The sequence below is a fragment of the Spinacia oleracea genome, chromosome 1 (assembly GCF_020520425.1).
Source record: "Spinacia oleracea cultivar Varoflay chromosome 1, BTI_SOV_V1, whole genome shotgun sequence".
NCBI classification, from domain to species: domain Eukaryota; kingdom Viridiplantae; phylum Streptophyta; class Magnoliopsida; order Caryophyllales; family Amaranthaceae; genus Spinacia; species Spinacia oleracea.
This window is the reverse complement of record NC_079487.1, coordinates 130,035,626-130,319,125: the sequence shown is the minus strand read 5'-3', so window position 1 is coordinate 130,319,125 and position 283,500 is coordinate 130,035,626. Positions and strand designations below refer to the sequence as shown.

Sequence of the window (283,500 nt, the reverse complement as noted above, 5' to 3'; positions counted from 1 at the left end):
AGACTGAGAGGACCATTCAGACCTTAGAAGACATGCTTAGAGCTTGTGCCATTGATTTCAAAGGTTCATGGGAAGAGCAATTGGACTTAGTAGAATTTTCCTATAATAATAGCTACCATGCAAGTATAGGAATGGCTCCTTATGAAGCCCTCTATGGAAGAAAATGTAGAAGCCCGTTATGCTGGAGTGATGTGACTGACCAAGTGGTGTTAGGCCCTGAGTATTTGCATGACACGGTTGAGAAAGTACGAATTATCCAAGAGAGGATGAAAGCTGCACAAGATAGACAGAAATCATATGCTGATCAGGATCGTCGCCAAGCTGTCTTCGAAATAGGAGAAAAGGTGTTGTTGAAAGTTTCACCAACCAAAGGTGTTATGAGATTTGGTAAAAAGGGAAAACTTAGCCCGAGGTATATTGGCCCCTATGAAGTGTTAGAAAGAGTTGGAGAAGTTGCTTATAGACTCGCCATGCCAACCGAGTTGTCTAAGGTGCATGACGTTTTTCACATTTCACAACTCAAGAAGTATATCCATGATCCGTCGCATGTGATTGAGCCAGAAATAGTAGAATTGGATGAGACTTTGACTTATGAAGAGAAACCCACAAAAATATTAGATGAGAAAGTGAGAAAAACAAGAAACAAGGAGGTGAAAATAGTAAAAGTTTTATGGTCGAACCATCAAACCGAGGAGGCCACTTGGGAAGCAGAAGATGCCATGAGACAAAAATACCCTGAACTATTTACCCAGGTATTTATCAGAGTTACGGGGACGTAACTCCCTTTAAGGAGGATAGATTTAAACATTTTTGCACCAATAATAATCTAAATTAACATTTATAACCTTACCTAGTTAGCATCATCAATATTATTACTACCATGGTATACCTTGTTACATTTTTGCACCAATAATAATCTAAATTAACATTTATAACCTTACCTAGTTAGCATCATCAATATTATTACTACCATGGTATACCTTGTTACTTAAGATTCGAGGACGAATCTTTCTTTAAGAAGGATAGATTGTAATAACCCGTATTAATTACCTAATATCTTATTTTATCTATGGAAATATTTTAAAAAAAAAAAAAACGTATTTACCTTATTTCGAATTCACATAACCAACTCCTAAAGATCACACAAACTAACCGTCATTGACTAAGTCCTTCTGACTTTGTTCTCATCATTCAAATTACGAAGTTGTAATCTCCATCATTATCTTTTCTTGATTTTGAAAAGTCCAGCAAGTATTATCCAAAGAAAAAAAAAAGAGATAGTTCTTCTCTTCATGTAAAACAAACTCCATACTTATCACCTCTCGTAACCTATTAGTCTAGGATTTGCTACTAACAAAAAGATAAACATCATCATCCCTAAATTTACGCTAGTAATCGTAACCGTATTCTGAACAGCCTTATCATCCTCCTTCCATATAAATAATAGTACAAAACCCTATACAACATTTTTTTCAAAACCCTCGTACACTCACAAAACACCACCAGGAGCCGTGCATAAGAAACCGCAGGAAAACCTCGAGCGCCGAATTGAAGTGGATTTCTACCTACTTTCGGTTACACCGAAACACCATTAAACATCACCGGATTCTACCGTAAGGACTACCGTCTTCAAGCCCTCGCCTTCCTCTTTACACCCGGTCTGTTAGCACTAGGAGCCGAGCTTGAACAAAGGTAATGTGTCGTCTCAAACAGAGTATAGTTTTCCTTATTATTCGACCTTGTCATTCCCGTATAATCGGATTTCAAAAATAAAAGGAACCTTACTTCATTTAGCCTTGATTATTTGATTGGAATATCACGTGGACTTCCAAGAGCTACTACATCATTGCCCTCAATTCCTTATTTCCTCCATTAATAATATAAAAGAGGAATGTGAAGTAAATGCACCATCTTTCTTGTTTTATTTGACCCATACACTTAAACGATAATATAAATGGTAACCATGCTAAGTTGACATACTAATAGAGCTTAGTTTTGGAGAATCTTTAAACCTCTATACTCGTATTATATATATATATATATATATATATATATATATATACATAGAGTTCTTATAGGTGTAGCTACACCCAGATTGTATATATATTGACGTTAATTATGTCATTCTTGTATGTAGAGTGCGTAGAGCGTGAGGATACGTACTAGTGTTTACGTGTGCTGTTGGTGATACTAAGCTTGTTAAGGTAAGTTACTATGTTCACTACCTTAACCCTATGAAAATATTATTTTAACGTGACTATGTGTAATATGTATATGTGGGTTATATGACTTTTGCAAATTCATTAAGATCAGTAATGTCATAATAGACTCTTTCTTCTTATGTAATTGATTTCCATGTTCAAAATGCTTTTGGGTATATATATACACTACCAGTAGCTATTTTATCAAGTTCATGTGCATGACCCGTGTGTTTGATCATTAAACTTAGTCACAAGGCAGGTCATGTAGTTTAGCGTAAGGTTATTACTTTGTCTTGGACAATTTATGGTGAGTTTATGGTTTTATCAACCTGACATGCATAATCAGAATAAAGTGGTACTCATGAATTTGGATTGTTGCAATTAGAAGTGTACGTAATAGTTAGTCAATTTCTGGAAATGTGCAAGAGTATGTGATTTTGATATCCATTAATTACTTTGTGTATGTGACCACGCCAGTGCTACGTATAGAACAACATTTACGTAAAGATAAACATATTCTTAGTTGGTAAGACATCTTAGGCAGGATCCCCTAAGGTGATGAACACATTGGTGGTATGACACATCGTGTCTCAATATTTTAGTCGGAGCTAACTAGCACGACCTAGGCTTATTCTACTCCTTTGAGTTAAAAACACTCACTGGGGGGTGTGCACACTTAAGGACTAAGACCTATTTTGGTGGTTACACCCATTAGGGTGGTAGTCTCGAACTACATTTATGGTGGAATTATCTTGTTCTCTTACCTCTAGTAATTAATTAACTGTTAATTATGGACTGAGTGCGTGTGCTTGTTACGTGCTAGTTGTGCATGAAATGTTTTTAAGATAAAATGTTTTCCAAAGTAAGAAAAAGGTTTTCGAAAATTGTTTTACACGGTGAAGTAGTACTTACTCAATTTCCACTGATTTGTGGTTTCTTTTCTGTATATGTTTTTTTTTCAATTTACAGGTATGCATGGCACATCATGAGCGACCGTTTCACCACATTAGTAGCAAGTTATTAGTAACGTAGATCAACTAAAGACAATCAGTTGGGTTTTATTTAATTCAGATTGTAACGACATTTTTGGGTAGTTGGTTTAAGTTATCTAATTGTGACAATGTTGGTTTAATTATAAAGGTTGGATTATTGATAGATAACATAGCCTTACATTTGGGTTGTAGCCTAAATGTGGCGGTAATACCCTTAATTCATTATTTTATGCTTCCGCTATAAGTCTTAAACAGGTATGGAAATTGGGGGTGTTACAACACCCCAACTCCCCAAGCCCCAATAAAGGCAAAAAAGGACAACTCCGCTTGCACAACTTTGCCTAGCTCTTAAAAATGTGAAGAGCTCTTTTGGGGCAAACACTAAGGACAAAAGGGAGCATGGAACAATGGATTAACAATAACTTTTTTTTTAAGTAACAAACAATTCACCAAAACCTCATCAATGGGATATTCTAAATTCTCTTTTCCTCATTTTTTCCAAGATACCGGGAATTAACACTCCGAATGCTCTAAATGCTAGCCATATACTATTCCAACACTATAAACAAACACAGATATTGGCTTTTACGTAAACAACATTTTAGATATTATTTGGATTGGGATCATTTTGACCAAAATGGCATGTAATTCCATCTGTTTCTGCAAACCATCATTTGTAAACAGCATATTGGCTTTATCGTGACAATTTCCAAACTACTAAACGGCTATTTCAAGATTTGATTGATTTCCATTCCATACTTCAAGTACCATATTAGGCTTCACCAGAACACTAGCCAAATTCTGCAAGCTATCATTACCAAAGTTCTAACACTAGATGCTAGCTGCCAAGTTGCTTATTACCAACAAGTCTATCCAACACCCATTGTTCATCGCGAAGTTATGCCATTTCCAATCATTCACACAAAATTTAACATTCAATTCAGTGGAATTCCCTTATTCACAAATCACAATACCCTTGTTTGTCCCAAATAATAAGAACACACACCCTTGAATTCTCCAAATACTAACTACATGATCTCTCAATATTACCACACACAAAAAAAAAAACTAATCACTCTCCTCCACAATGCCACATACTAGCATCACAAATTAAACAATTTCCTAAACAATGGTCATTCTAACTACACATCACAACTCATAACATCAACACAAACAAAGCAATCGACAGCACGAAACAACAAACTAGGCGAAACAAACCAAACCAAACCAACAAGAAATTCAACATACAGAATGGGAGATCATACCCATAAGAGAAGCCTCAAGCAAGTGGGTCCTCCATAGAACTTGATCCATAGGTGACATAGTACCAAGCTTATTTCCCTTATTCTGGATCTTCAAAATATTCATAAGATGGAACATAAAAATCACAGACATTGTACCAGCAATGGTCTTCACTGTTGCTGGACCTTTACCCAATTTAACCTGATCCAAGCTCTTCATTACAAGCTCTCTCAATGGACCCACTTTCACTAGCAAGAGAAATGCCACCCCAATTTCTACACACAGAACTAGGAACAAGAGCTGAATCATCTTCTTCTTTTGCACTTTTTCTTCTTCTCTGAGAATTTCTTTGGAAATCCGCCTTCATGTAAATGAAGTCCAGCGGAAAGGTGGACAAAGTTTATATAAACCCAGATTAGAGAATCAGCTGTTTCCTTTGAAATTGTACAAGATTTGCATGATTTGTGAATTTAGAAGGGTTTTTCAAGATACCCATTAAAATGAAATTGGCAACCAAAAAAAAAAGGGTAAAATTTCCCAATTGAAATAACAAAAACTAACAATTTAAAAAGGTTTATTTTTCTTTTATGAAATTCAATCTTTACAAAAGTAGCTGCTAAAACCCTTGAAACAGAAAACAGGGTTCTTTAATATTTAAGGCTTCAGATCTGAAATTTGCAAAATTAGCACAGAAAAACTGTTTTCTAAAGTTGAATTAAGTACAAAGAAAGGGAAAAATTGCTGTTTTGGGAATCAATATAGGGGCTTTTAGGTTGTGAATTGCTGTTTTTCTTTGGAAAAGTGCAGAAAATAAAGATGATAAAGGACAAAGGGTTTTACTCCGTAGCAATTAACAATAAAATATTTAAGGGAGAGAAACAGTAATTAAGAAGAATGAATTAGTAGAAAAAATGGGGGGATTAAAATGGTGCGCAAAAATGGATTGTTGTAGACTGAAAAGAGAGTGAGGGAGGCCGAGTGTCAGAATGCTTTTTTGGGAGCTGGGTTTCAGGCTACACAACTTGTACTCTCACATCTAACTACTTGAAATTGACTCGCCATTGTTGTGTGACACGTGTTTCTTTGTCTCTTACTAACCTTGCGTTAATTATCCTAAGTTCCTAACACGGTTTTATTCGACAATTTTATTCTAATCTATTATAATTTTTTGTTTAATCTAATCTGATTTTTTTTCTAGTCTGATCTAATTGAAGGGGGTAAATTTATGTTTACAAATTTTTCAATAAGACCGTCTGAAGCGTCAGACGTGCCTACGTGTCAGGGCGCGGGTCATAACGCGGGTCAAAAGAACTCGTGGGTTTTAACTTACGGGTCATATAAATATTTATTTTTTGCCCTATTTCAAAGCCCTAATTCATTTCCCTCTCCCTTAAACTCTCGGCCTCCCTCTCTCTCCTAAATTCCCTGCTTCTTTCTCTCTCATCAAACCCTAATATCGCGGTGGTGGTGTTGCGCTGCTCGAGGTGGAGGCAAGAGAGGCAGATATCGAGGTTTTGGTTGTCGGTGGCGAGTGTCGTCCTCCTCCGTCATTGCTTCTCATGTTATTGTTTCGTATCATCACGTCAATGGCGGTGGTGGAGATCTCGGGGGGAGGGGAGAGAGGAGATTGAAAGGCGCCATTGAAGGATCTGTCGAGCGGCGAAGAAGACCGACAACAACATCATCAGATCCGTCGATTTTTAGGTTATTGATTTTTCAGATTTTTTGTTTTTTTTGTTTTTATTTCTTATTTTACAATTTAGATCTTTGATTAATTTTGTTTATTTTCGATTTCCTGACAGGAGGTGGCGGTAGTGGAGGTGCGGCTAGGGAAGGCGATGAGTTTCTGTGAAATGATAGGGCGGTTGTGGCGAAGTTTCAACGGAATGATAGGGCGACTGTGGTGGTGCGAGTGGGTCAAATAACAAAAGTCGATTGCAGTGGTAGTAGAGGCGAGCCACGAGTTTGATGCTAGTCCCTACTGGTGGTTGCGACGCGAACGAACGGAAGCTGCATAAGCCTCGCACCACCACAGTCGTTGTTGTTATTTTAATTAGTTTTAGGTGGCGCCGAGTATGGTGGTGCTGAGTATGGTGGTTGTGTGGTGCTGTTGGTGTAGAAACATTGCATCACCTCTGGTTCAAGGAGATTATTGATTTAGTTACATATTTGTTGTAATTAGTTAAGAAAAAAATTGTTTTAGTTATTCATTGTTTTAGGTTAGTAGTATTTCATTTTAGTTATTCATTGTTTTAGTTAAGATTTTTATTGTTTTAGTTATATTTTACTTATATTTAGTTAATAAATTAAATGGTTTAGTTATATTTTTTCTGGATTATTGTTTTAGTTATATATTTATTGTCTTTACTTAAGAAATAAATCATTTTAGTTATTCGTCACTTTAGTTATAAATCATTTTAGTTATTCGTCATTTTAGTTTATATGGTTGTTTTAGTTTTGATAATTTCATTTTAGTTAAAAATTACTTTATTTTAGTTCAGAATAATCCTGTTTTAGTTACATTTTTTAGCTTTAGTTGAGAATAATGATGTTTAACTTACACATTATTATGTTTTAGTTAAGGTTAATTTGTTTTAGTTTAGAATAATGATGTTTTAGTTAAAAGTTATTTTGTTTTAGTTAAGAATATTTTTGCTTAACTAATTGGTTCAAATGCTTAACTAATTAGTTCAATTGATTAACTTATTAATTTAAGTGATTAACTAATTGGTTAAGCATTTGAACCAATTAGTTAAGCAATGAAACCAATTAGTTAATCTATCGGACTAATTAGTTAAGCATTTGAACCAATTAGTTAAGCAATGAAACCAATTAGTTAAGCAATGAAACCAATTAGTTAAGCATTTGAACCAATTAGTTAAGCAATCGAACTAATTAGTTAAGCATTTGAACCAATTAGTTAAGCAATGAAACCAATTAGTTAAGCACTGGAATTAATTAGTTAATCAATCGAACTAATTAGTTAAGCATTTGAACCAATTAGTTAAGCACTGGAATTAATTAGTTAAGCAATCGAATGAATTAGTTAACCATTTGAACCAATTAGTTAAGCACTGGAATTAATTAGTTAAGCAATCGAACTAATTAGTTAAGCAATGAAACCAATTAGTTAAGCACATGAATTAATTAGTTAATCAATCGAACTAATTAGTTAATCATTTGAACCAATTAGTTAATCACTTGAACCAATTAGTTAAGTACTTGAATTAATTAGTTAAGCAATCGAACTAATTAGTTAAAGCAATGGAACTAATTAGTTAAGCCTAAAATTCAATTAGTTAATCCCAAAATTCAATTAGTTAAGTTTTGGAACCAATTAGTTAAGCAATGAAATCAATTAGTTAAGCATTGTAATTAATTAGTGAAACGTTGAAAATCAATTAGTTAAACATTTGAACCAATTAGTTAAGCAATCGAACTAATTAGTTAAGCATTTGAACCAATTAGTTAAGCACTTGAATTAATTAGTTAATCAATCGAACTAATTAGTTAAGCATTTGAACCAATTAGTTAAGCAATGAAACCAATTAGTTAAGCACTGGAATTAATTAGTTAATCAATCGAACTAATTAGTTAAGCATTTGAACCAATTAGTTAAGCAATGACACCAATTAGTTAAGCACTGGAATTAATTAGTTAATCAATCGAATTAATTAGTTAATCAATGGAACTAATTAGTTAAGCATTTGAACCAATTAGTTAAGCAATGAAACCAATTAGTTAAGCACTTGAATTAATTAGTTAAGCAATCGAACTAATTAGTTAAGCAATGAAACCAATTAGTTAAGCAATCGAACTAATTAGTTAAGCAATGAAACCAATTAGTTAAGCAATCGAACTAATTAGTTAAGTATTTCAACCAATTAATTAAGCATTTGAACCAATTTTTCCATTCTGATTGCGTTGATGGATGGCTAGTAAGTCACGCCACTTGCCCTGTTTGCAGGTTCAACCTCACAAATTCCGACTTGTGGAAAGCGAACGACGACACTGAAGACGACAATGATGAAATGAGTAACTTGTCGAGGTCGTTATCGACAGGGCATATGGATTGGTTAAGCAATGAAATCAATTAGTTAAGCAATATAACTAATTAGTTAAGTGTTGAAATTCAATTAGTTATGCAATGAAATCAATTAGTTAAGCATTAGAATTAATTAGTTAGGCAATCGAACTAATTAGTTAACTATTTGAACCAATTAGTTAAGCAATTAAACCAATTAGTTAAGCACTTGAATTAAAGTTAAGCAATCGAACTAATTAGTTAACCATTTGAACCAATTAGTTAAGTCGGAAATCCAATTAGTTAAGCAACAGAACCAATTGGTCAAGCAATAGAATGAATTAGTTAAAGCAATGAAACCAAATAATTAAGCCTAAAATTCAATTAGTCAAGTCTTGGAACTAATTAGTAAAGCATTGGAACCAATTAGTTAAGCAATGAAATCAATTAGTTATGCACTGTAACTAATTAGTTAAGCGTTGAAATTCAATTAGTTAAGCATTTGAACCAATTAGTTAAGCAATGAAACCAATTAGTTAAGCATTTGAATTAATTAGTTAGCCAATTGAACTAATTAGTTAAACACTATAACTAATTAGTTAAGCGTTGACATTCAATTAGTTAAGCATTTGAACCAATTAGTTAAGCATTTGAATTAATTAGTTAGGCAATTGAACTAATTAGTTAAGCAATAAATTTGATTTAGTATAACTCAATCAAATAACTTAAAGTGTAAAAAAAATATAAATAAAGCGTTTCATTTCATAACTAAATATAACAAAACCATAACTAAAACAATACTTCCTCCATTTTTTTTAATTGCACCATCTTTGATTTCACGCTTGCCAATGCACTATTTTAACCACTAATATCTCTCATTATACATTTTAAAAAATTATAAAAATTTGATGATTTGAAAGTATATTTCGAGACGAATCTAACAAGATCCCACATGAATATATTTTTCTTTCAATATAAATCACAAAAAATAACTATATAAGAATATGTGAATAGTGCTAAAACCAAGATGGTGCAATTATTAAAAAATGGAGGAAGTATAATTTTTAACTAATTGAATTGATAACTAAATCGAAATTACAACACCAACCAGATAAAAGAAACTGGGGCTTTGTCCTCTTTATCAACAAAAAAAGCAGGTAAAATAAAAAAATACAAAGCTAAAAACAAAATCACAGCCAGCTAACACCACAGCGCGGCCTCGACAAGCTAACACCACCCCATACTGAAGAAACACCAGCGCTGCTACCATAACCGGTGTCGTGAACCAGCCACAACCGCGCAACTTTGCGAGGAGGCCATTAACAACAGCATCGACCACCAGCGCAACTTTGCGAGGATGCGAACCGCCGCCTCTGCTCCCCACGTCTCTCCTCCGTCCTTCGCCACTCAGCCTCCACCGCCTTGATTATTCCGTCGAGATCACCGACTGAAATCTAAAAACAAAACCGAAAACCTAAAAACAAAATCAAATCCACATCAACTGAAATCTAAAAACAAATTCGAAAACCTAAAAACCTAAAAACCTCAAGGCGCTAGGAGGGACAACGAAGAACTGTAAGGAGGAGCTCCTCGGAAATTGTCGGCATGGTAATGGTCGTCTCCGGCGAGAGAGAAGGGCGAAGAGAGGAGAGAGAGGATCGCATCAGCAGTAGAGAGGGGAGAGACGAGGGGAGGAGATGAGCGACGAGAGGGGAGAGAGAGCAGAAACGAGCAGGAGAGAGAAATTAGAAGGGTTTTATTGTGCGCGTAAACGCACGCGCGCGTGGGCGAATGGGCCGTCTGACAGGCGCGTGGCCGTCAGGCGGTCTGACACAAAACTTACTGATTTATGTTTTCGGTGATTGGTTTTTATTTTTTATAATCTGGTCTAAATATTTATTGATGTGGTATGATTGTAAGAAGAATAAGTAATAAGCAATAGAAAAAATAAAGAAAACATAGCCTTATTTTTTCTGAACTTAATTAGCTGAATATTTTATTTATTACTCAAACATTTGAAGTAAAGTTATTTGTGAATAAAATTATATGAAGCACTCATCTTATCTGAAATTATTGATCTTAACTTATCTTATTTAAAATATGTTAAAGTAAGGCAAACAAGACTATGTCATACCAGCGTATTACTCTGTATGTAGTTAGAATAAAGTTAAATTAAATAACCTATGTTTTGTACAATGAGTAACAATTGATTAAGGACTTCGACTTACAAAAGTGACAGTAAGAGCATCTTCGATGGTTGTAGTTAGAGAATAACTTAAAATTTATAAAAGTTTCAAGCTAATAGTTAGATCATTGGAGTGAAAATAATAAATTAGTTTGGCCAAGTAAATTAACTTAAACATGCTAATTGCTTGACAATTAGCTCCCAAAGTTGTCAAATAATTAATTGACAAGTGGGGCAAGTTTAAATAACAAGCTAGTTGCTAGCCATTATAGCATAAATTAATTAGACAATGAAGTGGTTTGAAATTTTATGTGGCATAACAAGCTAACTGTCAAATTAGCAACGAGCATGTTAGCTTTTTACGGAGTATTCAATATTGACGTGGACACTGGATGGAAGCATGGAGCATTGTGGTAGACTTATTGTTTTTCCTCGTTCTTTTTCTTTCCCCTTTTCAGACTTTGCTATTGATCCTCATGTTTGGGATGGGCTGGGATGGGCTCGTTTCACTTGCTCAAATGAATGTGGAATACTCAAATACATACCTAACCTAACCAAATCCAAAGTTAATAGAGGAGAAAACAATGTATAAGTCGTACTCCGTAAATGCAACCGAATTACTCCCTGCATTCCTGAACAAGTAATAATACTCTTTAGCTATCGTATCAATGTACAATTTGGAATATCCACATCTTTAATATGATATTTTTTTTTCTTTTTTTAAGAGTTAATATAATAAAAAATACGTTGTAATCATCCAATAACATATTCAATATCCTTTTTTTTAAAATAAAAATCCGGAGTATAAATTAGTAATATCAAGTCAAATTCAGCATCTAAATAGTGTCAAAATTAAAGTGAGACACTTATTTAAAACGAATGGAGTAATGTATAAGATTAAGGCATATTTGGTCAGAGTGTGTTCAGTTGCATTTACAATAAAGCTCACACTCTTAATAAACCAACATAAGGCCATAGTGCAAGATTAAAGGGATACACATGAAAAATCAGACGGTTAGTACAAATACCCCTCTCTCATACGACCACATATAGAGCTGACAAAGGCTAACCCAAGTCCCAGCCCACCGACCCAATCCAATAATAAAGGTTGGGTCAAGATTTTCAACCTGTTTAGTTAAACAGGTCGACCCAATCCAACCCGTGTAATTAAATGGGTTGGGGTGAGAATGAAAATTCCAACCCGAAAAGTCAGAAAACAACCCATCTAACACGTTAGTTTATTGGGTCATAGGTCAACCCGAAAACCCAACCCGCACAACAAAGTTCTAATATCAGTTTTGGGCTTTAAGAGTTTGGGCTTTGGGTAAATTTCGTCAGTATGAGTACATGACAATATCACTATATCAGTGATGAAAACCCTAACTGCTATCACTTTCTCTCTCTTCTCCCACACTTAGAAAACCCTAGAGTCTCTCACTTTCACTCTCGTTTCTCGCCGCTGCTTTGTATCAAGTAAGTTTTTTGACCAATTTTCGCTTTATTTAGCATTTATGTTGTTTTGTTGATTCAAATTTACAAACTTTTAACCAAATTATGATAAATAGAGAATGCTATGATGTGGAGCATGTTATGTCTGCAAATTGTTTGTTTATGCAAATTGTTTTCCATACTTTTCTCTTTTGATAGTTGATGATTTGATATGTTGCCTATAAAATTGAACTTCTGTTATTATCGATCGAGTATATGTTTGTTGTGCTAAAAATGATAATTTGTGTTTGATTTTGAAGACCTATAAAAAATGGGTCGAGTTCGCACAAAAACCGTGAAGAAGTCCTCACGCCAAGTGATTGAGAAGTACTACTCAAAGATGACATTGGATTTCCACACCAACAAGAAGGTTCTAGAAGAGGTGGCCATCATCCCATCAAAGAGGCTGCGCAACAAGATCGCAGGATTCTCCACCCATCTGATGAAACGAATCCAGAAGGGCCCAGTTCGTGGGATCTCGCTCAAGTTGCAGGAAGAAGAGAGAGAAAGACGCATGGACTTCGTACCTGATGAATCCGCCATTAAAATCGACCACATCGAGGTTGATAAGGAGACCATTGATATGCTTGCTTCTCTTGGCATGGCTGATTTGCCCGGTGTTGTTCAGATGGTTGCTGAGCCAGCTCCTGTTGTTGCTGCCGCTGGTGGTTTTGGACGTGGTGGTGGTGCTGGTGGTGCCAGGAGGTACTGATTATTTCAGATTTAGGTTTTTTAATTTTAAAATTTGCGAACAATATGTAAGTTTGATAATTTTGGAATTGTTGACAAAAATTTTGAGGATTTTCTTAGAACTCGGTGCAAATGATAGGAAACATGTCGACTTTTGTTCTTTCTTCAATTGGCTGTTAATGTCGACTTTTGGTTTTAGATATGTGGAATTAGGGTTTTTTTGGTTCGATTGATTTAGAAATTGCTATTCCAGGAAGAATCCGGGTGAGCTTATGGTAGATTAAAAGTGAAGAAACTTAATTTTGAAAATGACAACAGAGTTTTATATGCTCTTTTTTAGTGCCATTGAATTAGTTGTGTGTATGGAATTTCATCAAATGGTTGGGGGTAAAATGACAACAGGGTTTGCTACTAGTCTGGTGATGCTTATACTCGCCTAAAATTATGAAAAGAGCCTCCATTTGTTTTTTGTAACTAGTGGTGGAGCGGTACTTAATACTCACATAAATCTAATATCCACTATTCCCACGCAGGGCAGAGCCATTGTTGCAAGTGTTGGGTCATTTGACCCTGCATGAATTTTGATTTTTTTTCATCTTTTGAAATTAAATTTGAAAATTTTGTAGTTTTTTTATATAAAAATTAAGGTATGGAATATAGAGGTGTCACCGGAGCTAGTTTAGCACAATCTCTGTCCTTAAGGATAACAAACATTAGCTACCCCTCGGAGGTTTTATCGAGCAAATATTTAGAGTACTAAGTAATGAGGTACTTATAGGCATATACTCCGTAGTCCAGAGTCAACCCGTACAACTGTTTACCCAATTACCCCCACTTAAATTAACAAATACTTCATCCGGTCATTTTTACTTGTAACGTTTGTCACTTTTACGCATGCCAATGCACAACCTTGATTACTAATATCTTTAATTTCCTTTAAGCAAAAATTATAAAAATTTCATATTTTGAAAACACATTAAGACGAATTTAACAGGATCCCACGTGATTATGTTTTATCTTACGTATAAATCATCAACAATGGTCAAAGTAAGTATAATAGGTGAATAGGGTAAAAATTACAAACGTTGCGAGTATTAAAAATGGGAGAAAATAATATATATATATATATATATAACTCACTCATATATTATCCTGAATCTGTCACTGCTATTTGTCAAACCGTACCATAATTCGCAATTTCACATATTAGCAAAATGCATATTCAAGATAAATTAATCATTTTTTTTTTAAAAAAAAACAACTTCAAAACGACTTGAAGATGATTGGGTTTTCAAGTGGCAAACACGGCTAGAAGAATAAAAAAATACAAGTACGATAGGATTTATATTTATTGTCCGTATTTTACATACAGCCGCCATGTACATCAAACTGTTTCTCGTTCAACATTTTCCATTGATTTGGTCAACACAGACACGCCCATTCCTTTATCTCCACGGTCATCTACTCTTCAAAAATCAAAATATTTACTCACCTACCAATCTTTATTTATCATCTACTACTAGTAACATTTCATTTTAATCTTGTACTCCACATTTCATGATCTACCACATAATCCAATTTGAGTACGTGTAATATGTTACATATACTTTTTTCAAGCGAATTTTAAGGTCACACTTTAAGTTAAGTTAGTATGAGACTATCTTACCTAAGTTAGTATTTTTTGTTACGATCTACGGACATTTAAGTTTCTACAAAAACGATTTTGGAGTATAAGACTTTTAACACAGTACGGTTAGCCAATTATAGTTGATCTATCGTAAAAAAAAAAAAGTTAAAAAATTCTCGAGTCAATTTCCACAACCTTCTGATTTCACCGAACTCTGCAAGCCAACTTAAGCAACAAAGCTTGTGATCAGATCTTCCATACATACTTTAAGTAAACCTAGAAAGATTTTATTTTGAATCAATGCCTGGATAAAAAAAATCAATGCTAAACATCTTCAATTAATCCATCTTAGTCATTCCAAATTTCTAGTGCAAAAATCAGCTTTCTCGAGTCAACTTCCAAAAGCCTTTGTAATCAGATAAGACTGTTAACGTGGTGCATCCATTGCACTCGCGTCCCGCAATTTCTTTAAAAAAGCCATTGAAACCACAAAGTAATTTACCATGGAAGAATAATGTACGGGCATTGTCCTGTAGCCAAAACGAAGCAGTCAATTCATTGCTTTGCCAGACTAGACCAAGAACGACTTTTAGGTGGTAGAAGAAAGAAAGAAAGAAAGAAAGAAAGAAAGAGAGAGAATTGTCAAACATTAAACAGTTGTCTTGCCAAGTCAATGGTCTCATACCAAATTGTAGTATACTAAATTATAATTATAATTATAATAACAACCCCCCCTTTCATTTGCAATTTTATTCAATCTTCAAACCCACCTTCCCTCATTATATTTCTTCTTCAACTCCTTTGCTCAATAATTGTTCTTCATCATTTTCCTTGAAAAACCCACCTAATTTCCTCTTATTTTTCTACCTTAATTCTTCATTAGTTTTCATATAATATCCTCTGTTTTCCCAGGTTTTGATATATTTCTAAGTTTGCTGCTTTAATGGCTGTAAGTTTCTCGTTATCCTCAACAGTTTCTTATTCTTTGACCTTTTCATACTGCTTTTTTTTTTTTGGATTAACTTTGCTAGATTTCTTGTTTGTTTTCTGGGTTTTGATTATTTCTCATTTGATTTTTTGTTTCGATTTTTTGATGGTGTAAGATCAAAGATGTTTAAGCTGCTTTGCTGAGTCTGTTCATTATAGTTTGTTTAACTGATGATTTGGGTTTGAATTTGCAAGAAAGTTTAGTATGTCAATGATTTTGATGAATTGTCTGCAATATTCTTGTAAATTTGGCACTAACGGCTAGCAATATTCAAATTTGGCACTAACAAAGTATGTTTTTAATGTAAGACTGGAAAGATTTCATAGTAGATAGTATTTTACAAGATGGGGGTTCGGGTTTAACCGTTTAAGCATCGGAATTGTTGTGAATCATCAGCCGATGAGTCGATGACCCTTTTATCGGACAATGATGTTTCCAATGCAATATTTACTTCTGTCAAGTCAATTTTAGTTATACAGACAATACGTCCGTGTCAAATGTAACCTTTTTCCTAGGGTGGGGTGATGATAATATTCATGATTGTTTAATATCTTTAATAGCAACAAATCTATGTTGATATAGAACATAGATACAAATCTAATGAACTAGTAGAACTTCCATTATTAACATGTGTTTCTGGATGGCTTTTGGTTATCTGATTTCCTCTATGCATGATTAGCCTGTAAGAAATGATGATCGTGTTGTTTTATCTGATGTGAATGTGTGCTTATGAAAGTATGGCACCGAACTTTTTTCAGTAGTTTTCGTCATGTATTCTAATTTATAAGTAGTTAACATGAAAATCTGGTTAATGTACTTGAAAATTTACAGTAACTAACTGTTAAAGATGAAGCTTGGTGCTGAAAATGAAGTATTAATTTGAACCTCTCTGTGTTTTCTGATATCAGCAGTCTAAAGTACCCAAGTTTGGTGCGTGGGAAGGTGGAGAAAACTACACAGTTTTCTTCGACAATGCACGAAAGAAGAAGACTAATGGACAGATGATAAACCCGAATGACCCTCAAGACATGGCTGATATGTTTCCACAAATCGGAGGTCCACCACCTCAGGCTCCTAAAGCCGAACCCAAAGGACAACAATCCAAAACCCCTGAATTTGGTGCCTGGGACAATGGAGAGAACGTTGGCTATACCGAGTATTTTGAAAGTAAAAGGAAAACCAAGAACGGTGAACCCACAGCGTCAACAAATGAGCCACAGCTGAACCGAGACATGCATCCTCGTAAGGATCCTCCATCTAAACCAGAAGCAGCACGGGCAAAGGTGCCACCGTTTGGTGGTTGGGAGAATGGAGGTGAAGGTGGTTATACCCAAAGCTTTGAAAATGTTAGGAAGAATAATAATAAGAATGGGCGTACTGTTACACCAGAACCTTCTTCTGACGCCCCTCAGTTGAACCGCGATGTAGGTGAGCCAGCTCCAGCTAAAGAGGGCCGTGCTAAGGTGCCTGAGTTTGGTGGTTGGAATGAGGGAGAAAATGGCGCATACACTGCTTATTTTGAAAATGCTCGGAAAAATAAGAACGCAGGGCCTGTGCCAGACCCTGCTGAGGTCAACAATAGAGCTCGGCCTTCTACTGGTGCTGGAACCAAAAATAAGGCAGATGATCCTCAGTTGAGAAATAATACAAGTAGAGGGTCTAACTATTCTGTGGCTACTTCTGAAGCTCCTTCCAGAAATGGAAAGCAGAACACAGGGGGCCAATCACCAATCCAGCAGAAAGCAGGCAGGCTTCAGCAAAAACCCCCAGCTAGCCGAGGAAGTCAAACTGTAAGTTCTCCTTAGTCTTTTCAAAATGTCCTCCCACCAAACGAGCTTTGGTTTCTTCCTCGTAAGGAAAACATATATAGGGCATGTTTGGTATAAATTTGGGAAAGGAAATAAATAAGGAAAAGGGTAATGTTAACTGTTACCATTATAAGTTGTTTGATATACCTTGGGAAATTAATCACTCGTAACAAATAGAGGTTGATGAGGGTAACAATTTTGTTACCACATGGTTGGGAGATGTAACAAATGATGGTAATTGTTACCCTTAGGAATCTAAGTAATAACTTTGTGTTTAAACCTTTGCAGCCAGAGAGAGGGACAGCTATTCCAGCATGGGGTGTCTGGAACACTGATCCTCAGCAAGCTGAGGGTTTTACGGGTGCTTTCACAAGGGCTAAAGAGGAGAGGAACACGCCCCTTAACTCGAATGCTCCACAACGCTATCAACAACAACATCAGAGATCACAAGAGGAAAAGGTAATTGTTACATCACTGTACTGTAATCTGCAGTATAATAGATTTTGTTTATAGTCACTAATATTTATTTTGGTTTCTGGTTTAATTTACAGAAGGGATGTTGCTTTGGTTGGTTTTGATAATGATCTTCATCTAGTTGTTTATCCAATATATACGATGAAAGCCAAAGGCATGGATAGTCAAATTAAAGAGCAAAAAAAGGAGGTTGAAGAACAAGAATGATGATTTTCTGACTGTGGGTGTTACTGTGTGCTTTTTCATTTCTTTTTGGGGGGGAGGGTTGGGTGGTTCATTAGTTACTATTTTTGAGGATCCTATATATGATTAAGATTCTTTGAAGTTGTTGGCAAATGTTTTGAAGTAGACTATGGACTTCCCTTTGTAACAATCTTGTTATACATAAATTTGAAGCAAATTTCTTGAAGCTCAAGTGCTTAACCAAAGCATATTTTGCAGGGTTTCATAATTTATTCACTCATTCTTCCTCTCTCTTAGCCCGATATATATCATAGAGCTGTCAAACTAAATCATCATGGCACAACTATCTCGTGCACGTTGGGAGTTTTCAATTTTCCAGGGTCTTGTATTTTTAAGGACTAGTTGAACTGTTAACTTGTCTCAGACTAGTTAAAAGCTAAAAAAGAATGAAGCATTTAGGCCACAGTTCTCTATTTCATTATCACATTTATAAGAAGAGGTCAAAATTGAAAATTCCCTGTAATAAGTGAAAAATAATTCGTCGACAGCAGGGTTCGAACCTGCGCGGGCAAAGCCCAACAGATTTCAAGTCTGTCTCCTTAACCACTCGGACATATCGACACTTGTTGATACAAACATTAAATTAAAACATACTATACGACTTTTATTTTAAAGGACTCATAGTTGGATGACTTTAGAAAACAACCGATCCCTAATTTGACTTCTGAGAAAGGCCTTTGAAAAACTCAGGAAAGAAATTGCACACCAACTGTTCGACAAAATGCCTACATGAGTTTCAAGCAAAAGTTATGCAACTGATCACTGTGATTAATGATCATCCATTTTAAGCTAACGTCCTCAACCTAAATTCAAGCAATTTCAGGCCGGTAATTATTGACAGCACCCAGAAACTTATATTTTGGATGCTTTCCCATACCGATGTGTGTAGTCTTGTAGTAGTATCGTTTTACATTGTGATCATATGTCATACTTTATTCAAATACTGCAACATTTATAGAAGAATCACCAGGTTCGAGTAATCCGGTGTCATCATGTATCATGTGTAAAAAGTGCAAACTTGTTTCTTACATAGGAATCAATGTTAATGCAGATAGAAACAGGCAAAAAAAGAAGTCTATAAAAGACCTGCACTTTGCCCGTATATGAGATGGGATTTTCGGTACAAGTTGTACAACATTGTGCAGTTTGAGTATCTCAATGTATATGTATGTCTAGTGAGACATCTGGATATGCAACCGGCACGGTGGATGCACTGAGGATTGAAAATCTCTGGGTTGAAGGGCGTGTGTAAGAGTCATTACTTCCAGTTACGTTGGCATATGGTGTCTGCTGTGGAAGGTAAATTCAATTTTATTTCACACTATGCCAAAATAGATTTGAGGTTGAGCAGGTAATCAAGGTCCTGGACTTTTGCTTCTGTTTCTCCTGTATTACTTGCACAGTATATAATTATGGTAGTTACTTGATATTATTAATAGACTTGGTGCTTTGTGGATGATCCTGTATATTGTATCTTGCATCCATCTATTGGTCTGTGATTGTTGTTTGTCGATCAAGAATTAACCCACATTGTATTTGTAAATATCAGTCTTCCAATCTCTTTTGCTTGCCTGTAGAAATTCTTAGAGGTAGGCAGGTAGCCTTGTGGTTAATAACCTGAAAAATGTTCCTGCTCGCTCAATTGTGCTGCTGAAACTAATGAAGTAATGATCATCATGTCCTAGAGTCAGCCACTTTGTTAGACCTTTAGATTTCAATGCAAGTCTTTCATTAACCTACTTAAAACAACATTTGTAGACCTTCAAATTTCTCATATTCGACTATATGATTTTCAGCACAAACCTGTTCTCAACCCTTTGTCATTTAGATAAAATGTGATCTAATTCACTAAGAACATATAGAACTACCTGAAATTAGCTGGAAGACTTTAATCTCTTCTCTTGATCGTTTTCCTACTGTTCTGACTCTGAGTGACATAGGTCATTTAATTAGTTTAAATAATGAGCTTCAACCTCTATCTTTATTGACTTTCCCTTTATCGTCATAAGGATGTTTCTTTCAGTTTTACAAATGCATTTTTGAAGAAAATATAAAGTCCTATACATGTCATTTGGTCAACTATATGGAAGTAATGTTACATGTTCTTGTCGTGATCACATAGAAATCATGGGAATGCTTTCTGTTAAATTATGAATTTGGTCTGTGGTAGGAATAAACTGCATAGAAGCTTTGAATGGCAGTAAGAAACAATACAATGATAGCAGCAACCAGTGAGATGATAGCCCAAGGATTGTAAAAGTATTTGTGAAGCAAACTTGCTCTCCATCTATTTCTTCTCTTGTTGTAGTATGCGTTCACTTGTTCGGATAGTTTTGCATAGAAACCACCATGTGCATCCACTTGCATTTCTTTAGATATGCTCTTGAACATGTCAACAACTTCAGCATCATGTCCAAGAAGATGCTGAATGATTCCACGATGATGAAGGTGGCCCACATCTTCTGGAGATTTTATCAAGCATTCCATAAAGACAACGTATGATGCAATTACAGCATCACTCATCTTCAGATGACAGTGCTCAAAGGCTGCTATATTTAGGAGGATGGTCATTGTACTATCTTGTATCCAAATTGTAGGGATTTCAAGAACCCCGTTCTTGAACCTGACGTCCCAGAAACAGTTGGTTTTCCGCTTTCTGAATTTTACTCCTCCCTCTCTGAGCTCAGTGACCCTATGTATGACTTGTCCTCGCCTTGAAATTCTGTTCGGGGTTTTATTGGCATGTAGCCACCGCTTCAGACACCCAGGGATAAAGTTATTACATACCCTCCATTGAAATCCATGTCTGTTAATGGTACCCTGTTGAGGCCCAGCATGGAGTAGACTTCGCCTAAAAACATCAAGGATATGAAGGCACTCTTCCTGCTCGAGTGAAAGTCTCAATTCATTGAACTCTTTTATGGACATTGGGTTACCTGTCAAGTGTCAACTAACATGCATCAAAGGACAAAGGGGACATGAAGTAAAAGATGTAGCAGAGACTGTATGCTGGGATGCTAGTCAGTAAAAGATGTATTTCTGAGCCTTTTTTCAAGGAAGTTGCTCATAGCTTTCATACAGATGGTGGACAAATTTTTGAATCTTTAGGAGATCAGTTTCTTTGCTCCTTTAATAAGGAAAATTAAATTAAATCGAGGATTGAGTTGAGGCTGTCAATGTTCTGGTAATCTAATGAACACAAATTTCCAAGATTACCTGTCAGCCATTCGGGATTGAAGAAGTTCAGAACTAAAGCCATAGCCTGCTCTCTTTGGTGGTCACCAGGATTACCAGCTGTGCACATTAGCCTAAGTAACCTGTCAATAATGAAAAGTGGAATTTGGTTTTCCAGCATTACCATGTCTAACAGAATGTCATCAATGGTTCTCTGGTTAGAGAAAACGGGGTTACCACCCGCCCCTGCTCTTGAATAACATCTGAATAGCTCAAGGATGAAGCAACCATCAAGGACCATCATCTCTACAAACTGATTGCTGCTGAGATGCACAGCATCTTGCTGGTAACAAGCACGCGCTTTTTGTTCAACTTGTTTGACGGAATCAAGGTAAAGGTTAAGGTCTTGACCTGTGCGTTCTAGGATCTGTTGCAGGGCGACCCACTTTTGGAGGTCTATATCCTGAACTTGTTCACTCCCTAGATGGTAAGGCCCTATGGATACAGTCTGAGGTACATAGGGTTTCCTGTCTTCTTGGACATCTCTTAGACGTTGAGGCACTCGATATATGCACCACTTCTCCCATGGTTTTCTGGCAGTATATAGTTGAGCTTCCCTGAGTTTTTCTCTTATGGATATCAACCAGTCTGATGATTCTTGAGGCAATTGGTCTGATTGTTTAGTTTCTCTGGGAATAATGTCAGGTACAGCGTCCATTTTTCTGATGTTAGGTGGTCGCTAGACTCGCTGCTGGCAATCCATCAATGAGGATTAGAAGGCATATGCTGATAATCTGATATGCCAAGAATATGCAAGGATGACATCTGTGTATGACTTTTCAGAATCAGATATGATCAAATTTCCTAACCCTTAGAAGATGGGAATGAATTAGAAGTGGTCAAAAAACATTAGTCATCTAACCCTTGTTTGTTTATTCAATGAAAACGTGCAAGCTTTTATTTTCATAATTGTATCCAACTAATGCTCAATTTACCGGGTAAACATCTTTCTTTAACAGTTTTTTGTGCTAGCAGCTAGCTATTAAAATTTGATACGGAGTATTCAGAATAGTCATGATCCCTGAATGACTGCAAATGATTGTAGAAAATAAAACACTGCTTAATCTCAGGAAGTCTCTTATCTTCAAAGTTGGATTGATCTAAGGATCATTAAGTTAGACCTGAGAATTTCTAGCTGGGAGTCTGCAATCGATGGCTGCTTCTGAAAACCATATCCCGAAGGGAATACGAAATCACGGTGGTGAGCCCGAACGGAAATCTCAAGTTGCATTAGTCAGCCAAGGAAGACCCAAGGTAAGTGCTTGTATTTTTAATAAGGTACTGAAAACTGTTTACTAGTAAATTGTCTATTAGTGAGCATGATAAGTTAAATTGATGTGTAGCCGGAAATAAATGGCGGGAATGAGAATAAATAACATCACAATGTCCATGGTAGTGAAACTATATCCAAGTGTTTTCTGCAGTCCGAAGAACTGAAGTTTGGTGCATGGGAGGGTGGAGAAAACTACACAGGTATATTTGACAATGCGCAAAAGATAGAGAATAATGGACAGATGATAAACCAGAATGACGCTGAAGAAAATCCTGCTATTTTTCTGCAGAATGGAGGCTCAGCTCAGACTCCTAGAACAGATTTAATAGGACAGCAGTCTAGCGTCCCCCAGTTTGGTGCTTGGGAAAACGTAAATAACATTGGTTACACTTATTTTGATAAGAAACAGAAAACTAAGAATGCTGAGCCCACAGCTCCAGAGAATGAGCCCCAGATCAACCAAGACATACATCCTCCCACTCAGGCTCTTCCTCCACCAGTAAAACAAGAAGCACGGGCAAAGGTAAATTGGCTTCTTTCTTGTAAGGAAAACATATATATTGCTTGTTCAATTTTTCTAAAGGGTGATATGTTCTGCTGCTAATAATTAATAGATTCGTGTTTTAACTTTTGCAGCCAGAGAGAGGGACAGCAATTCCAGCATGGGGTGTGTGGAACACTGATCCTCAGCAAGCTGAGGGGTTTTACGGGTGCTTTCACAAGGGCTAAAGAGGAAAGGAACACACCCCTCAACTCGAGCGCTCCACAACGCTATCATAATGTCCGTCAGAATTGTTTTACTATGGCAAGGGCTCCTCTACTGGATGAGGATTCGATTTGTGAAAGAACTCGGGATCTAGCTTGGGGAGATTATGGAGGAGGTCGAAGATTAACAGTTGAACCAATTGGTAACTCTGGAAATTTATCTCGGGGCTTCCCAGCTTCTACAGTTGGATCTAAAACTGCTCTCCTTAAGAAAACCAAACTCTTACAGGTCAGTTAGATCTCCATCCTATTCCGTAAATGCTCTTCACTGAAGCCAACACTAAGTCCCTCTTTCATTAAGTAACAGATTTTTTAAACTTATGAGCTGAATTTTGTGATATGTTCTTCTCTATTGCTCTAGCTTTGGCATATGTTCCACAAGAAAAGTCTTTCTTTCTTTAAGAAAGCAACATCCGTTCCAAGGGGCTGCTAGATCACTTTCGGCTTCAAGGATGCTGATATGACCCTCAACATCATCATTCATATCATCTGCCAACTTATCACTCCAACCACGAGGAAAGGCAAGTCTTTTCATTTAACTACTTTCAAGATAGATGGAGAGTTGTTTGGTTTTGACTTTTGAAGAAATGGTATTCAGTTTCTTGAGGCAGCTATACAGTGTAATTTAAACCAGTTTTGGATAGACTTCCTACTTCCTAAGTTTCCTGACTCCTGACTCCTGACTCCTGACTCTTGACTCTTGTAAATACTATATCCTCCATACCCCCTCGTATAAATATGGCCGTTTGTTTTGTAGCTATATCTTAGATTTTATACTTTCTAGTTTTGGAGTTTGTAAGATTTAAGCTTTTGGTTAAATGCCATAATATGATGTACATTCATAGCTGATGTTCATGATCCAACGTGTTTCTGTTCCTTTGCAGCAAATTGGAAAATAATTCGTTGGACTTAATTACTAGCAGATTGAGGCTCAAATTCTTAAAATAGCTTATGAGCCCCTCATGAAGATGAGACGGAAAACTTCTAGTACATGTCGCTTGATGATCATGCCTTGTTTTATTGTTATGATTGAGCATCATAGTTATGCATGTTTCCTGTTTTCACAAGTATTTATTCAACATAATAAGGAGGTATTTCTCGATAAGGAGCAATGACTTGGAACAGCTGGTTGTTCGATGTTCCAGATATCACCCTAATTCCTCTTAGGCGTGATGATCATGCTGCTCTTCTTAATGCCAAAGAACAAGTTTTTCATGAAAGAACAAACATTAAACTTGGATTACCACTTTGCTAATTGGTAATTCTTCAATTAGTTCAAATACTTGTACAGTTAGAAACATTTTCTGAAAGTGTTTCTCTTTGTTCGTATATGCTGTATGTGAATACCTTATAAACTCCATTTCTGCACTTCTCTTCATACTTCTGATTCAGATTTTTGCACTGGGAGTATAGGATTATAGGCTATGATCTGCATGATTGCTCAAGTTTTTAAGAAAGTTATGACTGGATTATGATCTGATTTAGCTTAAACTACGAGTACTACTCCAGTAAAACTCATGGTCAGAGATTTCCTGTTCTGCAGGAAGCATGTTGCTTTCGAGTACAGCTTTAGTCAATCCTGGTTTTTAGAATATTTCAACTTCACATTCAAATATACCAGCGTGGCACAAAAACCAAATAAAATGTCGTTTCTAACAAAATTTCCTCAACAAAAACTTTGGTATATAATGTACAAGTGTACAGTAATACTACTTATTTTAATCACAATCGGATAAATAAGAATGTGGAATACGGACCATCTTTAAGCCTCGGCTGGATAACAATATCAGTGACACAATTTCGTCTCCTACTATAATAGTAACAATATTTTTGTTGGTGCAAATGAGCCATAAATAGCTGGGATGAGAATCGATCCCAGGATCACCTAGGACCGGGAGGGAAGCTCTAACCAACTGAGCTATCCCCCACTCTCACTATAATAGTAACAATATCGTTGTACACTCTTGTTCATACTCCATAAATTAATCCACCCAACTCAAATAAGAACTTAACATACAATCTACAATTGAGATACGATGGAGATTGAAGGGCTGAAAATTCACCCCTATCTTAGAGCATAGATTGCGCAAATCAAATTTCACTCGACTCTTAGCCATAATTACTAACAAATTATATAACAATTGTTCACGAGAAATGTCAAAATACAAAATCTATTAACGGTTTTATAGAAAAGAGCAACTTTTTAACCAAATAGTTATACTTTCTAATCAAACAGGTAAGACATTGTAATCAAAATAGTTTTGTTCAATCAATTATAATCAATCAATTTTGCAATAATTATACTGTCTAAGTTTTATAGGAGAACTACTCAAGCTACCAAAAATAACGTAAACAAAAGCAGACAATCTGAAATCCAACTTATTGTCGATCATTATTAACTATTGTAGAATTATATTGTCGACCATAATTAACTTTTGTTACACACTAATTATCCTTGGCTACCGTATCAGCGGCGCAATCAGGGGATCAGTATGTTTGTCCTCAAGAGCAGGGCAGACTCTTTTTCTCTTCCCAATCGCCAGTCACTCATTTGTCCAATAGTGTGGCAGCACCTGTAAGACCAATGTTGTGCATAACCCATATTTAATGTCATGACGAGAGTGATGGATAGCTTAGTTGGTAAGAGCTTTCATCCCGGTTCCAGGTGATCCTGAGATCGACTCATCCCCGCCCTTGTGGCTCATTCACACCAAAAAAATAAAATAAAACAATGTCATGACTGTTATCCCATTTTTCGGACTAACGACATAACCGTTTTAACGTTTGATCATGTCGTGTCGACCAGGTGTTGTCATGTCACAGGTTACGACGCGTCGGATGAATAGGTCGACCGTAGCACTAAGAGACGATGTACAGGCGACAAGCGACGAAGGACGAGAGATCAAAGAAACAGGTTAAGTTCAAAGCCCAAGGCCCAAGATCTAAAGCGCCGTTGGATAGGTTGAATTGGTCAAAGGATCCAAAGATCTCGTAGATTGTTGGAGAGAAGGAAGGGACGTGGGAGCAGTGTCAACCAAAGATCCCCTACTTCTTAGGGATCTCCTCAACTAATTTAGCCGTTGGATTCGAGCTATATAAACAGAAGACGACGACCCTCAATGGGGACGGGAACTCAAGCATTCAAGCAATATCAAAACATTATTCAATCTTTAGCCGTTATCAAGCAATTATTGTATTCTTTCTTTTATACGCAAAGTACTCTTTTTACTTAGTTTCTTAGGTCATATAGTGGATTGGTAACCTCATAGCTACCCGCGGTTTTTCTCCCTATTCCTGGGTTTTTCGCGTCAACACCTCCTTGTGTCGTCTCTCTTTATCGCTTTCCGCATTTATTTACTTAGTTAGTGTCGACCCAAGCCAAGCATCGTCCCTAAACTAAATTTGGCATAAACAGTTTGGCGTCGTCTGTGGGGACATTAGCTAGGTTTCTCACAAAAATTTCCCACAAAAAACACCTCTCTCAAAATGACTTCCGGAGATATGACACTCGCATAGATGAAAGCGGCCTACGGCAAGGCCCAAGCAGAGTTGGCTCGTGAGAAAGCAGAAAACGCCTGTGTCATAAGCCAGAATGAGCTACTTGCATCCGAAAACCTATCCTCTAAGGCATCTGTGGAAAATCTTCAGAAGGAGCTAGAATCCGCAAAGAGCAACAAGTACCAGTCGCGTTTTAAACCCGGTTGAAAGGGAAGACCACCCGACCCCATAACCCGTCGCCTGAACAAGATGGAGTCACACATGAAAAAGTAGTGTTCGCTGATGCTGAAACTGATGACCAAGCTACCAAGAGCACCTACACCTGTGGAGACAGAACCGACCGACGGGTATGCATCATCGCCCTTCTATGAAGAAATCGCCAGGGTGACAGTCCCGCACCAGCTACGACTTCCCATTCGGACCACCCTCTACGACCCCTACAGGCATGTCAACGTCTACAAGCAGCGAATGTGGAAAATCGGCATTCCATGTGACCTGATCGAACCTGTCATGTGCAAATCTTTCGGAGGCACCCTCGACGGAGCAGCGCTGAGGTGGCTCATGAATATCACCCCCGGATCTATAACCTGCCTTGCTGACCTGATCAACGCCTTCTATCAACAGTTCTCTAACAGTCATCAACTAGAGAAACAGACGAGTGACCTTTATCGATTGGTCCAAGCTCCCACCGAGTCTGTACACGATTACTTTAACCGTTTTAGTTGTGAAAAAATGAGTATAAAAAACTGTGATGTCAAGACAGCTGTCGAAGCCTTCAATAGAGGCCTCATCCCCAACTCGGAGTTGTACCGGGAAATCTAAAGTTAATTTTATGTTTTCCGCTGCAAAATTCTGAATAAGCCGTTACGTTTTCACACGGGCGATAATACTTGGACAATTCTCTATAGCTATATTTATAAAAAGGGTTATTTTAGAAAAGGAGAATTGTCGGGGTGTTACAGAAATCGTACTTGCAAGGTGGTTCAATTCTTCACCACTTAAAATTTGTGACGCGAATCAAAGCGAGAATTGACCCAAGAATAAGCGCCAATCTTGCCTTAAGGGTCCGAAATTTTGGTGCATAATTTGTGCTATTGTGTGACTTGTTAGTGCAATACTTTAGCAAGGTAGTGTCCAACCCAGTTGTTAAAGTTAGCCTTTTGTTTTATTCAGGAGAAATGACATGACTACCCAAGGGATTGCCGATGTGGTTAGGCAACTAGTTGAAGTAGTGCAGAACTTAGCACATAATAGAAATAATCAAGGACTTGATCCAGCTTGTGAAATATTTAAGAAGGTGGCCCAGAGTAAGCCTCCTTTGTACCAAGGGGAGGTAGACCCAACTGTACTTGAGAACTCGCTAAGAGAGTTCGATAAGCTTATACTAGCTGTGAATTGCCCAGAAGACCTTAGGGTTAATAGTGTTGTGTATTACCTTAGGGGAGAAGCTGATTTGTGGTGGCAAAGGTGTGAGAAGGCTTTGAGAGCTACACCTGGATTTGGATGACAATCATTCAAAGTTTCCTTGAGATACAAGTTTTATCCACCGTATCTGAAAAAGAAGAAAGCCCAAGAGTTCACCGAGCTAAGGATGTAAGGGATGTCTGTAACTGAATACTATTCCAAGTTCATAGAGCTATCTAGGTTTGCACCTGAAGTGGTGGCAATGGAAGAGCTTAGAGCTCAGAGATTTGAGAGTGGATTAACTATGAATTTGCAAATGATGCTTGCTGGAGAGACCTTTACCTCTCTTGACACCCTGTACGGGAAAGCTGCCCATTTGTATGGTCTGCAACAAAGAAGGAATGGAGTTGGTGAAAAGAGGAAAGATGTTGGTAACCAAAATCAAGGTGGTGGCCAACAGAATCAGGAAAACTTTAAGAAGAACAAAGGGAATAATCACTTCCAGTTTAAGGGAAATCATGGTGGAAACAGAAATAATTTCCACAATAACAATGGGAATAAGAACCAGTCTGCAGGGAATGGAACGAGAGTCTATGAGTGTAGACGTTGCCATAATAATCACCCAGGACAGGACTGTAATGGAAACCCAGTTGTTTGTAGGTTATGTGAGAAACTAGGCCATAGAGAATTTGAGTGTTGGGCCAAGAATGGGAAACCCAATCAAGGAAATCGCCAGAACAACAACCGGAATAACCAGAACCGGAATGGAGGAAATAATGGTGGAAACCAAAAGGGCTACCAAAATGGTAACAACGACAATAATAACCAGAGTAATGGAAAGCATGGGGGAAACTATCAGCAGAATGGGAACCGGAACACCAATGGAAATGCCAATGGAGATGGCTATAACATAGGAGTTTCCCAAGGAAAGCTGAATGTAATCACTAGGCAGGAAGCTGAAACCCCGTCTGACGTCATAGCTGGTACTTTTTCTATTAACTCCATTTTAGTTAAAGTACTATTTGATTCTGGTGCGACTTATTCGTTTGTATCGAAGGGTATCTTAGAGAAGTTAAAGTTGAAAGAACCCGAGGGAATTGAAGTACCCATATTGATACCAACCGGTGAGATTGTGAAGTGTACTAAGATCCATAGAGATGTACCTTTGACCATAGCCAAGACCATATTCTTGTCTAGCCTGATCGAGTTTGAGTTAGGAGATTTATACGTGATTTTAGGAATGGATTGGTTGACAATGTTCAAAGCCAAAATTGATTGTGAGAAGCAAATAATAAGATATTGTTGCCACAAATAAAAAAAATAACGTAATTCATCCTTTTATTTAGGGGAAGAAAAATAAGCGGAAAAACTTTTATTGTGAAAGCGACATGTGTCATCTTAAATTTCAGGGATTCTCTATTAGTACAGTTATAGATAGAATTACTTTCGTAATTCCTACTTCTAGTTAAACTCTAGAACTGTAGATGAGTAGATCTAGTAGGTCGGTTCAATTCCGAGTTCCCGTCAAAAGAAAAAAACAAGTGGTTTCCGAGTTAAAGTCTGAAACTATAGATCCAGTCATCCAGTTCCTGCTATAAATTAAACACGAATTGGTGTGAAACTGTATAACATTGGTTTCGTCAGCTTACAAACGGAGATAGGTTCAAAAAAAAAACACTATGTTTCGTAGAGAACCCTACGAAAGTTCATCAGCGACGTGGATGGACGATGTGGTTGATTCGTCGGGAGTAGGATTCATCGGCGGTACAATCGGTGGCTTTATATACCACTTATCCAAGGGATTATTCGGCAGGCGTGGGTTCGCTACATCTTTCCGATCGGCAAGCCTCAAGGCGCCGCCCGTGGGTGGAATTGGGGTGCGGTTTACCCTCGCTTATTACGGTGTGTGTAGACCTGGTTATTGGGCGGGGCGGGTCAGGGTCGGTGCGGGTCAAAAGAGGGTCGGGTATTGAAAGGGTCATTTTTAGCGGGTCGATAATGGGCGGGTCAAAAGCGGATCGCGGGTCAATAGCGGGTCATTAGTGGGCGGGTCAATAAACGAGCAATGAAAAATGAAAAACAAAAGAGCCATGTGCAAGTACAAGTAAATACGAAGCTATACACGTAATTTTTTGTATCATTACTATTTTAATTTTCAAAATAATTGTAGTATAAGTTTGACCCTATAATGACCCTGTCCAATAAAGGCCCTGTCCAATAAAAGCCCTACCCAATAAAAGCCCTATTAACTTGACCCTAACCCTATATCCATTGGAGTACCCTGTCCAATAACCAGGTCTAGGTGTGTGTGTAGGGCTGATTTATCTTCGTAGAAAGGATGACAACTTCAACGTATTTGTTGCTTCTGCCGTTGCTTCCGGCTCTGTCAGGGCTCCACATTGCGTCGGTTCTGCGTCACGCGCCGCCCTTTGTGGCGGAAGCGTATTAACATTGTTTTATGTTTGGGTTGAAGAGCAACAGAAGAAAAGGGATGCGGTCAAGTATAGGCATACTGGGCCTCCTGGTTGTTTGGTTGATAAGCGAGCCAAGCATCAATTAACAATGTCCCAGAACTAGTTAGTTTGCTATTTTTAAGTTTTATTGCTTCTTCTCTCCTGTTCTTTATGATGTGTTTAGTACTGGATTTTGTTAAATAATCATAATTGCGTTATCAATTCCATCTTTTGCCATTAGATTAGAACTAGAATGTCTCTTATTTTCATGCCAATCACAAAGTTACACTAAAGCAATGGAAATATAATGGGGGCCGTTTGGTTGGGGGTCTTCAACAAAGGGAATGAGAATCAACTAGTATGATTCCCTTTGTTGTTGTTTGTTAAGCATTTTTTGTCATTCCCTTTACCCCTTTTTCTGATTCACTTACCCCAAAAACCCTCTACATTGAAACCCTAGCCCCCCAAGGTATTTCCATTCCCTTTCCTCCCACACCACCCAAAATCATTGACCAACATTATAACACCACCACCACCACCTGAACCACCTTCACTGTCGACCCACCCCCACACCTTCTCCCTCGCCGCACCGCCACCTTCGTCTCCCTCCACCTCACTACCACCACGCAACCACCACGCAACTACCTAGAGATCACCCCCAAAATCCCTCCTAACACCACCGACCGCCACAAATCGACCACCAAAGAGGGAGAAGAAGGCGCCGCAAAGGAGAAGACGGCCGCACGAAGGAGAAGAAGGCCGCGCGAGGGTGAAGAACGCGCCGGCGCTGCTAGGTGAAGAAGGAGACGACGACTGCAAGGGAGAAGAAGAAGGCGGCGACGAGAAGAAGAAGAAGGCTGGAAGGGAGAAGAAGGCGGCGACGGCTGGAAGGGAGAAGAAGGCGGCGGCTGCTGCAAGGGGGAAGAAGAAGGCGGTGGCTGTTTCAAGGGGTGGAATCAAACAAAATGATAACCAAACAATATTTTAAATCAAAGGGTTTTATTCCCATTCTCTTTCTTTCCCTTTGTTGATTCCATTCCCTTTACCTCGTGTGAACCAAACGCCCCCTGGAAGTATGTGACTAAAACTATTGAAAAGTAATTTCTTTTACCTATTTCTAAATTGTTTGCTTAGTTTAATGAGGAAAACTATTGAAATTATTAGGAAAGCTTGTCAAAAACTATGTTATAAAAAATGTTTTAATGAACTACTCCATATGACCATATCCTATAGACTTTATTAGGTGCATCTCTCCATGTTTGGGCCAAAGATAGTTAAACATTTTTGTATAAGGTCACAAAAAGAAGATTTTATGATGTAGTTTTTGACATATTTTTCAAATTAATAATTGAATTTTAGATTTCCATAGTTTTCACATGTTTTCCATTGATTTTGAAAAACTAGGGAAAAATAAAGTGCTTGATAGGAAAATTTGGTAATATTAATCCAACCTTTTGCCGATTTTCTTTTATTAAGCCCACCTACGACATATTTTTTAATAATCCCACCTTTACCACCCAACGTCTTTTATTGGGCCCAACACGTCATAAACCTATTGTCGGCGGTAATATATCCCTACGTGGAAGTACTCTCTCTAGATGTATTCAGTCATCATCATCAATTCATCACCATCTCGATGATTTTTTCACCAGTTATCGGTCACTTAAGCCCAATAAAAGTCGTTGGGTAGTAAAGGTGGGATTATTAAAAAATATGTCGTAGGTGGGATTAATAAAAGAAAACCGGCCAAAGGTTGGATTAATATTACCAAATTTTCCTTATAAATATAACGATTTCCTTTTTACATACGGAGTAGTTTTTTCTCCTAAAAACAAGTTAACAAACAGGGTGACATGAAGGAATTCATACAAATCTTCACTCTTACTTACGTAATTGGGGAATACTGTTTTACTTCTTTTCAGGTCATTCAACACTCCAACAACCATGGCTTCGTAGTTAAAAAAAGTATTTTTTGTTTTTCAAAGTTTGGGACTTGGACTTGCAATGTAGCATTCATTGTTGGTGAATGTAGATGATAGGGAAAAATCGTACATAAAACATAAAAAATGACACAGGGGTTGACCGTATAAGTTAAAGACCAAAATTTCTTCCTTACATCAGATTCCGTCTACTTCCATAGAGTATGTAAAGCGGTTAGTACTTGATAACTGCTACTTTGCTATGTACGAGAACACAAAGGGTAATGTACTAATGTGGTACCTTAGGTTTGTTTTTCGTGTTATGACTCCCAAGTTCTGTTGGTAATGACCTATGATATTGGCTTATACCAAGTATAACCAAAGCCTCTAGCAATAGACCATAGGGTCAAGCTATATATACATCTTGTAAGCTGTGATGCTGCCTACTTTTGAGTTTTGACCCCATATTCAGAGACAGAGTAGTGACTCTTTCATTAATCCGATTCTTTTACTAACTTTTTCACATCAAATTGAAGGAGCTGTCCCCTTTGTATGTTTCCATATCACAATATGCTGGATTTTGGAGTAAACTATACTGGAGGTCCCTAAACTTTGGCAAAAGGAGCAGTTAAGTCCCTCAAGTTTCAAAAGGAGCATTTTAGTCCCTCAAAATGGATGGAATCAGCTACTTTTGTTAACACCGTTTCATTTTCTGTTAAGTTCAATAAAATAATAATAAAACCGCTTTAAAGAAAAGGAAAATTAATTTACACGTGTATAAATAAATGAAAACAGCTGATTTTAATTATGACTTAGCCTTTTCAACTTACTTAGCTTTTTCATATGGCTTTTTCTCCATTTACACGTTTCACCCTTTATATTCCCCTTTTCTAGGTTTTTCCACAACTCTTCCTAATCAAATCGAATTTAGTGAGTAACCCAAGCAAATTTACTCCAAATTTTCAGCAATTATCGCCATAAACTTCAGCTAATTGTTGTTCTTCCACAACTCTAAAGTTTCAAATTCTCTTCTCCCAGATGTCTGCTACTACCACTAGTTCTTCTTCTACCTTTTTTCTCTCTTTTTCTCTCTCATCTTTTATTTTATTATGGATTCTCTTCAATCTGCTTCTCTTTCTTAATTTCTGGATTTCTCCAACAATTCCATTGTAATTTCACATTTGTCATTGCCCTCAATGCTTAAGCCTAAAAAACGGAGACAAGGCAAACCCACAATAGAAATAAATTTGCAAAATTAAACAGATTATATTGAAGGGTGTGATGCCAACACTCAGAGGCTCATTATCTTTTTCTCCTACCAATCTATGATACCAAATGTGATAGCAAGTATTAGCTCCTTATATACAGCCCATAAGGGTGTTGCATTATCCTAAAATTAAGTACGACATATTGACATGGTGGAGATGCAAATCCTTACGGCCTTACAAAGCTCCCAAAACACACCTTAGTTGTAAAGTATCACATTTTACACTAACTCTAAGACAAATTGACACTCATTAGACTGTAGAAAAACGGAAGTACCTAATATTGCCTCATTAGTCGTAGGCTCGTTAGATTTCATGTATGAGTTGCTGACTTGCTGATTAAACATGAGATTGAAGATGATGATGATGCATGGAGTTTATGGGTTTGAGCTCGGATGAATTTTACCGGAAATGTAAGTTACTTGGGTGTGCACACAAGGTGTTTGATAAATTGTCTCTGAGAAATGTTGTTGATTAACCTATGCTTGTTGGGTGTGTTAATTTGGGGGATTTGATTAGTAGGAAGCGTTGATCCTTTGTTTTATTTTATTAAGTGTTGAATAATTTGGGTACAAATGGCCTTGTTAAATACTTTGAACTGCTAGTTTTTTTGTAAAAAGCTAACTTAAAAGGGTTTCCCTTTATTTAATTATTGTTAATATGTAAAAGTAACTGTTATTTTGTCCTTTTCTGCCCTTTATATTAATTTGCTTTTATTTTTAATTCATTTAACAGACGTTAGTAACAGAAGTCAAAAAGCAGCGGTTTCCATCCATTTTGAGGGACCTAAATGCTCCTTTTGAAACTTGAGGGACCTAACTGCTCATTTTGGCAAAGTTTAGGGACCTCCAGACCTATTTACTCCTGGATTTTGTCACTCATTCCCGTTTTCTTATTTGGGTTTTTCTTCAGCATCTTTTCCTGCTGCTGCTGTTCATGAAGTGGTGATTGAACTTAGCTTTTATTGCTGCAGTAGGAGACTGAATTCTGTCAGTGTCCTCAGTGACATTGCAATTCAGCTAAGGTTCAATAGGATATGGCCCAGTCCTCCCCAAGCACCAAACATAGGTAACTTGGAAAAAGCATCCATTCTTCTTCTTCTTCTTCTTCATTACATTGTTAGTGTAAACGACCTCACCTCAACTCCTCGAGTCCTAGAAGATTTTTAGTAAACTGTTGCACCACATACTGGTGTATCCCCTGAAAAATGAGGGCCTGGGTTGGCGGGTTGTTTTAAAAAGGGATTAGTTTTCTAAAAAAATTATTGGCTGTATGGTTTTGCCACATCACCTAAACAACAGTTGTATATGATATTTGGGAAGAGCTAGCTTGTATCCCTCAACCTTTTGCCTCCTACTCACCATGAATACAGAGGTTCAAGCACTTACTCGGGCTCTTGATCATCAACATGATGTACAACTCTACCAGTTTCTTAGTGAATTGGATGAATCTTATGGTCCTCATAAGTGTTTGATCTGCACCTCATACGTGGAAATAGACTGCCATTTTTTACATGACAAGTCTCTGGAAGGTGTTGTCAAACCTGAGTATGTGCGGTGTTCCTACTCAGGAGCAATTGGTTGATGTTTTCACCAATGTCTTACCTGCACAGCAAATTTATTTGAAGTTGGGACTCCGATCTGCATCTCGGCTCTCAGTTTGAAATGGAGGCCTATAAGCCTTGTTTCATTGTTAATCCCATTAGCTTGAATTTCTTTCTTTATGAGTTGTTTGGCTTGTTTCTATCATTTTTCATATCATACCTTTCTGTTATTTTTGCTACCCATTTTTCAAGGAACTCAGTTGGTGTCAGCTTATCTAGGTAAGGAAAGGCATCATCTTAAGATTAACTGGGATGAATAAGTATCTATGTTCTTTGTCTCCTATTTCTGAGCTTATACAAACTCATCAACGTCAAGTTGACATCAGGTTGGGCTTAGTGACAAGGCTATTTCTGAAAGATATACGAAGTGCAAAGTAGTTTTTTGGTAGTTTCTGATTAGTAACAGAGGTTCTTTGCAAATGTACTTCTGAAATCGTAACATTATTGTTGTTCAGGTTTCAGTATCTCACACACCTCATGGCTAATGTGCACAGTTAAAAGTTAAAACCATTTGTTTTTATGTGATTTTTTTCAAAATCCAATTTGCCTAGATCGAGAGTTTGTGTTGCTCCGAGCAAAGCTGCATTTTATGTTTCTATTATAAGGTTTGAAGTAGCTGGTAGGCTGATAACAGTTACCAAAGTTCATTTTATGTTTTTATTGTTTTTCCATTAGATACCGTGTTTGTAGAGAGAGTGTCAGAATTCTCCTTCTAGGATGAATTCTGTTTTAGAAAAGATTAAGAGAAAGAGAGAATGTTTGTATTGATGAATGATGAAAATGAATTACAATGATCAAGCTGTATATATACAGCTTTGTTAGCTACAACTAGTGATGTGTTTAAACCAATGGGAATGCTTGGTTTGTACATCTCAGATTACATACAAGATATCATTACATGAATCATAAATATGCAGCTCTAACAACCTCCTGATTTCAAGGGAAATCAGTTAGGAAATCTTCTAGAAGCTTGCTTGGACTTTAGAGCATTGATGTGGTTGTTGCTGTTGTTGTTGTGCTGATGTATGGCTGCATTGCTTACAATGAACGATTGATCAGCATGCTGGCAATGCTGTAAACCAACAGAGAGAAAGAGAGAGAGAGAGAGAGAGAGAGTGATTTTGTAAAAAAAGTATGAAAAAAACACTAACACAAGCATAGTGGGAAGAAACATTTAAAATTTGCAAAACCGTAAATATGGGTCAATGGGCGAGAGGGGAGTGGAAAAGGGAACAAGATGGAGAGGGATCTACGTAGTATATACTTTCTCAAATTTGCAAAACTAAAAAAGACGCGAGAAGAAGAGGGACTTACAGGGCGAGGAGGAGAGAATGAGTGGGATACTTGGTACTTTTATGGATTAGAACATATTTCTTCCTTTGAGCCTCACTTAATACATTAATGGGGAGATTTTGAACTATCTTCTGCTCACAAGTATTAAGTATATGATGCATGAGATAATGTAATAAACATATTTTTTGGTCTTGAAGTTGGATAGGGAGGGTACCAATGCTGCAAATTCAGAAGCTGATAAGAAAAATGACGTGGAGGAAGTATGGGATGTTGTATTATCTAATCTTCGTTTGTTTTTTCAGGTATGTTTTCTTTATGAGGTTTGGCTATTGTTTTCCTTCTATTTCTATTTCAAGTTAACTTATCCTTACTCCCAATTAGTCCCAAAGGGTTATTTTATGCTTGGAGATTTTTTGGCATCTTAGATGATTCAGAAAATTAGTCAATTGAACAAACGCATAATGCTTGCGAATGTGATACTTAACTCTTATGAAAACAGTAAAGGTGGTACATGCATTGCGAGAGGGCCGGGAGAAGTTTTAAATGCAAGAGATTTCATGGGACTTGTGCTTTTCTTTTTGTTTGAAACTAATTTTATCGTGCTTGTCTGCACATTGCCATGGCTCTTTCTTACAACTATTTTGAGTTGTATTAAGTGGTTTGTAATAAGTTATGGTCTTGAAGGCATGTCTTGTTTTTCTGTACGCAAGATGAAATTGGAGTTTATAGAAACTCTCTTTAACAGACAACTCATAGAGCTGGTTTCCTGTTTACACTACTATTTATCCAGGGGCAGGACAAGTTCCTGTTTTCTTGTGCATAGTTGAATTTACACATCTTCCAGTGTTTATAATGTTTAGGATAAAGTTGCAGCTCTGCAGATTTTGTTAGTTGAATCAAAAGTAGCTTTATATTATTTATTATTTGCGCAATATAATATTGAATTGGATGTATTTTTTCCTCATATACGTACTTGATGATTGCGCTTAACTAACATGCACCTATGCGTGGATCCCCCATCTATGCTTTTTGTAGTACGTTTTCCATGTCGTTTTTCTTTTTTTGCGCCACTAATAAGTTATTGCTTTTCTTTCTTGGTTTATAACCTTATCAACCAGGTTATACTACTCTACCATCTCCATCTACTGATGATACACGTTAATACTCTGAATGACTCGCGACCTTTGACTTGAATACACGTTTAAGTTTCCCACGGTGCTCCATGGACAGTGTACAGTGCACCAGTTGACTTGAATGACTCGCGACCTTTGGCGATGCAGCTGCTGAAAGACGTCTACTAGCTAGTATGTTGATACAAATGCCAATGGCGCAACATTTTGCCGCTCTCCTGCCCTCATTGTAAGCTGACATTATCGTTTTGATTGCATACCATTAAGATGATATTCAGTTCTAGGGTATTCTTGTAGCTTAAGAGTTAAGACTTAAGATGTTTGGATAATTGGATGCGCCAGTATATAACTTCTGCGGGGCTTGGTAGCACGTAGTACCAGCTATTAGTGGTTAGAAATTATTAGAATTTACCTAGAGGCTGTTTTCCAACTGTGACCGTGTGTGGTTGGATTATGTCTTGATGATGATTTATGTACCTTGTTTAACAGAAATATGCAAGCATGTTTACCATGGACAAGTTGCATGGTGAGGCTGTTGGATATAATGCAAATGGACCGTGGTATAGGCTAAAGGGCCATGTTGTAACTGAGGCTCTGTTCTCTTCACCTTATTTTCACTTATTTCAGGTTTGATAAAATAAGATAAAATAAGAAATCTGTTTGAAGATAAATTTCATTCCATCGTTACCGCTTATTACAGTTTGATCTTTCACAATTCTGTTACTTCAATAATGATAATTTTGGGTTTGGATATCCGAATTCTACGTTTCCTCTCTCAAATGGCAGTTTCAATTCATTTTTGCAAATTTTTGATTTTTGTTTAGTAATTTGAATAATTGTTTACTGTTCAATTGCAGGAATTGAATTCAACATAACTACGGCAACCACACAAAGAAATTGGGTAATTTTTTTCCTCAAAAATGATTTGTGTATTTTATTTTTGTCACGGTTGGTGTAATGATGTTTTTTGCGATTTTCTTTGTGTATCTGACAAATTAATTAAACAAGGTAAATGTACTCGTGTTTAATTGTTCTTTCTTTTTTCTCTGATCAGTAATTTAGTCCCAATATGTATATGTATCAAATATTTCTTCTTCTCTTTCCCTTCTCAGTGTATGTTGTAGATTTGATTGAGAATTTTGATTTTGGGATGGAATTGGAAAATAAAACTTATGAAGACATTCATTTGAAGAAGATTATTTCTTTTATGATTTTTGTTGTGTTTATGGGTTTTAGATTGTATATGGCTGTAGGCAAATTTTTTTGGGTGTGTATTACTTAAAGTAAATGGTTCAAGAAATCTATGATTAATTTGAGTTCAAGGTGTTGTCTGCATTATGATTCACTCCTCCACAATATGAGTCAAAGGGTTATTTTTTTTATTATTGATATGATTCAACTACAGTACAATATTACCTAAATTATACGGTTTGGATGATTGATTTCTTAGTTGCACTATTTTATGTTGTAAATTGTCATTTTCTATTCTCTCGATCCTTGATTAGAAATGTGTTATTTACACCCAAGTAAACAAAACCTTATACAAAGTATTACTTGATAATTTAGATCCATTGTCAGTTTATTCAAGAATTGATCAAGATATTGCGTAAGGTCTTCAAATCATAGGTTAAGATACTCTAAATTTCAAGGTTCATGATGGCCTCGTGGAGTAATGATACATCACATAGCTAGAAACAATACTGAAAATAATACTCAAATACAATCGGGTTGTATGTTGAAAGTTGAAGTTTCTAGAATGGTTTAATTTGATAGGGATATTTTTTTTCCAGTACCGGTGGAGAATGCAAGATAATGGATCATATTTGCAAGTATTAAAATCATAGTCACATTCTTGATGGACAGATGTGGTATAATTATTTGAGTAACTATGATTCAAAGGACAGACATGAGGTGATTTGCTTTCAGTACTACCAAGCAGATTTTAAGGATGTTCACCCAAAAACACATCCGTCTCTTATCCTATTCAATGTCTTTTACTACTAGGTGTAATTCCTATTAAATCAGTCTTTGAGTATTAAGATTGTCTGCTCTTTTTCTTATTGTTCATACGGAGTATAATCTTACGATGCCAAGTATTTAATTTACGTATCTATCAACATCCTCTAATCATCATAGGCATGTGTATTTTATGTGAAAGAAATTGCGTGTGAAATAGTGATTGTAGATTTTTATACTTTGTATGCAATTTTTATACACGAAGTATTTTATTGTGAAATAGTGATTGTATTTATATTGTCTGATGTATAGCATTGAAAATACTTCGTGTATTGTTTTTACTTGATCTCTAATATATCCAGGAATTAAACGGGAGTTATGTCCTTCATGAGAATACACATATTATAGGAGTTGTAGGAGATAAGAAATCACTCACTCCATAGTAATCAAAGCGGCAAACACGCAAATAGAAAGGAAGTGAGCTCATCCTAGCTAGACTACTGCCATGTTGTATTATTCATATTATTAATACAGAGTATTTTTTTTATATTTTTTTTTCTTTTTTTTTTTGATAAGGAAAGAAAACTCACGCAGACTACCTGACACTATCCTTTCGAATGGGTGAATTACAATGACTCCAAGGTAATGCAATACTTCTTTTAGAACAGAACTTACAATGAAACTACGTTCTAACCTCATACTACCCCAGCCCCAGTTCCAAGTAAACTTGGTGAATAGACTTCAGAGATAGACGATTAGTCAAAGATAGAGTATTTTTTTTTATATGTTATCAGGTTCTTTCAATATCTTTTTTATATGTTAATACAGAGTATCTACAACCTTTTAAAAGTGAGAACCTTAGTTTAACCATTCATGCAATAGTATTATCCCTAAAAAGCCCTTCGTATGACCTACTTCTGTGTTCCTTACTCTCTCCCTTGCTTCTCCTTCACCTCCATACTCTGCTCTCAAAATCCGCCCTCCTTTTCATCCTCTCTTTGTTTTGCTATTGTCATCTAGGGTTTGTTATCGGGTTTGCCTTTCTTTCTCCCTCGCCTCTCATTCACCTCCAGCCTTTTCTCTGCAGATCTGCTGTCCATGGAGGCGCGGCCTTCTTCTTCGTTGTCGACATCTTCTGTTTTTGCTCGGTGGAAACCTACCGGAGATGTGGACCCAATGCATTGGGTCGCGTGCGTTGCGTTAGGAGTCTCCCAGAAATCAGATCTCGGGAGCGTGCCTGGGAGATTTCCTACTGTTGTTTTTAGGGAACTTTTTTTTTTCCGGAATCGGTTTGGTATCTGGGCCTTGGTGCGTTTCTCTTCCGTCCTTTATGTGGTTTACTGTTTATTTATCATCTGCAATTGTGGTTTACCCTGGGTTCGTTTATTGCTTGAACATGTTTTCTTGTTTCTTTTGTCTTAACATTGGCCCAAATTGTTCCAGATCTCTATGCATACGATGCCGTTTTGTTTATTTTATTTTATTTAGTGGGTATTGATTGTTTGGATCTGGGCGGGTTTGTTGTTATTGAGCTGGGTTGTTTTTATTATGATTTTTCGGGGTAGAGTTTGGAGCTTTTTGTGTTTTAAATGGTGTAATTTTATGCTTTTGATCTTATTGTCACAATGTCTGTGCTTGTGGTTGTGTGGAAGAATTTAGATTTTTGTTTTGGGAGGTTGATTTAGTGGATTCAATTAACCCGAAAAGTTCGAGAGGATTGGCTTCTCCTTTCTCCCGCCCGCCCGCCTTCCAATTCCTCTCTCCTTTCAATATCGCCGACGCCATTTTTGAAACCTTTAATTTCCCAGATCTCAATTCTCCTCGATTTCATCCTAATATGGAGAGATCTGGTGAATTTTCGATCAATTAAAAATATTCCCAAAAAAAGATGATTACGGTTCCATAATTCACTGCATTAACATCCTACTTAAACTATGGATTATTATTCGCTTATGGAAAAAATTGTGATTTTCCCGTAGTATCATTGATAGGTTGTTTCCTAGCAGTGTTAAGGTTGATTTCTCCTTACATTTTCAAAATTTTAATATCCAGCTATTAATGTTCGAATTCTATTTCTAATTGTGTTATTTTTTAAAATAAAAGTTAGGTTCTGCGCCGATGAGTTTGTTTGATGACGATTCTATATTCGCCGTCTTTATAATCGCATTTAGGTAATTTGATGCTTATAATTGCACTAATTTCCCATCATTGATGTACAGTTAGGTAGTCAAAGTGGGAAAGTTTTGTTGAATTAGTTGATTTTGAGAATAGTGAAAATTATTCACAAGAATCACAACAATCAGAAGAAGAAGGATCAAGTTTCGTTCTTCAATTGAATTTTAGTCTTATGGTTTAGATTTTAGTTAATTAGCGACTGAAACTTTGCAATGACTCTTGGATTGCTTTAAAAAATTATCCGGAAATGGGGTGATGTTGCTATAACTCGTGATTTGGCTATGATGAGATAAGCAACTTCTCATTAATCAAATTATCAATGATGTTTAATTTCTTACAGGAATGACTAAATTGATCTGTAGTTGTAGGGTTACAGATCAAAGACATGTATGCAAACATCATAGGGCTTGTCGATTAATTATGCTTCGCTCTTCCTTTATATTTTGATTAAGATTTTTCTTCCTTTTCATCTTGTAATTTTCGTTTCCTTTTAAAGTCACAGTTTTATGCCCAGAGTATTATGGAGTATTTGTTTATGGATTTCGATGTCATGTTGTCCTTACTTTTCTTATTTATAATCTCTTATGGTTCACTCTGGACTTTGTTCACCAGGTCATTCCTGAAATGGTGAGTGTTTGAGTAGAACCAAATCTTCATATATCGAGCTCTTATTGATGGTTCTGCAAGAGCTGGCCAGGTAGCTAAAGCCTTTGGTCTTTATGGGATTTAAGGTCTAAGGTATGGAGTTATTGTATATCTAGAGATTAATTGGCTTGATATCTAGACTACCTGCTCAGTAACTCTAAAAGCCAAATGAAGCATACCTATATTGCAGTAGAATGTGAAGCCAGATCGAGTTGTGTTCAATGCACTTATCACCGCTTGTGGCCAATCTGGAGCAGCAAAACGCCCCTTTGTATACTCCAGCAATCTCCTGTTTCTTTTTTTTCTTTTTACCAGGAAAATGCAATAATATTATTGTTTACTACTACCATTCTGAGCTTCTTTTTCCTTACATTTTATTTTTAAAAATTTATTTGGGTTGTTGAGGGTCATTTAATGTCTGGAGGAGAATCATGTCCATGGCTCAAGCTTCAGGGTGAGAAATACTAGGGACAGTATGCGAGCTTGAGGTGAGAGTTTTGCCCATGGCTCAAATCCTCTCTATTTTCAAGATTACAGAGTTATATGTGAATATGTGCTCTTCCTTTTTTTCTTAACTTGTCTATCCTACTATTTTCTTAATCTTCTTGTCCCCTTCTTATAATTATTATTTTTTAATGCTTAATAATTTTGTATGTGATTGTGTTGATTGCAGTTCATAATTTAGCAGATTTTTGGTTGACAATTCTTTAAGATCAGTCATCTACTTTTTATTGGGTTTTTCTTTATTCTGGCCAGTCATCTATTTTTTATTGACAAAAGTAATTGCTGATTTATATAGCCTTTTGAATTTGCCTCGAGGAGTGAATTATTTGCCTCCTTAGATGCATATATTGTTATATGTGGTTGGATACTGCCTAATAGTGCATATTCCATCTAGATCATTCTCCTTAGTGCAAGTCTACTTTTTATACACCCTCTTTCCGTAATCTCATATATTCCTGACTTGTTGCTCTCTACCTTTAGATAAAGGGTTCTATCGCATCATACTTTGGGCTAGATGGCTTTGACTAAAAGATATAATTGATCCACTTATGATGTTTATACTGAACAATAAAGAGAATATTAAACTTACTCTTGTCCAGTTTCTGTGCCTGTTCTAGAATTTGAGAACTTTTATCAAAATGGACCAGCTGTGTTAGCAAGCTAGACAACCCTGCCCTGACAGATTTTTAGTATATCTGGTCTCAGACTATAATGAAGAATTTTACTTGGGCTCTTGTCCACTTTATCGTGTTTGTAATTTGTTGGTAGTTGTACTGTGATTATGGACGAATCTATATCTTTGCCGTGACGTGTAAGCTGGCTCTTCTGTGTACTCATGTTTTCCATTTGTGTTGGTTAATATTGGCTTTCCTCTTACAAGCATAATTTTGGTGACGTTGTAATATTGATAGTCAATACTTTGCTTACTGCTTATTCAATACTTTTATTGGATTTCTTTACATTGGAATTTTTTTCCCCACTTTTTTGTGTGTATATTTTCCCCCTTTTTGTTGGAGTATCGGTTTCTCGTATCAGTCGTATTTCTAATATTTTTTTTTTTATTTCCTCGGCATGAGTTACGTAAGGAACTTGGAATGGATGAGCATCTTCCTGCTGTTTTGTTAATGGGAGGAGGGGAAGGCATCAGGCCTATTGAGGCTACTGCAGGAGCTCTTGGAAATGCGTTATATGATGCTAACCTTGGTGAGCCAACAGGTCGACTTCTTGTGATTTGTGGTCACGACAAAAAGCTTGCAGGAAAGCTGAGTTCAATTGACCGGAAGATCCCTGTACAGGTATACTAGACTATATGATGGCCTGCTGGGTAGTTTTGTGTCAATTGCTAATGAAAGGGCGTTACACACCTGAACCTTTCCCCTTTAGGGATGTATGCAAGCTGGCTGAGTCCTAGCTGTCCGAGCAAGGCTGCCTCTGCAAGCTTTAGCTCGAGCTACGGCTCAGTTGAAGTTTGCCAAGTCTTGACAACTCGAGCTCAATTTGAGTCCTTTCATGAGAACTGGGGTTTGGAGTTCGTGCTGAGAATCAGCTTGTTTCGTTTTCTTACAATAGTAATTGATTAATTTAGGTTTATTATAAGTATTTAATAATTAAGGATACGAATAAATTAGGTATGCAACACATTACGCTAATTATATTGGATTATTATGCTTAATTGGTCTGTGCATATTTTCACAAAAATGCTTGCATCACACGTTTTCACATCTCACCGCAGTTAGCCATTTACATCATGTAACTTACATGGCCTTTACCCCCCAAAGAAAGGGGGTAAATGTGACTTTTCAAGACGCTCATAGGCCATAAGAGAATTTGTTAGATAGTTACGAGAACCAGATTACTACGAGTATATACATACTACTCTTTCTGTCTCAATAAGAAAAATGTAGGTATTATTTTAAATCATGTATAACTAGAAAGTATTGTTATTTTAGTGAAGCTGAGGAAGCATACATATTTCGAGATTACCACGGTTAATATGCGACTTGGTATTGTACTAGAAGTCTAGAAACAAGATACAGTATATGAACTGGAAAGCATATTAAATTCTGTGATTTATATACTGATGGTTTAAAGTACTCCAGGTTCAATCTGTCTATGAAGAGATGATATTGTCTGGCTGTAACCAGATAGAAATGCTAGATCAATGTTACTGTTGGCCGCTGAAGCACATGAAGCAGATGCTGAGATGATACTTATTCCAAATCAATCTCCTAGAAAAGCTGATGATGTGTGAGGGTATTGAACATATTTGTTAATTTTGACTGGGTTAGTCTTCCTTACTTTTCACATGAGTATATTATCATATCTGAATATGTTATGTGGTCTACAAATGTTGTTTCAAGCTTTCAGAATAGTCAATTGGATAAAGTGTGTTGGAAATATCCCAGCAAGTGAAATTTCTGATTTGCTCTGTGGCAAATATTCTGAGGAGGTCCATGAAGTTATCAAGGGAATAGATACTGTCCACTTTGTTTTTTATGTTAAGCAAGTTGAGTGATGGTAATGTTTATTACCATGCCACATTGCGTAGTTTTTGACAGATGAAATCAATGAAGAGTGGTAGTTTGAATTAAGGAGAACTCGGGACATTTTGGTTCTTTTATGAATGAATATAAGTTTCAATTTGGAGGGGAAATCTTGCAGGGGTGGTCAATGGTGTGGAATAAGTTACTGAATTTGAAATATTCCTGGAATATATTTCAAAAACCTAGGTTTTTGTACACAGACACATAATCGTAGGGGTATACTGGGAGTTAGTAAGTTAGATACCCATGAAACTAAAACCAAATGATGTTCGATAGGTGTTATCTCCTGTGCTGTTTTATGGTTTTAGGGTGTGGTGTTTCAAATTGCATATGTTTATGAAACACTGGTTATTAAAGTGAGCATGTGAATATGGTGTTCTCACTTTAAGAAAGGGTAAGAAGGTACGTTTGACTGTATGAGAGTGCTCTAAAGTCTCGAACTCGAGACACCAATAAGCACCAAATCAGACAAGCTAAGCTTCTCTCTAATTAGTAATACTCACTTATATCTATTTTCATGAAACCTAACTGTCAAGTGGAAGTACACATAAGAAAATAGTTATTTTAGGTCCCATTATATATTTTCTTAGTGTCTGTTTGACATTCTGTGCTGCATTTTGGATCAGATTGATCTGATTTCAGATGAAACTACTAACATAAGAAGGAATTAAAGTGGGTTTTTAGCTGGGGGAGGGGGTCCTGCCTTACAAACATTGGCCTATTTAATGTGATTTTCCCTGTGCTTTTTGAGGTTTTTTATTTTCTTTCTGGGATGGTTTGATTTGTAAAATTCTGCATCAGGTCATCCGTTGACTGCTTGGGAGTCGATTGAGGTTACTTCTGCAGAAATCAGTGCTCCAGCGCTTTCAAAGTTTCCGGTAGTCCTTGTTTTTGTATGAACATTTGATTATTTGTGGAATTGTAGAAGAAGTGCTGCCTAGTACTCAAGATTTCAGGAAGGAAAGAAATTAGATTTTAGCTTCTTTTTTACTGTTGAATTAGAAATGCTGACAGAAGATAGGGGGATCTGTATTTATGTAAGACTTCACTGCTTAAGGGCCCAAGGATGCCTTGAAAAGCGGTGCAATCGTTACGGTGGTTTTGTAAAAAAATTGAATCCTTGTACTAACTACTACTTTTGATTTCTCTGTTAAAAGAAAGTGGAAGTTATGATGAGCAACGGTGACAGTCTCCCGTGCCATCTTATAACAAAAGGTCTTGCGCGCACAAGGTGTATAATAAATTTATTGTACACTAAGATAACTTTTATGAAGTTTTTTTGTAACTTTAACCTATTTTTTTGTAACTTTAATATTATAAAATTAAAAAGTTGATAGATAAATATTTTAAAGGGTTAAATGATTAATTTATACATTATTAGTGATTTTGAAGAAATAAATTTTATTCAAATGAAGAAATTTATCATTAAAAAATAGGTAACTTTTACATATATAAATGTAACTTTTAAGCATTTTGAGTCAACTTTTACTCCGGTGTACAATATTTATTGTACACCCATTATAAATAAGAATTTGTGATCTTATAAATCCTACAATCGTGTTCCAATCAAATAAGAGGTTATTTGGTTGACTTCTGAAAATGGGAAAGTGAAAACTCATGGTAATTTATAGATTGACCAGTTGTTTGATTGACATAAAAAAGTGAAAAGGGGAGGAAGTTGAAATTTATAGATTCGCTAGTTATTTGTTTGGTTGACATAAAAAAAAGTAACATTGGAGAAAGTTGAAATTCATGGGAAACTTAAGTTCCTACAAAATTGGAAATAAATTACCTAGTCCCTCTTTGATCAATCATTAAAAATTTCTAATTCCTATGTTGTTAACCAAATAACTTTAACGAATTGTAAGAAGATCTAATTGAAAAATTACTTGGTCGTGATAAATGATGTAGTGTACATGTGTAGTTGACGAAATTAATGAATCTTTTTAATTTTATGGACTACATGTATCTGGTCAAATATTGAGCTGAGAAGAATCTTGAATTTTAATTATTCAAAGTAGTAACTGGGACATCGTCCGAGCCACACACTAGTTTAATTTCTGAATTGGGTTAGTTTAATAGTAGTGTATGCGATGCACAATTTTTACAGAAAAAATCGATAAAATATTATAAACTATGGAGTACGTAGGGTTATATTTTTGGAAAAGAAAAGGGTGGACAATAGTTCTTTTTTGGGAAGTTGTAGTCACAATTCCATTTTTCCACAAATAAATATTTTCCACCCTAGGAATTTGAAGTACAAAAATAAATAAAAATAATGTCATAAGCTTATACTCCGTATATTTGAACCATTTCCAATAATAAGGTTGAAAATAAAAGAAATTCCAAATTTAGTGCTTGGCTAAAAGTTCTAGAGTGCTTTTGGGTATTCTAGATTGACTTTCTCTAGAGTGTTCTAACATGGATGACTAACTCTAGCATGGATGATTGGATGGTATAATATTTTCTAGAAGCCTTTTTTTTATTTTCTGGTTTCTTGGAGGTGGGAACATTCTAGATATTTATAGAGAACTCATTTGAAGGAGCATTGTAGAATCTTCTAGGCTATAAGTCTTTATAGCTTCAAATGCCAATAAATAGGCCTTGGTGCACCGTGCACCCCTTCACATTTTCTCCTTACATGTGAGGAGGAAATGTGATAAGGGCCACTAATGGATATAAAAATTTCCTTGGGTGCACGGTGCACTAATAATTTTCAGAGTAATTAATCAACTAATTATGAAGAAAAGGTCCCGACTTTGTTTTGATTTTCGGATGTGGGGTTTCAGTTTGGAGATGTTGCTAATCGGTCGCTAATTTAATGTCACCTCTGTAATTCTATGACAACACCATCTATGTGGGCATATATTTTTAACATATAAATCCGAATAAAAGTCAAAATCTGAGACAACGTCCGAGCCACAGTACACACTAGTTATTGTATAAAAGGTGCGTAAAGTATTTTGAAAGTCTATTCTTGTACCTCTATACAGTACTCCATAGTCCATATTAAGTTAATCATTTAAAGTAAATTTGACAAAAAAATACGTCACACGCTTCAAACATGTCACTCCGCAACCTATCCGCTCACATGAAACCTCGCACATGCGAATTTTTCCCTGACCAAACAAGTTAACAAAGGGGAGTCCATACACTTACCCATAGGTACAGTCAATATACCCGGGTATGCGATTGGGCCAACTCAGCTTAAGAAACATTCAAGAAGGGGAAAGCTAAGGAAAATTGGGGGAATTGGGGTAAGGGTGTCACTTAGCTTACAAGAGCGGGAGTTTTGGCGCCCAAAATTAAGTGAAGAATTGAGAGCCAAATTTTTCCATGAAAAACTATTAATCTGAAAATCAGAAACTTGTCGATGTTGATCGTAATTATGACCAATTCACTCAAAGGAAGCATGAATCGTCGATTGTAATCCAAATCTAAAAGTTGTTTTAACATGTAATTTCTCTTATTTTCAGAAACTCGTTCCTTCGATCTGTTATATGGAACTTGTGGGTTGTAATGATTTGAAGTATATGAAACAATTTGTAGCACTCATCGAAATTTTTGGTTGTGTTTTTTTTCATATTGGTTATCATTGAAATTTATTTTTATGTTTACATAATTATTAGTTGAAACAAATTAATTATTTGTTCAGGGCGGAGCTATCTATGTTGGAGACTTTTTCCCAGTAAATGTTCTTAGAAGAACTGTTGGATGTTTGCAAGTTCCTTGAGGGTTTGAGGGGATATGCGTAGTCAAATTGTGAAAAGACTGGTGATTTTGGTCCTAATTAATGTCATTTTGTTCATGCATAACACCTGTTCGATGAAATGCTTCTTCCAATCCAATGCTTAGTTCTTGCAACCCTGATTTAGCAGTGACTACTGGGTTTTTTTTTTAATCAAATTTGATTCGAGCTTTGATTGCTAAATGTCATTAGCTTTATGTATGGTATAAATCTTGATTTTAACTAGTTAAGAAATGGTGTTTTTATGGAGAAAACATAAATGTTGTAACGAAATTCGGACGAATATCATAAGTGCAACAAGCTGGGTCTAGTTCCTAACTCTGCTTTAAAAATCGTTTTACATTTCCTTTTGGTTAGACATTCTTCTTTTAAAAATAGTGAATTATTTATGGAGAGTTAGCAAGCTCAGTACTACATTTCTTTCAGTTAGTAATTCCAGAACTCCTGTTTCTAATGGAAGTCCCATGGGGTGTAGTTGCTTGGAAACTAAAATATATGTTGACAGCCATGATGCATCTAATTGGGTTTCTGTCATTAACCGAATGCTTATGTCTGCTAGTGTAGTTTTTGCTATATGGCTGGAGTCATTCTTTAAGGGTCCTATATAAATTCCCAAAATAATACATCATAAAGCTCGTAACTGTACAAGTGTTTAAGGCTTTCTAGTTTTCCATGTTGTTGGTGGTGGACTGATGGTACTGGTTCTGGTCCTGGTTCTGAACTCTTGGAGAGACTGTCAGATGAATACAATTGTACGTACGTGGTATACCAATATACCATGTGTTGCTATCTCCGAGTTGCAATTCCATATCATCCACGAGGAGCCTTTTACTATGCATGATCTGAAGGTTTGTAAATTAATGTATGCTTCCTCTTTTATTTTCTTCATGGATGTGACATATAATTTTGAAAATCATGCTAAAACTCTTGGATTATTTCAATCACTAACATTTCACTTAGCTTAATATCATTTCTTCATAAAGTAATCCCAATTGTTCAAAAGTTAATGTTATAAAGTTAGATATTGTAACATTGAAGTATATTTTGGGGCTGCTGTAATTTTGGTTCCTGGTTCCAGCTGCTAGTTTGTTAGATTGGTAGCAATGCTGATTTCATGACCTTAGTTGACTCATTGAATTGGTCTTAATAAGCAGCATCATACCATCAGTCTTGATGCAGTCTGATCCAAGTTGTTGTGACTTGTGATGGCTTCTGTTCAGTTATGGTGGTTCTCTTACTCACCTAAGTAGTTGGGTTAGGATGGTTGAATGCTAGATTTAGTGTATGTATTCATATTATTTCACTAACTTCTCCTTACTAGTGAAAAGCACGTGCGTTGCACGTGAGAGTAAGATACTGAAATTTGTTTATATGCAAAATACTCCGTATTATTAGGATATTTACATACATTTCAGTATTGTTATATTCAATAAAAGTATTTGCATGTCTAATTATATAGAGTTTAGTTTTGTTTGCATCCAAAAGTGGGACTTCTACCTTAGCAAATAGCTACATATTCAAAAGAAGTTAGTTGAATTTGTACATATAGAAGCTTGGTGGACCTGTATATAGTCAAAAGTAGTTGAGTGTGTAATCCCCCGTAATTTTATAAATCTTATTAATACATTTTAACGTATAGTTAATTATATTTAAATAGAATTTACGAATTTTAGAAATAAAAATGTAATTAACGAATATTTATTTTTATACGTTTTAAATATTTCAACGATTTATGAAATTAAAATAATTTTAGAATTTCATGTTGAAAATAAATCGAATTACAAAACCGATTGAATTTAGAGAACGTTCCTAATCGATTTTGGAATGAAATCCTAAAACTAAGTTCCTAATTCTAGCCCACTTTGGTAAAGCCCATTGTGATAAACCTAAACCCCCATAATCTCATCTCACGTGAAACCAAAGAAACAACAAAAGAAAAATCTCTCTCCTTCATCCTTCACCCTTCACGTGAACCCTCAAACCCTCAAACCTTGCAGCCGCCAGCCACCAGCCACCGCACACCGCCTGCACCACCCTCGCCGTCGGCGTCTCCTCCTTCGTCCGGTAAACCTCCCTCCTCTCTTATCTCTTTCGTTCTCCTCCGTTCTCCTTCTCCTCTCACGTTTTCCTTTTCGTGATTGGTTTTCCTTTCGTTCCTCTCCTCCTTAATGCTCGTGGTTTTGTGCAGCAACCACCACCCACCTACGAAACTGACCGCGACAGCCACCGTCCTGTGTCGTCGCCGACCAACCAGCACCAACTTCGCAATCCTTCCACACGCAAACAGTCCTCCCTTTGGCTTGTTCCTTGCTCACGGCACCACCACCAACGACCCGAGCAACCCTCGCTGCCACCATCGACAGCCGCCACCGCCGCTGCCGCGCCATCTCCGACCGCCGTCCAACCACTCTTCATTCTTTCTTTTGGTTAATTCTTAACCCTTAAATTAATTAATGTTTTAATTACGTTTTAATGATTTAATTATGTTTCTTGAATTTAAATTATAAGTTTTATGATTTGATTATGAATTTCAAGAATTATATGTTTGCATAATTAGATTATTAATTTCAGATTATATAAATGCATTGAACTATTAATTTTTAATTATTTAAAGAATGAATTTTAAGGTTTTTAATGATTTAAATCATGGTAGGATGTTTAGGAATTATTAAATTTATTGTTTTTATGATTTCAAACATGTTAATTATGTTTCGGAGTAGTTTGAAAGTAGTTATATTGCTGGAAATTTAAAGTATGATGCTTTGAAGAGTTTTCAACGAATTTCAATAATTAATATAATAATTATGATGCTAGAAATCAAATATTCAAGTTTCGATATTGGAAAATGTTCTAATTATGTTTATGAAGGGTTTGAAGCTCCCTAATGTTGCTGAAAATTCAATATGAATTGATATGAGTCTATATTGGTTGTTGTTAGGTGGAGAATTCTCCGTAGGCGACTTTTGAATTCTTAAAGTGGTCTCGCATTTTGTTTACACAAGGTACGTACATACCTGTGTGCTTGGAATGTGTGCTAATTGTTGAAACCATGTTGAACTTGTTGGTGAACTTGGTTGTGTTGAGATTGTTGTTGAACTTAGTTATGTTGATATTATCGACGAACTCGGTTAGGTTGAAATTGCATGTTTAATATTGTTGGACGGACATATTGAACTTATATTGCATTATGAGAATTGTAACATGTTAGTATGGAAGATTGATGCAAACATGTTTGATTGGGAACACTAGATTATTTAGTATATAATTCAGATCAGTTAATTGTTGTTCCCTTTTAGCTTTTCACTACTTTATGAGGGCGGAGGACCTCATTTAGTTAGTTGAAACCTTATACCCATATACAGGGGTTGATCAGTATTAGAGAAAAGATTGGAGTTAATTGGAATGAGTCTTGTTTGATGCCTCTGTGATCACTTACTCAATTCCAAGATAAAAACAGTTATAAATAAATGTGAGTTGCATGCCTTATGTGATTGTTGAGTCATAACAGGGTGTCAATTTGTAAATCATGTAAAGTGAAACTGAGTAGCAATAGCTTTAGACTGTGCACGTCTAAAGTGACGGACAAACAGGAGTTGGGGTTCATGGTGGTAGCCCATGGCCTTTCATTCGGACCGGATTGATCACCGCGTCCTATTTTCAGTCAAACGTTCCTCGATATCGCAGGTCACTGAGGTTACGGAGTCGCGCCCGTACCTCGTCTAGCTAGAAAACTCGGTCCATTGCCTATTTCAATTAAAATAATATTATTGTTATAAAAGTCTAGTCCAGTCTAGCCTAGTCTAGTTAAGTATGGTCGTCAGATTATCATGCTTTGTCTGCCCTTAATTATGTTTAATAGTATCATGTTAGGATTATTATTATTGCTTTAGTATGTAGTACTCAGCTTTGCTGATTACGTGCTTTGTTTGTGTGTGTTGATCATGGCTATGCCTTATTGATCCTGTGATGACCCATCTTTGGTGAGCAGTCTCTAAGGATCAATAAGCGTTGCCCATCTACAGGTTTGAAGATGATGCATCATTGGGATCGGGATTAGAGAGCTTGTAGTTCATTTGATTTTCTAAGTTGGATTTGGTTTGTTTAAGTGGACTCTAAAACTTATTGAATTAGTAACATTAACTTTGTTTTTCGTTGATTGGTTTTTGGGATTTATTCTGAAAATGATTATTTATAAACCTACAGTTAGTTTTATGTTTTCCGCTGCAAAATTCTGAATAAGCCGTTACGTTTTCACACGGGCGATAATGCCTTGATAATTCTCTACGTTTTATATTAAAATGTTCTTTTAGAAAAGAGAGAATTGTCGGGGTGTTACAAAGTGGTATCTAGAAGCTAAGGTTTTACTTAACAATTTTTTTAGGCGCCTAACTATCTAGTTATTTAAAATAAATTTCTTAAAAATCGAGCTTCTACGTATTATAGTGTTCAAAAATTGGTACTTTTTTTGGGGGGGCCGATTTCCTTTTATCTTGTTTGAAAGTATATAATATTTCTTATTTAAGTTCGGAATTAACTTATTTATTCGAAACTTTTTGTTTATGTGAATTAAGTACGTTTTTCTTTATTTTCGAAATTAAATTAAATATATTCGAAAAAAATAAAATAAAAAAAAATCTTATTCCTTAAGTATATTTATTCGTTTAATATTTATTCGCTTAATAAATATGTATTCGTTTATTATTTATTCGTTTAATAAAAATTTCTTATTAATTATTCGTTTTAAAAAAATAAATAAAAATATATTCTTTATTTTATTTATTCGTTTATTATTAATTCGTTTAATAAACTTTTTCTTACTAATCGTTCTTGTTTTATTCTTTAAATTCTTCAATGTTTGACCTATTATGATTTATTATGAGAGATGGGTAATATAGGAAAGGGCATATAGGATAGAATTATATGTGCATTAGTAGTTAATTGCTAACATAAGAAGTTAATTGCTATGTGCATGTGTTAAATGTTTAAGTGTTGCATGTAAATGTGCATAGAAATTGTTTGATTCCACCAAACTTATTGTTTTATTGAATTCTGATTATGCTTTGGTTGGGAAATCGTTAGTAAGATCTTAAGTTGTTTGTTTCTTGAATAAAACGCTTCTTTCCAAGTACACCAACATAGGATCCTTTGAGAAGATCGACGAATACTGAGGATCTAGATTTCACTTCACAAATTTCCAAGGAAAGAACAGATAGACAAGATGCCTTAAACATTTGAAGTTGTAATAGTTAGTTTGTTCTTAAATGTTTTGGAGAATAAGTAGCAAAGCTACAACAGTTTAAAGTTAAAGCAATAAGAGTTTGAGTTATTCTTTATTCTTTTCAAGGATGTATTAAACCTTTATAGAATTAGCAATAAAAGTTAAAGTATTCGTTTCCAATGTGAGAATTCCATAATTCGCCAACAATAGTTTATATTTATATCATAGAACTTTTATTTTATTTTGAGGACAAGTGTGTTGTTAATATTTAGGGATTGTTATACTCATTCTTTTGAGGAATAAAAGTTAGATCATTGATTATCCAAAGGACCAAGAGTTTATTTTGGGCACGCAAAGGGAATGTTTTCTTCTTTTTCTACCTTATTATTTGTGATGATTGAATTTGATCCTTGTTTCTTAGTTGAATGTCCGGTATGCGAATATCATTCATAAATGATTGTTTATGTATGTGAATTCTGGATGCTGGTGTGATATTACATTGCTAGGATAATGTTAAGTGAAGTTTCGAACGTAAAATAGAATATATTACTTACAGGTCGCGCTTTAGGATGGCCAACAATAATGACCTAGCTGCTGCTATTCGCCTCTTGGCGGAAAAACTAGCCCAGGAAAGAACTGAGCGCCCCGATTCTGCAGGGAACATGTTTGAAAGGTTTGCGAAAGTTAAGCCACCATACTTCAAGGGGCAAGCAGAACCGACCTTCCTAGAACACTGGATTAGGGAGTTTGAACGGTAAATTGTCCTGAAAATATGAAAGTAGGTCAAGCTGTCCTTTACCTAAAAGATGAGGCCGATCTATGGTGGAAAGAAAATAGAACTAAGCTAAGTGTTGTTGAAGGATTTAATTGGGACTCATTTGTTGTTGCATTGAGGGAAAAGTTTTATCCTCCTTTTATAACAAAACGAAAAGCGCAGGAATTCATAAACCTTGGGATGGGGAGTATGACCATCGCTGAATATTATAGCAAATTTATAGCGATGTCGAGGATCGCACCTGAAGTTGTAGCCACAGAAGAGATAAAGGCTCAGAGGTTTGAGCAAGGGTTGACCGATGAGTTCCAGTTGGGATTAGGTGGAGAAATCTTTACCTCTTTAGATAATGTGTATAAGAGAACCGCTCATATTTACGGTTTGCAGTCCATAAGGGACGCGAAAAATGTTGTTGGGGAGAAAAGAAAAGAGTTTAATGTCCAGAAAAACCAAGGGAATTTCAGGAGGAATATGAATGAGAATAGGAATGAAAATGGAAATGGAAATTTTCGAGGAGGAAACAGTCAGGGGCACAACAATAGGAGTAAATCCGAGAGAGTGTATCACTGCAAGAGGTGCAACAATAACCACCCTGGGAAGGACTGTAAAGGAAAATTGGTGAATTGCCACTATTGTCAGAAAAGGGGGCATAGAGAGTTTGAGTGCTTCATTAAGCACAGAAAGGAACAAAATAGTAATGGAGGTGGGAACCAAGAGAGGTTTAACCAGTCTGGAGATCAAAATTCAAAGCCTGGAGGGGCACAAAACAATCAAGAGAACTATAATAAGCCTGCAAATGATAACAACAACCAGGATAAGGCTCCGGGCAAACTATTCATGATGAGTAGAAATGAAGCTGAACGTTCTGCAGACGTAGTTCATGGTACTTTTTTTTAATTAATTTTGTGCTAGTTAAACATTATTTGATTCGGTAGCAACTTATTCTTTCATTTTGTCATTTGTTATTAAAAGTCTGAAATTAGTAGATTTTGAATGTTTCATTTACCTGTTATTATGCCCACCGGGGTAACCATAAGGTGTATAAGATTATTTAAGAACTTGCCTTTGAAGACAAAAGATTGCGTTTTCCCTTCTGATTGGACAAAAGTTTAATTTTAGGGACCTAGATGTAATTCCAGGGACGGATTGACTAAGTTTTTCCAAGGCTAAGATAGACTGTGAAATTTAGAGAGTAATTTTAAGGAACCTTGTTGGGAAATTGACCTCATGTAGATGTTTTGAGAAGTCCAAGAACCTTTAGTTATTTCTGTAATGCGAGTGAGGAAATGGACGAATAGAGAGTGTGAGCTATTTTTTTCTGTAGTGTGCTAGTTGGGAGTAAATAAGTTGGAGTGAAGATCGAGGATGTTCCCAGTGTGAATGAATTCATTGATGTGTTTCCGAGTGGAATTGCGAGTATGTCACCAACTAGAGCATTTGAGTTCACTATAGAGTTAAATCCTGAAACGACACCTATATCTGAAACACCGTATAGCAAGGAATGAGAAAGAGCATGGTAAACACTTGAGAGTTATTTTGGAGACGCTTAGAAAGAATCTAGTTTTATATGGATGAAGTATACAAATCTTGAAGTCATGTGGGTATAAGTGACACTGGCGGAATAGTGAAGGACTAAATTGATTGAAAACTACGTTACTTAAGGGAATAAATTTAAGAGAAGATTCGAGTGGTCCAGGATCGTTAGAAATCATTTGGCATCTTAAAAAGATGAAAAGAAATATATGAATTGGTGAAAGAGCTAGGGGTTGTGCCCAAAAGTTATACATATCCATGAAAGGCATAATGAGGTTTGGTAAAAAGGAAAAGTTGACCAGAAGGAGTCTCTGTAGATCCTGCTAAGATTAGAGAGGTGAGTGAGTGACCTATTCCAAGAACGTGTATGTATCTAAAGTTTTTTAGGCCTAGATGACCATTATAGGATGTTGTGAAAGACTTTTCGAAGAGAGAAAAACCATTGACCAACTTGTTGAAAAAGGAATCGAAATTCAAGTGAAGTGAGAAATGTGAGGAAGCTTTTTAGATTTAGCTTTTGTCGCGTCAATTGAAACCTTATAAGGCTAATTACCAAACCAATGACCTAGAGTTAGCTGTTATGGTGTTATCTACGAATATTTGGAGACATTACCTTTATAGAGCAACATGTAAGATCCTTACCGAGAACAAAAGTCTGAAATTTTGGCAATAAGGTCCAGTTGAATCTTTGGGACAACATTGAAAATGAATATTTCTTTCCACCCTGCAACCGATAGACAGATTGAGATTACTAACGGAATTTATGTTGAAAACCGGTGTTATTGACTTTAAGGGTAATTGGGAAGGCCACCTAGGTTCGATTGAATTTTCGTGCATCAATAGTTACCATGCAAGCATTACGATGTCACATGTTGAGGCACTGTATGGAAAGAATTGTAGAAGTCTTACTTGTTGGAATGAGTTTAGTGAGAATATTGTATTGAGGACATAATTCGTTGAGGAAGAAATACCCAAAGTTATTCCCTGAGATGAGTTACGAGGGCGTAACTCGTTTTCTTTAAGAGAGGTAGAATGCGATATAAATTTGCGCTTCTTACCTAATTTTATGGTGTTTTTATGCATTTTTATGCTTATTTTAGCAAATTATACATGTCGATGCAAGTAAATAGATTCTCCGCGTAAGAAAAAGGTGTTCATGAGTAATTCAAGAAACTTTAAGTTGGCAAAAGAGTGTACATAAATGCCACAAGTACTTCTACAATAAGAATAAGTTCAAAAGTTTGGAAAGATATGTGAATTTTCGTGTCAAGTTTCGGGACGAAACTTCTTTTAAGAGGGGTAGATTGTAATCCCCCGTAATTTTATAAATCTTATTAATACATTTTAACGTATAGTTAATTATATTTAAATAGAATTTACGAATTTTAGAAATAAAAATGTAATTAACGAATATTTATTTTTATACGTTTTAAATATTTCAACGATTTATGAAATTAAAATAATTTTAGAATTTCATGTTGAAAATAAATCGAATTACAAAACCGATTGAATTTAGAGAACGTTCCTAATCGATTTTGGAATGAAATCCTAAAACTAAGTTCCTAATTCTAGCCCACTTTGGTAAAGCCCATTGTGATAAACCTAAACCCCCATAATCTCATCTCACGTGAAACCAAAGAAACAACAAAAGAAAAATCTCTCTCCTTCATCCTTCACCCTTCACGTGAACCCTCAAACCCTCAAACCTTGCAGCCGCCAGCCACCAGCCACCGCACACCGCCTGCACCACCCTCGCCGTCGGCGTCTCCTCCTTCGTCCGGTAAACCTCCCTCCTCTCTTATCTCTTTCGTTCTCCTCCGTTCTCCTTCTCCTCTCACGTTTTCCTTTTCGTGATTGGTTTTCCTTTCGTTCCTCTCCTCCTTAATGCTCGTGGTTTTGTGCAGCAACCACCACCCACCTACGAAACTGACCGCGACAGCCACCGTCCTGTGTCGTCGCCGACCAACCAGCACCAACTTCGCAATCCTTCCACACGCAAACAGTCCTCCCTTTGGCTTGCTCCTTGCTCACGGCACCACCACCAACGACCCGAGCAACCCTCGCTGCCACCATCGACAGCCGCCACCGCCGCTGCCGCGCCATCTCCGACCGCCGTCCAACCACTCTTCATTCTTTCTTTTGGTTAATTCTTAACCCTTAAATTAATTAATGTTTTAATTACGTTTTAATGATTTAATTATGTTTCTTGAATTTAAATTATAAGTTTTATGATTTGATTATGAATTTCAAGAATTATATGTTTGCATAATTAGATTATTAATTTCAGATTATATAAATGCATTGAACTATTAATTTTTAATTATTTAAAGAATGAATTTTAAGGTTTTTAATGATTTAAATCATGGTAGGATGTTTAGGAATTATTAAATTTATTGTTTTTATGATTTCAAACATGTTAATTATGTTTCGGAGTAGTTTGAAAGTAGTTATATTGCTGGAAATTTAAAGTATGATGCTTTGAAGAGTTTTCAACGAATTTCAATAATTAATATAATAATTATGATGCTAGAAATCAAATATTCAAGTTTCGATATTGGAAAATGTTCTAATTATGTTTATGAAGGGTTTGAAGCTCCCTAATGTTGCTGAAAATTCAATATGAATTGATATGAGTCTATATTGGTTGTTGTTAGGTGGAGAATTCTCCGTAGGCGACTTTTGAATTCTTAAAGTGGTCTCGCATTTTGTTTACACAAGGTACGTACATACCTGTGTGCTTGGAATGTGTGCTAATTGTTGAAACCATGTTGAACTTGTTGGTGAACTTGGTTGTGTTGAGATTGTTGTTGAACTTAGTTATGTTGATATTATCGACGAACTCGGTTAGGTTGAAATTGCATGTTTAATATTGTTGGACGGACATATTGAACTTATATTGCATTATGAGAATTGTAACATGTTAGTATGGAAGATTGATGCAAACATGTTTGATTGGGAACACTAGATTATTTAGTATATAATTCAGATCAGTTAATTGTTGTTCCCTTTTAGCTTTTCACTACTTTATGAGGGCGGAGGACCTCATTTAGTAAGTTGAAACCTTATACCCATATACAGGGGTTGATCAGTATTAGAGAAAAGATTGGAGTTAATTGGAATGAGTCTTGTTTGATGCCTCTGTGATCACTTACTCAATTCCAAGATAAAAACAGTTATAAATAAATGTGAGTTGCATGCCTTATGTGATTGTTGAGTCATAACAGGGTGTCAATTTGTAAATCATGTAAAGTGAAACTGAGTAGCAATAGCTTTAGACTGTGCACGTCTAAAGTGACGGACAAACAGGAGTTGGGGTTCATGGTGGTAGCCCATGGCCTTTCATTCGGACCGGATTGATCACCGCGTCCTATTTTCAGTCAAACGTTCCTCGATATCGCAGGTCACTGAGGTTACGGAGTCGCGCCCGTACCTCGTCTAGCTAGAAAACTCGGTCCATTGCCTATTTCAATTAAAATAATATTATTGTTATAAAAGTCTAGTCCAGTCTAGCCTAGTCTAGTTAAGTATGGTCGTCAGATTATCATGCTTTGTCTGCCCTTAATTATGTTTAATAGTATCATGTTAGGATTATTATTATTGCTTTAGTATGTAGTACTCAGCTTTGCTGATTACGTGCTTTGTTTGTGTGTGTTGATCATGGCTATGCCTTATTGATCCTGTGATGACCCATCTTTGGTGAGCAGTCTCTAAGGATCAATAAGCGTTTCCCATCTACAGGTTTGAAGATGATGCATCATTGGGATCGGGATTAGAGAGCTTGTAGTTCATTTGATTTTCTAAGTTGGATTTGGTTTGTTTAAGTGGACTCTAAAACTTATTGAATTAGTAACATTAACTTTGTTTTTCGTTGATTGGTTTTTGGGATTTATTCTGAAAATGATTATTTATAAACCTACAGTTAGTTTTATGTTTTCCGCTGCAAAATTCTGAATAAGCCGTTACGTTTTCACACGGGCGATAATGCCTTGATAATTCTCTACGTTTTATATTAAAATGTTCTTTTAGAAAAGAGAGAATTGTCGGGGTGTTACAGAGTGAGGCTTCGTTCAAGTTGTATGCTGTCAAAAAATTGCTTATATATACTTAGCATTGAAGTGGTGGGTCGAGCAAAGTCTACAAAATCTTGTTGAGTCCCACTTCAAGCATTCATTGTTTTAGTTCCCTTCAAGCATCCTACAGAATAAAGAGTAAATTAGAAGATCCTATGAAATAGTAAAATTTTAAAAATAAATTAGCAATTATGAACTATTCTCACGTCTCTCAAGGAGATGAAATAGCCCTTATGTCACTTCAAATATTTTCACACGAACAATTAGTAAGAGGGTTATAGTTAAACGTTAATATTTGCAGAATTCACTTAGGTATACATACATCCATTAGATTCTTTATTTCATGTAAGAATGTGAGTTATATTTTTAGATTCATAATTAACTTTTTATTTTGAGCCACAATCTGTAAGTGGCTACTCTTCCAAAAGTGTTTATTAAATTAAACCCAAATTAATTAATCTAAGAACTCAGGCAAAAGGAAGAAATCTGAGAAGAAAATTTTGTAATTGTCATTTTTTTTTTCATTTTCGATCATGTGAGGGGCCGTGACATAGTATATAAAACTAATCTTTAAGGCTTTAACCAACAGTTTAATACTTTAACCTTTTGGTTGTATCCGTCATATAACACACATATTTGCATACAATAAGTGAGTAGAACACATAACGTTTTTTGTTATAAATTTTGTAAGGACTGTCACTGCATGTTTTGCCGTATGCATCATCCTTTAGAACTATCACAAAGTGACCAAATCAAACCAGTTTAGCAAAGCAGCCTAAGTTCTACAATTGGAATCAATCTCACCCACAATACATGAAAGGAGAAACTCATTTCACTCAAAACAGGTACCCCAAATAAGGTTGTCCTGCCTAATCTATCATATTGAGTTTATACCTAATAGCAACAATAAACAGAACTCTATAATTCTTTAATTTAACTGACTATGTAATAACATTTTCCTACTTATGTTATATGTTAGTCTAAATGAACCTCTAAGACAGTAACAGACATTTCTGAAATTAGAAAGAAGGTAGTCCTACTCCATATTAACAATCAAGTTAAATAAAAGAATCACATAAATACACACAATTGGATCTAATGAAGCAAAAATATAATCATGCATTTAATTTAAAAAAATTAAACAATCGGTGATAAAAGACAAGGGGAAAAAAATGAACTACTCAACCAAAAACCCAAATTGGAAAAACAATTGGGCAAAAAATATAATCATACATTTTCTTTTTAAATAAGATAAAAATACAAGATATTAAACCCCAATTCTAATCTAATATGGAGTAATGAGTGAAAAACTGCACTCAAATCAGACACCAAAGGAAATGTCAAGAGAGAGAACAACATCTTCAAATCATTGATTTTTAGAGGATTTAATCGATATTATCACTTACACCATGTAATCAAATAATTTTAAATTACAAAACCCCAATTTTGAGACCAATTTCAAATAAATACAAACATGCATGTAAAACTTTGAATTAAATTTAGTATTTAACTTACCTCTAACAATGAAAATTAAACCAACAAACGAATCCAAAACTCTAATCGATGAACCAAATAAAATAAAGCTTTAACATATAACATATTCAAAATTGAGTAATAAAGTATAATTACATTGTTGAATTTTTCTTGCGATCGACAATGGTTGTGGCTATGGTTGTGGATGAAGGTGATTAGGTGAGGGAGATAGAGAAATGATGCAGTTTTATAGGGGAGTACAGGAGAGTTCTCTAGATGGTACGGATTATGTGTTTATATTACTCCGTATATATGTAATACTTAATCAAAAGAAGGGGCAAAGATGGAAAAAAAATTATGACAAAACAAGAGGAGTGTTTCGGCTTTTTTAAGTAGTAAGATTTTTATTTGATAGGTTTTAAAAAACGTGAAGATGCGTACACAATAATACGATTATATTTGGAACTTAGATATAATTTATTTGTATCAATCTGATTAAGTTTAGGAAGCTAGATATGAGAGGATATCACAAGTGTGGATGATTATTTATAAAGCCACAATTTATATTTTTTGGACTTTCTTAGAAAAATTGTAAGCACGTTTAAAGTACGTGAAATCGAAATTGAATTATAGTCACTACAAGAATTTGTATCTTTAACGACAACCTAATTACGACGGGTCAAAAATCCCGTCGCAAAAGTATTTTGCGACGGGGCTAACAACCAAACAATGACGGGAATAATCGTCGCAAATGTCTTTTACGACGGGTTTACGACAAATTTACGACGGGATTTCTATTAACGACGGCCCCCTTTTATGACGGGTTCGCGACAGGAAATCTCGTCGTTAATCAACGATTATTAGCCTTTCGCGACGGGATTTCCCGTCGTTAATAGTACCATTTCTTGTAGTGAGTGGAGGTTTTTATTTTTATTTTTGTGACACTTAATTATTTTAATATGACGAATATAGTTTCTTGATTATTTTTGGAAATTGCTAGTATTTTTCTTTTAATATGATGTATGAAAAAGTAAAATTAGAAAGAATTACATAATTGTATAAAATACTTCGTAGTATATATCTCTTATACTCGGTGTACAATGTCTTTGCACAATGACTCATTGAGATGTGTTGATACTCCGTGCTACCATGGTTACCAATTTACCACTCAATCTAACACTAAAGCATTGTGTTTGATATTTCTCGGGTTCAGACCTCTTTAGTTCACCTTATTTCAGGAACTTATTACTTATTTCAGATTTAATCTGATCAAATTAGAAAAAATAAGTTTATATCAAATAAGAAAAAATAAGTTTAGATCAGATTAGAAAAAATAAGTTTTGTTCAGATCAGATCTGAATATTATTATTATTATTATTATTATTATTATTATTATTATTATTATTATTATTATATGAAAAACACCAAAACGTTACAAACTTAACAAGCTACAAAGATCAAGTGAACTACAAGAAGTTGGAGGGGAGCTGAGATACAATCTGGGCCCCCACTCCTCTAGCTATGGCGAACCCGATCCTGCTGAAAATGTGGGCAGCTGCCCGTGCCCCAATGTCCTGAGCCCTGGAGTACGTCTGGACTCGCTTCAGCAAAGAAACAGCCCCTTTCTCTAATTCCCCAAAAGAAGAGAAGGAAAAAGGAAAGAAACCGTAACCCAAATCCCTACAACGTGCCGCATACTTATCGTGCTTCCGTTGCGCTGTAACCGCCACAGCCCGACCCGGAACGAAGCCTGACAACCCAGATTGCGTCATAGGGGAAGACCCAGTCAAGTCAATACACACATCTAGACCGCCATCCCATGAGTAAAGAAATATATCTGCAGGACGAAGAGCGCCATCACTCTCACTAGTCAGCCCAACATCAACCTCCTTGCGAGCAGAAATCCCCGACCGATAGCAAATATCCAAAAGGGTATCACGAACAACATTATGTCGATGTTTGATACCCACAATCCCAGCACAAGACACGGCATGATCCCCATAAATGTCCCTGTCGAAAACCCGAGAGCAAGCAGAACACGGCGTCGAATCAGAGAACAACGGAATACCCAACCGATAGCAAAGAACCGAACGATAAGTCTTACCGTTCATAGTCTGGCCTAAACCCGATATGGGGACTGCCCGCAACCAAGCTGATGAGTGATCCCCCTGCTGTGATTTCCATAGGGCAACAAGACGTGAAGATAAGGAGTAGGCGGATTCTGCATCAGCAGTAACCTTCGTGAAATATATGTCTGCCAATTTGTTCATGAGTGTGGGGGCAACGATCTCACTAGGGGTACTCATAAGGTCTGTCTCCACGGTCCTATTGAAAAGACCAAGAGCATCATCAAAGGCCGGTCCCGAACCATCAACACCTGAAAGCCGAAGAAGCGAATCCTGCAAACCAGAAGACTGCAAACGGGATGCAAGAAAAGCATAATGCCGAACATCACCAGCTGAATAAACACCCAACCCTCCATAAGAATAAGGCAAGGTGGCAAGGCGCCATTGCCAGTCACCGAACCCAGGTCCCGAAGCAGTCACGATGCGCTCTAAAGAAGCCCGCAGAGCCACGTCAAAAGATAATTGGGCCGCTTCGAAAAGATGAGGCGGACAAGTGCGCATAGCAAAGTAGAGTTTAGAAACTCCAGTACACGCACGAAGAAGCAACAACTCACACTGGGGATCATTAAGCTTGGCTACAGCATCCATCAACACAACAGTCTTCGACACACGCTGCGAAACCAACTCCTTACAAAAAGAGGAATCCGTACTGACTGGACCACCAAGCAACTTAACACCAAGCGCAGGACGAGCAATATCCGTAGGAAAGACACCCTCTAGACGACTGCGTGGGTCCTCTGAAGGCCAGAAAACCTCCGTCTTCTCAACATTAACATGGAGACCTAAACGAGGATCCTCCTCCAAAATCAACTCCAAGACCTGTCCAACCACCAAAATGTCACCAACGATAGTGCCATCGTCCAAGTACCAAGCCTGAAGAGATAGATCAAATGAGTCTCTAATTCGACACACCAATGGATGTAGAACCAGAGAAAAAAGCAAAGGGCCGAGAGGATCCCCTTGCTGCACACCCTGACAAGACCACAAGGTATGCTCCCCATAATACAGCCGCGCTGGAGAAGAGTAGAAGAATTTAACCCAACGCGAAAGAGCAGGACAATGGAGCCGAACCTCACGTAACAAAGCCGATCGATCAACTAAATTGAACGCATTCTGAAAATCCACCAATAACATAGATAGGCCAACATCGGCCCCACGAGCCTCAACCAACCGATTGAAAGCATGGAGAATGGCCTCACCACCTGCTGGAACCCCAACTCCAAACTGAAGACCTCCAAAGTAGTTTCCTAAACGCGGACCAATCAAAGCAGCCCTGACCTTAGAAACAAGGCGCCTCCAAATAGTGCCCACAATAATAGGCCGAATACCCCCACCAGGCTTAACAAGTGGCGTAAGAGGAGCACTAGCAATGTATCCTCCAAGCTCAGCAGGACACTTTCCAGTATTATTATTATTATTATTATTATTATTATTATTATTATTATTATTATTATTATTATTATTATTATTATTATTATTATTATTATTATTATTATTATTATTATTATTATAAATCAAATGCTAACAAAGTCAAATATTTTACAAATAGTTAGTGGGAAGCCGAGATACAATCTAGGCCCCCACTCCTCTGGCTATAGAAAAACCTATCCTGTTGAAAATATGAGCAACATCACGAGCCCCAATATCCCGTGTCCTAGAAAACTTATGAATCCGCGTCAGTAACGTAACATCATCCTTATTCAGCTCCCCCAAAGAAGAGAAAGAGAACAGAAGAAAACCATAACCAATGGCCATGCAACGTGCTTCGTACTTGACCCGCTTCCGAATAGCCGCATCAGTCACAACTCGGCCCGGAGCAAAGCCAGACAACCCAGATTGTGTCAAAGGAGATGATCCCGTCAAGTCAACACACACATCACAGCCCTGATCCCAAGAGTAGAGCTGCACGTCTGCTGGTCGAAGAGCTCCATCGTTCCCTCCAGATAGACCAATATCAACCTCTTTTCGCGCTGAAATCCTTGACCGATAACAAACATCAACAAGGTTACAAGGGTATGCCTAACCACATTATGCCGATGTTTAATACTCACGATGCCAACACATGACACCGCATGATCACCAAAGATGTCTCCCGCAAAGACCCCGGAGCAAGCAGAACATGACGTCGTAACAGAGAACAAAGGAACCCCCAACCGGTAACACAACACACATCGGTAAGCCTTAGCATTCATCGTCTGTCCCAAACCTGATATGGGGACCGCACAAAGCCAAGCATAGGTGTGATCTCCCTGCTGCGATTTCCACAACGCAACGGCGTACGAGAAGATAAAGAGAAGGTGGATTCTGCAGATGCAGTACCTTTGTGAAATATATTATTATTATTATTATTATTATTATTAATAATAATAATAATAATAATATTATTATTATTATTATAAAAACGTTTACACAAAGTTGGATGAGAGCCTAACAACTAACTAAGCTTCGACACCCTTATTCAAGGCAAAATACAACCATTGAAAAAGAAAAGAACGAACTTTAGCATTGACCGCATTACTATTATTATTGTTGTTGTTGTTGTGCTCCCACCCCCTTCTAAATGCAATAACTCAAACGATGAAAGATGAATGCACCACACTTAACATTGTTACAATGACTATTATAGAGAAACTTGATACGTGAAAGCGTGCCCAAAGGCTCCTTATCCAATTCCCATAACGTAGAGAAAGAAAAAGGGATGATCTGTACAATTTTCTCTCTCTTCAACGTAGTAGTGTAGGTGGTTTCTCATTCATCGAATTTTCTCTCTCTTCAACCTTTCCCTCATCTTCGAGCTTCCACTCTCCTTCAATTCATTCTCTACTCTTCAAGATTCCTCTCTCCTGATCCTCTCCTTGGAATCATCAACATGAGGGGAAAAAAATATACGGAGTATATTATTTTCAAATTCAAATTTAAATTAGAATTGAAATTTTAGTTGAAAATTTAGGTATGGCATGGTACTGTATAAGAGCAAATCAGAAACCAGGGTATATTGACTAGACTTAGGGCGTGTTCGGCAGTAGCGTTTGAGGTAGCGGGTAGCGTTTTGACCTAGTCAATACGCTACTTGTAAATTTTTTGAGTGTTTGGTAAGGTAGCGGTTTAGGTAGCGGTTGGCGGTAGAGGTAGCGTTTGGGTAGCTTTTGTCAAACGTCAAGGTAGCTTTTGTCAAACGTTAAAATTAGGCCATGTTCGGCAAAATTAGGCCCTGTTCGGCAAAATTAGCGTTGGCGGGTAGCGGTTAGAGTAGCGAGTAGCGGTGAATAATAACGGGAGACGGTTAGCTGTCAAAGTAGAGGGTAACTAATATGAGTGTTCGGTAAAAGTAGCGGTTGACATTATAAAATATAAACTAAAGCTAGAATATTATTTAAAACTTTATTATAAATTTGTCAAACGCTACCTGCTACCTTAAACACTACTAATTTTAACGTATGATAAAAGTTACCCAACCGCTACCTCAACCGATAACCGCTACCTAAATCGCTACTTTACCAAACACTTACAAATTTTACAAGTAGCGTCTTGACTAGGTCAAAACGCTACCCACTACCTCAAACGCTACCGCCGAACAAGCACTTAGCGGGTAGCGGGTAGCGGTTGAGTAGCGGGTAACGGTTCGAGTAGCGGGTAGCGCGCGGTGAATGATAGCAGGTAACGGTTAACTGTCAAAGTAGCGGCTAACTGATATGTGTGTTCGGCAAAAGTAGCGGTTGATATTCTAAAATAAAATAAAGATAGAGGCTCTGTTCGACAAAATTAGCGGTAGCGGGTAGCGGTTGAGTAGCGGGTAGCGGTTAAAGTAGCGAGTAGCGGTGAATAGTAGCGGGTAACGGTTAGCTATCAAAGTAGCGATAACTAGTATGAGTGTTCGGTAAAAGTAGCGGTTGATATTATAAAAATAAAAATAAAAACAAGAATATTATTTAAAACTTTATTATAAATTTGTCAAACGCTACCCGCTACCTTAAACGCTACTAATTTTAACGTTTGACAACCGCTACCCAACCGCTACCTCAACCGCTACCCAACCGCTACCTCAACCGCTAACCGCTACCTAAATCGCTACTTTACCAAACACTTACAAATTTTACAAGTAGCGTCTTGACTAGGTCAAAACGCTACCCGCTACCTCAAATGCTACCGCCGAACACGCCCAGAATATTGTTTAAAAATTTATTATAGAATTGTCAAAAGCTACTCGCTTCCATAAAAGCTACTAATTTTAACGTTTGACACAAGCTACCCAAACGCTACATCTACTGCTAACCACTACCTAAACCGCTACCCCCTACAATATTCTACATTTTATTTTATTTTAGAATATCAACCGCTACTTTTACCAAACACACATTTCAGTTAGCCGCTACTTTGACAACTAACCGTTACCCGCTATTATTCACCGCTACTCGAACCGCTACCACTACCGCTAATTTTGCCAAATATTGCCCAAGTGTAGGTTTAGCGTTAACAAAGGCAACAATTTTCCAAGTTCAATCCCCCCTCCCCTCCCCTTTACCTTTCTCCAACGTTTCTTCCCTTTTAATTTTTAAATAAAATAAAAACCATATTTGTGTGTCGTGTAAATTTCTTTGAAATTTATTTTTGAATGGAAAAACTGTCTTTCTCTTTCCTGTCTGTTCTTTTCACACCTTCAGGTTCGCCGGTTCGCCCTATATAGTCCTGCACTCCACCCGTCTACCCATCTTCCCCTCTTTCTCCCCTCTCCTAATTTTGGGATTTTGTTCAATAATTTATTAATTCCCCCCCAAATTTGCGTATTCTTGGTGCAAATTCATCATCCAGGTACTTTCTCCCTCCTGAATCTTCAATTTTGTCTCTTTTCTCCGGAGCATTTGAGATTTAGTAGCGTTGATTTCTTGTTCGATTTTTCTCAATTTGGTTAATCGAATTGGATCAAATGTTTGAATTTTTGGTTTCTAAGGTTTTTGATTTTTATTTATGTTGATTGGGTTTGTTGAACTTCTTCCGATTGACGTTTTAGGGTTTTGAACTTCTTCCGATTCTTGTTTTTGAAACAAAGTTTTAATTTTAGGGTTGGGGTGAAAGGAGGTGAAGTGGAATTACAGTTGGTTGTTTCGGAAGCTTAAAACAATTCAATCACTGTGATTAGTTTAGAATTATACTGCCACTCCCGCTCCCTTTTTGGAGTACGGGGTCGGTTCGGTTCAAACTCTTCGCTACTGGGTGAAAGATGCCTCTTCTGATGCTGCAAAGTTTATAGTTAATCGGGGTAAAGTATTGGAAAACCATGCAATCACTGTGATTAGTTAAGAATTATGCTGCAAAGTTTATAGTTAATCGGGGTAAAGTATTGGGAATTTCATTCATTTGAATCCAGTGATGGAACGATAAACAATTTAATATTGAATTACTGTTTCTCATGATTAGGGTTCTTAGGCCACAACATTTCATAGGTGGCGGCTCATATTTTTGTAGCATGAGCACCAGGAGTGCCAGCCGCAATTCCCAAATAAGGAAAATGGTGTTAGATGTTGACCTTAATGTGCCACCCGCTAATTTTGGTGAGGTTGGCACATCGAGCCACGTGGCTCCTGTTGTTGCACCAGTTCAAGCCGAGCAGCAACGTTCCGTACCACAAGTAGTGCCGATTGATGTGGATTCACTTGATGATGATGTTGTTTTATGCTCTCCTAGGGCCTTTGCGGAGGTAGACTTTTGCTTTTTGGTTGCTAGTTATGGTTGGGGATTCTTCTTGTTAACGTCTTTAATGGTTGATTGAAATGATTTTGCTTTTTTTTCCCTTTCTCTTATTCCAGGCCAAAAATAATTCAAGAAGGAATCAGACTAGAACTAATGTCGTTGACATTGATCGGGGTAAGGAATAATCCCCTTTCTTTACTTTTTTTTTCCCAACTGAAGCACACATTTTCAAAATTTGTTTAGATTAGAGTTTATATCTCTCTCTTGGTTATGCTTTCTTTTAAGTGTGTAATGACATGTAATGATGTACAATGATAAGACAATCAACTAAAAGCTGTAGCAGAGTTCACTACTGTTCTCTACTTCCTGTAATCTCATCCTTCATGAACTTATTAGGTTTTGCTTGTCTCCTTATTGAGTTGCCAAATACTATGCTACTATATTTAAAGTTAAAAACTTGTTGTAATTTTAAGGGAGTAACTTTCCATGGTTATCTAATGGTTGCCAGTTACGACTTTGAAGTGGATGAGCATTTATCCTTGTAGACTGTCTGTATTAATATTCAAAATGAGGGTCTTTTGGTGTTCTTTTGTTCTTACATTGGGATACGGTGATGGAGATCTTAGTTCCTGAGTGATTCTCATGCGACACAGACTTTTTCTTGAAGTCCTTAATGGTAGGTGAAAAGAATAGGGGAGAAATGAGGTGTAGAGTGTACTTCAGCACTTTTACACTTACTAGGAAGCTAGACAGAATAAGGAGATGGGAGTTTCCCTTGACAAGTAATTGAGCAAACATCTTATTTTATGTCAACTAAGTTAACTGATGCAAACCCATACTTAATTCTTTCCTTTTAACGTGTATCAGATTTAGTGATGCATGCAATCATACCAGCGTATAGTCTGGAGTAGCACAGAGGCTATTACTGAGAGTATTTGTTAAAGTAGTCTAAAGGATATAATAGTGAAGGTGAAATTCGGAGGTTTTGTGTTCTGGAAGATTCTGAATTAATTCTGGTTCACAGACTTGGGAAATGTTAAGAGTTCAGAAGAGTTTGTGGGTTTATGTTTCCCAAATGATATATATGGCAAAGCTACTCTGGTTCACGTACATTGTGTTTTTGCATATCCAAATGTGGGTTCTGTCTGCTACATGTATTATCACTTGGTGTTTGCCTTCTTTTCCTTTACCAAACAACATTGTACTTACTTTTGTTGTATGTCTCTCTTTTCACTCTATTGGAATAGAGTCTTCTACCAGAAATGCAGCTAATCAACGTAACAAGCGGCAAAGAATCTCAACAACCCTACCTATTATCAACTGTGAATCATATGTAATTTCGGTAAGGCCCAGCACTGTCACAATAATCATCATATTTTTGCGAGTCTATATGTTTTCTGTACATGATTTCCTCTACTTAGTTGGATATTCATGTTTCTCATAACTGTTTGATCAAGTAACCAAAGTTTATAAAGTGCATGGGTTTACAAAGGAGAAATCATTTTAATTTTTCGACTTTTCTCCTTAGTGAAGTGCGCATTTTTTGTGTGTTTGTTAACACAATTTCTTGGCATGAATTATCAAGCTTGGATCGGTTTAAATTATTGCTCAACTTAACATGAAACATCGGGTTAGGGTTAGCCCAACAGACCGAATTTGTTTTTTCATGCTATTTAAGGGAATTTTGCTGATTAGTTTGAATAACCATATCTGTTACTCTTGAGATATCTACTTCACTATAAGAATTTATTGTAACTTCTATCATTCTATGGAATTTAAGAAAATGTTATACACACATTTCAAATTGACATAGTGATGATTCTATGATAAGGAGCCTAAATTGGATTTTGAAGAAGTTGCTCTCCATTTTGATACATACTTGGCCTGTTTATTGTGAAGTAGCAGGCTATGATACCTTCTGTCAAGGTATTAACAAAAACGATGTTTAAGACGCTGCTGTCAGAGAGCCTTTGGAAAGGCTTTTTGGATAAGCGTATGGTATGTCATGGACAAGGGAGATAAGTGTACTTTGTGAAAATTGTTAGATGTCTGGAGCTGTGTACTCATTTTCTTCAATTGTTGTATTTCATCGTCTCTCAATTATAATGTTATTTCTGTTAGATTAGTGTTTTGGCTGCATTATTTACGAGGCTACTTTTAGGTTTTTGATTTTTAGTTGTAGGTGTAATCTATGATGTTTGGATAAGGTTTATTTGTAGGTTTTAGTAGTAATTTTAAAGTGCCTGATTGCTGTTGGTTTGATGTTTTTTTTGTTTTTTTGGGGATATCAGAGTGGTTTTCCAGCGCAAAAAAGAAGCGTGGTCCCGCAACCGCCTCCTCCTCCTCCTCCGGAGCCTACTTTCAGTTGTCCTGTTTGCATCAGTCCATTGGTTGAAGAGGTGACAACAAAGTGCGGTCATATTTTCTGCAGGGCATGCATTAAGAAAGCAATATCTTCTCAAGGGAAGTGTCCTACCTGCAGGAGAAAGGTGACATTGAAAGATACAATCAGGATCTACCTACCTACAACTAGATAAACTTGAGGTTTGTTCCTATTTCCATTAGTGGCATTACCCGTCTTTCTGCTACCTTCCCATGTTATCAATGTACGCCCTGAATGAACATTTGTTAAATGAAACTTGTATGATGATTATGGGCTCTTATCATCTCAATTTCTGTTTTTAGGTCCCACGTCTTTGATTAGGTTCTATGTTTATCCAGCCCCTTGTTTTGGTATATAAAAATTATTGATGACCAGTGTTTGGCTTTCCAGGCTAAGATTTTGGGAGCTCTAGTTGTCCCCCCCCCCCCCCCCACCCCACCCCACCATTACCACCACCACCACAATTTGATTGGTCTATTCTCGACTGGGAAACAATCAATTCACTAACACAACAATATATATTTTTTAGTTTATTTCATGGGGCTAAGTTTTACTACATTTGAAAATTGAAATATGATGAGAAGACGTGTATTTTTGTTGTGCTTTCTCTGGCTTATTCACTGAAATGCTAGTTCTCTTTACATCAAGGGAAAACAAATCAATTCACTAACAGAGAGGTTCTTTTTAAGTTTAATTCATGGGGCGAATGTTTAATATGTGGATATACAGTCTATCCCGGCCACCCAACCCAGCAGGGGTCAGGGGTGGGCCGGTATACACTCTTGAAATTCGACTAGAAGATGTGTATTTATGTTGTGCTTTTATCTGGCTTGTTGACCAGAATGTAGTCTTGCAGTTTTAGGTATATCCGGACATGCTAGAACATGATTTGGTGTTGAACTCGCATAAAGTTGACATTGGCCAAAATATAATGCTTTTGATTATTTGGCTAGTACTGGTTCTTAGCTGACATACTGTCAATAGTCTTTGTTTTTTTAGCAAGATTTTCTTTTTTTCTGTTATGCTAATCTCGTTGTGTTCTTTTCCTTTTATGCAATGTTGTTTAAATCGCCATTTGGATTGTAGGATCCAGTTTTAGCTTTAGGGTCTTGATGGTAGGGACAATTACAATCAGTCCAGGGACCCAGGGGAGAATCTTGATCCCAGAAACATTCTGACAATCTGGCTTTTACGTATCAAAATGAGCCTACAAGTCACCTGCCTGCTCTCAAAGCCAAGAAAGATGACATGACCCAGCTTAAAAAACGCGCATCATTTTTTTTTCTTAGGTCTGTCTCCCACTCTTGTGAACCCCTAGTTAGTCTTCTTCCCATTCAGTTGAAACTTCTGCGTTCTCCTCGTTGCTGTATAAAACAATTTAGCAACTGGAAGATCAGAACTTTCTCTTTCTATTGCTGCGTCTATTCACCTCAAGTCTTAAATCTCAATTGAAGCTGTATAAATAAATCAGTCCAGGGGGCTGGATTGGTGGAATCTCGATCCCAGACACACTCTGTAAATCTTGCTTTTACGTATCAAAATGGGCGTACAGGCCACCTGTCTGCTCTCAAAGCCGAGAAAATTGGCACGGCCAACTCAAAAAACATACAGCATAATTTTTCTCTTAGTTCTGACTCTCGCTCTCGTGAAGCCCTAGCTGGCCTCCTTTCCATTTAAGGGAAGCTTGTTCCTTCTCCTCGTTGCTGTATAAATCAATTGAGCAACTGAAAGAAGATTAAATCTTTTGCGTTCTCCTTGTTGCTTTTATTCACTTAAAGTCTCAATTGAAGCTAGATGAATTGGCAACTTACTTCCATAGATTCTCAGTTGTTGGCTTGTTGCTCTCTTCCTCTACCTCCCTCGTTATGCTTAAGTATTTGATTAATTTGGTAGTTTCAGACCTTAGAATTGTCCAACTGAAAGGCCTGCGAATTACTTTTTGGACTTTCTAAACAAGCTGTGAATAATGTTTTTGCTCAATAGTCTGCGTTACTCTGCCGAAGTGTGACTCTAGCTCTCTGCTCAACTGAAAGGCTCACCCTATATTTGTAATGTTTACAAAATATTATTTGGTAAATTAAATAATACCAATTTCTCGATACTGCTCAGCTTAAAATAATGTCAAGTTTTACACCAAAAGAAAAAAGATCTGGAGCTTTGATTATGTAAATGGTTGGAATTATGGATACAACAAAGATTAAATTGTTGTTGCAACTTCTGATTGTGAAGAATTTTTGTAGAAAACTAATGCCTTTTACTCTTTGCACTATAGTCTAAGGACTTGTAGAGTAGTCCTATCCTATCCCTCTCTTACTGATCCGAATTTCGAAGTTGGTCCGCGACAACATTGCTGTATGTTGTTAGGGGTAGGTGGTGGCTTGGCATCCTCCCATGTGAGGCTTGTTTCTGTGGACATTTGTTTTTAGTTTAATCTGCTCGCTGAGTGCTAAGTTGTTTTTAAGGAAAAGAGGCAAATTAGCCCCATAAGTCAAGTGTCATGTGCAAATTAGCCTCATAGCTTCAAATGTAGCAAATTAAGACCCCTAACTATTATACTAATGTTTTTGGTAGAGGATCTGCTTTAGCTGCATATCCACATTAGCTGCTGCCTGGTTCCGGTCTCCCCTAATTCCAAAAGCAACTTAGTAGTTATCTATATTTATTTTTCCGATCAAATTTCACTGGAAATAATATTTTTTGCTGAAACAAACATTGTACCCCCCCCCCCTATACATGTACTGTATTCAGTTGTATGAATTCCTTTTGTGGTCATTATTTCAATTCACTTTTCCCCCCAATTCCTCAATAACTTCATGATTGCAAACACCAATATGGCATTAGTTTGCAAAATATAGTTCCAATAAATCCTTGTTATCTCTTCCATCTACCCAGCAGCGAAGAAAATCTTCCATCTTAAAAATTGTTTGATAGCTGGCGTGTGTTAATTCCATTCTGTAACGTGGTTAACTCTTGGTTGCTTCGATATTATCTTGGTTATCTCGTGGTTGCTTCAATATTATCTTGTGGAATTTGGCTGGAAATAAATAATTTGGAGTTACTTGAACACTGCAATAGCTGTAGGGTTAATTTGCTACAATGAAAAGTTGTCATTTGCACATGACATTATGTTTATGGGGCTGGTTTATTACATGATTTGCTTGTTGGAAGCCTTTTTTGGTTCAAGTGTTAATGAAAAAATGAAATGTTGTCAATAAAGCGGAATGGAACTGTTTCGATCTGGTTCATTGTTTGAGTTATTTGGTTTGCCTTAAATTTTGGGTAATTTTTTTTAATCCCCCATTTCCTACCCCATCTGGACTTTTGTTGCCTCCAACACAAATTATGTTGCCTTTGTCTCCCTTGTCGCCCTTGTTACAGTGCTTTCGGCAGCTCAATGGGGGTGAAGAACAGCTAAGGGTGGTCTTGAGCTGAAATCGTGGTGGTATATTGAACACTATTTAATGTTAGATTCCCTTTCTAATGTTCTGAGATGTTGTACTAAATGACACTTATAATAAGATCAGTGGCATAGATTGCAGTATTGTGAATTTGTGATGGTACTTGCCATGTTTTTTTTAATTGTGTTGGCTTGCTTGTATGTGTTGTATAAAACTGAAGTTAGCTGCTCATGATGGTGATGGGTGTGGTCTCTTTGATGGAGAATGTGATTAATCCACAGAAATAGTTCCTGATTACTGGAACCTTACTAATGAGATAATTTGTTTTTGATGTGTCAGATTTGTTCTATGTCTGTTGCTGTTTAAGTAGACGTTTTAGGTACATAATATTTTTGTTTGTTTGTGGCTTTAACTCTCCAAATAGGAGAAGGTTTAATCTCTTTGGAGACCTGTTCAATTGTTTGAAGGTGGTTTTGTATTAGACAAAGTTGGCCTTGTTGAAATTATGTGATGTTTTTCTTTTCTTTTTCTTTACCCGTTTTATTCCTTATTGATGGAATATCTTGTTTCTGAATATGTAGTTTTCTAATGCACCAGCATGCTGATCTTGTTATACAATTTTTGTCCTTTCTTTCTCTTACATACTTCACTGGTTTGCTCTTTTATTTGATTTTGTTGCATAATTATGCAATGCTTCTTCTACTTGGAGAGTGCAAAGCCTTTTTGTGCGAACAATTTGAAATCGTGGCCAGCTGCTTAAACGGGGCATTCTTTTGGAACACCAAACCTTATCCCGGATCTACTTTATTAGTGATAGTTTCATTATATTTGAAAATTTGTACTAAAAGCTCTTAATTTATTTATTTATTCTGGTCTTCTGTTTCATTTTTGAACAGACTCCTATATAATATGTCAAGGAGATTGTTGATGCTTTCTGAAGCTGGTGGTAGAGGTTAAAGAAGAAGTCACCGATCTCGAGCAAGTTATTGATGAACACAGCTATTTTAAAGGAAAAGGTGGGGGTAGTATCCCCCCTATGCCAATATCCGGGAATTTGTAAAGTGATGTCCTTTATATTGGTGGAACCTTTAGAATGCCCCAATTTAGATTTCTCATTCTTACTTCTCCTTTCTTTTAGTTTCAGCCTTGGGGCTTCAAGGTTACCTCATCCCGTTGGGTCATACTCATACTATCGCTGATATTGTCGGCAATGTCTTAGATGAGCTTATCAATATGAAATGTTGAAACATTCAATTTATAATGATTAGTTGGATTGGTTTTGGTGATGAATTTTGATACCATATTGGTTGCAATATTCCGTTCTTCCATCTTGTGTTGATTTTATTCAGATCGCCAGAAAAAATGATTTTCAGCATTTTAGCTGATAAGTTGCAGGCGAATTGCCCTTTTTAACGAGACATTATCTGTGGCTTGAGATCAATTCACTCATCTCTTACAATAACTGACAGTGTTGTTTTTAATCCTTGGTTTATCTTAATTATAAACTCCTTGTAATTTTGTTTTGAAGGTAACCGCCACCACCATTAGCGGTTTCCTCTGTAACATTGTTATGGTTAATAAACCGATCAGTAAAAAGTAAAACGGAGTCTAATTGGATCCTGCATGAACAGTCATTCCCAGAAGTATTGTAAATCAAGGCAAGGGAGGAATAGGAAATCACTCGTGCTTCTTAACAGGAAGAATAGAATAAAAATTATTTTCATAAAGATGGTGCCCTGACATTGATCATACATAGGGGAATTATCAGATGATTCAAGATTAATTTGTTTAGATGATGAACATAACTATAAAAACAAACTTTACCAAACAGGTAAATGACATTATTCATACCATACAGAAGCAGATATACTGATAGCATAGCATAGCAAAATTAAGGTGAAGCTGCTGCAACAGCTTCAGCATTGAGATGATTACCCTTGTATAAGGTTCCTCTGAGGCCAGGGAGGAAACCAAAGCCACCAAAAGGACCAAATAGAAACCCGGGCCTACCAAACGGGCCGAACCCTAGGAACGGGTTCAACAACAAACCTAGAAGACCTTGAGGTTTGTAGACTGTGTCTGCTGGCACGTCTCTTCCAGACACGGTATCAGTAAGGACTGCCCCAAGGATAAGGACTGCTACCACCAATGTTGCAGGAACTCTCTTCATGATTTTCTTCCTTAAAAGATATTGCTCTTCTGTGTGATCAAAACATGCTGACAGGAACTGGTATTTATATATACACAGAGTGAGTGAAAATGAAACTCCAACCTTTGAAGGTAGATGTACTCATATAGTCATGTGTAGTAATGTCGTTCAATATTCTCTGCACTGACAAGTAGGCGAAATTGGGGGGTGATTCTTATTTTTGGTTGTACATTTGGTAGAATTGTCAGTTGTTCATTATCAGCTAGATATGGATTAAACGTGTATTAGATGCATTTCAGGTGTTTCACTAATTTGGGAAAAGTATCTTGTATTATTGGTAATCCTTTTCCATAATTATGGGTTGGTTCTGCAATTGGATCTTTCAATTAAGCTGATGAACACAGGACTAATCAGGAATTAAAATTACCTAATCACACTGTTTTATGCTAACTTAGTTCAGAGTATCGATGCAATGTTATTCATCTCTCAATTGAAATACCAATGCATTGATTAAAAAAAAAAGAAAAAAAGGCGAGATTTAATCAGGCTTATTTGCACTTAAATAAATTGGCAAAACATGTAAAATAAATGTTTGCAAGACTGCATCTATGCTGGCCTGCTGGCTGAGGAAACAAATGATTAAAACAAAATACTGAAGTTTATGATTTATAGCAGCAAACAAAGCGGTACTGTAAATTGCACCAAATCATACATACAAATATAACAGGTGATATTCTTACTCTGACCTACGATTTAAGCAACAAAAGCAAAAAAAAGAACAAAATAATATAAAATGCAAAATCAACCTCAATTACTAGTGGTGGTATAGTAAAACAAACAGAAACAGAAACAAGAAGAAACATAAAAATCATCACTGCCTCAGAGGTTTCCTTCTCCATTCAGTGCGTCCTCGGTTGATTTCTAACCCATCAGCGGATAATCTCAGTAAATGCAAGAACTGAACAGTGTCATTGTCTTCTCTAGTTGATGTGGGAGCTCCATTAGTTCCATTCTGCAAGATGGATCCAGCTCCATTATTTGGTTCCAGACTTGTAAGAGAATCTACAACATCATCACTCTGACACTCTCGCCTGTAGTCCAAGGTGATACTTAGCAACTCGTGGGTGTCAACAAGTTCTTGAGGCGTACTCTGCAAAAAGATTAATCATCTTAATTTCAAATTATCTGACCAAATTGTTGTACACAAGATCCATACATTAGTGATGCGAGAGGATAGATATGACTTAACTATTACGAGTATGTTCTTTTGGGTAAAATCATGTCATAGTATTACTTAGGAAGGTTGGAACAATGTGACAACTAATTCCAAATGGACGGAGTTCATGCATATCATTTCAGTATACAGAAAGAAAGCCACCTATAATGGAAAACGAGAGTCTGTAAAGAACTCGCAATAAAAGGACCTCAACTCACCTCCAGAGTCCAGCCAATGTAGGTGACATTATTCACATGGTGATTCATGTCCAGGTCACCTCTTCTGGGCTGTATTAACATTGGCACAGAAAGAGTTCGATGTTAGTTAGAGTAGATATAAATGTAAACAAAGAGAAATAATGCATTTATAAGGCGTTTATAATCAATGGTTGAACAATCTTACCACTAGCCCTTGTTTTGAATATTCAGCAGGATCTTGCAACTTTGATATTTTCATCAAGCTTTTGTTGTTTTCCTCGGGAAATGCTAATCTACAGATGTCATAACATGAAGAAGTTGCTATAAGAAAATTATCACGGGAAAATGATCATCCTAATTTAAAGATACGGAAAGCAACCATTACATTGAGGCATCACAAAATCTTCTCTTAAATACCTCACTTAGTTCACTAAGAGGACGCTACAGAGAACTGACTTAGAAGGATTCCAGGTATAGGATCCAATTGCTGAAACGGATGTGTGCATCCCTAAAGTGTTCGGTTTGTTCCTACAACAATGAAGAATTGAAGTATCCAAGTAAAAAAGGAATGAAGAACGAGGATTCCTGTTCCCCTCAGCTACTGAAACTGTTGCACACAATCCCTAAGCATACAGGATCCTGTTTTAATGGAAGAAGCTGAGAAGACATATTTATCTCCAACATGACACATGTCCCTGGTGTCTTATCATTAGATGACCTATTTTTGTCCAAGTTAGACAGCTTAGAGCCATTTACATGGACAAATGACCCAAACCAACCATGAGAGCTCAAGTAGGGACAAATGACTATGTAAATTTGCAAGGTCCAACGGTTTACTCTCTAATCATCACAAAAATACTGCAGCAGACCTTATACTTTCGTAGTCTTTTACACAACCATGAGAGCCTTGTATATTGAGCATTTGTCCACTTCACAACTTTACTTTTGTTTCATTTGCATGTATCTAGAGTATATGTCTTTTAATCTTTTATCACTCAAAATCCAAATCCAAATCCAAATCCAAACCATATTTAGTTAAAGATTTTCTAACACATGATCTTATAGAAACCCACATTAGACGACAACCAACGATTCACTTTCCAAAGATTTCACTTTTTCAAATACAAAATACCACAGCATTATCCTTATTAATTGATTAGACGACAACCTACTATTCATTTCCCAAAGATTTCACTTTTTCAAATACAAAATACCACAGCATTATCCTTATTACTTGAAATATGATTTCGCTCAGAAAACTTTGAATCAGATCATACAAGAGATAAAAGTTCCTTGTAATGGCAGAGTGTAAAAGAGAATATTGGATTCACACCCATTCCAAGATCCTTATCATCAAGTGGAGTAACACAGACCTTAAAATGAACTAGCTTAGAAGATACGTAGTATATTCTTGGTGAAAGAGTTCATAAAAGTGACAACGAGCTTTAAACCAGCTATTAAACTACAAATACAGGACTGTAAAAAGGAAGCATGGTGAAGACTACAAATAAGATACATCCCACGTTACTCAGATTCTTCATTTCACCTCAAGTACCTGTGCCGGTTCTTCGTCACACGAGTATGGACGTTTCAACACTTCATTTTGGGCAAAATCATGGAAATTCACAAAATAGTCGGCTTAGACATTTACACACATACTCGTGTTCCACCAAGTACTCGAGTCAAAGTAACATAGGATGTATCATATTATTCTGCAGTCTTCAGTCTTCTATCACAATCTAAAAGATGTACAAGCATATTTGTTAAGGTGCTTACCGAAGCTGTTTTGGACAATGAATTGTATATTCCTCGCTAATTTGAGGAGTAACTCTCTCCAACTTTCTTGTATCCATGTTCATCATCACCCACTTACTGCAATGAAAAATATAGCAGGTTACCAGCCATCTTCAACATATATCAATTCAAAGTATTGTGGGGATTTTTTACTGCACCAAATAGAAAGGGTTTCGAGTCACTAGCTTGAACTATCAAAAATAATTCAGAGGCTCTTCTCCTTTTTTTTTTAAAGATAGGATGGAGAGGTTGGTCTTCCAAAAGCCTAACATTATCTGGTACCAGACAAAAGTCCTACCCCAGTAGAAAATCTAGGATTTAACTCTTTCCCGATCTCCCCACCCACTCCGTAAATACTCAAGAGAAATCTAGCATTCCCATGGATCTTCTGAATCAACTTCTGGATAAATTATCATCTGATTGCAACAACATAGTAGAAGAAAAGCTAATTTTTCAAAACACGTCTATGGTAAAATATTTCCTTCAATTTTTTCAGGGTTTAGGGCTTAGAGTAAGGGGAATACTGAAGTAATTTCAACCTGCACTGTACGTATTTCAGCAAGAAAACCAACCATACAGAGGTTATCTACCACACTTCAGAGAAATGAGAAGAAATAAGGCTGATGACTGAAAACTACCTTGTAGCTCTTCCAATAACTTCACCAGTTGCATAGTCCTTGAGAATGAAATCACGTCTTGTCCCAATTTTTCCTTCTGGTTGGCACCATGTCTCTATCTCAACCACACCACCCCTGCACCAAACAAAAGACACAGCAATGACAAACATGAACAGTAAAACCTCCTTGACAATAGGAAAAGTAAACATACCAAGCTGGGTATCGGTATATCTCAATATGCATGCGTGCAGTCACCCATATGAGATGAAGCTCTCTCATGGTGGGAGTTGTTGCAAATCCATCTGTTGAGAATCCAACACTTTGGGCATGGTTGCACCCCACTTCCTACATCACAGAGTCCACTTGTATCATCAGAATAGTAAAAGAGTACAGTATTTTCCTAAACAAGGTTACTATAAAAGAAAGAATCTCTTTCATGTCAATATGCAATTAAATAATTCTTTCAGATTGATACCAAGGCTCGTATCTATGCATAAAATAGAACACCGGAAGATGACATGGAAACATGGAAGCACATTAGAAATAGAAGTAGTTAGTGGCAATTGATCCAATGAGAATTGCAGGAACTAGGAGACTCTGTTTCGTAGGCTCTGTTCTCCTCCCCTTATTTCGGGTCTACAACATTCAAATTAGTTCAGGTAACACAAGTTCATATAAGATCATTTTAGGCTAACAAGTTAAGAAAATATTAGATAAGATAAGTTCAAGCCTATCAAGTTCAAATAATATAACTTTAGGACGGTTCTATTCTCCACACCTTATTTTCACTTATTTCAGGTTTAATAAGTTTAGATAAGATAAGTTCTAAGTATAATATGTATTGAAGGGATAAGTCAAGAATAATAATAAGATAATGTAAGTAAAATAAAGTAAAAAGAACACTATCATAAACAACTAAAACTTCAAATACATTTATACAAAGGAGGAGTCTAAACTCTAAAGTCTAAACTCGTAACTTGAAATTTGGCTTTTACAAATGTTATGGACAAATTTTGATTGACTGCGAAATTTGTCATATATTCCTCAAAAGTAAATTTTCAATGGAATGCCCATAACCTCAGGGTAACAACCATCAAAAAGTTGTTTACATGCTTCTGTGAACCATAATCACAAATTCACAATCACAGCCATGCACACGTTTTATGCAGATCACTCCTTCAAATGCCAGTATTAAATTGTCAAGTACTCCATATTAACTAGATAAGTACACACTGAAAAAAATTCAAAGCTTATTTTATACGTCACCAAAACTCTAGCACAGCTACTATCTCCTCCCAAGAATATGCCACACTGAAGTCCTCAAGGCTCAAGTAAATTGCACAAAATTGTTTTTATATACTTCGTATATTATAAATCAAGTAGGCTGCTCCAAAATATTAGTACTCCGTTAAATACTTCGTATTACAGAATTACAAATTTACAATATCTATAAATCCTGAAAGTTCCCAAAAAATCGGAAACTTTTCATCAAGTAACAGACCCCCTACAAAACCATAACACTTAATTACAGAATTTCATCACCTGGTTATCCAAATTTACCAATCAACACTCAAAAAACAAACTCAAAACAAACCCATTAACCTAGTTTCACCCATTACCACTCCAAAACCAAAACTTCATCAGACCTTAGTCCAAATTCACAAATCCATCACTCAAAAACTAAAACTAGTCAAACCCATTATGCTAAGTTCACCAAATTACTACTTGAAAATAAAGTTTAATCAAGTCATTAATCAAAATTAAGCAACTTATCACTCAGAAACCAAGACTTAGTCAAACTCATTAATCCAAATTAACACAGTTTACTACGCCGAAACAAATACTTAATCAAACATTCAACCCATTATTCATTCACCAAATTACTACTCAAAAACCAAAACTTCATCAAACCCATTACTCAGAATTCACCCATTATGCAAAATACACCAATTATCACTAAAAAAAACCCAACTTTATTTATCAAACCCATTGATCCAAATTCACTAATTAACCACTCAAAATCCAAAACTTAATCAAACATTAACCACAGTTGCAAATTCACCAATTGCCACTCAAAAACCAATACTTAACCGAACACATTATTCTAAATTCATCAAATTACCACTAGAAAGCCAATTAATCAAACCCATTGCTACCAAATCACCAATCACCCCACAAAATCAACACTTGACATAAAATTCAACAAAAAACAGAGTTAAGAGAGAGAAAGTGAAAGAACCTGTAATAGATTGGCAATAGTTTCAACCGTAGCAGTCTTATTAATCCCAACCTCATAACTCCTCACAATAAAGTTCTCCTTGTAAGAAAACCCATCTTCCGTCAAGCTACCCAACCGGAGCCGGTCCGCCAACCCGAACGAATCCGATCCGCTTTGGGTAACCCTATTGTTAGTCGTCGTTGAAACTGACACGGAGAGATCGGGTCGTTTGGAGCACGAAAAAGAAACGTTTCGTGGACGATTCAAGTTTGGGGGGATTTTGGGAGATGCCCAGAAACTGCATTGAGTTAAAGATTGAATATTGTCTGTTACGACGTTGCATGATGAATTCAACATCGTGTTTTTCGATCTTTGATTTTGATGGGTTTTTCTCTCTCTCCAACCTTTTGGTGTTATTGGTGTTTTGTGTTTATGGAAATCTCTGACTGAATATGAATGTGGGTTTTAGGAGTTTTTCAGAGTTCGATAAAACCGAAGAGAAATTGTAAGAAATTTCTGGTTTTTATTTTTTTAAAGAAAAAAAAATGTTAGATGAAGATGCAGCAGCCACTACAACTAAAACTGTTGCAGGTGATTTCCAAAAAAGCTAAAATTAAAAATTGCAGGTGAGACAACTCCACTTGTTCTGTTCCCATAAATTTTGGAGCTATAGTCTCTTTATTTTTTTAGTTTTACACATGTGATGGAAATTAGTCTTTGAGTTAAAAAATAAAGTATGAAAGTTGAGTAAAACTTTTGGCAAACTGACTTTGCACAATAATTTTGTGAGTAGATACAAAGAATTATGTTATCATAGTGAATACGCCAAATCAATTTCCAAAACTTACGGATAATAAATTACTCAAAATTTTAATCATTAATATTTTGTAAAAGGCTATCCGATATTTAATTACTTTGTCAAGTAAATGATTTTTCATGGGCCTTTTCAATTGGTCAAATGGCCACATAAAATAATGGGCTTGTTTTTTAAGAAGTTTTTGAAGCAAATAAAACTTTTTTGATGTAAATTAGCTTGTTGAGCATTTTGAAAAAGCTATTAAGGGGTTTGGTTAGAAACGGTTTGAAATAACTTTTTACGTTCGAAAAAATCTTTTTCAAAAAGCTCATAATAGGATCATTGTCAAAGAGCTTTTAGCTAATTTGTTATTTTACAACTGAAACAACTACTGACAAACTAACAACTATTTACACAGTTAAATTTAACTTGTTAGGCAAACCAGCTAATGTAATCATCTAGTCAAACCAACTAATACAACTAGCTAACAACTATTGTAACCAGCTTTTGGCTTTCGAAGTTGTTAATAACATCCAATAGCAGATTTTACCAAACATATTTTTTAAACAAATAAAAAGTCAAACATCCAATAAAAAAGTAAATACAAACAATTAGTCAAACAACCCAACCGAACTAGCAACAACCGATAACCAACAACCAATTGCAAATTAACAAGGTCGATAAAATGTCATATCACATGCCACGTCATCCCACCGCCTACCCATCTTCAATACTACTGAACATAGTTTGACAATTTATAAGCGTCATACGGTTTGATATGAGAGTATAGCTATTAATTTTTTCAGTTTCAGGAAAAAAAATTGTTGATTTATCTAGTGGAAATAAATGGTTACACTAATGGTTTGTCGTTTGTGCTGTAGATGAAGCTACAACCGAAATCGATGTAGACAAGATTCAATCCAAATATTTTGGGAGTCATATTACCATATTTCTAAACTTTAAAAGTCTAAACTAGTTTGTTTATATGACTTGCTTTATATAAGAAATTTAAAAGACAAAAGGTTTTTCCGTAGAAATGCTTAAGCACATAAAAGTTTATAAAAGTATCATTTTAACATAATTTTCAATCTATCATCCACGTCAACAGGTAAATCACTAATAAATATTTTTATTCATTTGGGTGTTGGATAGGGTCATAGGGGTCTACAAATGAATGCCTCCATTCCTAAATTGCCTTAAATGATAATTGCACAATTAATGCGGTACAATGGTACATAATGGGCACATGTCTAAAATTAGTTTCCTTATGAATAAAGCTTATTTTTTTTGTTATTCGGTATGTGATACATGTAAATCACTGGATTTAATTTGCATATCATATATTTCGTACTTTTGTTTCTGGAGTTTCTAGAGGTGCCCTTTTAATTGGTACATTAGTTCCTTCTAAAGTAAAGCAATGGTATCGTATCATATGTATTGTTACTATCATATGCTTAAACGCGCTTAAATCTCGATGTTGTAGACTGTAGTGGACATTGAGGCTTAAACAGTCAAGGGTCGACAAATCAAGTGTTGGTGCTTACTACCTTTCCAATTTCTAATGTTTTGTGCTTAGAGTAGTTTGTAAGAGCTAGTAATGCTTGTTTTAATAGTTTCAGTTATGCAAAGCTTTTGAATAACCCGGTATTATGTTGGGTTAGCAGGGGCGGAGCCAATGTTCAAGATATGGGTCATTTAATTTGACCCCACTTGAATATAGTTTTTTGGAAAATTTTGCTATAAAATCAGAAAATTTGTAGTTTTTCTGGATCTTACTACATGTACACCTAGTGTACAAGATATCTTGTACACCATGCTTTTCTATTGGTTGGAATGACATATTTATTGTCTTTCATTCTCAATTTTTAGTGGGTTTGATGATGTGTCAACAAAGTAATGATGTTGTACAGAAAAATCTTGTACACTACGTGTACATGTAGCCTTTTCCTGTTTTTCTTATACAATTTTACAATTTGCACCCACTAAAATAAATAAAAAATATTTTGCACTCACTACTATGTTATTCTGGATCCGCCAGTGTGTGTTAGCGTACAAAATCATGATCACCACCATAAAATGAGGTTAAAGCGGCAAAAGTTGTTACTTGCTAAGAGTGTTACTTGCTAAGAGTGTTGGACGTTGACATTGGCCAGTTGGTTCATAATCCATCAAAAACTTGTAACTACTAATTGAAAATCATCTCAACTCTACCTGACCTAATGTTGCATCTGTCTTGCCAAACTTTGTGTTCAAGATTTTCCTTCTTTTCTTGTGGTTGTCTCTGACTTATGACCCCATTATTATAACTTTACATGATTCAAATTCATAACTAATACTAATGCCTATTTTGTTGTGTCAAAGTAGGTGTGTGGAGGAAGGAAATTGTGCTACAACCCAATAATCAAACATACGGAGTACATATCTTTATTTCTAGTACAATTATAATAATATCGACAAGTAGTCAAGTTGGTCTTAGTATAGTGGTTGCTCACTTTGTTCTTAACCAATTGGTTAAGGGTTCAAATCCCAAACTCGGGAATGAAAAATGATCATTGATCAGTCTTTACCCTTAATTGGAACAATGTAGGGCTAGGGGATTAATCATTGTTTTACTCTTTCGTCATCAGATTCGCTTGTACCTGTCGTGCGCACACAAGGCCCCGTGCCAATCTTCAGGCAAGAGTACATGCCAGTTCTAAGAATTAAATGTTACGCTCGTACTTCAACGAGCCAAGAGACCCTTTTTACACAAGCCTAGCAGCCTTCCCGCCAGATAGGCATGAGCGCGGTGCACAATCCAGTATTAAAACACTATCGTGATACTAAGCCAACATACTCTCACAGTCTCACTACATACTTGTTTTTCATGAAGCTAATGCATGACCTTAAAGATGAATTTGAGGATAATCAAACCCCAGCCTCAAGAATATCAAACTTAATCACTATATTAACATTTTTCTTACCATCTTAGAGCATTCACAATGGTAAGCTAATTTGACAATTAGCTTATTATGCCACATAAGATTTCAAGCTATTTTATTGTCTAGCTAATTTGTGCCCCAATGGCTAGCAACTAGCTTGTTATTTAAATTTATTCCACTTGTCCACTTGTCAATTAATTATTTGGCAATTTTGAGAGCTAGTTGTCAAGCAAATTAGCTTGTTTAAGCTAATTTGCTTGGCAAAGCTAATTTGTTATTTTCACTCCAATGGTCTAGCTATTAGCTTGAAACTTTTATAAATTTCAAGCTAGTCCCTAGCTACAACCATTGGAGATGCTCTTAGTAGAAAGAGTGGAAATTCAACTGTATTTCCTAAATTCTAAACCAAATCAGGCCCCAGTAACCCCACACCGAGATTCTGTGCATGTTGTCCAGATCTATCCAAATCTTGGTAGTAAAGTGTGACATAAAAACACTGTTTAATTTCATTATTGTTATTATTAGTATATGCCCAGATTCAAACACAGGTAAAATGGACCACCCAGCTTTACATGTATAACAAGTGGATAAAGAATTTCAGCTTTTCTGCAGCCCAGCTTACATGCTTGTGTCTATAGTAGAGCCATATTTTTTGTGGTGTTAATGAAAACTACAATATTAGGTATCTCATATCTGCACAACATTAGTTGACACAACGCTATTTATCAATACATGTCCTTATTTTGAAAATATTTTGGCAACAAAGTCCTCCAAACAGCTGGCGTAACGTCGTGACAGCAAGACTCACTCCCGGTGCCCGGCGTGAAACGCCGCTGGCCTGCGTTTTACACCAGGTCTGGCTTATGACCCAGGCTTTGACGTTTTACGCCAGCTCACCGTGCCTAAGAGAGCGGAGCGGGGTTAGTATTGAATCTCCGAACTCATGGATAGGATCTAGGGGCGGATCTTCTTCATGGTCTGAGTGGGCCCGACACCTCGAACAAAAATTTCCATAGTGTATTTTAGTTGTCCCCCTAAACTTTTAGCGTACATATTACGGAGTATAAATTTTTCTACTGGCCCTCCTCATAAATCGGTTTAAGATCCGCCACCAGTAGCCGAATGAGGTACTTACTTATTGACTCATGTTCATCTCTTATCCTAATGCCAGCTAGTTTAGTTGATGACGAGGCATGCTAGAGCTGTATTTGAAGCATTTCATACAACATTTCTCATATTTTTCTTATTATTAATTAAGAGGTGCCTGTCTAAAATGGTGGTCACAACAAATTAATTAGTTACAACTTACAGTGTAAGAAAATGGAAACAATTGAACCAAGCTGACTCACTTTCCATGTACCACAACAGAAGGGTTATAACTTTATAGGATTATATCTTTTTAATCTTCTACATTTCACAATTTTGTAGGTACATCAAAAATTCCACCTAGGCGAAGAATTTACTGCAGTTGGCCGTGGCTTGATTGGTTGTTGTGGTGGCGGCTGACGCTGCTGCTGCTGCTCGTTGTTCCGCTTCTTCATGACAGAAGACACTGTAGGACTGAAATAGTCCATTGTCTTATGAGATGGAGCTCCTTGTGAGTAAGTCTTTCTCGGCTGCATAAAACTCCTCTGTTTCTCTAATGATGTCCTTCGAGCCACCGGATTCCGGTGAACTGGGCCCCACCTATTGTAACTCACACAACTTTGACTCCTCCCAACAGGCTGGAACTTCCCTTCCCTAGGGCTATTATAGTTTCTGCTTTCAGCAGTTTCTGCTGAATACAATGTCTCTTCATCACTGCTTTCTGCATCTCTAACTCCTGATACTGCTACAACTGGTGAACAACTAGACTGCACCTCGCTCTGTGCATCACCTACTGAACCAGTTGAGCCAGTTTCCTCCATTAAAGCTGCCTCGTTATCTTTCCTTTGCTTTGCTTCCTCTCTTTCCTCTTTGTTTGAACTTAATAAAGGAGCTTCATTCACACAATTCTCACCTGAACCTGGAAGAAGTTCCTTCGAAGGTCGGGTTGATGGGGGTTTGAATACCCTTGGAGGGAAATTGATATCCAAGAGTTGTATTTGTATTTGCGTAGTTTCGTTCTTCTTCACAGGGTTTGCAGTTACCTTTGGTGATTCATAGATTTCAGGGGTTGGAATTCCCTGAAGGTGAGTTGTGCTACCATGTGCTTTGTCGTCCTCTCCGGTGAGTCCAGCTGCAGGACACCCTTGTCCAGGTTGGTCTCTAGGTTTTGACACGGTATTTGATGATGACGTGGCTCCCTCAATTTCATCAGTTGCCTTGAAAACTTGCCTCATTGTAAAAGAAGCACAAGAATGCTCACTTCTATGGCCGGCTGACACCAACCGCATCAGCGGTAATTTCGGTTTGCTGAGGTCATCGAGGCTGCCTTCCCAATGCTGATTTAACCAGTCATAGATAATGGGCATCGGGATGCCAAATTGCATTGGAAGATCCTTCTTCCAAGATGCTGAAGAAGATGAAGAAGTTGAACAAGATTTGGTGTTTGGTGAAGTGGCTAGCTTCATTGGATCACAGATCATAAATGCAAGATTACCTTGCGAATCAAAACCGGCAGATCCAGGGCTCCAAGTAAAGCCTTCTGTTGATAGTTTTATGAGATTATCTGTAGCTATCACCACTTTCCCTTCGCCAATTAACAGCTGTTTTTTCTCTGCATGCCCTAGAAGAAATACAATGTTGCCTAATTCGAGGTTTAGTTTAGAACAAATTTTGAAGTGAGGTTGCTGACCATGTGCAACTGAATCTCCTTCATTTGTATCCAAGCCCACGATAGTAAGATCAAGCACAGAACTGGTGATAAAAAACCTGAGAGCAGTAATGGAAATTCCAGAAGGATCAGATAATAAGGCAGATGGCAGTTTCTTCTGCCCTGTTTTCAATAGTCAACCAAATAGGCAGATTAACTAAACAAGGCAATCACATACATATCAGATAATTGAGAAGACGACAACTTTTTAAATAAAAATTCTGCTAAGAATCAACAAACAGTACATTGATTCATTACTTTCTAAATTGTAACTCCTAATCCAGGACTTACCCTACAACTAATAAACGAGTACTCTCTTAAGCAGTTTTCCAATAACAGCATGAAACAAATCGAAAGAATTAACCTGCATTTCACTGTTTGATCTTTCTTTCCCTGTCATGTGAATAGTGTCTTCTACATTGTACTCCAGTATCAGTTACTGACTCCGTATTCTTCAAGACACAGACACTAAATCACTAAATGGAGATCCTATTATACTTTTTCTTATTTAATTTCACCGGTAATTCCACTAGTTCATTAGAAATTCCGTGGAATAAAAAAAATAAACTCATTCTGTGGAAGAATCTTGTATGTCTTCCCAGAGTAAGTTCATGCTTAGAATTCAGATTTTCATTCAATTGGTTATTTGCATAAAACTTAATGCCCCCTCTTGCAAAGAATAACAAACTTACTACTCCTTTTGAGCACTCAGGAAAAAATTGCCAATAATGACACTTCCCAAGCAAGAAACCGTACACTGTTAGAACACTTATACTGCCATACACAGGGTGATTGGTAAACGGCACTAGGAGTTGTGACTTATGTGAAAAACTCCATTATTTTGTTTGGTTTGTTATGAAATAAGTTGGTAAAATAACAAATTTACTAATACAACCTCCACTAATAACCTCCCTCCTCTTTTCCATTAATGGCACCTTGGTCATTTCATAATAAGACATTTTAGTCACAATCCCATCCCTCTTTTATTCCAAATCCAACCAACCAAACCTGAAAAGTGACATTTTGGGACTTAAAAATCGATTTCCAACTCTGTATTCCACGAAAATAAAAGGCCCAAGCAAGCCATACCTTAATGGGAATCGAGAATCAAGGCTTCCAACCCAATAAGAAGACCTGAATTCTATTCCCAAAATAAATTAACCTTACAGGCAGATGATAAGGTCTGCTTAATAAAACCTCCACAAAAAAACTGAAAAGCACACTCTATCTGTCAATACTGTCTAGACTTGCCTCCAATAAGCATATGCCTAACTTAGCCTCACAATAACATTTCTCAGAACCTCTACAACCAGGCACAACAGTAACGAGAATTAATCCAGCCGCCTTACTATCGCAGGATCATCCCAGTTAAGCTGAACCAACCATATCTTCTCCTGCATTGAGGCCCATTTGTACATATAACCAACTATTCCAGCTAAGTCAAATGAGAAACTCCAACACTAGCTTATTCTTCAACATATCTACTAAATCTCCAGGGCAGTAAAGTTTCTTCGGTTCTTTCATGACTATGTATTTATCCAAACGCGAGTTCAATATCGACCTCAACAAAGATCATAATACATTAGAAGCAACTCCACAGCTCATCAAACACCAGCAATAATTATGCATCCTAAACCAGCAGAATCTTCTTTAGGTCATTTTCACCACATGTCATACCTTTTATGTCTTGAAAACAATAATTTTTCACAATCAACTATCCTATTCATGCCAGTGTCACAATGTCAATCGCTATTCGCTAAAGTAGCATATCAGTGAATCAATCTTAGTAATTAATACAACTAAATTTCTCCTTTATCCTCTTCCCTTTGTTAATCATTGCAGAGGAACCCTGCCCTAAGCTGGTTGAATGCAAACCTGATACCTGTTCATCAGACTAGATTTCTCATTTTGTCTATTATACACCTGGTGTACCAACTGAAAATCCATCCAGTACATGTCAAATATGTCACCACACTATCACAGTATATCACATGCTCTAGCACTTCACATTGTACAGCCTGTCATGACATATGACCAACAAGGACTTTTGTAGACTGTATGTCAGATTATTCTTATATACTTCCACACAACTGATGGGCATGGGCCCTAAAAATAGAATCTTTTCTTTTGTTGATTTGGCATCATAGTTTACCACCCTAGTTCTTATCTTAGCATCCGATAATCCTACGCTGCTAACACGATTGAATAGAAGAAAAAGGTAACGAACATAACTCTTAATTGACAATTTTCAAATCTCACAGCACAAGATTCTACCACTGTAGATTATTGCTTCACAATATGTGATCTCCGTCTGTTTCATCACCCTTAAAGTCGAAATTTCGAATCACAAAGCAAAAGTTTCTATTTTGATTCATATTCAAACTTGAATAAAAGCAACCAATTATTCAAATTGCAATCTAATAAAGACCATAGAATATGACTTATAATCACAAACTTTATTGAGAAACAAAAAAGGGAGGGGGTCTACAAGTTTGCATATCATTTACAACACCAAATCATCACTTCTTTTTACTATTACTTTCAACTTTCTCATGTTTTAACTGTCAACTTCATCATATCCTAATTAATTAATAGAAGTTCTCAGAAAAGCATAGAACTAAATAGTGAATATAACTTCAAATCTGATACATTCACAGTCAAATTTCCAAACTTATAACCCCCATTAGAGAATAAATTACTTCTGACATTACTAAATTGCATTCCATCAACAAAACCTAGAAAAATTAACATCAATTTTCCAACAAAATCACTAAAAAGACAAAAAGAAAAGGTATTAACATGACAAGAAGCTTCACCTGTGAGGAACAAGAGTGGCAGGAACACCATTTTGAAGCCGGATCTCAGCAGACTCAGCAACATTAACAGAAGGAAGATTTCCATGGGTGGTCAGAAGGAGATTCCTGTGAATCAAAAACCCAGTTCCAGAAGCTTCTCCGCCGCCACCGACGGAGCTAGCGGAGGCGGAAGAGGCGGAGGAAGTTGAAAGTTTCGCCATTGCTGAGCTTTTAGTAGTAAAAATAGAAGCTTTGAGTCTTTCAGACTTGCCCCCACCATTGCAAAAACACCAAGATTCACTCAGCACTCTCATTTTCCACCTTCTACTCTACAAATTGGAATGAGGTTTTTGAGTACAATGTGAGGTAGCCTTTAAAATTAAGGGTTAGATCCAAAGAATTTGGGGCATTTTGAGAAATGGGTTGTTCATCAATTTTTCTGGGGGAAGATTTGAAGTTTTCAGACAGGTTGGATTTTTAAATGGAAAGAGAGAGAAAGGAGAAATTATCAGAATAAAGAGCAGCAGAGTGGAATATTTTATGGAATGTTTACTGTAGACAATTTTGAGACTTTCTTTTTCATTTTTTTTTTGGCCAAAAATTGCAGAAGAGAAGATTCAAGAAAGGGAACTGGGAGAGGGATAGTGAAAGTGAAAGGAACCAACGTGAGAACTGAAGAGAAAGACGTGCTATGAACTACGGAGTACTCCGTACAGGACAAGTAAATTAAGTGAACTAACCTCATTAACCTAAGTGGTCGCTGTTTACAATAAAATCTAATTGGGGGCTAGGGGTGGTATACATAGGATTTATAATAGGATGACCGACATTGTTCAGTCAACAACTCTATTTGCTTGTCTATAGACATGATGAATATAAAAGGTTTGGAACTGTTGGAGAAGAATCTTGATATCATGGACAATATTTTGAAGCTTTCAAGGGATTTTCCAAATCCCCTTGACGACTCGTTTGTTTAGAGGGATAAAGATGAGGGATAAGGATTTCTTATCCCTACTTACTACTATCCATTATTTGTTTATAAGGAATTGGCAATTTATAAGGGATATGGATATGGATAAGGATTAAATGTCTCCTTATCCCACTAATCTTGTACCTAGGGGGCAGGTATAAGAATGAGGATTTCTCATTTAATTATGAAAAGACAATTATATCCTCCATAAAAAGAACAAATATACAATTAGAAGGGTATTATTGTAAGTTTATTATTTTGTTTTCTATTCTATCCAACAATTCCCAACACATTTCCCATATCATGCCAAACAAGAGATAAGGATAAAATTAATGAATTCCCTATCCTTATACCTATCTTTGTCCCTATCTCTATCCCCTTCTCATACCAAACGAGCTTGTGGAGTTCCCTATTAATAACAAGAAGATTGTCACCTTCGATGTGGAGTTCTTTGATGTTGAGTCGGAGGGCTTCTTGAAGACCTTTATGTAGCGTCATAACTTCTGCCATAAAAACTTGAGCTAGTGTTTCCTAGGTTGAAAGAAACTGTTGAAATAGTTTTGCCATTGATGTTCTGATGATGATACATGTTGCTTCTAAAAAAGATTTACATGACCCGTCGAAATTGAGTTTAAAGGCGCCCATGGGGGGCGGAAACCATCTCACCGTGATGGGTGGAGAGATGATTGGAGGGGTGGAGGAGTGGGAAATGGTGGAGAAAGGAGTACCTCTAAGTTGGTGAGTATCAGGCTGGAGTCTGAACTCCCATTCCTACATGAAGTGGCTCATTTACAAAAAATGGGGTAACCACAATTACCATAATGAGAGTAATTGGGCGAAAAACAGATACGTAAAAAGCGCCATTTTGTTCAATACACCAATTAGTAAGGACGGTCAATAGACCGGAAGAAATGGTTGTCTACAAATTGAATTCGTTAATTAGAGTATTAGACCCCACATTTTTTATCTATATATTTCGTAGAATTTTTATTTATTTTTTTAAAAAAAAGGCAATATCTTATCATATAGCATAACATCGCTCCCTGAATGTTGAAGTACAACACCCAACGATAAGACTTCCGCTCCGTAACAGCGGCAAAAATTACACACTGCACAGCTCCCATTCCTTCTGTTAATCCACTCACTCTGGGAGGGTTCGGAGACATCTACAACAACTTGTCCTTACAAAATATACAAAGAGAAAATACATAAGTGTTTATCCTAGAAAAAATGCCATAATTAACTTAATAAGTACATATATACTCCGTATAATGTATATCTAAATTAGGACTGATGCTGCGGAAAAATACAGCTCCCAAGCGCAGCAAGTATGCCTAATATCTCATGGCGCCCCTAGAATGGTACTCCCTCGGGGTGGAGTAAATCGATCTTGAGAGCTTGCAGGGAAGTGTGAGGCAGGAAAATAACTACTCCCTTATAAAGCCCAGGGATAATTGACTCGACAATGGCCATGATTATGCCTATTACCTTGGCTTTTCCTCCCCGAGTATGTAGGTCGAAAGTCTCCCTCCTAATTAAAAAAAATATGAAAATTAAATAAACCTCCTATTTTAGGGATCATCTTAATGCCAAAAAAAATGAATTAAATAAACCTCATAATCTAGGGAAGTCTGCTTGGCCAGTTTACTCAGTTTGGGCATAATTTTTTGTTTTGGTTAAAAAAATTGGGGCTTTGGGGGTAGCCAGAAACAAAAAATTTATAAATTTGTCCAAACTTCTAAAATTTTCTAAACAGTGCGCTACTTGTGTCCAAAATAGAGGGATTTTTCGATTTAGAAACAAGTTTTCGGCCCAGGCATAAACCTTAGGCCCGTCCAGAAACCGACAATATTTTTGCATCAAGTACGACCTGACCTATAATCAACTAGGTCTGATTTATTTAAACCAAATTTTCTAATTTCTACCGTATCAACTAATATGAAATTTTAAAAATTCCAATTTCAGCCGGTGTAATTTTTATCAATAAGACTAATATGAGAAGTGGGTAATTAGACAAAAATTTCTAATTCAAACCAATGTATTTGGCACTTCTTTAATTTCCATAAAAGTATTTGAAATTGCATCAATTGTTGAAAAGTAGAGTTAATTAAATTTCTAACTGCTTCAACAAAATGTACCTGAGAATGACGGCTATGATGAATGTCATCGCCGGAAATAGGTTTGATATTGCAGTTACTGAAGCCGCCGAAGCTAGTTCCGAACCCACCATTGTCAGAGTATATTTAACTACTCCCCTATAATTAATCAATACAAGCATATTAACATCAAATAAAAACTTACATACGTAGTATGTAGTAGTGTTACATATAATATTTGCGCATTAAAGATCTAACAACTTGCATTGAAGTAGAAGGTTCAAACCTATAGTTTTTTTAATACATATATTGCACATATATTATACATATATTATACAAATATTGTATATATATTAATTATATAGGTACATAAATTGACATATGTAAAAATATCTCTAAAACTGGTAATTGCATTGAACTCACATGTTATCTTTCTCATTTTAACTACCTAATAAGGCATTATATATTGATATTTAAAGGAAATTTATGGATTAATTGATGTCAAATGAATGCAATTATTTAATCATAACTCTGCCTCAGTCTCAAAATATAAAATTAGTTTTCTTTTGATAACAAAATATAGATCTAGTTTATAGTACGTTTGTTGTAACTTTTTTTTGAAGAAAACTAGAAAATTAGCTTTCGACTCACCTAATATAAAAAAATTTAGCTTTCGGCTCACCTAATATAAAAATGTTGGATCCGTCACTAATTTGATTGTTGAGCCTTTAATAGTTCGGATTAGGAAAGGGAGTAAAATAGTGGACATTATTAAAGGTAATTTTGAGATGTGTAACAAGACCCACCTCGAAGATGTGTATTACAATATGTTTCCAAATTGAAATTACCAACTATAGCCTCAAATTCGTATAGATATAGGCATGTTAATAGGTCACGTACTTACGTTGAACATTATAAATCAGCTAGTTTACGGTCACAACTATGTGGATTCGTGTAGATTAAATTTTGTTTTTTTTCTCGTGCGCACGCCCATGAAGAAGTTGTGTCTTGTACCATGTTGATTTACATCGGTCTGCACTAATAATCATAAGTAAAATGTGTTGTATAATGTAAATTTATGAACATTTCTTTGACATTTGAATATACTTTAATTTACAGGGGAGTTGTTAGCTGTAATCTATTAGTGGTGGGTTTGGAGTTAGCTTCGGCTACGATTATAACATCAATATCAAACTTATTGCCAGTAGTTACATTTATCGATCATTGTCATCATACTCGGGTGTGGAGTATTGATTTCTCTCTAATTAAAAATGTTAAAAATAGATGTATATTAAAGATTCCGAAGATTCAACACATGTAATTACATTTATTCACTTGGGGTAAGCGTATTAATTATATTAATTAATTCATAATTATCATGATTTTCTTTAAATTGGGCGGAAAAGTTTAAACCTACATAGTTAGGCTGGGAGAGCCAAGACGGTAGGCACCCTTGTCGCCGTTGTTGGGGATGTGTTAGCTTTTATATGGGGACAATAATAGAGCTCGGGCCTCGTAAGTGGGTAATGCCAAGATTGATTACAATCGCCCTCAGGGTCAAGAACCACATGTTTTCAAACACCATGACTATTACGACATTCTTGCAGCAATGGGTAGCTCTATCTTCTCAAAAGTCTCAACCGTTATCGAGGTATAATATAATATTTGTATTTTGTAATTATCAATGTACGACCAGTTTTTAATTTTAAATATGATCAAGTGTCAAGCTAATGTTATATCTTGATACGTGATACAGGAAAAATTGCTACAAAAGTATCCAAATCCAACTAGAGCTTCTGGACTAATAGTGACGATGGGGGCAATCCAGTGTGTAACATATGCCGCTACTATGGATCAGAAGTTTAGCGTATTGGTACATTGATTTCACCGGAATCATGATGATCTATCTTGTAAGTTCTTAACAAATTAGAATATTTTATTTTTAGAGGTCTATATTAGAGTTGCTCAAAAGGCGGTCGAGCCTGGTCACGTCCAAAAAATTCAATGCATTATTCCGGTTGGACCCGTCTTACCTCGAAGTATTCTCCAATTTAATAAAGTAGATTGTGTTGGTGAATTTGTGTTGGTGAATGTTCAGTGATCAGGTACACAGTTATGTGGTGTGTCGAGTATTATGTGGATATGATTATCAAAGTAAATGATGGATGCAAATGACTTTATATTTTACAATGAGCATGTGAAAGTAACTTATACACGTACCTTTAGTGGTTTTACGTTTTTTTTGTTTAAATAAAATAAGGCACTGAACAGAGCTTGTTGCCTTGTATACAATATGTCACATGTTTGAATCCCCTTCCACCGTTTGTAAGATTTGTATTATTATTTGGGTTAAACTTTCGAGGTAAAGGAATTTATATTTCGTTGCTATTGTTCATTATTTACCTGTATGTAATTAGAATTTGCAAAAGAAGATAAATGTCCTTTACAACAATAAAAAGAAAGGTAGAACTAATACAATACGGGGCAAGTACTCCGTAACAATTTCGGATGGTAACTTCGGGTGGTACCGTACCACTGGCGGTGTCTGCGGATTGGCGGTGATGATGATAGTGATTCGGTGACTCAGTGAGTCATAGCCGGTTAACAAGGAAGGGATGGGTCATGGACTCATCAGTCATCACTACTCAATACTCATCACTCATGGGAGAGAGGAAGTAAGTAAGGGTATATTAGTATTTTCGCGCTTTATGTGGGCACATTATTCGAGCCCTTCCGAGTTAATCTTGATTGGAAAAATTTTCCAATTAAATGGCATTTTCGTAAATAATTGATGATTTTATTACGGAAATGCCATTAATTTTGGGTTAAAGTACGGTGACATGTCATCAAATGTGGGCCCATGTACGGTCATTACTGTATTTTCATAATACATCAACAACTATGTAATATACAGTCAACAGCTAACAATATACAATAAACTTCTACTAATACACAATCTACAACTATAAATATACAGTCAATCACTTACCAATGAACAATATTGCATTTTAGTAATTCATCAGCAACCATAACATATACAGTCACCAGCAAGTGGTATACAATCAACACCGAGTAATATGCAATCAATAACTTCAAATATACAGTCCACACCTAACATTATACTACCTACAATTTTCAAGTAAAATATTTACGAAAATGCCATTTGATAATTTTTTCCAATCACTAAGGTTAACTCGGAATTTCTCCACATTATTCTTTAATACGAAGTACTACCTCCGTTCCTAAATGATCTTTACGGTTACTATTTGCACGGTAATTAAGGAATTTTGGTGAACATGTGATGGTGGGGGTAACAAATGGAAAATGAGTGGCTATAAATTGTCCAACAATGTGAGTGGGTGGAAACTAATATTAAAGTATTGTGAGTGGGTAAGTTATGGTGGGCCAAATAGGAGTAAAAATGGAATAAAGTAGGAGTGTAAAGAACTTTCAGGAACGGACTAAAATGGAAAGCGTAAAGAACTTTTAGGAACGGAGGTAGTATGTAATTGGAAGAAATTAAAAAAACGAGATATGTTTGCCAATTCATACAATTTGCCATTAACCTTGTAGCCACCCCAAACCCCTCACTTTCCTCAATAATGGCGCACACCGCCGTAGCCGGCGGCGGGGGAGGAAGCGACGTTGAAGCAGGCTTCGCGAAGCTCCAAGGAGAAGATTTCGAGTACTATATGCAAACCTACTCCATAATCCTCGGCAGAAACTCCAAGAAATCTACCGTCGATGTCGATTTAGCTTCCCTAGGCGGAGGAATGAACATCTCTCGCCACCACGCTCGAATTTTCTACGATTTCCAACGCCGTCGCTTCGCCCTAGAAGTCCTCGGAAAAAATGGCTGCCTTGTCGAGGGCGTTCTCCACCTCCCTGGAAACATTCCGGTGAAGCTAGACTCACAGGATCTCCTTCAGATCGGCGATAAAGAGTTCTACTTTCTCCTTCCTGTACGGAACATTCTCGGTGGGGCTGCCGTTCCGCGTCATCATGTGTATAACACTCCTCTCCCGCCGCCAGCTGTTCCGGCGAGGAATTCGGGGTACGGCGGCGGTGGTGGGGGGAGTAGGAAGGGGAGGATGAAGGAGTTTTATGCGGCCCCTGCGGCAGGAGAGGAGTATGAGGAGGAGGAAGGTGGAGGAAGAGAGAGAATGGGTGAAGATGGTGGTGGTTTGTCCAAGAAGATGCGGAGATATGGCGATGGTAGTGGTGGCGGGGGGCATGATGGTTATGGGTATGGTGGAGGTAGTGGCGGCAAAGGTGGACTTTCTGGAACTCTCGGTCAGTAATTTAATTATGTATGTTCAATTTCGCAATTATTTGCAAGGTTTTTTAGGATTTGATTTGGTTTTCTATAGAAAGTTAGTTTGGATTTGATTGTGATTTTGTATATCTTTGATATATTGAAGTTAATAATGTTGCTAGTGCTTGGGATAAATTGTTGTTTGTATGATGTAGTTTGGTTTTTAGTTGAATGATTTTTGTGTAGTTGAATTTTTGAGCTTAACCACATTTTGTTTTCTATGGGGTAAATGTATGCTTGTAGTGTTAATGCATTTATTTTCATCAGCGACAGTGGTAAGGTTGCGAGGCGGTGAATGTGGGGAAGGAAGGGTCTAATTAAATGGAGTATTGGATTTTGGCTAGGTGGTGGACATTGGACAGATTGTGTCTTGCAAGAATTGGGGGTTACAGAAATAGGCGAAGGGGAGTAGTAGTCCTTTTCTTAAACTGGATACTGGCTTTGTGGTTTAGAGTTACCAAGTAGGGGAGAAGTTGAGATGAAGGTAATGAATGGAATGGTCCAGCAGTCTCTATCTTTTACTTTTTGATAAAACAGATGACATCAAAGGTGGCAGTCTAGGAAGTTCCTTCCTCTACTTTGGGGTTAAGGTTGTTATGGACATTAATTCCATGTTTGTCAAGCAAACAACTTAGTACATTCCAGGGAGGGGGTACTCAAATTACAGACTTTGTGTAGATTAGCCATTGGCATTTCGCTAGAGCATAAGATAATTGGTTGGCCTTCCTTCTTTCAAAACATCAGAGTGATTATTTAGAAGTTGTGACAGAAGGTCCCTGCATTTTGTCAGTATAGAGCTTAGGCTTGATTTTTTAACTTGGTCACCTGGAGTTTCTTGAAGAATCTGATTACTGTCAGTAGCCAGAATAAAATGAATCAACCCTTTAGATTGATTCTACTCCAAAGCATGAATAATGACATAAGAGTTCTGTTTGCAGAGGTGAATTAGAGTTTCCGTTCCAAACAATAGCTTCAATCCATTCTCCATTGTGTTTCTAGTCTCTGCATACTTCAGTATATCCTGTTTCCATTGTGGCCTGAGAGAAGGATGCATCATGTTGACTTTGAAGGTGTTGATGGGTGGCTTGATCCAACGAGAAGATTAAGGTTGAGGATTCACTGGAGGTTGGTTATGGGTGTAGAACCACTCAGTAGCAGCTCATGTTCATTAATTTGATGAGATTTATAAGGGGATATTCTTATGAGTCAATCTCAGGTTAGAATTGCTCAAGTTGTCACAGGATGAATTTGATTTTAGAGTACCCAAGGGGCTCCAAATTCAGCTCCACTCACTACACTCCTCTTCTTCCTCACCAAGTTGAATGATCAATTGGGTTGTAGGCTCGTTCGGATTCTAATTTCCCATCTTTGCACCATTCAGAGAAAATTCTGCTTGTGTCAGAGAGACTGAACCCTATGATTCTATTTGACAAAGCCTCAGGGAAGGAAAGGTCAGCATCCAGATGAAAAAGATTTATGGATTTAAGAGACATGTGAATTTGTTTTGATGAATGGTACTTATGAGATATCTTCTAAGACTGTCAAATCCTAGCCACCTATAACCTATTATACCAAAGGTTAAGTCTTAATACTATTACCATTTCCTACTTTCCAAGCTAACCTCTGACGGTAGAGGCTCCACCCCAAGCCCACCCCTTACCAAATGTGAGATTCTGTTTTGAAGGTTAATTACTCAATTCTGTTATTGTAGTATTTCTTTATCATTAACTTGTCTGCCCAATTTAATTTATTATCCCAGCAAAGCCTAGCCATCACTAGGTGGTCTAAATGTCTTTTTTGGACAAACCCTAGTTCTAACCTTCTATTTTGAACTGCACACCTTTTTCCAGGCTAGCCAGTTTATTTTCCTTTTCCTACCATCATCCCCCAAAAGAAAATCAACACAAATGGAATCAAGCTCTGGGTAATTGAAGAGGGGAATTGAATGGTTTGCAATTTTGCATGTAATACCTAGGAATTGCTTGTAAAGTTGACTGGATGGGGGTTGCTCTACCAGGTTTGGAGAGGACCTTTGTTTTCTAAGAAGCTAACGTGGAAATGGGTATTCATTTTGACAATTAGGAAATTCATTTTGGCTTGGAGGGTTTTTTCACCTTTTGTGCACGCATGGAAACCCTAGAAGCTTTTCTCCTCATTCATTTGCTGACCAAAGTAAGAGAAGAATAACACTGATTTTAGGTTTGGTTTGCCTGCCCAAACAAGATTCAATCATCAACAAAAAGCAAGTGTGAGATATGAGTTTTCCCCCCTCTGGACCTGAAAAATGTCTAAGTCTTGTCCTGACAGGCTTTGTGAATTTATCCAGAAAGGAGTTCCGTGCAAATTATGATGATGTAAGGAGAGAGCGAGCCACCTTGCCTAATTTCTCTAGAGGGGACAAAAGTTTCAGGCAGACTTCCATTGAAATTATCACAACTGATTCGCAAGTTGAGATAGAAGTAACGTAACTCATGAGTAGCTTAACCTGTCATAAGGGAAGGAAGGGTTACTTTTCCCTCAAGCTTAACCTTTCGTAGAACATTGTCTAATCTCAAGGTTCAGCTTGAGGGCAAAGAAACCCTTCCTTCCCTTATTCTTGGCCATGTTATGAATGACTTCAGTAGCTATGATATCGTTAACATCTGAACCTCTATTAGGAAAGAAGCTTTTCTGATTAAGAGAGATTAAGTTCCTGATAAAAGTTCTAAATGTCTAATCCTCTCCACCAGATTTTTTGTAACAAAATTGGAAGTAATGTGCTTAAAGCCTGTGATTTGATAGTTTTGTTAAGGATAGGTGGGATGTGGAGATTAACGAAGATGTCAGAGACCATAGAAAAACAGTCATCCTTAATCTGGTCCCAGAAATGGCAGAAGGACAACCCATGAAATCCATCATCCCCAGGAGGGACCTATCTAGGAGCAATGGAGAAAGCAGTCTCTTTGAGTTCACATAGGACAAGAGTTGAAGCACAGTTAAAGAAGGGAGAAAGGAGAGAGGAGAGAGAAAAGGGAGGGAGGGGAAAAAGAGTAAAACACCATTGCAGTATAAGTAATTTGTGGCAAAAAACAATTCACTTGTTCTTCTACTGGATTAAATGTCGGTTGCTTGCTGTTTATTATGGTTTTGACCCCCTATTTGTTTGGGAGATTCTTGATTCTTTCCTTTGTGTATACAGAAGTCTTTCCATCTAGTAATTGTGTTTGCTTCAGGCTGTTTACATTTCTTTGATGTTCACTTGGTTAAGAGATCCTTGAGTTTTGTTTCTTGTGTTGATCACCTTATTAAATAGCAAGCATGTCTATGAATCATACTTCATTTTCTCCTATCTTATGCTATGGTTGACCTAGTTAGCCTTTACCTTATTGTCTTGTTTAAGTTTCATCTCTTCCTCACTTCTCCTTTCATTCCCTCTCTCTGTAAACCGTTTCTTAATCTTTTAGATGATCCCCTTCTCCCTCATTCTTATTTGTGACTTGTGCGTTGTGTCTCACGGGCTCTCACCTGTTCTCATGGTGTAAAAACTCGCCCGAGTTAACTAGGTTTTGGAGGTTGGCGATACGATATATCCCGGTTTGTAAAGATGTTTTTGAAAACGGCGAGATCTCGGCCGGTTCAATTGATCTGAACCAATTTTGTCCGCATTAAATGTTATTAGCCTCACATCTACTCAGTTTTCAGCCGAATGCCCAATGTTTTCGACAAAAAGAAAGGGAAAAGGGAAAGAAATGGAGAAACTCCACCGAAATAGAAAAGAGAACACCATTTTCAGATCTGAAACAAGAGAGTAGGGAGAAGGTGGACAAAGGAATTCATTTAAATATGTCACGTGTACGGTTTAGGGGAGGAGGACTAGGATAGGGGGTGAGTAGGGCTGACATGGGGCTTCTTTTTCAAGTTTCAAATTCCTACCGCGACAACCGCGGCATGGTCCGCGACTAACGCATCATTTCCGTTAGTGTGACTCCGCGACTGTGACCAATACCGCATTTTTTTATCTATCTCCCACACCTTAATTCACCTCTTCCCCCCCCCCCCCCCCCCCTTCTCTTTCTCTTCTAATATTTTCCTTTCTTACCTACGTGCCCTCAACTCCCGCATAACCTCATCTAATTCTCCTGAAGCTATCCCCCAACTGTTATTTAAGGCAGTCTAACTTATCTTGGACTGGTAGCATTGCCGTCTATGCTCCAGTCTTTTTGCTGAGGTTGTCATTGTAAGTCAACGATTCAGAATTATCCTTTTATCATTCCTCATTGAAACACCTAAATTCTATCGAGTAGAGTTGTGTTCAACCTAATTCCTGGTCAGATGTTCAACTCCATGTACTTGTTGCTACTCCTCATTGTTATGTAGATTAATGATTTGATCTGGAGGCTTAAAGGCCAGAGAACATATATCTTGTTGAAGATGTAAGAAATGTCGTTCTTTTTATTGACCAATAATCTTCTATAGCATTTTATTGCAACTGTAAACAACACACTTTATTTTGGCATGTTTTGCATATTGTCCTTGCCTGTTACCTCTTGTTATGGGACTCAATGAGTGCAGCTGTGGGGTATGTGGTCCTGTGTTGGAGATAGAAAACTATGACTTGTTGATTTGATGTATCCAACCCACGTGTCCTGATTTTCTTTAATTATCTGATCACATATATTCTTAGAGAACCATGACATTGTTTGATTTTCTTTGAAATTTTGACATAGACCACCTTTAAATTCTAATTTAGAATACTGTTTTGTACCTTTCATTTTTTAGTTTATTCCGTCTGTTGGTTTTGATGTAGACGTGGCTGTGGAATACTTCCACCTGTGTTCTTTTCCTCTCTATGTCAGAATCTTTCTTACTATATAGATCTTTTATTTCTGGGGTTTAATAAGGCTTGTTTCACAGTAATATAGTATGCCTACAGAAGAAAGTAGTGCCAATGATTGAATATGAGATCTAATAAAGTTCTTTTAAGGCGATATTGTTTTTCATAAAGATTATGTTTATAGCAAGATGTAGAACTTGAGTTGATCTAGACATCTCCTTGAATTTTTGGATTTTAAATAAGATATTTTAAACCTAAATCTAGTTTCCCACTTACATCTGTACCTTTGTGCGCTGGAAAGTTCCATGTTATCTAATGTCAAAGGGAAACCAGTGTTTCAAGAGTATCAAGACGTATACAAATATACAATTATGTTTATTTATTTTTATGAGTTTGCAATCTTAGTGGAAGTGGGAATAGAGTTTGAATATTAAGCTCTGTTTTTTCACGTACAAGTCTGAGCATTGTGTTTGACATTCACTTACCGTAATCATTTTAATAAATCATTCAGTTATTCAGATTCATACCATAGAAAAAAAAGGCGGATGCGGTCGCGTTCGCGGTAAAGGTCGCATTGTCGCGGAAACCGCTTGTAACGGAAGAATAGAACGGATCGCGGCTGACGCGGTGTGAATTTTTTGAAAAAAACCACATTAACATATCTAAGCCTTATTATTACATTTTTAGTCTAAAAAGTATTATATCAACACAATATAACCAAATCTATCCTAATATAAGTGAGTATTATATTTTGTGAACAAATAAACACACGAAATATCATGTTTCATAAACTACATAACTAATTACAAAAATATTTTTGGTCAATTTATGTAAAGAAACGGTGTAACGGAGAAAAAAACGTCTAATGCGGCGAGTCACCGTTACGTAACGGACGACGCGGGGAGAAAGACGTGAATTTTTTCAAACTGTAACGTAACGGGTTTTCGCGGAACGGCAAATCCAAAATAGGTTACAGAACGGCCGTTACGTAACGGAACGGCCGAGTTTTAATTCCATGATTCATACCCTGTGTGTGTGTGCGTGTGAAATTCCACTGCCCCTATCATTTTTTCTTTACCTTCTTGTATGAAGTTATTAGCTTAATTTGCTGAAACCTTTTTAGCATTCTAATGTTGTACTTAAAAGATTAATTGTTGAAACTGGTAATTGACTGACTGTTGTGTGTGTGTGTGTGTTTTCTTTCTAAATCCAGCTTGAAATATACCTGACATGATTAGCATCTTTGTAGAAGCCAAAGAGTATCAAAAGCAAGAACAAGTGGGGCAAACAAATTAACTCATGATAGTCATGAACAAACTAACTATAGTTCTGAATCAAGTTTCTCCAAGTTCTGAATGTTCCAGCTGTTCCTTATAGTCTTTGTCTGATTTCAATCAAATCTTGAGTTTTAACCTACGAATTGTTTTTACAGGATCCACATTTTTTTTTTATGTTAATGCTATACGGAAATTCACATAAATGAGAAACAAGTGAATAAAGTTGTCGAACTTGAGATTTTATTGGAAAATGAAATGTGAAATAAAGCATATGCATGTCATAGATTCGTATCCATAAACAGATTATATTCATAACTGAATAAATCAGCACCTTATGTGGCTTATTGCAATCTTTGTTGTCCCATGTAGCAATTTTCCAAGAATGATCATTTGCATGTTAACTCGCTAAGGTTCAAAGTATGTTCATTGTTCATTTGTTCCCAAATACTACTTTGAAAACATCATCACACATTTTCTGTGACCTAAACACACTATCATTCCTCAGTATTCATGAGAAAATATTGATTCAGTGCTTCCTTGGCATCAGTAATGCTCACAATCTGTAAGCTCCATAAGAAAAAATCAACAGCTTGCCAGGTTTCTCCTTTGTCTTACAGATAAATTTTGGCGTCGCAGCTTCTTGATAGTCCGGAGGATGATAATACTAAAATATTAGGGTGTCTGTCAAAGGAGGTAGAGTGTTAACTAACGTATAGCTAGAAGTCTAGAACACATTAGATGGCCTGTCAGCCCATCAGCCAAAATCTTAGAATCACATCTAAAACATGATTCATTACATAATCATCAATTTTGGCACAAGTACCCAATTCACTATTTCTAATGCATAGCAATAGCCCACTTACTACCCCCTCTTCAATTCACCTTCAATTACCTATTGAAGAGATTAATGAAGAGCAGAGAAGGTGTTAAAGAGGAAGAAAGAAAATAGAAGGCAAATGTAAAATAGGGAAAAGGGGGAAAAAAGCAGTCATGTGACTTGCACGTTTAAGTAATTGCCAGGAAAAATAGTAAAAAGCCGGAATCTGACAGAGATATTTGCCTAAAAGGTACTCCGCAGTTTCTAGCAAAAAAACCCTGTGTGGCTGTGTTTGGTAGTTTTCACAAAAGCTTGATTTTATAAGGTAGTTTCTGGCAAAATTTACTATTTTAAATCTACTTTTGTGAATAGGAAAGGCAATTCATAATATTTTAAGGAATTATTTTAGTGCTTTTGTTCTCTATAAAGAATGTAACCTAAAATGTGAATGTGGATAGTTGGCTCTCTATGATAAGATGCTAGTTATAAGCTTCCTTGAACACTGTTTTTGGATGATATAGGCCATATTACCATACAGGAGGAAGATGATTTTTTTTTTAACCTTTTTTTTAGATTGCTTTGTCACCAATGCTACTCTACCTGTCTTGCATTAAAGCTAACATCATTTTATTCAATCTTTAACGCAGACTTTGACCATGAGTATCTGTATTGATGTGCTTAGAAAAGTAATGAAATTTGTTGTTTAGAAACACACATAGAAACATATCTAACAAGATCGCGTGTGATAATTTTATTGTTTAAAATATAGTCAAAGATGTTGAATTGACCTTCACAAAGTAGTTGTTAGAAATTAAATACTTCCAACATTCTCTCATCATTTACGCATTGTCTGGGACTTGTATACCTTGAGCCGAGTCCCTGTATTCTGGATGTTTTTCATGGCAAGGATTGGAGTCTTATCTTTTTGTTCAGATAACATAGGTTGTTGGTGCAACAGCAGGTGACACCTGACTGGGTGAGGGGTTTGCTTTTAACAAGAAGCCTACTGTTCAATTGTTATTTCTACCTTTAGGTACATGAAATCAAATTTTGACTTTGTATCGGGACTAAGGAGGCTACTTTTGGCTGAACAAACTTTGTTAACGTAAGATGTAGTTGTTTTTCCTAAGACATGCTATTTAATGGTATGATTGTGTGCCCGCAATGTCTGTATTTAAGACGCTTTTAGATGCTCCTAGTTTAGTCTGTTATTGCATGGGATAACATGCCTTGAGATCATGGCCATGTTAACTTTATGTGTGGTGTGGCATGGGCTATGTAAGAGAATTCTGTAAAGTATTCCATACATGCTAATTTTCTGTCAAAACTGTTGCTTAGATATTTCCTTTCCATCTTTGGCTATCTAGCTGATACCTGTGCTATTAAATTATTTCTATAGCTACTGTTTCTGGGCCTCTCCATTTCTTTATTCACACTGCACCATTTCTGTCCAATCAGGGGAGTGTTGCTTCGTGTAAGCTAGATTTCAGTGTGAAACTTTGCATTACTTTCTTGAATCTTACGATATCTGTGAACCCACATGTTGGATAGAGGCTTGCTTTCATATGTTATTTTTTTCTAAATTTCATTGGAAGTGTTTGTTTTCTTACTGATAGTTTTCTTGTTGCAGAAAAGAAATCTGATGGAAGATCAAGGGTTGATCCTGAAGCTGACAATCAGCAGCTTATGCAATTGGAGGAGAAAGATGTTGTAACGTCTGTAGCTACATTGCTTTCTGATATGTGTGGTCCAGGGGATTGGATGGCCATGGAGAAACTTCATACCGAGGTTAGTTCTAGTAATATTAGTGAGTATTAGCAAGTTTTAAGGACTTCAAGGAACCATTGTATTTCTTCGATATATTATATTACATGTTTTCTTTTATTTATTTGGTAGCTTGTATCAGCATCAGTAGAGTGTCAAATCGATGCCAGTATAGTAAGTAAGAGAATTTAAGAGATTAAAGAACAAAAAATAATGAAAAAATGGTCATTACAGAAAATTCAAGGATGCATCTGGTTTTTTTGTTGTGCATTTCTGCTAGCTATAAATGGTGCAATTACTTCCTTCATATTGTTACAGAATGTCCTATCCCAGCAGCGTATAAGTCAAAATTATGGTATTTTGGAATTTGGACTAACCTTTAGTTTTCTTTCCTAGTATCGTAGATACATTCTTCTGCTTCACTATCCAACAACCCTTCTTTATTTGGGTTCGCGCTTTTATTGGAAAGAAATTTTAACCTAATGAAAGAAAGAATCCTTCTTTGGTGTTCCAACCGCATATACATGAAGTTACGGTTGATTTTGTTTTTATTCCTTGCAAAATGCATGGAGCTTTTATCACACTAATCTCTATTCTATAAGCCAACTCCTGAGGTTGACTCTTTTTGGTGTCCCTCTATGAAATACTTAAACTACCCCCTTAATTAATGTTAATTAGTATTTATAAATATATATTATTTTAAGGAATATTTATTGTTCCTATATTTAATAGTATAAAGTTGCAATATGTTTGGTTTAAAATTTCACGCACGCATCGCGTGCATAAACACTAGTGCGTAATAATGCGAACCTGTAGGGAAGCAAGCCATTTTCTTTCTTTGCCTATTTTGTCTTTAATATTATAAGAAAATAAATTCGTGTGAAATATTTTGAATTCCAACCTAATGGCACATTTATTGTTAATTCTTTCACCTTCAATACCATCATTAGTGAACTCTATCACACTACTTTTTCTCATTTGCCACCATCAGGCAATTAGAAGCCGACATAGAACCAAACTTGCTTTTCTAACTGTTCTTTGTTTCCTTCTTATCTTCCGTTATCGTTAGTTCTATGCGTGTTGTTTTGTCTGTGCACTTGGCTGAATATGTTAGTATTTTCTCTTTATTAATCATACAATGTTCTTCATTGCTGATTTCAAAAGTAACTAAGAAAATAATCTCTACAATGTTTTAACTCGCCAACTCTATCATGCAGGGCAGTGTTTATTAGTTCTACAAATATTAGCTTAGCTCAGAATTGTGCTTTTGTTGTCCACCACCCACCCCCTCCCAAAGCAACCAAAGTATGAAAGGAAAAGGAAGAAATCTTCTAAATCTTAAATTCAAATTTCCATTTAAATTTGATTAGTTGACATAAGCTGAGAAGTTGGATTTGGTTATCCTCTACATATACCGGGCAGCTTGATAAGCCTTGTAAAGTATCAGGTGTGTGTAGAGGGTGGGTGCCTGGGTGGTGGTGCCGTGGTGGTGTTCATTGTGTGTAAGCTGCAGTAAGGCATAGTTGTTTATGAGATATTATGCAACTACTCTATAGGTTTTAACTTAGCTGGGCTTAGTATGTTGCAGGGTTTTTTGTAATTGCCTTGATGTCCTCTACTCAAGCAACCTTTTCCCCTTCCATCTCATTCATATACAACAGAAGCAGTTGAATATTTCACGCGTTACTATTTTATTGTATTATATTACTAGTGTGTTGTGTAGGTTGTGACCGTCATCCTATATGTATCTTGTTTTCTACGGAGTATTTGGCTTGAAGTAGTTTATGTTGTATCCTATAGATGGGAAATGCTTGTGTGTCAAATGATATAATACCGTCTTGTGTACAATTTTACGCAGTTAATGGAGCAGTACGGTCATGTTTGGCATCACAGTCGCGTAAGGAGATATCTCACATCTGAAGACTGGACAGGTCCAGAATCTAAAGGAAAACCGTGGTATGGGTTGTTGATGTTGCTGAGAAAATATCCAGAACATTTTGTCATCAATACTCGTTCCAAGGGCCGTGTGACATTAGAGTTTGTTTCTCTTGTAACTCTCCTTACCTGATGATCTGATATTGTAAAGATTTAGGCAAACCCCTTTTGTATCCTAGTTAGATCCAAAGTAGTTCATTGGCTAATACATGAACTTTTAGTCGAACTCTAATGTACACGTTATCCCAGTATGAGAAAGTTGATAGTGTTTGTGTTTATACTGCTTTTGCTTCTTTGGCTGTGGATTGAGAATTGAGAATCTGGCTTTTCATCATCTGCAGCAAATCTGGACACTTTTGTTTTGCTGTTATATGTGTAAATTTACTTAAAGCCGCTAATGATGTTAGCGGTCTGTAATGAGAAAACTTGAGTTAAGGAATGGGTTAAACTAGTAAGGAAACTATAGTCCATGTATCACAGTTTAATTGAACCATGAGTGGTTCTAGTATTGATGTCGAGGAAATCTTATTCTATACTAGGTATAACATTGAAATGGTATACTAATATTCTGTATTTTTGTTTTGTACCAAATTAAATCACTTAGTTTGGTACAAGAAAAGTAGTTGTATTTTCTCATGTGATACCAAACAACATAGTTTGGTAACATGGTTTCATTTTTATTTGGTTTCAAATAACATAGTTTGGTACTCACAAGTCAAAGATAAATGTTATTTTTCGTGGTTCAGACTCAATTTATTACATGAACTTACCACTTAGCCCTTAATACACCAACTGAAGTTACTATTTTGTCAATGGTATACCCAATATAGATTTAGAAACCTCCCTGATGCTCTCTTTTCTCTTTAGTTCTTTCTGTTCTCTTTTTTTTTTTTCCCTTTTACCCAACTGATACGCCAATGGGCCATGGGCCTTCCATAAACATAATTTTAAATTTTTTGTACAAGCATGACGGGCCAGTTTGCGGTTTACTTACTTATTTTTAACCGAATAAAATAACAAAAGAAATCTTAAAATTAGTAATGAAGAACGAACAATGCATGAGCCTCGCTTAGAGAAGATCTGTATGAACACTCTATTGATGCAAATTACAAACGCTTAACAAACCTACGACGTGTTTGTCTCCCATTGGAACAGAGACATATTAAGGATTATACAAAATCTTGCATAAGTTGCAAGTGCAACACGAATATAGTACGTGACTCATATCCTAACTCGACTCAAAATTGTAATTTCCCTCAAATAAAACTCTACTTTTATTTATTTTTATTATTTTATATAATAGTCAGAAGTCAGAACAAGAATAGAATTAGGAAATCCACAATTTATCTCTATATATTTTCACTTCAACTCCTCTCAAAGTCTCAAGTCTCAAGTCTCAAGTCTCAAGTCTCACCCTTCCATCGGCTGTCAAATTTAGAGCTGTGAGTTTCTCTCTCTACTTTTCTCTAATCGAAGAATTGATTTTAATTAATGCGCTAATCGCTCAGTTGCGTATTACTTTTAGTTATATAATACGGATATTGTTTTGATGGTTTGTAACAATTGTGATTTGTTAGGATCAATAATTATTATGTTATTATTACGACATAGCACGTAGTATTCATAATGGTTACATGTACTTAAAATTACTCCATTGTTTTGATCGTGAAAATTATGTTATCCTCAAAATATCTATGTTTTATAGTTCATGATGATATCAGATGTGGTATAACTTTTTAATTCTCAAAAACTATGTTTAAATAATGGTTACATCATGCAGTGGCGGATGCATGCAATGTAGAAATAAGGGGTCAATTTACCCCACTTAAATTGTGAAATTTTGATAATTTTCTTTATAATTTTTAGAATTTTTTTTAAATTTTGTTATTAAAGTAACTATTTGACCCCACTAAAATCTGTACATTTTTGTTTTACACCAACTAAATATTTTTCCTAGATCCCATTGGTTGCATCTAACGTTTGATTAGATTAAAAAGATGATTTTGACTAATTAAATATATGAATTGATGGGTTTTGACAGGTTATAAGAATTGTGATTTGATTGAACACTTTTCATAATGGGAGGAGGATTTAAAGTATTGCACTTAGTGCGACCCTTTCTTCCAATTCTTCCTGAGGTACAAGCACCAGTTAAGAAGGTCCCCTTCAGAGAAAAAGTAATCTACACAGTTATCGCATTGTTTGTATTTTTAGTGTGTAGTCAGCTTCCTCTATATGGAATTCACTCCGCCATGGGGGCTGATCCTTTCTATTGGATGCGTGTCATCCTTGCTTCGAGTCGCGGAACCGTCATGGAGCTCGGTATCACCCCCATTGTCTCGGCTGGTATGGTCACACAATTCTTGGTTGGTTCTAAGATCATTCAAGTCAACAACAACGTCCGAGAGGACCGTACACTTTTGTAAGTATCTTTATTTTTGCCTTTTTATAAAGTCAATATACTGCTAAAGTCAAACTGTTACACGTATTTTGAAACACATGGAGTGTGATTTAGTAGTTTGTTGAAACTGGATGGTACTTTGGAGGTCTTAATCACTAGAAAGAACATGACACTACATGGAGTATGATTTAGTAGTTTGTTGAAACTAAATCGTACTTTGGAGGTCTTAATCACTAGAAAGAACATGACACTACGAACAAAAGAACATGCGATATAATATTTCACTTTTTTGTTATATAAAATAAAATATTACTCCCTCCGTATCTATTTAAGGGATACACTTAGTTGAATGAAATAAAATAATAAAGCAAGCGGCCGCTTAGGTAGATATTTTAATAAATAAACAAGTGGGGACCATGTCATTTTGGTGGGTGGGAACTGGGAAGTGGGGGTGGGTTTCTGAAATTATTTGTTTAATAGGATGGTAGGTAATAGGGTAAATTAGATGTATTATTTAATTATATGATGGGGTTGATAAGTTACTAAAAATAGCAAGTGTATCTCTTAAATAAATACGGTCGGTAAAGACAAGTGTATCCCTTACATAAATACGGAGGGAGTATTTCACTATTTATTAAAAATAAAATAAAAAATATATTCTTGTTCTTTTCACGTAATCAGATGTTCTTTTCTTTTGGTGCACCATGGTCCACCTTCTAAATTGTGCGATGCTAGTTCCAAGTTACCTCCGTTTCATGAGTTCTTTGCACTTATTATTTGCAAAAGCATATTTAATTGTCAGCATATCCCATTTCGTATGAGAAAAAATTAATGCAAATGCAATTAGCAGGGCATGTTAGTTTCAAGTTATAAGTTTCTGTTGTATTCGAGTTAATACTTGGTATCGTAAAGCATGTTTTATGGTAATTGTAGACTGGTTAATAGTTTGTGTGTTTTTTGGTTTGTTAGAGTTGTACTAGATGACTTAATATTGACTTGTAACCTTTGTATTTCATCACAGGAATGGTGCACAAAAGTTGTTGAGTATTCTGTTTGCTGTTGGTTCAGCAGTAGCATACGTTCTTTCAGGGATGTATGGCAGTATTTACGTGCTCGGTGCTGGCAACGCCATTCTTGTCATCCTTCAACTCTGCATTCCTGTAATCATTCTGATGTGTGTGGATGAACTTCTTCAAAAGGGATACGGTCTTGGCTCTGGAATTTCACTTTTCACTGCCACCAACATCTGGTAATTAATTAGCACTCTAATTTCTTCTTTCTGTACTTTGGCTAAAAATTAACACAAATATTGTTTCTTGGGTTTTTTGCAGTGTGAGCATAATCTGGAGCTTATTCAGCCCAACCACTATCAACACTGGCCGTGGACCTGGGTTTGAAGGTGCTGTCATTGCCTTGTTCCATCTTTTGGTTACCAGAACTGACAAAGTTCAAGCCTTGAGAGAGGCCTTTTTCAGGCAGAACCTCCCAAATATAACCAATTTACTTGCCACTATCTTTGTCTTTCTCATTGTCGTCTACCTCCAAGGTTTCCGCGTTGTTTTGCCTGTGCGAGCAAAGAATGCACGAGGCCAACAAGGGTCGTACCCCATCAAGTTGTTTTACACCTCAAATATGCCCATCATTCTTTTATCCGCTCTTGTAACTAACCTTCAAGTCATCTCACAGGTAAAACCTTCAACTCTGTTAGTCTTATACATGATGTATTTCAATCGAAGATAGGATTTTAACTCTTTTGAGGTTTGGTGCAGATGCTATACAAGAACTTCAGTGGGAGTTTCCTTGTAAATTTGTTGGGAAAGTGGAATAATTCTGTCCCAATTAGTGGACTTGCTTACTTTGTTACTGCCCCTAACAGCTTGGCAGCCATGGCTGCAGATCCATTCCATGCAATGTTCTACATTATCTTTACACTTACAGCTTGTGCTCTATTTTCCAAGACGTGGATTGAGGTCTCTGGATCATCTGCCAGAGATGTTGCCAAACAGCTCAAGGTAATAACATATCCATGCAAGATAATATCGTGTTAATTAGTTCTGTTCGATTTATTTTGAATCATTTCAGACAAAATAAGTTCAGATAATATAAGATTAGACAAAATAAGTCTAATAAAACAGGGTTTTAATATGAGTTTTGTGACTTTTCAGGAGCAAGGCATGGTTATGCCTGGACACCGCGACTCAAACTTAGAGAAGGAACTTAACCGGTATATTCCAACTGCTGCTGCTTTTGGAGGAGTCTGCATTGGTGCATTGGCGCTTTTGGCTGATGTTATGGGTGCGATTGGATCAGGAACCGGTATTCTGCTTGCAGTTACGATTATCTATCAATACTACGAGACATTTGAGAAGGAAAGAGCAAAAGAACTTGGTTTCCTTGGACTTTGATCGAGCTCCTTAGTCATAGTTTTGCTAGCTTTAGGGAACATAATTATTAGGTGAATTGTTAGATATCCCAAGAGCATGTATGTATTCCTCTTCTCCAAGATCTATTATTAAATTAATCTGTATATTTCATTTGAATGGATTAATATTTATGTACAAAAACATCAAAATAAATGCATTTTTTTGACAAATACTCCCTCCGTCTCGATGAGGAAGAGGCTCATCTCAGAGTTGTGTTTCCAAACACATATCTGAGGGTTAGCGGTAATTTCATCATTATTTTGAAAATTTTTGAGTACCATTATTTGAGAACACCATTTTTTGGCTTCTGAATACCATGTTTGTATCGTTATTAATTGTTATTTTACTGAAAAAATATACTACCTCCGTTCCTTAATGTTCTTTACGCTTTGGAATATGTGTCCAAATTGTGAAAACTATGACCGTGGATTCTCACTATTATATACATCAAAATGTTATCATGTAAGATCTTGTTAGATTGGTCTCATTATATATTTTCAAAATATCAAATTTTTATAATTTTTTCACATACGGAAATGGATATATAAGCCGTTAAATATTGCATTGGAGTCCGTGTAAATAGTAATCGTAAAGAACATAAAGGAACAGAGGTAGTATGTGATAGTAGTTAGCGAAGTATTTTTTTAATTGAATGTGAGAAATAGTGAGCACCAAACTTTTTTTTAGTGGAAAGAGGGAGACAATATAATAGTGGTTGGATTCCTAATTTAAAAGTGTAACAAGTAATGTGGAACAGACAAAAAAAAAAGAAAATGTAGCAATTAATGTGGAACGGAGGAAGTAAGTTTTTTTTTTTTACACCAAATAAGAAATTATATTACAATAGGCCTAGAAGCCGCAAAAGGTAGCACGAAGCCATAGTTTTAGGCTGCGTTCTATTCACCTGATTTCCACTTATTTTTCCTGAACTTATCTGAACTTATCTGAACTTATTAAAACTTATCAAAACTTATTTTAGTTATAAATTGTACTTGGTCAACCCTTATTTTTCCTGAACTTATCTTATCTGAACTTAACTGAACTTATCTGAACTTATTTTTCCTGAAATGAGTGGAAATAAGGTGAATAGAACAAGGCCTTAGGGAAGCTTGTCCCTAACATAATACTAGGAGAATTAATAATACAAAAGATAAAGCCACAACACTACACAATTTGGATTATACATCCAGGTGCACAGTGTTCATTGTGCACCCTGATGAACATTTTTTGCAAATCTAATGAACATGGAGAATAATTGATCTATATGTTATTTAGGAATGAAAAATATATTCTTTGTATTTGAACAATATATTCATTTAAAAACAGGTACACAGTGAATATTGAACACCTGGGTGCATAAACCATACTTTGACAAAACTAGGAGAATACTTAAAGGGAAATGCATAGTATAATACACCAAAATCGCATCACAAAAGGAGAGGAATGAAGCTTAGTGTATGTACATTATTTTGTACATAAAAATGTGGTTAAATAAATAAAGAATATGATATGAGACCATCAAATAGTAAAAAATGGATAGCTCTTTTGAAGAAGCCATTAACATTGGGAGTTTTTATACTTCCTTTGTTCCGGAAAAAAATATCGCACCATGATTGACTTTTTACTCTTCTAACCATTATTTTGACTCTTAATATCTTAAATCGTCTGTAAGTAAAAATTATAAAAAATCAATATTTAGAAAATATATATCGTTACGAATCTAACATGGCCCCATATGACTAAAAATTCCTTATGTAAGAATCACAAAAAATGGCCAAAGTCGTAATGTAAATAGTGTAAAAAACAAATGGTGCAATATTTCCGGAAAGGAAGAAGTATATATATTAGATTAGCCCAAAAGTGGGTTGTTCTAAAATTTGTTTACATAGTTTGTTTAAGTTCCAAATTCAAGTCAGAGTTTGGAAACCATGATTCCATAAATTCATTTGAAATTTTAAGTATCTATTACATCTATACCTAGTATTTAAAAAGGATAACCAATTTTTTTTAAGAGGACACGTGTCTTTGTACCTAGAAAGACTCGTGTCATTACTCACCTTTTCGTTTTAAAAAACATATTATGTACTCCCTCCGTCTCTTTTTGTTCTTTACGTTTTCCTTTTTGGGTATTTCAAAATGTTCTTTACATTTTCTTTTATATTATCACATAAATAACTAAGTATTCTATCAAAATTTGTGTCCAATTATTATTTTAACCAATTAAATCCATTTGGTCATTTAATCTCTCACACTTTTCCATTGAGACATTAAATTTTTCTCATTTCCCAATATCATAATTTTGATAAAAGCGAAAACATTATAAATAAACGTAATTTATCTTGTTTAAATAAAAAAAATTGAGGAATCTCGATGCAAATTAATTAATCGTTAAAACACGTGAAAAATATCAAACGTAAAGAACAAAAAGAGACGGAGGGAGTATCTTATTCAGTTTTATTAAAACTGACAATTAATTCATCTCTCCATATGCAAAAATTATCCGTTTATCAAATCTCACTCTTCTCTTCCCCATTACTTATTGCACCATTTTAACATATCAATTAATTGATTCATTAAGGAGATAAATTCGAGACGTTTGAAATTTATGATGGGGGGTTGGATTCAATTAGTTAGCTATTAATAGGATTAACAAAAAATCGTAAAGGTACCGCGCTTAGTAAGAAGTACTCATTCCGTCCCTTAATACTCGACCCGCTTTGACTTTTTACACTATTTATATAATTTACCTTGACCCTATTTTATTTCTAGTATATGAAAACAAATGTAAGTATATAATATATTATTGGCTTTATCTTAATATATATTTTCAAAATATTAATATTTTTATAATATGTAGTTAAAGAAATTGGTGGTCAAAGTTGTACATTGATAACATGTTCGGTCAAAACAGGTCGAGCATTAAGAGACATATAGAGTATTTAATCTGGATGGTGCTACATGTACTTCTATAGTACATGGAATCTTGTACTCCATGCCATTCATTGGCTGAAATGCATCTTTAAAGATGCCCTCCTTTTTTAAAATTTCCCAAATTTTCAAATTTAATTTCAAATTTGAATTTCAAATTTTACACAGATTACAATAAACTTAATTAATGCATTGTTTTTTTTTTCAGAATTTTTTTTCAACAGGGGAGAGAAAACATATTTTTGGGTTGAATTTTTTTCATCCATTCTCAGAAATAGTCTCTCTCGTTCTTCGTGATCCTCAGTTCTTGGTGTTTGATTTTCTTCTGTTTTTCATATTCTTCCTTGAATTAAAGTCTTTGTAATTAAACTTTGATTTTCTTATGTTCTTCACGTTCATCCCAGACTTATGAACTCAGATTACGATTTAGGGTTTTGGCGGTTGTTGTTTTCGACCCAAGGGCGGTTGTTGGAGTCAAACCACGACGGCGGTGGGTCGTTGGTGTTCTTATTTCCGGCCGGAATCTAGGGTAAGATTGGTAATATTAGAAGGAAAAAGAAATAAGAGATTCGAAAGAGAAGGGAGATTTGTTGAGGGTGGTGAAGACGGTGATGGTGGCGGCGGGATGGGAACCACGATGAATGACCTAGATCTTAAAGTTGTTCAATCTTTTTTTTTTATATGCATTTGATTTAACGGGATCATTTAAAAAATAATGAAATCAAGGTAAATATATACGGGATCATTTGTTTTATAGAATCAAATAAAGTGATTCTAATACAATTATGGCAGCCATAGATAAAATAATTTACTTTACCAAAGGTTATGTGTTGATACCCCTTGCTTCAATGGTCACTGCAATGCTTTCTATATTTCTTTCAGCCTGCGTGGCGTGTTCGATCCCTGATATCGACAATCTTTTTTTCATTTTAACTCTGAATAAAAATTTACGGGATTTTTTTAACTTTGAGGAAATCAAAAGGTGATTTTTAAACACTGACTTAATTTATGATTTCGTAAATTAACAAATTGTAAATTTGAAATTAAGGGATCATATTCGTTTTCTAGAATTCAAACAAAAATGAACTGTTCTCATTCAAATAGATAAATAAAATAACGTTCCCTTGCTACAATGGTCACTGCAATGCTTCCTAAATTTCCTTCAGCTTGCGTGCCATGTTCGAACCCTTGAAACAACGTTACAATATTGTCTATTGAATTAGAGTTTGACTATTTTTTTTTTCTTTTTACCTTAAAGGTGTAATGATCCTGTAAATTCATGGTCAAAAACTATACCAAGTAATTTCCTCTTTGGCCAGGATTCAAAAGCCTAGTTAAACTTTAAAAAGATGATTTTTGCTCTAGGGAAATCCATAGTCAGGGTAACATTTTATTTTTATTGTCGTATTAGATGTGTTTACTAAAACATAAATTAACTTCTAGGTGTGTATGAATTCTCATCCTAGATTCTTAAAGAGTAGTCGTCTATTAAAAAGGTAAATGTAACCTTCTATTACGACGGTATTGTTTTAGCAAATATCTATAAACGTTTGTAATGAATGGATTAAATATTGCATGTAAATTATAATAGCACTATAATGAAGCATTTAGCGCAAGTCGTGAAAGCTTGAAAAGACTAATTATCTTGAACATATGTTTAATTACTCCATAATTTTCCAAGTGCTTCAATTATCAATCAATATTCGGTCCTAATTCAATAAAGGGTTATTGGCAGAAAACGCTTTTTTATTATATTTTTACTAGGAATTACTCCGTATATTTTTTTAATGAAAATTAAATTTTATTACTATGTATTTTAATATGTGGGATCATTTTATTTATTATGAAATCTAAACATTCGCTGCTTATAAAACAAGGTTTTCAAAATCTCAAATATATTACATATTATCTAGCACAAATGGATGTGCTGATACCCCTTGCCAAACTGGTTACAACGAAGTTTATATGGTCATCTTTACACTGCCTAGACCTGCGTTCGATCCTTTATATGTGGTTTTTTTTTCCTTTGTGCAATTGTTGTTTTATGTTTCTATACTTTTTATGTTTTCTTTTTAGTATTTACGGAATCATAATAAACAATGACATTAGGGTCCGTATATTTTTTATTATATTTTTACTAGGAATTACTCCGTATATTTTTTTAATGAAAATTAAATTTTATTACTATGTATTTTAATATGTGGGATCATTTTATTTATTTTGAAATCTAAACATTCACTGCTTATAAAACAAGGTTTTCAAAATCTCAAAAATATTACATATTATCTAGCACAAATGGATGTGCTGATACCCCTTGCCAAACTGGTTACAACGAAGTTTATATGGTCATCTTTACACTGCCTAGACCTGCGTTCAATCCTTTATATGTGGCTTTTTTTGTCCCTTTGTGCAATTGTTGTTTTATGTTTCTATACTTTTTATGTTTTCTTTTTAGTATTTACGGAATCATAATAAACAATACATAATCAGATTGCATATTGCAATATACGGTCATTGTCACTTCTGAAAAGCCATTGTCGTCTTCATCAACCTTCGGTAAAGGGTCCAGCTTTTGCTTCCATTCAAGCACAAAACATCCACATAGCTAGTTTTCTTCTATACCTTCTTCCAACCATCAATATAGCTAGCTTTTGCAACTGAAACTAATTTAGAAAAGGTAGATTAAATTTAATATTTCAATTGAGCATTTTATCAAACACCTTATATGCATCACAAATGGAGGTTTATGTAATAAAAATTCTGGCTATCTCATAGCCCAATTCGAAATATATTAAGGGCAGCTCTAATTGCAATTGATAATACTTTATATCTAGCACGAATGTCCAGCTATGAAATTAATTAAATTTCAATTTTTATCCTTAGCAGGAATGAATAACAGTTTTATTTTTAATGAACAACAATGGCAGATTTCTTTCATAACAACAATGGAAGAAAAAGGAAAGAGAAGAAGAGAGATGAAGGACCTACAAAATTTGGTTTGGCGCTCTTCAGATTGGCGCAATAAGTGAAAATGCATCCCGCCCAATTCTCACGTTTTGGCGCAATATGCAAAACTGTTTCCCGCCTAAAACTTCTTTTTTATTTGTGTTTTCCCTCCCATTTTTAGTGGGATTGATGTGTTGTCAATATATTATAGGTGATGTACAAAATGCTCTTGTACTCTAGTAGTACATGTAGCATTTTCCATTTAATCTACACAAGTTCTACTATGGTGGTAAAACCGAGTAATCATGTTTATTCCATACGACTACGTAATGCGTATATTGCTTAATTGTCATTGACTCTTTAGTATTTTTTTATTTATTAAATGATCCGATATGAAAAGAATATTTTTTAAAGGTTCAAATATATCCTAAAACACATTTGATAGCCTTTCATTAGAGGATCAAATACAAAATATTACGTCAGGCATTATATGGAAATAATCAAAATAAAAGTTTTAAAAAAAATTCATTAAGTTAGGAAAAAGTTAATATATTGCATCACTCTATTTTGATCATCCTAAAGAATTATGTTTCCTCCGTTTTTTAATACTAGCAACGTTTGTTAGTTTCACGCATGCCAATGCACAACTTTGATCATTTATATTTTAAAGTGGTATTGATGCCCGTGCGATGCACGGATTTATCAAATAACATTTTTTTCTTTTTAAAATACAAACTTTAAATAACTCCCTATTGTATTTTGCATTTGAGATAACTCCCTATTGGTAATTCTATCTTATATTTTTAAAGGTTCTATTTTTGGAGGAGGGATTTTTTTAAAGTTTTTACTATCAAAGGTTTGATGTAAATAAAACTCTATTACATAGTTGATAATTATCAAAAAAATATAAATTAATTGTATATTATGCGTATGTTATCGCGTTTTCAAAAACACGTATTATTTGAAATTTAGTTTAAGTATGACTTTAAGTTACCATTTAGCCCTTAGTATAAGATTTATAGTCTTAGTATAAAATTTATAAAATTAACAAATGGCTTGTATAGTTATATATATTTAGTAGTTCACTCGGTCTAATACCGATTTAATTAGTGATTGACAATGTTCTGGTGCAAGAAGTTGGAAATAGTAGTCATGAATCAACCAAACAAATTGAAGAAATCGATGTATAATGTATTTGAATAAAGGACAATCGACTTGCTAATTGAAGTTAATGAAATAATGTATGAGGATCGGAAGTGGCCAATTAATATATACAACCAACAAATTAGCAACAACATTGGATTTCGGAGAAGCTAGAGGCGCAACGCTGAGACTTAATTTATGAACGCCACTTATTCGGGATTAAGTTAAAGCATGTAAGCAATATACTACATAATATTCTACCTTGTTCTATATGTGTTTGGTGAGTGTGGCTCGATTGAAAAAGAGTGGATGAAATTCTTATTATTAAGGATTTTTTGGATAAAACCACCTTTTAAAGTTCAACTTTTTGAAATAACCACCTTATATGTTTTTTTCACCTTCTGTTAACTTCCGTCAAATGTTCCGTCAAATGTTCCGTTAACTTCCGAATGTTTGGCCGTTAGATGTGGGCCCCACTGACGGAATATTTGACGAAAGTTAACAGAAAGTGGTGATTTCTTAAACTTTGGAAGTTTAAGGTGGTTTTTTTCAAAAAAAAAACATATAAGGTGGTTATTTCAAAAAATTGAACTTTAAAAGGTGGTTTTATCCAAAAAATCTTATTATTAAGGTAATTGAAATTACAATAACTACTTAAAAAAAACATCTAATAGCCAAAATCAAATCCATAAAGGACGATTTCAGTGTATAAAATTAGTTTTATTCATCAACTTAGATAGTTACACTTGATTTTGAGGGGTGATATACAAAAATCAGATAAATGGACCAACAAACAAATTACTTCCATCACTTTCAATCCGTAAAAATCAGTGAAAGTCTGTTTTAATTGTATACATTGGACAAATAGACAGTAACCATCAAAATTGGATTTTGATTCGTAAATCGATAAAATTAATTTCCAATAAACAGAAAATTAGCTCAAAACAACATGTTCAAATTCTAACAACGAAAAAAAATGGAATCGCTAGGATGAATCAGGAAGAAATTAGAAATTGTATCATATGATGAAATACATCATCTTGTTTAAAATCTCTCATCACCTTCATCCTCCATAGTAGGAAACAAAATGTTAATCGCAATTAATTCAACCATAATAACATACTAATCACCAATAAATGCAATCTTTTTTCATCAATTTTGGAACTCTGTTGGCCCTGATGTTATTAATTTCTTTACTGTGGTAATTGAAATTAAACAAAATTGTGTGTTTCTTTGTTATTCATGTCATCCGTATATATATATACAAAAACGTGAAAAAAGTTTGTGAAATCTATCTTTATCATATTAAGTAGTCAATTATGTCAAGACTCTAATATTATTGGAATCTATCTTTATCATATTAAGTAGTCAATCATGACAAAACTCTAATATTATTTATTTAATTAGTTAATAACTTAATTAGAGTATTTGATTTTGGATGGAATTGTATATCTTATTAATTAATTAATTATAATATCTACGTGACACCTAATTAATTATCTATGTGGCACTCGATTTTTTTAATTCAAAAATAAATTAGAAATCTTATTTTTCATTAGCCGAAACCATTAGTAATCATAGGTGGCGCTCTAATAGTTCAGCAAATATGCCTCCTTTATATATGTATTTTAAATTCTCCTTATGAAAACATTATAAAAAGTTAATATTTTTAAAATACACATCGAGACGAATCTAACAAGATCTCACATTACTATGTTTTATCCTAGAGATTATATGAATAGCGGCAAAAGTTCAAACGTTGCGAGTATTAAAAAACGGAGGAAGTAGGATTTTGGTTCCTCCTAGAGTTCTAAAATAATTCGACAATGTATAATTTGAGTAGTAAAAATCATTGAATGAAAAATCAATTGCTCATATATTATCTTTTCAAAATCCTCTACCAAGTTCAGCCTCAATCACCAATTAACCAACATGCAATCATTTGTATCTTGACTTCTTTAGTATACCACACTTCGGAGAACTAACATTGGAATTTGGTGAAACACTATCTTTAAATTTAGTGGTTTTGTGAATTGCTACCTTTTAAAAATAAATAAATTATTTCACTCTCTTATAAGTTTGGTTTATTTGACTAACACTACCATTTGACGTTGTTAATGTTTTCCGTCTTTAAACTTCACTACAACAGTTATTTAATATGGAAAATAAATAAAACGACAAATGAACAGAGATGTTTAAAAGAATAAAAGAAATACACGGCGAAAAATATTAATTAACGAAAAAATCAAAGGGTAGTACTAGTCAAATAAACCCAACATATAAGGTAGTTAAATTTTAAAAAGCTTTTAAGGTAACAATTTATAAAACTACCAAAATTTAAAGGCAGTGTTTCACAAAATTTCCAACTAACATACGAGGTATATTCATATAACAAGTACGTTCGTAGAACGGGCCCTAGAACTAGTTACATTTAAAAGGGTCGAGGACAAGATACCAAATTGTTACGCTTTACCTATATGTTAAAGAAAAATGGCCAATATATTTGTCCAAGCACAAGTCATAATATTTGGGGTGGTTGCATAATAAAAGCAAAACATTAAGTGTCGATCCTCATAATAACTTTCTCTGTCCTCAAACTCCAAACCTATACTCCTCCCTTGGTCGGTTGGTCCTCCTCCTCACTCCTCAGTCCTCCCTCATTCTCTTTCTCTTTAAAGCCTATCAACAAAAGCAGCGTTTTGTAGTTGTATCGGCGCCACCTCTGCCGACCACCTCCTCTCGGCTGCTGCTATTTTCAGGTAATTATATAAAATTGATTTTCCTGTTGATTTTATTTTGTAATTTTATTTATTCAAAGATTTAATTTTCTAAACTTTTTTTATATATTCTAGAATCAATTTATTTGAACATATCTAGCAAGATTGAGTAGAGATAAGCCATTAGAGTCTACGTTTTTTGTTTTTTCAAAAAAATTCACCAATCTCGCTCTTCTGTGAGACTCTCACAAGTGATTTCACATAAATGAAAGTAAAGAGCGAAGTGTGAAAGAGTTAAAGAAAATCAAAATTGAATTAAGTAGCTATATATAAAGGTTTTATCTATTTTTTCGTTTTTCAGTGGGTAAAAACAAGTTTTAATTAATTTTTAGTTGGTAAAATACATGTTTTAATTTTTAAGATGGTAAAAAATAATTTGTCCTAATTATTCAATAAAAATAAAAATAAAAGGAGGTCCTAAATTCTAATTGGTAAATTTTTTTTCCCCCAAAACTTAGACCCCAATCCGCCAGGTTAACTCAAATTGGGTAACGTTTTTCGTTGCCAAAGTTAAGGCTTTAAATTTAAGGTTAAATTAGGGCTACCTGTTTTGTTTTAGTTAATAGAAATTGATCGAGTTTTGGTTTCTGAGTTCTGACAATTAAATTAGGGATCAAAACCACAATGCAAAATTCAATCGTATGTCCACCTGAAGTTACAATTAAACCACCGCCATGGGATACTTGGTGTGCTGATCCTCGTGTGTCGGGGACACCTTTGTTCGAGTTGGTCTCACTCAGAGTGAGCAAACACACGTTTGAAGACCCGCATCTAGAAATATTTGGGAGTATCATACTCATTGACGAGCATGGAAATGAGTTCTTGCTCTTTCGTCGAATGCGAAACGAAGCAAAAACAGTTTTTATTCACAACTCAACTGATGATGATGATGATACAACCTCTGTCCTCCTCCACAACTTTGATATTAAAGGTCCACGTTGTTTGCCGAGCAAATTTTGTTTAAAATTTAATATCAAAGATAAGCTTCGTGATATTGCAATAATTCAAGATTCCATGTTTATAGATTGCACTCGAAGAATTATGTATGACAAATTGCAATCATGTTGCTTGGACACTCCTTTTCTCTCTGTTTTGGTAGACTATGCAGTATATGGGTGTGCACTAATTGCTAGTGTTGCAATTGTGGTTGATAGGAAGAGGGATGAGATTGATAACACTGTTTTATCTGCTGGTGTTTCTGTTTCCGTTTCTGGTATCTTAAGTGCTACTGCTTTGACGAGTGATATGGCAATGATCAAGCATGTGTTATTTGACGGGTCACAAAAACTTGTTTTGGGAGCTTTGAATACGTTGTCCACGTTTTCTGTTCCAAGTTATTCATTGCTAGAATGTCAAGTAAATCTCGATGTTGAAGGTGAAAAATTTATTGCTACTTTGAAGTTTTTACCCGATGCCTGGTTTAACATACCTTTCGAGCAAGAGATTTGCGGAGAAACATCTCGCATTCGAGTTATTGTGTACTGGACACGTGCTCAAAGAGTCCTTCCTGACTATCCTGTATCTGAATACCTTGATGACTCTATAGGAATGTCCGAGAACACACCAAGAAGGAGACACCTTAACAAAGGCGAGGTGTGGTTTGCTTTGTATCGTTACTGACTTTCTTGTGTTTTGCTTTTTATTGTTCCTGATCGAGTTTGTTTTTTATTTTCTTTTGTTATAGGACATTTACATTCAACCATACCTTAGAGACTTGGGCAATCAGGAATGGTAACATTTTATTTTTGATTTACTTTTATTTTGCTTTTGTTATTAATTCTACCTCCGTTCCTTAATGTTATTTACGCTTTGAAATATGTGTCCAAAGTATAAAAATTTTGATCGTAGATTCTCACAGTTATATACATCAAAATGTTATCATGTAAGATGTTAGATTGGTCTCGTCATGTATTTTCAAAATATCAAATTATTATAATTGTTTCACATACGAAAATGGATACATAAGTGGTTAAATATTGCATTGGAGTCCGTGCAAATAGTAAGCGTAAAATACATTAAGGAACAGAGTGGTAGTTGTTTTAGAACATATGTTCAATACTGGGTTGAGTATATTTTTCAGATGAGAGTGGATTGTGTGGAACTAACTTTTGATTCTCTAGGTTTGTATCTGATTATCCCATTGCATGTATGGAGATTTTCTCGATCGTTATTTGTCCTTTTGGTAATGATGGTGGTCTGTCGAGACTTAGAGGAGAAATCAAGGCTTCAGATAATATGGATGCTTCAGATAACATGAAGACAAATATTGTTATTTTCGATTCTTCCTGGGGATTTGACACTTTTGATAGACATGAAACTTTGAAGCTCAGAGGTCCTACTCGTTGTTATAGCGGCGATTGTTTCTGGATATACCTTGACCTCAAGGACGAAGAGGGACGTGAAATCAAAGGTGGGGTGTCTTATGATTTCCACAGTGTTGATATGTTTTACAATAGTTCACGGATGCTATTCCTCATTTTCATGCAAGATTCTACCTACATCTAGTTTAAGATTTCCCATAACACAACGTTACAACGTGAAATTGACAGTAATATGTCAATTTACGTTGGCTCGGTAGGGAAAGACGTCATACTCAGTGTTTTATATACCCTTTAGTTGGCTGAACTTTAGAACAAGAATCTGCATTTCTGGTATGAGTCAACAATTAGCTGAGGCTGCTCGATTCACTTACCTCGCTCACAAATTATGTTTCTTAAATATAATTTTTCTTTAAATTTTCCCCGGAAAAATGAAAATAACAAGTTTTATATGTGTACGTTAGTTTTAAGTTGTATCTCATGTTTTGTCAACCACACATAATAAATACAAATATATTTTATTCAATAAAAATATTTTTCAATTATTAATTATTGTTTTTTTCTATAACACAAAGTTACAACGCGAAATTGACAGTAATATGTCAATTTACGTTGGCTCGGTAGGAAAAAATACGTCATACGCAGTGTTTTATATGTATATCCTTTAGTTTAGCTCAACTTTATAACATGAAGCTACATTTCTGGTATGTGTCAACAATTAGTTGAGGTTGCTCGATTCACTTATATCGCTGACAAGGTTTGTGAAACAATTGATGTAGGTAACACATGAAATTTGGGTACTTAAAGACCTATTTTCAGAAGTGGGATAAGTTGTCTAGGCTACAAGGGTTTGGAAGAAAACAAGTGTTTGGTTGAGAAAAGTAAAAGTTTTCATAAAAAGGAATTGAAAAATATGAAACATTGAGAATTAAAACTTATGATGTTATAAATCGTTATTTGAGGACAGTGTTTGGGGAAAAGATCGCGACCGAGTTAAGAGACGGCGTAAACTTGTCAACAAGAGAGAGAGCCGTCAGAAGGTTAAACAACATTTTAGAAAACACTTATACTCGTAAATATAAAAGTGAGATTTAAATTTGAATAACATTGGACTTGTCTTGAACTCAAGGTTATCCGCATATTTGGAGATGTTTACGAGAGCATTTTCGGACCTAATAATCGTTATGCTTGCCTGAAGATAAAAAATACTGACGTGAATTTGATTAAAAGAGATATTTCTGAAGCTATTGGAGATTGATTTTTTTTTTCTTTCTTTTCTTTATTAATTTTATTTTATAAATTTATCAACTATTAAACTACTGATTGTATTTCTATTTTCAGGTAAGATGTACAAGTTTGTAGAGGATTTCATGTTATCTAATCCAATAGATGGTTTGAGAAAATAAAAATAATAAAGCTGGAGTAATCAATAAAGGGTATTTCACTTTTCCTTTCCATTATTTTCAGGCCCGTTCTGGCCTGACATTTTGGGGGATCTAGGCGAAATAAGAGTTTAGACCCCCTCAACGAAATAAATATAGACTCACAATCTAAGAAATTATTTTTTCCACAAAAATTAATGCATGAGTACTAAAGGCTAAAAGATTCCAAGTTCATACTTCCAAATTTGGGACTCATAAATCCAATTTGTGATTTATTTGCCTTTCAAAGGTTAGTAAACTTGCGCAAACTATAAGTAAAAATTATAAATCCAACTCAATGACTTATTATTGCCTTTCAGTAATTTGAGAGTTAAGCACAAAGTTGGGATCTAATCTTTTACATTTTTCACTGTTTGAGACCTGTATTTTTTTCCACCGTTTGGGACCCGCTATTTATTTTCTTGCCACAATTAACCAAAGCAACACAAAAGTTTAGTCACTTGGGTTAAACGTTTAATCTCTTGGTGGCATTTAATTGGTTTATGTGTTTATAGAAAATACAACTTTGGGGTCTCAACTTTTCATTTTTTTCACTGTTTAGGGCTCGAACATTTTAATTTCACCGTTTAGGACCAATAATGCAATTTCTTCCATAATTAACTCAATAATATATTACATAAAAGGTTAATTAGACCCCTTAATTTGTTAAATTGTTTTTCCAGGAAAAATATTATGCAATTCTTTAGCTCCATATTTGAATTATTGTATTCTTTTTTTTTTGTAATTTTAGGAATGTTTCAAATGATGATTATGCAATTTTAATTCGATGATTTTATTGTTGTTTGTTTCTGATTAATTTTTGGGGTTATAGTGACCTTAAGGTTTGATTTGAGTATAATAATTGCGAATCTGTTTCAAACAAGTTTCAATCCGTTGGAAAATTTATGTCCTATGTCGCAGATGATACATATGGGGTCTTTGTTACCTCTTTCCACGGGAATATTGTGTGTTGATTTTACCAAATAATAAACGGTCCCTAAATCTGAATCCGTATCCGACTCCGAATATCCTCCCTCCGTATCTAAGTCCAACATTATATTTGAACGTCCATATCTGATCCAAATCTGTTTGGATTTGGAGCTCCGGATCGACCACTCCACCGCTTTTTTTTTTTTTTTGCATTCCAAATTTTATAACAAAGTCACGGTTTTTGGATCAATTTAGAAACAAAAGATAGCAAAAAGCATAAAGTTTCATTTAATTAAGAAATTAAACGAACTACTAAAGCAAAAATAACAAAAGTTCATACAAATTTGATTGTCATGCTTCTGGTTCAAATTAAACCCACTCAGCTTTATAATTACAGAAAAATCAAAATCAAACAGACTATTTATACAAGTCGGTCTGTAACCTTAATTGATCGGAATACCAAAAAGAGATGCACCGTCGACATTATGGTGCTTGAAGAGTAGTAGGACAACTTTTGGTTTTTCATATTAAGAGCATGTTTGGTATAGAATTTTTAAGTGATTGAAATTGATCAATTAATTATTTTCATTACTTAATGTTTGGTATAAGAGGAGTGGTAACACAATCAATTTGCTAAGGGTAAGCATTAGCACTACTTGTTACCTCTCCCAACCCTATGGTAAGAACATTGTTACCCTCCTCAATCCCCAATTTGTTATAAGTGATTCATTTACTAAGGTATATGTTATCCTACTTTTTGTACTAACGACATATTTGCATTGCCTTGTGATCATGTCGTATCGTCAGGTACCGTCGTGTCCGCAGCTTAAGACGTGTCATCTGAACAGGTCGCAAGAAGGTCCAAGCAAAAAACGACGATACATAGGAGACCAGGAGCTAGGTTAAGATCATGGGCCAATACCTTATCCCCAACGCCGTCAAGACCTTGGATCAAGTCAAACAGATAATAAATGACCCGTTAGTTTGTTGCGTACAAACGAAGGACGTGGAGAGGTTGGGGATAACTGCTTTCTAGTTCTCCGGAATCATCCTAACCAATACTTCCGTTGGATGTTGATTATAAAAGACGGAGCAAGGCAAAGCCAAAGACACGTTAACTCAAGCATTCAAGCAGTATAGCACTATCATTCAATTCAACCATTATTAAGCAATCATTGTATCTTTATTATTTTCGCATAAACACTTTCTTTTTACTTGGATTATTAGGAATATTAGAGGATTGGTAGCCTCATTGCTACCCACGGTTTTTCTCCCTATTCTCTGGTTTTCCGCGTCACCATCTCCTTGTGTCTTCTCTCTTTTTCTTGCTTTCCATATGTATTTACTTAGTTAGTGTCGACCCCAGGCAAGTGTCGCCCCTTAGAAGAAATTTGGCATAAACAGTTTGGTGTCGTCTGTGGGGACATTAGCTAGGTTTCCCTTAGAAAAATTCCTTCAAAAATACCCCTCTCAAAATGTCTTCCGCAGATATTACACTCGAGGAGATCCGAGCGACCAACGTCAAGGCCCAAGCAAAGTTGGCTCCCCAAAAGGAAGAGAACGAGCGACTCGCGTCTGAAAATATGTCCTCCAAGGCTTCTATCGAATCACCTCTATCTATTACATAAGTAAGTCTCTGCTAGACGCAGAGACCAGGTATTCCTCTCTAGAAAAACTCGTTTTAGCACTCGTCACTGCTGCCAAAAAGGTAAGGCATTATTTTGAAACCCACCAAATAGTGGTGATGACTCACTATCCTATTAAGTATGTGATGCGCAGGCCAGAACTAACAGGATGGAAAATGGACAATGGCACTAGGGGGATTCGACATCAAATACCAACCAAGGACGACAGTGAAGTCACTAGCCCTAGTTAATTTTGTGGTCGGCTTCAGCCCCGACTTGGAGAAGGTAGCAAACGACGAAGTAGAACACATCAACAACGTAGAGAAAGGCGGGACGTGGACACTGTTCGTCGATGGATCCTCCAACTTCCGAGGTGCAGGGCTAGGCGTCGTGCTGAAATCACCACAAGGGGACATGATAGCACAAACCATATGCTGCGACTTCAGAGCAACGAACAACGAAGCAGAGTACGAGGCGCTGATCGCTGGAATGACATTGGAAGAAAACTTTGAGCGACTGGACTCAACATCTTTAGTGACTCCCAACTGATCGTCAACCAAATCAATGCAAATTACGAAGCCAAAAACCTCAAAATGACCCTACACCTCGAAAAAGCCAAAACGATAACCACAAAAACCGAACCATTTTCCATCAAACAGATCCCAAGGGACCAAAACACACAAGCCGATGCACTCGCTAATTTAGGTTCCGCACTCAGAAAATCACCTTTCTCAACCATACCCTTAATAAACTCGACAAAGAAAATCCACCCGAAAATAACCTCGTCTTAACCACCACAAACACAGAAAGTTGGACAAAACCCATCCTCGACTATCTCCTCCATGAAACCCTTCCTGACGACAAGCTCGAAGCTAGAAAAATCCTCTTTAAAGCTTCACGATATTCTATTGTGCAGGGCGTCTTATTCAAAAGATCAGCCCACAGGACGCTGATGAGATGCGCAGACAAAGCAGAATGGGAAGGAATACTCCAACAATACCACGAAGGAGAATGCGGGGGACACGAAGGCGGTCGAAGTCTATCAACTAGGATCAAAAGGAACAAGTACTACTGGCCAACAATGTTCAAAGATGCCATGAGGTACGTCGCCAAGTGTGATAAATGCCAAAGGCACGCATGTATGACACATAAACCATCTGCATTACTACATCCTACTTTGACACCTTGGCCTTTCATGAAATGGGGGATGGACATCGTGAAACTGCTTGTTACCCCAGGATAAAAGGTCATTATGTTAGCACTAACCGATTACTTTTCTAAGTGGATAGAAGCAGGCGCGTTCTAGCAAGTAAGGGACAAAGAAATATGCTCGTTTATTTGGACTAACATAATATGCAGGTTCGGTGTACCATCAGAGATTATATGCGACAATGGATCACAATTCATAAGCGACAAGACGAGAGAGTTTTGCAAAACGTGGAATATCGAGCTAAAGATGTCGACGCCAAGGTATCCTCAAGCAAACGGCCAGGCAGAGTCCAACAACAAGACAATCATCGATCGGGTGGTTGAAGAAACGACTAGACGCAAAGATAGGACGATGGGCAGAAGAATTCCCCTCCATCATGTGGGCCAACAAGACGATCCCTAGGACGGTGACGGGGCATACGCCTTTCTCACTCGTCTATGGGTGTGAAGCCGTACTGCCTCCAGAAGTGAAATTTCCCAATGTAAGGTACATGTTGATGACGCCAGAATAGAATAACGTGGAACTAAGTGAGAACCTCGACGACACAGAATAACTTAGAGGAGCAAATCGTTGTAAAGTGTTTCAACAAGAACGTCAAGGAAAAGATCTTCAAGGAGGGCGACTGGGTGCTGCGGAAAGTGTTTCATAATACAAGGGAATTGAACGCAGGTAAACTGGCACCATCTTGGGAATTGAAGGACCATACTTGATCGATAATTGGCAAAGGTGCATACAGACTTGCCACTAAGGACGAAAAAGTTGGTCCCTCAAATCTGGAACGCCACCCACCTTAAACTTTATAATTTTTGAACCCACGACGTTCGCAATTTTATCAGTTTATTCACTTTCGTTCCGTTTCCATTTCCTTTGTACGATTTGTCGCCTCGGTTTCACTTTTTCTTTTGCGTATTTTGTCACTTTCATTTCTTCAAAACCATTACTAACTTAGGCATCGGAGGGCCTTGGCACCCCCTACGGCCTATTCTCATAGTGACCTATGTTCGTCTCGCAAGTTTAGCACTCGACAGGACACTAACGTCATCAACAAATGATAGTTGCACCGAGCGACGACGCTTCTACATGGTCATGGCCCTTAAACTTACTTGATCCCAACGACGACGTTTCGCTACTAAGCGCGACTACCAAACTACACATGTACTATTTATGTGCACATACTTCGTCCTTCGAGTACCTTACAAGTGACATCTAAATACACTGCGTACAACAGCGACAACACACGAAAAACATAAGTTCATACGACGTTTTCACAACCAAAAATACCGTTCTAAACCAAACCCGAACAGACAAAGTAAACACAAGCACCCATTCATATAAACAGCAAAATGCGCGACCTCTAGGGCCGTGACTCTGAATAAAAATTGTCGCCTCAATCGACGATAAAACCAAAAAAACAGATAAATTATCCAAACACCTCGTCGCTTATTGTACTAGCGACGTAACTGCTTTGTCTTATGATAATCATGTCGTGTTGCCAGGTACCGTCGTGTCCGCGGCTTAAGAGGTGTCGTCTGAACAGGTCGCAAGCAGGTCCAAGCGACAGACGACAATACATTGGCGACCAGGAGCTAGGTTAAGATCATGGGCCAAGACCTTAGGCCCAGCACAGTCAAGACCTTGGATCAAGTCAAACAAATAATAAATGACCCTTTAGGTTGTTGCGTATAGGCGAAGGACGTGGAGACGTTGGGGATAAATGCCTCCTAATTCCCCGGGATCTTCCTAACCAATTCTTCCATTGGACGTAGATTATAAAAGGCGGAGCAAGGCAAAGCTAGAGACACATTAACTCAAGCATTCAAGCAGTATAACACCATCATTCAATTCAACCATTATTAAGCAATCATTGTATCTTTATTAATTTCGCATAAATTAACACTTTCTTTTTATTTAGATTATTAGGGATATTAGGCCCTGTTCTTTTTGGCTTAATTTCAGTTTCAGGACTTATTTGGCAGTTCAGTTCAGTTTAGGAGCATTCAGTTCAGTTCAGTTCAGTTCAGGAGCATTCAGTTCAGATCATTTCAGTTCAATTCAGGAGCATTTAAGTTCAGTTCAGTTTAATTCAATTCAATTTAACTTAATAATAATAATATTAAATTATTATTATTATTATTATTATTATTATTATAAATATTACTAATATTATTATTTATATTATTATATTACTTATTATTTATATTATATTACTCCCTCCGTTCCTAAATACGTGTCCACTTTGGACATGTACACGGTAATTAATAAAATTGAATGGTGTGTAATAGGTAATGATTGAGAATGTTTTTTTTTGGGAAAGGAAAAAGTAGATAATTGTTTATTGATAAAGTATAAATAAAAGTGGAGGTGGTGATTGAAAAGTGGGAAAAGTGTAGAAAGTGTAAGAAAAGGTAATAATGATGTATAGAAAAGTGGGAAATGTGTATGGAAAAGTGGGAAAAGTGTATAGAAAAGTGGGAAAGGTGTATGTCCAAAAACGGAAAGTGGACACATAAAAGGGAACGCCATAAATGAGAACTGGACACGTATTTAGGAACGGAGGGAGTATTATATTACCTATTATTTATATTTATATTATTATATGACTTATTATTTATATTTATATTATTATTATTTATAACTAATTATTTCTTAATAAATAATATAATTTATTATTATTTTAACAATTAATTGTGGATTATTAGTTATTAATTATGAATTATTATTAATATTAATATTATAATTTATTGTAATTATTTGGTAATCAATTACAGATTATTATTATTTAGTATATAGTTACTTAGTTATTAATTATTAATTATTCTTTAGTTATTAGTTAACATTTACTATTTATTATTTATTATTTATTATTTACTATTTATTATTTATTATTTATTATTTATTATTTATTATTTATTATTTATTATTTATTATTTATTATTATTATTATTATTTATTATTTATATTATTATTTATTATTTATTATTTATTATTATTATTTATTATTTATTATTATTATTTATTATTTATTATTTATTATTTATTATTTATTATTTATTATTTATTATTTATTATTTATTATTATTATTTATTATTTATTATTTATTATTTATTATTTATTATTTATTATTTATTATTTATTATTTATTATTTATTATTTATTATTTATTATTTATTATTTATTATTTATTATTTATTATTTATTATTATTATTTATTATTTATTATTATTATTTATTATTTATTATTTATTATTTATTATTTATTATTTATTATTTATTATTTATTATTTATTATTTATTATTTATTATTTATTATTTATTATTTATTATTTATTATTTATTATTTATTATTTATTATTTATTATTATTATTATTTATTATTTATTATTTATTATTATTATTTATTATTTATTATTTATTATTTATTATTTATTATTTATTATTTATTATTATTATTTATTATTTATTATTTATTATTTATTATTTATTATTTATTATTTATTATTTATTATTTATTATTTATTATTTATTATTTATTATTTATTATTTATTATTTATTATTTATTATTTATTATTTATTATTTATTATTTATTATTTATTATTTATTATTTTATTATTATTATTTATTATTTATTATTTATTATTTATTATTTATTATTTATTATTTATTATTTATTATTTATTATTTATTATTTATTATTTATTATTTATTATTTATTATTTATTATTTATTATTTATTATTTCTTATTTCTTATTTATTATTTATTATTTATTACTAGGTATTTATTATTTATTATTTATTATTTATTTCGGTAATATATTCTGTTAAGTTCAGTTAAGTTAAGTTAAGTTCAGTTCAGTTTAGTTTAGTTTAGTTCAGTTCATTTCAGTTCAGTTCAGTTCAGCAGCATTCAGTTCAGTTCAGTTCAGGAGCGTTCAGTTTAGTTCAGTTCAGTTCAATTCAATTCAGTTCAGTTCAGTTCAATTCAGTTCAGTTCAGTTCAGTTCAGCTCTAAAGAACAGGGACTTAGTGGATTGGTAGTCTCATTACTATTCGCGGTTTTTCTCCATATTCCCGAGTTTTCCGCGTCACCATCTCCTTGTGTCTTCTCTCGATCTTTTTCTTGCTTTCCACATTTATTTACTCCCCCCGTCTCGGAATACTCGACCCGGTTTGACTGGCACAGAGTTTAAGGGAATTGAATTGACTTATTTAATTTAATAGGTAGTAGTTGATAGTAGGGTATTATTTTAATGTAGTTAGTGGGAGGTGGGTTAAGAGGTGGGGTTGGGAGAGAGTAGGGGTTGAATTTTTAATTATTTTTTGTATGGAGTAGGGGTAGGTGGGTTAATAGGGGTGGAGTGAGAAATAATATAATATTGTTAGAATATTTCCATTTTTAGAAACAGGTCAAGTATTAAGGGACGACCCGATAAGGAAAACAAGTCAAGTATTCCGGGACGGAGGGAGTACTTAGTTAATGTTAAATCAAGCCAAATGTCGCCCTCCTTAGACGAAATTTGGCATAAACAGTATACCAAACAACTAATATTGGTAATAACTAACGCTACCCTCTCCCGTTCTTATTTATTTTCTTTCCTAAGTTTGTACCAAATATGATCTAGGAAGAAAAAGATGTTGAAGCGTGATCGAAATAAGCTTAGAGATTTGGCTTTGAAAAGATAAAGAATATCAATTAAGTAACTCAAGAAAGAGAAAGACAGAGAAAAGAGGGAGTTTAACGAATTGTGCGGCGGGAGAAATTAGTGTAAAGTAGGATTTTACGGAGTAAGAGCATCTCCAATGGTTGTAGTTATGGACTAGCTTGAAATTTATAAAAGTTTTAAGCTAATAGCTAGACCATTGGAGTGAAAATAATAAATTAGCTTGGCCAAGCAAATTAGCTTAAACAAGCTAATTTGCTTGACAACTAGCTACCAAATGTTGCCAATTAATTAATTGCCAAGTGGGCCAAATGGGACCAATTTAAATAACAAGCTAGTTGCTAGCCATTGGAGCAAAAATTAGATAGACAATGAAATAGCTTGAAATCTTATGTGGCATAATAAGCTAATTATCAAATTAGCTTACCATTGAAGATGCTCTAATATTTATATCGACGGATTAGTATTTAGTAAGAATAGATTTACATAATTAAAACATTCGGAGTCGGGTCAGAAGCAATTCAGGTTCCGAGTCCGATCCGACTCCTATTCGGCCTCGGGTTATCGGACTCGGACTTGTAGCTGATATTTTTCTTCGGATCGGGTTCGAATTTGATTGCCATCCCTACTTGGAGAGTTTCCGCCCTCCTCTTTTTCTCTCTCCCTCCAGCAAAGCTCAGCCACCACCATCGGCCTTCACCTCCCACATCGCCGTATATTTTTTCTGATCACCGCCGCGGAATCCCTGCTTGTAAGTACTTCTTTCTCTCTCAACATCTGGATAACAGATTTGTTCATGCAATATCATAGTCAAATCAGTTTCTTAATTAATTTATTTATCTGTTATAATAATACTGGTAAATAGATGTTACAATTCGTTTCATTTTTCCCTTTTTGTTATAGAATCAATTTATTTGAACATATATTGCGGCTGTTACCATTTTTCGCAATTGACGAAGTTAGGATGCTGGTTTTAACTTTTAACCTAATTATTAGCTTATAGCATACATTATTTGTGAAATATTTCTATTGCCTTAGATCTAGTTTAGACATTATGTATGTTGTTGTTTTGCCTATTTGAAATTTCTTATGGTATGTTCATTGAGCAACTGTAAGGATCTGCCAAATGATGAAATATACTCATTGCGCAAGGGCTTTGAGCTCATCCGTAGATGAGCCTATGAAAAAACACACTATATTTTCTGATGGCAGCGAGTAGCGGCAATATTTCTATTTTGATGTTGAAAGGATTTTGATGATATGCTTGATCTGCCTGAATTCATAATTTTGTGTTCTTTCGTTGATGTTTGTGATTTATCTCGTGTAAGCTATTGATCATTTGTTATTGGGTTAGGTTTGGACTAGATACTTTTAGATTATTGGTTATTGGTTTAGGTTTGGACTAGATACTTCTAGGTGACTTTGGAGATATATTCCCTTGCAGTGTTGAGAGACGGTTTTATGAACCTTTAGTTTTTTGTGATGAAAATGGTTTTGTAAGCTTTGGTTGTGGAAGAAGCATTTGTTTTCTTCTTCTTTAATATGGATTACAGAGGTGGCATTTACTGGGTAAACATCAGAGCAAGCTGTTTAATACTGAAGGTAAATGTCATCAGGGATCTAATTGGAAAGCTATTAGGATACTGTTTGGAGATTAGTGTTTTTCTCTTTTCAGATTGACTAGTGCTGTTTTGCAATTTGCATTATGGGAACACGTGAATACATTAGTTCCGGTGGAGTGGTGGGGATTAACTTGGTAAATCAGTTCAGATTATCTACTCTGTAAATGTTTTTTGAGAAATTTGAAGGTGCTGCCAAATGATGAAATATACTCATTGCGCAAGGGCTTTGAGCTCATCTGTAGACGAGCCTGTGAAAAAAGACACTATATTATCTGATGGCAGCGAGTAGCAGCGAAATTTTCTATTTTAATGTTCAAAATGATTTTGGATATATATTTGATTTGTTTGGAATTTTACAAAAGTGTGTTCTTTTGTTGATGCATGTGATTTATCTCGTGTAAGCTACTGTTTATCGGTTTAGGTTTGGAGTTTGGACAAGAAAAGATTTTGTAGATTATTACATTACGTGGTTGCGAGACGGTTTTGCAAACAATTTTTTTGGTGATGAAAATGCTTTTGTAAAGTTCAGTACTGGAACTGTGGAAGAAGGAATTTATTTTTCTTTTATATGGATTCGGAGCCGGCATAGGGCTGAGAAAACCTCAGAGCAAGGTGTTTAATACTTCGGATTTAATTTCACCAGGGCTTTAATGGTTAAGGTATTAGGATATTGTTTGGAGATTAGTGATTTTCTATCTTCAGAGTACAGATCGACTACTGCTGTTTTGCTATTTGAATTATGGAGACACACTACATGGTTCTGGTGGAGTGGTGGGGCTTAACTTGGTAAATTAGTTAGGATTATCAGCTTTATAAAGATTATTGATGGAAGTCGGCTTATCTGTTAGTCGCGTCGGGTCTGCCGTTCAGTTTGACTGCTGAGGGTAGGTTCTCCTTAGGGAATGAACCAACCATATCAGATTTTACCATATAATATTATCAATTAAGTACATGAAGAGAAAGTTAGACACACGTTAAGGGATTAGGGGATGTTTGAAGGGGTTGTTTTAATGCAATTTTGGTTGACTACAGAGGATTTGCATTCCTTCTTCTCTCCATTTGGGCCGTGAAAGGGGTCATAAGCTGGGTGGAACTGCGAATAAAGGTTTCAGTCTTGAGCTCTGGACTGATCCAAAAGGAAAACTTAGCTGCTAATGTATTTGCTTTATAGTCAAAACAACCTTTATTTGAGCTATTAAAGGAGCTGCCAAATGATGAAATATACTCATTGCGCAAGGGCTTTGAGCTCATTTGTAGATGAGCCTATGAAAAAAAACACTATATTATCTGATGGCAGCAAATAACGGCGAAATTTTCTATTTTGGTGTTCGAACGGATTTTAAAGATATATATAATCTGTTTGAAATTCATAAATATGTGTTCTTTAGCTCATGTGTGTGCTACATCTCGTGTAAGCTATTGTTTATCGGTTTAGGTTTGGCTAGATACTTTTAGGTGATGTTGGATATATATTCCCTTGCACTATTGAGAAACAGAGTTTGTAAACTTCTATCTTTTTTTGATGGAAATGATTTGTAAATTTCGGTAGTGGAACTGTGAATGAAGGTATTTCTTTTTCTTTATTAGGCCTGGGAAAACCTCAGAGCTAGCTGTTTAATACTTAATACTTTAGATTTAATTTTATTAGGGCTTTAATGGGTAATTATTAGGATAACATTGGGAGATTAGTGATTTTTTTTCTTCTGAGTACAGATCAACTCTGCTCTTTTGCAATTTGAATAATGGAACACGCGTACAAAGGAGTTTTGAATTTTTGATGGAGGTGGGGCTTAACTTGGTACATAAGTTAGGATTGTATGCTCGATAAAGTTTATTGATTGGAATTGTTTGCTGAGGGTTCTCTTTAGGGAATGAACTGCCATCATCAGATTTTACCATATAATTTTGACATTTCAACATGAAGATAAGAATTGATTGAAATAGTTGGTTTAATTTGTTTTTTGATGTAATATGGTTGGTTACATTCCTAAAGACTGATAGACACATGTTGAGGGAGGGGGAGAAGTTGGAAGGGGATGTTAGTTTTAATGCAATTTTGGCTGACTTCAGAGGATTTATATCCCGTCTTCTCTCCTCTTTTGGCCCGGGAATTCTCTCCTCTTTTGGCCCGGGAAAGGGGCCCTAGGCTGTGTGGAACTGCAAATAAAGGTTTCAGTCTTGAGCTCTTGACTGACCCAAAAGGAAAAGTTTGCTGCTAATGTATTTGATTTGTATAGTTAACTAGTTAAGACAACCTTTATTTTCCAGTAGATTTCACTTGGAGTTGCCTTAAATTACTGCTGAGTTTAAAATACCGTGTTTACGTTTGTCTCATTGTCCGTCTCCCTTTTGATCTTGTCATGCACAAATAATTTTTTTAACATGTTATGGGAATTGCTTTGAGCTTATGATATGCGAGGGTAAGAGAAAAGATTTGCTTCTATATTTCTTCTTTCAGTATCTTTTTCTTCTCTATGCCCACCCCGGATACAGAAATGAAGGTTTTTTTTTGCATGTTTTCCCAGATAGTTCCTTGTGTTTTAGATTGGTTAGGACAGTAAAGTGGTGCTTTTTTAGTTTTTGGTCTTTCTTGGAGCACAACACTTATGGTGTGATGTTTAATTGTTTAGTATGAAACATTTCATGATATGATATTCCATATTGAGGAAGAGGAGAGAAAAGTATCACTTTGTAAGCGTATGGAGTTGATCTTTTCAATCTGCCATTGCCAACTGAATTTGGGATGAAACCTCATTTGGGATTGTAGCTGGTTGATTCTCTCATCATCAGTGCAGCCCGTCTATTTTAGTATTTTCTCAAAATTTGATAACATCTCTAGCTTCCAAATGATGATATCTGAACATGAACTTTGAGTTCAGTTTTAAAAGTGAACATGAAAATTTGCTTGGATCTGATGGTTTTATTCAATTGTGTCCATAATATTAATAAGTGTCAAGTGGTTTATTTCAGAATGTATCCCTTGGTTTGTCCTATGCACTATGGCTCGCTTATCTGAATGGCTAAATGCCTTTTACGCTCTCCTTCTTTATCGATTACTCTGTTACTGACTAGCGAAATCCTTTATCTAGCGAGTGGGATCAGCTACTTATTAGCTATGTGGCATGGAGCCTCATTTGTGGTTGTAAGTGGGTTGAGTCTCCTTCCTTATGGAGCCAATAAGAGCTAATCTTACATACTCATAAATATTTAAATAAGCTATTTAAGAACATTGAGTTATTGTGAGTAATATTAATAACTATATTCAATATAAGTCTCATCTATGCTAAGTTTTGATTTAAGTATGGATTAGTAGATGATAAGCATTCATAATTAGCAGCTTGAACAGCGGGCTGTTACACCCCAAGCACCTTGTCAGATTTTCTCAAAATTTAACTTATCTGGAGCTTCTAAATGATGATATAAGAACATTGTGCATGGGCTGAGTTCATTTCTTTTAGTGAACATGAAAAATTGCTAGGATCTGATGGCAGCAATTCGTTTTGCTTTGTCCATAACAAGCGCCTAGGCTCCAGGGGCTTTTGCACCTCGTGCCTTTTAGAACTAAGTTTCTGACTATGTTCCTTAGCAGGTTCTATGAACAATGGGTTGCTTATCTGAATGACTAAATGTCTTTTTCCTCTATGGCTCTATCATATTTCATCAATCGTTCTGCAACTGACTAGCGAAATTTTGTTATCATCCTGAGTGGAATCTGCTACTAATTTGACTCTCCCCCTGCCCTTGGACACTTTATTATTGTTTCTTCTAATTTGCCTTCTCTGCATTGGTTCATTGGTTCAGGAATCAGGATATTTTGTCCAATTAAATGAAGCATATTGTGAAAATTTTGTCTATACTGGTGGCTGTCGCTGCAATGTGGATTGGTCTACTTCATATTTCGATAGTTCCAAAAAGCCAGACATGGCTGGTGAGTCTCTATATTTACTTGTTCCTTATGTGGAACTTCTGCTTTACCACTGTGTTTGCTGATTGTTCTTTTACAACTTTATGCATGTCTAAATTGACGTTGTTTTCTGCTTTCCAGCTACCTTTATACTTGATTATATCACTGGCATGTTATGGCCTATTGATGGTTGGTGTAGGTTTGATGCGCTTTCCAACCTGTCCCCAAGAAGCAGTGTTGCTACAACAGGTATCTTTAATCCCCTCTTTCATTTCAATTCTTGATTCTCGCCTAAAAGTTAACTAAGCTTTCCATTCCTGGCTTTATCAATTCAAGGAAAATATATACGCTCGAAAAGGGCAGGGGTTGGTTAGACTTAAAAAGACCTAGGGAGGGATTTTATACGAGGGATCCCAAGGGACTTTAGAGTTTTCTAAGCTTAATATTGCTGAGGAAGGAGGGTGCTCATTTTCTAGATCTCGTTTTTTTAGAAAAGACGGCAACTTACATCCCCTGGCTTATTTATTCTTATACGTTGGAAATGCAATGGGTAGTAAAGAATACGGATTTTTCATGAAATACCCCCGAATTATGGCGTAATTCACCAAATGCCCCTCGACTTTCAGAAATTCACCAAATGCCCCTCACAAATGACTTAATACCCAAAATACCCTTACTAATGACGCGCCGTTAGTCCTCCGTTAGCCTAATTTTTAAATTCACCAAATACCCCTATTTTATTACTTATTTCATATAATACCCCTATTCTGAAACTTAATTCACCAAATACACATAACTTAAAATTACCCATTTTGATGCTCAGCGGCTAGTTTTTATGTTTGAAAATTAGCCGTTGCTTATTGTTTGCTTATAAAAACCCCTTTTCTGACTATTTATTGTAGTTTTTCTATTGTTTTGTTAATTTCATATCATTTTTGTCATGAGTTTTCTTTCAAAATCATCATCCACACCCATGAATCCACATATGTAAGAGTCCCAAACAATTTCTAATATTATGGGAGGAAATTTCCATCTGAGGCTCCGATACAACACTCAGTAAGTTTCAATTATGATCCAATAAGTTCAGGCCTCATCCAGTAAAGACAATGCACTTTAGCTGAGCAAAAGGCCAAAAAACCCCATTTTCAAAGGGATCTTATGTAAGTGAAGCTGAAGTAATTCAATCTAAAGCTAACACCTTAATTTTCTTATTGTTCGAATGGTAAAGAAACTAAGAAATCAAGTTCAATAACACATACATTTTTATCACAACCTCGATTTCAACTTGGATTCATGATGTGAAAATCTTGAGTTTGAAGGCAAATCTTTGTGCCAAGATTCATGTTTTTTCACTGGTTCATGAGCTTTGGAACATACCTTAGTTTCATTTTTTTTCTTGTTCCCTCAAATCCAAAAATAGACATTTGTCCATAAATCTGACCATGTCAATAGGACCTAGCTCAAAAGAAAAGTGGGAAAACCTTTATGCCTCGACTGTAAGGTTGAGAGAAAGTTAGGAGATTGAAGAAAGATGTTTGGAGGCAGTAGAGACAGGAGACAAAAGGGAGTTAACGTTAAATATGTGGCATGGAAGCAATAGAAACCGAGGTAGCTGGAACATATGCGTTAGAATAAAATTAATAAGAGCTTTATTTTTAATCTGTTTGCATATGTTAAAGATATTTCCCATATTGAAAAAGGAATATCTTCCGATTGCGTGGTAAATATAATTAATTGGTCACATAAAGAATAAGGTACAAAAGAAGTAACTATTTTCTTGAAGAGTTGCGACGTTTTGAGGTGCTTTAGGAGTGTTTTCTGTTTTAGTGTTGTACCGGAGCTTCAGATTGAGTGTTGTATCAGATATTCGGATGTCAAATTTTCTCCCATGATAACAAAATTTATTTGGGACTCTTACATATGTGGACTCATTGGGTGTGGATGATGATTTTGAAAGAAAACTCATGACAAAAATGATATGAAATTAACAAAATAATAGGAAAACTACAATAAACAGTCAGAAAAAGAGTATTTATAAGCAAACAATAATCAACGGCTAATTTTCAAACACAAAAACTAGCCGTTGAGCATCAAAATGAGTAATTTTAAGTTATTGGTATTTGGTGAATTAAGTTTCTGAATAAGGGTATTTGGTGAAATAAGTATTAAAATAGGGGTATTTGGTGAATTTGAAAATTAGGTTAACGGAGGACTAACGGCGCATCATTAGTAAGGGTATTTTGGGTATTAAGTCATTTGTGAGGGGCATTTGGTGAATTTCTGAAAGTCGAGGGGCATTTGGTGAATTACGCCAAAATTCGGGGGTATTTCATGAAAAATCCGTAAAGAATAATTAAAGTGTTTAGACTTCATCACATAGGAAGAGGGCAAACTTTTTTCTAAATCTCTTTTTGTGACAGAAGAGTTTCAAAGTGTACTTTTAGCTTCTTATTCATTCATTCTTCCTGAATAGCCGTAACGGTCCTTAAGTGCATTTCCTTGGTCAATAATGCATAGCTTAGCTTAATGTTGCCTGTCCTCTTATTTGTTCCAACCAGCATGACAATGTCATTTCACATAATATTAGATCTCGTAGGAAGAGAACACCCTCTTTTTCCCAATCCACTTGTTGTGTGTGTGTGAGAGAGAGAGGATGTGTACAAGGGGTGCTCCTAGCTTCGCATTTCTCCTTTTCTATCAGAAATTCCGTAAGTGCAGTTTCTTGATCATAACTAACTACTACGTACTTCGTATATAATACGAGTACATATTTTAGTTAAGAGTCGCAGACCCACAGTAATGTCATTTTACTTTATAAAGAAAGGATATTATGGAAGTATAAGGGAAGAGCTGGTTTCCTATAAATATAAATTCCAGTGGTTGAATACTTGGAGATTTGGAATGTCGTAATTCCTAACACCTTACCAATAATTCAACCTTCAAATGTTTATAGCCAATTAAGATGGCAGTCTGAAGTCCTTTTCCTTCTATGTGGCATTTGTTTTGTGGGGTGGTGGGGGCGTGGGACAGGCAAGGGAAATTAATTGGGTTAAGACTCAATTGGAGTCTATATTCGGCGATCAGCATCTGGTCAGAACAAAGATGAATCTCTAATATCAAAATTAGTTTCTTCCGAAACATCTAATAAGTACAGGCTGTTGTGCGATTTTGATATTATAACTAGTATTTGGGCCCGGGCGATGCCCCAGAGTATTATGTGAATAAAAAATACTTATTATATTAAATGAAAATTATATTAAGTCGGAATTTTTTTCACAATTAATTTTGCAATGATAACATATAAAAAATCATAGCTCAATTGGACAACACTCTAGTGTTGAAAGTGGAAGTCGTGGGTTCGAATCTTATGCAAAACCATTTATTTCATTTTCTATATGAAAGTGGATTGATAACATGAATTTATTTATGGATTGAGGGAGAGCGCCACGTGGCATGTAGACGTTTGTAGAAACGCCTTTTATTATATAGTATAGATGTAAATCTCTCCATGAAAATATTTTTATTACAAAACCTTACCCAATTATTAGATATTCATAGACCCGTAAATTATATTAGTAACCAAAACCGCCTTTGTGTAGATTCTTCCTGAATAGTGATGCTCTCAGTAGCTTAACCTTCACCACGAATACACCAAACCTAAATTGGTAAATGAAAGGAGGGGAAAATAACTAGTCTTGAAGGATTTTGGCTATAATTGGCCAAAAATTGCCAGTAATTTGAGAAGGGTGATTAGGAGACAACTGCTATGCCTATGCTTATGGTTGTTCTTGAACCATATCAAGTGTATTTATTTTATCTGTCGTTTACAGGTAGAAAATGCAAAATTTTAGTTTGCACAAGTGTGTCTCATTGCAGTAAGGCATTCCAAGTCCATGTCTGAATGAATTTCTTGTTATTATGGTGGATTTAACCCAAGTTCCTCTTTTATTTTCTAGGATGTTGTCGAAGCAAAGGACTTCTTGAGACAAAAAGGAGTCGACATTGGTTCTGATTGATGAGACTATGCAGTGTCTGGCGATTTGAGAAATGAGCAAAAAGAAAGTGTGTTTTAGAAGAAGGGAGCGACAGTTGTTTCCGTAGACACCAGCCTGATGAGTGATGAGAAGGGTCGACAAATCTAGTCTGCTAACTAATCTTAATTTAGGCCTTTAGGCTTTAGGGCTGTTTATACTTTTACTTTGTGAGCTTATCTTCTTTACAGCTTCATTTTTTTGTCTACCACAACTCTCTTCTGATTCGAAGTTGTGTTGAATGGTTGGATGTTGTGCTCCTAAGGCTAAAAGCCTTTAAAATGGGGTGCATGGTTAGGCCTTGTTGCAGTGTGCACTAATGTGTATAGAAATTTTGTGAATATTTGCCTCGTTCGTTTTTGGTTGCCTCTCTTTCAAATTTCCCTATGGCAGAATCGAAGTAGCTAACCCTGAAATCTTGCTGCTTGTTTAAAACTATATCGATATGCGAGATTGTAAAGGCTCTTAGAATTCAACAAATATTAAGTCCAACATTTACCATAAAATCACAACATATTAAACTTTTATTTACACTAATATAAACCTGGTCCACGCTAACTTAGCGTGGACCAGGGCAACAAAGTAATTTGTATGGGCAATATGTGTAACTGTCATGTGACAGTTATTTTGTGATTTTAAATAGTAACTATATGCGTATTACAGTAACTATGTGTTTTAAAGAGTTACTATGTGTTTTGTAGAGTTTCAATGCGATTTGTGCTAGTCTAGTTTATATACGTTTTAAACTTTTTTATTTTTCAAAATTTCAGATCTACATTCTGTTCATTTCTCTTTCATTTATCTCTCTTCATTTTCTCTCTATACTTTTCAAAATTTAGCCCAAATTTCTAGGTTTTGTTCGATTTTCTTCGTAATTATCTTATAATTCTTATAATTAGATCTATTAGATGAGGAAAAATTGGAGGAAGTAGTAGATCAAGAAGGAGGTTCGTCGTTGCCGAAATCGAATCGAAGAATTTGCGCTCGTCTACAAATCTTCGCAAGAATTTTTAGAGATCGCATCTCGGTTTGTTGTTTTTTTAAAGAATTTTAAGTCTATTTTTATTTAAAATTGAAAATATTTGTTGTTTTGGAGAAATTAATGTTTGTGTTTACCGAAATATCGTTTTCACTTCGCGAATTCGATCAGTGACTTCACGATTTTAAATAGTAACTATATGAGTAATACAATAACTATATGGATTAAAGAGGTACTATGTAATTTTAATGGTTACTATATGTGTATAATAGTTACTATATTATTTTAATGGTTACTATATGTGTAAAATAGTTACTATATGTGTACAATAGTTATTATTTTGTTGAGTGATTTGAAATGTTTGTTGTTTTGTTGAAATTAGGGTTAGTGTTTCACATAGTTAGTATATAAATGATATAGTCACCTTTAATTTATGTTGCGAAATAGTGTTTTTAATAGTCACTGGAATGTTCGTTGTGTTTATGTTAGTAGTAGTTTTTATAGTAACTATATTTTTTTTAAAAGTTACTATAACTTTAAAATAATAACTATATATGTGTTTAAAATAGTTACTATATTTTTTAGAAAGTTATTATAAGTTTAAAACAGTAACTATGTGTTTAAGATAGTTATTATGTTATGAACAGTTTATAGTGACTTTTTGATAAATAAAAGTTACTATACGATTACATTATGTACTATGTTATTTAGAGTATGTTTTTGTCCGCTTCATAGATATAGTTACTATATGATTATAATGGTTACTATATGTGTACAATATATAGTTACTATATTATAATAATAGTCACTATATGGTTTATACAGTTACTATATATTTGAAATAGGTACTATGTTTATTTTATCATGATTTGTTACCATATGTTTATTTTCTTCAATAGTTACTATATTATTTATATAGTAATTATATGTTTGAAATATGTATTATGTTTATTTTATCATGATTTGTTACCATATGTTTATTTTCTTCAATAGTTATTGTATGATTTATGTAGTTATTATATGTTTGAAATAGGTACTATGTCAGTTTATTATGTTATGTGCATGTTTTTTATGTTTATTCTACATTTTTAGTGATGTAGTTACTATATTATGGATCGAGTTACTATATTATTATCACACCACCTATGTCTACAACTTTGTGACTAAGTGACCATCAATGATATTTATAGGTACTATATCTTGTATTATAGTAACTATATGTTTGGTATAGTTTTTTATGTATATTATAATGTTATTTTTATGTTGTTTGTTTTCCTCTATGTTATTAGTATAAGAGTTACTATGTTATGCTCACAATAACTATATGATCATAACAATAACTATATCTGCAACCCTGCTCATATATGACTATCATTAATATTAAGAGATACTATATCATGTATAATAGTAACTATATATTTTTAATAGTTACTATGTTATCATTTTGTTCTTTTTATGTTTTTTTTTTGTCTCTATGTTATTAGTAATAAGAGTGACTATATTATTATGACAGTAACTATATGACTACAACGTACAATAACTATATTTGCATTTCTGCGAATATCTTACCATCATTAATTCTAAGAGTTACTGTAAGATGCATAATAGAAACTATATGTTTTACATAGTTACTATGTCATTTTTTCACACTTAAATGTTAAATTATTAACTTAGTTTATATATCTATTAATTCAGAAATACAAAGATGATCATCTAGAATTGAATTCGTGCAAAGAATAACTTCTGCAAGGAAAACAAAAGCAGGATCGAAGAAGAAGAAGAAAATTCTGACAACAATGAAAACCAAGGACGTGGTAAAGGAAGGAGAGGACCCGGGCGTGGAAGGAGAGGACGTGCTACTATATTTTTGAAAGAGTTAATAGTAACTATAGAATAGAAAGAGTTACTATATGATATAGAAGAGTAACTATTTCTGTACGATAAATATTTACTATATGATATAAAGCAGTCAATATCTTTGTGTATACATTATTAAGTAATTGAATTCTTATCAAAATGACATCAAAAAGTTATTGTATGACTATTAGAGTAATTATACTACATACAAGTACAACTATATCAACTTAACAATTACTATATGATCTTTGCAGTAACTATGTCGCATATATTAATAATTATATTGTTAAAATTTACTGTATGACTAGTAGAGTAACTATATTGCATATAAGTAAACTATATAAACGTAAGAGTTACTATATAGGCCGCGAATTTTTTGGTTCACATTGCTTGTCCATGTCATCTTTAAAAGCTGTAAAATACCTAAAATATCCTGGTCCACACTAATAGTAACGTGGACCTGGTCCATGCAAGTGGAATTGTTAAACTTTATGTAACAAAAGTAAAACTTTATTTATTTCTATTAAAAGGTGGCTCTTCTTCAGCCAATACATGTTAACTTTACTTTAAAAAAATGGTAAAATGAATTTGAACATCTATAAATTAGAAAAGCCGTTGGAGTGGGTTCCATGAACGGAATACTTGATAGATTCACAGGTGATGATTTGAAGCATCTGTAAATTTGTGGTGGTATTTTTGAAAAAAAAAACTTATAAGGTGATAATTACAAAAACTTGAAACTTTTTGAGATAATAATTATCAAAAGAATCCTAAAATATATTTCAAAAATCATACTTCATATAGGTCATTACAATCTATTCTTTCTCATATGTTTCTCAATGTGTAAAAACTAAAATAAAATAAAATTAGTAACACCGTTTATAAAGGTTATCTAAATGTAATGATTCGTGATCAATTGGACACAAGTAACTCTCAACATGAGTCGTTTCATTGGTAGTGATATAACGGAGTACTCTTTATTTGTACCAAGTTATACTCTCTCTGTCTCTAATTGTTTGCCCCATAAGCAAAATGTGTTTTATTAAAAATTTGGCCAAAATATTGTACATCTTTATCTTTTTTACTTTTATGAGTTTATGTAAGTGGGTTAAATGGTGGTGATATGTTATTATATATGAAATAGAACAATTTTTAAGAGACGGACTAATAGAATAGGCCACAAGCAAATAGGGACAAAGAAAATATTGGGTTTTGAACGCAAGCCACTTTGGCAAAGACTTTCCTCCCGTTTATAACCGTGGGAGCCGCAGATTGTTGCCTTGGCAATTTGACACACAACTTTGGAGAAGGAGAAGCAAAGCCACAGGAGAAAAAGAGGCAACACAAACCACCATGATTATTCCAGTTCGTTGCTTCACCTGCGGCAAGGTAATCTTTCTCTCTCTTGTGTTTGCGCGTTGTTCTCCAACTCTTTTCTAAGGTTTTATCTGCTGACCAGTAATTGCGTTAGGGTTTTTGGTAAAACCCTAATTGATTCAACTTTTTGATTAATTTTGTTTGTTGAATTTGTTCAGGTTATCGGAAACAAATGGGACACTTACCTTGATCTTCTTCAAGCTGATTACACTGAAGGGTACTTCATTTCTTCCCCTTCCCACTATTTTAATACATCTATTCGTACTAAAATTCAGTATAATAGTATATGTTGGATTTTTTTTTTTGCTTGAGATTTGTGGTTTTGTGTTGTTGGAGGTTATTTGTGTGAAAGTACTGTAATTTACTAATTTATGCTTTGCTGTTTTCTGGGGAGTTGGAATTTCCAGTCCAACTAGAGTAGAAATCAACTCTTTGGCTCCCAAATTCAAATCGGATTTTGCAGTGCAACTAAGTTTTAAATGTTTTTAATGATCAAATTAATTGGCAGAAGAACCTAATGAAAATATGGTTTACTGAAGCAGATTCAGGCTTTATTACTGAATTAAAGCTGAGTGCAGAAATCAGGGACAAGAGTCTAGTACTTTAAGGAATTAGATTTGAAGTAGAATAAATGAATAACCAAGACAAGACTTCTGTTTGCATTTGATAAGATAATGTTCAACTATGATGCTTCCATTTTCATTCCGGAATTGTCTGAGTGCTTTATGAATATACCGCTTTCATTTCATTCTTCCCCAGATTTCGGTCAGAGTTTTTTTTTTTCCTGTTGTGCGCGTGCATGTGTGTTTTGGAGAGACAGTGAGGTAGAAAAGGTAGTTGTTGGTTTAATGTAGTCTTGTGGGTTTACCAAGCGAGGGTTCATCTACTAAGTAGCTTATAGGAGTGCTCTGTTTTCTATTAATAAGCCATGAAAAATAAGAGCAGGCCAAAGCAGTGTCTAAAATCTTGTACACGCAAGGCGTCAGGGGCCATGGGTCTAGGCGAAGCGATTTCAAAGAGGCGATTAACAACAGTTTTTAACAATTTTCACTGTCAAGTGCACTGAGAACTCCAAATTACCTTGATGGGCCTTGAACTTTTTCTATGCATTGGCCCAAAGAAGTTCTCTGTTGCGTCTATGTCTTGGAGAATATAATGAAGAAAGTGCATTCATTTCTAGGCTAATTCAGTGCCTTGTTTGTGAGCTTAGAGATGTGGTTGTTGATATGTGCTCTATGTGGTCTTTTAGATTTAATGATAGAGGGTGGATCTCTTTAGCCTTAGTTCATAGTACTAGTTTCAAATAACAGAGTTTGCTGACATGTAATGGTTTTGCACAGGGATGCCCTCGATGCATTGGGGCTGGTCCGCTATTGCTGCAGGAGGATGCTTATGACCCATGTTGACTTGATTGAGAAGCTCCTGAACTACAACAGTACTTTCCTTCTTTCTCCTTGCTCACTCACGCATTTATACACATGCACTTGGATCACATTCATGCATATTTCTGCATACCATGTGCATTTTAGGGTTTGTTGATATGCAGATGTAAAGCACAAAGAAACCAAATTGAGTATAATGAGGTGGTCTTAATTTTTAATCAATGCTTTCTAGATCAGTACCACCCATCAAATAATTCCCCGTGCTAGTGGTCTTTTCTACATTGTTAACGGAGAATGGCCACAAGTCCTCATCTAGGCTTTATCAATAGTAAACGGTGGATCATAATTATTGTCTTGGACCTATAGAGAACACCTCTTTTTAGTTTATCTGTACAATTGGCCCTGCTAAGTGGTCTATTCGTATTTTGTTGTATAAGAGCTCATCTTATCCTGAGTTGTCTCTGGTATGAGCTACAACTTGTTCGACGCTAGAGTAGTGTAAAGTGTAAACTTTGTAAACTGGAAACTTATCTCATATAATTAGTGAAGCCATCAAATATTCTTCTTAATCCTTCTTCAAGAAAGCAAACATAGACTTGAGAGTTTAGACTTTGCTGTGTTTGAGAAACAATACCCCGTATCATTTTTCCATTACCTGAGATGACTTTGTCTTCACTTTATTGATGCAAGTCTTAGGATGTTGATAATGGATATGGTGGCTCTATGATGCCATTATTTTTCTTCCCCCAGTCATCACCGGGTATTATGTAATAGATTGGATCTGTATCTTGCTTAATCACTGATTTAAGTAAGCACAATTAGATCAAAACCGATAGTAGTTGTATTAGTTGATGGAATTAAATCATGAACGGTGGAATACAACTTAGGTAGAGAAAGTTAATGAAATAACAGAATGATCAACATGCCCTGAACTTCTATTTATACACTAACTAACTAGTAATTACCCTCTTCTTGTTGCTCAAGCTATCTGACCTGGATTGTTTTATGCAGCTCTTGACAAGTCTGATACTAGCTGATCAAGCTTATGGAGGGAGTGGGAGACGAAATGAAGAACGTTCATCTCTTGTAGAGTAGGTGGTTAAGGTTGTGACGATTGTTATGATATGGTACTCGACTATGAATATTATCCTGGATATGTAATTTTAACATTCCGGCCGTGTTTCATGAACTATAGCACATCTATCAAATTTGAAGAAGCTTGTCATGCTCTGTAAATTTCCTTTTAACTGTTCTCTACGGTTGACTAGGAAATCTCTTTTTTGTTAATTACCTAACACCTAAAGTTCTAAACTTGTTAGATCCATAATTGATTTTGATTCACACTGAACACCAGATGTGCTGCTCAGTTTGCCGTCCCATATAAACTATCAAGTGTAAGGAGTTTCTCTTAGATACTTACTTCATATGCAACAATAAAATTACACTAGTATTTAGGCTCTGTTTGGCAACCACTTTCAGTCACCTTAAATGAGTAGGTGCTAATCATTTAAGTTGACTTAAATAATTAGGAGTGTTTGGCATGGAGCTGAAATAAGATTTAAGGTGGTAAAAATGACTGAAACTGAAACGTTATTCATAATAACGTCTGGGAATCAGTTAGCTGAAATTATTTGTGCTTCTATTTTCTCGGAAATCAACATACGGAAATTTGATTTTGTGATGTTTCGTAGGATTGTTGCCCAATTACCAGCGAGCTTGCAAATGTATCCTACCTAATTTTTGTACTCATTTCTTTGACTCTTATTAATTGTTATTTGTTTGGTCTATTTTTCAATTTTTATTTACATTTTTTGTTTTATTGTTGAAGGAAAAGTTTTAAGAAATGAGCATAACCCATGATATAATTGATGGTGAATTACAATGGAGTATTAATACTATAAAAAAGCCAGAGTTATAAGGGTTTTTTGATTTATTTTATGACTCGTAGATGGTAGATCGGTATAATATCAACTATCATTATAAAAAAAAAATATAAACGGTGTACTTATTTATTTGTAATTATTGTTACAAAGAAAATAATTATGGATTTCAAAATATATCAAATATCAATTAAACTACTAAAATTTCAGGTACTTTAAAAACTAGTTCTACCAAACAGGCAATATAGATAGCTACCTTATCAGTTTCAGCACCTTATCAGTTTCAGGTACTATCTTATCAGTTTCAGTTACCTTATCAGTTTCAGCTGAATATCAGCTAGTGTTGCCAAACAGAGCCTTAATAATCCAAATCTCAAGGGAGCGTTGATGTTCCGGTTGAAGAAAATGCATCCTGACTTTTTCATATTGAACTAGCGCTTATCCCATTAGACCATATTGTTTTATTCAACTTACAAATAGAGTCCAAAAATTGTAGACCTGATCAAAAGGCGGGGCGGGCCGGGTCGAGGGCATAAAAACTTGTCCATTATATCGGATCGGGTCAAACTTCGGGTCAAGACCCACCCGCTTCGGCGTTACAATATTTTTTTGTCTGGTTTATTAGGCTGTCAGATGCATGCTATTCTAGTGATAACTTTAACACATTTATAGAAAATACAGCTACAAAAACTGTATTGAAAATACTTATCGGTAGTTGTTACTCATGTACCGGTTTTTTTTTATATGGACTAGTTTTGAAATAAATACTAGCTTGGTGAAATAAACGGCCTCATTTTACAATCAATCGCTTCATAAATAGATTGACAGCTTAAACTCTTAACAAAAAACTTTAACATCATTTCTGTTTTTCGTTTTATGGTAAGGAGTTACTAATTTGAGCATTATTCTATCATTTAATGTTGTTATTATTAATTTGAGCAATATTAATGGAACTAACAAAACAGAAAATTAATCACCTTTCTAATCCTATACTAAGCCTCGTACCCCGGCCCCCATTTTCTTCTTTAATCCATATTTTTTTCATCGGTACGTTTTCACCATGGATATCAAGATTGAAAGTGAAGATATTGAAGAACAACAAACACAACCTCTTATAGAAAACGAACAACAACAACCTAGAAAACAACCGAAAACTCGAACCCAAAAGGCCATAAGAAAAACATTCAAAGGCACATCCCATTTATCAAGCCTCCTTCCCTCAGGTTCAGTCCTAATATTTGAGATGTTTTCACCCATTCTAACAAACCAGGGCCAATGTGTAACATTCCAAGCACAACTCATCACATTATGCCTCATAACATTCGTTAGTTTATCATGCATTCTCATGTGTTTCACAGATAGTATTAGAGACGAAAGAGGTAAAGTTCGATACGGGATTGCAACGTTTCGAGGGATATGGATTGTTGATGGTTCTGTAAAACTTAGCCCTGAAGAAGCTGCCAAGTATCGAATCGGGGTTATTGACTTCCTTCATGCGTTGATGGGGGTGTTGGTGTTTATGGCGGTTGCTTTTTTGGATCAAAACGTTGTTAAATGTTTGTTTCCATTGCCATCTCAAGAAACCAAGGAGAGACTTGTTATGTTTCCTATTGGAGTTGGTGTTGTTTGTGGTTTCTTGTTTATTTGTTTTCCTAGCAAACGTAATAGCGTTGTATCTCCTCTTTCTAAAACCTAATTACGTACTACAATTATTTTTTGGGTGTGAACGAGTACAAGTGAAGTTACAAATAGGAGATGGCACAGTAATCTATTGTATATTGGTCATCGGTACCAGTGGTGGAGCCAGGATTTTTTTTTCGGGGTGTTGGCAGTTGTGCTCCTAAGATTTTTAGTGTGTTGTGTCTGGTGATTTTCCACAACACACAATATATTACTAAAAAAAATGTATCGTCCCAAAATGAATTAATATTCATATTACAATCAAATACGTACAAAATTATAAGAATATTCTCTACGGGTTTCATATATGTGGTGAAAAGAACAACTTAATCTAAGGGAAATGGTAAATAAATTCAAAACTTTAAGAGACCAGTGATTTCTAAAGACTGGTCTCTTAGGTTTTTTTATTTTTAGTATAACCTAAGAGATCGGTTTTACAAAATAACTGGTCTCTTAGCTCTCATCTATATGTTCCCCCCTTCCCTGTGGGGGTTGCACCTACTTGGCTCCGCCACTGATATTCGGTACCATTAGGTTAAGACACCATTAGTAGCTAAATATTACGATTTGTTGTGGGTGTAATATTCATCTCCTTTTTTTGATGTTATTTGTTTTGAAAATAAAACATGCCTCTATTATGAAAACGAGATAGAATTTCTTTTGATAATGCATTACTTAAGCACTTGTCTATGACGGTGGGGTTTTAGAGATATAGAAATAAGCATCTAAAGAACTTGAAGTTGACTGGGACCTTTTACCGTTATCGTATTAGGTACCTCTCTTTGCATGTGCTAGTTCATCAATTTAGTGAAGAAAAAAAAAACTTTGTAGGCTTTAATTACCGTAACCGCACAACATGTAAAATTTATTAGTATGTATAATGAAAATTTTAACTTACTTTCTCAGTCTCATTTTAGTTGCTCTATTTGACTAGGATTTAACTTTAGAAAAGGCAATTAAAAAATACTTACTGGATTTAGGTTATTTTGTTATGTTGTCCTGGATTTAGGAACAATATAACTTTAGTTTGTACCCAAAAAGTCTCTTTTTTCTTACTTTGGAATAGATCAAGAGGGGCAAAATCACAAATCTCACGGCCATGGTCATCCTTGTATAGGCTTGCACTTCTAGCTTCAACAACTAACGCACTCAACTCCCCTTTTTCCAGGTTTGTTCCTTCGTTCTTCCCTCTTTCTAAGCTTTGATTATGAGAAATTAAATTTATTTTACCTTTTACTTTCCGCAATATTTCTTTCCTTCAGCTAATTTAAGATGATCCTAAATCTGTTCTCGTTATTTGGATTTTACCTATGATCTGTCCTTCATGATTCAACCTTTAGGGTTATTTGCCCTCTTCTTGCTGTGATTAATTTTTAGTTTGCCTAATTGTGATACTGGAATTGTAAAATAATGATTGGAATTTGTTGCCCTTTATTCCTCTCTACCGAGAGCTTTATGTGGTTAATTTGCATTTTGGACAATTCATCAGAAAACCAAAGAGTTGAATTAAGGAGAGTGAGTTACCTTTGTTTTGCTTTATAGCGTATATGGTATACTGGTCCTTTTATGGTTGGGGATGAAGGAGATGTTTGATTCCCTGAGCAAAGAGCCTAAGACATAGAATAGAGGAGTGCAATGGAATTTAAGTTCCGGATGCAATTATTAAATGGGATAGTTTTCGAGCTACATCGAACATTTCAGAGGAATTTTGTTTTGCAGAAATTGCTGGAAACCCTTAAACACTGTTTTTGTGATTGAATAGTATAATTGGGGTCAGTTATAACTTATATATCTTGTAGTGTTTTTGATGAAAATTTCCGTAACCCATTGGCAATCTTGAACGGCTGATCAGTAAAAAGGCTCTCCTATTGTCCATAATGGGATGATTGAGTTTTGGATGTCATTGATAAAATTTTGATGTGTGGATGTATGATTATTTTTGCTGATAAAGGCCAATCTTTTTGTCTAGCGGTGAAGCTCTCTTAGTATCCAAGGTAATTAAATCCCCCTCCATCGGAATTAGTTGTCACATTATTGAAGTAGATTACCTTGAATCTTGTCTCCGTCTCTGTATTTACCAATCCTTTAGTTTCTCGCCTCATTTTCACATGAGATAGATGTTTCAATTCTTTTCTTTCTTCTCAGGTACATCAAAATTCAATATAAATGTAAACACCTGCAGAAAATAGCAATCCCCTATAGTTGGTCGATCTCTTTAGGGAGTTTAAATGTGTTTCTGACTCCCGAGGGTTAACTTTGAAAACTAGAAAAGCATGATAACTTCAAGGTTGTCCTCGACCTCTTTCTTCGTAGCAATTCAGGACTTTTAGGTTTCATCCCATCACAATTCATATTGGGATTATTTTGCAGATTTCATGGTTTATCATTCAGGCATTAAGCTTTAGCCAGGCAACTAAAAAGGTTCATTGTCTGAAAAGTCTAAATTTCCTGCTTAATAAATTAGACTGTATATAGTCTGATGTATTTTCCCTCTAGTGGGTGGTTTTCGGAAAGGAGATTTCTATTGCACAAGCTATAATCTTTAGTAAGATGTTTGTGAATCTTGAAGTGTTGCCATGTTGCCTGAGCCCTGAGGTTTAAGTTGATTGGTCTGTGTTGAGTAGTTTACTGGTTGCCTATTTCAGTGAATCTCTCAATCTGGGTGATACGTATTTGTTGGATGCTATCTTACATTTTTAATGGCGTTTTTAGTCCATATGTTCACTTTTCAATGCAAACTAAAATGAAATACTCTCCGCTATCCACAGTTAAATAAAATGAATGGTTAAGCCTTATTTTTGCAGTTTTGTAGAAGAAAAAGAAACCAAAGGCAGCTAAAAATATTACATTGGACTGGATTAAGTGTTGCATTACATTGGACTGGATTAAGTGTTGCATTCAACATTGCCGATCTCGCTCATCTATGCTCATTTACCTTGGTTTCTTTGGTTTTTGGCTGACGAAAACACTGTCGTAATACTAATCCTGGTATGTGAAATTGCTTTCACTGAATAGAAACTGATTAAACACACCTATGAAACACCATGCCATGGACGAAGGCCTCTTTGGTGGTGTTAGGATAATGTTGTCTAATGAATGATGATGTTAGACACAACTATCAAGTGTATCCTATTTCACCAAGCAACTTGGCTCCCCTACTATCCAAAGTGGGATGATTGAGTTTTGGATGTCATTGATAAAGTTTTGATATGAGTGGATGTATAATTTAATGTTACTGATAGAGGCACGAAATGCCAATCTTTTTGTCTAGGTGTGAAGTTCTCTTACTATCCTAACTACTAAGTAATTAATACCCTCTCCATCGGAATTAGCTGTCACATTGTCCCAATCCCGCACGAGTCATGATCAAGGATATGACATGATTTTACAAAAGACTTGTCTACTTCCAGTCACTTAACTTAAGTAGTGACCCATTAGGAAATCCGACTGTGAGACCATAAGCCAATACAATATTTGGTAAAATAACAAACTTTTTCCTGACATCCAACAAAGTACTGATTACCGTTATACCATGACTACTAAATTCTGGATGGAGAGAGGAGCTTCAAGTGCTTTGGTCGAGAGAAGCAAAGCAGCTAATGCCCCTAACTAGTATTCCTGGAGGCATTTTTCAGATTGTGGAAGCAGACTACCTTGAATCTTGTCTCTGCCTCTGTATCTAACCAACCCTTTAGTTTCTAGCCTCATTGTCACATGAGATAGATGTTTCAATTCTTTTCTTTCTTCTCATTTTGGTACATCAAAATTCAGTGTAAAATATAAACATCTGCAGAAAATAGCAATCCCCTGTAGTTGGTCGATCTCTTTACGGAATTTAAATGTCTTTCTGATTCGAGAGGGTTAACTTTGAAAACTAGAAAAGCATGATAACTTCAAGGGTCTCCACCTCTTTCTTCGTTTCAATTCAGGATCTTTAGGTTTCATCCCATCACAGTTCACAGTGTGATTGTTTTGCAGATTTCATGTTTTTCTCATTAAGCTTTAGCCAGGCAAGGTCTATATTTATCTGAAATAAAAAGGTGCATTGTCTGAAAAGTTTACATTTCCTGCTTAATGAATTAGAATGTGTTATAGTCTGATGTCTTTGTTCCCTGTAGTGGGTGGTTTCCGGAAAGGGTATATCTGTTGCACAAGCTAAAACCTTAAGACGTTTGTGAATCTTGAAGTGTTGCCGTCTTGCATGAGGTTTAAGTTGATTGGTCTGTGTTGAGTAGTTTATTGGTTACCTATTCACTCAATATCTCAATCTGGGTTATACTTCGTACATATTTGTTGGATGCTATCTTACCTTTAGTAATGGTACTTTAGTCCATATGTTCACTTTTCCATGCAAGCTAAATTGATACTTTTCGCTATCCACAGTAAAATAAAATGAATGGTTAAGCCTTTTTGCAGTTTCATAGCAGAAAGAAAAAAGTCAAAAACCAAAGGCAGCTTAAAATATTGCATTGGACTGTTGCATTCAACATTGCCTATCTCGCTCATCTATGCTCATTTACCTTTGGTGTTTGGTTTTTGGATGAAGAAAACACTGTCATAAACTCGTAATACTAATCCTGGTATGATTTTTTTGTTTTTCACTGAATAGAAACTGATTACACACACCTATGAAACACCATGCCATTGATGAAGGCCTCTTTGGTGGTGTTAGGACAATGTTGTCATATGAATGATGATGTTAGACACAACTATCAAGTGTATCCTATTTCACCAAGCAACTTGGCTGACCTGATCATGTACTTTAACTTATGTGAATAATGGATAGCAGTGCAATCAAGTATGGGTGTTGGGGTTAGGATAGCACATTTTGAAAGTGTGTTGGACTCAGCTAAAATTTTATCCAGAAATTCAAGCATAGGGAGTATATTATCTTTGATGCTTTTCCTGTTTTAAAATTTCACAAGTATTAAACTGCCTTCTGAATTCCCTATATTACTTTTTTCCCAAATCTGGTTTCTGACGTTTATTTCTGCTCATTGACAGATTTGAACCAGGAATTGAAGTAATGTTATGGTTCTATGATCAGAGAGAATTGAATCACTTTTACAATTGAAGATTGTCACTTCTACACGTTAGCTTGCTTTACAGGATGCCAATCATGGATATGTTCTACAATACTGCTGGCAGGCAGTTATCAGAAATGTTTTTAGCTATCTGCTTCTTTCACACTTCTGAATATTTTCTAGCCGTCACTATTCATGGGAAAAAGAATGTGACCCTCAATTCTCTCTTGATAAGCAAGCACTATGTACTTGCCATGCTTTTCTCGCTGCTGGAATACTTGGTCGAATATTTATTCTTTCCTGGGTTAAAGGAGTATTCATGGTTAAGCAATTTGGGTCTCGCATTGGTTTTGATTGGCGAAATTATACGAAAAATGGCGATCCTGACAGCTGGAAGGGCCTTCACACATCTCATTAAAATACACCATGAAGAGCATCATAATCTGGTAACCGATGGTATCTATAGTTTTGTCCGGCATCCTGGATATTGTGGCTTTCTTATTTGGTCAGTGGGTACTCAGATTATTCTCATCAACCCCATATCAACAGTTGCATTTGCCTTAGTAGTTTGGCGTTTCTTTGCTGGACGGATACCATATGAAGAGAATTACTTGAGGCGCTTTTTTGGTAATGAATATGGACGTTATGCACAGAGGGTACCTTCAGGCATACCGTTTGTGAAATAGAAGTAATCTACAATGGTACTTGATCGAAGACAAGACAATCATGCCTGTGCTAATGTGCAGAATGTTTGCATTTTTAGCTGCATGAATACTTCAATTATGGTAACCAAGCTTTTGACTTGATTCAATTTTCCGCCTCTTCCTGTTTGATTTGTTCGAAAGAATCTTCTTCAAACACAAGCGGAAGGGTACATTCAGCTAGAATGTCACATACAACATTCTAACATGGCACTAATCACTATTTTAAGACAGATAGTGTGTAGTGAGTTAGTGACTCTAACTCTGTAATTACTGAGTATTGAGTAAGTTGATTGTTTTCTCTTGCTTCGTTGAAGACGTTGATAGAAGTACTACTCCGTATCTCGAAGCTGAAAGTTAATGACAACTGAAAAGAAGAATGCAACTGTCACTGGTTAGTGTTGGTCTGTTCATCTGTAGTTCCCTTAATTGGGTGATTGACATTGTTGCAGTCTGCTTTTCCTACTGTACTTTCTATTTGCTGAAACAGAACAGAGAGGGATTTTGATACTCTTACAGTACTTGTTATAGATTATTTACATTTATTTAATTTAATTTTTTGCTGACTTTAGACGTTCAACCCCTTTTTCTTACTCGTATTTTCTAATTCAGCCGGGAAAAAAAAGGAAAAAGAAAAAAAAATCTATGAAGTGATCTAAATACATTTCAATTGAATCACCAATAATGCTGGTAAAAGTCAATAACCGTATAATACTAGTAAATTCTAGCTATGCTTGGCAGCGGATGTAAGTTCTATCCGCCATAACAGAGGACCTTCACAAGCTGATGAACCGAGAGAATATATGGTCATCGGCGAATTCTCTTCCCCGAATCTGGATGTACCTAAATCTACATTGTCAGAAGCCTCAAGCCTAGGAACCCTCTGTTCCTTGTTCACCTTCACCATCAGAATTATGTAACGAAGGCGCCACTTTCCTTGTGCTGTGCCCTCTTCTTGTTCCTGAAACATCCAATTAACACAAGTTATTATCAGAAGTTGCAGAATGGGTAAAGGGGTAAAATAAGGAGAAGAGATAGTTACTTTTGTTAGTTATAGCAGAGCGTGTCATTGACAAAAATTCGTCCCATTTTAGCTTCTTAAGTTGTTGCTTCACCTCCTCTTCAAGCTCGAAATTAGGCTCTCTCCCACACATAAATGCAGCTCTGCATGGAAAACAACAATGCTTCTTTAGCAGTGATATCAAAAGATCAACCTCGTCGTCCATCAGTATGCACCATTACAGGTGAAAAGTATCTGTAATGCTTAGGCTAAAACACAAACCCAAGAGACCTAGTAGGAGATTTACTGGGCTATCTATGATACTTAGGGAGTTAAGGACAACCATAGTTAACCTAATAAAAACGAGCTCAATCAACCTACGGAGAGAAGAAAGGTCAGAGAAACCATTTCTTTAGCTCATTGATAAGTTCAAGTAGAATTATCCTGGAGAATCCTACATAAATTTGATTCCCTTTTCGAAGTTAATTAAGTTAATTATATGGTCAATAAATATAGTAGGGGTTAGTCTAGAAAAATCTAGATATGTAATAAAAAAAAAATCAAGTAATGATGTATCTAGAAATATCTTAGACATGTGATTTGGAAATATGTAATATTAGACAACTGTAGAGAAATCTAAAAACTAGTACAGTATACAACAACTATAAATATGTTGTATGTGCATATGTTGTATGTGGGCTTATCAAGAAAGCGAGAGATACCAACTGACGCAAATATAGTTGGACAATTCTTATTAATGTAGTCAATAATAAAAATGCAATTATAGCGTCCTCAAATTTCTATCAAAATAATGCACAAACCTGTCATATAAATGTGCAGCTTCCTGTTGTGAGCTGACAGTCCCTAGATGAATTTGTTTTTTGTCAACCTTTATCGCTGCTTGCCATTTCATATTCTTGTAGTAAACACCTCTCATCACAGAATTCTCTTCACTATTTACTCCCCTTCTCCGGTGTTGCTTTCTGCGCTTCACCTCTAGCTCTACAACAACAGTGCATTATATTTTTAGCATTTATTGAGGCTAAGGTCATTTTATAGTAGATAAAGAATATACGAACCTTTGATGGGCGGACTATCCATATCTTTTGATGAAGTTGAACCACAAACACTTGGTTGGTTATGCTCATCTTTATCTTTCGAAGGGCTCGAATCAGTGACTTTTACCGGGCAAATTTCTTCTTCCGATGGACCACTCACCTGGTCAGAATGTTGCCAACTACACTGTATGCAGTAACTCAACTTGTTAAAACATTTGAGATCAGATTAACGAGTATGCAGTAATCAGAACTTGTAATACTTACATCCTCAGCAGGAAAATTCAGATCATCTAAAAGAACAGGATGTACACTGCCAGGATTCTGTTGTACACCTGCGATGTGACACAACACAAACCAACTGCAAAGTCTTGACTGCATGTGTATGATATTAATGAGAAGGTAGAAATCAAATAACGCAGCAGTAAATCATACCAGTAGAAAACCCCAAAAGCTTTCGCCTTCGTAAACTCACCATGTTTTACCTAAAAGGTATACAAACAAGTGAGTGAATTAACTCAACGGCTAACAACACTAGTCTTCTAAACCTTAGATGTCAAATTCAAACCTTAGATGTCAAATTCAAGGTAATATTATGGACCAATAAGTAATAACAGAAGAAGACAGTCAAATTTATAAGACTTGTCACAAAATCCTTTTGCTGTGCCTTTTCTTTTCATCACCCTCCTTCCTAGATTACTTGGATATGTATGTAAAAGCTACTTGTATTAGTGTAATATTCGAACCAAATCAACCTGTAGTGTAATATTCGAGCGAAATCAGACTAATGAGTAACGAAATCAGATAGTTTATCAGCATTGACATGGAGTAAAAGCTGACAAACATATAAACCATTCAACATGTTTCTAATGTTTCTAAACTAAGAATCCAACTAAACCATTGAACATGTTTCTAAACTAGGAATCCAACTAAACAGTACAGTGGATGATCATATTCATAGTAGTAATAGTACGATCATATTCATAGCAATGGTAAAAATCAAAAAAAGTGACTTTTTCCATAAACAAACACTTCCATCCCTTAAAAACAAAAAGTGGTATTCAAAGAAAAAGACATAACCTTTGAACCCTTTTTTGATTTTATTCTAAGTCTGCCACAAGTCAAGCTAGCCAACCTACCACCTTTGTTGCACAGTTCAAAAAAAAAGAGAGAAATCTCAGAACCCCATAAACAAAATCTTCACCAGAGAATTAAATGCAGAATAAATTATCAAATTACACAACAACTTAACAATTTGGTAAAACCAATGATTTATTTTTACTCATACACTAATGAACTCAAAAAATATGCAAAAACTATATAATCACGAAATTCTTAACGCAGAATTTGATATTTTGATCAATAACAATACCAAAAATTTAGCATTAATGATCAAGAACATGTCAATTGAGATTATAATGAGCGAAAATTACATATACATTAAACTAATTTACTCCATACCTGCGGAAAGGGTTGAGAATTTGAGATTGGTGGCGAAGAACAATTAAGCGAATTAGGAAGGGAAAAAAAAGATGGAAGGTGGCAAAGGGTAGAAAGAGAGAGAAAGAAGAAGTTGTTGATGGTCGATCATGCAATCTACCACCTTCCTCCCTCTTTGCTTTCAAAAGAGTTGTTAATTTTCACCTTGTTTTCCGGGTAATGCTCTGTTCAAGGGGAGGGAAAAGGTGGTGGTTTGGCAGGTGGTGGGTGGTGGTTGAAAGGGCGGAGAGAGAAAGAGGAGGCGCACACAAACAATATGTGTGGGATTGGGAGTGAGGTGGGACTCTTATTTTTAGGGGAGGGAGAAGGAGAACGTATGCTTCTACAAATCTATCTTTTTGTATTTTTGAGCTAATTTAATTTAAATGACGCTTTTGCCCTTGAAATCTTTTTAAATTCCCATTATGGAAGGTTTTGAGGACCAATGGGTTTATTTTTGGTATATTGCCATGCAATTTATTGCGCCCATCACTTTTTTCACTATTGTTATCTTGGAAGATTTGTGTATTAAAGGACTTACCAAATCTACCATGGAATAATAATGGGAAAGATGGGATTCATAGAGCAAATTTTGTGGTATACATAATACTAATTTTTGGTTCAGTTTATCATGCATTTGAATTTGAAACGGTGATGAGTTTGTAGTTTTCTAACTCCAACAAGCAATTAACCAAATCACTTAATCATGATCAATGCAATATCTTAGGTGAGAGACTATATTTTTGGTTGAAAACTTTTCTTTTATTTATGGAAACTAGGTTTTTTAAGTCTAATTAAGAATTTAAGATAGTGGATGTTATTGTCAAAAAAAAAAATTCTACTTTTGAGGAATAATTTACATGACAGATTGTCTTTTTCTAAACAAAAAAAAGTGGAGAAAATAAAAGAAAATCACTTGTAAATGACAACTTATATATTCACTACAAAATAATTGTTTTATAGACACGAGAAATTTCGTCTCTATATGGTCCAAATCCGTCTCTAAAATGATGTTTAGAGACGGATTTGAGACGAAAGTAGGGCGTCTCTATAGAGGGCGTCTCAAAAAAATTCGAGACGGAATTCTTGCAAATCCGTTACAAATTTGAGACGAAAATTTTGAAACTCCATATACGATTCCATCTCAATTTTAATTTAGATCACGAAATTTTAGTAATCTGTCTCAAATTTGAGACGTTTATTGTATCCGTCTCAAAATCCATCTCAAATTGATGCATAATTTTGTAGTGATTGCTCATTTTTCCGTCAAACTGGCGAGTTCACTTGGTTGTTTTGAGTGACTATTTGTATTGACATTTTTATTTTATTTCTTATGGGATATAAAAATTGTCATTTCTTAAAACAATAAAAACATGTTTGGTAAAATTGGTTGTTGAATACTACATACTTCGTATTATTTACAAGTTCAAAAGCCCTACTTGAAGCAACTTTTCTTTTTTTGCTTAAAAGTCAACTTGTCAACTGACTGAAAAAGTCGTTTACCAAACACACTTTTTTTGTTATTTTTCACACGGAGATTGGTATGGTTGTTTCTTGTCCAACCCAATCCTTTTCTTTGGTCAAACCGATTTTCTACACCCTAACCATTACCAAACCGAACGCACACCTCTTCATAAGATGCTTAGCCTTGACTTAAATCGTACTTTGTAATTGTTTATTTCTCTATGTCCAATATAAAATTACTATGCTATAGTCGTGTCTATTGGTTAAGCACTGAAGGCTTGTATATAATAAGTCACAAGATTGAATCACCCCCTCCCCAATTGTAATGTATTGCGCTTTGTCTTTTTCCCCTCCCCAATTGTAATGTATTGGGCTTTGTTTTTTTTTCTTCCCCAATTGTAACGTATTCCGATTTTTGTTTTTTTCTCCCCTCCCTAAATGTAATGTATCCCGTTTTGTTTTTTCACCCCTCGTATCACGATTTTCCAACGTGCTTGCTTCTCATTAAATGAATGGGATGCATGTATGTTCGTAGACTCCTGTCAAGCCACAGACAACCCGTTTTCCAAACCAACCACCACCACTTTTTCATTCTCTGGCCAAAATTCTCATCCACTTCCAACATTAGTTTCTTGGACTCCCCTCCAATGGGTTTCCATAAATTTAATTTTGACGGCTCCCGCAAAAACAACTATTTGTCAGCAGAGATCATCATCAGAGACTCCAACGGCGAACCCACCATAACTAAAACTTTCAACCTCGACGACTCATCGATCTACCTAGCATAAGCAATATATAACACTACAAAAAGGAATTCAGGAGGCATCACCTACATTCATCTGGAAGGGGATAACTTATTGGTTGTCAACAATACAAAAGGAAAATGGAAGACACCGTGGAAGCTCCAAACAATCATAGACGATATCCACAATCTCCTTCGATCGACATTTCAGTCACTAGGAGATTAATCACATCTACCGAGAAGGGATGGCAGCTGACTGGATAGCTAATGTAGGACATTTAATTAAAAATGCTATGTACTTTGATTTTTCTTGTAGTCTGCATCTCCTCTCGATTATACATTGAGACAAATTAGGTTTACCCCTCCTCTTGTAATCTGCACCTCCTCTCATTTATTTATAGAGACAAATTAGATTTACCTCTCAAGAGAAGGGCATCATAATTGTATTGGAAATACTTAGGGTAGGTGATTCTTGCAAAAAAAATCATCATTTTCTCAAGGACAAATTTCCTTTTGCAAGACACAATTAGTTATATAATGAAGTCCACTTTGTACAATGTACGGGTAATAACATAAGCTCGTTGTAGTACATAAATTTAAATTGGATACTTCGATTAGTGACAAGATCTTAAAAATGGAGTAAGTTTTGTGTAAGACCGAGTTATATTCATAAGAGCATATTTGTTACTCCAACATAAGTCATAACATTAGCACAAACCATATAATTTTTTGTATGAATGTGGCACAACTGCACAAGGGCAATAAAAGTTACAAATGAGGTAGAGGGAATCGAACATGACCTATTTTACACAGGTCCACTGTAACACCCCGACAATTCCCATTTTCTAAAATAACCCCTTTTTAAATATAACTGTAGGGAATTATCAAAGTATTATCGCCCGTGTGAAAACGTTACGGCTTATTCAGAATTTTGCAGCGGAAAACATAAACTAACTTTTAGGTTCATAAATAAGCTATTACATATTAGGTCCAAACCAATTAACTGAATTAAGGAAATACGAATAGTACGACAAATTTCAAATCCAAGTTAACAAATTAAATCACTTAATTAACCGAATAGAACTACAAGCTCTCTAATCCCGATCCCAATGATGCATCATCTTCAAACCTGTAGATGGGCAACGCTTATTGATCCTTAGAGACTGCTCACCAAAGATGGGTCATCACAGGATCAATAAGGCATAGCCATGATCAACACACACAAACAAAGCACGTAATCAGCAAAGCTGAGTACTACATACTAAAACAACAACAATCCTAGCATGATACTATCAAACCAACAACCCTAACATGATACTACTAAGTATAAGTAAGGACAGACAAAACATAATAAATTGACGATTATACTTGACTAGACTAAGCTAGGCTTAATAACCATAACATTATTTTAGTTGAAATAGACAATGGACCGAGTTGACCATCCAGAAGTCTTCACTAAGGAAGACGAGGTACGGGCGCGACTCCGTAACCTCAGTGACCTGCGATATCGAGGAACGTTTAAATAAAAATAGGACACGGTGATCAATCCGGTCCCAGAAAAGGCCATGGGCTACCACCATGAACCCCAACTCCTGTTTGTCCGTCACTTCAGACGTGCACAGTCTAAAGCTATTGCTATTCAGTTTCACTTTACATGATTTACAAATTGGGATTCCGTTATGACTCGACCATTACATAAGCCAGACAATTCACATTTGTTCACAACTGTTTTTATCTTGGAATTAAGTAAGTGATCATAAAAGCATCAATCAAGACTCATTCCAACTTAACCCAACCTTTCCTTTAACCATGAGCAACCCTGTATATGGGCATAAAGTTTCAACCTACTAAACAAGGTCCTCCGCCCTTATAAAGTAGTGAAAAGATAGAAAGGGAACAACAACCAATTGATCCAACCCAATCATATAGAATAATCTAGTGTTCCCAACCAACATGTTTGTATCAAACATCCATACTAACATGTTACAGTTCTTATAGTGCAAAATAAGTTCAATAAGTTTGTCCAACAGTATTAAACTTGCACATTCAATATAACCCAGTTCGTCCATAATATCAACATCACCAAGTTCCACAATAATATTAACATAACCAAGTTCAACAACAAGATTCAACATGGTTTCAACAATTAGCACACATTCCAGGCACACAGGTATGTACGTACCTTGTGTAAACAAACTGATAGGCCACCTTAACACTTTCAAAAGTCGCCTAAAGAGAATTCTCCGCCTAAAACAACCAACGAGTAATACCAATCAATTTCTAATCATTGGTAACCATAATAAAGCATTCTAAATGCATCCTAAACATATTTAGAGCTCTCCCCAATATCAAAACTTAAACATTTGATTTCCTAGCATCATAGTTATTGAACCAGTGATTGAAATTCGTTGAAAACTTTGCAAACATCGTACTCTAAATTTTCAGCAACATTAATTCATTTGAAAAGCTTCACCAAGGTCAATCTACGTTCCTAGTATCTCAAAACAACCAATTCAATAATCCATACTCAACCTATCATGATTAAAACTCATAAAAACCTTGAATTTCGTACTTTAAACCATCCAAATTAATATTTCAAAGTAATTTGATAATCTGAAAATTAATAACTTTATTATATAATTTGCAAAAATCTGAAATTTATAACTTAAATCACAAAACTCCTAACTTTAATTCAAGAAACTTAATTCAAACTAATACATCATGAATAAACCCTAACTCAATATTTAATTAATCAAAACTGAAAATTAATTCGTTTTTTAATCTCAACATCAAATCTGAAAATCATATTTACCATAAAAATTACAAATTTAATTTAAGAACATAATCTAAATTAACAAGCTTTAATTTAAAATAATTAGTTACTTAGGGTTTAAGAAATAACCAAGGATTAAGGAGAGAGAGAAGGGCTGGACGGCGGTGGCTCACGGCAGGGGTGTTCACCGGCGACGGTGGCTGGGCGCGGCAGGAATTCACGGCGACGGTGGCTGGGCGCGGTGGTGCTGCGAAATTGACAAGCTAAGCTACGAAAACAGAGGAAAAAGGAACGAAAAGAAAAGAAAGAAAGAGCGAAAGAGAAGGAGCTTGAAGGAGAAGGAGGATTTACCGTTGATGGTGGTCGGCTGGGCGGCGAGCAGCGGGGGGAAGGAGAGCTGAGTTGCGTGAGGGCTTTCTCCCTTTTTTTTTTTTTTTTGGTTTTCACGTGAATGAGGAAGGAGAAAGAGAATAGGGTTTTAGTTTTTTTATTTTTTTTTTGTTTTACATGAATTAGAAAAGAGAAAGGAGTATGGTCATATGGGTTTTGTTGGTTTGGGCTTTGCCCAATTGGGCTAGGAATAGTAATCGGGATTTGCTTTCTAATTCCAATAGAACGTGATTTCAAAATTCGAATCCGTTTCAACGTAAAATTCAAAAATACATTTGATTTCGTAAATCATTTAAAATATTCAAAATGTAATAACATAATTATATTTCAATTACATATTCATTTCTAAAATTCGTAAATTTACATTTAAATATATTAAATATACGTTAAAGTATATAATTAAAATATAATAAAATTACGGGGGATTACATCCACAGTCTTAACCCTTAAGCCAAGACCTCATCGGTAAGAAACCTATAACTTAACATTACTCTTTCACAATAAGAGTGTAACTTTCAATTTGTATAAGCATTTGATAACAAAGTGTGTAATAATAATTAGTATAATTATTACATACTCATAAGACGATCTTATTTAAACTACTAGTTTTATAAGTAAGCGATGCGTGTGAAGATACAAAACACAAAATTATGTTATGTAAGAAAAATTATTCGCAAACTTTCTCTACAGAAAAGTAGATATCATAATTATTAGGTGATGTATTTTCATCAAAATTATTCGTTTCATTGAATTTTGTTAAAAAAATATGCATGATTTATTTGCGACAATATAAAAATGAGGTATATTAAAATATTTGAAAGGGAAAAATAAATTATGTGCGACAACTTTTGTGTAAGCGTGTCTTACCGAAAAGACCGCTTTGATGTCTTAATTAACTAATTGGTTGCTTTGCTTAACCAATTGGTTCCAATGCTTAATTAATTAATTCCATTGTTTAACTAATTGCTTCCACTATTTAACTAATTGGTTTCGTTGCTTAACTTATATGACACCAATCCTTATAGAAAAGCTTGTAAATTATGTGATTATTAAGGAGCATATTTGGTTGTGATTAAGTGTTTGATTACGATTTTTTTTTTCTAATTTTTTTTTTGACTTTTTGTTTGTTGTGTCTAAATCTGATTGACTAATTAACTATTTATCTTTTATGCCTTTAAATTTTATTTTACAATTAATGTCAATATAATTATTAAGTAATATTAAACATGATCGGCTCATTTCATTTTATGTCTTTTTAAAGATTGCATGATTCAATCCATGATTTGCATTAGACTTTCTTAATTTGTGATTTTCATTAAATAATCGATTTTTAAAATTAATTAAATTCAATGTCATAAAACAATCATCTTTTTCAATTAACTCAATTTAATGTTGAAGTTATGGAGGATATTTTAGACTATTTTATAGAGGGACACCAAAAATGCATTTACAAAAATAATCTCATTAGTTTTCTTATAGAATAGGGATGTATTAAAAGAATGACGTTAGCCAATCTATACCTAGCATTTAAAAACTAAAACTATAGGTGATAATGAGACATGTGTCCTCACCTCATTAATCTCTCATTTTTTTCCTTTTTTTTCATACTTAAAATAGAAAACTAAAAAGACATCAATATCAATGTGTACTTGTATTAAAAGAAGGAAAATCCTAAAGACTTCCCATAAAAAAAACCTAAAATACACAACTAAAAATAAATAATCAAAACTCAATGAGCTAACTTACATTGTTATTAATATTTCATAACAATAACAATAAACATTAGCATTTATGAGTTAATAGTTTTTTTTAAAAAAAAAAAAAATTAACTCAAAAAAAATTATAAGAAACTAAACACCTTCTTCATCAACCTCTCATCTTCCATGCACCCTCTTACAAATAATTTGACTAACAATCATTTTCGTTGTATCACTTACACAATCACTCTATATCATTATACCATTTGCAGAGGTAATGTGTGTTTTACTTTGTGTGTCTATTCTTTTTCTTATTTTTATGGCTAAGTTTGATTTTTCGTCAATGTATATATTATGATTATTTTATTAACTGTTTGTTTTTCTATTGACATCATATTATATATCACTATCGTTGATTGTTCCTTCTAAATGTTGTTAGATTAATTTATTAATAATCCTAAATATATAAATGTTGTTCTATTTAATTATATATTTATATCATAATACCTAAAGTTATTGTATGTTGGCAATAAAAGTTCGTATAACACCTTAAGAATGCTCCCGTGCATTGCACGAGGCTCAAATACTAGTTATTAGATAGAAAGAAAGGACCATGTGATCATTTGCAAATATAAATATGTTGAATGTGTAAATTTAATGTAAGGCAATAACATCAATGGATAGTACAATAGTTTGGTAAAGGGTGGGTAGCTAAGAACATAAAAAACAAAATGTAATATTCCTACAAATTAAAAGACCCAATAATACAAGGGAGCCTGGAAGAACGTAACACGGCCACCGACGAGTTCATATAATTATATAAATACTTGGTATGATCCACTGCGCGTTCAGCCATACAAGCGCGTGGAGATAATGCCTCCCACCTCTAACTCAACTGTTGCGCCGTTGCCCTTATTTATTACTCATTCCGTCACCTTTTTGTGTGCTCCATTGAAGTAATATCGTTTTTCAAAATTTTCAAATTAATTCGAAAGAAATGAAAAACGAATTAGGACAATTATAAAGAGATATGTTGTCTTGAGTCTCATTAGCAAGCATCAAAGATTAAAATACCATGTTATATCTAATCGGTTTACATTAATTTTAATCACTTAGTTCAACAAGAGAAAGAAAATTAAAATAAATTGTAAGACGGTTTATTGGAAAATTAGATGTCATTTTAAATGATGTAGTGTATAATTGTGCATGTGTAGTTTATGAACTTAATCTACATTTTTAAAAATCTAGAATTTTAATGTTAACTATTTTAAAGTAGCAATCGAGTATAGCCCGAGCTACACAGTGGTTAGTAGGGGTGTGCAGAAACTGGTTTGGATCGGACCGGACCAACCTCGGACCGGACCGGAGACAACCAGTCTGTTCTCCAGGTCAAGAAATATTGTTTTCCAGTCCCTGGCCGGTCTAGTCCAAATTCCTTTAAAATCGGATTTAGGACCGGACCGGTTTTTCCTTAAAAAAATACTTCGTAAAGTATAAGCTATTTAAAAAGTTAACTTCCTCCTTCTATATGTTGCAAATATTGTAGTACTATATTATAAGATATTTAATTTTATCTTTTTCAAAAGTTAAAGCAATTAGTTTTCTATATTATATTTTTCATTTTTTATCGTATGTTGTAGAAAATATAAAAATAAATCTATAACCGATCCAAACCGGTCTGGTCGGTATTTTTCGGTGTGGCCGGGTCCGGTCCAAGGATATCTGATCTGGTCTACGGATTTTACATTGCCCCTGTTTGGCAATTGGCTGTTGGTTGGTGGCTGTTTTACTTGGCTTGTTTGACTGGTTGTTTGTGTTGGCTTTTTATGTTGGATGTTTGACTGTAGATTTTCTAAAAATGTATTCAGTAAAGTTGGCTGTTGACTACTAGCTGTATCATAAAATATACTTAGTAAAATGAAAAGGCCAACAACCAATGTAAAAAGCTACTCTTACTAGCTTTTGGATTTTGGCGGAAAGCCGGCTTTTTGCCAAGGAAAAAGCCAACTTACCAAACATCTACTGTATATTGGTTGTTTGACCACATGAAAAAGCCAAAAGACAAAAGTCAATGAAAAAGCCAACAAAAAATCAATTACCAAACAACCCATTGTCAAAATTTCGATTTTCGATCCGATCTGGTCCGGGTTTGTTCCGGTGAACACCTCTAGACTCCAGTGGTTAATGATTAATCCGAAGTACTCCGTATGTTTCAACTTTCAAGTTGTAGTCTGATTTCCATTCCTAAAACAACAATAAATAAAAATAAAAATTGGGTGGCTTGGGCTAATGTTAAAAGCCCAACTCTGATAGAATTGGCCAACCAATTGATCCAACCCGAATATCTAAACCGACTAAAATAAACACACCACTATAAAATCTCCTCGCCCAACCCTGCAAAATCCTTACCGCAAATTTATCGAATTTTCTGGGTTCATAGAGAAGAGAGAAAATCGCAGTCTAGGGTTTCCGAAGAACAGCTTAACAAACCGCACACAATGATTTACGACGTTAACTCACATCTCTTCCGTTCGTTCCTCAGCCAGAAGGGTGGAGCTGCTGAGAAGAGGTACCCCTCTCTCTCTCCTGATTGATTTTCAGCTTCTTTTTGCTTTTCATTTCAAATATTTTGCATTTCTTTTGGCTTCTTAATATCTATTAGTTATTTTTTAATCCCTGATTATTTTTTGGATGAAGAAGTTATGATTGCTTGATACTTTGGTAGGTTGAAATGTGTAAGAAATTGAATTGATATGCTAAAATTAGGGTTTATTTTATACAAAGAAAATCATTATTTGTGATTTTAAAGTTTGTTAAAATTTAACAAACCAATCGATGTGTTGTTCATCTTGTGTCAAGTTTGACTAATTAGCTATTCAAGCATTAAAATTAGGCATGCTGGGTGAATCGTCTTTCTGAGTGGCTGAGTGGATGGGTAATGAACTAATGAAGTATCTTGAAATAGGAATTAGTAGCTTGCCGGAAGTGTTTGGATTCGATACGGTGTTAAACATGGTTACTTCTTGTTTTCGCTGGGTTTTTCACCCATGTCGGTTAGGGGCTCGGTTAGGCGGGCGAAGGGGCCCTGTAAGCTGTAGTATGCTGTATGGGTTTTAATGGTGGTGTTGGTGATGGTGATGTTTATTTATCTGGAATTTTTTTCTTAATATTTTGTATGTTGGTGGATTGTGTTCACGGCTGGGCAAAACTTTTGTTGGCTTCTTTTGTGTTAAAAGTATGGCTGATGTGTTCTAAGGTTTAGATTTTGGTATGAAGGACCAGAGTAATAGTGCTTTTTAATTTTATTTAACTAATGCGGAGGCATTTGTTACGCTGAGAGTTGTGTTAATAATAGTGCGTAGAAACTATCTTATGCAAGGTGTTATAGTGACATGAGAGTAGTTAATTATACTCTTCGATTTCACCGCCTATAAAAAGATCAGAAATAAACTGGATACTTTATAATTCAATACTTCTCCTTTTGCGTTGTGGGCTGTGAAAGAGTCGTAGTTTTTAGGTAATAATGGGAAGGAAATAGTAATGAGTCTATCATGATCTTCCCTAGATTTTGAAAGCATTGTTGCACAGAAAGGAAGCAAGGTATCACACCATTCTATATTCCCGAGTCATTCCAACTCTTCAAATCTTGAACTTCTTCTTGTTAAAAATGCCAAAGTGTTGGTTGATACAAATCTTAACGAAGACGGCCCAGTCAACACTAGGCAGACCATCATCTGTATTCAATTGTTTATATTATTCTCAAATTTGGCCTAGGAAGGAATCCAGGTGGCTGCTTGTCAAGATTGTGTGACATTATTTCAGGCATTTTTTACTCTGGGCATGATGCTTGAAGCCTACTTTACGTTTTAGAATGTCTAATCACTAATGTTATTGGATATAAAGCTAACCAGCGGTTGCATAGTATTGCTTAGCTCTCCTGTTTAGCCAACATTAGTATTGTTCGGAACCTTCCAGTGAAGAGATCTTACTTTCTTGCCTTTCAACTTTTAACCCTGAGCCTTTCTGTAGTATTTTTTCCTTTTTTCTTATTAGGCACTTGTAAGCAATGTACTGCTCGCCAGTGTGTTGAGTAAGAATTGGTCCTTGACGTGTTCTCATACTTCTACTTTGGGAACTCTATGAGAGTCTCAAAGTCCGAGATTTTTTTTTAGTTCTATGCAAAGTATGTCATCTGTGGCATGTAAGAGGGTTCAAATATATCATGTACTCTTACTCATATATGTTCCTCGCGGCCATTGGCCCCTTCAAAATTTCTGTTGTGGAGAAAGTTGAATGCAGGGGAGAAGCCTGGTTTGGGCTTTGGTGTGAGTCAGTAAATGCTTATGAAACTATTGAGATATCTTCATACCTATTAAGAAATGCTTGCTCACATTTGCCATTATCTCCATTGGTGGATTGTGAAAAGCTATATATTGTGTGAGAGACAGGAACAAGTCCAACTTGTTTTATGCTCTTCAGTAAAAGGTGGAATAAGGTGTGTTCTTCCTGGATGAATGTGGTGTGAACTCTGAGGTCCTGGATCCCTTACCTTTTGTGTATGCTTGCTTTTAGCATTTTATGCTGAGGCACTAGCTTGTTCCCTCCCATTTGAGGGTCAATCTATTTACTATAGGATGGCTTGGCTAGATTATACTTGAGGTAATGATGACTACATAGCTGATTGCTGGTGGAATAGGATAAAAAAGTTGGTTTATGACTGATGTTCTATCTTTACCAAATGTAAGGGACAACGCATAGTGAATAGTGGAATGTAGGAGAACTTTGGGACAACGCATAGATATCATTTGCTGAAATCTAGTCTTCACTCTATATTTCCAGACAACGCATAGTGTTTCTGATTTTACCACTTCTTTTGTATTCTAAGTTTGAATACTACTCCGTAATTTTTTACTTGGAGTAATACTTTTATGTTTTTTTTGTCTGGAATTGTAGGATGTCTGAATAAAAAGTTGATATTGTTTTATAATATTACTGTTAACTAAGATCTGTGTTTCTTTATTACTTTGATAAATTTCTTACGGTGGAAAATATACTTGGACTTGTAGGAAAACTGAGGAGCACAAGCCCAATCAGCAGAGACCCAAGGCCAATGAGAACAAGCCTGTGATGAATGAGTAGGTTTTGAGCTTGGTGGACAATCATTCGAAGGTAGCATGATGTAACAGCTATAGTGAATTGTTCCTTGTGTAGCGATTAAAACTTTGAAAATGGAATCAGCAATGGAGTAGAACGAAATTAAGGGGTGTTGCCCAGACTCTTTTACTTATAAGCAAAAGTTCTTGTGTGTAAATGCCACCTTTGAGCTTGTAATCCTCGAGAAGATTTGTTGATTTTGAAAATCTGGTTTTTGTACGGTTCCAACTCCTAAGTGGTGTCTTTCACTCTTTCTATTACAGCTAAAATAGCCGTCTGATTACAGTATTCCTTATTGGTGTTTCTTCTCTCCGCCCCCAGACCTGTGTTTGTTTGGGGAGAGAATGAAGCGAAGATCTAAAAAGCAATTTACAGGCGTTCTTTTACAAAATCATGTGCCCTGTATATTTTTAGGCATTAAAGATTGAGATTTTTTAAGACAATGTGATAACTAATTCTGACCGAAGAAGTACCATAAAAACATCAATTGTATAACGATTAACGACCCTCGGAAAAGTAGCAATGGTTAAAGAGTAGCAGTTGTTATAGAATACAACTTGTGTTGTAACAGGCTGAGCCTTGCTGGAGTCTGAAGAGAAAAGATGAAACGCGGTTGCAATGTTGCATGGGTGCAGGCTGCAGAGTATGCCGTGCAAATACGGTGCAAGTTACTGAACGCATCTTGGTTTCCCATTATCCCTTCGACTTTACGAAACCAAATCGTGGTGGGGTTAAAATCTTATAAAGAGGGGAAAACTGCTTCATTCATTTGTCAAAACTCAAAAGTGATTTTATTCATGTAAGAGGCAATTTTTATGGACTATCTTACGTCGAGGTATAACCAATTTTTTTACTGCTTAAAATGAAAATGATTAAAAAGAAATGAACTTATTTAGTTTCTTTGACAGTGTAGTAGGTTATGTAAAATATCTTGTAAGGTACAACCGGTTGTACCATACACGGTCTAAAATATGAAAACGCGAAGTTTCCAAAGTTTCAAAATGACTACTGTAGTAGTGAACTTTAATTATTGTCGACATCCACCACAAAAGATGAATGATGTTTGTCAAAAAGATGATGATGGATGGTGTTATCCAAGTCTTGTTACACTGGTAAGTGAGTGGGTCACCTGGTGGTTGGGTGATTTTCTCAAGCCATTTTGCTTAGAATCTTTTTCATGTGTGAAGGACTTTTACCCTTGTTTATTTTTACCCCTTTTAATTATCACTTCCCAATTCAACTAATTATTCGATGGCCTTAGATTGAGGTGTTTAATTTATCAGTCTTTTTGTTTAACTTTCCTTCTTATTTTATTTTTGAGAAATTTTGTTTCTTTTTATGTATATTTTTCAACTTAATAAATAGATTTATCTTTATGGCTTTGTACTTTTTGCTCGTCTTATTGAAATAAAAATAACAATTAGATTCATCTTGATGCGAAATTTTTGTTTAAACTTGATCCCCGTTACATTTTCAAAATATTTATAGCTAATAGCTAGATGTAACGAAATGTGAGTTGTGTCACTTGTGAATCATTCATTTTCGTCTAATGATCAATCTACACTTGTTGTATATTGTATACATAACAAACGTGTAGTAACCATACTTTGTTAATGATGCCCTTGATGTCACCGTTAATAAAAACAGGGGCCTTAACAGAATCGCTAGGAAAATGAGTAATTTCTTTGAATGTTAAAAGCTCGAGCTACGTTATTTTTAAAGAATACCCGGAATCTTTCTTGAAAATTGGCCGAAATAGGCCGGCAAAGTCGGTAACCCTTTGTTTGTTATAGTAAGTTCTATAACTATACGTCACATTTCAACCCAAAGCTTTTCCAGTGGGGATTGAACTCAACCTAAAATGAAGAGATAAAATCTTACAATTTGAGGTTTAACCACCTTATTTGCCAACTAAAAGGGCGGTAAATATGAACAACATTAGGGTTCCCTCTCCAATATTAATCATACCAAGTAGCATGCACCAGAGTCATAGTCATTAAGGCCCGTTATTATTGAATTTCCATGTGCAACCTTCTTCTGATCTTGTCAACTTTACCAAACACTTTTTAGCACCAAATCCTTCCATCATTTTCATCCTTCTTCTACTCAATTGAAACCCCAAACACTTTTGTAGTCATCTCAGTTCTGCAATTCCTTTTTGGTGATGATCAATCTTCACTTTCCTTTTGGCTTTCAACAAATTACCTATAAATAGGTAGAAGTGTACCTAAATAGTTAGCTAACAAGGAGAAATTATTAAGAATCTTGCTATAAGTAAAAGAACTAAGAGTAGCTTGGTAATTTTTCTAGTTGTAACTAACATGGGTAGGTCTTCTATGTGACTGTTATACGCATAAGACCATTGATGATAGCATTAAAAAAATAAAAACTCTATATGGTGACAAAGTGTAACTATTTGATTAAAATGTATAACTATAAAATTGATTATAATTATTGACATAACTATTTGATGATAATGTGTAAATATTTTATTAGGAAGTAGAAATATTTGGTAAGAAGTTGGTCTTCTACATAACATCGTCATATATAATTTTGTTTTTAATTTTACATTATGCTCTTTCGCATAGATTTGTACTCAAGCATTACGTGACTTGTGTTATACAAAAAGTAATATGGTTAATTTGAACTTTTTTTGTGGGTTTCAAATTGAAAATTGATCCCAACCCTAAACGCAAAATAATCCTAATTTTGACTATCACGTACTTATCAACTTTACCATCGAGATTTTGATCCAGTGATGGTAAACTTGTAACTGATAGAATGTGCGCAGGTTTAAATCTCTTCACTCACATTTCTAATTTGAATTGTCCTTGATACTTCTCCAGTCATTTACACCAAAAAAAAAAAAAAAAAAGCTCCATAGTCCGTACTCATCAACATTACCAAAAATACCTCCAAGATAAATGTGGTACTATAAATATACTCCGTAGAACAATTTGGTTTTTATTTTATCGGACATGATTCCTTTGACATGAATGAACAAAAAGCTTTAGACACCTAACCACCTCCATGATTGAGCTATCTAGCTAGGATGTCAAATCTGTTGGTTGCATAATCTATCTCACGTTGTACTAAATTTTGGACCTATTAATAACATGAATTTGTTTTTCTGGAAAAAAAAAAAATATCTTCATACCCTTTTTTTTTTACGCAGGGTAAACATTCAGTTGCTCATCAACATTATCACTAGATTAAAAGAGTTCATGAAATACAACAAATACCAGTACGCTACACTATCTAGGGTCCGGTCAGTATCACTATCAGTTTATATTTTTTGGTTTATGATTTTTCATTTCATATGATATAGATTGAATTAAAAAATACTTATACCTATATAAATCTATATTGATCATGTTGGTTTTGAAAGTTAACAACAAAAACTGGAAACAATTTTATGTGTTTTCCATATTTGAAACTAAATACTTCGTATAAAAAATGATATCGAATCAGCCCTTCTTACATATCTAAAGCTACTAATATGAGCTCTCCTAATTCTTACAAACTACTTATATCAAATTATTAAAGCCTTTTGCTTATTGATTTACTTGTTCATTTTTTACATGATTAATCAAAATTTCCGAAGCTCAAGTTCATAATCTAATTGAGTATGATATATCATATTCAGTACCCTGAGATCTAGTACGAGGATGTCAACCAGTTCAATTAGTTGGTTAAAATATTGAGATGGTAATCAAGATTTTGAGATCAAATCTCTTGTTTATCACTACAGACTCAACTTATGGACTCCCTTTTTTTTTATTGGGTTAGTTTTAGGTTTTCGTCCTTTTTTCTTTAAATTGGTTACAAATCATCTTTCTTTCATTTCTAGTAAAACTATTTTTACTTTTCCCTTTTCCTATCCTCCAGAAAAGTATCTATATTTTTTCAGGTGGGTAAGATAAATTGTCTAACAAGACCATTTTTTTGGAGTCAATGTGGCTTAGAGTCTCGAACGTTACAAGTGGCTTAGACTGTTAGACACTTTCATAGTGGGAAGAAGGGTAATAGCCGGATTCCAAATTTCCTCTAATAATTCTTATTTTCACTAGGCCAAGCATAGTTTAGTTATAGAAGTACCTACGTGTATGTACGTATTCAATAATTCAATGACATCATGATTTTTCTAGATGCACCTATTTTCATTATTTCAAACCCACAATCTCAGTTACATTCTCTCTTAACATGTGTGCAAATAGAAACTGCTATAAACTCATAGAAATAAAGGAACTATACCAAACACATACATGTGAATATGAAAAGTAATTATGGTGCACCAAATAGTAGTTTTAATATACTCATTTTGAGAGCACATGAAAATGCGATCTACTCACATCAAGGAATGTCAAAATCAATTTCCGGTGAATATACATGGTCTTTGTACTTATACGTTGAAACAATCAATGGTTGAATTTCGTGATTAAACATTTATATTTATATGCCACAATTAAAGGATCCATGTACTTAGGAAGATCTTAACCATCCAATAAGAATGTGATTACAAATACTTATATCTATATTGGCGCATACAAAATCTGATTACCTCGATACAGTTCAAGTTGTGTGGTAGCACTATTATCAAGTGTACTAGGATATATCACCTTATGTCACCCTTCCTTAGTAGTAGTACTAGATTTTTGTGTTTTGAGGGAGCTAGATTAGACATGCACTAAAGACTATACCTTAGGTTATGCATAATACGTTGTCCAACATAGATACCTCATGAACTACTACATTTTAAGTAATCAGTCCAAAAGACCCGGAATTTTTTCGGTCAATCCAAAGCTCATTTATCTACCATTTAAGATTGGTCTTTAAATAATACTCCCTCCGTCCCATAATATAGTGTCTGTTTGACATTTTTCCCGGAATACCGACCTTTTTTTTTACACCATACTCCGTACTAGGTTATTTTTAGTGTAAATTTGGTCATTGAGATCCATCGCCTTAGCAAATTAGCCATGAGCTAGGATGATGACATTGTAGCTCTTTCATTTTGTATTCTTTTTTACCTTGCCAACTCTTACACTAATAGGTACAAACGTACAGTAGTACTCCCTCCGTCCCGGAATACTTGACCTGTTTTCCTTATCGGGCCGTCCCTTAATACTTGACCTGTTTCTAAAAATGGAAATATTCTAACAATATTATATTATTTCTCACTCCACCCCCTATTATCCCACCCACCTCCTACTCCATACAAAAACTAATTAAAAATTCAACCCCTACTCTCCCCCAACCCCACCCCTTTACACATTTCCCACTAACTACATTAAAATAATACCCCACTATCAACTACTACCTATTAAATTAAATAAGTCAATTCAAGTCTCTTGAACTCTGTGCCGGTCAAACCGGGTCGAGTATTCCGGGACGGAGGGAGTATGTTTTTTTTACTTATCCTATATCCATAAACGATTACACAACCAATTGAGGTTGACATGAGTGGTTAATGAGCTCGGCTTCGAGCCTTGGGAATGGAAAAAACCTCAACTGGAAGTCTGGAAGGGATGCTGCCCATCGAGATACCCCTGCAAATTCCCGCGGGAGATTAGTCCTTTCGCCGAAAGCGGTGGAAACTCCTCGTAGTAGAACCAAAAAAAAAAAAAAACAATATTCCGTCCGTTTTTTTTATTGATATTTCTATGTTGACGGTAAACTTTTACCAATAACCTTTAATTTCATACTCCATATTAGAAATAGGAGGAGTAATTCTTTAAAGATTCCATCTACAATGAAAGAGATAATGAAAAGTAAATGAGATAATTACAAATAGAAACGGTCCAAAAATGGTAGTTATAAGCTACCATACAAAATTACAAATATAACATCATCAACTTAACAACTTTTCATTGCCTCCCTTTTTTCTCACTCACTCACTCTCTCTCTCCACTCTCCATCCTTTATTCACGCCACATTCCACAATTCTTACTTCTCTTTCAATGCCCAAAACCATCATATCATAAACATAATCTAAACACCCTTTATTTTCACCCTATTGTTCAACTCTGCTTTTTTTCCAAATATTTTTCTCCAAATTTTCAATAACAATGAAAGAATTTTGGTTTCAAAGCACCAAATTCAACAACAAATCTTCAAATTTCACTATCTTTTGCTCTTTTATTCTATCACATCCACTTTATTTCTCTTATTTGATCTTTTTCTCACCTTACCTCTTCAAGCTCTTATCTTTTCTCTCCCCTCTGTTCTTCACCACTTCTCTTCTCCTTCTCTCTCTCCTCACCACTCTCATTCCACTCAGTTCCATCATCAATTCCAAAGAAGGATTGATAACTACTGCTTACAACTCCCTTTTGGAGAATTTACAGCCTGATTTGGAGGATGAAGGTGGGAAATCAACCCCTATTGAAGAGTTTGAAGTTTATAAGGTTGTCTTTGAAATCCCTACAATTGAAGAAAACCCAGTTGAGATTGAGAAAATCGAAGAAACCCCAGTTGAAATTGAGAAGATTCAAGAATACCCAGATGAATTTTTCGAGGCAAAAGGTTCGAATGTGGGGAAAGGAACAGGGGGGAAATGTGAAAGTTTGACTATGGAGAGGGAGAGAGAGAAAGTGGGCGCAAACCCCGAGAAGGTAAAAGAAGAAGAAGGGTTAAAGAAAGTAGAGACAAAAAAGGGATCCGAGGCAATTAAATCAACCAAAAGTGGGTCATTAAGGGTTAATGATCATAAAAAGTTCAGTGAGACATTTTCACAAACACTTGGTGCTCAACCCAATATGGGGAGTTTTGGGTCAATGAGGAAGGAGAAAGAGTGGAGGAGGACTTTAGCGTGTAAGCTCTTTGAAGAGAGGCATAATGGGAGCAATAATCATGTATCTGTTAATGGTGGAGGCGGCCGCGGCGGCGAAGAAGGGATGGATTCGTTATGGGAAACTTACGAAACAGAGTTGTTAAACAAGGTTAAGACTAATAAGGTGGAAGAGAGTACTAAGAAGGGGAAGAAGGGAGAAGAAAAAATGGAGGATTTAATTATGGGTAATGAAGAGGATGATGATAATTATGATGATAATGGTAAGTTTTGTTGTTTGCAAGCTTTGAAATTGTCTGCTGGAAAGATGAATTTAAGTATGGGGATGAAGATTTCAAAGGCTTTCAAGGGGATTGGATTCTTGCAAAACCATGTCAAGAAGCACGGGAAAAAAGGGTACAAGTAAAAATTCCATGTATTAATTTTTTATTTTTTTTGTATGATTAATGTTAATTTTGCAATAATATAGTGGTAGTAAATAAATGTGTACGAATTTAAGCCTGATGCATTCAAGGAAAAAGAAAAAAGTAAATATGTTTGTTCTTGTGAAAAAGGTGTTTGCTTTCTTTGTCCGTTGTGCATTTTGTTAGCAATTTTTTTTTATTTTTTTTGATAAGGAAAGAAAACCCAGGCGGACTACCTGACACCATCCTTTCGAATGGGTGAATTACAATGACTCCAAGCATTACTGTACGATAAAGTGAACCTAAAATATGCAAAATTAATAAACTCGGAATATAAACCGGATAAAGAATGACGAATGTGAAAATAACAAAGAGTCATTCCATTTAATTTTAAAACTTAACAACTTGGTATAAATCCGCAATCTACCAAAAAACAACTAGAGGGGAAAACACCCTTTTATTTCATTAAACAAACTAGTTTATTAACTACTAGTATTTCGGATTTATGATGATAGGGTTTTGATCAGTTTCCCTTTGTCATCAACTGAATTGCTTGAGATAGACTTGGGAGGCCAGGAATAGCACCCTTAATAGTTGTGCAGAGGGCACCACAAGCATTGGACAATGTCAACGCCTCCTTGAGCTTGTCTTCATCCTGTTCAATTCATTCAAATTAAATAAATTAATTCACAACATTAAAGAGAATCAAACGAGCTAAATAAAATTATGATGAGTTGAATTATTTTATGTACCTGTAAAATTGCAGAATCCTTAGCAAGTGAGTAGAGGAAAGAGCCAACAAATGCATCTCCAGCTCCGGTCGTGTCGATTGTTTTTACAGAGTATCCTTTAACAGCTCCTTTGAAGTTCTGCGCGCAATTTTATTGAATTATTACAACATTAATATTTTGATTCAATTCGATCGTAAATTGTTTAATGTAAAGTGTATAAATTAACCTTAGTGTAGTATCTGCAACCCTTCTCTCCATCAGTGACGAGAAGAAGCTTCAGTCCATCGAACCACAAAGTATTCACCACTTCGTCCTTTGTTGGATCTCCTTTGGTCAAGAACTCCACCTCTTCATCACTTACCTGACACAAATAAACACGTAATTAAGCACACTTGCACGTACACTTTTTTTTTTGGTTACGTTTGGACTTTTGCACGTTTATTAACGTATAATAAAAAAAAAGTAAAACCTCAATTTAAGATTGTTTTATTTATCAAAATGAACCAATAATGGAAATACACAAATATTGCTAACTTAACATACAGGGGAAATAATTGGACCAATTAAAATTAAAAGATGGCACAAATGGTACTTTTTTGGGTACTTTTTTAACATGAATTGTTTTGTGTGATATGTGAAAAAACGGCCAAACAAAAAGAAACAGAGGGAGTAATTAATTAAGATGAGCACAAACTAACCTTGATGATGTCAGCCTTCTTCCAAATACTCATGATACCTTCCCTGGCAGATTCAGGGGAAGGCCAAAGAGCTACTCTAAGATTAGGATCATAGGAAAGAATGGCTCCGGCTTCTTTGGCGGCTTTCATGGCTGCAATATGAGCTGACCTGCATGGCTCGGTGATCAAGCTGATTGAGCCATAGTGAAAGACCTTGGCTTTGTTGATCAGATCGAGATTGAGCTCTGATGATTTGAGGAGCATATCAGCACTAGGGTTTCTGTAGAACATGAATTCTCTTTCGCCGTTATGCTTCAATGTGACGAAAGCTAGGGCTGTTCTTGCATCCTTGTCGAAACACACTCCTTCGGTGTTTACACCATGCTTGTTGAGTATGTCTACAAGCATCTTTCCAAACTCATCATCTCCAACCTAAGCAACACAATATTGCACAAGGCAAAATCAATAAATGGTTACATAAAATTAAGTTTAAAGCATACACAAACGTAAGATTTTAATATTTAAAGTTGTGCATTGATAAGCGTATTCGTAAACAGGTCGAGTATTAAGGGACGGAGGGAGTAATATTATGAGATTAATTACCTTGCCAATGAAGGCGGAGGTGCCTCCAAGCTTGGTGATAGCGCAAGCAACATTAGCGGGTGCACCACCGGGAGCTTTGATGAAACCACGTGATTCGCCCAACGAAACACCGGCTTCATCGGGAACAAAATCGATCAACATCTCTCCGAACGACACAATTGATGGTGTTTTCCCCATATCTAGATTAAAAGTATACGTACGTGAATAATAATAATATTGTTACACGAATATTTGACTATGAAAGTGAGAGAGAAGAAGTTGGGATGAGAAATTTGTTGTGGTAGGGTGGTCTATTTATAATAACCTATAGAGGTCGATAGGTGATCCAATTCTAATCGGATTAGGTTTTTAATGAAGTTTGATTTTGTGTGAGATTTTATCTCTTTATCCAAAATTGGATGAGATAAAATATAATCAATATACCATATTTTATCCGGAGTATATCTACTTAACTAATTATACTTGTAAAAGTTGATTTATTGTATAATACGAAACCCATTATCCAATAAAACATTTTTCTATCTTTTTTTATTAATTAGTTATTTGAATCAATCTTTTATCAGAATTTTATTTGTAGTACACTTTTGTTGATTCGAGGGTTTAATTACTTGATGCACTTGTTGAAACGATTGTAATCTTCTTCATCGTGATATATTTTTGTATATAAATTCGCTTTATTTTCACTTGTTATCTAAAGTTGATTGAATTTATGGTAACTTATTTTAGTTGTATAGTAATAACAAAAGCTCTTGCGCGCACAAGGTGTACAATAAATTTATTGTACACCAAGATAACTTTGTAACTTTAACTTAGTTTTGATTAACTTTTATATTAGTAAAAAAAAAAGTTGATAGATAAACATTTTAAAGGGTTAAATGATTCATTTTATACATTACTAGATTTTAGCCGGGTTAAATGATTCATTTTATACATTACTAGATTTTAGCCCGTGCGATGCACGGATTTTATTAAATTGTTATGTTTAAATAAAAATCCTATGTATGTACCACTTTTATATATTATATTAGATTAGTTTTTGATTTTGCATTGAATTCCATTTTAGATTTTTTTTTAATTATGAGAGTGTTTGTTTTTGGATGAAATTGTATATGCGTAATATTGATAATTAATTAATAAAAAATATCTACGTGACACTTAATCATTTCTTTACCTGACACCCGACTTTTTTAATTCAAAATTAATTTTGAAATCTTATTTTTCATTGGCCGAAACCATTAGATTTTTCTACGTGGCGCTCTAATATTGGATTAATGTTTGATTTTAAATTGAATTTTATTTAGTTTATTTTAGATTATTATTGATTTTGGATGCATTTTATTTTAGATTTATTTTTTAATTATTAGAGTGTTTGATTTTAGATGGAATTGTATATATATATGTAATTAATTAATTAATTAAAATATCTACGTGGCACCTAATTAATTATCTACGTGAAAATAGATTATTTTTTATTATTAGAGTTTTTGATTTTCGATGGAATTGTATATATTAGTAATTAATTAATTAAAATATGTACGTGATACCTAATTAATTATCTACGTGTCCCTTGATATTTTTAATTCAAAAAGAAATTAGAAATCTTATTTTTCATTGGCCGAAACTATTAGTAATCCTAGGTGGCGCTCTAATATTTCAGCAAATATGCCTCCTTTATATATGTATATTAGATTAGTGATTTTGAAGAAATGAGTTTTATTAAAATGAAAAAATTTATCACTAAAAAAAGATAACTATTACATATATAACATTAACTTTTAAGCATTTTGATCAACTTTTACTCCGGTGTACAATATTTTTATTGTACAACCATTGTAAATAAGAATTTGTGTAGTAATAAACTATGTTTTTTCTTCTCGGGTGGTACGTTTTTCAATAAAATAACTTTGCAAAAATTTATATGAGACGATCTTATGTATAAACTTTTTAATCATATAGTTATATTCTAATACTATTAATTACTCTCTTAAATTAGATCGTTTTATTAGTTTCAATCAAGAGTTATAGTTTTAGTCAAATAGTTACATTAACGGTTTTACGTGTATTGCGGTCTCGTAAAAAACATAATCAATAGTTTTTAGTATATACTTGAGAAAATATCATGCAAGTAAATTTGTGAAGTACTGAGTAGTACCTATATATTAGTTGACCTTTGTAAAATAATATGCCATGCGGTTCAGTTCCCTCTTTCCAACGAGCGACTACAACGTACATAAAGCTGCAAATGAGCTGATACATTCGCAAACAAAGATGGTCAAAGTTAGGTCGAATTCGTTGACTATATGATGAGCGAGTTTGACCAAAATTCCTAGGTCGATAAGTAAATGATCGAGGTAGGCTCGAACAACATTATGTTTGGCTCATTAATGTTCATGATCACTCGTTAATCCCGTTTATAACTCGGTCAAGATCGGAAAAATAAATTTATTATGGAATAAAATATAAGTTTTGATAAAAAAGATGACCCTTAAGTAGAAAATATCATGCATTCATATTGATGTACTTCCAAATTCTCCTTGATTTGCAACTATCGGTGTTTACGAGCCGAGTCGACTAGCTGAGTATTACCTTGTTCGTGTTCAATATCATTGAATTTAGACGAGCTCGATCAACCCCGAGCTTTCAATCGAGCTCCGAAATTTGTTCAACCTCGGGTCATTGAAGAGATTTTGTATTCAAGAATGGTTCGTGAACGTCTTGTTATTAATCGAGTCGATTTCATAAAAGAGCTTTTTTCTTAAAGAACTTTGCACTTTAGACTTTAACCATTTGAAAATATAATTCTGAATGTGCACTAATTTAGCTATTTAAATTAAAAAATATTTTTATTCTATGAAATCATTTTTAGATGTAAAAGTCAAAATACGACTTTTATGTATAATAAACAATTGTGTATGGCAAATCATAGATAGACGAGTTTGTTCATGAACATAAATAAATGATCGAGTTGTTCATGAACTTGAATGAACGAGTATACATATGTTCATGTTCAAGCTCGTTTATTATACGGGCTTCAAAAGTTGTTCAAGCTCGGCTATTTTACTAAATAAGGGAACATGAACGAGCTTTAATCAAGCCTGAACGCGAGTAGTTTAATAAGCGAACATGAACGAGCTTTAATCAAGCCCAAACCCGAGTAGTTTAATAAGCGAACATGAACGAGCTTTAATCAAGCCCAAACCCGAGTAGTTTATTGAGAATCTCGGCTCATTGACACCCTTATTTGCATTGATTGTTTCCCAATTCTCACTATGCGAATTTCTGGCTTGCCCATTTCCAAATTCATTCCTTTATTATTACTTCTCTTTAAATCTCAATGGCTATTATAAGTACCCCGCCCCTAGAAAACCATTACCCGCCGTCAAGAAGAACCAAATATTTAAATCAAAAGCATACTCTATAAAAATAAGAATATCAAGTTAGTTTTTCTAAGCTCGTTTATTTCGAACACGAAAAAAATCGGATGCTTAACAAATAAAGCTCGAACAACGCAAATTTTGATCAAGCTTGTTTGCTCGAACAATTAAAATCCTTATCAATCTTAACTAAAAGAATGTAAAATTCGGAGCGATTCGGCTTGTTTGCATTTTTGCAACCCTAGTCTACACAAAATGGTGGATATCGCACAGTATTTTGAAAAAATCACGTATTTTAGTACGGAGTAATTATTTTGCGTCTCAGTTGCTGACAGAGCTTTTGTCTTTTTGAGTGACCAAATGTTATACTTTTGGACAAAAATTGTGTACTTTTACACCGAGTGTTGTACTCCCTCCGTCCCAAAATTATAGTCTTGTCCATGTATTTTATTCCACTCATGTACAACCTCCGTTTCTGAAAGTTCTTTACGCTTTGAAAAATGTGTCTAAAGTATAAAAACTTTGACCGTAAATTCTCACTATTATATATACATCAAAACGTTACATGTAAGATTTTGTTAGATTGGTCTCGACATGTATTTTTAGAATATCAAACTTTTATAATTTTTACACATACGAAATTGGATATATTAATAGTTTAATATTGCATTGGAGTTCGTGCAAATAGTAACTGTAAATATCTTTTTGAAATGGAGATAGTACTATAGATAACCAGACGTTATAGATGGAAACGCAAAAATCAGATTTGTTTTTTTAATTAAAAACTTTGCAATAATTTATAAGTTTAGTTTGTCATTGATATATACTACTTTTCACCTTTGATCGATAGATGCATGACAAATGCCCGTACAGGCCGGCGCGCGCGCGACATCTAAGAATTGAAAGTTATAATGTTGTGGAAAAACAACTAAGAAACCTATAGATTTGTAAAGCTAAGGTAGCTTGATCTAATATCGACTTTAAATTGTATGAGGTATGTTCAATTCAAATATATACTCGACAACATAGTATGAATCCGCAGTAATCAAACTTAATATTCTGATAAAAACAGCCCTTAGAAGTTAAAAATAGGGTGTAGTGCTTCATTATTCTTACACCAAAAACTTAACATCAACTAGGCTATATTAATTAAGCTAAAATATGTATGTAGTAATATGTATGACAATCGATCAGTTTCCGAGGTTCATCAATTCCAGTGCTTCAGTTAGACTTGGTAGTGCAGGGATGGCACCCTTTTCGGTTGTGCACAGAGCACCACAAGCATTCGACAAAGTTAGCGCCTCCTTAAGCTTGCTTTCATCCTGTTCAAATGTTCAATCAATAATACATAAAACATAATTAATCAATCTGTATAAATTAAGGACAATAATAATCTTAATAAAGTTAAAAGAACGGGAATATGTTATAATTAATTAGTAATTAGGCTTTGTTCTGTTCGACTTATTGACTTATTTCAAAATAAGTCAAATAGAACGGAGTCTTACCTCCAAGATTGAAGAATCCTTAGCAAGAGAATAAAGGAAAGATCCAACAAATGCATCTCCAGCTCCAGTAGTATCAACAGTCTTGACAGAATAGCCTTGGATTGAACCTTTAAAGTCCTTAGTAAAATATCTACAACCTTCCTCTCCATCAGTAACAAGTAAAAGCTTAAGCCCGTCAAACCACAAAGTCTTAACCACTTCTTCTTTAGAAGCATCTCCTTTGGTTAAAAACTCAACTTCTTCATCACTGACCTTGATGATGTCAGCCTCCTTCCAAATACTCATGATACCTTCCCTAGCAGATTCAGGGGAAGGCCAAAGTGCTACTCGAAGATTAGGATCATATGATAGAGTAACTCCGGCTTCTTTGGCGGCTTTCATGGCTTCCATGTGAGCTGACCTGCATGGCTCGGTGATTAAGCTGATTGAGCCGTAGTGGAAGACTTTGGCTTGTTTGATTAGATCTAGATTGAGCTCTGATGGTTTGAGAAGCATGTCAGCACTAGGGTTTCTGTAGAACATGAATTCTCTTTCACCGTTATGCTTTAATGTTACGAAAGCTAGGGCTGTTCTTGCGTCCTTGTCGAAGCATACTCCTTCGGTGTTTACACCGTTCTTTTCGAGTATGTCTACGAGCATCTTTCCGAACTCATCATCCCCAACCTAAGCAAAAGCAAATTAAGGCAGAATATAATTAATATGAAGTTGTAGTATAGGGAGTAAGTATTTTGTGGTTATGTAAAATTATTTAGAGTGCCCAATTAAAAAGAATGAACAACACACAACTGATGAAAACGAAAACATATAAACAAGTGCTACGTACCAAATAATTAACTTTGATAACTTTATGTTTCGAATCAAGCTAAGTCATCGACCCAATACACAATACATCATTGGAATTACTCTCTTAGAATATTGATATTTGAAACATTTACATTAAGACAAATCCAACAAATTACATAATAATAATATTTGATTTTTATATATTTGCAATCCAACAAATAACACAATAATATTTGATTTTTATATATTAATAAGAAAATTTGGTCAAAATTAATGTATGAATGATGTAAAAGTCAAATTGTTCAAGTATTGGGAATTGGAGGAGTCACGAAATCAAAAATTAAAACATAAGAAAACTACTTGTATATCATAAGGATCGAAAATTAATACACAAGTGCAACACTACAACGATGGGTCTTACACATATATTGTACTCTTAGCCTCTTAGATCTGGCCATAAAATAAACAGAATCAAAATATATAATGCATCAAAATTACTCCGTACAACATGATTTAAAATTATTTGTGAGCAATTTGGAGTATGAAGTAGATCGACAAATCTAATTTACATGTATCAGAATTTCATGAATATTAATATATTAATTATACGCTAATCAGGTTTAAAAAAAATATGCACATATAAAATAAAATAAGAATATAATAGTAAAAAAAAGAATATTACCTTGCCAATGAAGGCGGATGTACCACCGAGCTTGGTGATGGCACAAGCAACATTAGCGGGTGCACCACCGGGAGCTTTGATGAATCCACGAGATTCGCCCAACGAAACACCGGCTTCATCCGGAACAAAATCGATCAACATCTCTCCGAACGACACAATTGATGGTGTTTTTGCCATTGCTGAATTCTGAATTAGTCTATGAGAATACAATAGAGAGGAAAAATAACGTATGAGAAGTTTGGGGTTTGAGACTTTGATGTGAGGATTGTGGATTGTATGGTGCTCTATTTATATAAGCCGGCTAGTGGGTCAGTGTTTGCTAATCCGATTAGGTTTTGTATCCGTTACGTTGATCTTATCTTTTTTATATCATGGATGAGATAATTAATATCGTGTATTAATTAATATATTTATTACTCAAATTATATTATTATTATTTCCTAAATTGTTTTGGATTTTATTTAAATGTTTTCCCTACATTAAGAAAGTAATTATCGTATGACGTGTCACGTGTATAGTAGATTTTGGATGTTGTTTAGCTTATGTAGAATTATAGGAGTAGTTGCCTAGTTGGGGCGAAAATCATGTCACCCCTAATTTGTAATGAAATTGAAATTGTATTTCCATATTGGAAGTTATATTTAAACTTATTCTTATTCACTGAAATTCATTTTTTTTTCTTAAGACCTATTTTACTTAATTAATATGGAATGTAGTTTTTAAAAGTACGGGAAGAATAAGGCCTAAGAGCAACTTCAATGGTTAAAAAAGGGACATGATCATAATAAAAATGAGCATGTGAGCAGTTAGCCCACTATTGGTACACCATTGACATAAACAATTGTTAAAATCTTGTAGCTATTTTGGACTTTGTAGCTCAAAATAAATATATAGCTCAAATAAATAAATTATTTAAATTAAATATTATAGGTAGCTACAAAGTATTGTAGCCCACCAATGTGAAAATTTGTAGTTTTAATCAATTGTAGTTAGAAATTTGATGTGGCAAACTTAGCCACAATTAACATCTTGTAGCTCATCATTGGAGTTTCTCTAACTTGATTTACTTGTTGAGAATATAAGTTAAGGATATGATTGAACCAAACATTTTGCTAATTTCATTATTATTTAGTACCGAGTATTTTTAGGGTAATGTTATCATTATCTATAGTACAAAACAAATGTATATGCTTATCCACGTTTTATTTACTATTACCTCTGTTTCATTAAGTTCTTTACGTTTTGAAAAATGTGTATAATAATTAAACATTTGACCATAAATTCTCACTATTATATCTATCAAAAATTATCATGAGACATCTTGTTATATTCGTCTCAAAATGTATTTTATAAGTATCAAATTTTTATAATTTTTGTTGTACAAAATTGGATATATTAACAGTCAAACATTGCACAGGAGTCCTTGCAAATAGTAAGTGTAAATATTTTTTTGAAACAGAGGTAGTATCTCAAAAAGAAATTGTTACAAATGCGGATTAATTAAAATCGTAGCATACCACTCAGGATCGTCTCCGGAAATTTGGACTCCCTGTGCTAAAGTCAAATATTAGGCCCTATCAAATTTTGAGAACAGTTATTTAAGGTAAAATGCAAAATTACTATATATATATATAGTATTATTATTGTTTTATGTATAAAAAAAATAGAGCCAAGTTAATGTTATGTTGTAATATTTATGTGGGTTGGTTTTAAAAAAAAATGAATTGAAAGGTTTGATAGATATAAAAATGGGTGATCCTTTTCATCATACCAAAAAAAAAGGGAAAAGTACATGGGCAGGAATCAAACTTGGGTGTCACTTACCAAATTCATACCTCCCTACCAACTAGGACAAGTGCATTTATTGATTTAACTAAGCAACTGAAAATATATCAAATATAACATTATTGAGGTTCAACTAGCAAAATTTATTTTGGACCCAGAAATTTTGTGGCCCGGTGTTGTGGGTCCGGTTGGACTACCCAAATCGGACCTTATACCACTAAACAACCAAATAAATTGGATATACTATGTACATATTTTTTGATAACTAGTTTTTATCCTGTGTGATGTACGAGTTTCTAATTTAAAATTTTGGTTATATTGGCTATGAAATATAGGGGATAATACAAAAATATTGTAATACGGAGTAATAAACTACGATTAATTTCATTTGGAGTAAAACTGAATTAGAAGGTAAATTTGACCAAAATAAACTTTAAGGGAAGGTAGAGAAATGAAAAAGATGAATAATTATAAGGATAATTTTACAATAAAATAAATTAAATTAAATTAATAAGTGACACATGGATTCTTGGTCTGCAGAATATTAAAAAATTAGTGTAGATGTATTTCCCTTTGGCTCATTCCTGCAAAAAAAAAAATATCACAATATATTATTTGATAATTATTATTTAGGCCTTGTTCTTCTGAGTTTTTTTTGGCATAACTGAAATTAAGGCCAAAATAACAGTGCCTGATTTGGGTTAGGAATAAGATTTTGGATGATTAACTAGTTAGTGGATTGGGCAATGCCCCATAATATTGCATATAGTTTGATTGTTTTATTCATTTCAAACTAGTTATAAGTTTCTTTATATATGCAATTTGAAAATAATATGAATTTCATTATATATGTAGTTTAAGAATAACATTGGTTAGCCAACAATTAATGAACTAAAGTTGTGAGTAATTTTCTTTATTTATTTGTGTAAAACTGTAAAATTTCACTAGTGTGTGGTCCGTGCGATGCCCGGTTACTACTTATAATAATTAAATTTTTAGATTTTTTGTCATACTCCCTCCGTCCCTTAATACTCGCCCCAGATTGACTGACACAGAGTTTTAGGCAATTTTAATTGACTTATTAATTTATTAGGTGGTAGTTGATAGTTAGTGGGAAATGTGTCAAATAAAGGCGTGGGAGTGGGGGTGTGTTGAATTTTTTAATGTTATTTTAGGAAGTAGGAATGTATGTGGGTCCATGCCTCCATGGTAAGTGAGAGAAATGATATAATATTAGTAAAAGTATGCCACTTATTAAAATAGGGCGAGTATTAAGGGACAATTTTGCAAGGAAAGCGTGACGAGTATTAAAGGAAGGAGGGAGTATCTATATATTTGACCAAAATACATGTAGTCCATGAAAGTGAAAAAAATCATTAAATTCATCAGCTACACATGTACACTATGTCATTTATCATGTAAAGTAATTTTTCAATTAGATCATCTTACAATTCGTTTAATTTATTTTCTAATGGAACTAAGTGATTCAAATTGCTACGTAACAAAAACCAAATTACATGTATACAGGATATTTATATAGTTGATACTTATGAGACTTATGATATCATGTTTAGTTCATGGTTTTTCTAATGCTTTAATTGTTATTTTTATTCCAATAGTCCATAAGAAATACAGATTAAAAGGTAACATAAAGATTTACTCCCTCCGTATTTTTTTAAGAGATACACTTGGCCGGGCACGGGTATTAAGAAGAATAATTGAATGAAATAAAATAATAAAGCAAGTGGAGTTGGATAGATATTTTAATAATTAAATATGTGGGGACCATGTCATTTTGGTGGGTGGAGGGTAGGGTGGGTTTATGAAAATATTTGTTTAATAGGATGGTGGGTGATAGGGTATATTAGATGTATTATTTAATTAGATGGTGGGGTTGATAAGTTACTAAAAATGGCAAGTGTATCTCTTAAATAAATACGGCCGGAAAAGGAAAGTGTATCCCTTAAAAAAATACAGAGGGAGTAGTTGTTTTAGACTTCATGTTAACATGCATTTATAAATTAAGTGCATGTATGAACAACAATTAGTGGTTGGTTAAAATGGTAATGAGAGTTATTCTCCAAATTGGAGGTCTTGTGTTCGAACCTTATTGTATTGATTTTTGTGTTCGGGCCTTATTCTATTGATTTTTGGTTGTCAATAATATCACATAACTTTGGTAAGTAGATGACGTGGTATAAACATGAGATTTCTACGTGACACATAAACATTATTCGCAACCTTTTAATATATTAGTATAGATTATTAAGCTAATCAAAAAAAAAAATTCAACATTAAATTACACAAAACTAATTAATATCACTAATAAAAATTGAAATAATTTTTATTTTTTTATATATGGAGACTTCCACGGTATGAGTTTCTACCATGGTAGACAATTCTTCTGTTTGAGCTCCTATCATGGTACGAGCTCAAAAATCAGGAGTCTCAACCATCGTGGAAGCTCAAATCGTGAAAGTCTTTGTAAGTTTTGCTACACAAAAAAAACTTTTTTTTAACATGGAGACTTCCATAATATGAGCTTCTACCATGGTGGAGACTATCTGTTTGAGCTTCAACGTACTTTGGTGGAGATTTCTTTTGTTTGAGATTTCACCATATATGGTGGACACTTTTTCTGTTTGAGTTTTCTTTTTCTTTTTAACACATAGGCTTCTTACATTACATTTTAAGGTTCAACCATTGTAGAGATTTCTCCATTTTAAGCTTTCACCATGGTAGAAGCTCAAACAGTTAAAACCTTTACCATGGTGGAAGCCAAAACGCAAAAGTCTAGGTGTCTTTGAATACCTTTAATATAATTTTATTTATATATAATAATTATTAACCAATTTTGTTAACATATTTAACAGATGAAAATGAAGACTTCCCATTTAAGTGGGAGAGTATGATAAAAGTCTGAGCAAGAGTCTTGGAATATCAAGACTCTACAATTCTACTTTAGACGTTTAAACAGTAAAGTCTATCTGAATTGTTATTTTTTTATTTTCTATTTTCACTAGTTTGAGAAGTCTTAAATGAGCATGAGGGTGAAGTGAAAAAATTAAGTAAGTCTGAAAGGGTCTCGATAAGAATCTGAGAAATTGAAAATAAATAAAAAGTTGATGTGCTAGTTTTGCTCTTTTGTTAGAATAACTAGGATGGAAATTAGGAAAAACGGATATATACAAGTATAAAATATTAAAATGCTTCGTCAATTGAATAAAAAAAATGTATAAAATATTTAAATCAATCGATCATGAATAATGGGATATGAGACATATTTTGGATTTGTAGCAACTCCATATCGCCAACAATCAACATCAACTTTAATTAATCAAACTACCCACTCTTCTTAATAGAAAGTTGAAGAATAGTTTTGGATTTGTAGCAACCACAGTTCTTACCAATTTCTCTCCGGTCATTTTCATTATTGTTATATTACACCATCATAACACAATGTACGTTATAATCCGATCAATTTTCTTTATTATATTGCGATGAGATGCACAAATAATATTACTTTAGTAATAAAAGAAATCTATATTTTCATTTATTCAAACGTTTAAACTTAAACTATACATGTTTTTAAGAATATGACCGAATGAATGTAATTGATGCAATATATAATCGGTTGTATACTAAAAGTCGCCGGATATAGGGCCTTTTTTTATTATAGTTAGAGCATGATTTAACGCTATCTAGCAAATCTAACAACCTTTAAAAAAGAATTGACTAACACAGTGTACTTACGCAAAAGAACCTCACTCACTTGGCTGTAGTTGCGCAACAAAGTGAACAAACCACCCTTTCTTTCTTTCTTCCCACCACCGACGAAAACAATAATCTCTTCGACTTCTCCCCCTTTTATCTTTCTCTCTCCTCCGCAAAAATCAAAAACCCTTCTTTTCTCTCTCTCTCCCTCTGTTTCTGCTTCTGATCTAAATGTAAAGGTCTCTTTCTGGAAACATTCTTCACTTTCTCTCTCCGGAATTTGGTTGTAGGAGGAAGAACGAAGGTTCAACAATGGCGAGGCATGGAGTGTCGGTGATCACCTACAAACTCCTCGCTTCGTCGATTGCCGTCGCTCTTACTCTTTTCTTCTTTCTCCCCTCTTTCGTCTTCACTCATAATCGTGATTTCTCCACCGCTGTTCCCACTTCTGTAAGCATTTTCAATTTCTACTTTTGTATTTTCTCTTGATTTAGATCTGTTTTTTTTGTTGTTTTTCCTGCTATGTTTTTTTTGGTGTGATTTTAATTGAATTTGTTTTTCCTGAGATCGATCAGTATTATTAATGGATAATTTTGGTGTAAATTGATCTTAAATAGTAGATTTTAATGCTACATTTTCTTCATTTAATTCGTGTTAATTGATTTTTACTGATTCGATTGGACTTCTTCAATTATTGCCTTTCTTCGTAAGTTGCTTTATTACGAGTAATTCTGGTTTAAGCATTCATTGTTTTTAATCTCACATTTTGTTTCATTTTTCAATTGATTAATGCGAAGCTTTGGCATGATAATTGCTGAGTGCGATTGATTTCTAGTATTATACCAAGTTGATTGAAATTTTGAAAGTCTGTGAATTCGTTGTTGATTTAGAACTCTTGTTGATATTTTAATTATTTGGTGGGAGATTAGGGTTACAGAGTTCAGTGGCTTAGTGGCGGATCGACTCGGAGATCAGTGCTGGCACTGAAATCTGATCCATTAAAGCCTCGGGTTGATCAAATAAAAAAGCAAGCTGATGATCACCGGAATCTCGTCCTGGCATATGCATCATATGCTAGGAAGCTAAAACTTGAGAACTCTAAGATGTTGAGGATCTTTGCTGATCTTTCTCGGAACTACACAGATCTCCTGAATAAGCCTGTTTATCATGCTCTTTTTGAGTCTGATGCTCTCTCTATCGATGAGTATCAGCTGCGCCAATTCGAGAAAGAGGTAAAGGAGCGGATCAAGGTCACTAGGAAATTGATTGCAGAAGCCAAGGAGTCGTTTGATCATCAGCTTAAGATTCAGAAGCTTAAGGACACAATTTTTGGGCTGAATGAGCAGTTAACCAAGGCAAAGAAACAAGGAGCATTCTCAAGCTTGATTGCTGCAAAGTCCATACCTAAAAGCGTGCACTGCCTGTCCATGAGGTTGATGGAGGAGCGAATTGCACAGCCTGAAAAGTATTCCGATGAGGGCAAAACTCCTATGCCTGCGTTGGAGGATCCTAACCTTTATCATTATGCAATATTTTCCGATAATGTTATTGCAGCCTCTGTGGTGGTAAATTCGGCGGTAAAGAATTCAAAGGACCCCACTAAACATGTGTTCCATGTTGTGACAGACAGAATGAATCTTGGGGCAATGCAGGTTATGATGAAAATGAAGGACTATAGTGGAGCACACATAGAGGTGAAGGCATACGAGGATTACACTTTCTTAAATTCATCATATGTGCCGGTTCTTAAGCAGCTTGAGTCTGCCAACTTGCAGAAATTTTACTTTGAGAATAAGATTGAGAATGCCACAAAGGACACTACCAACATGAAGTTTAGGAACCCGAAGTACTTGTCCATGTTGAACCATTTACGATTTTATTTGCCTGAGATGTATCCCAAATTACATAGGATTCTGTTTTTGGATGATGATATTGTTGTGCAGAAGGATTTGACTGGGTTATGGGAGATAGACATGGATGGAAAAGTAAATGGAGCAGTTGAAACATGCTTTGGTTCATTTCACAGATACGCTCAATATATGAACTTCTCACATCCCCTGATCAAGGAGAAGTTTAATCCAAAAGCATGTGCGTGGGCTTATGGTATGAACTTCTTTGATCTGGATGCATGGAGAAAGGAAGGATCCACCGAGCAATACCACTACTGGCAGAACATGGTAAGAAATATATGCCTTCTTTGTTGATTGTGTACATTACTTGCTGAGTACCTTTTAACTCATGTTCTTTTGGTTAATGATAAGATTGATAACACTTGCTCTATATAATGAACTTTTAGTTTCTGAAGCACTTTAGGAAGTGATTCCAGCCCCAGTTACCTTAACTAAGTGATTCAATAATGTGCTACAAAGTACAGCCTTACAGGTCTACAAGGACTACAATTCATGCCACAGGATAGTCTAGTATTTTTTTTTTGTGTCTTGTCAGTAACTAGACTGTAGAAGAAAAAGTATCTGACATTGTGATGAGGGTGATGAGGGTATGAATAGAATATGTTACGAGTCATTCATTTATCTTATCTTAGACACCATTTTCAGTCCTCAATTTAGATTAGAGACTGTCAAAATGATTGACTAGAGGAGCCATGTTCTGTATCCTCTTACAATTTAAGGACTATGTGCTGGAACTGTGGGTTTTTTCCATGTGATTCATCTATAGAAATATTATAGAGGGTGTTTTCAGGAAAATACAGCAGTAGTATTTTTTGGTCAGAGATTGGTCGAGTTTTCGTTGTTGTATGTTATTTGTTGACAATAATTTTCGTCTGATGCAGAATGAAAACCGAACATTGTGGAAACTTGGGACTCTGCCCCCAGGTCTAATCACATTTTATTCGACAACAAAGCCACTTGACAAGTCATGGCACGTTCTGGGACTTGGTTACAATCCAGCCATTAGCTGGGATGAGATCCGTAACGCTGCAGTTGTGCACTTCAATGGAAATATGAAGCCATGGCTTGATATTGCCATGGGCCAGTTCAAACCACTTTGGACAAAGTATGTTGACACTGAAAACGAGTATGTCCAGGGTTGCAATTTTGCTCTCTAATACCAGTTCTTTGGAAGAGTTCCAGTGAAAATTTGCTCTAAAGAAGGCGGTCAAGTTCGTAAGGTTCACTCCCATCACTTTCCACTCACTTGAGAATATACGGAGTAGTTATTTTCCATCTGCAGTGTAGGAAATTTTTGGTCAACTGTATAAGTCCTTCATGCCATATGAAATAGCATTCTAAGTTTGGGTTTTATTTAGATGTGGCTTCCAATCGAGGCGACTTGATAATTTGTTCAGGTAAAATTTGACAGGATTATAGTTCAGAATTCATGCTACACCACTAAATGTATATTTTTCTCATTAATATATTGCTCTTATAGTTGCTGGCTCCATTTTTTTATCTGTTGCACGAAAAATGCAAATTTTGCGTGTCAAACACTCTTGAGGTTCTCAGTAGCCTTTTGTTCCTTTGTAAAACCAGATCAACTGGCTCTTTGTGGACGGTATCTGATGTACTGCATTCGTTCTTATAGATTCACAACTTTTTTATACTTTGTCACTCAGGAAATACCTATGTAGTGTGTACCAGTCGCATTGAAGAATCGCTAGTAAAATTACTTTTCAGTTCGAGTACAATTCAATATCTACCAAGTTCTTACTCCGCTATTTTGTACTCTATTCATTATCCTTGAAAAACACGACTAGAGGGGACGTCTTTTTGGGTTATGTTTTTTGTACTGTTGCTTGTAATTTTAAGGACGCATAATTTATTCCATGTTGCAATCATAAATTTCAATCTCTGCCATTTTATTTATCCTACCATCATGTCTATCCCTCCAAGAAAAAAGGATAAATTAATTTTTCGGTGATCTAGTTTACGGTTGCTCCAGCAGTGCCAATGTAAAGATTTTGTGAAACGACGAGCATCCATCAATAAAAAGGAACACTTGTTGGAAAAGAATTACATGTACGTGGTACTTGTTACATTGTTAAACAGTGACTCTTTCACAAGAATATATTCCGTTTAAGCTTTTAGTCTTTTACATTATGAATACTAATCTTTCCCAATAAAATTTGACTTTTTTCATTCACAAGTAGCCGGAGTATATTCCATTTAATCCAGGGTTATGTGGCACGCAGCAGGGCAAATTATAAAAAGTGAAGGAGTATTACGAGCTTACAGCATGAAAATATCGCCTGTTATGAGTCCAGCACAATTTCTAACTGACTCAAGTCAGCCATTCTGATTTCATTTGTACAACCCTTCAAAAAGAAGAAAGTGGAAGATCCACCCTTTTTATACAATATTCTACTCGCCACTGTATCAAAAATACAAGGCGTAGGCGCTCACCATAAAGTCGTATCATGGCTAAATCCATAGCAATAAAACATTGAAAATGATTGAGCACCGATAACCAAATTCAGAATTCATTCAATATGCTCCATCACATAATTTTCGAACAAAATTACTCGTGGCACTTGCGAATGGAAACATATTTCTGTTTTCAAGGCAATACAGAAACAACAACAACAACAAAGCCTTAGTACCAAAATGATTTTGGGTCGGCTAACATGAATCGTCGTAAGAGATCGTCATTGTCACCAATCAAACCAGAAAGGAGCAGGTAAGTAAAAAGAAAAAAGCAAGGAAGAGAAGGTGGAACTAAAGAAAGTAAGATAAGAGTTAATGAAAGTAAGATAAGAGATAACCCAAAGTCAAATCATTTCCAATACCAGTAAGCAGTAATTATACTATACCACAATTCCAACCGAGATGGTAACACGAGTCTTAAATAGTCGTTAAATATACCAACTGAAATTAGACCTTACATCACCCCTACAATGCACATTAAAAGGGTACCTTAGTACTCAAAACATTCTTATACTATCTAATGTTATCTCCAAAAGGCAGAGTGACCAAAATTTAGAATTGGAGGAATAGAGTGAAGTCAAATATTCCTGTCCAAATAAGTGAGAAAAAAAATCAAGTAGATAATGCCCCCCCTAAATACTATCCAATCTAGTAGACAATTCACTTGAATTCAAGTTATAAAACTTTACCAAATATCCTTCACTGTTTCTCAAGCCTGTGCAGGTACCCTTTGTGTCCTTGTATTCCCATTACCCGATCCCCCACCTCGATTCATTTGCACAGCTCCATTCCCATTTTGATCATTCCTCTGGTATCCTTCACTGCGGTTATGGTATCCTCGACCACCACCTCTGTTTCCAAAATCATTCCTGTTGTTCTCCCCCCTGCCATACCCTCTACCTCCCCCATAACCTCCACGCCCTCTTCCACCCTCACCTCTGAATCCACCACCACCTCTTCCTGGGGGAAACCGTCCTCGAAAGGGTCCTGCAGATGAAATCTCTGTAAGTTCGGTAGTAAGGCTTCAGGAAAACAAAAGTAACGTATAACATTATGAGCTGCGACAAATATGATCCATGACTAATGATAACACACCGTTCATAGGCTCGAAAGTCCTTCCACCATTTCCCTCCCTCCTCCCCCCTGTATTTCTTCATTTGATCACTTTTTATTAAATTATTTCCCAAGAGGTGGGAGGTGCAGGGAATGGGACATGAGCTTAATCTAACAGACATATATGGACAAGGCCAACCAAAAACATTAAACCTGAAACCCAACTTACCTCGGGAATTGGTGGACTTCTTTTCCTCTACCACGACACTACGTCCAGCAATCATAATGGGTGAAGCCTGGTGCAGGAAAATATCAAATCAGACAATATATCAAACAGAGAATTCTCCAAGCCAATAAAATAAGCTACTCTGCACATTTTAATTCAGACAGCCACCCAAAGTAAAAAAAAAAAAAAATCACGAAGTTTCTAAATATTATGCTCAACTGACAACCATATGTACATCAATAAGCTGTTTTTTTTGGCACAAAGCAATATGACATTATGATACATAAATACAGTTATACAAGCTTGAAGTTTGTGCCTTCCATAAATCGTATAAAATTATCTGCGACCTTGTACTAAATACCATCACAATTACATTAATTTGAAAATCTATTTCATAGGTACTCCCTCTGTTCCTTTATGTTCTTCCCGTTTGGAAAATGGTGTGGAAATTAAGAAAATGGAATCTTGTAATGATTGAGTGTAAGAGTAATGATTGAATGTGAGAGAAAGTAATAAAGTAGTAAAGGAAAATAATAAAGAAATGAAGGAGAGAGAAGATATTTTTAATAAAGTAATAAAAAATCATAAAAGTGGGGTTGGATGGGTGAATAGGGAAATGTGAATGAATTAAATAAGGGATGGTGGAGAATTTTATGGTAAAAAGGTATGTCCAAAAAAGGAAATGGGAAGAACATATAGGAACGCCCGAAATAGAAACGGGAAGAACAAAAAGGAATGGAGGGAGTATTAGCAGAAACGTTAGCATGGATTTGCGGTCAAAATTTCATTACAGAAAATGTAAAAGTACAGATCCACAGATAAGAACTATAAGGAATTGACTAAGCCGGCACATCCTAAAGAATAATATAACAAAATATCACTTATACAGAAAAACCCATACTATGGTGCTAGGATTGGAAGAAGATTTTAAGTAAGCCAAAATGGCAATTTCAGGACGGAGAAAAGGCATACCTCTATGGCACTTCGTGCAGCACCAGCCGCTTCAAATTCCACAAACCCAAAACCGAAACTCTAATCCACATAAGTTCATAGTTAGAAAAAGGAAAGACAAGAACAAAAAAACCAAGTAAACTCAAACCAAGAATTTCAAACGTACATTATTTTTTCGAATTTGGATACCATCATTCTTAATTGGGCCAAACCTACTCAGAGCTTCCTCAACAACAGAATAAGGTATATTAAACGGCAAGTTCTTTATGTAGATTGAGTAACCCTCACCTGCCAAAGAAATGGTGTGAAGGAAGTATATTATATAACTTAAACAGCAACTAATAATCTCCAGAGAAAAACAGTCACAAATGAAGCAATCATAAGTCATAACATGAAGATAATGGATGGCTAAGCTACCTTCTGCCTCGTGGTTATTTCCATCATCAATCATATCAGCACTGTAAGGTAGGGGCGCTGATAGAGGGACTTCTGTAACAGTCTTTTGTTGCTCTTGAGTCTTAGGCATAGATTTTGGAAAGTTAGGAGATGGTGCAGAAACACGAGTATCCTTCATCACCTTGACCACAACAAGAGGGAAAAACAAGTTTTCAAGAAAGTCAGCAATATAAAAAAATTAGGAAGTTTCATTTCAGCACTCCTTTACTTCATTACTCACGTCAATGTGCTAACACAATCATCAAGACATACAGGCAAAAGTATCAAACATTCTCTCAAATAAATACTTCCTCCGTTCCTAAATAGTTGCACCGTTTTGATTTTCACGTTTGTCAACGTATAACTTTGACCATCAATACTTATGTATTAGTAAATATTATAAGAAGTTGATATATTTAAAATAAATATTAAGACAAATTTATTTAAGTATTAGTCAGTGACCAAACAACTAAAACAATCAAATTGATATATTTAAGTATTAGTCAGTGACCAAAACAAGAAGTTGATATATTTAAGTATTAGTCAGTGACCAAACAACTAAAACAATCAAATTTATCACCAGAACTACAACATCTATAACCTAATTCGCACAATCCGGATACTATAGCGTAATAATTCCAAAAAGATGACACATTCTGATTTCCATTACCAGCTATTCAAAAGCCATAAAAACTTCTAGCGAACCTGATATAGAAGTATACGGTTCTGTTAAACTGGCCATTTTTCGCAACTCTCTATTCAGACATTGACAAATAAAAACAAGTAATAAAATAAGTAAAACAAATCTACACATGGGGTATGACTCGCAAGAGTAAGGATGTAAATAAAATGTTCCATAGCATAGTATCTGAAGAAATAATTTGTTGTTACTTACAATGGAAGCATAGGACCTCTTTGGGGTCTGTGAGTCGTTTGGAGGTTCAGCAACAACTTTATCATTTGATTCAGCCACAAGCTTACCATTTGATTCAGCCACAACCTTTCCATTTGATTCAGCCACAAACTTACCATTTGATTCAGCCACAACCTGAACTTTTGACTCAGGCACAATAACCTGTGGGTCATTTGGAACTTCATTAACAACCTCGGCAACAGGCTCCTCTTCTTCCACTTCCTCAACTGGAACTTCACCATTTTCATGCGGATTGTAAACTTCTCCATTGGACTCTTCCATAATGTAATTCTCTTGGACTGGTGGCACTTCTTCTAACACTAAGAAATAATAAAACAAAGTCAAGGTATCAAACTCAGCGGGCAAAGGAAGCATAAAACTCGAATATACACAGATAACAAACCTAAACAAAACAAAAAAAAAAAATCATTACCCTGATTTGGAGTGGGTAGTGCTACAAACCCGTTCTGCCTCTCATTCTGATGACAATCATCTTCAACATATCTAAACATGTCATTCAAAACAAAAAAACCTTTGTCTTGAGGAGCCAGAAAAAAGGTCTGAGTGAAACCCCGCCTTGAATCATCAGCATTAATCATTGACCCAGTGACAAGAACAATCACTCCCCCGTTATAGGATTCTTGCGCATCAACAAACTTTATATCTGCCTTCAAACTTCCATAAGACTGTATCTCCGCATCGATAGCCTGAATAGGCTCAAACAATATGTCTCATATGAGCAAATAACAAACAAGGAGCACTCTTCACACATACTTGTATAATTATATGAACATCATCGTTAAATAAACGAATACTTGACAATCACATATTGAACAAACTACAGTACTGCATCGCGAGAAACCTAGCACTAGTCTATGATACTTAGGCCAATCATAACACACTTGAAATGCCTATGTTGTATCAAAGTATCTAACAACCATAGAAGAAAAAGAAATAACAGCAAAAGCATAAAACAGAATACGCTTAGCCCCAATAAATCAATGAAAATGGTAAAATACAACCCTTAAACCACATGGGATAAATGTTTAGCTATTGGTTTGATATTCATCAGCAGGTATGCGCAATATATATTCCAACTACAAAGTGAAGGTCATACATAATCAAATTGAAGACAAACGAAAAGGCTAACCGTTCTATTTCACATTATTTTGTAGTCTGTATTAATTATCCACAATCCACATAGATCCAGGAGTACGATAACGTGGAAACAAATCATACAACAGCAGATATAATCAATCATATAAATAAATAGATCTAAGACAACTTTTCAAGTACATATTATTAAAAACCTTTTAAATAAGAAACATTAAATGACCCACAAAATCCTTAAAAAAATTAGATAAAAATAAAAATCTAAGAAAAAGAAGCTCACATCCATGGTAGTAGTAAACCCCATAATATCAGCATTTTCAGGACGACCAAGCTTACTGTTTTCCTGGTAGAACCGGTAAACAAGTGCAGGAGATTGCTGGAGTATACTATAATACTGCCTTGCGAACGCACTTCCAACCTAAATCACGAAAAAAATAAGCAAAATTAAAATCAACAACACACAAATTATAATTTCGAATATTATTAATAAATAATAATAATGAAAGAGGAATTTTGGTGTGGTTACAATGTCAGCAGGTGGAATGTTGTCGGCCGGAGGTTGAACTGCAGGTGCTGCCATTTTTTTTAACGCAAACCCTAAAACGCAGAAAAAAATAGGATCAGAAATAATGGAGGGCGACAATTGCGTATATCGAGTAAAGTAATATGAGATCGGAGAAAACTACGCGAATTCCGGAGAGAGAAGATGTTACCTGGTGTTTGTTTTGGTGTTGATCGGAAGGAAATTGAGGATTCGAGGAGAGAGAAAGAGAGAAATTGAGTTTTGGAGAATTGTTAGTGGTTGCAGTGCGTAGTGTTAGTTTTTTTCTCTCTCCTCGCCGAGAGGAAGGTGGTGGTTAGGGTTTGGGTAGGTGGGGGAAGGAGGAAGTTGCGGCGGCGGAGAGTGAGAGTGTGGTGTTAAAGAGAGAGAATTAAAAACAGGTAATAGAAGGTTAATTTTAGGGGGGAATCGGGAATATATGTATTGTTTATTGTGACTTGTGAGTTGTGAAAGTGAGTGAGTCGAGTGACGAGTGGGCGAGTGAGTGTGGGTGGAGATCCAGTGTGACGAGAGGTGTGTGACTTGTGTGAGCAATCATTTTGCATTTCTAATTCTATGAAAACAATTGACTTTTTAAATTTACGGAGTATTTATTTATTTTATTACGTATTACGGAGTAGAATTTTATAAACCTCATGGATATATGGTAAATACCTTAAACTATAACGATATTTAGTGAATAAAGTTAAATTAAATGGGTATTTTATGAAAAAATCGTTTATAATTTAATGTGTTCACTTCACCTATAATAAAAGGCAAAATTTTAGCTTTCACTACGTTTAGATAAATTGCGCATGTCAAAAAAAAAATTAGATAAATTGTAATGAGTAGCAATCATATTCTATTAGGTTTAATATGTTACAATCAATCTTATGAATTCCAATTAGATCATGCTACGTAATTACATTAAGGATGTTGACATACTTTGTTACGTAATTGACATTTACATTAAGTCTTCTATTCTTAGTTTCTATACTAAATTTTCTTAGTTATAAAAATATAAAATACTCCGTGTGTTTTTATATACTCCCATTCTTACTATTTGTTCTTGGGTTTCTTACGAGTGGTGGTTTAGTCATTTCTTAAAGTCAACTACAACGTAGTAATTTTTGGTAACAACAATATTATAAGTATTGTGATTTACTAACAAATAAAATTGAGTAACTTAGAGCTCTAAATTGCTTATGATTTTGCTTTTTCGAAAGTTGTTATGCATTCACTTATTAAGCTCGAATAGTGTTTGGACTTTGGGTAAGTTCACCGAATGAGCTTATTATAAATTCTTGATATTCTTACATTACTTATTGTTGAGACAAATCAAACAAAAACTTATATGAATATGTTTTTTTTCTTATACATAGTTATTGGAAAGAGTTTAAAAGATTCTCTTCAATTGGAACTGTGTCAAAAATCTGACTGGAACATCATTATGGAATAATGAACTAAGAAAGTACAAACCTCTAAAAAGAGTTTTTTGCTTTTTTTTTTTTTTTTTGCGTGTGTGTAAAACCAAGGTGTTTACCGCCGACCGAAATGACTAACCATCTCACTGCTCCACTCCATTAAAGGGTAAAAGGCTGACCAATTATCTTTTTTCATTCCCGACAATTTAGGATTTAAACCTCGAAGAGTAATTGGTTAAGAGCAAGTAAAATTAAAACAACCACTATGCCAAGAGGCTCAAGACCAACTTGATTACATGTTTTAAACAGTTAAAAGCGAAGATTAATATGGCGTTTGACATCTGTTATTTATGGTTTTTGTTTTTGTAGATTATGTACAGATGGACCAATTTGCAATTTAATGTTCCCCGAAATCCAGTTCTTATCTTAAACCAAATTCCCGCTGATATACCAATTGGAGTTGGAGTGAGGGGTTAAGGGACTCTTGCTGCTTAACTAAGGTCTCGGGATCGAGCATTTGGTATGAAAAAACCTCAATTAGGAGTGTTGTTGCCCATCGAGGTACCCATGAAAACTCCCGCAAGAGATTAGTGCTATCGCCGAAGGCGGTGAGAATTCCTCGCCGTAGAAACAACAACAAAAAAATATCGCCGATGTTTTAGTCAAAGCACAATACTGTTATCACCGGAAATAGTTCCTCCAATGGGTAAAATTAAACATTAGACCTAAATTAGGAATCCGTGGAGTGAGATTAGGTTGAATGTACTCACTCTATTATTTTATGTTTTACTTACTTTCCATTTTTGTTCGTTACTATAAGTTCTACTCATTTTTCTTATAATAATTGTAATCTCTTAACACGTTACGTGGTTCACTTTAGACTCTTCAACAATGGCGTACTTTAGCCTTTCTCCCTCTCTTTCAAAAAGCAGTAGGTTCTTCTATTCTCTAATATATTTTGTGTATACAACTATTGAATAGAGAAGAAAAAAAACAACGAAAAAGTAGATATATATATCGTTGAGTTCACTTTAGACTCTTCAACAATGGCGTACTTTAGTCTTTATCCCACTACAACATATAAGATCAAAGAGGGCGAAAAATATCGCCCTCTTTGATGTAAATATCGCCCTCTTAGGCTAGCAGAGCGATTTTTATATCGCCCTCCCATCGCCCTGTTAGGCTCGTTGTATTAGCTTAGCAGGGCAAGTAATATTTTTCGCCCTCTTTGATTGAAATCAAAGAGGGCAATATGCTTCGCCCTCTTTGATAGAAATCAGAGAGGACGACTTTTTCCCGCCCTCCTTGATTGAAATCAGGGAGGACGACTTTTTTTGCCCTCTTTGATTATTTCAAGGAAGGCATTCTATTTTCGCCCTTACTGATTGGAATCAAGAAGGGCAGTCTATTTCGCCCTCTTTGATTGTATCTAGGGACACCTGTTTTTGCGCCCTCTATTTTGCTTTTTTATTTCTATTTTTTTATAGGCTAGCCAATACAGCAAATAAATTAACCTACATGGGATTCGAACCCACATCTTTGCGCATTTGCACAATGCTCTTCCAGTTGAGCTAATAGGTTAGTGCTACTTATATATTTAGATCTCCGATTCCAAAATGAGGAGATAAACATGCGAGCTAGTTGTCCTTGTTCCGATGACAGAGCTTTAAAGTACTAGTAAATACTATCTTAACCAACTAGATACTGCTATCTAATCCTATATACTTTGTCATCTGAAATCAAAGCTCAAGAGGCGTGTACCTTTTTTAAGTTGATGCATTCATGTACCTTTTTTACAGATATCTCATATAAAATTGCAAGACACGTACAGGTTGTCTGGATTCATTCCTGGTGCCATGTAGAGATTGCCTAGAATCCATTCCTTGTGCTGACCTGAGCTAAAAAAATATTTGCAAAACCAAATTATATTTTACTTCATCGAATAGATCATATCCAAATAAGGCTATTATGCAAAACTGCCACATTTAAAAATAAACATGAAACACTTTGAACAAACACAATGTCCCAAACAACATATAACTATGCTGAAGCTGAAACTGAAACTGAAACTGAAACTAAGCAATAAAATACCAGAACATATGCACATAAAAATGTATCATCGTGAAAGACTTTTAACAGAAATATGTAACTCATCAGATTGCTTGCCACAGCTCAAGAAATTAACCAGGGAAACAGGTAGCTTAATGATATGAAAAAGAAGGATACCTATATGCAGTGGCAAGGTCAGAGGAGAACAAGGTGTATAAAATACCTGCTTCAGAAAGATCAACAATATAATGAATCTAGAGTGATTAAACACTCTCTGTAGCAGAAAAGAGAAAAAGACCATGTAAGAGAGCAAGCTTACTACCTTAGTGGTGACTTGCCTTTTGGTTCGAACAACAATAACCTAACTCTAACCTCATAATAGTGTAATAGGGAAAGGTATGGTCAATCCCACTTAAAATTGGCTTTATCAAACTATTTCTAATGAAAGTTAGAAACCCCTGTTTTGAGATTTTATGAACTAGCTAACTTAAGTACTAACTGAAAAATAAAATAGTAAATAAAAGACTAAGAAACAAATAATCAATAGAAATAAAATAAAATAGGGATTGGGAATTATATTTTGGCATTGAAATATTAACTGATCATAATATGCCCTCTAATCATCATCAGTGAGCTTGCGAACAGCACACACAACCAAAACCTTTTCGGTATTAGCCAATTGATGACTGTGAAGGTTTATGAGAACAAAAGGCGAAAAACCCATAACCATGATTACATCATAATGAAAGGTACCTTCACTTGACACTATTGAACAAAAATTCTTGGCAATGCAAATATCCATATAACATCTAAAAACTAACCTAAATTGTGAAAGATATTTTTTTATACCTGCAGAACTTATACGAGAAAGCCAAACATTAATCTACATTTCTACTTTTAGCCATCTAAAAGAAACTAAACAGCAACCATGATTTCAATATAAATGTAAAATGTAAAACTGATAAATTAATTACTATACCCAACAGCACGAAGAGACAGGCGTTAAACTTGTTCAAACTCAGCAATGTATTACTAGTTTGTCTGCGGACAAGAATCTCACCTCTGTCAACAGCCGTATTTGGTGAACATGGTCCTTGCCAGGAAACAAAGGTCTTATGTTCATGAGCTCCATGAATATGCAGCCCACAGACCACAAGGACAAACTAACAATATCATTATTATATAATCATATTCATACATAATACGAAGTACAACTTTTCTGCCTATTAGCCAGTTACCAATTTATCACATCTCATGCATAAGCTCCACAATAATATAAGAACCACATACATAGACTTAAACGGAATAGGCAACATACAAGGACGAATAAACATTCAAAAGTCCAACTGTATTTGTACATTACAGAGAAAAAAACACTAGGAATCAGAGAAAGAACTACACTATAACTCTAATCTCACATCAAGTAATCAGAGAATATAAAGAAAATCCAAATCAACAACAAAATTACAACATATGAATCAAATTAATATAATAACACAAATAAATTGCAATGATTAAATCACAAACGGCATAGATATAAAATTATAGAAAATAAAAAAATCGAAAAACTTTGAATTATGTCCATTCTGCAAAATTTGAATGTTCAACATCAATTAGCATGAATATGCTGCAGAAATCAAATTCAAAAAGTACGATAGAGGCCTAGTACCTGAAATTGAAGGTTGGTCTGAAAGGAACGAGTAACTCCAACAGAGACCTCAAATTGTAAGATTCCATAGATCCGCAAACCAAAACCCTAAAATTAACCAAAAACAGCAAATTAACAGGGATTTTAGTATTGAGTTTTCAGTAAACTCAACAAATTATATAGACGAACATATATTGAGTCTAATTAACAAATTGTGGTTCCATAAGAAATCAATAATTCACAAACATCAAAAGAACAGGCAAAACCACAAACATCGCTAATTCAAAATAATACGAATTACAAATCTGCTTCTTATGGTAAACAAACCAATTACAATTTAAATGAAAAATAACATTAATTAAGAAAATAATTCGAATCTTATCACTAAAATACAGTAACATGAGATGATAAATACGGAGTAATGATGAACTAGTAATTCAAATGCCAGCAAAAAAACGCGAAGAAGTTGAGTAAATATGATACCAGACGAACTTCGGATATGAAGCAAATATGTGCGATTGGACCAAATTTCAAGCAAGCTCAACCAAATTTCAAGCGAACTCGATCAAATTTCAGGCGAACTCAACCAAAACGCATAAAATTAGGGTTTATGACCAGAGAAATTGAAGATGGAGAGGGAGAGAGAAAGCTAAACTGAATATTTAAGGGAGAGAAAGAGAAATTGAGAAGAGAAAGCTAAATTGAAGATTTAGGGAGAGAACAAGCTAACTGAATATTGGAGTTTTCATTTTGGGATTCTTAGAAAGAAAATTTGGGTGAAGTTTGGTATTCGGAGTTTGCAGTTTCAAAGGAGTTGGGGATGCTTTTTTTAAAAAAAAACTGATCAAAGAGGGCGAAATGTGAGAAGTCGTCCTGTTTAATGTAAATCAAAGAAGGCAAAGAATACTTTCGCCCTCTTTGTTTTTACCAACCAAGGCAATGTTTGTTTGCCATATTTGATTTGTTCTATTAGGACGATTTAGAAGTTGCCTTTTTTTTTTATAAAAAAATCGCCCTGGTTGTTTCTAATTCTTGTAGTGTCCCTCTCTTTCTAAAAGCGGTAGGTTCTTCCATTCTCCATATATATTTTGTTTATACAACTATTGAATAGAGAAGAAAAAAATAACGAAAAAGTAGATATATCTATGAGTTCCTTCAAAGATAGAGAAAAAGACCACTGTTAATCACTGTTAATCGATCAAGGGCAAAAAAATCGTCAACCCTCTCTTTCTACCCATTTTCTCACTCATCTTTTTTCATTTTTCTCATTAGAAAAAAAATTATTTTTCCACCACTCTCTTATCCATGAGCAAAAGAGAAACTCTTCACCCTCTCTTTCTAACAATAAATATAATATAATAATAAAAAATTAAAAATGAAGAATTGAAAAATACGGAATTAATTATAGTTATAAATAAGAAAATTAGAGAGAGAAATAAAAATTATTTTTTGTGTTAAATTATATCAAAATAGATGCCATTGTCGATCTAGAAATTTTATTAAAGATGGTAATGTTATTTTATGTTTTTATGAATCAGAGAGATAAAAAAAAAATGTTTGTTAAAAATAATCATTACAATATTGTCATCCCATGCTATGTGACAACCAAGACTGGATGAAATTTCATCAGCCAGAAACAAAAAAAAACCCCTGCTATGGGGATTTCATTTTCTCCCACCCCACGAGCAAAATCTCCTCACCATTAACTATATATTTTTTCAATTTTTCCACTACGTTTCCTATGGACAAAAAATTTGTCTGGCGTTAATTGTGCTCTAATAAGTCGAGGTTGGCGATGCGGCTATCTGATATGTATTGTAAACACATATCAGTCAACAAAACGATAAAATAGGGGAAAAATGAAGTACTATTTATGTAAAAATAAGTATCATTTCTGTTAAAAAAAAGTATTCATTTCGTCCCAAAATAGTCGTTACACTTACATTTGCACAAAGTTTTAAGTGATGTTATCATTTGTTATTTTATTGAAAAATTAGACGTGATAAGTGTTAGTGGGTATTTTTTTTAATTGAATGAGAGAGGGTGGGAGACAAAAAAAAAGTTAGTGGGAAGAGAGAGATAATATAATAATTGTGGGTCATTTCTAATTTAGAAATGTAACAACTAATTTGGGACGGACGAAAAGAAAAGTGTAACAACTAATCTGGGACGGAGGGAATACCATTCAATTTATTTTTTGCCTTTTTCCTATTTCATCTTTTGATATAATATGCATTTGCAAGTACATATCATAAATGCAAAAATACTTCCTCCTAATAAGTCACCATTTCCTTCAAAAACAAAAGCCACAATTGAATTTTTAATTTTTGACATGTGCTAAAGGACAAGTGACCTTTTTAGTTAAAAAAAGTGCTAAATTTTGGTTTTATTTTGTGCAACTGCTAAAGGAAATTACAAACGGATAACATAGCAAAACCAACACTAGTTTCCTGCAAATTGTGGATCAAATAAATAGATTCACAGTAAGAAGATTTAGCATGTAGCGATAATTGAGTTTTGGAAAAGGACCCTCCCTTTTAGCGTATCAAGAGATGCAAGAAGAACCCAACAAATACCCTCATTCGCTGATTTTTGTTAAGTGAAACTCTAATGGTAACACATGCAACTCGAGCAAGGCCTGGTGGCCGAGGTTAGGTTGTACGCACCCAATTGTTGTAAGCTCAAAATATTTTTCAAAGCTACTAGAGCGATAATTGTTGTAAGCTCTTTGACTTTAACACGAAAAACTATACCAGTATTATCAGTGACCCAAAGACTCTATAGCGTTGCCAGAAACAATATAATTCGTATGTAAAGTACTCCGTAGTATTTAGTTTTGAATCCAATATCGCAAAAATTTAGATTCATATTTACAGTAAAGAAAATCACCGACTTTTTTTAATGGTAATTTCGTTGAAGTATTTTTTTTTTTTTTTGGCATCCTTCCACTCAAACCGTTGTCTAATCAATGCAATGGTCCAAGTAAGAGAGTGACAAAGGACACCATGTGGCTAGTTTAAAGACATCATAATTCATAATGCAGAGCATTAGTGCTCTTCTATACATTGTGTAATGTATGAGTAGATACTTTTTGGTCCTCTGTGATGTTGATGCCTACTCTTTCTCTTTTACATGCATTGCTAGAATTTGTTCACAACAATTGGCTTTGTGCAATGCTTTGTAGGGATGTTAACTTTATACAAAACCCTTGAATCTCTAACAAAGGAGCAGGCACTAATTGTCTGTTGGTTCAGTGGTGATTGAGGCTAAACTTGGTAGGGAGGACCCCGTGTTCGATCCCCCGCAACAACAATTGGGAGGAGACTGGAACCTAATCACTCAGAACTCACTCCGAATCCGGATTAACCCTAAGGGTAAACCGGATGGTACACCAAAAAAAAAAAAAAAAAAAGGAGCAGGCAACTCACTCACTAACTGCAGCTTCTATTTTCTGGAGGGCTAATAGACCACTGCTACTTAGGATTGAGCTCTTTCACCATTATCCAGGACAGTAAAATAATTTCACATTGAAAAAAAAGCATTGCACAATAATTTTTAGTGCAAAGTGATACCATAATAGATTAATACTACCTATGTTTTAAAAAGATTTTTACACTTGTCGTTTTAGTCCGTTTCATAAAGTTCTTTACAATTTATTTTATTTTATTTTTGGACATGAAAATTTACTTACCTCACACTATTTACAATTTTCCAATCACTTTCTCTTACTTTATCCTTTTTTTTTTCTTACACCCACCACTTTTTTACACATTTCTTTCACTTTATCCATATTTTATTATATTCAACCAACTTTCCTAATTTTGTTTTAGTATTTGTGCAAATAATAACTATAAAGATTTTTCTGAAACGGGATAGTAGGTAACGATAGTCATATTTTTAACACTCATAATTCTCATTGAGTAAAAAACTATAAATAAAAGTAATATTGGTACCTAAAGACGTATGGTAGCGACTAGTGATCAATAGCCACACCCCATTAGTTTGATTCCTAGTCTATCTTCCCGGAAACCAAGCATAAGGCTTTCCTAGACACTCAACCAAGCTTAGGGCTTTCCTAGATGCTAACTAGTGAGTGTAGTATCTTCGAAATTGTAACCTTCACGGCCCGTTTGATAGCCGGACATAAATGGTGTAAATGACAATGAATTTGTATGTAAATTTATTAGGAAAACAATATACATTCCCATGGTAATGCTAGTTCACTCAAAATTGCATATTTTTCTTCATAAATTTCATTACCACCCATTACCATTTGGGGAGTGGTATTAGGTAGGAATGCAAATTTATGAAGAAAAACACCAAACTTGTGACAAAATTTCATTACCATGGACATCGAGTTGTTATTTTCTTGCTAAATAACACTAAGATTCATTCTCATTCCCACAATTTATTACCGGCTACCAAACGGGCCGTCAAGGTTATACTGTTCCCTGATTGGTATTTGAATCCTGTAAGAGTCATCCTTTCCTTCCCATCAAATGGCTAGTGTTCATTCACTAGGAAAAAGATGATGGAATGTCATCGCTAAAGCGAAGTTTTTAGAAGAAGGACTATCATCAAATAATGCATAGCCAACATCAAATTCAGCAGACATGGATGGTTTCACCGTCTTCTTTCTCATATCGAAGAAATTAAAAGGTGCGGGTGGAAAAGGAAACAAGAGAGGGATCCGATTTAGATAAACTAAATCAAAATCCAATGAAGTTGCACACAAAAGTAGAAAATTTTAATTAACCAATATACTAATTAATTCAGTTAGATAAAAAGTTCAACCTTGAGAAGAAAAGAATTTCAATTTCCTATCCATCCCCAGCCATGCTACAAAAAGAAAGGAGGGGAATTAATTTGCTGTAATATTATATTACCAATTTCACTTTTAAAATCCGCAATACTCAACAGCTCAATAAGTTAGCTCACATCACATGGTTAACCAAGGGCAAAGGGTACTACTCTAATATGCTTGAGAGGGTATTCTACATTTTCACCTCCGGCGTGCTCCACGAAAGCAGCTGGGGAAAATGATGTTCCATGGCAGACACAAATAATGCTCACCTCAGCTTTCGAGTATTTGTACAAAAACCCGGTTATAGTCTTCCCATTGGGTCCATTTCCGGTGGCTGAAACACACGGCATTTCTGAAAATAATAGTTTCTGTTGCCCATTTAACCCAACAGGCTTCGGAGGCTTCCCAAGTTCTACTTTGGCTTCCTTGGGGATTGTGCTTCGAGGAGTTGAGTTGGGATTTTTTTCCGACAATGTATTGTCATTGTTAGGCTGAGCTACATTTTGTTGGCAAGTCATACTTAATGAGGTTAGTTCTTCTGGTGACTTACAGGGTTGTCTTGAGCTTGTGACAAGTTCAATATTACTAGAGTATGACCTGCACAATTGGGGTTTTGAGTGGTTTGGGTTTAAACCGTTAAATTGAAGGTCTAGTTGTGATGAACAACGCTGTATTTGGGAAGTGGTGTTGCTAGTTGTAGGAACATTTGGAGGGGGCAACGGTGAGTGAGAATGACTCGAATGACTACCAGCATCACTGCTATTCCCACCTGAACAAGGGCAAAGAAGAACAGCTGTTAGTAACAAATGATCCCACAAACAAAAAACAGAGGGTTCACCACCTCAAGTCCTCAAGCATAGATTAACAACAACCAATTTTGCTGAAAACTATAGATGTACAAGGCAAGTCCATAGGACGAAGAACCACAAAACGGAGATGAGGAGATTAAAGTAAATTCCAGTTAGAGCAGCAAACCAGCAACACTTCTTGTCTTGGTACACTTTCATGGTATTATATTTGTACATCTCCCTGAAAAACAGGGAAAAGTTTCCAAAAAGATTTGGTTGTAAACTTGAAACTCCTACGAAAACACAATAGAAGTCGTAATACTCTAGCAAGAGAAATTCTCGTTGTGGATTCAATATACAGATACAAATCACAACAACAGGAAGATTGAGAGTTTAGATAATATGGAATCTTACATGTCTTTAGGACTATAACACATTGAAATGAATCCCAAATCTCCAACTAATGCAAGTTCCGATAATGGCAAATTCATTCTGTCCACCCTCCTTGCTGTCATATCTTTCAATGTGCAAGTGTCTATGCTTAAATTTAACAACCTTCTCATGTTCAAGTCCGCAAGATAGCAACTATGAGAACTCTACCCAGTTAACGTGATATGATGTTTTTTGGATAGTTTTAGTTGTTCCTTGATGTGTTTCGACAGACTCCATGTATTGAATTCAGGATTAAACAGGAAATAAGCATCATATCCATGATATGTTGTAGACTAATACTATAAGATTGATTAGCATTAACTAATGTTGATGATCTTCCAAAAATGTATGACTAATTCTTCGTGATTTGCATCATCTTACTTATATCAGTTGTCAATCAACTTAAACACTAACATCAATCATGTAATCTAGAAACACAGAGTGAAACCATTGCTCAATACTCATGATGTCACAACAAAAGAGCAAAACTTAATCCCGAACTCCCCAATACATTCCCCTACTACAGCATACATTAATATGTATGTAATCACACTAATCAAATCTGATGCCATCCTTCAAGATCAATCCACATACCACGCTAACACCTAATTACCTAAACAAACGAATTAGGGTCATAAACTAATCTCTATCATTGCCCCGTTGTGACTCCCATTTAACAACCTCGAAATATTTGTACTCTTATGTTTCTTCTATCAATTCATAAAAAATAGATGATTACGTTGAGTCGTTGATCACCTAATTGTCATTGATTAGGCTCACCAACACCGTCCACCGTCCACATTTTTATTTTAAAGGCAATGTGTGCAAGTAGAGCTCTTTGGCCCAATTTAAGAAATACAACTTGTCTTTGCACAAAATTAGAAATTAATTACAACTTGCAAATTGCAATTAGTGTCATATCAAGCAAAAGTATAATACCATAACAATATCATACTAAAAACAACCCCAATTCAACTTTCTTCAACATAACTATCACAATAATAAATAATAATTCTTTATCTTATGATTATTAAATATATTATCCTTCACCAATTTGCTAATTATTTTATTAATAATACAACATCTGATTACATATCCTCATGTGGCTTTTCTTCCTAGTATTATTATTACGAAATAAGTACTCCGTATACTCCGTATTATTTAGCAACTTGTAACAAAATAAAATGAATATAGAAAGGCAGATCTTCCTCGAAAATGACTTCATAGAACAAAATCCAATCAACTTGCAAGTAATTTAAAGCTATTCTAAATCAAAATTGAGAAAATTTGATTTTAAATTAATTAATTATAAAGAACAAAAAAACATGACAACTAATTTTTGATTAAAAGATAATTACCTGGACCAGAAATACTCTGGTAGTTATCAGAAATTCCGGAGGAGCTACCGCTAGAGAAAGAAACGCCCGCCGCATCTTTACCCTCGCTACGAGGAGTAAAATTACCGTTTTGTCCTTGATACGGCATGAAACCGCCGTAAACGGCACCAGCATTCAGCCCAAACCACGGCGGCGCGGCTCCCTGAAACCCTAAATTCAGAACTTTCCGACGTTGTTCCTCCATAAAATCCTCCTGCTGAGGGTTAGCTCCTACGACGTCGTTATTTAAAGACGATTTACGCTTCAACTCCCGCTTTAACTTGGCCTCTTGGCGGCGGAGAGCTTGAGCGTCACGCTTGGAGAGGATCTGACCGTTGGAGGCGGCAGGAGAGGAGGTTTCTGGAAGGTTCTTAGGAAGGTTAGATGACGGAAGATAGGAGTTAGAACAATTGAGAGGGCGGAGAGAGAGGCTGAGCTCTAAGTCGTCTTCTCCAACGGTGGTGGTGGTGGTGGTTGCGGTGTTATCTTCGACGTCCTGATGTTCGTCCGCCATTGTTGTATTTTTGAAGAGCTTGCTTTCTCTACAATATGAGTTTTTCTCTCTCTAAAAAAGTATAACAATGCAGAGCATTAGTGCTCTTCTATACATTGTGTAATGTATGAGTAGATACTTTTTGGTCCTCTGTGATGTTGATGCCTACTCTTTCTCTTTTACATGCATTGCTAGAATTTGTTCACAACAATTGGCTTTGTGCAATGCTTTGTAGGGATGTTAACTTTATACAAAACCCTTGAATCTCTAACAAAGGAGCAGGCACTAATTGTCTGTTGGTTCAGTGGTGATTGAGGCTAAACTTGGTAGGGAGGACCCCGTGTTCGATCCCCCGCAACAACAATTGGGAGGAGACTGGAACCTAATCACTCAGAACTCACTCCGAATCCGGATTAACCCTAAGGGTAAACCGGATGGTACACCAAAAAAAAAAAAAAAAAAGGAGCAGGCAACTCACTCACTAACTGCAGCTTCTATTTTCTGGAGGGCTAATAGACCACTGCTACTTAGGATTGAGCTCTTTCACCATTATCCAGGACAGTAAAATAATTTCACATTGAAAAAAAAGCATTGCACAATAATTTTTAGTGCAAAGTGATACCATAATAGATTAATACTACCTATGTTTTAAAAAGATTTTTACACTTGTCGTTTTAGTCCGTTTCATAAAGTTCTTTACAATTTATTTTATTTTATTTTTGGACATGAAAATTTACTTACCTCACACTATTTACAATTTTCCAATCACTTTCTCTTACTTTATCCTTTTTTTTTTCTTACACCCACCACTTTTTTACACATTTCTTTCACTTTATCCATATTTTATTATATTCAACCAACTTTCCTAATTTTGTTTTAGTATTTATGCAAATAATAACTATAAAGATTTTTCTGAAACGGGATAGTAGGTAACGATAGTCATATTTTTAACACTCATAATTCTCATTGAGTAAAAAACTATAAATAAAAGTAATATTGGTACCTAAAGACGTATGGTAGCGACTAGTGATCAATAGCCACACCCCATTAGTTTGATTCCTAGTCTATCTTCCCGGAAACCAAGCATAAGGCTTTCCTAGACACTCAACCAAGCTTAGGGCTTTCCTAGATGCTAACTAGTGAGTGTAGTATCTTCGAAATTGTAACCTTCACGGCCCGTTTGATAGCCGGACATAAATGGTGTAAATGACAATGAATTTGTATGTAAATTTATTAGGAAAACAATATACATTCCCATGGTAATGCTAGTTCACTCAAAATTGCATATTTTTCTTCATAAATTTCATTACCACCCATTACCATTTGGGGAGTGGTATTAGGTAGGAATGCAAATTTATGAAGAAAAACACCAAACTTGTGACAAAATTTCATTACCATGGACATCGAGTTGTTATTTTCTTGCTAAATAACACTAAGATTCATTCTCATTCCCACAATTTATTACCGGCTACCAAACGGGCCGTCAAGGTTATACTGTTCCCTGATTGGTATTTGAATCCTGTAAGAGTCATCCTTTCCTTCCCATCAAATGGCTAGTGTTCATTCACTAGGAAAAAGATGATGGAATGTCATCGCTAAAGCGAAGTTTTTAGAAGAAGGACTATCATCAAATAATGCATAGCCAACATCAAATTCAGCAGACATGGATGGTTTCACCGTCTTCTTTCTCATATCGAAGAAATTAAAAGGTGCGGGTGGAAAAGGAAACAAGAGAGGGATCCGATTTAGATAAACTAAATCAAAATCCAATGAAGTTGCACACAAAAGTAGAAAATTTTAATTAACCAATATACTAATTAATTCAGTTAGATAAAAAGTTCAACCTTGAGAAGAAAAGAATTTCAATTTCCTATCCATCCCCAGCCATGCTACAAAAAGAAAGGAGGGGAATTAATTTGCTGTAATATTATATTACCAATTTCACTTTTAAAATCCGCAATACTCAACAGCTCAATAAGTTAGCTCACATCACATGGTTAACCAAGGGCAAAGGGTACTACTCTAATATGCTTGAGAGGGTATTCTACATTTTCACCTCCGGCGTGCTCCACGAAAGCAGCTGGGGAAAATGATGTTCCATGGCAGACACAAATAATGCTCACCTCAGCTTTCGAGTATTTGTACAAAAACCCGGTTATAGTCTTCCCATTGGGTCCATTTCCGGTGGCTGAAACACACGGCATTTCTGAAAATAATAGTTTCTGTTGCCCATTTAACCCAACAGGCTTCGGAGGCTTCCCAAGTTCTACTTTGGCTTCCTTGGGGATTGTGCTTCGAGGAGTTGAGTTGGGATTTTTTTCCGACAATGTATTGTCATTGTTAGGCTGAGCTACATTTTGTTGGCAAGTCATACTTAATGAGGTTAGTTCTTCTGGTGACTTACAGGGTTGTCTTGAGCTTGTGACAAGTTCAATATTACTAGAGTATGACCTGCACAATTGGGGTTTTGAGTGGTTTGGGTTTAAACCGTTAAATTGAAGGTCTAGTTGTGATGAACAACGCTGTATTTGGGAAGTGGTGTTGCTAGTTGTAGGAACATTTGGAGGGGGCAACGGTGAGTGAGAATGACTCGAATGACTACCAGCATCACTGCTATTCCCACCTGAACAAGGGCAAAGAAGAACAGCTGTTAGTAACAAATGATCCCACAAACAAAAAACAGAGGGTTCACCACCTCAAGTCCTCAAGCATAGATTAACAACAACCAATTTTGCTGAAAACTATAGATGTACAAGGCAAGTCCATAGGACGAAGAACCACAAAACGGAGATGAGGAGATTAAAGTAAATTCCAGTTAGAGCAGCAAACCAGCAACACTTCTTGTCTTGGTACACTTTCATGGTATTATATTTGTACATCTCCCTGAAAAACAGGGAAAAGTTTCCAAAAAGATTTGGTTGTAAACTTGAAACTCCTACGAAAACACAATAGAAGTCGTAATACTCTAGCAAGAGAAATTCTCGTTGTGGATTCAATATACAGATACAAATCACAACAACAGGAAGATTGAGAGTTTAGATAATATGGAATCTTACATGTCTTTAGGACTATAACACATTGAAATGAATCCCAAATCTCCAACTAATGCAAGTTCCGATAATGGCAAATTCATTCTGTCCACCCTCCTTGCTGTCATATCTTTCAATGTGCAAGTGTCTATGCTTAAATTTAACAACCTTCTCATGTTCAAGTCCGCAAGATAGCAACTATGAGAACTCTACCCAGTTAACGTGATATGATGTTTTTTGGATAGTTTTAGTTGTTCCTTGATGTGTTTCGACAGACTCCATGTATTGAATTCAGGATTAAACAGGAAATAAGCATCATATCCATGATATGTTGTAGACTAATACTATAAGATTGATTAGCATTAACTAATGTTGATGATCTTCCAAAAATGTATGACTAATTCTTCGTGATTTGCATCATCTTACTTATATCAGTTGTCAATCAACTTAAACACTAACATCAATCATGTAATCTAGAAACACAGAGTGAAACCATTGCTCAATACTCATGATGTCACAACAAAAGAGCAAAACTTAATCCCGAACTCCCCAATACATTCCCCTACTACAGCATACATTAATATGTATGTAATCACACTAATCAAATCTGATGCCATCCTTCAAGATCAATCCACATACCACGCTAACACCTAATTACCTAAACAAACGAATTAGGGTCATAAACTAATCTCTATCATTGCCCCGTTGTGACTCCCATTTAACAACCTCGAAATATTTGTACTCTTATGTTTCTTCTATCAATTCATAAAAAATAGATGATTACGTTGAGTCGTTGATCACCTAATTGTCATTGATTAGGCTCACCAACACCGTCCACCGTCCACATTTTTATTTTAAAGGCAATGTGTGCAAGTAGAGCTCTTTGGCCCAATTTAAGAAATACAACTTGTCTTTGCACAAAATTAGAAATTAATTACAACTTGCAAATTGCAATTAGTGTCATATCAAGCAAAAGTATAATACCATAACAATATCATACTAAAAACAACCCCAATTCAACTTTCTTCAACATAACTATCACAATAATAAATAATAATTCTTTATCTTATGATTATTAAATATATTATCCTTCACCAATTTGCTAATTATTTTATTAATAATACAACATCTGATTACATATCCTCATGTGGCTTTTCTTCCTAGTATTATTATTACGAAATAAGTACTCCGTATACTCCGTATTATTTAGCAACTTGTAACAAAATAAAATGAATATAGAAAGGCAGATCTTCCTCGAAAATGACTTCATAGAACAAAATCCAATCAACTTGCAAGTAATTTAAAGCTATTCTAAATCAAAATTGAGAAAATTTGATTTTAAATTAATTAATTATAAAGAACAAAAAAACATGACAACTAATTTTTGATTAAAAGATAATTACCTGGACCAGAAATACTCTGGTAGTTATCAGAAATTCCGGAGGAGCTACCGCTAGAGAAAGAAACGCCCGCCGCATCTTTACCCTCGCTACGAGGAGTAAAATTACCGTTTTGTCCTTGATACGGCATGAAACCGCCGTAAACGGCACCAGCATTCAGCCCAAACCACGGCGGCGCGGCTCCCTGAAACCCTAAATTCAGAACTTTCCGACGTTGTTCCTCCATAAAATCCTCCTGCTGAGGGTTAGCTCCTACGACGTCGTTATTTAAAGACGATTTACGCTTCAACTCCCGCTTTAACTTGGCCTCTTGGCGGCGGAGAGCTTGAGCGTCACGCTTGGAGAGGATCTGACCGTTGGAGGCGGCAGGAGAGGAGGTTTCTGGAAGGTTCTTAGGAAGGTTAGATGACGGAAGATAGGAGTTAGAACAATTGAGAGGGCGGAGAGAGAGGCTGAGCTCTAAGTCGTCTTCTCCAACGGTGGTGGTGGTGGTGGTTGCGGTGTTATCTTCGACGTCCTGATGTTCGTCCGCCATTGTTGTATTTTTGAAGAGCTTGCTTTCTCTACAATATGAGTTTTTCTCTCTCTAAAAAAGTATAACAATGGAGAATGGAGGGAGGAGAGTGTTTTTGTTTTTCGCCTCTTTTAAGGGGTGTGAAGGAGACGGAATTTGAAAATATTGTTTTACACTTTTTTTTCCCTTCTGTTATTTGGGGTTCAGATGACACGTGGTGGGCCGAAAGAGGAGAGTAGAGATGGCTGCTGACACGTAAGAAGTGTTTTGGGAGGCGAGTTTGGAGAGAGAGAGGGGGGAAGAATGTGTATGGTTTGTTAGCTTCAATGGTGGTTAATTCTCATTCCACTTCTTCTATATTTAAATTTGAAAAGCTTTTCTTTTTGCTTGTTTAATGGCATGTAGAAATTGGAAGTTTGAAAATTAAAATTAAGATGCATTTGAATTATGTTTGAAATCATGCTTAAAGATTGTATGAGGGGTATATGTATGTTCTTGTATAAGCTGAATGACATATAATATTGAATTATTGACATGAGAATTGTTCTAAGTCATTCTAATTTAATATATGCGACTTTTTCATAACTCTTATATTGAATAACGTATTATTCAGGAGTATTACATACGATATATTTATCAAGAAAAATTAACATCATTCAGATTTCATAACACAATAATACGTAATTAATCATAAAAAGTTATAGATGTAATATATAAAAGGAGTGTACTACTTCCATTTTATAGCTATTAGTTGGTTTAATTTGAACTTATCAGTGCATGGCCAATTAATAGAACAAAATACCAAAGCAGGCCAACTTTAAGTATTCATATGGAAAACTTTTGTATTGCTATTAAATAACGTTTTACTTGTGGTAAACTATATTCCCTTTCATGGCAAAAGCCCATATATCCATGGCACAATTCGAGTTTACACAATCCTTAACTTGGTGTAAAAGATTGCTATCTTGTCCTTAAAATTAAAATTGTACCTTAATTGATAGTGTACTTTCACGTCACAATCATATTATAATACAACAAATATATGTTCAAATAATAAACTTATGCACCATAAACAAAATTCTAGCAGTTCCTCGATATTTAGTTCATTATATCAAAATTATCAGTGGATATCCTGGTATAATCTTTAAATAAATATTAATTTAGTACGCTGGACAATAAGGAAGGTAATTTTGTTATTGAGTGAAATTTATTGGATCAATTTACACCATATTTTATCTAAATTTATTTTGTTTGATCTTAATTTTCTAATAGAAAAATTTATCACAGAGAAAATTAAAATTTAAAATCAAAATATTTACGATAGAGAGAATAACTTCAAAGAGAAGAACTTGGGTATAACTCATTATCCTAGCTTGCACTCTTGTACTAGTGTACAAAAACCCAAATTTGAAATTTCACATCTCATACCCCAAAAATTGACATTAGATAGACTAACAAAACTTTTCCATGATTAGAAGAATTTGTAAAGTCCAAGGCAACACTCTCAAACCTTAAATAGAGAGGAGAGAAGAAGCAGAAGTGTTTCGTATACAAAAATGAAACATCAATCAACAATTGCCACGTGTAACGACAAAGTAGGACCACCACAGCTGTGAATCTGTATATAGGTCGCGTCACACCGGATTTTTCTAAATTAAAGTAACCACGTGAACAAGATTTTATACCAGACTAACAGACTTCTCTATGCAAAAAGCCACTACTCCGCTTCGCCACGTGTCAATGAGTGGGTCCCTTTGTACGGCCACTTGCCCACTTGGTACCGGACACGTGGATGACGAATTACAGCTCAAATTGGGTTTTGAAGATGACCCATCAACGACTTGGAACTACACGTGGCGAGATGCCTTTGGATAGCTTATTTTAAAGTGTTTTTGTTATTTTTTGGCGGGGTTGGTGCACGTAGTATTTGGAGAAATTGAGGGCCGAGTGGGGTATTTTTATTTAATTCCAACTTGTTAAAGAAATCATAAAGGTCCGAAGAGTTGATGCATGTTTGACACGTGTATTACTATTTTGGTGCAATAAAATCAGGTACGGTGCGTTTTACCACAAAAGCATGCTATTGTATATGGGTCCTACCCTGAGAGAGGGATGAGTTGTGAAAGGTGAACATACTCCGTACTACTAATAGTGAGTATTATTATTGAGGAAGTATTTTCGGATATCAGATATGTGCTTGCAAATACATATCATAGCAAAAGACAAAATAGGAAAACGGACAAAAAAGAAATTAAATGGTACTTTTTAAAATAAAAATGGTACTTTTTTTAACAGAATGGTACTATTTTTTACAGAATGGTACTTTTTTTTACAGAATGATACTTCCTATTTTGTCTTTTAGCTATTTGTCTTTTAACTGATATGTGTGTTTCCACACATATCTGATATGCGAAAAAACAACCTCTATTATTATTTCCAGTGAGGCAATGGGAACAACATCTTTGTGGGAGTAACTTTTCGGTGCCGATGAACCAAAGGCAATACAAATTAGAAATAGTACAATAATTAAGTTAAAGTTATTAATAATATTTACGTAAATAGTGTAGTATTACCTAAACATTTACCAAATTATTGACGTTGATCATCACTTAATTAAGTCAAGAACTTCATAAACGGATACTTCCTGCTTTTATGGTTGGGCTAAAATTTTGAAGGTCATGGGCCTCATGGCTACTCCCTAGTTTTTTTTTAGTTTTACGAGTGTATGCAAAAGGGTAAATGCTTAAAAACCGGTACTATATAATATAAAAAAATAAGATAATTTTTAAAGGGGACCAAAATATATACAAGGAAAACAAATAGAGACAGAGGGAGTACAAAAAATCATGAAGTTCATAACAAAGTAGTTAACTTTTAAAGCTTGCATAAATCAAAACTACGGAGTATCAAACTAAAAAGTTACACTTGTGTTTTCAATTTTTTCTAGATCAACAATCTTATTTGATAGAGTATAAAATTAATATTTAGATTTCGACCATCAATTTAAGGTTTTAGTTGAGTTGGTCATTTGAGAATTGAGATGGTATCCGAGACAGCGTGTCACAAAAATCACGGGTTCAAATATCATATACCCCTCATTTCAAAGTTGTAAGTTTGTAACTCTAAAAGTGGAGACTCTTTTATGAAAGTACGACAAAGAGAGACTAATAGAGGGTGTTTGGTTAGGAGAGGTTTGAGGGAAAAATAGTTTTTGGGGTGAATTAGAGGTGGACCTTTAGAAAAACCTAATTGAGAGTGTTTGGTTAGGAGAGGATTGGAAGAGAGTTTAGGGGTGAAAAAGCTAATTTTAAAAATGCTCAATATAGGAGCTTTTTGCAATTAGAGGTTTGTGAAAGTGGATGAAAATGACTATTTTGTCCTACTATCGTCTATAATTACAACTCCTATCAATCTTGGTACCCTACATATTTTTCTCCTGAACACATTACTCACACTTTCTTTTTCATTTCACCCTATTTACTAGATTTATTTTTTGTTGTAATAAATTTTATATTAGTGCTTTGAACCAATTGAAGTATATTGCAATAATGCTTAAAATATCATTAGTAATATTTTTCTATTGAAAAATATATATTATTGAAAATTTTAAATTAAGAATATCATTTTTTTTTAAAAAATAAATTTATTTTATCTAGTCAATATTTATTACTCCTTCCATTTCTTTTTTATGTATCCATTTGGAATCTGGTGTGGTTTTTAAGAAAATTGGAATATTGGTTTGTATGGGTATAAGTGTAATGATTGGGTGTAAGAGAAATGATTGGGTGTAAGAGATTATAATAAATAAAGGAGTGAGAAAATAATAAAGAAATAAGGTAGGAGAGAGGAGTGATAATGATGGGTGATAAAGGAGGTGAGAGAGTGGGTATATGGGGAAGGGAAAAGAATTAAATATTATGGGTGGGGAAAATTAGGTGGGAATATGTGTAGAATCTTTAGGTATTTTGGTAATTAGATAAAAATGTAAGGGTATCTTAGGATAAAATGTATGTCCAAAATAGAATAGTTTCTAAATGGAGACAACAATATGAAACGCTTAAAATGGAAACGGATACAACAAAAAGAAACAGACGGAGTAGAAAAATATAAAGAGAAAAAAATTTAACACGATAAACTATTTGTCTAGTATTAATAAGAAACAAAGTATGTCATGTCCTTAATGGTCATTTTACATATTAAACAGCTAACAACTATCATTTAATTTACCAAAAACTTTTACACAAACAGTTAATGTAACCAGCTAGTCAAATCAGCTAATGCAAACAGCTAACAGCTAGTCAAACCAGCTATCAGCTAACAGCTGACAGCTAACAATTCCTAACCAAACAGGGCCTATTACTCCCTCCGTTTCTTTTTGTTTGTTACGTATTCCTTTTAGGTGTTTCACAATGTTTGTTACATGAGAGAATCATTTCTTTTATAAACTTATTATACTATCTTTTTTAGTGCCATCTTTTAATTTTAATTGGTCCAATTTTTTCAACTCATTAAATATCTTTGCAATTTCCCAAGTATGTTAAGTTAGCAATCTTTGTGCTTTTCCATTATTGGTTCATTTTGATAAATAAAACAATCTTATTGATTGTTGTAATGATTAGTGGATTGAGGTTTAACTTTGTTTTAATTTTTTTAATACAAAAATAATAATTTATTATACGTTAATAAACGTGCAAAAGTCCAAAGGTAACAAACAAAAAGAAACGGAGGGAATATTATTTAGTGAAATTAGTCATATTTAAATTATACGGGGGTAATGTTTTTTTAGCGCCGTTAAACATTAAACAAATGTTAGCATTCAGCATGACCTTCACCATATGAACAATTTATATGTGCTCAAGTTCATGCCTGAGTAATTTACAAGTGCATACTAACTTACGCATCTCCAAATGAACACAATTAATACAAAGTAATTTTATTGCTGCAATAATCAAATATATATATATATCCAAATTTCACACAACTGAGACAAGTGATGGTAGCTTCATCAAGCGCCGTCCTTCCATCACACTGTAAAATCCATATTTCTCTTTTTCAGATTTCGTGTTTTGTTATCAAAGAAACAAAATTTGAAAATTGAAAATAAAATATCATCATAAATGCATAGAGTGTACCTCTTTACGTAGTAATAACAGAAGTCGGCCAAGATGAAAGTTTGAACCACCTCAGATAGCGGAGCCACTAGTAAATAAAGACGTCCCCTCCCTATTTGTGTCATTAGTGATCCTTTAGTGTCGATAAGCTGCAGATAGTCGAAACAAACACGACTTAATTAATCCAAGGAATCATAAAAAGAAAATCAAAACGATATACTCCATCTGTACGTTCTCGAATATTAGTCCATTTTGGAATCTTGACACTATTCACAATTGAAGAGAAACTTCTAATTTATTTCCAATATGTATTTCAAAATGTGAGATCTTATTTTGTTCATCTTAATGTGTAGTTTTACAATATCAATTTTTTTTATATTTTTCTAACATACGTATTCGAAGATATTTACGTTTAAATATTGAGTTGAAACGATTTAAAAAGTCAAAAATAATGTTTTTTTTTTTGTGTGCAAATGAGCCACTAGGGCAATATAAATTACAAATGGGGGCGTGGGATTCGAACCTGAGACCTATTGTACACAGGCCCTCAATCTTAATCACTAGGCCAAGACATCATTGGTAGAGGAAAAATAATTTAACACAAGTAAATAACTACGGCGTATAAAATATGTGCTTACCATAATCATCCAATTAGCGAATGAGAAGAATCTTGCCACCCCCATGGCAAAGACGTAATGGGCAGTAAACGGTTCAACCATCTACAACTCAAATTAAATTTGAAAGACAGACAAAAAGAAAAAAAAAAGTTTAATAATTCACATAAATGAATTTAAAAGGGTTGAGATTTAAAACAATTATCATATGATAATTACACAAACCTTAGCATTTTGTATCAAATGAAGCTGAGGAAGTACAGAAACGGCTTCAATTGTCAAACTATAAACAAAGAAGAACCTCCTCACACAGGGCCGTCTCCGGCAATTTAGTGGCCCTGTGCTAAGTTTATAACTAAAGTCCATATGAGGCCCTAAAAAATCAAACAACAATTACATAAAAATTATAGCAATAAAACCATTAAGAGTAAGATAAATGCAACCTGGATCTTGATTGAATGCTATAAAAAAAAACTTGAGTTCTTCCAATGACGATTTTACCCTTTTTGAATTGAAAAAAATTGAAATTGTGGATATTGATACATGAGAGATCTTGATCCATTTATAAATATATGAAAATATATCTGTAGAACATCATAATTTTAGGTGGGTTTTTATAGAAATGAATTAAATGGAATGAAAAAAAATTGAGATCTTCATGACCGTACTTTTTGTAATTGCCGAAAAAGAAGAAATAAATAATGGAGTTATGAGAATTAATTATTTTGAAAATTGAATCATGGGAAAATAGAGAATTTGAAGAGTTTTGAGTTTTGCGATTTCCTTTTGTTTGTTACAGAGAATCAGAGAGTCTCATGGGGAAGCCAAGAAAGAAGAAGGGTTTAATTCTTTTTTTTAAAGCTTAAACAGCAGTTTAACATTTTTGGGCCCTTAAATTTGGGGGCCCTGTGCCATAGATCCGGCCAGACCTCCCTATGGCCGGGCCTGTCCTCACAAATTGAAATTGATCCCTGAAAAAGTTCACTTGCCATCCAGGATGCCCGATCACCGCGACAATAGCACAAGGCACCAACTGACGTCATCAAACATATAACTAAAGCCGATATTTTGAAAACATGAATTGTAACATATTATAAATTAAATAGCTCGTTACATAATATATGCACGTCTTTTTTATACACAAAATTGCTTACCACATATCTCAAAGGCAAGTTGTCAAGGTCATGCATGTACGTTCTTTTTAACTTATAACGTATCATATAGATGACCCAGAGAGTAGATCCGAGGATTAGAGTATCAAGTACAATATGTATATCATGTACGAGAGTAAAATGGCATATAATTCTCATCATTAAGAATACCACTGTAAGCTCCTGAGTCTTCAATGATAGACCTGTTAAACACCAGTTAACAAGGATGTATGAGACAAACAATTAGGGACGGAGGGAGTAGTAAAGAGTAAGGGAACGAAGAGGGTAATACCGGAACAATTTTTGGTGATAGTGAGTTTGTAAATTAAGACTAAGATCCCAGCAGAATGAGCAACTTGAGTAGCAACAAAGTAGTGGCTGCGTTTTTTGACAAGAACTTTCAACAAAACCAGCAACATTAATGCTGCAACCGCGCCCATGGTTACTTTTTGTCTCACCGAGCGACTCCGAACCCATCTCCCTAGCCGATTCACCGGTGTCGGAGTTGCCCTCTTGTCCCCCATGATATTCACTTGTTAATTACCAGAAATCCGAACATATATAGATCGATAAAAGGTGGTTGAAAATTAGTTAAATCGGTTGGCTCCTCAGCTCTGAGGGAAAGTCTGATAATGAAGACTTAGATTAATGGAGTAATAAGGAAGATTTGATTACACATAGTGTGCTCAGGCTGACTGGGTGAGTTGGTTAATTGTTTAACCATGTCAACTTATATCTAAGATTATGTTATGTTAAACATCATTATCAGGCATTAGCATGTCAATATACGCATCGTATGCAAGGTTAACAAAGTTTATGTTGTTTCGGATATCAGACTATCGTTTGTACATTCGTATTAGACATTGTTTCACACAGAGTCCCGGCCTGAAAAAGTCCGGGTTTAGAGAAATGTGTCCACTCCGATTTCCGGCCCGAAACTGGAACTAAAGGAAAGACTGACATGATGTAATGGTAACCCGAAACGAAGAACCTCTGTTTGAAGTGAAAATGGGCTACTGTATAGATTTCTGCAGGAGTTTTTACTTTTCAATATGCAGTACCAAAATCATAACTGGGGGCTGTATCATTTCCATATAGAATCATAATTTTTACATGCTAATATCTGTAAATTTACCAGATTGTGGATGATGACTTCCTTGTTCGCGTTGGCTGAGGAAGTCAATCCTGAAGTCCTACTATACAGATCTGAGACTGACAATGTCACATATACAGAGAACATGTGAAACACAGTCTTATTCTATTTTACTTATATGGAGTACATTTTTATTCGATTTCTTCCGAGGGAGTGGGGGTTGAATCTTATGCATCTCCACGAAGAGTTTATTGCTGCAGCTCCCAGCATATCTTGATTTCAGACTAGCGAAGGAAGCCTCATCATGCGTTGTCCCTCCATTACACTGCAAAATCCATTTTTCCTTTTAGATTTTTACTTTGTAATTAAAAAGCTCATTGTAAATTAATTGATCAGAATATTGTAAACTAATGTCGTGACAAAAAATGCAGTCGGATGAAATGATGGATATATGCATTACTGAGGAGTTTGAATACCTCTTGACGTAGTAGTAACAGAAGTCTGCCAAGATGAAAGTATGAACCACCTCAGAAAGAAGAGCCACCAGTAAATAAAGATGTCCGTTCCCTATTTGCGTTAGGATTTCTCCCTTGCTGTCAATAAGCTGTATGTAGTTGCAAAATATATGGAGATCAGTCTAGGAATATTAGACAACTTTCAATACGGAGTATGACATACAGTAAAGTAAAGGGTGTATTATGAATTCCTGACCATAAATATCCAATTTGCGCATGAGAGGAATCTTGCAACACCCAAGGCAAAGACATAATGAGCAGTAAATGGTTCAACAATCTGTGACAGAACAATTTTAAAGAAAATGTTAATAAGGAATTAGCAATAGCTGCAAATGCTCCATAGCTTGACTTGAAAAGATATTTATATCTGTGATCCAAATGTAAATCAAATACAAGCAGTCTAATAATTATTTATGAAGTGCAAACTTCACACCATCATTTAGTGTTCAACGCCTTCAAACTATAAGTACAGAGAGTCACCTAATTCAGCAACGTAAAGTGGTTGTAAACTACGATACAAATTGCATAGAAAATGCAACTATCCAACTAAATTCAAGATTTGCAGTTATGTAAAATTGTCTAAAGAAAATGAATTAAAAGAATCGATCAATAAGAAGCAATTTAGCAATTGTTTCTAAATGCATGAGAACAAGTAGTTCATCACACTTTTGCCTACAAACTAATCAACTTTAGGCAAACTTGTTTACCAATGTAAGCAAACTCATGCTTTGCTAAAAATGGACTTGAATAGATGGCCAAAATCAATGCTCAATTCTGAACAACACATGAGCCAATTCACACTCTTACTGAAACTAACAAAGAAATTTGTAGGTTGCCATCCACTACCTGAAGTGAGCTTGTTTATGGTATAGACATTACAAAACATATTTCCAACGTATACAAGCTCGTATTAGTATAACAAACCTTAGCATTTTGTATTAAACGAAGTTGAGGGAGCACTGAAACAGCTTCAATTGCCATAAGATACACAAACAAGAATCTTGTGAAAATGTGAAGTTGATATCCAGGATGGCCGATTACCGCAACAATGGCACAAGGCACCAACTGCGAAAAACAAACATAACATGTCACTGTCATTCGTGCTATGGTCCATATCTCTATACTTGCAAGAAGTATACTAGACTTAACAAATACATTTGTAAAAAAAAATAAAAAATGTTCACACTAATAATTCTTTGTGATGTCAGGTTTTCTTTTCAGTAATGCATTAAATATAGATGCATTATAGTAGGAAGAGTGTACATATGCTTGGCAAAACATTGTCAAATTAATTAAGTATATTGAAAAAGAAAAGATCTAATACTGGGCAAGAGAAAAGTTGCTTACCACGTAATACAAAGGCATGTTATCAAGCTCTTGCATGTAGGTGTCCTTTAACTTAAATCGTACCATATAGATCACCCATAGAGTACATATAAGGGTAATTGAGTCAAGTACAACATGTAAATCACGTAAGAATCCAAAATAAGCTACGATTCTCATGATTAAGTATATAGCCGTTAGCTCCTGGGTCTTCAATGATAGACCTGTGTGAAGATTATTCCATAAACACTCGGTATAGATAACTGGAAGACTGAAGATAAAGTAGTATGATTAATACACTGAACTGAACAAGTTAAAGAGTCAAGTTTTGCTTTAGAAATTATAGGAGTAACCTATTTCTATTATCAGTTTCCACCTTTCAATTTATTCCCAATCCCCCAAAACAAAAAGGAATTTATTTGGATGGGATAGAACTCCCTATTCCACCCTTAATTCCCACATACCAAACACCCCCTAGATGAAAATGATCATTTGATTGTATCATTTGAGCAACTGTGTTCTTTGGTTGTTACTTGTTAACTATGAGGTCGAAGAGGAGATTAGCATTAATTCTATAGTAGTTAGATTCTGATTCCTATATAGTCCATCTAGTTTAATGCTAACTTCGGGATTCAGGGTTGATGCAAAAAGCTTTCAAAAGCTGCCAGGATTTCCCAGTAAAGGTTTCGTCAACTATGAGGTCTTTGTCATCTTTATTTGGCAAACCATCCTCATTCCCACTTCCATCATGACCTTGAAAGAGACGTTCAAAATGAACTCATTTTCATCTTACATAAGGAAGAAAGTCTTTAGCTTAGTAGAAATAATTGGGTTCCCAAAGAAAGAGAAAATACTTGTTTCTTCCATAAAACAGTCACTGTGAGAAGGCAAAGAAATAGAATGAGAGCTATAAATAATGATGTTGATGATCCAGTTGTGCTTGCTATCCGAAATTTCTTTGTCAATCACTACTCTTACTGTCATGAAAATTGTGCTCCTAATCAAATCCCACCATCTAGCTCAATTTCAGTAGGTTTCCCTCTCGTGGACTTAGAAATAAACAATGCCTCACCGCATTTACTACCAACGTTCCTGGGAGATAGGTCGTCATGTCACATGTGTGTGTAGCGATCCTGGTTTCTACAAGGTAAAGTACCCGATAAGTTGTGTCATGCCCTCATTTGCCTTAAAGCAAGACCATCCAGAAACGGTCAAACACTTTCGCCCGATAAGTCTATGCAATACTTTGTACAAATTGGCCACCAAAGTCTTAGACTCTTAGTTAATAGGCTTAAACCCTTCCCCCAATCGGATTTCTAAAATCAAAATAGCTTCATCAAGTGGAGGGGGATATTGAAAATAGCTTCATCAAGGAGAGGGGGATGGGCGAAAAACGAGTCCTTCCCCCCACTCAAGAGGTCTTCGCAAGGAGACCCAATGTCAACCTATATATTTAACATTTGTCTGGATGCCTCCTGCATGATTACCAAAGCCTTTGAGTCTAGTTTTGGACTATCTTTTGGTAGGTTCAGTGTTACATAATACCCTAATCTCCCTGCGAATTGCGATCCGAAAAGAGCGAATTATGGTCGATTTTCACCTATTTTTGTCCCATTTTGGGCGAACCGCGAATTGAAAAAGCGAATTACGTTACACTGGGTAGGTTGAAAAAAGGTCCCAATTTCCCATTTCCTCTTTGCTGACAACCTTCTTCTCTTTTATAGGGTTGATGAAACAATGACTTCCACTTTGAAAGAGGTTCTTGGTACTTTTTGTAACCCGTCGGGCCAAAAAATAAATGAGAAAAAAAGTTGCATTACCTTCTCCCCTAACACCCCATTGGATACTAAATTCCTTTTCCAAATCACTATTATGTGAGAGAGAGTGAGGAATTAGACCTCTATCTTGAGATGCCTATTTGGCTGTTTCCTATAAGCGCCCAACGAGAGTCAAGTGCAATTTACGGTTGAAAAGGTGCATATGGAGTTAGCTGTTTGGAAATCAGAATTCCTTTCTAGCCGGAAGACTTTTCCTTGTTTCTTCGAGCCTAAAAACTATCCCCAATTACTATACGCAATTACTACGCAAGCCAATTTTCTTCCCATTGTCACTCTTAATGATCTTGACAAACTTGCAATGATTTTCTTGGGCAGAGAATGAAGGGGAAAAGAGGTAACACTTAGTCTCAAAAGCTAACACTTCCCTTCCAAAAGAGAGAGGAAGCCTATGAATTCATAGTCATCTCACTTCAACACTATATCCAGGGAAAAACTGGGATGAAAAATAAGTCACAGGGATGAGAATTAAGCCACTCTCTGAATCCAGCCCAAAAATGTTCATCCGAACCATGTTACAAAATTTGGGTATAATTGCCCGGTGTGGAAGAGTATAGGTAAAGGGTGAAGAATAACATATATTGGATGTGGGAAGGATATCTCTTTATGGTTTGATAATTGGCAAGGCATTGGGACTTCGCGTAGACTAATACAAGGTCCGCTCCACCATGGAAAAATTACCACAATTGTTGCTTCTTGTATTACTAACAACACTTGGTGTTTTGATTCCATTTCCTTCTAGGTGCCCTGTGCCTTGCTTGACAGAGTTTTCAGCCTCCATAACCTAAACTCAAACACCCATGATTTTCCCTCTTCCCCCTTTGTGTGTGAAAATCGCTTCTCCTTGTCATTTGCCTACGAAGCTGCCACATTGCACCATAACTCCCCCTCAGTGCAGTGGCTTTGGAACACCATGATCCCATCCAAGTATTACGAGAGATTGTGCTAAAGCATGGGAAGTTTGGACCATGATTGATCATTCTAACTTCTATTGGGAAGGGGATAACAAACTTACTCATTTTACAATATTTTATTACGAGTAATTAAAGATCAATATGAAATGGAAGTATAACTCCCCAAGAAAAAACCAAAACAGTTAATTCACTTCTCCTATGTTGTGAAAATTTGAACAGAAAATGAAAACAAATTAGTGAAATTCAAGACAAGATATTTTCTTCCAAATGATCTGTATATATTTTCTTCCAAATTAGTATCTTTATGATGAAAATGTGCTCCAAAACAAATAATCAACAATAAAGATGTAAAATTTCTATGTCATTAACAAAATTAAAGAGTAATTCAATTCAATTAACATTTAAAAATTGAAAAGAAATATACCAGAACAAGTTTTGGTGACGGAGAGCTTGTAAGTTAAGACCAAGATTCCAGCAGAATGAGCAATTTGAGTAAAAATAAACATGTTGTTTTGGCCTTTGACGGAAAATTTCAATATAACGAGCAATATTAGCGCTGCAACGACGCTCATGGTGACTTGCTCTCGCACCGATCGGCTTCGAATCCATCTTCCTACCCGCTTCACCGGCGTCGGAATTGCTCTTTTATCACCCATCTCTGTACTAATTCTACAATTCTATTCAATTCAATTGTGTACCAGATTTTGGGGAGAGAGAGGGAGAGAGATGGAGATTGGAGAGAGTGAATGAGTGAGGACGGGAAATTATTGGAATTGATTGACTAATTCAAGGGGAAGGGAGGGGCTGCGCTAAGGTCGGAGTCCTGAGGTTATTGTCGTGAGTTGGACCCATGTTTTTGGCTACATATCAAATACACTACCAAAGTAGATAGGAATAGGATTGTCTATTATCAAATAGGACTGCCTTATCCTATGTACGCGAGAACGGATTTGATCCGAATCCGACCCATATCCCAAAATTGATCCAATTAGAAATGATCTTGCTGATATAAAATATGCAAAGTAGTTGAAAAAGATTTATTTTTGCACTAGAAAACTGTCGATGAGTACCGAGCCGTTCCGAGTTAATCTCATTGATTGGGAAATTTTTCCAATCAAATGGCATTTTCGTAAATAATTGATGTTTTTATTACGAAAATGCCATTGAATGTGGGTCAAAGTACAATAACATGTCATCAAATATGGGCCACATGTACGGTCATTATTGTATTCTCATAATACATCAACAACTATATAATATACAATAAGCTTCTACAAATAAACAATCCACAATTATAAATATACAATCAATCACTTACCAATAAACAATATTGCATTTTAGTAATTCATCAGCAATCATAAAATATACAGTCAACGATAAGTGGTATACAATCAACACCGAATAATATGCAGTCAATAACTACAAATATACAGTCAACACGTACCTACCATTATACCACCTAAAGTTTTCAAGCAAAATATTTACGAAAATGCCATTTGATGGAAATTTTTTCCAATCACTAAGATTAACTCGGAATTTCTTATGAGTACCTTAAAAACAAATTTGAGTAATAGTTGATGGATATAACAACCTGTACCCCTCCAATACTCGACCAATACTGTACAGTAAATTTTTTACCCGAATATACACGTTCCAAAATAAACAAGAACTCGAACCGTACAATCTTATAGCATTTGGTCGGACGGTCGCCTGTCGGAGTATTGTACAATATACAAGTCAATCCTTACTCAGAGCATACATACAACGATACAAGTCACACTTTTTTAGCCCGTTGTATAAACAAAGACTTGCTGATTATATTAAATGAGGAGGAGATTAGAACACGCAAAGGTCACAAACTAATCGTCCATAAGTTTAGACAAGGCTGATTATATTATATTGTTAATTAAACCCTTCATTATCTCTTGTCCACTAATTGTTAGTATTTGTTTAGCTATTTGATATCTACACGATTTGATGTTGTTTGTCAGTCTGTGTGAATACAATTTTCTATATTGAATCGAATTTCTAACTGTCAGATCTATATATTTGATGATTTTACTAGCCATTTTTCGCCTATCATAAACCCGACACAATGCACACCGACTTTTGTCATGTTTCAGGCACGCAAGCTTGGCACGTGTAGACGGCTCGACAATAAGTATTTATAATTTTATATACATGCTCGTGTTGTACAAATTCAACTACACGGAGTAGCGAAAAATAGTTTTAGGGTTCTTGGTACATGTCACATTTTGGTAACACGATACGTCTGTACTGACCATACATCTGGGTGTGTAATAGAGGCTCGCCTCAATCAATATTGAAGTTTACAACTTTACATATGCAATATTCTTTATTTCTTATTGATGTTTGATCAATTTGCTAAAAGAATATTCTGAATCTAACTAAAAAATTTGAGGCAGAAAACATACAAGTCGATGTTGCTGTCAAATATACAGAGAATATAGCAGGGATTGAAACAAAGCAAGGGTGCAGCTAAGAAACTTGATCATCCATGAACAATATCAACCTCAGACCAATGATGGCAGCCTCATCGTGCGTTGTCCGTCCATCACACTGTAAAATCCATTCGATTTTTAATTCTCTGTATTCGTAAAATTGTGAATTCAATTCAGGAGTGTATGTTCTATATGTACCTTTTGACATAGTAGTAACAAAAGTCCGCCAAGATGAAAGTTTGAACCGCTTCAGAGAGAAGAATTACTAGTAAATAAAGATGTCCTTGCCCTATTTGCGTTAGTAAATCTCCTTTGGTGTTTATAATCTGTATGCAGTCACAAAATATGGCTGTCACTCAAAAAAATGTTTAACAGAAAACATTAGGGATAGTAAAACGCAGGGACGATGTATCCTTAATTACCAGGATAATCCAATTTGCACATGAGAAGAATCTTGCAACACCCAAGGCAAAGACATAGTGAGCAGTAAATGGTTCAACCATCTGCATAACAAAAATTTACAAAATCAACAAGAAATTAAGGAGAAAAAGAACGTTAACTTAGGCCCCGGTCAGTAAAGTAGTTTCAGTTTTTTTGTTGTCAGTTTTCAAAATCAACATGATTACTATAAGATGATTATTTTTTAGTTCATGATTCAATCTAAATCATATGACTTTTAAAACCAAAAACCAAAAAATGGAAACTGGCAGTGATACCAAACGAGATTGTTTCCTGCAATCAGTAAGGAAAATGTTAATGATCTAGCTCAATTCAAGATTCGCGATCATATGAATTTCTTTACAGGAAGTGAAATAGAAGAATAACTCGTCTAGGAAGAACTAAACGATTAATGTATGAGCGAACTCAACTCGTGACTGTTGTGACTCTTACAGCGACAAATAGGAATTTCTAAATTTTTAGGTCTGTTACTGAAATGAGCTTATGATACCTTAGCATTTTGTATTAAGCGAAGCTGAGGGAGCACTGAAACAGCTTCAATTGTCGAAAAATACATGAAGAGAAGTCTGATGACAATGTCAACTTTCCATCCTGGATGGCCTACGACTGCAACTACGGCACAAGGCACCAACTGTGAACACCAAATATATGCATGTCACTATACATTGTTCATGGTATGGTTAAGTTAGCAAAACCAGACTTTAACAGATACAAAAAAACGTGTAAAACCAGGAAAAAACAGAGAAATTTTCAGCCATTTGATTCCAATGTGGTTGCAATTAAGAGAACCATTGAATATTTTCGTTTGGAAAACCGTTTTCACACGTAAAACTTAATACATGAAACAAAATTGCGTACCACATAATACAAAGGCATGGTGTCAAGCTCTTGCATGTAGGTGTTCTTCAACTTATACCGCATCATATAGATCACCCACAGAGTAGAACACAGGCTTATAGAATCAATTACAAAGTGAATTTCACGCAAAAGAGTAAAGTAACATATAATTCTCATGATTAAGAATATCGCCGTAAGCTCCTGAGTCTTCAATGATAGACCTGTAACATGTGAAAATCATCATCTTCATACATACGAAGCAGTTTACATTAGAAATTAATTGTATTTCTCTAAGAACAATTTGTAACAAATAGGATTAGGAGTACCAGAACAGGTTTTGGTGATGGTAAGCTTGTAAATTAAGAGTAAAATGCCAACAGCATGAGATGTTTGTGCAGCAAGATAGAAATGTGTTTCTCTTTTCACAAATATTTTCAACAACACCAGCAATCCTAACGCTGCAACGGCGCCCATGCTCACTTGCTGCCTCACGGTTCGGCTGCGAACCCATCTCGTAACCTTCTTCACCACCGTCGGGGTTGCCGCCGCCATCTTGTCCCCCATTGATTTTATTTTGACTTTTTTTTTTTGGGTGGTAATAATTTGGTCAGAAAGAGAGAAAAATAAGGGGAAAGATGGGATTGATTGGTTGACTTGCTATTTGAAGGGAACCATTAGCCTTTGTTATTAGAGTACATACTTGTATTATAATGAGGACATAAAGGTGAGGCTGAGTTGTTTTTACCCAAAAAAACAGAAGACGAATTTCTTAGGCAAATTTCTTCTATAATAAAATGTAATGAAAAGATTTGAAAGGATACAATATGTTCAGAACAGTTCATTTGTGCTAAATATGATCATAAATTAATACTCTCATTAAAAATAGCCATTTAAATAAAAATAAACCTTTGTTTAGAACTTCTTATTCTTAGAAGTCAACCAACGACTAACCATTTCACGAACACAACCAACGACACAGCCTCACATTGCAGTCGGATTGGGCTCATACCGGCTGACAGGCTACCTATGGCTTGTGAGCCCAATTCGGAAACATGGTCTGACCTCTGGGTGACCATTCGAGTCGAAACCACTCATGGTTAACAAACAAGCTGATGTAGTGTGACTTAAAACAAATTGAAGACTCACTTCCTTATTGATGATGGGTGACAAAGCAAATCCTTATTTACACAGAAAACCCTGAAACTGAGAGCATACAAGTCTATTTTTCCTACTGATACATAAGAACATACAAGGGCTTGCAATCACATTAAACGTCGAACATGGGGGGAAAAGTCTCATCCCTCCCTGAACTTTTTTAAGGGGAGAAAGCAAGACAAACTCGAGGATCTTCGTGAAGAAAGTTTATGGCTGCAGTTCAGACCATTGAAGGTAGTCTCACCATGCTTCGTCCCTCCACGACACTGTCAAAACCATTTAGTTATTAGATTTTGTAATTTGTTACAATACCAAAGAAAGTTAAAGGGGGTAAAAGGAAATGGGATTTTGTAATTTGTTACAATACCTAATGCTACAATACCTCAAAACAGTGTTAAATGTGGAATTTTAATAGATTCAGTAAAATAGATAGACCACTCAAGATTAGAGTATCTTCACCAAAAACTAGTAACTGTCAATCTGTGGCTATGATTAGTGAAATTTGAGCTAGATGGTAACAACGAAGGGAAAAATATACTCGTTTGTGAATTCCAGAATTAACATACCTCTTGATATAGTAATAACAGAAATCTGCCAAGATGAAAGTTTGAACCACCTCAGCGAGAAGAGCAACTAGTACATAAAGATGTCCTTTCCCGATTTGCATCAGAATTACTCCGTTGCTGTCAACAAGCTGCATGTAGCAGAAAAATAAGGTGGTTAATCGAGAAATGTTAGACAAATTTATGACATATAATAGCGCAAATTAAATTTTCTTTTGATCAATTTACAATATATTCATCAATGAGTGATTTAATTTAACACTATGAGTGGGAGGAAAATCAGTGACTGTACAGTCTGTAGTGTTATTCCATCTTCTAGGTCCATGACCTGGGTTTGTAAATTGGATACTTGAGAAAGTAAATTGGATACTGAATCCTTACCATGATCAACCAATTTGCACAGGCTAAGAATCTTGCAACGCCCAGGGCAAATACATAATGGGCGGTAAATGGTTCGACCACCTGAAACACAAAGGAAAAACAAGGAGAAAGAGAAGATTTGATTCTTTTATGGACTATCAAAGAAAATAGTAATTAATCAATGTTACTCATGAGGCAGATACATAGATAGAAACGTGAAGTTTGCTTCTAATTGTAGTAATTACTGCTACAATTATGAGCATGCACATTGCCACGATTATAATTAAATATGCATGAATGACTATAACCAATTACGTGTTGGTTCAGTGGTGATTGGTGATTGGGGATGAACTTGGTAGGGCGGACAACGTGTTCGATCCCCCGCAACAACAATTGGGAGGGGATTAGAATCTATCCACCCAGAACTCGCCCCGAATCCGGATTAGCCCTAAGGGTGAACCGGGGGGTAACACAAAAAAAATAAAAAAATGAATGACTATCATGAACTCACCCAGTTAAACTCCTACTCCTTATAAGGTACTTGAGCGCTTTACCACGGCAGGCCTAAATTGAGGAATGACTCAACTGAACAATCTAACTTCTCACTCAACCCACAAATTAATATAAAGAAAGTTCGAAGATTTTCATTATTCTACTATCCGAAATGATGATCTTTATCAAAGAAAGAGTTTATAACTTGAGTATCAAAGCTAGACTTACAGTACCTTAGCATTTTGTATTAAGCGCAGCTGAGGAAGCACTGAAACGGCTTCTATTGTCTTAGAATACATATAGAAGAATCTGAAGCCAATGTTAACTCCGAATCCAGGATGGCCTATTATTGCAACCACCGCAGAAGGCACCAGCTGTAAATAGCAAAAGTTACATGTACATCCTTATTAGTTATTACTCATGCTTAGTAATATCTGAGATAAAAATAGTGCAAAAGTTGTCCATTGATAAATAATGGCACAAGGCACCGGATTCATTTCTCTCCTTTTTCTGTAAAATACAGTTGTTTTGGAGTATTACTTACCACATAATACAAAGGCATATTGTCAAGCTCTTGCATGTAGGTTTGCTTCAACTTAAACCGTATCATATAGATCACCCAGAGAGTAGATACAAGGGTTAGAGAATCAAGTATTACGTAAATATCACGTATGAGCATAAAATGGCATGCGATTCTCATGGTTAAGAATATTGCCGTTAGTTCCTGAGTCTTCAATGATAAACCTGTGAAGATCATCAAGGATACACACACAAATTACTAGAAGAATGCATATATACGTGTATGAATGTACGATAGATAGCCTAAATTGAACTAAGGAGCCACTTTTTGTCAAAAATATTTAGTAAAAATTGTCATCAGCCCCCCCAACTATTAAACAATTTTTAAGGATGACATTTGAAAATGATCCTTACTCGTAATTAACCTGCTCAACCGGTTAACATAGCCACGTCCAACTCAATACACAGTTGAGTGGAGAAAGAAGGGTGGCATGATTGAGTTTTGGTGGCTATATTAACATGAAAAAAGATGACACGACATGATCCGTACATGAAAAAAGTGGGTCAATGTTACTCCCTCCGAATACTTACAACACTTGAATTTCTTAGCCGTTTCCGAATACTTGCAACACTTTTACTTTTGCCATGGGTCCACTACATCTTTTTGCTAATCTCTCCTTTTATCCCACTTGCACATTAATTTATTCATATCCATGTACGTCCTACCCAAAACATTCCTAAAACTATGCGCAAACACAAGTATTCGGAACAGAGGGAGTAAGAGTTAATGATTCATTATTTAAACGTGTTAACACGACATGAATGACACGATTCAGGAGTTACATTAGTGGTAAGTAGGGATGGAAATATACAGTGATGATCTAATAATCCGCTCACCCACTATAATTAAACGGAAAATCCGAATTAAATGGAGAAAAGCGGGTAATGGGTGAAGCGGGTGATGGATGCGGGTCGGATGCAGGTGATGTTTTTTCATCCATCACACGACCCACCACCCGTTTATCACCCATTTATTTTATATATTTTTTTATTATTTTAAACATAAAAGGTGTTGGTAAATCCAATATTTGGGTTTGATTAATTTTTTTGGGTTATAAGTTATGTGTAATGAGAAACAATTATATGTTTTGGAAGTAAATGTAGGTACATAAGCTTTTTATGTGGTTAATAGTTTTCACCCAATCCACCCGGTTCACCGGCGGGCGATGGATGGATGGAACGTGGGTGATAAGTAAAGCGGGTGATGGATGGACCGGGTGGAGCGGATGAACGCGGGTGAATGGATGGCAATCACATCCGAATCCGAACCGAGTCCGAAGGAAAAAATCCGATCCGAATCCGAGAAAAATAGTCCTAATCCGATAAAAAACATTCGAATCCGAATGGATATAGATCGGATATGGAGTCTGCAAAGACTCCGATCCAAATCCGACCCGAGTCCGAATCCATGTCCAAATCATACTTGAAATTATTTCAAAGTGTATTATTTTTCGTACATAACTTTTTTTTAAAAGGATGTTCCTACTTTATTCTAATATATTTAATTAAAGCGCATATATTTGTAAATTATTAATTTATTAGAAACTCATTAGATTTTAGTAAAAATATGATTTTTAATTTATTTTAAAATTAAGAAATACAATTTCTATGTAAGTAAAGTTAAAGCATGATTTGGATTTGGATATGGATATGGATTCGGATTTGGATATGGATGTAGTTTTTTGAGTCCGAATTTTAAATGGATTTGGATATGGATGCACTTTTAGAGTCCGAATTTTAGATGGATCGGATTTGGAGTTTACCAAATCCGACCCGAATCCAATCCATTGCCATCCCTACGGGTAAATCTCACCTATTTCTATCCCTAGTGGTGAGACTCCCAATACGAAACTGACATGACCCAACCCCCTTCAATAAATAAATAAAAGAAATCGGGTGAACATTAATCAAACAATAATAGTGTGACTGTGTGAGTACTGAATAGTTAGTTAATTAGGTGTTGTTACATACACTTAATTGAACAAATGGATGAACTAACAAACAAGGTGTTGTTGCACCTGCCAAGCTTGCACGGGCTACACGGCCACGGGTACTCTAAATATAGTGGACCTAAACTCCGTTACACGCGGCCCTAGCCCTGGCCCCTGGGGACCGACTGTCACTTTTCTTTCTTTTGTTATTGTATTAACATGTCAACATTTACCTCACTTTCTGAACATTGTCACATTATGAGTTACTACTCTGTACGAGTTTATTACCCCATATTTTATCCAAATTAGCAATACTAATCTTACTGTGAGAAACAAGAATGACTTGAATTCTTTATTAAAATTCTAATCCGGACCCTACAATTCAAGAGTATACCGAGTACTCCGTATAAGGAATTAAAAATCATGTCATCATTAATTTTAACATGTGTCATTCATTGTCGTGCTTTTCTAATTAAATGCAGCCCGAGTAATGACCATAACTTCGCGCTCGGGCCGGCCCGCCCAATTCCATATCTCTCCCGGCGACACATTCAAGAACTACGCCCCAATTCCCCAAACCCTTGACAAATTCTATTTCAGTTTAATTTTAATTTCAGAAAAATGATTGAGATTTCAAGCAAAAAACAACCAAATCAAATAATGAGTTATAGTATTTTAATCAGGAAAGGATCAAAAATAGTTGTTGAATTGGATATTAATAAGGGGAAAGAGAAAATTACCAGAACAAGTTTTGGTGATGGTGAGCTTGTAAATTAAGACTAAGATGCCGATAGAATGAGCAAGTTGAGCAGCGACATAGAAATAAGTGTAATTTTTGACGAAAACTTTCATAAAAATGAGTAGTATGAAAGCTGCCATTGACGCCATGCTTACTTGCTGTCTCACCGATCTGCTTCGAATCCATCGTGACAGCTGCTTCACCGCCGTCGGACTTGCTCTTTTGTCTCCCATTATTTCTTTCTTCTCAGAGAGAGATTGGTGTTTGTTGCTTGACTAATGAAATTGTGAAGCTACTTTTAAGTTTTAAGTCTTAATTTACCCAAGCTGACAAGCTCAGTCGGAGAGCCTCTAGTGACGATCAGTTATCCTATAGGATAGAATATTGAATATAGTAGAGTTATGTTATAACTAGGCTATATGGTATAAGATAGAAGTCTATATGAATTATGAAACCTATGAATAATAGGAGATCTAGTTTGTATTATAAATAGATGCGTATGCTCACAAACACAAGGAGGAAGTACAAATATATATCAGATATGTATGGGGAAATACATATCAGAACATAAGATAAAATAGGAAAAATGACAAAAAAGTAATTAAATGGTACTTTTCTAAACACAAATGGTACTTTTTTTTTACATAATGACGGAGTACTTTTTTTACATGAATGGTACTTCCTTTTTTGTCTTTTAGCTATTTGTCTTTTAGTTGATATGTGTGTTTCCACACATATCAGATATGCGAAAAAACGAACCTCAAACACAAGACAACACAACATTATATTTTCCATCAATAATATATTTTATCACCCTCCTAAGTCGTAACACTTTGACTTTGGGTAGCTTACAATTAATACGTTTATTGCTTTATTTAATTGACTTATTTCAACTCAAATAATTCTGATAAGATATAAGAAATTTAAATAAGCTAAGATAAGTTCAGATAAATTACGATATGATAACTTTATAAAAAAAAATAGACATTTTCACATAAGTTTTACGATAAAATACACGCTCTAGATAAAATAAGAAAAGTTTAGATAAATTCAAATACTTTCAGATAATATAAGTTCGGACAAAATAAGACGAATATAACAAAACCTTAGTATTCTACATAGTTCGTAATTTGTTGAAAATTATTAGGTGCACCCGGATAGTCGGATACATGTAAAATATTCTCTGATTTGTTAGTTTTGTTGTCTACTTTCATCTATGCAAATAAAAAATACCGGGTCACAATAATTTTACAAAACTTAGTTATCAATAAAGCTCGAGGGGGGAGCTCATTCAAGCTTGAGCTCGAGTCAACCAAAGTCTTAACGAACAATGCTCGGACACAAATTAAAATTGCAAAGCTCGTTCATGCTCGAACACTTGAAATTCTTATCAAGCCTTCGAGCAATACTGGAATAGGTATATCGACCGGCATGTGACAACATACAGACATACATATAAATAAAAATAAGTTTAAATTACTTTTTACTACTAGAAGACTAAAATTGTATTTTATCACCTTAAAAGTTTTAAAAATTGTTTTGATTTTGGACGTACTACTAATACTTACTGAGTTATGATTTTGGACCGTCAAGGTCTAACCTATTTGGCTTCTCGCGAGTCCCAACTAAACTACATCTGCGTATCTGAGTCCATACACAGACTCACTTTACTCCTGTTTAGATCAACATCAATTATATGGAAAAACAGCATCTGATCGAACAGAATACATTCCTCCTATACAGATTAAGGGGGGAGTAAGAGTAACAATAGTAGATCAAATATCAGACGATAAAACAGTAGATCAAACAAGCAGTTTTATTTCTAATTCTAATATACAGAAGCTGCTTCCAGCTAAACATGAATCTCTATTGCCCTAATTCTTCACATTTACTCATCAAGTGTAGCTACAAACTGGACGCCTACTCTCCTTATTCCCTGATGTACAGGGGTTGGTTCGTTGTTGGCGGCAGGCAACTACAAAGCAAGCATTATGAAGATAGTTTATTGCCGCAGCTCCCGGAAACTTATCCTGGACTGGTTCAGACCATTGAAGGCAGCCGCATCATGCTTTGTCCCTCCACTACACTGCAAAACCAATTTCCAATTTACATAAAAAGTTAACAATCACTATGATTAGTGCAGTTTGACATACTAATGTCACAGATAAACGCGGCTGGAAGTATATTCAGGAATTTGATCGATGTACCTCTTAACATAGTAATAACAGAAATCTGCCAAGATGAAAGTTTGAACCACCTCAGCGAGAAGTATTATTAATAAATAAAGATGTCCGCTCCCTATGCTTGTCAACATTGTTCCTTTGGTGTCAATAAGCTGTATGCATGCATGATGTTGCAAAATTCATTCCGCAGTAAGTCAAGAAATCTTAGGCAAATATGTAACATGCATGACATATATCATACACCGAGAAATTGAGATAGAAGTTTATGCTGTATACTGACCAAGATAATCCAATTTGCGCATGAGAAGAATCTTGCAACACCAAGGGCAAAGACATAGTGTGCAGTAAATGGTTCAACCACCTGCATCACAAAATTAAAGGGATCATAAAATATGAGAAAATGCTGAATCATTTACGGAATAACAACAACAACAACAATATCATTATGCAAATATGGTAGTTCAATGTCATTTTACTTGAGCCCAACAAGGCTAATTTACCATCATCAAAGATAAACTCCACCTCTGCCAGAAACTGACTTCAAATCAAGCAAATACTCGGTTTTGAATGAAGTATGAGACACCACAACCAAACAACTTAAGTTTCAAATTTATCATTTTTCTACTACTTGTATCGAAATGAGCTACTTCAAGAAACAGAGAGATTATAAAAGTTTAGCTAAGTATCAAACTAGTCGATCTTACAGTACATACCTTAGCATTTTGTATTAGGCGAAGCTGAGGGAGCACTGAAACGGCTTCAATGACCTTACTATACATATAGAACAGTCCGCTAATTCCAACTCCAGGATTGCCTACAAATGCGATAACAAAGGCAGGCACCAGCTGCAAACAGGGAACAGTAACATGTCGGTCACTATATTTTTGTTTGTTTGACAAAACTATATTGTAGTTACTATGTACAGTGGTTAGCGACGATCAAAATCTAGAATAAGAAATAAAATTGCGTACCACGTAGTAGAAAGGCATATTGTCAAGATCTTGCAAGTAGGTATTCTTCAACTTATACCGTATCATATAGATAACCCAAAGAGTAGATCCGAGGGTTATAGAATCAAGTACAATGTAAATATCCCGTATGTACATGAAATGACATATGATCCTCATGATTAAGAATATCGACGTAAGCTCTTGAGTCTTTAATGATAAACCTGTGAAGATCAACAAGGACACACACATACTAGCTAGTTACTTGCAGAAGGACTAAATTGAACCAATTAGGAATCTCTTAATTTATGTGGAAAAAAGAGTTGGCCTTGGTTGGTTACTTGGTTGTTGGCTTATTCACTTGGTTAGTTAGACCGGCCATTTATATTTTCTTTTTTGTTCGTTGTTTATTTGTTTAAAAACATGTTTGGTAAAATCAGTTGTTGAATGTTATTAACTTTTGCGCCTTAAAGCCAAAATCTACTCCAAGCAGTTTTTAAACCTTGGTTCAAAATTAAGTTAACTTTGCTAGCTGAAGAAGCCAATTATCAAATATACTTCATCTTTTTTTGTTGTTTGACAAAATGAGAAAGCCAAAAACCTATAAAAAGTTGTTTGTCAAACAAGGTCTTTATCAGAATAGATGAACTATCAGAACTTATCAACATTTACAAATAACCCAAACTTTACCATGTCCAACACAGTGCAATAAAAACCAATGAGGTCTACGCCTAATGACAAAAAATAAGGGCATGAGTACGTTATGTCTCGTATTTGGAATGAATCCCCTTCCGTCATGGAAATATGCTTGTGTAATTTAAAATGCGGCCTTGTTGGTCACTGATACTAAAAAATGGAAATAGTTTCCTAACCATGGGAAACAAAGTTTGTTATTACTATAATTGGTCTTTACCAAACTTATGAAAACATTAAACACCCCCGTGTTGGACATGAATTTTGGTGTTCAATTTATTACTCCGTATAGTTATTATATGAACAATAAATGTAACTACTACGTATGAGTGTAACGGGTGTTAAAGAAAACTATTAATTTTGGATCCACACTAATATTATTGTGAATCAGGTCCATACAAGAATAATCCATTGATGAATACATGTGGATGGTTTTGTCGCCATTGGACTCTTATCTATTCCCAAGTCCAAAGTTCCCAAGGGTTTGGTTTACATTTTAATTTTGTCTTATAAATACGCACGTGGAGAGGGTTATGTTCCTCGTGGTCACTCAATGATGATGGACATGGATATGAAACTCAATGCTCTAACAGTCTAACTGTTCTTGAATTAGTCATCTTTTTATACTTCTTCTGTTTCAAAAAAATTATAACACTTTGATTAATACGTTTGTCAAGACGTAACTTTGACCGTAACATCTATAATTATTTTCTTTTCTGAATCTAGAAATTTAATATTATAAAATTATATAATTAAACCTATCCACCAACATTTTACTTATAACATCCACTTATTGTAAATAGTAAAAATAAATGATCAAAGTTAATATATGAATAGCGACAAAACTAAAGTTGTTGCAATTTTTATGAAACGGAGGAAATATTTGATTTTTTTTTCTTATTAATCCCTTTAGAATCTTTCATTATTTGTAATTTGTCCAACATTTACTCTACAATATACCCTCTTAAATATTCAAATAGCCAACTGGTTTACTCTCCAAATAAACCATAACTTTGGCCACTTAAATTTTTTCACTTTTTATTTTTGGTAAATCAAAGAATTTATGTCCATCCAAAATTTCCAGCCGTAAACAATTCTACGGAGTATTTACTAATTACTAGTATTAATAAGTAAATTTATAGAAGAAAACTAGCTTCCTGAAAAATAAAATCAAAACAAATATAGCAAGATCTCATATACCTATATTTATCGTTGCGTATAAATATAAAAATGAATAATTGAGTAGTAATTGACAATGGAAATACAGTAATTATTAATTAAGGAAGAGAGAAAATTACCGGAACAAGTTTTGGTGATGGTGAGCTTGTAAATTAAGACTAAGATGCCAATAGAATGAGCAAGTTGAGCAGCGACATAGAAATAAGTGTAATTTTTAACGAAGACTTTCATTAAAATGAGTAGTATAAAAGCTGCCATTGACGCCATGCCTACTTGCTGTCTCACCGATCTGCTTCGAATCCATCGCGACAGCTGCTTCACCGCCGTCGGTGTTGCTCTTTTGTCCCCCATCACCACCGCGCCGTTGTCTGATAGATAAAGTTAAGAATTGAGTAGAGATGGATGGAGAAATTAAGGTTATTGCTGGTTAAGTTGGTTGAGTTGACTAATAATGAAAGTATGATGCAACTACTTTTAACTTCTTATATTGTGGTCACTGGTGAGGCCGATGGGGACCAGGTGGAGAATTGATAAAATATTTCGTATATCCTTAATTACTCCACCTAATTTTTAATTCAATAAAATTTAGATAAGATAAATTTTAAAAAATAAGTGAAATTCGGGTGAATAAAACGCACTCTAATTGTATATTTTGATAGCAACTTTATATGTGCAACCAATTCACACTACAACTAATTGTATACGGGCATTTATCTATTTGTAATTGATTCATTGTTGAATGCGATTTCGTAACTAAAGTGCAAGGACGACAAAATGCCAAACGAAAATAATCATTGAAGGAAGACTTGGTTTATAAAAGACTAATGATTCTAACTTCTAAGAGAAAGGTAATGGTCAAGAACTCCCTCCATAATCAATACTCATTGCCCAAGTCATTGGTGACTCATTCTTGCAAGTTTTATTGTTTTTTAGTTATATGGTAATGGACTAATGGTAATTAGTTACATACGCATACTTGTTTGTAATCCTGTGCAATGCACGGGATTTTAGTTTGGCTAATGATAGAGTATAAAATTAATTTGAGGGCTTAGATCTTCAACTATCAGGTTAAACTTTTGGTTGAGGTGGTCCTTTAACATGGTATTAGAGCCAGTGTAACGCAAAGGCCACGGATTCAAATCTCACCCACCCCCCTTCAAAGTGGAATATTTCACGCTGTCTATAAAGAGGCCCGTATAATACTAAAATCTTGGAGCTCAACCAAAAAAGCTTTAGAACTATAGAAGTGGACAGAAAATGGATACGAAGTACTTGTATTTGTTAAACAATGAATTTTTTTTTGGGGAGAATCCAAAGGTGTATTGGAAGGTACAACATGGCAAATTGGCAATACCTTATTGGGTGGAACATGTAATAAGTCCTACGTGGTGGTTTTTAATTGGTTGTGGATTCATTAGTTTATGTGTCGCATTTTAGAATATTTTATTAAAAAAAATAGGGTGGGCAGTAGATACAGTTTTAAATAGAGATGCGCAGATGTCTTCATCATATGTCCTACAACGGAAACACATAGCCCTTAATAAGTTAATATACTGATTATTGGATAATGCATAATCATTGATGTTTAATTAAGATTAATTTCTATCAAAAAAAAAAAATTAAGATTAATTAAAGGAGGTGGGACTCGGAACGTGTATCACGTGACTACGTCACAATGGCTCATTCATACTCCGTAATTATATTGGATGATTTCTCATCCACACTTCCTACATTTTCTTTTATTTATTTTTTTCACAGGAAGACTTCAAAACACAAAACAAAAACCACAAACAAAAACCGTAAAGAAAAGAAGCTCACGAGTCAGTGAGTCACCAAATGCACGGGCGGCTAACTGATGGTCTGATGGGTCGAAAGACCATGGAGTAGCACTTCATCTGTTCTTTTTCAATTGACATGTTTTGATTTTAGTATTATTTATATTTTAAACGTTTACTTTTAATCGGATTTCGTTAGTAATGCATAACGACATAACTTTTAATCGGATTTCGTTATTAATGCATAACGACATAACGTAAGATATAGTAACGTTCTCAAGTAATATCTTGTTAAATTTCTCTTAATAAAATATTCATTTTTAATAACTTTTTCTTTTGCATAAATAAATATCCTAACACTTTAAAACATGCAAAGTTCAAGTTACTATTGCAGCAATAATGCTCTAACGATTTGCCCCCAACTTTCAAGCTTAACTACTGGTTTGCCCCTTCCCTCATATCATGACACGTGTCTTTGGGTTTTTCTCCTTGGTCTTAGCCTTCTGACTTTCTCTGGGAACTTCTCCTACTTCCATTTTCAGCAAACCCCAACTCTCTCATCTTTTCAAGCTCCTCTTCCCCTTTCACTGTTCTTTTGCTTCCATCTTCTTAGTAGTGACAAAGATATTACTTCCCCTCTCTGTCCCCTTTAGGGCGCGAAAACCCCAAATTAATATTTGCAGAGTTGCAGCTGCGAAATGGAGGTGACGAACCTCAGCAAACAAGTACGATTTCATCAATGGCGAACTAATTACTTCATCTCATAAATCAATCTCAACTTCTTCTTACTCATAAATCATAATGTTTGTTTGCTGTTCCATATTTTGTCAGTTGATTTCACTTGCAGTCCAAAGATGTCGATTATCAGGAGATCCCTGGAGAATTTCCGTCTTCCTCCGACAAATCACGGTTTCCGATTCCGTCTTCACTCAAATCTCAAGTATATTTTCTCTTTGTTTGTCTGTATATTACTTCGTATAATGTGATTATTATGCGCTCCAATTGTTTGATTGTATGCGACTAAAATTGTGAAATAAGGGAAACTGAATTTGGATGTAAATGTATTTGTTATTTTAGTATTTGATTATTGATTCCCCCAATGATTGATTAGTAGTTTGATGCTACCACTAATTTGAGTATGAATGTAGAGGATAGTTTATAGTGAAATTCACTGTAATTAATTGATTGTTTTGTGGGGTCTGAACAAAACCTATTTGGGTTGCTGACAGTTTCTGATACTGGAGTTGGAAGTTGCTTGAAAGAATTCCAGGAACTGAAAAGTGGTTTCATATCCCTTTTTTTTATTTTTTATCAAATTCGTTCTTCTTCAAGATTTCGTTGGTTCATGGCGAGCGATATGTTTCCAATGTGAAAATTTCCGTTTTCGGTGGGTTTGTTCTGTATGTTGTTGTTTTTCAGATGGTGAAATGCTTAATTATTTTGTTAAAAACTTTACAGTTTTCTTCTCCATCTCGGAGTTCGATTTGGCCGCACTCGCTTCCAATCTTGACCGGACGGAGCGGCAGATGATGACGCAAAATAGCTTTGTTGCGGCCTTGCGGGTGATTTTGGTTCTACAGAGTCCCACAATGTCTAATTAGGTGGCGATTTTAGCATCCAGGTAACAGTTTTTTCTCATAGTTTTTGTTCAGTAATTCGGCATTTTTTTGGCTTTACTTGTGATTTGATTGGGTTTTAGTTTTGGGATTTTTTGAATCTATGTTTTTGCTCAGTGAACTGGGATCCCTCGAACAATATGAATTGGATTCTCTTAAATTGAAACGGTTGGATGTATATGACCGTTTTTAGTGGCGGAGTTCAATCTCTCGAATCGGATGAATAGGAGAGATTTGGATGCCATCGATCATGGATTTTGTTAAATACCATTGTGTTTATTACTTTCAGTAATTCATTACCATAACTGGTTTTTAAAAAGATACTGCACTTATTACCTGTTTGCGGATTTCAATATGGACCACTCTTTGATGCATTCGTGTATAGCTATTGACAATCAAGCCAACTTTGGGATATGATAAGAAGATTTGATATATGCATTTACCTTAATGTCGAACTATACTAAGGCTTTTGGTTGGCTTTCATGATTAGATTTCTTTCATCAGTGACATGGAGCCTGATACCGTCAACACTTAATCAAGTATGAAATTTCCATATTCCGTGTATGTATTGGGATATAGATGGCTAGGATTGAGTACTGAGATTGGATGTTGAATCTAGGATTACTCAATATTTACAATGAGAATGTTTCAAAGCCAATACTAAATTCGATAAGGTTCTGTAGGTATCAGACCTGAACCATCCGAAAAGGTACAATAGTCATAGTACTAGCGCATTGGTTTTGTTCTTCTGAACATGTTGGGGCGGTTTTAAGTGGGACTATTTTTGTGTAGTGACAATGAGATACATATCGACTGCATATGAAAAGAAGAAATTATTGGAGCTTCCTCGTCGATGGCCTTTTATTACTTGGGGGAAATTACAATGTGTGACACGTATCCTTGGATATTCTCAAACCGTTTGCGGGATGAGAAACTTTTTGTGATTATTGAAACGTGTCCACTAAATTTGGTCTTTAATTAGGATTGTGCCTTTGCAGTCAACTGCTAATCATTCTGGATCCATACCTATGCATTGATTTTTCTTTTCCTTGTCATTTTGTCGCTACCTTAGGTTGAGCAACATTTTTTAAAACACAATGATGTTGGTTCATGGGTACATGATATGAATTGATGTTATGTATGAGTAAGGAGGTGCCATGATACTTGGTAATATTGATATCCTTGTTTTATTTGCCAATTGCCATTTAGTTTAAGCAGTTTAAAGTTCCTGCATGGTTACTATTTCCCTTATGTGATATCAATGCATTGTTATTAGTGGGAAACACCCTTAGGATACATTTCATTAATATATACTGATGAATTTCCTTTACCCTTTTAAGGATGATGGAACGATCGTGTTTTTGTTTTGGGAGCACGAGGTGCTACTGGTCTAGAACTTACGGTTGGGAGTAAGATTTTGAGGTGTCAGGACGATCCTTCTGCGGGTAACATTGGACTATCTCCAAGGTCTCAAGGTACATATATTTCTTATTTGATTGAAGCATCTGGATGCACTGTTGTATTCTTGCTCATGAATTACTTACTTTCCATATGCTTGGAGTGAAGCGTACATAGAAAGTTTTTGTATTGCATTTGATGTCTTATGTTGTATTTGATAGTAGATCTTCAATAAGTTCAGCAAGAATTTCTGACATCTGTTGTTGGGATGCAGGTTGGGAATTTCTTGATCATAAAAGAAGGAAAAATAAGATACAGTGACTTCATCGACAAGGAGTTGAAATTCCATACATTTGTTGATGGGCTATAAAGCCCACCTAGAGAAAAGTTCTCTTCTCTGCTTTTAAGAAGAACTTGACCAAAGAGATCAGAGTTTCTCAGTTCAACGATTATGTGTCCAAGAAATCAGCTAACCATCATGGTGAAGCTAGCATACAGAGTACAATTGTTGATATGGCACAGAGTATCGTGGGTGAAAATAACCTTAATCTTCTCATGCCAAATGGACAGTTTGGTATATGTAATCTGGTATGATAGGCTAAGTAGAAAGCAGTCCACTATTGTATTCTTTTGAACTGATCTTATAACTGTGTGAATTCAGTTGTTTTTTCTGATTTCCGTTATTTGATATTGCTATTCCACAGGGAGGAGAGGATGCTGCCATTGTCAGATAGATGTACACAAGGCTGACTGAAATCACCAGGGAATTGCCAGGAAAGACACTGGAATCACTTCACATTTAGTGGAACTATTGAGGTAGTGGATGAAGACAGTGCAAATGATGCAAGTGAAGGTGGCGATGTAACTCTCAGAATCACTGAACTGCCAGTTCGGAAGTGGACTCGAGATTATAAGGAATTTTAAAGAGAGACAGAAATCAAATGATGCAGGGAAGTGGACTCGGGATTGTAAGAGCATAGATGATTGATTCAAGAAGAAAATTTCGGGGAGAGGGACCTCTCAAATCGCTCTTTCGCTAGGCTGTTAGATGGTGTGTGTGCCTTTTACCTATTTTCTTGTACGATTGTTAGATTGATCCATTTCCTACTAAATGACTTTCATCATTAATTTTAACCATTTTTTCATGGCGCAAAAAGGCGCACTTTGAGGCACAAAAAGGCGCACCTCCCGAGGCACACACCATTTTTTTCACTTTTTTTTTCAATGAGGGGCACCAAGGTGGAACTCTAAATCGTCTTGTTGCGCCTTGAGCCTTTTTATACATTGGTGATCACTATTGTAGCAAACAGACCTTCATTGTCTTTGCCTTTGCAATTTTATTAACATGTTCTACTTCTACCATTTTCTTCTTTTCTATGTTTCTTTTTTTTATTTTTTTATTTTTATGATGCTCCTGATTCTAGGTAACATCCATTGTTCAAGTTGTTGAGACACTTCTTTGCTTGCATGCTGTTACTAAAATTTCCTCCTAGCCCAAGGCATTGGTGCAATGGCTTTTAGATGGCATGCGTTAGTAACTTGCAAGTCCCTTGATGGAGGAAGACATTCGATTTTGCTGAACTCATTATCAAATTATTCTGAATCGAATTTGCTGGATGAAAATGAAATAGTTAGCCATTCGCAATTCGCTTCGGTGTCTTCATATAATAAGAGGCAATCGTTTGGTAAGTTCATTTCATTTTTTTTCTTTTATTTTATTCTATCGTTTATTTCATATGACGTCTTGAAATTTAACGTATCAACATGATTGTAGTAGTAATAAACTTTTTTAAGAATGAACATGGTCTATCTCAGTGCTGCATAATGGCAGGGGAGGTTTGAGGACAAACTATCCTTTCATTTCTCATTCTCAGTTTCAATTTTCCTTTGTTTGATTTCAACACTATCTTATTCAAACTTTGTATTAATTAGTGGTTAACTTTAAAATCCTATTCTGAAACACTGAAAGGGGATAATTAAAAATACTATTAATACCGTCAGATGTCTAACTTTGAGGTGCAAAAATATTGTCCAATTCATCAGTTCTTGTACAGTTGTACCTCTCAAAACAATCATCAGGATAAGAGACATTATATTCATCGGATTTGAGACAGATTTATTTACCTGCACCTAGAACCATAGACCTAAGATTTATGGTTAGGACTTTCAAGATTTTTGTTGTTTGCTCTTCATAAGTTAGAGAGGATGTGAACACTACAGTTTCTAAGACCATTCGTGCTTTTCTAGCTATTTATTTCTTCAGAAGAGGAAAGACAATATGAAAAGTTTTTGGAATTAACCTACTCACAGTACTCATCATCATTTCAACTTCAACTTCTTTCCATTAGACTCGGCCAAAACCCCAATTTGTAGGTTGCACTCAAGCAGTGGAATACTGGAATTCATGGTCTTCTTCTTCTTTCTTTCTTTTTTTCCCTCTTCTTTATAGTTCACACTCAAGCAGTGGAATACTGGAATTCATGGTCTTTGATTTTTTTTTTTTTTAATTTTTTTTTTGTATTTGGTTCGGGAAGTGAGAAGATTTTGAAAGATTTCAATAGGGCAACACCTGATGCATTTGAATTACTGACAACAAATCCAGGATCACTGGCATCTCGTGCTATTTTCATATTTTGACTTGACTTGCACAGTTGTTGATTCGTTTGCAATATTAGTTGAAATTGCAATTGTAACAGCTCTAAATTCTGATCGAATTCCGATTGCAGTCAAATTACTCGGATGTCATCTACTTATTTGAGAAATACATGGAGTGTTCTCTCGAGGTAGTACACAGAGGAGTACGAGCAATATATCGAGAATATTCTATCAGAGGATAAAGGTATCTACATCATATCATGGTTTATTTTTACGTTTTTAAAGGGTTGGAGGGGGGGTGGTTTGTGCAGAGCCCTTATGTGTTTTGGTTTGTTTAATTTTGTTCATTTTTTTTAAAAAAAAGTTGCTCATTTAAAAAAAAAAAAGAACTTCAAATCCCTCATTATCTCAGGAGCAAAGTATACAAATGGGGTCTCGGTGCAACAAATATGGAACATAATATCTTAAACTTACATATAATCAAACAACAAATTTCTACAGCACTCTCAAAATCACAATTTAGAGAGTATACAACATCATGTGAACTTGATAAATGAACATGATGAGCCAATTCTACTAGGATTTTCTGGTAAATATAAATGTAAATAAATATTCAGGGTACAATTGAAAATTCATCGACGCATATAAATTTAGTGTATCCAACTATATGATATTATTATGCACAAGGCCTTATATATCAGGTGATTGAGTACGACAGTAGTCTGTGTATAACCAGTATAATCAATAACTGTAGGACAGATATGTTTCTTGCTTCACCATTGATCAACTAAGTAATCATGGATCTTTTTTTTGCAGAGTCGTATGTTGCCACAAAGTTTGGCGAGGAACTATCACGACTGTTCTTTCTCCTGTTAATTTTCCTAAACTTAGCCATGTAATTTTTTTATGCTTAGTCATGAATTCTATATATGTAACCTACATCAAGTAAATAGTCGTGTTTCCTATCATCTACAGAGTACTGTATTCATGCTTTCAACTATTTCTACAAAGTAATTAGGCTTGTGATCATTTGTATAGTGTTCCGGGAGAAGCGCGCACGTTCCAACAACTAGTTAATGATAAAAAACATACATTGAAAAACGTTAATTAATAAAAATAAAAACGGGATTATATTGGCAGGAAATGGGTTGCGCTGGTTTAAAATGGACACTAGTCATTTGGAGTAAGAAGTTCACAAGAAAGGTGAATAGGTGTAACATAAAGGCCATGCGTTCTTTATAACTAAAATCAATATTTATTTATTTTTAATTAAGTGGTTAATTAAAAAAATTAAATATTGAGGCGTGAGTCACACTGGTTGTATACTTGTATATACTTCCTCCGTTTCAAAAAGATCTTTACACTTACTATTTGCACGGACTCCTTTGCAATGTTTGACCGTTAATATATTTAATTATGTATTGCAAAAAATTATAAAAGTTGATATTCATAAAATACATTTTGAGACGAATCTAACAAGATATCTCTTGATACTTTTTTATAGATATAATAGTGAGAATTTATGGTCAAAGTTTTAATTTTTTGACACATTTTTCAAAGCGTAAATAACTTTATGAAACGGAGGTAGTATAAGCTAATACAATAAGATACATATCCGAATTCCACTTCCTTGTTTGTAATTTGTAGGAAAATTTGTCAATTACTGTTTATATGTGTTGTTAGAGAGTTTGTCAATTACCACTCAGTTAGTTTACTGCTGTCAATTGTTATTTTAGTCCATATTTTGACCAATTAATTCAATAATGTCATTTTTTTTGAGGGAAATTCAATAATGTCATCTTAGTTAACCCTTAACTTATAATTTACTCATTTTAATTAGTTAATAAAAATTAAAATCTGCCAAAATTAAATCCCAAACATTACTGAAAGTACTCAAAATGTAAAAAAAAAAAAAAAAAAAATTCCCAAAAATAATTGGGATTTAATTTTGGGATTTTTCAGACTTTTTTTCGGGAATGATTAACTTGGGTTTTTTTTTTCCAAAATAATAATAATAAAAAAAAAATTCTCAACAAAAAGGCAATTTTTATATTTTTTAAAATTTTGGATAATTTGGAGAAATTTTTGGGATTTAACTTTGAGATATTTTTTTTTGGATTTATTTTTATTAATTAAATAAAATGATTATATTATAATTAAGGTTAATTTTATGATGTCATTAGTAAACTAATTTTCCGGAATATGGACTAAGATAGCAATTGAAATCAATTGTTAAAAATGTAAAGAGTACTCCATAACTGACAACTTCTTAACCTATGTAGTAATTGACAAATTTTCATACTCCGTGGATAAATTATAGTCATTCGCACCAAAAGAAGAAAATCATTACTTCCACGCAAGTCCATACTCCATAGTCCATTATGCGGCCCAACCCAGTTGTTTCGTCAAAACAAAATGTGGCCAACCCAAGGTTCACGACACCACGTTATACTTGTTTGGCTCCAATTTGTTAGGGGAGCTTAGCTGAGATTCTTCTGTAGTCAGTTAGTCTAAACTAGTTATATAGGTTGTTAGCAAAGTTAGTTTAGTTTGGTTGTTGTATAAATAAGTTGGATATCAGATTGTAATATTCATTCAAGAATTAATCAAATACAGAAATCTCCTTCTCTCTCTCTTATTATCTCTCTCTCTCCTTCTATCTTTCTTCTCAAGTCTTCTTCCCCATTCTATTTCTGAAACTATCAGCCATTGTTGGTGAGCTTGAGAGCTCCCATATCATTGGTATCAGAGCCGTTCTTTCCTCAGACTATTTTCCGTTCTTGGGAAATTCTGCTTGCACACAACCTGTTCGAGTAAATTCCCAGCCAAGAAGCTTTGAGTTCTTGACGTTTTTCCGATCATATTTGAACCATAATCTTGTTCTAGCACATTGCAAAATGGGGCTTGATGATTTTTACAACAACCTTCAACTAGAAGAACCAATCATTCCACAACTTGAAGTTGCTCAACAGAAAAAGGTAATAAAATCATTCAAAAAGCTTTTGAAGAGTGAATGTTTTGATAGTTGGAATAAAGGATTTTGTGAATGGTGTGATGAACCATTACTTCCAGTACATGAGTGCAGCCATAGTGGTGATAATTGGGATTTTGTTGTGGTATATGATGAAGAAGGTGATTATGTGATTGCATTGGAGTTCAATAATAGGGATGCACCAAAGGTGTTTGATAAAATGTCAAGCAGAACTACCGTTCAAGAAGAAGTAAGTTCTGCAGTAGCCAAGAACAAGGTTTTTGATGCAGAAGAACCATTGAAATATTCAATGGTTAGTACTCAGTATTCTGTGTCAATTCCTTCTCCAGAATTAGTACAAGCTGATACTTGCCTTCCTAATTCTGTCTTACTTCTTCTGTCTGTACTTTTTCTTCTTCTTTCACTTCTTAATCAATCTATTCTATCCTATCTGATCTTCAAATGGAAGATCAATGACAGTGATCTGAGTATCCTGCATCATTGGATATCACAATTAAGGGGGGAAGATAATGGGAAAAGTAGATTAAAGTATAAAACAACTAGAAAGCCTTGCTCATTGCCATACAAAATTGAACAAGTTGTAAATTCTTGAAGGCATCTCCAACAAGAGCAATTATCCCGTAATTAAGTTTTTCCAACAAACAAATGGGTTGATTTCTCTCCCTAATTTCCCCATTTGTGTTAAACTTCCCAATCTCGATCGCCAAAGTCACTTCTGCTAGTGATGTATAACTTTTAGACAGGTAGACTTTCTATAATCTTGCCTTTCGCGACACTGTAATATTAAACAAATTAAAATTAAATCAAGGTAAAATCAAAGCACCACAACTTATCAATAATTTAAAACAATGTACTATTTCCTTTCAGAATTTATAGTCACGTTGATAGAATAATCAAAACTAATGTACTAGCAGCATGAGTATGTGACCATCAAATACTATAAAAGATAATAAAGTTAATCACGTATATAACATACCTCTTAACGTAATAATAACAAAAGTCCGCCAAAATGAAAGTTTGAACTGTTTCAGCTACAAATACTAGTAGTAGAAACAAATTTCCTTTCCCAGCTAACACTAGGTATGCTCCATTAGTCTCATATATCTACATTCCAACAAAGTTAATTAAAATAGTTTATCATTACTTGTATAATAGTTAAGCTCAATAATTATTTTGTGGGTTAATTAAGTAAAGTTATTCGATATTTATATATAGGGAAAAACCTGAATGATCCAGTGAGCACATCCCACGAACCTTGAAATACCCAAGGCGAAAACATAGTGAGCAGTAAATGGTTCAATCATCTGAAATTAAGCAAAATTAAATACTCAAGTATAGTACTCCGTAATTAATACTCTTATACGTGGTAGTAGATCATACAGAGAGTGTTACTAAAAATCAAAAAGTAAGATTGACAATTCTAAAAAATGGACCAATTAGATAGAATGGTATAGAAAATGAGACATAATTATGAGACAAAGACAAATGATTCAAACCGCTTTCATCATTCAATCCTTTCTTTTTTGTCATACATTATTGCCAATAAAAGGGTCGGGTATAGTTTCAATCATCAATCAAATAGTTACACTTTCTAATAAATAGTTATAGGGGGTGTTTGGTTAGGAGAGGTTTGAGGGAAAAAGAGTTTTTTGGGGTGAATTAGAGGTTTGACCTTTAGAAAAAGCTAATTTGGAGTGTTTGGTTAGGAGAGGATTGGAAGAGAGTTTTGGGGTGAAAAAGCTAATTTTGAAAAAGCTCAATATAGGAGCTTTTTGCAATTAGAGGTTTGAGAAAGTTGATGAAAATGACTATTTTGTCCTACTATTGCCTATAATTATAACTACTATCAACCTTGGTACCCTACATATTTGTCTCCTAAAAACATTACTCACAATTTCTTTTTCATTTCACCCTATTTTGCTAGATTCGTTTTTTGTTGTAAATAAATAAATTATATTAGTACTTTGAAGCAATTGAAGTATATTGCAATCATGCTTAAAATTTCATTAGTAATATTTCTCTATTTGAAAAATATATATTATTAAAAACTTTAATTAAGAATAATTTTTTTAAAAAATAAATTTATTTTATTTAGTCAATGTTTATTAGAAAAATATAAAGAGAAAAAAATTAACACAATTACATATTTGTCTAATATTAATAAGAAACAAAGTATTTCAATATCCTTAATGGTCATTTTACATATTAAACAGCTAACCGCTATCAGCTAATTTACCAAATACTTTTACACAAACAGCTAATGCAACCAGCTAGTCAAATTAGCTAATTCAAATAGCTAACCGCTAGCAGCTAGTCAAACCAGCTAACAGCTCCTAACCAAACAGGGCCATAGTTTTATTCTAATAGTTACATTTTGTCTTCTTGTAGTTATGTGTTTTAATGCTGACATCAGCGATCTTATGCATAAACGGTCTTATAAAAGACATATGCACGTCAATATTTTACCACTGAATAAGATTATTAAGAGAGGGCAACAATTAGTTGTATGGTACGTATTTAATAAATGATAGGTTTAGACTTTAGACGTAAGAGAGCAAGTTAATTAAATATAACGTACCTTTGCGTTTTGCATGAATCGAAGTTGAGGCAACATCGAAAGGGCTTCAACGCTCAAGCAAAACGACCAGAGCACACTACCGATAACAAACCAACGTCCTTTCGGGTGCACTAATATTGAAAGGATGCCACAAGGTATTACCTGTACATACCAATTAAACGAACATATATATAGTAACATTATTTGTATGTACGTTATGAGTATAATGTACTACGTAGTACGTATCACGTATGTATAAACAATAGGAAGATGATGGATCGATTATTATTACCACATAGAAGAGGGAAATGGTGTCGAAGTCTTTAATATAAGTGGATTTAAACTTGAAACGTAACATATAAATCACCCACAAAGTAGAAGCTAGAGTTATGGAGTCGAGAAGTGTATGTATGTCACCTTCGATCATAACACTACATACTAGTCTTGCTGCTAAAAATATTGCTGTTAGCTCTTGACTTTTTAGTGACAACCCTATTAAAATTTACAAAACAGCATGTTATATTATTAGTAACAAGCATTATTGTTTAAGAAAAATGTTTAAAAAAGAAAAGAAAAGAGAAAGTAGATTAATTAGACATTGTATCACAAAATTACAAAGTAATAAGTCCGAGTGGGATTAGACATGAGAGTATTTTGTTCGGCTTGGAAAATAATGCAGACACAAATTTTGCTTGAAATTAAAATTAAAAATTGGAAAAATGATATTTGACAAGTAGCCAAACATTGGAGAATCAAATATTTAGGAATTGTGTAACTTAAAAGCTGGTGTGGCATGACAAACTATAAGATGAATTAGCCAATCATTGGAGATATCCCCAATTTTGTATTCCAAAAATTATAAAAAGTTGATATTTTGAAAATACATATCGAGATAAATCTAACAACATCAAATGGTAAAGTTTTGATTTATAAATAGTGGGAATTTGGGGTTATAGTTTTCATATTTTTGACACTTTAAAATGTACTACCTCGATCTGTTCTTGAAAGTTCTTTACATTTTTCGTTAAATCTATCCCTAAATTTTTTTTACCCTTATACTTTAGTCTACTTTTAAAATACACTATTTATAATTATAACCTTCGTAGCAGAAAACTTTTAGGAATCGAAGTACTAGTTAATTTTTAGTTGTTCCATTTCAGAAGTGGGAACTTATTTTATTCTATTGAGTTAACTTTTAATTGTATGTTGTGCGTACGTAAATGAGAATCCCATGAAATAACACTCCGTACCCCGTATATCCTGTCCTGATCGAGCAAATCTAATTGAGATGATCCCAAATCAGAACAAAAATCAAATTGATTTGTTAATTACAAATCTTTTTATTTGGTTACCAATTACTCCATACAAAACTCTATATAAAAACGTATCTTATTTGTTTAATTAGTCCTCGTTCCTTAATAAAAGAGTACTCCGTATAAATATATGTCAAAATATAGAATATATTAGATGCACTCGAGTGCACCATTCACCCTCTCACATTTTTTCTTATTTTTTTACATGTGAGGAAAAAATAGGACACAAGCCCACAATCAAAAGGTCTTGTACGCATAATGTGTACAATAAATTTATTGTACACCAACATAACTTTTACTCGTTTTCTCTAACTTTTACCCAGTTTTCTCTAACTTTTATATTATTAAAAATAAAAGTTGATAGATAAACTTTTTAAAGGATTAAATGATTAATTTTATACATTATTAGAATTTTGATGAAATATTTTTTATTAAATTGAAAAATATTATCACTAAAAAATAGATAACTTTTACATATATATATAAAGGTAACTTTTAAGCATTTTACGTTAACTTTAATTTCGGTGTAAAATATTTATCGTATACCCCATGTAAATAAGAATTTGTGTATCCCAAATGGACATAAAATACCCTTGGGTGGATACATTCACTAAATAAGCAACTGCGTAGTAGATCATGTAAATTATATTTCAAAATTAATATAATATATAAGTAAATGGATTTAAAAAGTTAAGAAGTATACCAGAACAAGATTGCTTGGTGGTGAGCTTGTAAATCAAGATCAAAATCCCAATAATATGACTTGATTCAGAGGCAACAAAAAGCATGTCTCGATCTTTCACAAGTGTTTTTAATGCCACCAAACTACACAAAGTTGCTATGCCTCCCAGTATTAATTTCACTATTAAATATTGCCTTTGAATCCATTGGATTAACACTTTCAATGGGGATGATGAAACTCTTTTTTTCCCCATTGAATAAAAATTAAACAACAAAATTTGTGAGGCAATTTTTTTTAAAATGATGGATTAATTGGGTTTGGCTTTTCACTATTTATAAAAATACAAAATAATAATAAAGAATTATTGGGGGTTAGAAAAAGGGAGGAGAATTGAAGGGACTATGAGATTATGGAAATAAAAATAATGAATGAGATATGATTTATTTCTTTATTAGTGTGATTAGGTGATCATATGATTGTACTTATCAAGTGGACAATAAGGTGGAATATCAGTAGTAGTACAATATGTATGAGTTTGTTCCTTTCCCCAAAGTCTAAGGATGTACATATGATGGAAATTCTCCCAAATTATCCATGTATCTAAATAAAAAAAGGCCAATTGCACCCCTTATTTCAAAAAAAAAAAACAAAGAAAGACCAATTGTGCACGCTTACTTTAAAAAAATTACAAATTGTCTTACTTTGTTGGAATTTAACAGTTGCTGCTATTACCCTCATTATTTATAGTTGTGATTGAAGTCATTCAAATTCTTGCAAACATGTTATAAGCATATAAAGAAATAAACAACTAACAACTATCTTTTTTAAATGTAAGTGTTTGAACAAAATAGCATGCAAATTTAATCGACGTTAAAAAAAAATATTGTCTACAAAAGCGTTATTCTCATGAGTTTAGTTTTATGTAAGAGTAAGAGCAACACCAGCGGTTGGTTCAGAGGATTTGCTTGTAATATTAAAAAATTGGAGCAACAAGCTAAACCATTGCAACACAATTTATGTTGTAGCTCCAAACAAGCGAAGTAGTTCCACAAAGCCACATGATTATGCTGCCATTTGTTGTATTAGGTGGGCTCTACCTGGTCCATCCTACATTTGCTGTTTTGTAGTGTTTTTTTTAACATATTTTCAACATGTCAGACCCATATAAATAAAAATGAGTTATAGCTTACCATGTGAAGACTTGTAGCTTAAAATAGGTGTAGCTTGAAAAGTTGAGAGTGGTAGTTTGCCACTGCTGATGCTCTAATGTTGGGAAAATATATATCCAGCTATCTACACATGAATACTTTGTCACTTAGGTTTCGATTTATTTGACTTATTTTGACTGAACTATATTAACTTATCTGAACTTATTTTATCTGATAAAAATTTAGCTGAATTTATCTGGAATTAACTGAATTTATCTGAACTTATTTTTTCTGAAACAAGTCAAAACAAGTCGAACAGAACAAAGCCTTAATTAATTCACTAATATTTTCCCCAAAGAACACATCTATACTACTACGTAGTATTTTAAAACAGAATGTTTTAGATACTATGATGTCACGTGTTACTATTTAATTTAATTTATATTATTTTATTATAAAACCATCATTTATATTCATCTTTTCCACTTCTCTACCTTAATCAAATGTTATTTTCTCTTAAAATTCATTTTAGTCAAATGACATTCTAATTTCAATTACACTCCGAATGAAATGAATTGTATTTTTAATTGCTCCAATGTTTTATTATTATCCACTATATTAAATAGCTAATATAACTGAATTTTTAAATTAAATAATCCGTGTATCGCACGGGATAAAAACTACTCCGTAGTTCTACTGATTTAAGCTAATATTGTTTATTAATCTGGGCCGCCAAATTTTTGAAGGTAAGAATATTAATTTGGGCCGCCAAACGTCTGGCCCGGCATGGCTTCCCACTTAACAAGCGGGTTTGGTGTTTACGGGCCCTATTTAATGAGAGCATATTTTTCATTTCATAAATATTTACTCTCTCGCGTCTAGTCTTGCTTCTGCTTCAGCGTCCTAGTTTCTGGGTTTCTGCAACTCTGAATTCATGGAGGTAGGAGCAGCAGTATCTTCTTCTTCAACTTCTAGGGTTTTAACTAACCATCACCTATTTTCTCTCTCTTCCAACAAAACTCCATTGAAAACCAACCTTTTTGCTTCAAAGGGTTTTTCCTTTGCATCTCTTCAATCCTCTCTTCCTGTTAGAAAACCCTTTTCTTGCTCAGCCGCTATCAGCACAAGCAACGCCACCATTTCCACCCCAAAGGTATTATATTTTCTTATGTTAATTATTTTTTAATTCTAATTGCTAATTTTACTCAAATGGGTGTTTTAGTTTATGGGTTATTCTTGTAATTTGGTGACATTCAGGTTTTTGAATTAATTTGGGTTTAATTTTGCTGAATTTTGTTTTATCTATTTTTTGTGTGTGTGAAGAATGCTTGTATTTTAATGGCAGGTGAAGGGTTCAAATGAGGGAGATTGTAGTGTATTTGAGCTTTCAAGTTTGACAGCTTTGTCTCCCTTGGATGGCCGATACTGGAATAAAGTAAAGGAATTGGCTCCTTTTATGAGTGAATATGGTTTAATTCGATACCGAGTTCTTGTCGAGGTTAGTTTGCATAATTTTGTTGTCATTCCTACTGTTTTTGCAAAGCATTTATGCAGTTTGGTTTATTGGCGTTTGTAATTGTGCTCTGAAAATTTAGCCTGATATTAGTTTTGTTTTATAAGATGATAGTATTGCACACAACTTAAAAGCGTATTGTACCGAAAATCCTATCAAACTAGTATAATATGGGGTAAATAGATCAAACTAGTATAATGTGGGGAAAATAGTTCTAATTGGTTTTTGTATATGGAGGTGGACATAATCAATCGATTTATATATAAAGTAGGTAATTTCTGGTAGTATCATGAGACGAGAAATACTGCTTGTCTGAAATTGCTCAGGCAAGCTGAATGTTTATTGACCTGTTTGTGATGGTATTGCTTGCCTGTATTCTTATTGCCATTTCTTTCTTGTGTTTCTGTTACATCAGATTTATAGTTCACATTCTTATTGCAGATTAAATGGTTATTGATGCTGTCCCAAATTCCTGAAGTGCCTGAAGTGCCGAGCTTTAGTGATGAAACACAGCAGTATATGCAAGGTTTGATTGATGATTTTGGCATGGCTGATGCTTTGGAAGTGAAAAATATTGAGAAAGTGACCAACCATGATGTGAAGGCAATTGAGTATTTCCTGAAGCAGAAATGTCAGTCCCATCCAGAGATCTCTAAGGTTCTGGTTCAATTTATCGTTGGTAGTAGATGATAGGAAATTTTAAATAATACCAAGAACGCAACAAATTTCTTTTGGAGGAATTATTCTATATATACTTATTTCCCCTGTTCCATCCTTGGTTCTTTTTGGCAGGTTTTGGAGTTTTTCCATTTTTCTTGCACATCTGAAGATATCAACAATCTTGCTCATGGATTAATGCTCAAAGAAGCATTGAACAAAGTTTTATTTCCTGTCATGGATGAAGTTATAGGAGCAATGTGTAACATGGCCAAGGAATATGCGCATATTCCTATGCTTTCCCGCACTCATGGACAGGTAAGTTTACATGATAAAACATTAGAACTTTCAATTATGTTCAATGACTGTTGCCAAAGGGGTGTGGGGAATTGAGTAACACATTCCAGAGCTAAGTTTCCTGTCGCACCTAGAAAATACTTGTATATGGTAGATGGAGGAAATGACGGTGAATTCACACGACATGTTCACTCCTCAGGTGACCAATCTATAATACTACTGATTGGGATTTTGATGATCCACAATGACAAGCACTTTCAACCTTGTGGGGACACAAATAATATTTCCCTCCTATAGTTCTTACTTGCTGTTGTCGTTCCGTTATCGCTTTTGGGTCAATTGGAAACAATCTCTCTGCAATTGCAGGGGTAAGGTTGCGTACACCCGACCCCCCCTTACCCCGCTTCTTGCGGGAGCCTATTTGAGGCAATGGGGTAATGATAATGATAATGATAATGATGATAATGATGATAGTTCTTACTTGCAAGTAATCTTAGGCTTTTAGCTGTTGAAGTTGGAAAATTTAGTAATTTAATCCCATCTTAATATCCTATATAATTCTTGCAAGTACTTTTAGCCTTTTAGGCATTTAGCTGTTGCCTCTTTACTAAATTAGGTTCCAATTAGAACTAGCTTTTGGGTCATTTTTCTAGTATCAACCATGATCTATGTGTTTGACTGGTAGCAGTAGCTTCTTAATGTAAATATTCTTAGCATATTATCTCTTGCATTATCATTATTCTATAGCATGTTTAACTTCTTTGATACGCTTCTCGTGATATCCTTTGTCTAACCTCTAAAGAAGAGTGTGATTGGTAAACAACATTGTTTGTTGTGATTTGTGGAACTAGAATTGTCACCCCAATTGTAGTAGAACTTGGTTCCAGCAGTGAGCATAAGAAAGTTTTAAATGTTCTGTTTTGTTTATCGTAGAGTCGCTCATTTCCCTTTCCGTGCTTATATTTTGTAGCCAGCTTCACCCACCACCTTGGGAAAAGAGATGGCAATATTTGCGGTCAGACTAAGCAGAGAGAGGCAGAGACTTTCTCAGATCGAGTTATTGGGGAAATTTGGTGGTGCTGTTGGAAACTACAATGCTCATGTTGTTGCATATCCTGAGATCAATTGGCCAACGATTGCAGAAGAATTTGTGCAATCTTTAGGATTAACTTTCAATCCTTATGTGACTCAAGTATGTTGATGATGTTTTAGTTGGAGTTTAAATTGACAACTTTGTTATCTTTTTGTTTCATGTTTCTTCTTGTAGGCTAAATGTTAATTCCTTTGCTTGTTTGTTGATTTTGTTATCTTCATTTTCACATACAACTAATGCTGTTCTATGTTTTGTAGTTCTATGTTTTGTAAATATACTCAGGTTGGTTCTAAGATCAGATTTTTCTTTTTTCCTATACATTTAGTTAGGTAAGCGTGACCCCGAATATCTTGCAGGTTTTGACCTGAAACCATAAAACCGCCCCCAAAAGAAAATGATTTTACAAAAAAAAGGAAAAGCCCAGGTTCCCAGATCCTCCACTTCCCTCTCACATGAGGTGGAGCTTGAGACCGTGCTACCTATTGTGTCAACTGGTTTTTGTTGAAATTAAGATGTTGGGTGATCTTTCATTGGTATATAAAAGTGCAATGTTCATGTGTCCTTAACGAGCTTAAGCATTCAATATGTTTGAGAAGTTTGGTCCCATTGTCCCTGTATAATGAAATTGTGATAAGAGTTCGTTTGACAAAATTTAGCAAAATTTCACATGATAAATTTCCTATTACTATAAGTGCAATGTAAATGTGGAGAATTACTGAGATATTTGTTTTACTGACATTATTATCTCTAGAAACACTTTGTGGGAGAGGTGAGGTGAAGTGGAAGATATGGTGATATTCACGTTGTTAGGAAGCTTATGTCAAGGATTATGCACATAGGTTATTCGGTTTTAGTCCTCGCTGGCTCTCCCTTCCTCCATATTCCTAATTTAATTATGTGAGTATACAGATAAAGCAATTTCTTTTTAATTTCTTTTTTGTTGGGGGGAGGAGGGGAGGAGTTGATGGTGGACGTGTGAGTTACGTTTTTCCTCCATGTGAATTGCCCAAGAAAAGGGAGAGGAGTTGAATTTGTTCCAAGTCCCTATAACTGACATGTAAGATTGTAATTACACATTGCCCTCTTGGTGTTCTGTCATACGATTTCACTACAACATTGTGTCCTCTCTGTTGCATTTTGCACCCTGCAATGCTTTATGCTCTATTTGTCATAGATGATGCTAATAGGTTAATACTTCTTTTTACACGATGTCCTTGGAGACTAGATTTTTTATGGAAGATGCTTTTGGTTGTATGATGTTTATCGGGTTTATTGTCTACTTGTACAATTCCTCTCTCCTGGGGTCCTATAACAATTGCTAATATGTTTGTGCAATGTTTTGCAGATTGAACCTCATGACTATATGGCTAGTCTATTCCACGCAATTATCCAGTTCAACAATATTTTAACGGATTTTGACAGGGACGTATGGGGCTATATTTCATTGGGTTATTTTAAGCAGGTGAATTTTTTGTAGGAACTTTTCTAAATAACAAAATGAGCATTAACTCCTTTGTAACAAATAATTTAATGTTCGACATTTGCAGTTGACTAAGGCTGGTGAAATCGGATCATCTACAATGCCTCACAAAGTGAACCCTATTGATTTTGAAAATAGTGAAGGGAACCTTGGCAAGGCTAATTCTGGTCTATCTTTTCTAAGCATGAAATTGCCTATTTCACGGTGGCAGGTAATGTCCTTCAATTTCTTGATTAAGATTCGACCACGGACCTTCCTTCCTGACCAAGTAGTTATGTGTTTGGTTCATCAGTCTTGGTAAATTATCATAATGTTATGTAGTCTTGATTAATTCATGTTATTATAAATCTCTCGCAGTTTCAGTGGCTTGACTTTCATCCATGTCCTGCTTCTTATGATTAATGTTTTCCCAGAGCTTACTGAGTCCTCTTAAGCGGTTGAATAATCATTTTTTGTTGACATTGAAAGCCTGAGTAATCTTAAGACTTCTGTCAAAAAAAAATCTTAAGACTTCTGGGTTGATTTCTGCAGAACTGCAGAGTCTTTTGTGCAATGACTTTATTTACAACTTCACCCTTCTTCTGAAAACTTACAATATCCAAAATGCTGAAAACTTGCAACTTTTTCCAACTTTTGTCAGAATTGTCACGCTATGATTGTAACTTCTTTTCCTCTTGCTTTCTTGTTTTGCTATTTCTTCTAATTGATATAGTAGCCACTAGCTAGTACTGTATTGGCTTTTTAAGTATTTATCAAGTTATATGTACTTTATGGATGGCCGTTTTCAGGCCTTTTCTTGAAAGGGTTCTCCTGAGACGGTCAATCTAATACCATTCTTCCTGAAAATGGGTCATTTGGCTAAAATATGTACTTTCCTGTCTAATACTTATCTGGAAGGTGTGTTGAAGGGTAGGTGACTTCATAAGATATGGTGTCATGTACAAAATTTGAATCTGAATTAAGTTGGTGCCTGCAAAGCAGGAAACTTACATCTACTTTCTAAATTTGTTACTTCTATTTTGTGAAATTTTCTGTAACTCAAAGTTTACAATTGCAGCGTGACTTGACTGATTCAACAGTTTTGAGGACAATGGGCGAAGGATTAGGACATTCCCTACTAGCGTACAGAAGTACCCTGCAGGGTATTGGAAAGCTCCAGGTCAGTAAAACATGCATTATTTTCCTTGTGACTGGTCCCTTTGCAACAAGCTTGTAATTGTTTGGTGCTACAGATTTACTATCACGTATCACTTGTGTTTTTCTGATTGTGTTTGCTCTTTTTAGTTCTTGATTTTCCCTTATTTATCAGTGAACTTAAGTGGCCTTTTACTTTTCCTGCTACCTCGCGTGCTAATAACAATATTAATTTTGAAATATTATGCTGCTGATAATCCGATATAGTAACTTTGATATATTCCTTACAACTATAACCTTTGTTGTTATTCAAGTCACATGTTTATGTTAAATCTTGAGTCTCAACAGAGTCAACCCGACTTTATTACCAAAGTTGACTGGGGGAGTGAGGCTTTGGTTATAAGTCTGATAATTGCTTATACTAGACTATCCCATCCGTCCTCATCCTATCATGGAAGTTTGTTTTGTACCTTTTGCATGCTCTTTTTTCTTTTCTATTTTTTCTCTTACGTATAATGCAAACACCTGATTGGTGCATAGGTTATGGTCAAATGTTGAATAAACTAAGGTACTCTGGTTAATTGGTGATTGAATAGAGGCCATCAAATAACACGGTGTACTTTTATATCATCATACTCACTGTTTTCTTATTGTAATACTGCATTTTACCATTTGATTGAGGTGTCTCCTGCACAAAGTAAGGTGTTTACTGCACATAGTGCATGCCCTTTTTTGGTAATTGGCATTGGTAACTCTAGTATATATAAGTAGGGGTGTCAATTCTCAATCCGACCCAGTGAACCCGATGGGTTTGTCCGACCGTTTAAAATCCGAACCGTTTAGAACCCGCGAGTTAAAATCCGAAATCCGATCCGATCCGATTATATTCAACCCAAATCCGACCCAACCCGTTAGTATTGATCCGATTAAGATCCGAATCCGTTAACAGACCGATCCGTGACAATCCGGATCCATTTAATCCGATCCGAAGCGATCCGAAACCCGTTTATGATCCGATCCGTTTAAATCCGAATCCGTTCCAACCCGAGGAATATCCGTTTAATCCGATCCGTTTTTAATCTGTGACCCGTTTAATCCGACCCGTTTCAACCCATGACCCGTTTAATCCGATCCGTTTTTAATCCGTGACCTGTTTAATCCGAACTAATTCCAACTCATCGATATAATAATATATTCAATAACTTATATTACTAATCTTAAATTCTTATTACTTTTAAAAGTTAGTTATTATTTTCGTCCCCTAATTAAGTCATCGATATGAATATATAATTTGGAACCGAATTGACCCAAATTCCAACCCGCTACCAAATAACCCGATCCGATAATTACCCGAACCAATATAAAACTGAATCCAATGTAACCAGGCTAAATTAGTTTCAATCCAACCCGTTTTAGTCTATTACCGATTAATCCGATCCGATATGAATCCGATCCGAAATGAATCCGATCCGATATGAATCCGACCCGAAATGAATCCGATCCGATATGAATCCGACCGACATGAACCCGAACCCGTTATAGTCCGACTAAACCCGTTAACAATCCGTCGTATTCCAATCCGATCCGATCCGACCCAAACCGACTACAATCCGACCCGTTTACAACCCGATCCGATATGAATCCGTGAATAAAAAATTCGACCCGATCCGGTCCGTTAAGTTTTCAATCCGATCCGATCCGACCCGTTAGCCAAATTAATCCGTTCCAATCCGATCCGTTTCAACCCGAATCCGATGAGTCCGACCCAAACCCGATCCGTTGATCCGATTTGACACCCCTATATATAAGTATTTCATATGTTTAAAAGCAGGATATGCTATCCTGAAGAAGTAAACGTATCTGCCTATTGCCAGTAATACTTTTTAGTCAGTTACTTCATCTGACTCTGATTTTGTGTGAACATACAGGTGAACCAAACCAGGTTGGATGAAGACTTGAACCATTCGTGGGAAGTACTTGCAGAACCTATACAAACGGTATGTACCTGTATCGAATGCATTTACTCCAAATAATAAAAACTACCATTAGACTTGTTAACAAAAAAACAATTTATTTACTCTTTTTGGAGGGATGAGTTGGTATTGGTTAATATCCTATAGTTCCTGTTTTGGTAGACTATTCTCACATATGAAAAAGACAAAATATGCTGAAATTATACACTGATGGAGTTGAGCCACTGTTGAGGATATTGGTTAGTTTTTCTTTGGCATTTATTTGATTTCCCTGACACTTAGTTAAGGCTATACTCCAAAGAATGTAGGGTATAGTTTATTACTTTACATGTGCTTGGTGATGTGCACGACTGTAATTGTCTCAATCAGTAAACTGTCAAGGAAATTCAATATTTTCTAGAAGGATTGTTAAGCTGACAAAATTTACAAATTTGTACGGAGTAACTTGTAAGACATGTATGCTGATTCCTTTATTTACAAGTCCATTTAGTCTCTCTTCGGAAGAAGATGTTTAAGATCACCACACTGTTTGCAAGTTAGAAGACTAAATTCGACAAAATTGACCGTGAATTTAGCTAAAGATCTTCAAATGAGTGTGAAAATCGGTTAAATTTCCACCACAGGCAATAAAACTTGATTGTATTGTTACTCTGTTTTGATAAACCACATTCCCTTTCATCTCATGTAGAAAGTCTTCGATCAGTAATGTTACCTCAATTTGCTTTTGTACTACTTCTACCCACGCGGTGTTATACTTTATTCTGTTTTTGGAAGCACTGGTTACCAATCTTACCCCACAATGTTTACACCTTTTCACTTTCTCTTACTTTGTCCACATTTGTTTTTACACTCACTCGCCTTTTTACTTCGTCTCTCTTACCTTTTTATCCACTATTTCTTACACTCACCGTTAATATTTTTTTCAAATTTCCATTGTTTTGCGAAAGTACAACAAGTAACATATGAAAACATAGGTAGTAGACTTGATGCTTTACAATTTTTAAGTTATGTCGAAATTATTTGTCTGACCATTTATCCATGTACTACACAGGTCATGCGAAGATATGGTGTCCCTGAGCCGTACGAAAAGTTAAAGGAGTTTACAAGAGGAAAAGCAGTCACTCAAGAAAGCATGCAAGAGTTTGTTCAAGGACTGGAATTGCCTCAGGAGGCAAAGGCTATTCTCTTAAAGCTGACACCACACACATACATCGGAGCAGCAACCGAGCTTGCCAAAACCGTTGATGCGGCCGTGAATATGGTGAATGGATTCCGCGATTCTTAGAATCTTCCCATTGGAAGACATTCCAGTTTTGCTATTCAACAACAATTATCCAGGTGAATTTAAACTAACTACATGTTCAAGTTATCAGGACATTTTTTCTTGTTTAGCTACAATTGCTACTATTCAGAAATCTGAATAAATTCCTATTTAACAGGAACATTGTGGTTTCCTGTGTTGTATAATTTTGTATCAACAAATATCAACTTCCAATCGAAGTATTCTTCTGAAAGTTTTTACTGCTGTTTTATGTCATTGTTCGTCTTTTCTTTTTAATGGTTCTTCATCATGTCCAGATTCAGCGATGAAAGTAAGCTTTCAGTGTAAGAATAAGGGACATAAGCAGGCATAGAGTTTAGAAGTCTTAATTATTTACTACATTATCTTACAAAGAATATAATGTTATTCTTACATAATAATAGTCAGCTGAAAATGGCCTCAATAATATTCCAGATACACGCAGTTTAATTTCATACGAAAAGAGAGAGGGTAGCTAGCTGATTTAGTTATCGGACACATCGGATAACATGAAGGAAGACATGTTCATCACACGGGATCCATAGTCGTGGCGGTGTGGTGGAGTCGTCATGCTGGTCTCTAGCCTGGTCTAGCAGAGCTCGAAAAAGCGGGTGTTTAAGCAACGTGATTTTGATGACGTACCTCTTCTGATGTTGGCCAACGTATACTACCGTATGACCCTTTGGCACATCTTTAGGGATGAACTTTTCTGCTTCTTGCTGTAAACTCAACGATGGCCAGAAACACCATTGACAGCAAGACTCACATTCATATTCTGATGATGAATGTATTGCCTTGCTTCCCATTTTCCTACACTTGTTTATGGATGCTTGGAAGAACTTACTACCCTTCGCCATAATAATTATATGCTTAATTAACAAGTTAAATTATGCTTAGAAAATAAAAGAATTTTATTTTCTTTTTTTTATTCTTGGTTTGTTTTTGGGAATGTGTGATATGAGAGGACTGTGTGAGAAAGGGGGGTATATATAATGTGTACCCTTGAAAGATGCCAGCTTCGGAGCATTTAATGTCTCCCAAACAGGACCCAAATAATGCTGTCTTCTGAAATAAGAGCTTTTTTTAATCACAAGTCATAGAAATATTTTTTGATTAATCTCTCACTCTAATGTCTTAATGCATGCGGATGTCAATTAACGTAGTTTAAAATATTTATTTTATATCCATATACCTTCTGACATTATCGTGCTTGTATACATGCCCAAACACGTAAACATACATGAAATAGGTTATGAGACTGTTTAAAATTAAACACTTGATCTTATAGTTTGATATCCATAACCTGAGATCGAATCTCGCCTCCAAAAGCCGTAGCCTTTATGTTTAGTGATGGAACAACCTTAACGGTGAGGATTGGATGTTTCTTCACTAGATCTCTTTGGAGTAGGTATAGTTATGATTACTAAACTGCGAAAGAAAGAAAAGGAAAAACAGTCCCCAGTTCCACGTACAAAAAAATATAGAAATGGTACAATGTACTTACCAATATTTACATCTGTTTATACGAACTAGTGGACTAGTGGAGTACTCCGTACTAAGTTCCTTTGTAGTTCGTACCCCAAATAATAATAAAATGTCTATCTACTTTTATTTAATAGTACTTGTACGTAATTTCATACTACATTCATTTCACAATATATGTATTATTTCTCATTTTAACATTATTCATCAATTAATTTTGACAATATTCCTTTCACCGTTGTGTACGTAAGAAAAAACATAGTCATATAAGATCTTGTTAAATTCGTATCAATGCGAGGATTCCAAACATCATCTTTATATAATTTGTACTCATATGCATTTAAAGACATTAATGTCAAAAAAATGTGTTGACGTGCAAAAAGAAATGTTGCATATTAGAACGTACGGGGGTAGTACTAAGTTACTAACTACGTTACTAGTATTTAGTTTTGGTTAAAGTCTTGGGCATAATACGTACATGGTGGTTGTCCTTGGGAGCTCATCGGAGAAGATAAAGGTTCGATCCTAAGCTCCAAATGGCAACTATAGTCATTTGTATTCATAAGCAACATAAAGATATACTCTCTCCGTCCCTTAATACTCGCACCGCTTTCTTTTTCGGGCCGTTCCTTAATACTTGCACCGCTTCTATAAATGAAAAAGTTTACCAATATTATATTATTTCTCACACTTACCTACTACCCCACCTACACCCCTACTTCCTACAAAAAAATCATTTAAAAATTCACACTCCCATCACTACTCTCTACCCCTTACACATTTCCCACTAACTATATTAAAAAAAATACTCCGCTATCAACTAACACCCATTAAATTAATACAGTCAATTCAAATGTCTTAAACTCCGCACCGGTCAAACTGGTGCGAGTATTAAGGGACGGAGGGAGTACTGCATCCGTTCAACCATTAACGTATTTAATTTCGTATGAAAAAATATTAGAAAAAATTGAGATTACGAAAGTATATACTGATATAAATTTAAAAAAAATTACACATGATAATGTTATGTACTTCAATTCGTATATATTAATAAGAATATACGGTTATATTTTTTGTACTCCCTCCGTCCCGGAATGCTGGACTCGGTTTGACCGGCATAGAGTTTAAGGTACTTGAATTGACTTATTTAATTTAATAGGTAGTAGTTAATAGTGGGTATTATTTTAATGTAGTTAGTGGGAAATGTGTTAAGAGGTGGGGTTGGGGAGAGTAGGGGTTGAATTTTTAATTATTTTAGGGAGTAGGTGGGTTAATAGGGGTGGAGTGAGAAATAATATAATATTGTTAGAATATTTCCATTTTTAGAAACAGGTCAAGTATTAAGGGACGGCCCGATAAGGAAAACAGGTCAAGTATTCCGGGACGGAGGGAGTATTAGGTAATAGCTACTATAAACTTATATTGCAAAATGTAAAGAACTTGGATCTGTAATGATGTGAGTTAAGGCGTACGGTTACTAGGGATTGGAGCTAGTCCTATGAATAATGTTCCTCCCATGCACAAAATTAAGACTTAAGAGTACGCATTTTGATACGAACTGCGTACGAAACTCACTGGTGAACATGCATGGGTGTAATATTTTTCTGGGAGTTCTCAAAAATCATACCCCACAAAAGCTAGATGAAGAAGATGAAGAAGGGGAAAAAAAAAGATAAAAAGATAAGATAGAGTATGAATTATTGAATTATGAAGAGAGGGGAGTAGCTAGGGTGGGGTGGGGGATCCAGTTGATTTGTTTTTAATCTTCTTGGGGTAAGTGCGATGCCCATCTTTGTTTGTAACTTGTTACTCCATTCTACATTTATTGTACTCCATTATGCACCATTTCCTTATACCTGCTACTTCGATCACTTTCATAGTTTCACCCATCATTTATTACTCGTATTATCTGTTGTGATAATACGAAGTTAGAACAAACTTATCTGGTTGATGAACTAAGTGGTGGATAAATAATTGTTACGTCGTAGACACTCATTGTCCTAAAAGACGATTCCACGCTACCTCCTGAATTAGTAGAACAGAATGCGGTCACCCTTCAGGATTAGCGCAACGCCGACTTTGTGTGCACTCACAAAATCGGATGGAGTCGATCAGAACACATGCCCAAAACCGTGAAAGAATGTGTGTTTGTATTTTTCTGGAAATGTGCTTGATTATACCGAAATTTTGATTAAGTAATCAGAATTGAGGAGAGCAACAGTCATAAACAACTGGAACAATGAAAATTGTA

At 35.1% G+C, this 283,500-nt stretch overlaps 31 protein-coding genes, 5 long non-coding RNA genes and 1 other non-coding gene across 58 annotated transcripts in view; 19 read left to right on the top strand and 18 right to left on the bottom strand.

Annotated features, from left to right (window-relative positions):
- Nucleotides 1-5,429, bottom strand: part of LOC110803538 (uncharacterized) — a 15,826-nt gene extending 10,397 nt beyond the window's left edge. Inside the window, exon 1 of the mRNA XM_022009060.2 lies at nt 4,459-5,429. Coding sequence (XP_021864752.1) covers nt 4,459-4,744 — 286 coding nt within the window. The 5' untranslated portion in view covers nt 4,745-5,429. The remainder of the gene's footprint in view (nt 1-4,458) is intronic.
- LOC130460834 (uncharacterized) lies at nt 1,489-3,458 on the top strand. Its single transcript, XR_008920972.1, has 3 exons — nt 1,489-1,692; nt 2,138-2,204; nt 3,171-3,458. It is a non-coding gene; the product is annotated as an uncharacterized lncRNA (long non-coding RNA).
- A 4,083-nt stretch (nt 5,430-9,512) lies between the features above and the next one.
- On the bottom strand, nt 9,513-10,484 carry LOC130466222 (uncharacterized). Its single transcript, XR_008926233.1, has 2 exons — nt 10,004-10,484; nt 9,513-9,913 (listed from the first exon to the last, which is right to left on the bottom strand). It is a non-coding gene; the product is annotated as an uncharacterized lncRNA (long non-coding RNA).
- Nucleotides 10,485-11,958: 1,474 nt separating this feature from the next.
- LOC110803530 (40S ribosomal protein S17) lies at nt 11,959-12,991 on the top strand. The gene is made up of 2 exons (XM_022009049.2): nt 11,959-12,117; nt 12,393-12,991. Exon 2 carries the CDS (start codon nt 12,404-12,406, stop codon nt 12,842-12,844), a length of 441 nt encoding a protein of 146 aa, XP_021864741.1. The 5' UTR covers nt 11,959-12,117; nt 12,393-12,403; the 3' UTR covers nt 12,845-12,991.
- Nucleotides 12,992-15,180: 2,189 nt separating this feature from the next.
- Nucleotides 15,181-18,128, top strand: LOC110803519 (RPM1-interacting protein 4). Of its 2 annotated transcripts, none has more exons than XM_022009038.2 (4): nt 15,181-15,398; nt 16,349-17,227; nt 17,534-17,704; nt 17,797-18,128. In XM_022009038.2, the coding sequence occupies exons 1-4, from the start codon at nt 15,393-15,395 to the stop codon at nt 17,821-17,823; spliced, it is 1,083 nt and encodes a 360-aa protein (XP_021864730.1). In that variant the 5' UTR covers nt 15,181-15,392; the 3' UTR covers nt 17,824-18,128. The 2 variants fall into 2 exon arrangements, with proteins under 2 accessions (XP_021864730.1, XP_021864725.1); XM_022009033.2 differs by having other exon boundaries at nt 15,182-15,398; nt 16,346-17,227.
- A 313-nt stretch (nt 18,129-18,441) lies between these two features.
- On the bottom strand, nt 18,442-18,523 carry TRNAS-UGA (transfer RNA serine (anticodon UGA)). Its single transcript has one exon. It is a non-coding gene; the product is annotated as a tRNA-Ser (tRNA).
- Nucleotides 18,524-18,604: 81 nt separating this feature from the next.
- On the top strand, nt 18,605-24,097 carry LOC110803517 (uncharacterized). Of its 3 annotated transcripts, none has more exons than XR_008920958.1 (7): nt 18,606-18,789; nt 19,014-19,261; nt 20,368-22,450; nt 22,540-22,669; nt 22,759-22,992; nt 23,106-23,463; nt 23,596-24,097. It is a non-coding gene; the product is annotated as an uncharacterized lncRNA (long non-coding RNA). The 3 variants fall into 3 exon arrangements; XR_008920957.1 differs by having other exon boundaries at nt 20,133-22,450; XR_002537486.2 differs by having other exon boundaries at nt 18,605-18,789; nt 19,014-22,450.
- Nucleotides 24,098-36,956: 12,859 nt separating this feature from the next.
- On the top strand, nt 36,957-46,836 carry LOC110803487 (uncharacterized). Of its 10 annotated transcripts, XR_008920939.1 has the most exons (9): nt 36,957-36,971; nt 37,788-38,028; nt 38,289-38,426; nt 38,657-41,063; nt 42,543-42,668; nt 42,766-43,063; nt 44,165-44,374; nt 45,179-45,362; nt 46,424-46,836. It is a non-coding gene; the product is annotated as an uncharacterized lncRNA (long non-coding RNA). The 10 variants fall into 10 exon arrangements; XR_008920942.1 differs by having other exon boundaries at nt 38,657-38,700; nt 40,118-41,063; nt 42,543-44,374; XR_008920944.1 differs by having other exon boundaries at nt 38,657-38,700; nt 39,590-41,063; nt 42,543-44,374.
- Nucleotides 46,837-50,974: 4,138 nt separating this feature from the next.
- LOC130460823 (uncharacterized) lies at nt 50,975-60,864 on the top strand. 3 transcript variants are annotated; one of them, XR_008920935.1, is made up of 7 exons: nt 50,975-51,434; nt 51,559-51,796; nt 52,309-52,372; nt 53,359-58,673; nt 58,798-59,035; nt 59,548-59,611; nt 60,598-60,864. XR_008920935.1 is itself a non-coding variant. In XM_056828431.1 (6 exons), exons 4-5 carry the CDS (start codon nt 55,361-55,363, stop codon nt 59,574-59,576), a joined length of 912 nt encoding a protein of 303 aa, XP_056684409.1. In that variant the 5' UTR covers nt 50,975-51,434; nt 51,559-51,796; nt 52,309-52,372; nt 55,145-55,360; the 3' UTR covers nt 59,577-59,611; nt 60,598-60,864. The 3 variants fall into 3 exon arrangements, 2 of the variants coding, with proteins under 2 accessions (XP_056684409.1, XP_056684406.1); XM_056828431.1 differs by lacking the exon at nt 58,798-59,035 and having other exon boundaries at nt 55,145-56,243; XM_056828428.1 differs by lacking the exon at nt 58,798-59,035 and having other exon boundaries at nt 53,359-56,243.
- Nucleotides 60,865-69,159: 8,295 nt separating this feature from the next.
- LOC110803476 (uncharacterized) lies at nt 69,160-77,321 on the top strand. Of its 2 annotated transcripts, XM_022009003.2 has the most exons (7): nt 69,160-69,371; nt 69,622-69,819; nt 69,978-70,257; nt 70,367-70,424; nt 71,498-71,592; nt 72,542-72,794; nt 76,928-77,321. In XM_022009003.2, exons 3-6 carry the CDS (start codon nt 70,027-70,029, stop codon nt 72,785-72,787), a joined length of 630 nt encoding a protein of 209 aa, XP_021864695.1. In that variant the 5' UTR covers nt 69,160-69,371; nt 69,622-69,819; nt 69,978-70,026; the 3' UTR covers nt 72,788-72,794; nt 76,928-77,321. The 2 variants fall into 2 exon arrangements, with proteins under 2 accessions (XP_021864695.1, XP_021864688.1); XM_022008996.2 differs by lacking the exon at nt 69,622-69,819 and having other exon boundaries at nt 69,161-69,371.
- A 1,498-nt stretch (nt 77,322-78,819) lies between these two features.
- Nucleotides 78,820-85,030, bottom strand: LOC110803467 (oleoyl-acyl carrier protein thioesterase 1, chloroplastic). The gene is made up of 7 exons (XM_022008985.2): nt 84,244-85,030; nt 82,216-82,349; nt 82,026-82,139; nt 81,370-81,465; nt 79,799-79,886; nt 79,615-79,683; nt 78,820-79,330 (listed from the first exon to the last, which is right to left on the bottom strand). Exons 1-7 carry the CDS (start codon nt 84,577-84,579, stop codon nt 79,052-79,054), a joined length of 1,116 nt encoding a protein of 371 aa, XP_021864677.1. The 5' UTR covers nt 84,580-85,030; the 3' UTR covers nt 78,820-79,051.
- A 4,116-nt stretch (nt 85,031-89,146) lies between these two features.
- Nucleotides 89,147-94,216, bottom strand: LOC110803458 (uncharacterized). The gene is made up of 2 exons (XM_022008971.2): nt 93,550-94,216; nt 89,147-90,792 (listed from the first exon to the last, which is right to left on the bottom strand). Exons 1-2 carry the CDS (start codon nt 93,840-93,842, stop codon nt 89,373-89,375), a joined length of 1,713 nt encoding a protein of 570 aa, XP_021864663.1. The 5' UTR covers nt 93,843-94,216; the 3' UTR covers nt 89,147-89,372.
- A 5,908-nt stretch (nt 94,217-100,124) lies between these two features.
- LOC110803443 (FHA domain-containing protein FHA2) lies at nt 100,125-111,793 on the top strand. 2 transcript variants are annotated; one of them, XM_022008960.2, is made up of 3 exons: nt 100,125-100,866; nt 109,447-109,604; nt 111,439-111,793. In XM_022008960.2, the coding sequence occupies exons 1-3, from the start codon at nt 100,197-100,199 to the stop codon at nt 111,646-111,648; spliced, it is 1,038 nt and encodes a 345-aa protein (XP_021864652.1). In that variant the 5' UTR covers nt 100,125-100,196; the 3' UTR covers nt 111,649-111,793. The 2 variants fall into 2 exon arrangements, with proteins under 2 accessions (XP_021864652.1, XP_021864643.1); XM_022008951.2 differs by having other exon boundaries at nt 100,126-100,887.
- A 1,013-nt stretch (nt 111,794-112,806) lies between these two features.
- On the top strand, nt 112,807-116,512 carry LOC110802815 (uncharacterized). Its single transcript, XM_056834915.1, has 6 exons — nt 112,807-112,957; nt 113,557-113,937; nt 114,938-115,165; nt 115,248-115,602; nt 115,686-115,928; nt 116,082-116,512. Exons 2-6 carry the CDS (start codon nt 113,594-113,596, stop codon nt 116,319-116,321), a joined length of 1,410 nt encoding a protein of 469 aa, XP_056690893.1. The 5' UTR covers nt 112,807-112,957; nt 113,557-113,593; the 3' UTR covers nt 116,322-116,512.
- Nucleotides 116,513-125,883: 9,371 nt separating this feature from the next.
- On the top strand, nt 125,884-129,000 carry LOC110803432 (uncharacterized). The gene is made up of 4 exons (XM_056828406.1): nt 125,884-126,115; nt 126,744-127,726; nt 127,818-127,864; nt 128,254-129,000. Exons 2-4 carry the CDS (start codon nt 126,758-126,760, stop codon nt 128,636-128,638), a joined length of 1,401 nt encoding a protein of 466 aa, XP_056684384.1. The 5' UTR covers nt 125,884-126,115; nt 126,744-126,757; the 3' UTR covers nt 128,639-129,000.
- A 9,892-nt stretch (nt 129,001-138,892) lies between these two features.
- LOC110803421 (dolichol-phosphate mannose synthase subunit 3) lies at nt 138,893-148,197 on the top strand. The gene is made up of 4 exons (XM_022008933.2): nt 138,893-139,050; nt 143,723-143,849; nt 143,967-144,074; nt 147,782-148,197. Exons 2-4 carry the CDS (start codon nt 143,748-143,750, stop codon nt 147,839-147,841), a joined length of 270 nt encoding a protein of 89 aa, XP_021864625.1. The 5' UTR covers nt 138,893-139,050; nt 143,723-143,747; the 3' UTR covers nt 147,842-148,197.
- Nucleotides 148,198-151,911: 3,714 nt separating this feature from the next.
- LOC110803410 (DNA-directed RNA polymerases I, II, and III subunit RPABC5) lies at nt 151,912-154,687 on the top strand. Its single transcript, XM_022008921.2, has 4 exons — nt 151,912-152,081; nt 152,228-152,286; nt 153,410-153,504; nt 154,463-154,687. Exons 1-4 carry the CDS (start codon nt 152,046-152,048, stop codon nt 154,486-154,488), a joined length of 216 nt encoding a protein of 71 aa, XP_021864613.1. The 5' UTR covers nt 151,912-152,045; the 3' UTR covers nt 154,489-154,687.
- Nucleotides 154,688-156,391: 1,704 nt separating this feature from the next.
- LOC110802926 (protein DMP7) lies at nt 156,392-157,027 on the top strand. Its single transcript, XM_022008381.1, has one exon. The coding sequence runs from the start codon at nt 156,392-156,394 to the stop codon at nt 157,025-157,027; it is 636 nt and encodes a 211-aa protein (XP_021864073.1).
- Nucleotides 157,028-158,023: 996 nt separating this feature from the next.
- Nucleotides 158,024-163,302, top strand: LOC110803399 (protein-S-isoprenylcysteine O-methyltransferase B). Of its 3 annotated transcripts, XM_022008916.2 has the most exons (3): nt 158,030-158,179; nt 159,816-159,999; nt 162,016-163,302. In XM_022008916.2, the coding sequence occupies exon 3, from the start codon at nt 162,122-162,124 to the stop codon at nt 162,719-162,721; it is 600 nt and encodes a 199-aa protein (XP_021864608.1). In that variant the 5' UTR covers nt 158,030-158,179; nt 159,816-159,999; nt 162,016-162,121; the 3' UTR covers nt 162,722-163,302. The 3 variants fall into 3 exon arrangements, with proteins under 3 accessions (XP_021864601.1, XP_021864608.1, XP_056684372.1); XM_022008909.2 differs by lacking the exon at nt 159,816-159,999 and having other exon boundaries at nt 158,024-158,179; XM_056828394.1 differs by lacking the exons at nt 158,030-158,179; nt 159,816-159,999 and adding an exon at nt 160,065-161,591.
- Nucleotides 163,303-163,378: 76 nt separating this feature from the next.
- On the bottom strand, nt 163,379-166,607 carry LOC110803387 (ethylene-responsive transcription factor-like protein At4g13040). 4 transcript variants are annotated; one of them, XM_056828381.1, is made up of 8 exons: nt 166,253-166,607; nt 165,872-165,933; nt 165,227-165,276; nt 165,059-165,126; nt 164,816-164,978; nt 164,558-164,738; nt 163,779-163,900; nt 163,379-163,697 (listed from the first exon to the last, which is right to left on the bottom strand). In XM_056828381.1, the coding sequence occupies exons 3-8, from the start codon at nt 165,267-165,269 to the stop codon at nt 163,609-163,611; spliced, it is 666 nt and encodes a 221-aa protein (XP_056684359.1). In that variant the 5' UTR covers nt 165,270-165,276; nt 165,872-165,933; nt 166,253-166,607; the 3' UTR covers nt 163,379-163,608. The 4 variants fall into 4 exon arrangements, with proteins under 4 accessions (XP_056684359.1, XP_056684357.1, XP_021864593.1 ...); XM_056828379.1 differs by lacking the exon at nt 165,872-165,933 and adding an exon at nt 165,360-165,546; XM_022008901.2 differs by lacking the exon at nt 165,872-165,933 and having other exon boundaries at nt 166,253-166,606.
- A 9,130-nt stretch (nt 166,608-175,737) lies between these two features.
- LOC110803379 (wound-induced basic protein) lies at nt 175,738-178,725 on the top strand. Its single transcript, XM_022008889.2, has 2 exons — nt 175,738-175,905; nt 178,403-178,725. Exons 1-2 carry the CDS (start codon nt 175,835-175,837, stop codon nt 178,473-178,475), a joined length of 144 nt encoding a protein of 47 aa, XP_021864581.1. The 5' UTR covers nt 175,738-175,834; the 3' UTR covers nt 178,476-178,725.
- A 5,628-nt stretch (nt 178,726-184,353) lies between these two features.
- Nucleotides 184,354-185,833, top strand: LOC110802810 (uncharacterized). Its single transcript, XM_022008269.2, has one exon. The coding sequence runs from the start codon at nt 184,559-184,561 to the stop codon at nt 185,684-185,686; it is 1,128 nt and encodes a 375-aa protein (XP_021863961.1). The 5' UTR covers nt 184,354-184,558; the 3' UTR covers nt 185,687-185,833.
- Nucleotides 185,834-186,041: 208 nt separating this feature from the next.
- On the bottom strand, nt 186,042-187,966 carry LOC110802803 (probable fructokinase-5). The gene is made up of 5 exons (XM_022008257.2): nt 187,696-187,966; nt 187,114-187,524; nt 186,642-186,776; nt 186,437-186,553; nt 186,042-186,339 (listed from the first exon to the last, which is right to left on the bottom strand). The coding sequence occupies exons 1-5, from the start codon at nt 187,870-187,872 to the stop codon at nt 186,208-186,210; spliced, it is 972 nt and encodes a 323-aa protein (XP_021863949.2). The 5' UTR covers nt 187,873-187,966; the 3' UTR covers nt 186,042-186,207.
- Nucleotides 187,967-192,083: 4,117 nt separating this feature from the next.
- Nucleotides 192,084-194,321, bottom strand: LOC110803371 (probable fructokinase-5). The gene is made up of 3 exons (XM_022008882.2): nt 194,040-194,321; nt 192,575-193,237; nt 192,084-192,391 (listed from the first exon to the last, which is right to left on the bottom strand). The coding sequence occupies exons 1-3, from the start codon at nt 194,214-194,216 to the stop codon at nt 192,260-192,262; spliced, it is 972 nt and encodes a 323-aa protein (XP_021864574.1). The 5' UTR covers nt 194,217-194,321; the 3' UTR covers nt 192,084-192,259.
- Nucleotides 194,322-199,580: 5,259 nt separating this feature from the next.
- LOC110803361 (galacturonosyltransferase 8) lies at nt 199,581-202,940 on the top strand. The gene is made up of 3 exons (XM_022008874.2): nt 199,581-199,988; nt 200,468-201,715; nt 202,330-202,940. The coding sequence occupies exons 1-3, from the start codon at nt 199,851-199,853 to the stop codon at nt 202,603-202,605; spliced, it is 1,662 nt and encodes a 553-aa protein (XP_021864566.1). The 5' UTR covers nt 199,581-199,850; the 3' UTR covers nt 202,606-202,940.
- A 1,314-nt stretch (nt 202,941-204,254) lies between these two features.
- LOC110803353 (nuclear transport factor 2) lies at nt 204,255-209,616 on the bottom strand. The gene is made up of 10 exons (XM_022008865.2): nt 209,325-209,616; nt 209,138-209,208; nt 208,892-209,029; nt 207,932-208,205; nt 207,481-207,818; nt 206,568-206,727; nt 206,317-206,438; nt 206,172-206,231; nt 205,203-205,269; nt 204,255-204,907 (listed from the first exon to the last, which is right to left on the bottom strand). Exons 2-10 carry the CDS (start codon nt 209,189-209,191, stop codon nt 204,630-204,632), a joined length of 1,491 nt encoding a protein of 496 aa, XP_021864557.2. The 5' UTR covers nt 209,192-209,208; nt 209,325-209,616; the 3' UTR covers nt 204,255-204,629.
- Nucleotides 209,617-218,998: 9,382 nt separating this feature from the next.
- LOC130460792 (uncharacterized) lies at nt 218,999-223,798 on the bottom strand. The gene is made up of 2 exons (XM_056828351.1): nt 221,656-223,798; nt 218,999-219,846 (listed from the first exon to the last, which is right to left on the bottom strand). The coding sequence occupies exons 1-2, from the start codon at nt 222,185-222,187 to the stop codon at nt 219,221-219,223; spliced, it is 1,158 nt and encodes a 385-aa protein (XP_056684329.1). The 5' UTR covers nt 222,188-223,798; the 3' UTR covers nt 218,999-219,220.
- Nucleotides 223,799-223,941: 143 nt separating this feature from the next.
- LOC110803344 (uncharacterized) lies at nt 223,942-227,667 on the bottom strand. Its single transcript, XM_022008859.2, has 2 exons — nt 226,599-227,667; nt 223,942-224,789 (listed from the first exon to the last, which is right to left on the bottom strand). The coding sequence occupies exons 1-2, from the start codon at nt 227,128-227,130 to the stop codon at nt 224,164-224,166; spliced, it is 1,158 nt and encodes a 385-aa protein (XP_021864551.1). The 5' UTR covers nt 227,131-227,667; the 3' UTR covers nt 223,942-224,163.
- A 4,144-nt stretch (nt 227,668-231,811) lies between these two features.
- On the bottom strand, nt 231,812-234,578 carry LOC110802793 (uncharacterized). The gene is made up of 7 exons (XM_056834914.1): nt 234,278-234,578; nt 233,989-234,188; nt 233,819-233,867; nt 233,060-233,151; nt 232,859-232,939; nt 232,242-232,369; nt 231,812-232,137 (listed from the first exon to the last, which is right to left on the bottom strand). The coding sequence occupies exons 1-7, from the start codon at nt 234,507-234,509 to the stop codon at nt 232,083-232,085; spliced, it is 837 nt and encodes a 278-aa protein (XP_056690892.1). The 5' UTR covers nt 234,510-234,578; the 3' UTR covers nt 231,812-232,082.
- Nucleotides 234,579-235,038: 460 nt separating this feature from the next.
- On the bottom strand, nt 235,039-240,526 carry LOC110803320 (uncharacterized). The gene is made up of 6 exons (XM_022008827.2): nt 240,090-240,526; nt 236,941-237,140; nt 236,518-236,658; nt 235,790-235,870; nt 235,555-235,682; nt 235,039-235,403 (listed from the first exon to the last, which is right to left on the bottom strand). The coding sequence occupies exons 1-6, from the start codon at nt 240,319-240,321 to the stop codon at nt 235,358-235,360; spliced, it is 828 nt and encodes a 275-aa protein (XP_021864519.1). The 5' UTR covers nt 240,322-240,526; the 3' UTR covers nt 235,039-235,357.
- A 1,282-nt stretch (nt 240,527-241,808) lies between these two features.
- LOC110803337 (uncharacterized) lies at nt 241,809-244,402 on the bottom strand. The gene is made up of 6 exons (XM_022008848.2): nt 243,750-244,402; nt 243,445-243,644; nt 243,077-243,217; nt 242,550-242,630; nt 242,326-242,453; nt 241,809-242,245 (listed from the first exon to the last, which is right to left on the bottom strand). The coding sequence occupies exons 1-6, from the start codon at nt 243,985-243,987 to the stop codon at nt 242,200-242,202; spliced, it is 834 nt and encodes a 277-aa protein (XP_021864540.1). The 5' UTR covers nt 243,988-244,402; the 3' UTR covers nt 241,809-242,199.
- A 141-nt stretch (nt 244,403-244,543) lies between these two features.
- On the bottom strand, nt 244,544-249,601 carry LOC110803328 (uncharacterized). Its single transcript, XM_022008840.2, has 6 exons — nt 249,244-249,601; nt 246,538-246,737; nt 246,227-246,367; nt 245,523-245,603; nt 245,145-245,272; nt 244,544-244,844 (listed from the first exon to the last, which is right to left on the bottom strand). Exons 1-6 carry the CDS (start codon nt 249,473-249,475, stop codon nt 244,799-244,801), a joined length of 828 nt encoding a protein of 275 aa, XP_021864532.1. The 5' UTR covers nt 249,476-249,601; the 3' UTR covers nt 244,544-244,798.
- Nucleotides 249,602-250,998: 1,397 nt separating this feature from the next.
- On the bottom strand, nt 250,999-254,702 carry LOC110803311 (uncharacterized). The gene is made up of 6 exons (XM_022008818.2): nt 254,364-254,702; nt 252,397-252,596; nt 252,139-252,270; nt 251,706-251,786; nt 251,450-251,577; nt 250,999-251,328 (listed from the first exon to the last, which is right to left on the bottom strand). The coding sequence occupies exons 1-6, from the start codon at nt 254,593-254,595 to the stop codon at nt 251,283-251,285; spliced, it is 819 nt and encodes a 272-aa protein (XP_021864510.1). The 5' UTR covers nt 254,596-254,702; the 3' UTR covers nt 250,999-251,282.
- A 1,864-nt stretch (nt 254,703-256,566) lies between these two features.
- On the top strand, nt 256,567-261,865 carry LOC130466221 (uncharacterized). Its single transcript, XR_008926231.1, has 8 exons — nt 256,567-256,744; nt 256,851-256,959; nt 257,478-257,640; nt 258,976-259,110; nt 259,308-259,621; nt 259,738-260,084; nt 260,458-260,718; nt 261,760-261,865. It is a non-coding gene; the product is annotated as an uncharacterized lncRNA (long non-coding RNA).
- A 3,390-nt stretch (nt 261,866-265,255) lies between these two features.
- Nucleotides 265,256-271,039, bottom strand: LOC110803295 (uncharacterized). The gene is made up of 6 exons (XM_022008800.2): nt 269,194-271,039; nt 267,470-267,669; nt 267,199-267,339; nt 265,844-265,924; nt 265,597-265,724; nt 265,256-265,395 (listed from the first exon to the last, which is right to left on the bottom strand). The coding sequence occupies exons 1-6, from the start codon at nt 269,423-269,425 to the stop codon at nt 265,356-265,358; spliced, it is 822 nt and encodes a 273-aa protein (XP_021864492.1). The 5' UTR covers nt 269,426-271,039; the 3' UTR covers nt 265,256-265,355.
- Nucleotides 271,040-271,171: 132 nt separating this feature from the next.
- On the top strand, nt 271,172-280,004 carry LOC110803287 (uncharacterized). Its single transcript, XM_022008791.2, has 10 exons — nt 271,172-271,473; nt 271,666-271,818; nt 272,275-272,490; nt 272,626-272,808; nt 273,758-273,979; nt 275,226-275,342; nt 275,428-275,571; nt 276,418-276,519; nt 278,423-278,491; nt 279,519-280,004. Exons 1-10 carry the CDS (start codon nt 271,255-271,257, stop codon nt 279,750-279,752), a joined length of 1,659 nt encoding a protein of 552 aa, XP_021864483.1. The 5' UTR covers nt 271,172-271,254; the 3' UTR covers nt 279,753-280,004.
- A 98-nt stretch (nt 280,005-280,102) lies between these two features.
- LOC110803303 (indole-3-acetic acid-induced protein ARG7-like) lies at nt 280,103-280,703 on the bottom strand. The gene has a single exon (XM_022008809.2). It carries the CDS (start codon nt 280,622-280,624, stop codon nt 280,256-280,258), a length of 369 nt encoding a protein of 122 aa, XP_021864501.1. The 5' UTR covers nt 280,625-280,703; the 3' UTR covers nt 280,103-280,255.
- Nucleotides 280,704-283,500: the final 2,797 nt, after the last annotated feature.

Bases quoted from the DNA above. Each gene is read 5' to 3' on its own strand.
- LOC110803530 (XM_022009049.2), top strand. From the start codon at position 12,404: ATGGGTCGAGTTCGCACAAAAACCGTGAAGAAGTCCTCACGCCAAGTG.
- LOC110803519 (XM_022009033.2), top strand. The intron at 17,228-17,533 runs GTAAGTTCTCCT...AAACCTTTGCAG, and splicing joins CTAGCCGAGGAAGTCAAACT to CCAGAGAGAGGGACAGCTAT. The intron at 17,705-17,796 runs GTAATTGTTACA...TTTAATTTACAG, and splicing joins AGAGATCACAAGAGGAAAAG to AAGGGATGTTGCTTTGGTTG.
- LOC130460823 (XM_056828431.1), top strand. From the start codon at position 55,361: ATGAAAGTAGGTCAAGCTGTCCTTTACCTAAAAGATGAGGCCGATCTA. The intron at 56,244-59,547 runs GTACTTTTTTTT...GGTTGTTGTTAG, and splicing joins TTCTGCAGACGTAGTTCATG to GTGGAGAATTCTCCGTAGGC.
- LOC110803476 (XM_022009003.2), top strand. From the start codon at position 70,027: ATGAGCACCAGGAGTGCCAGCCGCAATTCCCAAATAAGGAAAATGGTG. The intron at 70,258-70,366 runs GTAGACTTTTGC...CTCTTATTCCAG, and splicing joins CTCCTAGGGCCTTTGCGGAG to GCCAAAAATAATTCAAGAAG. The intron at 71,593-72,541 runs GTAAGGCCCAGC...TGGGGATATCAG, and splicing joins GTGAATCATATGTAATTTCG to AGTGGTTTTCCAGCGCAAAA.
- LOC110803467 (XM_022008985.2), bottom strand. From the start codon at position 84,579: ATGTTGAATTCATCATGCAACGTCGTAACAGACAATATTCAATCTTTA. The intron at 82,140-82,215 runs GTATGTTTACTT...TGTTTGGTGCAG, and splicing joins ATATACCGATACCCAGCTTG to GGGTGGTGTGGTTGAGATAG. The intron at 81,466-82,025 runs GTAGTTTTCAGT...TTTTCATTGCAG, and splicing joins GTTATTGGAAGAGCTACAAG to TAAGTGGGTGATGATGAACA.
- LOC110803458 (XM_022008971.2), bottom strand. From the start codon at position 93,842: ATGAGAGTGCTGAGTGAATCTTGGTGTTTTTGCAATGGTGGGGGCAAG. The intron at 90,793-93,549 runs GTGAAGCTTCTT...TACTGCTCTCAG, and splicing joins GCCACTCTTGTTCCTCACAG to GTTTTTTATCACCAGTTCTG.
- LOC110803443 (XM_022008951.2), top strand. From the start codon at position 100,197: ATGGCGCACACCGCCGTAGCCGGCGGCGGGGGAGGAAGCGACGTTGAA. The intron at 100,888-109,446 runs GTCAGTAATTTA...TTCTTGTTGCAG, and splicing joins TGGACTTTCTGGAACTCTCG to AAAAGAAATCTGATGGAAGA. The intron at 109,605-111,438 runs GTTAGTTCTAGT...AATTTTACGCAG, and splicing joins TGGAGAAACTTCATACCGAG to TTAATGGAGCAGTACGGTCA.
- LOC110802815 (XM_056834915.1), top strand. From the start codon at position 113,594: ATGGGAGGAGGATTTAAAGTATTGCACTTAGTGCGACCCTTTCTTCCA. The intron at 113,938-114,937 runs GTAAGTATCTTT...ATTTCATCACAG, and splicing joins CGAGAGGACCGTACACTTTT to GAATGGTGCACAAAAGTTGT. The intron at 115,166-115,247 runs GTAATTAATTAG...GGTTTTTTGCAG, and splicing joins TTCACTGCCACCAACATCTG to TGTGAGCATAATCTGGAGCT.
- LOC110803432 (XM_056828406.1), top strand. From the start codon at position 126,758: ATGCAAAATTCAATCGTATGTCCACCTGAAGTTACAATTAAACCACCG. The intron at 127,727-127,817 runs GTGTGGTTTGCT...CTTTTGTTATAG, and splicing joins GACACCTTAACAAAGGCGAG to GACATTTACATTCAACCATA. The intron at 127,865-128,253 runs GTAACATTTTAT...TTGATTCTCTAG, and splicing joins GACTTGGGCAATCAGGAATG to GTTTGTATCTGATTATCCCA.
- LOC110803421 (XM_022008933.2), top strand. From the start codon at position 143,748: ATGAAGCATATTGTGAAAATTTTGTCTATACTGGTGGCTGTCGCTGCA. The intron at 143,850-143,966 runs GTGAGTCTCTAT...TCTGCTTTCCAG, and splicing joins CAAAAAGCCAGACATGGCTG to CTACCTTTATACTTGATTAT. The intron at 144,075-147,781 runs GTATCTTTAATC...TTTATTTTCTAG, and splicing joins AAGCAGTGTTGCTACAACAG to GATGTTGTCGAAGCAAAGGA.
- LOC110803410 (XM_022008921.2), top strand. From the start codon at position 152,046: ATGATTATTCCAGTTCGTTGCTTCACCTGCGGCAAG. The intron at 152,082-152,227 runs GTAATCTTTCTC...GAATTTGTTCAG, and splicing joins GTTGCTTCACCTGCGGCAAG to GTTATCGGAAACAAATGGGA. The intron at 153,505-154,462 runs GTACTTTCCTTC...TGTTTTATGCAG, and splicing joins GAAGCTCCTGAACTACAACA to CTCTTGACAAGTCTGATACT.
- LOC110802926 (XM_022008381.1), top strand. From the start codon at position 156,392: ATGGATATCAAGATTGAAAGTGAAGATATTGAAGAACAACAAACACAA.
- LOC110803399 (XM_022008909.2), top strand. From the start codon at position 162,122: ATGCCAATCATGGATATGTTCTACAATACTGCTGGCAGGCAGTTATCA.
- LOC110803387 (XM_022008895.2), bottom strand. From the start codon at position 165,172: ATGCAGTCAAGACTTTGCAGTTGGTTTGTGTTGTGTCACATCGCAGGT. The intron at 163,901-164,557 runs GTTTGTGCATTA...TTTTCCATGCAG, and splicing joins GCTGCACATTTATATGACAG to AGCTGCATTTATGTGTGGGA. The intron at 163,698-163,778 runs GTAACTATCTCT...TGGATGTTTCAG, and splicing joins CTCTGCTATAACTAACAAAA to GAACAAGAAGAGGGCACAGC.
- LOC110803379 (XM_022008889.2), top strand. From the start codon at position 175,835: ATGATTTACGACGTTAACTCACATCTCTTCCGTTCGTTCCTCAGCCAG. The intron at 175,906-178,402 runs GTACCCCTCTCT...TTGGACTTGTAG, and splicing joins GGTGGAGCTGCTGAGAAGAG to GAAAACTGAGGAGCACAAGC.
- LOC110802810 (XM_022008269.2), top strand. From the start codon at position 184,559: ATGAAAGAATTTTGGTTTCAAAGCACCAAATTCAACAACAAATCTTCA.
- LOC110802803 (XM_022008257.2), bottom strand. From the start codon at position 187,872: ATGGGGAAAACACCATCAATTGTGTCGTTCGGAGAGATGTTGATCGAT. The intron at 186,777-187,113 runs GTTAGTTTGTGC...TATTTGTGTCAG, and splicing joins AGAAGGCTGACATCATCAAG to GTAAGTGATGAAGAGGTGGA. The intron at 186,340-186,436 runs GTACATAAAATA...TGAATTGAACAG, and splicing joins AGGATTCTGCAATTTTACAG to GATGAAGACAAGCTCAAGGA.
- LOC110803371 (XM_022008882.2), bottom strand. From the start codon at position 194,216: ATGGCAAAAACACCATCAATTGTGTCGTTCGGAGAGATGTTGATCGAT. The intron at 193,238-194,039 runs GTAATATTCTTT...GCTTTTGCTTAG, and splicing joins CATCCGCCTTCATTGGCAAG to GTTGGGGATGATGAGTTCGG. The intron at 192,392-192,574 runs GTAAGACTCCGT...ACATTTGAACAG, and splicing joins AGGATTCTTCAATCTTGGAG to GATGAAAGCAAGCTTAAGGA.
- LOC110803361 (XM_022008874.2), top strand. From the start codon at position 199,851: ATGGCGAGGCATGGAGTGTCGGTGATCACCTACAAACTCCTCGCTTCG. The intron at 199,989-200,467 runs GTAAGCATTTTC...GTGGGAGATTAG, and splicing joins CCACCGCTGTTCCCACTTCT to GGTTACAGAGTTCAGTGGCT. The intron at 201,716-202,329 runs GTAAGAAATATA...CGTCTGATGCAG, and splicing joins ACCACTACTGGCAGAACATG to AATGAAAACCGAACATTGTG.
- LOC110803353 (XM_022008865.2), bottom strand. From the start codon at position 209,191: ATGGCAGCACCTGCAGTTCAACCTCCGGCCGACAACATTCCACCTGCT. The intron at 209,030-209,137 runs GTAACCACACCA...TTCGTGATTTAG, and splicing joins ACATTCCACCTGCTGACATT to GTTGGAAGTGCGTTCGCAAG. The intron at 204,908-205,202 runs GTAAGTTGGGTT...TTTCATCTGCAG, and splicing joins GAAGTCCACCAATTCCCGAG to GACCCTTTCGAGGACGGTTT.
- LOC130460792 (XM_056828351.1), bottom strand. From the start codon at position 222,187: ATGGCGGACGAACATCAGGACGTCGAAGATAACACCGCAACCACCACC. The intron at 219,847-221,655 runs GTAATTATCTTT...GCCCTTGTTCAG, and splicing joins CCAGAGTATTTCTGGTCCAG to GTGGGAATAGCAGTGATGCT.
- LOC110803344 (XM_022008859.2), bottom strand. From the start codon at position 227,130: ATGGCGGACGAACATCAGGACGTCGAAGATAACACCGCAACCACCACC. The intron at 224,790-226,598 runs GTAATTATCTTT...GCCCTTGTTCAG, and splicing joins CCAGAGTATTTCTGGTCCAG to GTGGGAATAGCAGTGATGCT.
- LOC110802793 (XM_056834914.1), bottom strand. From the start codon at position 234,509: ATGGGGGACAAGAGGGCAACTCCGACACCGGTGAATCGGCTAGGGAGA. The intron at 234,189-234,277 runs GTATTACCCTCT...GGTGTTTAACAG, and splicing joins TATCACCAAAAATTGTTCCG to GTCTATCATTGAAGACTCAG. The intron at 232,138-232,241 runs GTACACTCTATG...TGGATTTTACAG, and splicing joins TGTTATTACTACGTAAAGAG to TGTGATGGAAGGACGGCGCT.
- LOC110803320 (XM_022008827.2), bottom strand. From the start codon at position 240,321: ATGGGTGATAAAAGAGCAATTCCGACGCCGGTGAAGCGGGTAGGAAGA. The intron at 237,141-240,089 runs GTATATTTCTTT...ATCTTCACACAG, and splicing joins CGTCACCAAAACTTGTTCTG to GTCTATCATTGAAGACCCAG. The intron at 235,871-236,517 runs GTTTGTTATACT...GTTCTGTCACAG, and splicing joins GTTTAATACAAAATGCTAAG to ATTGTTGAACCATTTACTGC.
- LOC110803337 (XM_022008848.2), bottom strand. From the start codon at position 243,987: ATGGGGGACAAGATGGCGGCGGCAACCCCGACGGTGGTGAAGAAGGTT. The intron at 243,645-243,749 runs GTACTCCTAATC...CACATGTTACAG, and splicing joins CATCACCAAAACCTGTTCTG to GTCTATCATTGAAGACTCAG. The intron at 242,631-243,076 runs GTATCATAAGCT...TTTGTTATGCAG, and splicing joins GCTTAATACAAAATGCTAAG to ATGGTTGAACCATTTACTGC.
- LOC110803328 (XM_022008840.2), bottom strand. From the start codon at position 249,475: ATGGGAGACAAAAGAGCAAGTCCGACGGCGGTGAAGCAGCTGTCACGA. The intron at 246,368-246,537 runs GTAAGTAATACT...TGCTATTTACAG, and splicing joins ATATGCCTTTGTATTATGTG to CTGGTGCCTTCTGCGGTGGT. The intron at 245,273-245,522 runs GTAAGGATTCAG...TGCTACATGCAG, and splicing joins GTGCAAATTGGTTGATCATG to CTTGTTGACAGCAACGGAGT.
- LOC110803311 (XM_022008818.2), bottom strand. From the start codon at position 254,595: ATGGGGGACAAAAGAGCAACACCGACGGCGGTGAAGCAGCTGTCGCGA. The intron at 251,578-251,705 runs GTCAGTATACAG...GCATGCATACAG, and splicing joins GCGCAAATTGGATTATCTTG to CTTATTGACACCAAAGGAAC. The intron at 251,329-251,449 runs GTACATCGATCA...TTGGTTTTGCAG, and splicing joins TGTTATTACTATGTTAAGAG to TGTAGTGGAGGGACAAAGCA.
- LOC110803295 (XM_022008800.2), bottom strand. From the start codon at position 269,425: ATGGGGAAAAAAAGAGTTTCATCATCCCCATTGAAAGTGTTAATCCAA. The intron at 267,340-267,469 runs GTAATAATAATC...TGGTATGTACAG, and splicing joins CCATTTCCCTCTTCTATGTG to GTAATACCTTGTGGCATCCT. The intron at 265,396-265,596 runs GTATGTTATATA...TTAATATTACAG, and splicing joins TGTTATTATTACGTTAAGAG to TGTCGCGAAAGGCAAGATTA.
- LOC110803287 (XM_022008791.2), top strand. From the start codon at position 271,255: ATGGAGGTAGGAGCAGCAGTATCTTCTTCTTCAACTTCTAGGGTTTTA. The intron at 275,572-276,417 runs GTAATGTCCTTC...TTACAATTGCAG, and splicing joins TGCCTATTTCACGGTGGCAG to CGTGACTTGACTGATTCAAC. The intron at 278,492-279,518 runs GTATGTACCTGT...TGTACTACACAG, and splicing joins TTGCAGAACCTATACAAACG to GTCATGCGAAGATATGGTGT.
- LOC110803303 (XM_022008809.2), bottom strand. From the start codon at position 280,624: ATGGCGAAGGGTAGTAAGTTCTTCCAAGCATCCATAAACAAGTGTAGG.